The 288,358-nt window shown below is 40.5% G+C and overlaps 3 protein-coding genes across 7 annotated transcripts; 1 reads left to right on the forward strand and 2 right to left on the reverse strand.

Annotated features, from left to right (window-relative positions):
* Positions 1-87,569: 87,569 nt before the first annotated feature.
* Positions 87,570-95,374, reverse strand: gcm2 (glial cells missing transcription factor 2; the record flags this gene model as incomplete). Of its 2 annotated transcripts, XM_081352272.1 has the most annotated exons (7): positions 87,570-88,809; positions 90,429-90,554; positions 91,066-91,178; positions 91,765-92,017; positions 92,256-92,335; positions 92,454-92,577; positions 95,211-95,374. In XM_081352272.1, the coding sequence occupies 5 exons, from the start codon at positions 92,295-92,297 to the stop codon at positions 87,910-87,912; spliced, it is 1,434 nt and encodes a 477-aa protein (XP_081208398.1). The 2 variants fall into 2 exon arrangements, with proteins under 2 accessions (XP_081208398.1, XP_081208397.1); XM_081352271.1 differs by lacking the exons at positions 92,454-92,577; positions 95,211-95,374 and having other exon boundaries at positions 87,910-88,809; positions 92,256-92,351.
* Positions 95,375-95,385: 11 nt separating this feature from the next.
* On the forward strand, positions 95,386-109,672 carry sycp2l (synaptonemal complex protein 2-like). 4 transcript variants are annotated; one of them, XM_081352274.1, is made up of 33 exons: positions 95,387-95,449; positions 95,667-95,786; positions 95,903-96,019; positions 96,105-96,206; positions 96,403-96,427; positions 96,523-96,608; positions 96,690-96,778; positions 97,908-97,942; positions 98,043-98,185; positions 98,287-98,339; positions 98,484-98,529; positions 98,638-98,730; positions 98,812-98,872; positions 99,060-99,223; positions 100,911-100,950; positions 101,050-101,092; positions 101,240-101,273; positions 101,392-101,435; positions 101,553-101,610; positions 104,687-104,736; positions 104,878-104,923; positions 105,169-105,271; positions 105,381-105,427; positions 105,529-105,646; positions 105,717-105,784; positions 105,855-105,915; positions 106,043-106,135; positions 107,101-107,210; positions 107,983-108,077; positions 108,281-108,380; positions 109,073-109,131; positions 109,224-109,305; positions 109,477-109,628. In XM_081352274.1, exons 1-33 carry the CDS (start codon positions 95,444-95,446, stop codon positions 109,543-109,545), a joined length of 2,460 nt encoding a protein of 819 aa, XP_081208400.1. In that variant the 5' UTR covers positions 95,387-95,443; the 3' UTR covers positions 109,546-109,628. The 4 variants fall into 4 exon arrangements, with proteins under 4 accessions (XP_081208402.1, XP_081208400.1, XP_081208401.1 ...); XM_081352276.1 differs by lacking the exon at positions 95,667-95,786 and having other exon boundaries at positions 95,386-95,449; positions 109,477-109,630; XM_081352275.1 differs by lacking the exons at positions 101,392-101,435; positions 101,553-101,610 and having other exon boundaries at positions 109,477-109,672.
* A 7-nt stretch (positions 109,673-109,679) lies between these two features.
* On the reverse strand, positions 109,680-212,897 carry elovl2 (ELOVL fatty acid elongase 2). The gene is made up of 8 exons (XM_081352278.1): positions 212,759-212,897; positions 168,343-168,406; positions 129,653-129,840; positions 129,460-129,537; positions 124,867-125,038; positions 123,422-123,546; positions 116,434-116,568; positions 109,680-110,783 (listed from the first exon to the last, which is right to left on the reverse strand). The coding sequence occupies exons 1-8, from the start codon at positions 212,759-212,761 to the stop codon at positions 110,661-110,663; spliced, it is 888 nt and encodes a 295-aa protein (XP_081208404.1). The 5' UTR covers positions 212,762-212,897; the 3' UTR covers positions 109,680-110,660.
* Positions 212,898-288,358: the final 75,461 nt, after the last annotated feature.

Raw genomic sequence — 288,358 nt, forward strand, 5'->3', positions numbered from 1 at the left:
AATAGGGCCTTCGCCCTTTCAGGGCTTGGGCCCTAATAATAATCCTAACGAAAACAATAGGGCCTTCGCCCTTTCAGGGCTTGGGCCCTAATAATCCTACCGAAAACAATAGGGCCTTCGCCCTTTCAGGGCTTGGGCCCTAATAATAATAATCCTTACGGAAACAATAGGGCCTTCGCCCTTTCAGGGCTTGGGCCCTAATAATAATAAATAATCCTACCGAAAACAATAGGGCCTTCGCCCTTTCAGGGCTTGGGCCCTAATAATCCTTACGGAAACAATAGGGCCTTCGTCCTTTCAGGGCTTGGGCCCTAATAATAAAAAAAAAATCCTTACGGAAACAATAGGGCCTTCGCCCTTTCAGGGCTTGGGCCCTAATTATTCACATAGGCTACTAAAGAAGAGGAAAAGAGAGTTAAAAAAAGAAAACAAAAAAGAAGGGTATACAAAAAAAGGAGGAATTTAGTTATTTGTAAATGTCCATAGTTTTGACAGCTTCATGGCTTGAAAGTGGACTGTTTCCTAATTCCTTTGAGACCATTTACATTTGTGTATGTAAAACTAAGCAAGTAATATAAGATTTAACATAAAAATATGGCTTGTTTATCTTTTTTTTGTCAAAATAAAAAATAACATCTCTTTTCTTTGTTAATTAATTCCACTTAACAGTTCTATGGATGGTTCAACATCGTTTTTGTTGTTGTTGTTGTTGTTGTTGTTGTTGTTGTTGTTATTTGTTGTTGTTATTATTATTATTATTATTATTATTATTATTATTATTACTATTATTATTATCATCATCATCATCATCAATGCAAAGCTCTACTGGTAGCCGTGTTACGTAGTGACGTGCTTGATTGAAACTTCAACGTCAAATACATTCTTGATTTGCAATGAGGGGTGGGACAGCTGTCTATATTAGCTCTCTCTGATTGGATGAAAAGTTCAACTTTGCGAGGCCGTGAGCTACTGCTAGAGACACCATTATGAAAAAAATTAAGAAAGGTCCTTGCTGCGCCTATACTGTGCCCGTAGTTGTTCCACCGACAGGTGGCGCAATCGGCTTACCCAGCTCCAGATCATTGCGATTTAAGTGGGAAAGCCAGTTTGATATCAGTTGTAGAATTAAGATTTTACTTCATTATTTCGACCTATTCACTCACTGCACTCTGCTATCATCATCACTTTTATTATAAGGGCAGAGCGTAATGTGATTTTATATGGTTCCAGTACGAAAAAAATCTAGTTCTTTTTATTGAAAATGGAGAAACAATTTGTGTAAAAGGCAATGTTATTAAAACAAAAATATTTACAAAACTGTTGTCTCAAAATATATGTGATACTTTTAGGGGTTCTCAAACACAAACCCACAATATTTTAAAATCTACATTAAATTAAATACAACTCATTCATGTGTAAACAATGACCTGATTTTTACACCTTCTGCCTTAATATTGCATATTAAGTTAATTTCAACAAATGCAAATATTATGTTAAAAGTGTCTCAAATTAAATATCTTATATGTTGAAAAGTTCCTTTAAACTTCAGGCCTCTTGTGATAGCTGAAAATGCTAACTGATTTAACTAATGAAATTTCACTTTCGTCATGTGTTGTACAATACAACAGAAAAATATCTTAAGTACATTTTAAAATTAAAAGACCTTACAACAGTTCTATCTTTGTGTGTGTGCATGTATGTGTTTTCATATCCTATAGTCAGGGTGCACAGGTACAGATTGAAGGCCCTGCAAGAGAGTCAAGCACTCTTAACAGTCACAGAGGTCAGAGTGCTGTCCCACAGCGGAAGTGCCGCTGCGTGTTTATACCAAAATGAGATGAATATGAGCAGGTGGAAGCCAGTGGGCCATGCTGTTTGATACAGGCCTATGAAGGTCAGGCCGGATGGGCAGTGAGGTAGTTAAAGATGTCATATGTCAACATGATGGTAGTTACTGTTCTTTGTTTTTGCACTTTAATCGGAAGGGCTTTGTGCAGCTTAGGTCTCACCCAAAACAAAACACACCCTAATAGTAACATTAACTACAGCACTACAAGGATTTTCATTTTGTAAGCCAACAAAGCTGTAAAGCGTTATTTGCCACTATGCAGCGGTGATTTCCTGTTTTATGAAAAATAGAAAATCTCACTATAATATATTTGATTAGATTTATGTTATTACTAAAAACTATTCCTTAGATAGTTATATATTTACATTTTGAGATACCATAATTTCATAATTTTACAGAAGTGTACAAACTCATTGTTTGTCTCATTATACCCAATATTTATCAATGAACTTCTAAATATGTTTAGCATTAAATCAACAACAAGTAAATGTTAAAAAGGTGAGGAACAAATAAATCTGAACTGAAAGATATGATGAATATGTAGGACTACAGGATTTAAAAAAAGGATACTTTTAATACCCAATAAAATGACTGTAAGATTGTTTCACATTAGTTTACAAGGTTCGTACAATTCTTAAAGTGCTTGAAGTAGCCTACTTGAATTGGACTTTTTGAAATTTAAGTCCATGAAAACCCTTAAAAACAGCCATTTTTATTAAGTGGTACTTAAAAAGTGCTTGAATTAGTGACATACAATATACATGAAATTAGTGTTTTATTTTTTAGAGAAAAAAAATATATATATATATATTTTCCTTGGTTAAGATGATTTTCCCATGCCTGACAATGCTGGTCGATGGATGATTCTCTATGAAGTGAAATGTCAAATACCTTATATCTCTAATTTGAGTAATAAAACAAATAAAATAAATTAAAATAATAAAGACATTGTTTGATAATTGCTGATGGTTGTCCTTGAAATCCAAAAAAGTAGTGCTTGAAATGTCCTTGAAATTTTAATTTTACAGAATCTGTATATGAACCCTGAGTTTAGTTTATCTGCTCTTCAATCTGATGCTTCTTATAGCTTGGCAATCCTGGGTTAGTGATACAGAGAACAAAAATACATTACATCCATAGCTTAATCTGTTTTGACTTAATGCAAGAGTAATCCATCTGTCATTGAGAGGTTCAACATGATTTGGTTTGCATTGGAATTCATTAAGCATCACCGTAAAGGGGGATATCCTGCAGATGTCTGGGTTAAGTTTCATAGGGGTGTACTTTATTCTGCCACCTCCATTTCCACATTCAGTCTTGGAGCCACACACACAAAATGACCTGACAATGACATTTGTGCTACCTTCCATACCTTCCATTCATATGGCATGCATTTTTTTATTTGTCATTGTAATATAAATATTGGATATGGTTTATTCAGGTTTCCTATTTAATCATTACTCTTGCACAAATCCACAGCAGGGACTGAATTGTATTATTATTATTATTATTTTAAATGCAGATCTTTTTTCTTAAAAAGTCAAGTGACTCTTTCACTTGAAGCCAAAGACGATATGCACCCACCATGTGAAACCAATGAAGTGTTGACAGGTGGGATTTGTTGCTGTCTGTGCTACGCAGATAGACTGTGTTTAATACTAGAAATTTCAGTAAAGGATTATGATTAAGACAAACTGAATTTTGTTCAATTTATTTATTTATTTTAGATTTGGTCAGAGGAGCTCTCAACATAAGAAGGCTTCTAAAAACCCAACAGAACAGCACCAGCATGTGTGACTTTCAGGTAATAATCTAGTAACACCTCAAGCAAGGCAAACAACGTTTTGGTTTGGATCTAAATGTACATATCTTCAGGCTTGGAGTTGTCCACATTTGTTGTGTAAACACAAATGTGCACAGTGTGTCATTTCACTACATAGATGACATGATCCTCTTGATGAACAACTTCTTGACGATTGAATCAACTTCTTGATGATTTCTGCTATTCCACAACCAGAAAATATAAAGAATATATGTAATTTAATACTGTGGCAAACTGAAGGTATATATTTAATATTTAGTCTTTTTGGATTTGGGATTGGGGGGGGGGGGGGGGGTAAAGTTGCCTTATAAGAGGACACACACTAAAGTAATGTTTAGCCAATGAAAGTTTATAAAGCTCTCCTGAAAAGGACATTATTGATGACTATGATGGTAAATGTATGTAAAACAAAGAAAAAAATACTCATTTGACAATTAAATTACCGTAGTATAGGTTTCTTATGGCTGTTCACAAAAATAAATAAGAGATCTTAAAAAGAAATAAGAAGAAGATTTTCCACTTTATAGCTTTTGCAGTCTGGAAAACATTGACAAGGTGTTACAATGCTATGCAGCATAACATTTCAAATTATTTAGATTTATATAGATATTCAGATCTACTTGCACTACAACAATACAGACTTTACATGTAATATTTTCAAATCATAACCTCATCATAAATCAAACAGCACCCCTAACCTTTGACTCCTGGAAACACACCTGACTGTACTACACCTGACAGCCAGGTGTGCCTGTTCATGTTGAGTTTTGCGCTGTCCATCGATTATGTGAGTGTGAGTGGGTGTGATGTGTGTTTATAGTACGCATCAGATTACAAAGAGCAGAATTAGGGGCCGTTGACTGCACTCAGCCTTGTTGGGCTCATAGTTTGCACTAAATACTTTCCCCTGTGTGTTTATGTTCGGCAGCTCCTGCTTGTTGTTCTTTGTTCCCCCTCATTACCCTAGCAATCCAAACACCAGTGCAGCCTGAAGGCAGGGGCACACACTGGAGGTCACTACAAAGGGGCATTTTTTCACTGAAAAACATTTTCTTTTAAAAATTATGTTGGATGGTAAACCGAGTGTGATGAAAAACGAAGATACATTGGCAGGGAATTTTCAATTGGCTTTTAAAATATCAGGATTTCAGAACCTGTTATTCTACTGTTAAAGTGGAAGTGCCAATTTCATATTTGTTGCTAATTATTTTCTGTGAAAATGCCAAATTTGCCATTGTCCCTGCACTTTCTGTTGAACCACTGTGACATTTTCTTAAAGTCTTTAGTTGACCACCATGTTTATACTTGTAATGGCCAAACCATTGTAAGTATAAACAATACTTTAAATCTATTATTGGACAAAACCAGATTTTAGTGTTTAATTGATTGATTGGTTGATTGATTGATTGATTGATTGATTGATTGATTGATTGATTGATTGATTGATTGTCACAAATTGCACAAGAATACTTTCTGTAAATAACATGCTATTGTGAAAATAACTAGCAAAGGTTGTCAGTCGTTTTCAACTCTATTACGTTCATAAACATATTTGGAATAAACAGTTGTTGTTGTTTTTACAGCATGTTTTGAAAAAGAAATATCATTAATATCAGTTATTATTATATCACATTCATAACTGATATTAATGATATCAGTTACAAGGCACACAAAATCTGAATGATACTAGCAGAATTTATCCGTTCTAAACAGTTATCTTATATGAATTATAGTGTTACTGTGACAGCCTGTCCCCCCCCCCCCCCAGCATCATAGTATAGTCCACTCAGCAGCATCATAGTATAGTCCACTTTCATCAGTGCAGAAGACAATAATATCAACTGAAATGCTTATCAGCTTCTGAAGTACAGCATTACTGTGGACTCATCAAAGGACTAGAGGCTGAAATCGGGGCCCCGTATCTCTGGCAATCAGAGATCTCTCTACTCAGACAGAGACTGACATGTGCAAAGGCCCACGCAAGAAAACATGGTCATGAAAATTAGATGTGTTTGGAAAAATAAAGAGAACAACAAGGCAGGTAAAATGTGATCAGTGGAACACGTTGTACATGGTGTGGTGTTCTAATCAGATTTTTTTTGTTTTTTGTTAGCAAGAATAGAATATAAAACAAGAAAATTTAAGTGCTGCTTACCTTCTGACCAGTCACCACCGCAATGCTAAGTAGTCTGGGTGGTTGCTAAGGTGTTGCTATGGGGTTGCTAAAATGTTCTGATTGTTTTAACTGCATTTCTCAATATACAAAATGTAATATTTGATAGTTTAATACTTAGCCTTAGCCCTAAGTATGAGCAGTAATAATCATGTTTGATTTTTTAAAAGATAGAATAAAAAAAAAAAAACAATGGAAACCTTTATAAATAAATATAAGTTATGAATGCAAGTTAAAAAACAAAACAAAACAAAAAACACCTTTTACCATAAATAGTTAATGAACGTTCTGGTTTCATTCAGTGGTGATGTTCATGCTGAAAGCTGCTGTGCAGCAGCTCTTATCGTTTCTTTCCTAATGGCCCCTATGGCTCCAGGACTTACGAGTATATGACCAGATGAGTCTCCTATCTCTGTACGGTCCAACTACGTCAGGACAGATCTATTACACAATCAATTGTTTGATCACCTTCTCTCTCATCTGTGAAGAGCTAATCAGTGCATCTCTTTTTACACACAAATGCTTTCATTCTACATATAAATAAATCACTATATCAGTGTAATGTGATCGCATTTCCAAACGTCCATTTTTTAAAAAAAAAAATTCTCAGAAACTCCAATAATGGGAAGAAAGAAAGAGGGAAACCCATCCTGCCCCTGCTGCGCCTCAGATGTGGCTTCTAGCTAATGGCTGTTTTGCTAGTAATGCCACTTGGTGATGATCAAAAACAGAAGGGCAAAAAACAGGAGAAGGAGGTAGGCAGATTGAGGGAGAGGGAGAGAAAAAGCAAATATAGTCTGATGGAATCCAGGGTTCAGGAGAGGCAGCTGGCAGATTGCTTATCATTGGAGATGCACAATATCCTGACTATAAGATGACTATCAGAAAGGCGGTGGCTTAGCCTGCAGATTCATGCCTCTTTAAGAAGACAGTACATTTTTGGCTTTCTCTTCCTGCTGAGATAAGGATTCTCACGGAAAGGTGTCCTCTTCAGCCTTATCTCAACTCAAGTAAGCTCAGAACTGAGCCGTTCTTGAGAAATCCTGCTCAATTACCAGGACAGAGATGATGTGCAGGCTTTGCAATATTAATAATAAGAAAAAAAAAAAAAAAACATATCATGCTGCATTGTCAAAACATAATAGCTGCATTTTGTTTCAATGATCACCATGGTGATTAGTGGCCCTTTGGCAAAGAATTTAATTTTAATCAATTTCTCTAACTTACTATAATAAAGTAGAAATTTAGCTGAACTTTATGACTGTGCATGTCAGGATTATGGTTAATTGTATTTTTGGCTATTCAGACTGTCAGTCCAAATCCAATTTCGTGTAGGCTATAGGCTATCCGATTGAAATCCGATCAGATTTAGTATGAATGGCAAAAAAACAAAAAAAAAACAAAAAAACAATTCACTTGAAACACGATTTTTACAGATCCAATATCGACCATTTTACAAATCCGTTTCCGAGCATCCATATGTGGTTTGAAATCCTATTCAAAACGCATTTCTGGAAACCTATTTCATTCTGACTGCTCTGATCGGATTTTGCATGGTTAATGTGACTTTCTCATGGCAACTTCAGACATTGTTATAGGAAACATGGTGAAAGTCGCTGCAAGAAACAAGGTTGTGTTAATACAAAGTGCCGGACAAGCAGAAAAAGACAATTTAACGGAGACATGTTTTGAGACCGGCGCAGACGACAGCACAGAATAAAGCCGCTCATACCAGTCTCCATGCGTTTCTGAACTGCCTCAGAAGACTCAGTAGTCCAGCGCGGTTTCTTTTTGGACTGACTTTAAAATAGACATGACAAAAAAACAAAAACAAAAACTCTTAATGTAGAACCTCATAAAAAAAAAAAAAAAAGTAAAAACCCATATTTTTCTTTTGATTGCTGCTTTGTCATAAACATTACTGGATGGCACAGGATTAGTTGATCCTCCTCTTCAACAATAGAAAATAGCCTACACTAACAACTGAACTTGAAAAAAAGGTCTTTATCTGTTTTGTGTTGTTCTCTTTCCCTTCAAACTTACCCAACTATGCACAGCTAAAAAAAAAAAAAAAAAAAAAAAAAACTTAAAAACCCACAGAGAATATTTGTGGAACAGTTCCCAAAGGAACAACCAAACTGGGAACATAGTCAGGGAACGTTCGCTGGGATCAGTAGGCTACAGTTCACTCTCCATCCAGACACAGGCCGTGATGATACTGCCTGTGATGATAGCCTACCTCTGTTCTCTGACTTCTTGAAAAGCCACACATCATCACTTAACTGGGCTGAATACTCGTTGTGTTAAATGTGTATTTGATAGTAAGTTTATGATAAATCATGAGCTGAATTTGGTAAGTAGTTAACTGTGAATGAATTATGATTGGGCCCTCTCGAGTAAAGTCATGACAAAATAATGCATTAACAAGCCATCAGTTGATGTTAGTGTGTGGGTAGTAAATAATGAGTTAATGATGGGCCCTCTCAAGTAAAGTCATTAAAAATAAAGGCATTAACAAATCATTAAATGAAATATGATTAAACATGCACTAGTAGAATATTTGTATTGCTTTACACCACCAGTTCAAACAAACAAACAAAAAATATTTATAAAGGTTATTTGTAGTTCTTTTATTAATTATTTACATCATTAAACATATATACCCTCAAAAGGAAGCTCAAACACACCTGTAAAGACACACACAAGGCACGTTTACAATCAAATATGGCGCATACACAAGCTAATCAAAGCATACAAATAAATTACAAAACAATACAGTTAATTACTATACATAACTTCCTGGAAAAATCCCAGTACAAAACACATGCAAACATGACTTTAATTATCAATTCGGTTTACCAAAGCAGTCAACATTAGATTAAAATGCCAGCAACACCGTAGCAACACAACTAATGTGAGCGAGCACCTAGAGTGCGCCAGAAACAAACTCGCAAGTAGTTGTCTGTTTTCCACGTTTAATTAGAGAATGGACCTATGTAATTAATGATAAAATAATCATGCACCATTCTAATTATTTGTCAGGAAGCTGCAGATGGCATTTGATAGTTTAAACTTTGACACTATATTCACGTTTAATTTAAAGTCAGAGTCCTAATTATTTATTCTTATAGATACTGTTTGATTTAGTTTACCCCAAATGTTAATGAATGCATTAAATAGGCCTATCAATAAAGTCAAGTCACCTTTATTTTTATAGTGCGCTCTGACACCTAACGGGCACTGCAGGCCCTTAGAAGCGTAAGCCAGCGCTATAGCATCCACTATCCACCTGGATAGACTCTGTTTCGACGCAGCTAGCCTCTTAGAACGTCCGCTGAACGAAACAAAGAGCTGCTCCGTCTGTCAGAAGACAGTCGAGCGAGACACTTAGTGCCCTGACCAGGCAAAGTAAGCTCGCGTCCTTCTCCTCACTATGGACCGGCAGAGCTGACAGGTAAATAACCTGAGCCCTAAACCGTGTGTTGAGGGATTTAGGAACATACCCGTGCCTTGGTTTGAGTATGACTTTCGAGTCATTTGGCCCAAACTCCATGCACGTCGCGCTCACTGAGAGCGCTTGCAAGTCCCCTATACGTTTACCGAAGCGAGAGCCAGAAGAAACACTGTCTTGAAAGACAAATGTTTGATATCTATTGATTGGATTGGCTCGAATGGGGCACCTTTCATGGCTTCCAAAACCATAGAAAGGTCCCACATGGGGACTGAGGGAGGTCTGGGAGGATTTAACCTCTTAGCTCCTCTAAGGAAGCGGATGACCAGATCGTTCCTTCCAAGTGACTGGCCAAGCGTCGGTTTAGTAAATGCCACATAAACCTTGAGCGTGGATGGGGTTCTGCCCTTATCCAGTAGCCCTTGCAGGAAAGAGAGAACCTCCGTCACCCCACAGTCTGGGGGTGATATGCCACGAGCTGTGCACCAGCTAGAGAACACAGACCATTTCGAGGAATAGAGACGTCTAGTAGTCAAGTCAAGTCATCTTCATTTATATAGCGCTTTTAACAATGTAGATTGTCTCAAAGCAGCTTTACAGAGATAAGCGTATAATTTAAGGTAACAGAGATTGTTTCGGCTTTACAGCAGAGTTAAGTTATTTCCATCTAAAGTTAGTTTTAATTGATTTGGTTCCGTCGCAATGATCATTTGTTATTAAATTAGGGGCCGCTAAGACGACACCATTCTCTCTACACAGACTTTAAACGCGAACCTGTGAGAAACGCTGATGGCGGTCACATGCGCATTTAGAATGGGTTCTATAGTTATGTGCGTTTGAATATACGCAGGTTTGGAAATCCCTACAAGCCAAGCCTAAACAAAATACTTGTTTTTCCTTATAAATTTTGATAAGGAATTTTATTTGTTGCTTTGGGGTCGGACCGCGAGACGAATTTTCCCAACAACGCCTTATCTGTAGAGTGGTAGTGGGATCCTCCATAGGGAGAGACTAGTTGGCACTTCAGCACTGCGTTGTCATCGGTCCAGGTGAAGGTCCTTCGTCAGATCTGGATACGGCCTGGATCCGGCAGGCTGCAGGAAAAACCTTGGGATAAACACAGACACTAAAATTAGCGTAGATGCCATTCTTCTCATGATGTAACGAGTACATCAGGATTTTTGGGAAGTGTTCCCGGTTCCGGCTGACCTAGTCTATGCAGCATAACATTAAATTATAGAAGTCTATAATGTATTATGTGAAAGCTAGGTCAAAGAGATGTGTCTTTAATCTGGCTTTGAACTGACAGAGTGTGTCTGCTTCCCGGACAATGGTAGGAAGACTGTTCCAGAGTTTTGGTGCTAAATAGGAAAAGGATCTACCGCCAGCAGTCGATTTTGATATTCTAGGTATAATCAACTGGCCGGAATTTTGAGATCGTAATAGACGTGACGGACTATAATGCGTTAAGAGCTCGCTCAAGTACTGCGGAGCTAAACCATTCAGTGCTTTGTAAGTAATCAGCAATATTTTAAAATTTATGCGATGTTTAATAGGTAGCCAATGCAGTTTTGACAGAACTGGGCTAATATGGTCATACTTCCTGGTTCTGGTAAGAACTCGAGCTGCTGCGTTTTGAACCAGCTGTAGTTTGTTTATTAAGCGTGCAGGGCAACCACCTAGTAGAGCATTACAATAATCTAGCCTTGAGGTCATGAACGCATGATCTAATTGTTCCGCATTTGTCAATGAGAGCATATGACGTAATTTAGATATATTTTTAAGATGGAAAAATGCAGTTTTACAGATACTAGACACGTGACTTTCAAATGAAAGATTGGTATCAAAGAGCACACCCAGGTTCCTAACCGACGACGAAGACTTAACAGAGCAGCCATCAAGTGTTAGACAGTATTCTAGGTTATTACGTGAGGAAGTTTTTTGTCCAATAATTAGAAACTCTGTTTTTTCAGAATTTAGAAGTAGGAAATTACAAGTCATCCAATTTTTTATATCCGCTATGCATTCCGTTAATTTTGTGAATTGATAAGTTTCGTTAGGTTTTGAAGAAATATAGAGCTGAGTATCATCGGCATAACAGTGAAAGCTAATGCCATGTTTCCTAATGATATCTCCTAAGGGTAGCATGTACAGAGTGAACAGCAGCGGTCCTAGTACTGAGCCTTGTGGTACGCCATACTGAACTTGTGATCGATGAGACATCTCTTCATTTACTGCTACAAACTGATAACGGTCAGATAAGTATGATTTAAACCATGCTAGTGCATTTCCCGTAATGCCAACATAATGTTCTAATCTATTTAAAAGAACGTTGTGGTCGATGGTGTCAAATGCAGCGCTAAGATCGAGTAACACTAATAGAGAGATACAACCACGATCGGATGATAAGAGCAAATCATTTGTGACTCTAACGAGAGCTGTTTCGGTACTATGGTACGGTCTAAATCCGGACTGGAAATCCTCGCAGATATCATTTCTTTCAAGAAAGGAACACAGTTGTGAGGATACTGCCTTTTCTAATATCTTTGACAGAAAAGGTAGATTCGAGATCGGCCTGTAATTGACTAATTCTGAAGGATCAAGTTGCGTTTTTTTAACAAGCGGTTTAATCAAAGCCAGCTTAAAGTTTTTTGGTACGTATCCTAGAGACAAAGACGAATTAAAGGAGAACTTGGTAGCTTTTTTAACTTAATAAAACTGTCTAGAAATCATTTGGATGGTTAAACAACCTGTTCTGGTGATATTGGTGACTTTCCCCGCTCCCCCCAGCGTTCCCAGGCGGAAAACCAACCTTGCAACTTGTTCACTACCGTCCCGGCAAGATAGAAATTGGAAGTCTCGTGAGAAGCGAAAGCGAGAACGAGAACGAGCGCGAAACACAAATTGCTTTACGGCAATTCGACATAAACACACACGCATTTATGATGTATTACCAGATTACCCACCTCAGTAGACATAGCTCCACGCGATACAGTTGGCTTGCTCCGATCAAAACAAACGCACATGAGCAGCGGTAGAGAGGGGGAGGAGGCTGCCGCAAGTGAGTTTTTTACGACTGTGTTGTGAAATATACGCCCCACCACAGCTGTAGGGGGAGCTCGTGGGGAAAACATGCGACAACAAAAGGGAAAATCAGCGAAGAAGTGACTAGAGTTCGCTAGAGTTGCCGAGTTCTCCTTTAATGATATTAAGAAGAGGATCTATGACCTCTGGAAGTATTTCTTTCAGTAGCTTAGTCGGTATAGGGTCTAACATACATGTTGTAGATTTAGATGATTTAATGAGTTTAGTAAATTCTTCCTCTCCTATAGCAACGAATGAATCAAATTTTTCCTCAGGGAGACTACAATGCACTGCCTGATGCGATACTGTAGTAGACGGTTGCATAGTTATAATTTTGTCCCTGATATTATCAATCTTATAAGTGAAGAAGTTCATAAAGTCATTACTGCTGTGTTGCTTGGAAACTTCGGTGCTTGAAGCTTTATTTTTCGTTAGTTTAGCCACCGTTTCAAATAAATACCTAGGATTATGTTTATTTTCTTCTAATAGGGTTGAAAAATAAGCAGATCTAGCAGCTTTTAAAGCCTCTCTGTAAGTAATTGAGCTCTCTTTCCATGAAATGCGAAATACCTCTAGTTTTGTTTTCTTCCAGTTGCGCTCCATTTTTCTGGCTGCTCTCTTAAGGGCCCGAGTGTGCTCGTTGTACCACGGCGTTGGACTATTTTCTTTAATCTTCTTTAAGCGCAACGGAGCAACTGTGTCTAAAGTGCTGGAAAAGAGAGAGTTAAACGTTTCTGTTGTAATATCAAGTTCTTCTAAGCTATCTGAGATGCTGAGATGATGAAACTGATTAGGAAGATTATTAATAAAGCAATCTTTAGTAGCAGAAGTGATAGGTCTCACATATTTGAAACACGGAGTCGGCTTTGCAGCCTTGGCTAAATGCAAATTACACGAGACTAGATAATGATCTGAGATGTCATCGCTCTGCTGCAGAATTTCAACGGCATCCACATCTATTCCGTGTGATAATATTAGATCTAGAGTATGACTACGACGATGAGTAGGTCCTGACACGTGTTGTCTAACTCCAATTGAATTTACAATGTCTTTAAATGCCAATCCCAATGCATCTTTTTCATTATCGATGTGTATATTAAAATCACCAACAATTAGTACTTTATCTGCAGTCAATATTAATTCTGATAGAAAGTCCGCAAATTCTTTGATAAAGTCTGTATGGTGCCCTGGTGGCCTGTATACAGTAGCCAGCACAAATCTCAAACGTGATTTATCGTTTACACAATATATTTTTACATTAAGCACCAATGCTTCAAAGAATTATATTTAAAACTTGATTTCTTAGTGGTTTTGAAACTATTACTATAGATTACAGCAACACCACCCCCTTTGCGTTTCAGACGAGGCTCATGTTTATAACAGTAATCTTGCGGGGTTGATTCATTTAAAGTAATGTAATCGTTTGGTTTTAGCCAGGTTTCTGTCAAACACAGCACATCTAGGTTATTATCTGAAATCATATCGTTAACAACGAGTGCTTTTGAAGTAAGCGATCGAATATTCAGCAACCCAAGCTTTAACATTTGCTCATCTGTATTATAGCTGTTTTTTATTTGTTGAACATCAATTAAATTTTTAACCTTAGTTGGGTTTAAACGTTTTTTGGATTTCCAAATTCGGGGAACAGACACAGTCTCTATATGATGATAGCTAGGTGAAAGAGGCTCTATGTGATGGGATTTATCTGACCTTGGTGACGCGAGGCCGCTAGCAGACGGTCGGTTTAGCCAGTCTGTCTGCTTCCTGACCTGAGCCCCAGATTGTCATGTTTGAGCTCTAAGACTATGAGACATATTACTAGAGAGAAGAGCAGCACCATCCCAGGAGGGATGAATACCATCTCTTTTCAACAGGTCAGGTTTGCCCCAAAAACTTTTCCAATTGTCTATGAATTCTATATTATTAAGCGGACACCACCGAGACAGCCAACCGTTAAGCGAACATAATCTACTAACTATCTCATCACTCCTGCGAACAGGAAGGGGGCCAGAGCAAATTACAGTCCTTGACATCGTACTTGCAAGTTCACACACCTCTTTAATATTAATTTTGGTGATCTCCGACTGGCGTAGTCGAACATCATTAGTGCCGACATGAATAATGATCTTAGAGAATTTACGATTAGCATTAGCCAGCACTTTTAAATTTGCTTTGATGTCAGGCGCTCTGGCTCCCGGCAAACATGTGACTATGGTGGTTGGTGTCTCTATTTTCACGTTCCGTGTAATAGAATCTCCAATAACTAGGGCACAATCATTCTCAGTGGGTGTTTCACTGAGCGGGGCAAATCGATTTGTTATGGTAATCGGAACGGAAGAGTGGTTTTTAGATCCGCGACTAGAGCGATCCCTCACTGTCACCCATTTGCCCGGCTGCACGGGCTCTACTTCAGCCAGAACCGCGTCATGTAAAGAGTTCTCTATTCTATGCGCATCCAAAACATCTAAAGCACTAGCACTCTTACTATCCTCAATTAAAGTTTGGATGCGTGTTTCTAATTCTGAAATCTTCTCTGTCAACCTAACTGTCTCCTTACATTTATCACATATAAATCCTATATTGTCGACAGAGAAGCCTATACTAAACATGTGACATGAAGTGCAAGTGACAATAACAGGACAAGACATTACTCACCGTGTTTGTTGAGTGATTCTTACTCACCTGAGCTTTTTATGAACTCAAAGGCGCGGACGCGCGAGAGAAAAATAAATAAATAAAATAGCTGAGCGCACGGGTGGCGCGTTAACAGGCTAGCGAATTACTAGCGTTTTGTGCTAGTAGTACTAATAACAAAAGCTAGCGATGTCAGGTTAATCTGAGATGTTGGGTAAAATGTAGTAGTATAAACAACTAGAAATGGTAGTAAAATGATGGTTCAAAACAAAGAAATATATGGCTAAGACGGAGCTTATCGCACCGAATCAAACAAACACACTCACAGCAGGCAGCGAGGCAGGAAGTAGACGGTGCCCTAGCCTGCGTGATCACGTTTAACACTCCCACCGGGAGGTTAGCGGGTACCCGTTGATGGCCCATGCATGTAGGGGCCAAAGCTATGGGCAAGGATGCCAGATCGAACCCTTGGCCTGAGAGAGGAGGTCCCTCCTCACTGGTATCGGCCATGGGGCAGTGCTTGTCAGCTGCATCAGAACTGGGAACCAAGCCTGGCTCTTCCAGAATGGAGCCACAAGTAGCACTGAGCATCCGTTTTCCCTGATTCGCTCTAACACCTGAGGCAGGAGCGTGACGGGGGGAAAAGCAAAGAGCGGGCAGCGGGGCCAGATGTGGGCCAGCGCGTTCCTGCTCCTGAAGAAAAACTCCGGACAGTGAGCGTTCTCTTGAGACGCAAACAGGTCTACCTTCGCTCTGCCGAATGTCTTCCACAGCAGTTGGACTGTCTGCGGGTGTAGAAACCATTCTCCTGCCGGAACATTGTTTCTGGACAGTCTGTCTGGTCCCACATTCAGGTGGCCTGGCACGTGCGCTGCTCTCAGCGAGCGCAGATTGTGCTGAGCCCAGACCAGGAGGTGTTCCGTCAGTCTGTAAAGGTTTCGGGACCTGATACCTCCCTGGCGATTTATATAGGCCACCACCGACATGTTGTCCGAACGGACCAAGATGTGGTGTCCTTTTATCTGGGGACAAAAGCGCCTCAGCGCATTGTCGACTTCCATCATCTCCAGGCAGTTGATGTGTAGAAGCTTTTCCCGTTCTGACCACTGGCCGAAGAACGGTCTGCCCTCGAGCAGCGCTCCCCATCCCGAAGTGGAGGCGTCCGTAGACACTACCTTCACACTCGAGGAAGTCCCCAAGCTTACACCTGACCGGTACCAGCCAGTCGCTCTCCAAGATTTCAGAGCTGAGACGCATTTCTGATCGACCTTGAGGCAATAAAGACCGGAGGTCCACGCTCGACGTGGTACTCGCGCCTTTAGCCAGAACTGCAGTGGGCGCATGCGGAGCAGACCCAACTGGAGAACTGATGATGCTGAGTCCATGAGAGCGAGCGGGGTGAGCCCCGTGGGGCTTGTCATGTCTGTGAGTGAATGTGGGCGCGGGGCAGCGGGCACATTTACTACACTGAAAACACCGTCGGCTTGAGCTGACTGTATGTGCGTTGGTTTCGTTTTACAGAAACCGTGAGACATGCAGTGTGCAGTGTTTGTGGGCACTGGGTCGTGGGCACATTCACTACATTTAATGCACAATCGACATGAGTCGATTTTATGTGTGCGAGCCCTGGAATGTGGCGGGCTGTGCTTGTGTGTAGGAATGAGCACTGGGCTGTGGGCATTTTTACTACAATCATAACACCATCGGCCGTGGCCGGAATACCAGAAAATACACTCTTTATGAGATATATCTGGGTCGCCGTAAAAACGGCGTTTGTGTACAGGCAAACGGGCTGTGGTACCGGCTTGTTTTCTGCAAAATACACTGGAACAGTCGCATTTTCTGGAACTGAACGAGCGAGAAGTTTTGGTGGAAGTCTGACCGCAGCGGGACTTGAACACCGTCGTTTTCCTAGGCGGGCTAGGAAGACTTTGAGGCCTCGGGTTTTATCTCACCATTGAGTGCAACGCAGATGCAGCCTGTCCAGCGGCGGTGTAAGCGATAAGCGAGTGATCCTCACCCAGGCAGGAAGCGCAGATGACATGGCGGTCCCCGTCGCTGAGTGGGGCTCGACACGAGCCACAGAAGATACGAGGCATCTTAAAAAAGACGCTCGGCTCTTTTAAAATGAGGGTGTGAGTCGCAGAGGCAAACACACACTAGCAGAGAAAAGGATATACATGCCGGATAGCGGGAACGGCGACTGAAGGTGGCAAGTTGTCGGCCAGCGGCTTCAGATGCAAAGGCTCGTCCCGCAGAAGGCTTTCTCAGACGGCGCGGCTTCTTCCTCTCAGGATTCAGCGATGCGTGAGCTCCGCTGAAGAGATTCTACCAGCCTGTCGAGCTGTATTTATAGGCCCAAGCCACGCCCGTTTCGGCGGGACGTGACGCAGTGGGCGCGTGAAGCGTCCCCATTGGTTCTGATGTCACGAAGGGCCTCTCTCGATAGGCTGCTGCAGTTGCCGCAGGGCAGCCAATAAGCACGCGAGCCGCCTTGCCTATGTCTGCATGCTGCCGCAACGCGTTTTACATTATTTCAAAATTAAGGATAATTTATGGCTTCAGTATCTCGAGGAAAAGAGATTTTCCCCTAGCGTAAGATATTACGCAGTACGAGAGACCTCTCGTAAGAGAACCAGGTTGCTGCTGGAAGAGGTGTTAGTGAGGCCAGCAGGGGGTGCTCACCCTGTGGTCTGTGTGGGTCCTAAAGCTCCAGTATAGTGACGGGACACTATACTGTCAAAAAGCATCGTCCTTCGGATGAGATGTTAAACCGACATCCTGACTCTCTGTGGTCATTAAAAAATTCCCAGGATGTCCTTCGAAAAAGAGTAGGGGTGTAACCCCTTGGCCTCTGTCCATCATGGCCTCCTAATCATCCCCATGTACTGATTGGCTTCATCACTCTGTGTGATGGACGTTCTGGCACAATATGGCTGCCGTCGCATCATCCAAGTGGATGCTGCACATTGGTGGTGGTTGAGGAGATTCCCCCTTCCATGTAAAGCGCTTTGAGTACCCAGAAAAGCGCTATATAAATGTAACGAATTATTATTATGTGTATGACGTCACCGTTTTCACAGATTCGCGTTTTTGTAGTTTACACGGAGATGATAAGGGTGTCGTTTTAAAAAACTTGTACTTTGAAACCCATTTTCAAAAGTTGTCCAAAACGCATAAAAAGTGTAAAAGACCCCTAAGTTTCCTCTGTTCGTTGTTTCGCGTCATCTTTAGTTTATGTGGTTGTGTTACAGTATATGCTCTATTCCTGGTAATCTGTGTGTTTCGATTTATTATCAAAGACTTTTCTGTTTATGTTCCTACTGTACGTCGTGTGCTTCATTACAGCCACTTGTGACAGTCTGACACTTGGCCTCATCATAACTTCAGTGTAGGTTATACAATATGTGGCAATGTTTTAATAAATAATAGATTTATTTATAAAAAATATATATATTAAAGGGCACCTATTATGCAAAATTCACTTTTACATGGTGTTTGAACATAAATGTGTGTTGGCAGTGTGTGAGCAAAACCACCCTAGAATGATAAAAATCCACCCAGTGGTTTTTTTACAATCTCAATAAATCATAAGCACTGTCTCAGAATGAGCTGTTCTCAGATTCGGCGCAATGTGACGTAGAATTGAGCAGGCCCCTCCCACGACTGTTGAGTGACACTTCAGTTTGAGCCCAGACCCGCCCTGAGTGAGCTGGACACAGAGTCCGCCATTGTTCGACGCTTGAGCAGCTGTAGACAAGAATGTCTCCTAAGCGATTGAGGTGTGTTGTTGTTGGATGTAAGAATGAACATAGCAGTCTTCATTTACTCCCTTTGTTACTCAAGGATGGATCTGTACTGTTTGTGATCAAGCTTACACTCTCCGGAGCAACAGGCCTAACGTGTCCAACTGGACACGGAAGAAATGAAAGTGCGAGCGTGCTCTTTATGACAGCTAAAACTAACGCTCATATTTTGTGTGATGTACAATAAACTTCACTGAACTCGTTAGTACAATTTGGTCATCATTCGGACGGGGTTTGCTACAGCAGGCTTGTATTAGTGGATAAAGGCAGATGACAAATAAGTTATAACCATAATTAAACTAAACTATACCTGCTATGTCCATACAGCATATATTCTCTGGCTCTGTGAGCATTATTGTCCGACTCTGAGTCGAAATGAACACGCAACTGAGAGTTTCTATTCTGATATTATCAGATGAGATTGTCCTGACTGAAGCGCGAGCTCGTGAGGCTCCGCCCCCTGTGCCGTGCAGCAGCAGTTAATTTGCATTTAAAGGGCACACACTAAAACAGCGCGTTTTTCTGAGCCCCAAAAAATTACAATTTAAACATGCTGTAAAAAATGATCTGTTGGGTATTTTGAGCTGAAACTTCACATACATACTCTGGGGACATCAGAGACTTATTTTACATCTTGTGAAAAGAGTCATAATAGGTGCCCTTTAAATAATATAATCTTCTGTAAGATATTAAGGGTGAGGTTTGCAATACCATTACAGTAGGCTTAGTGATTTATTGTCTGTGACTAATAGAAAAAACACAACTGCACAATTTATTTTTATTACAGTTATTACCTAGTTCTGGCATGAAACTCTAGATGGCACAGGCTGATAAGTCTTTTGACTCATTTAGTAGTGATCACATCATTCTCTACATGGCACAGCTGATTGGTTGCTGTTGCATCAGCGTCCAATGAGCTGAGGCTCAACATTCAAACAAATACAGGCGTGTTGCTGATAGCAGTATGCAGCGCGCTTTCAGAAACCCTCCACCTTCCCCAGCTCCACCCGTATAGATCTGCTACGGGGGTTAAATCATGTACTGTATGTACATGTGCAGCAGCAGCAGTATCTTACATGCTCACAGCAATGTCTGTGAATGTATTGGCAGTAGCAAGTCTCGGTATTTGCTCTGCAGCAGCAGCGTAGCAGATCTATTCTGTCAAGACCAAATTAACATGGCCATATCCATTACCATGCCAATCTCCCGACAGAAATGTGTTAGTACTAAAGATATTACATAGTCATCCATGTTATAAAAGCAATAAGTCACATGAGTATGTTACATTCACTTTGCCAGGGTTAAAGGAGTAGTTCACTTTAAAATGAAAATTCTGTCATCATATACTCACCCTCATGTTGTTTCAAACCTGTATGAATTTCTTTCTTCCGCTGAACAGAAAGGAAGATATTTAGAAGAATATCAGTAACCAGGCAGTTTCTGGGTCCCATTGACTTCCATAGTAGGAAAAAAATATACTATGGAAGTCAATGGGACCCAGAAACTTTCTGGTTACTGATATTCTTCTAAATATCTTCCTTTCTGTTCAGCAGAAGAAAGAAATTCATACAGGTTTGAAACAACATGAGGGTGAGTATATGATGACAGAATTTTCATTTTAAAGTGAACTACTCCTTTAAGTTTTAAGCATGACATAAAAAAAAAAAATATATGAAAAAAGAAAAAAACACCCCTTACCAGTAGTAAAACCAGTACTGAACTCTTAGAGAAATAATCTATGGCAATAATTATAAAAATTGTGTTTCGACAATTAAAAATTAATTCAGGAAATACATTTTCAAAAGTTTTGCATTGCATGTGACAGTGTCTAATAGATTCTACTTTTGAAAATGTATGTGCATTAGTGTACATGAAACAGCTTGATCTTCAAAGATAAGGTAAAGTTCATACTGTAGCAGGTCAAGGGCACATTGACAGGACACAATCCTAGGTCACCTCTATCTGCCACTGAACCTGCAACCACTGTGTCCACATTCCTAACCATACCACCACCACACCATACATCCTGTGGAGAAACGCATGTAAGCTTTAAGCGTATGGGCTCAAAACACAGCCTTGTGGTGCTAACTCTTTATTCATGAGGGCAGTTACCTGCATAATAACAAAATCATGCAATGGGCAAAATTACACTGTCAATACTTCCTCTTTGTTGGTACACAATATATTTAATCTCAGCAAGTAAACAGGCCAAAGGGTTCTCACTGTAATTTTCAAACACCTAATATTCAGCAGTGTCCCACGTTTTTCTCCTTTCACTATTTATTTGCTGGAAAATGAAAAAATAAATAATTTTAGACCCATTAAAAATATCTTAAAGATGTTCTCTCAAAACTGAAAAATATCATTTATTGTTTATCTATATATCATCTTGCTTTTTTATTTTTATTAACCAGTTTAACACCGTTCCCAGCAGCATAGAGATCATTGCACGCTGGAGGAGTATGTGCATGAAGTGATATGCTCAGAAATGTTTACTATGAATGCATGAGTCGCTGATGCCGAACTGTTCAGGTTAGACTCACTGAAATGTCTTTAATCTTCCCGACAAAGCTGAAAACCATTGCCAGTTCACTCTCAAGATCTCTGATCTGCACGTAGACATTACTGACGCTTATGGGCCATATGCCAATATGCAGCCAAGAAAACTCCTGTTCATGCAGGTAGCTTTGATAAAGTATCAGCATTTCCACATCATCTAAACAAGAAAGCATGTTTTGTGAATCATTGATGTCTGGAGATTGCAAAGAATGTAATTGTATACAAAGACCAGACACATAAACTAAGAAGGCTTAAAATATGATGGCAGCCATTTTGCTCATCTTTCTGAAGCTGCTCATAATTTTGCATTGTATGCCTCAACAGATGTTCTAAGCATTGTGCTCTATCTGTTCATCTGGGATTGGGTTACAAAGAGACTGGTGCGATGTTTTGCCACAATTTTCAGGTCGGCTTGCTGTGTGTCTGGAATCCAGCCAGTTTATTCTGTTGTTCAAGATGCTGATGACAAAAGTTATACCTAAGACGGTGCAAGTTACCAAGAATGATTAATATGCCGGCACTAAAGCATGTCAGAATTGGCATTGTGCAATCCACCAAAGAGTAAACAAGCCCACTCTGTCAACGTAGCAGGACTTCTTTCTAGTTTACATATTTGAATGAATTGTCTTGTATGTGACTTCTATGGTGGATACCATCTCTCGATTTTTATCCCTGCTTTGAAACTCAGAGTTCACCCACAGGTCTCCAAGCGTCTGTTAAAAAATTCTATAATTTCCTGTGCAGTATAGCTGTATCATTAGAAACATTCTATCTGATATTTTCAAAGGTAGCAATAAAAATAGATTCAAATAACAGACAATAACAGACAGTCTTATTTAAGTAAATCAGATCTTAGGAAACACTTTATTTTACACTATCCTTGTTACACATATACTTACTATTGTACAAGCAACTAACACTGAACCAAACACTTACACTTTAGTAAGAAAGCTAATATTACTTAGTACTAATTGGTGTAATTACACTGTAACAAGAACACCTTCAGATAATGTGTAACTGAAGCTTTATTTATTTTTTTCCACACACAAAACACCAAATCAACATAAAGCATACAAAATGCCACTAAGAGATAATATTATTACATTGCTATTTACAAAATATGTTTATAAGTTGTTTGAATATGTGAAGTGTGAAATATATATTATCGGACCGATTACATTCTGAAAAAAAAATCTTCAAAGCATGAATTGATTGTCCACTGTATTATGGTGATTATTTTTCTATTATATTTTAATTATTATTTATAATCAGGTATTAGGTTGTTCATTGACACAAGGTTGATAACTGCATGTGACTTGTGTTGATGGTGTATTTCTGAAAACTTAGTTTGCTGCAGGTACGGGGATATAGTGATGTGGAATGCTGCCCGCTGGAGCAGCGCTCATTAGTATTTGAAGCCATGTTCTCTTGACTGTTCCTCAGGTGTTGCACAGAAAGACTAGATTTTGGCATAAATTCTGGTCCACATTGCAGCTTATTCTGGCCATTAACCACCACCATACACATATTGTTACAGGTGTGTGCATGCAGAGGAAGGTGAAGACGACAGAGCTCTTCAATTCAAGGAGTTTAATTCAAAAGATCTCTAAACACAGGAACAACGGGCAGTACACACACTATACATCAACGTAGAACCGACACTGGAGACTGAAACACACAGGGCTTAAATACACAGGAGAACAGATCAGGGAAACAAGACACAGCTGACTAGACTAACGAGGGCAGAACAGGTGACGCAGATGAACTGATTACAAAAACCATGGAAACAAAGGACTAGACCAAAATCAACAGAGAACAGGGGAAAACGGATCACAGAAACAGAACTCAGAAACACCATACATGTAACATTACTCCCCCCTCCCGGTAGGCGCGTCCTCGCGCCTAATAAACATCCAAAGGGGTGGAAGGGTGGGCGCCCTGGAGGCTGACGGGGGAGACAAGGCAAGGGAACCAGGCAGGAAGCCTCCAGGGTGGAGAAGGCTGTGGGCGTGGACACGGCGGAGCAGGCTGAGGGCTTGGCCACGGCGGAGCAGGCTGTGGGCGTGGCCACGACGGAGCAGGCTGAGGGCGTGGCCACGGCGGAGCAGGCTGTGGGCGTGGCCATGGCGGAGCAGGCTGTGGGCGTGGACACGGTGGAGCAGGCTGAGGGCGTGGCCACGACGGAGCAGGCTGAGGGCATGGCCACGGCGGAGCAGGCTGTGGGCGTGGCCATGGCGGAGCAGGCTGTGGGCGTGGACACGGTGGAGCAGGCTGAGGGCGTGGCCACGGCGGAGCAGGCTGAGGGCGTGGCCGTGGCGGAGCAGGCTGAGGGCGTGGCCATGTCGGCTGACGGGGGAGACAAGGCAAGGGAACCAGGCAGGAAGCCTCCAGGGCGGAGCAGGCTGTGGGCGTGGACACGGCGGAGCAGGCTGAGGGCTTGGCCACGGCGGAGCAGGCTGTGGGCGTGGACACGGTGGAGCAGGCTGAGGGCGTGGCCACGGCGGAGTGAACCTGAACTGGACTGAAATAATCTGGCTCTAGCAGGCAGGCAACGGGCTCTGGCGGGCAGGCGACGGGCTCTGGCGGGCAGGCGACGGGCTCTGGCTCTGGCGGGCAGGCGACGGGCTCTGGCTCTGGCGGGCAGGCGACGGGCTCTGGCCACGACGTGGCCACGACGGAGCAGGCTGTGGGCGTGGCCACGGTGGAGCAGGCTGAGGGCGTGGCCACGGCGGAGCAGGCTGTGGGCGTGGCCATGGCGGAGCAGGCTGTGGGCGTGGACACGGTGGAGCAGGCTGAGGGCGTGGCCACGGCGGAGCAGGCTGAGGGCGTGGCCATGGCGGAGCAGGCTGAGGGCGTGGCCATGGCGGAGCAGGCTGAGGGCGTGGCCATGGCGGAGAAACCCCTTCGGGTGGCCATGGCGGGGAATATTTTTCGGATGGCCAGGACAGAGGTATATGGCCCCCCCCAAAAAAATACTTGGGCAAAGTCCCGGGTGTCAGAGAGGGCTCGGTGCAGGGCAGCGATGAGGGCTCTGCGCTGGGCAGTGATGAGGGCTCGGCGCTGGGCAGCGATGAGGGCTCGGTACTGGGCAGCGATGAGGGCTCTGAGCTGGGCACTGTGCTGGACGGGACCAGTGGTGAAAGCTCTGTGCTGGACGGGACCAGCGGAGAGGAATGCTTTGTGCTGGACGGGACCAGCGGTGAAGAAGTCTCTATGCTGGACGGGACCAGCGGTGAAGGATCTGTGCTGGACGGGACCAGCGGAGAAGGCTTTGTGCTGGACGGGACAAGCGGAGATGAAGACACTGTGCTGGACGGGACCAGCGGAGAAGAATGCACTATGCTGGACGGGACCAGCGGAGAAGTCACTATGCTGGACGGGACCAGCGGAGATGAAGGCACTGTGCTGGACGGGACCAGCGGAGAAGAATGCACTATGCTGGACGGGACCAGCGGAGAAGAAGTCACTATGCTGGACGGGACCAGCGGAGATGAAGGCACTATGCTGGACGGGACCAGCGGAGATGAAGGCTCTGTCTCGACGTTCACAGACACTAGTGGGCAGGCAACAGGCTCTGGCTCTAGCAGGCAGGCAACGGGCTCTGGCTCTAGCAGGCAGGCAACGGGCTCTGGCGGGCAGGCGACGGGCTCTGGCTCTGGCGGGCAGGCGACGGGCTCTGGCTCTGGCGGGCAGGCTCTGGCTCTGGCGGGCAGGCGACGGGCTCTGGCTCTGGCGGGCAGGCGACGGGCTCTGGCTCTGGCGGGCAGGCGACGGGCTCTGGCTCTGGCGGGCAGGCGACGGGCTCTGGCTCTGGCGGACAGGCGACGGGCTCTGGCGGACAGGCGACGGGCTCTGGCGGACAGGCGACGGGCTCTGGCTCTGGCGGGCAGGCATGGAGAATCTCAGGTGGTGGGAAGGTGGCCACCCTGGGAATAAGAACTAGGTGTGGCCGCCTCCTTGGCTGGTAACTCACCGGCGATGTTATGGCGGCCACCCTGGGTACCAGAATTAGGCGTGGCCGCAAAATCTTACATCCCGCTGCTAGGTCCATGTTCATCGAATATTTTTTGGGTCGGTTCTTCTGTTACAGGTGTGTGCATGCGGAGGAAGGTGAAGACGACAGAGCTCTTCAATTCAAGGAGTTTAATTCAAAAGATCTCTAAACACAGGAACAACGGGCAGTACACACACTATACATCAACGTAGAACCGACACTGGAGACTGAAACACACAGGGCTTAAATACACAGGAGAACAGATCAGGGAAACAAGACACAGCTGACTAGACTAACGAGGGCAGAACAGGTGACGCAGATGAACTGATTACAAAAACCATGGAAACAAAGGACTAGACCAAAATCAACAGAGAACAGGGGAAAACGGATCACAGAAACAGAACTCAGAAACACCATACATGTAACAAATATCCTAGCCAGGCACAATGTGATGATTAATATTTCCTCTGCACTTCGGCAACACACAAACATTAACATATCTCCCTGCATGAGAAGACTCTTTACCATAGAACACATTTTTGGGCTGGACGATATGATGATAAAGCGATGATATGAGTGATCCTCTGGATTTAGGTCTTAGCTACTTTATATTGTATTTATAGTGTTGTCTAGCTAGCACATACATCAGTGCCACAGTGACTCAGGTACACGACTGAGCATTCAAAGGATATTAAGATACGAATCGTATAAGATATGATTATGTTTTTTCACTTTTTTTAACTTTAGTTAGTGTGTAATGTTGCTGTTTGAGTATAAAAAAAGATTTGCAAGGTACAAAGCTCAAAGTCCACTCCAAAGGGAGATATTTTATTTAACAGAATCCACTTTCCAAGAACTTCAACGAATCCATCCATGGAATGTGAAAAAAGGGGACGAGGCCTGGTAGTAAAATATGTAAATGTAAAATGTAAAATATGTGAAAAATAATGTGTTTTAATTAAGCATGGAAGCATATACACCCCAAAAACTAAATTAAGACTTCGTTAAAGGGCATAATAGGACCCCTTTAAGTAAAAAATAGCAGGTTGACAAAGAGTTGGAAATGAGTTTAAAGTTATTAACAGGTATAACAATGTTGAGAAATATAGGTTATGGCCCTCATTTCAATTAGTAACGTCTATGATTTTAGGCAAAATTACTATATTGTGATGCCGTTTTATGATTATGACGTATATTGTGTTTAATATTTTGGCTGAAAATTACTATATTGCGGTAAAGACTTTGTCATATGGGTCAACTCTGAGTTTATATATCATAATTTCATCAAGGAAATCTATGACAAAAAATTTTAGTTGACAACCTTTTTTTCCATAACTAATGCCCCGGTACACACTGTACGATTTTGGCCTGTCCCAGACAAAAGATGGCCAATCGTGGCGATTTCTGTGGTATCGGTTTGCATCTATCTCTGTGATAGTGATGGGTCACTCATGAACGGTCTGTTTATTGTGTTGGTCATAATGTATCTTTGGCTGCATTATAATGGCTTCCTACTGAGAAATATGATCAAAGATTGTGTATGTGTTCGGAGAAATTAGCTAATGAAAAATTGGATTTTAAAACCTCTCAAATGAATGAAATTCAAAGTCATCAAATCAAATCAGTAAAATTATCTGATCTATCACTCTTATTAGATCACAGCAAAATCCCCAGTGTTAAATTAACACTCTCAGTGTTTATATGAGTCCACACTCAGAGTGTTATAAGTAACACTGAAGCAGTGTTAAAGTTAATGAGATAATTAAGTGATTAATTGAGTGATGATTGAGCATTATTGAAGACATCTGATGTTAACAAGCAGAATCACTGAAGGAGAAAATCGTAATTGATATGTTACCATTATGGTGATCAGTGTTTGCTTTAGTTGGGCTATTGACCCTTACTTTTTAACTTTAGATTTTGTTTTGCTGTTGTACCTGATTTATAACAGTCAGATGAACAAAGAGAAAAAGTGATATGATGGTGTTGGTTGTGTTTTAAAATAATCATTATTTCACAATCATTTGACCTGAATCACTGAACTCATGTAGAGCCCAATTTCTGAGTTAGATTTACTTTATTACTGTCTAACACTTGATGGCTGCTCTGTTAAGTCTTCATCGTCGGTTAGGAACCTGGGTGTGCTCTTTGATACCAATCTTTCATTTGAAAGTCACGGGTCTAGTATCTGTAAAACTGCATTTTTCCATCTTAAAAATATATCTAAATTACGACATATGCTCTCATTGACAAATGCAGAACAGTTAGTTCATGCGTTCATGACCTCAAGGCTAGATTATTGTAATGCTCTACTGGATGGTTGCCCTGCACGCTTAATAAACAAACTACAGCTAGTTCAAAACGCAGCAGCTCGAGTTCTTACCAGAACCAGGAAGTATGACCATATTAGCCCGGTTCTGTCAAAACTGCATTGGCTCCCTATTAAACATCGCATCAGTTTTAAGATATTGCTGATTACTTACAAAGCACTAAATGGTTTAGCTCCGCAGTACTTGAGCGAGCTCTTAACGCATTATAGTCCTTCACGTCTATTGCAATCTCAAAATTCCGGCCAGTTAATAATACCTAGAATATCAAAATCGACTGCTGGCGGTAGATCCTTTTCCTATTTAGCGCCAAAACTCTGGAACAGTCTTCCTACCATTGTCCGGGAAGCAGACACACTCTGTCAGTTCAAAGCCAGATTAAAGACACATCTCTTTGACCTAGCATTCACATAATACATTATAGACTCCTATAATTCAATGTTAGGCTGCATAGATTAGGTCAGCCGGAACCGGGAACACTTCCCATAAATACTGATGTACTTCATAAGAAGAATGGCATCTACGCTAATTTTAGTGTCTGTGTTTATCCCGAGGTTTTCCCGCAGCCTGCCGGATCCAGGCCGTTTCCAGATCTGACGAAGGACCTTCGCCTGGACCCGATGACAACGCAGTGCTGAAGTGCCAACTAGTCTCTCCCTATGGAGGATCCCTTTACCACTCTACAGATAAGGCGTTGTCGGGAAAATTCGTTTCGTGTTCCTACCTCGAAGCGACAAAATAAAATAAAATTCTTTATCAAAATTTATAAGGAAAGACAAGTACTTTGTTTAGGCTTGGCTTGTAGGGAATTCCAAACTTGTGCACCGATATTCAAAGTCACATAACTATAGAACCCATTCTAAATGCGCAATGCCCATCAGCGTTTCTCACAGGTTCGCGTTTAAAGTCTGTGTAGAGAGAATGGTGTCGTCTTAGCGGCCCCTAATTTAATAACAAATGATCGTTGCAACGGAAGCAAATCAATCAAAACTAACTTTAGCTGGAAAATAACTTTATTAAAGAACCGCTATAAAGCCAAAACAATCTCCTTAAATTACCTAAAATTATACGCTTATCTATGTAAAGCTGCTTTGAAACAATCTACATTGTTAAAAGCGCTATATAAATGAAGATGACTTGACTTGACTATTAATTATAGCAGCAATTAAATGGTTTAGCTCCCCAGTACTTGAGCGACCTCTTAACGCATTATAGTCCTTCACGTCTATTGCGATCTCAAAATTCTGGCCAGTTAATAATACCTAGAATATCAAAATCGACTGCTGGCGGTAGATCCTTTTCCTATTTAGCACCAAAACTTTGGAACAGTCTTCCTAACATTATCCGGGAAGCAGACACACTCTGTCAGTTCAAATCTAGACTAAAAACACATCTCTTTGACCTAGCATTCACATAATACATTATAGACTTCTATAATTCAATGTTAGGCTGCATAGATTAGGTCAGCCGGAACCGGGAACACTTCCCATAAATCCTGATGTACTCGTTACATGTCAAGTCATCTTCATTTATATAGCGCTTTTAACAATGTAGATTGTCTCAAAGCAGCTTTACAGAGATAAGCGTATAATTTAAGGTAACAGAGATTGTTTCGGCTTTACAGCAGAGTTAAGTTATTTCCATCTAAAGTTAGTTTTAATTGATTTGGTTCCGTCGCAATGATCATTTGTTATTAAATTAGGGGCCGCTAAGACGACACCATTCTCTCTACACAGACTTTAAACGCGAACCTGTGAGAAACGCTGATGGCAGTCACATGCACATTTAGAATGGGTTCTATAGTTATGTGCGTTAGAATATACGCAGGTTTGGAATTCCCTACAAGCCAAGCCTAAACAAAATACTTGTCTTTCCTTATAAATTTTGATAAGGAATTTTATTTTATTTGTTGCTTTGGGGTAGGACCGCAAGACGAATTTTCCCGACAACGCCTTATCTGTAGAGTGGTAGTGGGATCCTCCATAGGGAGAGACTAGTTGGCACTTCAGCACTGCGTTGTCATCGGTCCAGGTGAAGGTCCTTCGTCAGATCTGGATACGGCCTGGATCCGGCAGGCTGCGGGAAAACCTTGGGATAAACACAGACACTAAAATTAGCGTAGATGCCATTCTTCTCATGATGTAACGAGTACATCAGGATTTTTGGGAAGTGTTCCCGGTTCCGGCTGACCTAATCTATGCAGCATAACATTAAATTATAGAAGTCTATAATGTATTATGTGAAAGCTAGGTCAAAGAGATGTGTCTTTAATCTGGCTTTGAACTGACAGAGTGTGTCTGCTTCCCGGACAATGGTAGGAAGACTGTTCCACTGTGAGTTTTGGTGCTAAATAGGAAAAGGATCTACCGCCAGCAGTGGATTTTGATATTCTAGGTATAATCAACTGGCCGGAATTTTGAGATCGTAATAGACGTGACGGACTATAATGCGTTAAGAGCTCGCTCAAGTACTGCGGAGCTAAACCATTCAGTGCTTTGTAAGTAATCAGCAATATTTTAAAATTTATGCGATGTTTAATAGGGAGCCAGTGCAGTTTTGACAGAACTGGGCTAATATGGTCATACTTCCTGGTTCTGGTAAGAACTCGAGCTGCTGCGTTTTGGACCAGCTGTAGTTTGTTTATTAAGCGTGCAGGGCAACCACCCAGTAGAGCATTACAATAATCTAGCCTTGAGGTCATGAACGCATGAACTAATTGTTCCGCATTTGTCAATGAGAGCATATGACGTAATTTAGATATATTTTTAAGATGGAAAAATGCAGTTTTACAGATACTAGACACGTGACTTTCAAATGAAAGATTGGTATCAAAGAGCACACCCAGGTTCCTAACCGACGACGAAGACTTAACAGAGCAGCCATCAAGTGTTAGACAGTATTCTAGATTATAACGTGAGGAAGTTTTTTGTCCAATAATTAGAAACTCAGTTTTTTCAGAATTTAGAAGTAGGAAATTACAAGTCATCCAATTTTTTATATCCGCTATGCATTCCGTTAATTTTGTGAATTGATAAGTTTCGTTAGGTTTTGAAGAAATATAGAGCTGAGTATCGTCAGCATAACAGTGAAAGCTAATTCCATGTTTCCTAATGATATCTCCTAATGGTAGCATGTACAGAGTGAACAGCAGCGGTCCTAATACTGAGCCTTGTGGTACGCCATACTTAACCTGTGATCGATGAGACATCTCATCATTTACTGCTACAAACTGATAACGGTCAGATAAGTATGATTTAAACCATGCTAGTGCATTTCCTGTAATGCCAACATAATGTTCTAATCTATTTAAAAGAACATTGTGGTCGATGGTGTGCATACATCATAAGAAGTGTGGTACATCATAAGAAGAATGGCATCTACGCTAATTTTAGTGTCTTTGTTTATCCCGAGGTTTTCCCACAGCCTGCCGGATCCAGGACGTATCCAGATCTGACGAAGGACCTTCGCCTGGACCCGATGTCATAACGGGGTGCTAAAGTGCCAACTAGTCTCTCCCTATGGAGGATCCCTTTACCACTGTACAGATAAAGCGTTGTCGGGAAAATTTGTTTCGCGTACCTACCCCGAAGTGACAAAATAAAATAAAATTCTGTATCAAAATTTATAAGGAAAGACCAGTACTTTGTTTAGGCTTGGTTTCTAGGGAATTCCAAACCTGCGCACATATATTCAAACGCACATAACTATAGAACCATTTCTTAATGCGCATGTGAACGGCATCAGCGTTTATCACAGGTTCGCGTTTAAACTCTGTGTAGAGAGAATGGTGTTGTCTTAGCGGCCCCTGATTTAATAACAAATGATCGTTGCGATGGAAGGGAATCAATCAAAACTAACTTTAGCTGGAAAATAACTTTATTAAAGAACCGCTATAAAGCCAAACCAATCTTACCTTAAATTATACGTTTATCTCTGTAAAGCTGCGTTGAAACAGTCTACATTGTTAAAAGCGCTATATGTTTTTCTTTGAGAAAAGAGCAAAGAACGGCACTTAAGTCATTCTTAAAAAAGGAAGATGTGTTCGTAGTTTTGCCGGCCAGATTCAAAAGTTGAATCTATCAACTAACGTTAGCTCCGCTGTTGGGAAAACGCTCTGGTTGGTTGAAGCGCTGTCCTATTGCGTGCAGAGGGAATTTGAAAGACAGCCGTTTATCCCGCCCCTCGGATTGAGACGTGTCTATGGTGAGTTGCCAGACCTAACATCTTGATGTAGGTAAAGGTAAACAGGACCTAAAATTTCCACACTTTTATTAGCCCCGGGTCCAGTGGACCCGAACATCCTTTGTGTAATATAAATGTGTAGGGGGGGGTGTACAGTGTGTGGTCATTGAAAATGTGTTCTGATATATGTTCTTCACAGAGAATGAGCCAAGGCCAATGAGTCTGAGGTTGAAAAAATAATTAATCGTATCTTTTTTCTTTTGATAAAAAATGAAAACGGGTCCTACAGAACCGAACACCATACAAGGCTTAAGATAAACCTTCTTACGTGCGACATTACCAGGTGCTGACTGTGGCGATGGTGCTGAATTTGTTGTTTATCGATGGCTCGAGAATCAATTTTTCACTTATGCAGGGGCTTCTTCACTGTGTTATGTGAGAAAACAGTGTTCTTACTTACTGTAAATACTTTCCAGCATTTCAGTAATAAAAGTGTACATCGTACGTACGGTGCTCGGCAGTGATCAAAAAGGATTGAACAGTGAAGTTTGAAGTGATCTCTTGTAAACTTAAAGATGTGGATTTGGACGGCAGTTAAATCACCACATGACCTTGGTGTTTGTCAAAAAACAGTAGCCTAGGTAATTTGGCTGGAGACTTTTACGCGGGTGGTGGGAGAAAAACACTGACATGCTGGATTCGGACGGCAATAAAATCACAGACTAACACCTGTACATTTTTTAAATACCATACGACCCCATGAGAAACTATTAGCGTCTGAATAGGGCTAAACTGAGAGTATGTTTTCACTGGGCTTTAAAAGGGCTCCGCGGATGGCGCTGTCTTTCATTTAGCACAACTATTCGCTGTATCACTGCCATAGTCTGAGCAATCATTCACAATCATTGCCTTTAAATAGACTCCTAAACCTTTACTGCCTAATGGTTTGCCAGCTGATGTATCTTTAGTTAATATAATTAAAAAACTAACAACAATCAGTGTAATTACAATTTTATTCTGTGCATGAAAAAACTTGAATTAGCCTAATTTACTTCAGAATTATACTCGTATACTGAGATGTAAAGAGTTTTTTTTTTTTTTTTTTTTTCAGTGGTGGCCACCTGTTAACAGTGATAAGGCAAAGCTAAGAGTGGTCCAGACCAACCATCGGAACATATGACTTACAGAAGGTATACTTAAAGGGATACTTCACCGTTTTTTCATATTAAACTATGCTATTCCCTTAACTAAGACGAGTTGATACATACCTCTCTCGTCTCAGTGCGTGCAATCAATCGTTCTGGCACGCAGCGAGCGATTGATTGTGTCACCGGTGCAGGCCGGGGCGGACTCGGATGACCAGCCGCCCCTGACTCCAGACACCACCGTGAGGAGCCGACACCACAGGCACGCAACAGATGGACAAAGGAGGAGGCAAGTAATTGAGTTCAAAGTAACAATCTTTATTGAATAACAATCAACTTAAGAAAGGAATAAGCAACTCTTTTCTTCTAGGGCTATTTGACCGGAGTAGCCGCTGGATCCATTCTTCACGGTCTTCGGGACACAATAGTGCAATAGTGACTCTAAAAGCTTACTTCACAGCGTTGCTGCACATCTGCAGGGCTCAAGACAGTAAGTAACAGGTAATGTATGCTTCTCAGTATCGGATACGTCGTCGGGCACAATGGTAGGACAGTGACTCTAAAAGCTTACTTCACAGCGTTGCTGCACATCTGCAGGTCTCGGACGGTAGGTAACAGGTAATGTTTCTTCGTCCACCAGCAGATTCTCTTATCAGGACATGAAAGGGAAATTGTGACTTTAAAACTCACTTCACAGCGTTGCTGTACATCTGCAGGACTCAGACAGGTAACGTTTCTTCTCTCGACAGCAGATTCTCTCGTCTGGGCATAAAAGGGAAATTGTGACTTTAAAACTCACTTCACAGCGTTGCTGCACATCTGCAGGACTCAGACGGTCGGTAACAGGTAAGGTTTCTACTCCTAACAGCAGATTCTCTTATCAGGACGTGAAAGGGGAATTGTGGCTTTAAAACTCACTTTACAGCGTTGCTGCACATCTGCAGGTCTCAGACGGTAAGTAACAGGTAATGTTTCTTCGTCCAACAGCAGATTCTCTTATCAGGACATGAAAGGGAAATTGTGACTTTAAAACTCACTTCACAGCGTTGCCGCACATCTGCAGGTCTCAGACGGTAAGTAACAGGTGAGGTTTCTTCTCTTAACAGCAGATTCTCTTATCAGGACGTGAGAGGGGAATTGTGGCTTTAAAACTCACTTCACAGCGTTGCTGTACATCTGCAGGTCTCAGACGGTAGGTAACAGGTAATGTTTCTTCGTCCAACAGCAGATTCTCTTATCATGACGTGAAAGGGGAACTGTGACTTTAAAACTCACTTCACAGCGTTGCTGCACATCTGCAGGAATCAAACGGTAAGTAACAGGTAATGTTTCTTCAAGACTTATAATTTCAGAGAGAGAGAGAATTAACAGGAGCCTTCAATGAGGAATTACTTCATGACAATATTCAGTGGAAGAGAGGAAAATACAAAGCATTACTTCACCAGTTCAGTTGTATCGTTCTGGGATTTAGATGGAGACCAGTAGATCATCTCACAAGAATGAAAGCAGGCGTTGGGAGACTCTTCTCAGCATAGCACACAGCACTCGTGTTCACTACAAATCCACAGCATTAATTCAGCGTGCATCGGGTAAGGCAAACAACTACAAATCACTCACACACAGTAGGGCTGATCAGAAACCTCGCTTCATCCATGCATTTCAATGGGAATATTCAACTCTCCATTCTCTCCAGCGCATCTGAAACAGATGTCCTCCTCAATAGTAAATTTCACTTTCACAGTCTTTTCTTCAAGCTTTACATTTGATTCAACGATGTAATTAAATCACTTATCTTTCTCTTTTCCTCTTCCAGCGCAGATCCAAGCAGCAGTTCAATCCAGTGATATTCCACAAGCAGCTCTAAACGACAGACTCTAATGGCAGTTCTTCACTTACACGAATTTCCAGGATTACCGCGTCCAATGTAAGCGCTCAAACCGGAGATCTTCTACCCCAAAACACAACGACAGAGACCCAGCCAACCCTGATCAACTGAACACCGATTGACTTTTACCAGCTCCAACCTCGACTCAACTCGACTCTGAATGGCTCTTTTATCCTCCTCTTGTGAAGCGGAAAGCCTGTGCAAACACCGCTCCTCTCTCTCTCACACCTGCCGGGCATCAGCGGTAATCAGGTCGGACAATATCTCCGCTACACCCGGAACCGGAGTGAGGCGTTACACCAAAATAATCCCCTCGGGGAACATGGAAAGAAAGAAAGGTTCCGCTTTTCCCAGCATTTTGTCACCCGTGACATCCCCCCCTGCCAATCGGTTCTAGTCCCTAGAACCGGTCTTGCTAATGCCATTCGCCATATCTCTCAGGTGGCTGGCCTCGGTTGTCCCGCTGGGACCGTCGGGGTGGCGTGGGTGGAGCCGCTCGGGCCTCTGCTTCGGGGTTTCTTGGGACTATTGCCCACCCTATCATGGGCACATTGGGGGCAGGCGGCGCACTCTGTGTTTCCGCCACAGGCTGTGGGTAGTTCGGACATGGACGGAGCAAATTGCGATGAAGTACTCGTATGGGTCCCGGTTTTCCCTCAGGCCGTACCGAGTAGACTGGAGCATCAGGCCCCTGTCGGCGCTCTACCACATAGGGTGTTGATTCCCAACGATCACAGAGCTTTCCTTTCCCTGGACGTCGGTTGTCCCTTACCAGCACTCGCTCTCCAGGCAGCAAAGGGGCTTCTCGGGCGGTTCGATCATACAGTCACTTGTTCTTAGCTGCCGCAGCACTCAACTGGTCTGAAACTCTCTTATAGGCATTTAGTAATTGTTGGTGGTGTCGATTTACCCAGTCCGTGGTGCTGTACTCTCCTTCGGTGGCCTCGGTGCCCAGGAGTAAATCTACAGGTAAACGTAGATGACGCCCAAACATGAGGTAAGAAGGGGCATACCCGGTGATGCTGTGCACGCTATTGTTATAGGCTTGTAGTAACATAGGCAGACTCTCGGCCCATTGACACTGCTGCTCACCCTCCAACGTTCCCAATAGCCCCAACAGGGTCTGATTGAATCTTTCGCAGCCCCCGTTGCCTTGGGGGTGATACAAAGTCGTGTGTGTCTTTTGACAACCATAGAGCTGGCTCAGCTCCTGTATCACTCGGGACTCAAAATTTGGGCCTTGATCCGAATGGAGGGTCTCTGGACAGCCGAACGGCTGTATTACTGTTCTCCAAAGGGCATTGGCTGTAGTCGCTGCCGTCTGGTCTACAGTGGGGACGGCCCAAGCGTACTTGGTGAACAGATCAGTCATTACCAGGATATTTTGATATCGATCTGCGGGTCGCCCTAGGGTCAGAAAGTCAATTGCCTTCGGCCGAAAGGGGACCAGTGGGGCTCGAGGCTCCTTCCGACGTTTAAACAGCGTGCATCGTGGACAACTCTGAACAAACTCTTCAACTTTCTTCTCCATCTTTGACCAGTAGAAATACCTCCTCAGCAGTGACAAAGTCTTTTCTTGGCCCTGATGGCCCGCATGGGTGTGATGGGAAGTCAACAGCTCTTGGACTTGGTCCTCTGGGACCACCACTTGATACCTGATTTCCTGAGTCCTTAAATCTCGCAGTGAACGACAGATTACCCCTTCTCTGATTCGCAATCTCTTCCACTGTTTCAGGAGTTGTTGTACTCTCACTGTCTGAGCCTGTCTTTCTTCGGCACGCAGCCTGAATCCTCGCCTGAGATGCGAGACGACCTGACACAGGTCTTCATCCCCCTGCTGTAATCTTCTCCACCGTCCGGGGTCCCATCCCCAACTGGACGGAACATCTCCCTGGGTCCCGGGAGCTTCCACGACCGCCACCAACAATTCATCCCCTTGACCAGGGGTATCGAGGTGCGTTTGACCGTCTCTCTGAATGGCTGGGAGTCTGGACAACGCATCAGCATTCGCGTTTTCTCTGCCAGGTCGATATTTAAGCTGATAGTCATAATTAGCAAGCTGAGCCACCCAACGCTGCTCCACTGCTCCCAACTTGGCAGTCTGCAAATGGACTAGAGGGTTGTTGTCTGTGATCACAGTCACCTTAGCTCCCCACAGGTAATCTTTGAATTTCTCGGCCATGGCCCATTTCATGGCTAGCAACTCTATCTTGAAGGAACTGTAGTTTGCTGCGTTCCGCTCTGCAGGGTGTAAACTTCGACTGGCATACGCAATTACCTTCTCCACTCCTTGTTGTTCTTGGGCTAGTACCGCCCCCAATCCTGCATTGCTGGCATCGGTATACAGGAGAAACGGCTGAGTGAAGTCTGCATAGGCTAGGATAGGAGCCCTCAGAAGTTCCTGCTTCAGATTTTGGAAGGCTGTTTCACATGCTGAGTCCCATTGCACCGTCGATGAGCTTTTGCCACGGGAACGTCCAGTGCCAGCAAGAAGCTGGACGAGTAAGCACTGGACGAGTAAGCCAAGTTTCCAATGGCTTAGCAAGCCCAGAGAATCCTTTAATAAATCGTCGATAATATCCTACGAAGCCTAGGAAGGACCGCACTTGTCTCACTGTTCGTGGGGGCTCCCAGCCTTGGACTGCTGCAACTTTCTCTGGATCAGGGGATATACCGGCAGCGCTGACTCGATGTCCCAGGAATTGTACCTCTTTGCGAAACAACTGGCATTTTTCTGGTCTCAACTTTAGCCCATATCTCTCCATGGCCCGGAAGGCATTCTCCAAGTGATGCAGGTGAGTTTGAAAGTCAGGGGAAAAAACGATTACGTCATCCAAATAGACCAGCGTGGATTCAACTAGTTGCCCTCCCAGGCATCGCTGCATAAGTCGCTGGAAGGTTGCGGGAGCGTTGCACAAACCGAACGGCATCCGGTCCCACTCGAATAGCCCAAACGGTGTGGTGAAGGCAGTTTTCTCTCTGTCGCGGTCATCCATCTGTACTTGCCAGTATCCGCTGGCCAGATCCAAAGTTGAATACCATGCTGCTTGAGTCAAACTCGTGAGTGAATCTTCGATCCGCGGCAACGGGAATGCATCTTTCTTGGTCACACTATTGAGCTTGCGGTAGTCGACGCAGAATCTCCAGGCTCCCGTTTTCTTCTGTACTAGGACAATCGGGGCTGCCCATGGACTACTACTTTCTCGAACAATCCCTCCATCTAGCATCCCTTTTAGCAGGGCACGGACTTCAGTGTAGAGAGTGGGGGGCACCAGACGGTACCGCTCCCGACTAGGGGTTGCTTCTCCGGTGGGTATTTGGTGCTTAATCACCCCTGTACAGCCATAGTCTTCCTCATGGGTTGAGAACACATGTTTCCACTTCTTCAGGAGCTCCTGGAGCTGTAACACTTGCCCTTCTTCCAGGTCCTCACCCTTCAAAGACTCCCCCATCAAATGGGTCGGCATTCCTCCTCTCACAGGGCCTGAACTGGCCTCCACTGGACGGACGGCAACTTCTACCACTGCAGGGCTCACCTGCCTGAAACAGACGTCTTGTTGCTCTTGGACTTGGACAGGGCAGACAGATGAAACTCGAACCAGACGTTGGTGTCGACGAAGGAGCACCGGGTAGGGATGGGCGTTTCGCACCTTCACTGAAACTCGCCCTCGTCGTATAACCGCTAGCCCATGGGCTACTTCGATGGGTTGACAATCTTCGTGGGGCTCTACCAGGACACAGTTGCCTGACTCACGGGGTCCAGCGGGCACTCGGACCCAGAGAACGGCCTCGCTCCGGGCTGGAACAGACAAAGCGTACCGGCAGGTGACTCGACCGATATCTTCCCGCTCTTGCACCTGACTTGCTGCATGGACTCTTCGGCAATCGGCCAGGATCTGGTCCCAGTCCTGCCTTGCTGCTAACGGGGACGTTCGGGCCGGTCGGTCTTTAAACAGTTCTTCCCAGCAATCCAGAATAACATTCATCCCTAGCAGTGCTCGATGGAGACCCAAGCAATGGTCCCGAACAATAACAACACCCTTCTGGTGGACAGGAACCCCTTGAACCAGAAAGTCTACCACGATGTACCCAGTATAAGGAATATCCAATCCATTCGCTCCACGTAATGTGAGTCTTGAAGTTTCCGTCCTGTGAAGCCGATGATCCGCGAATAACTCCAGAGCCAGACTCTCTGAAAACAATGTAACCTGAGAACCTGTATCGACCAGACAATTAATCTTCATTCCATTAACTTGAACTTCTACCGTGGGACAACGCCCAACCCAGTCATCTCTCATCACCGGAACAGAACAAGGGTCTCTTGAAGGGGTCCCGGCCACTTGACCCACAGTGACCGGTGGGACTAAAAACCCCCTTGAGAACTGACGACTGATGTGTCCCGGATTTCCACAACTGATACAGATGGGTCGACCCTGATGATCCCACTGAAACCGGGGGCCTGTCGGACGCGGATGGCGGCGTACAGGTCTTTGTCCCTCCTCTGAATATGATCTTCCTCGCACCATCGGTCCACCTTCGACTCGACCTCGATGAAGCTCCCCCAAAAGACTCCGAGACAACTCTGCCATCTGTCCCTTAACATCCTCCAGTAATTCTGTCCTCAATTTCTGCTTCCACTCACTTGACTCAACAGGCGCGGGTACTGTGGCGCTGCTGGCCGCCACACGAACTGGTGTCCGAGTCGTCTCTCCCTGATCTGACTCCAACGCCAAGGCCTCTTGTCGAAGAGCCTCAAAAGACATAGTGGGGTCTCGTCGAAGCTGGAGCCGTATGCCCTGGCGCACCGGTCCTTCACGCAGCCCCAAAACAAACTGGTCTCTCAATAAGCCATCTCCTTCTCCCAGTCCATGATCTTGTCGACCTTTCAGCCGGCCAAACTGCTCCCGCAGTTTCAGGGACTATGCTCGCAGAGTCTGCTGAGGCCCCTGCTGACAGTTAAAGAACTGGGCACGAAGAATGGCTACTGGGGTAGAATCTCCATATACTCCAGACAAGAAATCAAAGATATTCTTCGCAGTAGCCCGCGTGGCTTCTGATGCAGCAAGAACTTCCCTTTTGGCTTCTCCTTCTAACGATCCTAGCACAAACTGTACCTTTTGCGATACGCTCAGTCCTTGTAATCCAGCCAGATATTCCGTCTGCGCTTTCCAGTCCTGAAATCTCAGCTCCGATCCTGGTCCTCCATAGCGTTGTGCCCAAGGGGCTCCCATCATGATGGGCATTACTTGCGAGCGAACTGGTGGGACCTCTTCGTCCACCATCGCGTACCTGTGGCCGCTACAACTCACGGTGGCAACCCTGCCGACTTACGCCAAATTGTGTCACCGGTGCAGGCCAGGGCGGACTCGGATGACCAGCCGCCCCTGACTCCAGACACCACCGTGAGGAGCCGACACCACAGGCACGCAACAGATGGACAAAGGAGGAGGCAAGTAATTGAGTTCAAAGTAACAATCTTTATTGAACAACAATCAACTTAAGAAAGGAATAAGCAACTCTTTTCTTCTAGGGCTATTTGACCGGAATAGCCACTGGATCCATTCTTCACGGTCTTCGGGACACAATAGTGCAATAGTGACTCTAAAAGCTTACTTCACAGCGTTGCTGCACATCTGCAGGGCTCAGACAGTAAGTAACAGGTAATGTATGCTTCTCAGTATCGGATACGTCGTCGGGCACAATGGTAGGACAGTGACTCTAAAAGCTTACTTCACAGCATTGCTGCACATCTGCAGGTCTCAGACAGTAAGTAACAGGTAATGTTTCTTCGTCCACCAGCAGATTCTCTTATCAGGACATGAAAGGGAAATTGTGACTTTAAAACTCACTTCACAGCGTTGCTGTACATCTGCAGGACTCAGACAGGTAACGTTTCTTCTCTCGACAGCAGATTCTCTCGTCTGGGCATAAAAGGGAAATTGTGACTTTAAAACTCACTTCACAGCGTTGCTGCACATCTGCAGGACTCAGACGGTCGGTAACAGGTAAGGTTTCTTCTCTTAACAGCAGATTCTCTTATCAGGACGTGAAAGGGGAATTGTGGCTTTAAAACTCACTTCACAGCGTTGCTGCACATCTGCAGGTCTCAGACGGTAAGTAACAGGTAATGTTTCTTCGTCCAACAGCAGATTCTCTTATCAGGACATGAAAGGGAAATTGTGACTTTAAAACTCACTTCACAGCGTTGCCGCACATCTGCAGGTCACAGACGGTAAGTAACAGGTGAGGTTTCTTCTCTTAACAGCAGATTCTCTTATCAGGACGTGAGAGGGGAATTGTGGCTTTAAAACTCACTTCACAGCGTTGCTGTACATCTGCAGGTCTCGGACGGTAGGTAACAGGTAATGTTTCTTCGTCCAACAGCAGATTCTCTTATCATGACGTGAAAGGGGAACTGTGACTTTAAAACTCACTTCACAGCGTTGCTGCACATCTGCAGGACTCAAACGGTAAGTAACAGGTAATGTTTCTTCAAGACTTATAATTTCAGAGAGAGAGAGAATTAACAGGAGCCTTCAATGAGGAATTACTTCACGACAATATTCAGTGGAAGAGAGGACAATACAAAGCATTACTTCACCAGTTCAGTTGTATCGTTCTGGGATTTAGATGGAGACCAGTAGATCATCTCACAAGAATGAAAGCAGGCGTTGGGAGACTCTTCTCAGCATAGCACACAGCACTCGTGTTCACTACAAATCCACAGCATTAATTCAGCGTGCATCGGGTAAGGCAAACAACTACAAATCACTCACACACAGTAGGGCTGATCAGAAACCTCGCTTCATTCATGCATTTCAATGGGAATATTCAACTCTCCATTCTCTCCAGCGCATCTGAAACAGATGTCCTCCTCAATAGTAAATTTCACATTCACAGTCTTTTCTTCAAGCTTTACATTTGATTCTACGATGTAATTAAATCACTTATCTTTCTCTTTTCCTCTTCCAGCGCAGATCCAAGCAGCAGTTCAATCCAGTGATATTCCACAAGCAGCTCTAAACGACAGACTCTAATGGCAGTTCTTCACTTACACGAATTTCCAGGATTACCGCTTCCAATGTAAGCGCTCAAACCGGAGATCTTCTACCCCAAAACACAACAACAGAGACCCAGCCAACCCTGATCAACTGAACACCGATTGACTTTTACCAGCTCCAACCTCGACTCAACTCGACTCTGAATGGCTCTTTTATCCTCCTCTTGTGAAGCGGAAAGCCTGTGCAAACACCGCTTCTCTCTCTCTCACACCTGCCGTGCATCAGCGGTAATCAGGTCGGACAATATCTCCGCTACACCCGGAACCGGAGTGAGGCGTTACACCAAAATAATCCCCTCGGGGAATATGGAAAGAAAGAAAGGTTCCGCTTTTCCCAGCATTTTGTCACCCGTGACAATTGCACTTGAATAGCACTTGGGAGCACTTCGACTCAGCGCAGTAAAAAGTCACTAGTGAAAGTCGAAGTGCTCCCAAGTGCTATTCCGCCATACATTATAGTTATCCTTTTTACCCACTTAGAAAAGCGCCACGTTTTATTTTGTGTCACCATACTTGGTCGTGTAACTACTCGTGTAACTGTATTTAAAAAGGGAAAACGTGGAGGTGTTTGGTCGCTTCTAACTTCATCTCTGTTTGGGTCCTAATGAATGAACTGGGCTAAGCTGTGCTATCAAAGTGTCGCCGCACGCCAGAGCGATTGAGTGCACGCACTGAGACGAGAGAGGTATGTATCAACTCGTCTTAGTTAAGGGAATAACATAGTTTAATATGAAAAAGCGGTGAAGTATCCCTTTAACTAAGAACGTTTCTGGAAACACGTATTAACGATAATGTACAGCTTAAGGTATAACTTAAGAACGACGTAGCGTTAAGAAGGTTTCAGGAAACGCAGCCCTGGATATTAAAAATCACCAACAATTAATACTTCTTTGATAAAGTCTGTATAGTTCCTAGGGATGGGTACAGAAACCCAGCCCCTGCTTAATGAGAATTGATGGCCGAGATAACTAAACATTAAGTTTGGTTACACTTTAGGCCTGTGATATTCATCTAATTTGAATTTCGATGTTGGCATCCAATTATTATAAAAAAAAGATATTTGAGATAAAACTCTTAAAAACTAGCCACGTTCTGTCTTGTGCAGCTTCATTCCCTTTACCGCGGTGTGCTGTAATTTCTCCCAATAAAACACAAACTTAACGCCAGAATCAGCACAATCAATGATTGTTGTAAAATGCAGTCTCTACTGTTGCTAAATTGCGAGATGTGTTTGATAATAAAAAGAGCTATTAAAAGCACAATAATCTGCAAAGAGACACTGTTTCCAACTTCAGAGAGGCTTTATGTGTGTGCGCTCCGAAATGGACCTTAGACAGGCAAATTATACTTTACTACACCTAATCGATCAAATACACACAACAAGGGGCCCTATCTTGCACCCAGCGCAATTGACTTTGTACACCGACGCATATATCATTCCTATTTTGCACCCGCGCAAAGCGCGCTTTTCCCTCCACAGAAGCACGTCGCTAAACTAGGGAATTAACTTGCGCTCCCTGGGCGGTTCAGCGCAAAAAAAGGAGGCGTGTTCCGGCGCAAACGTTCCTTCATGCTATTTTGCAGGTTTAGAAAACAATTGCGCCACTGACCAGGAAAAAATAGTTTAAAGTCAGTGGCGCGTTGCGCATGTTATTCATATGCTATTTTAAGGGCACATGCTTGGCCATAATCAATGTAGCGTGTGCACAACGCGCATACACTTTGATTCTCTCATCTACACAGGAGCAGCAGTTTTCATTTTTGCAAATCATACATTATTACGATAGATAGATAGATAGATAGATAGATAGATAGATAGATAGATAGATAGATAGATAGATAGATAGATAGATAGATAGATAGATAGATAGACAATTTATTATAAAAGCATACATCTAGCTTACACATTTACCCAAATTATCATACGCCTTTTTAACCGAGGTTAATTTGGGTGTGTTTCTCCATCCCCAACGTCCCTGACGAGAGCGTTGCTCTCCTTGGCTGTGAACCGCTCCTGGCGCGCGCCTGGCAAATCCGCCGTTATAATAGGAATCCGCTTTAGAACAAGGCGCGCCTGCTCTTAAAGGGAATGTGAGATGACGCTCTGATTGGTTTATTTCACGTTACGCCCAAACCACACCTATGAATAATGAAGCTACTTCAGACCAACCCATTTTAGATTTGCGCCTGGCGCAAGAGTCATTTATCCCGCTGGGAAAATAGCAACAGCGCCAAGACCCGCCCACAAAGTTACTTGCGCTTTGCGCTTTGACACTTGCGTTTCAGATCGTTAAAATAGGGCCCAATATGTCAAAATGACCAGCTTGCTGTGTATTCACTTAAACACCATTTGTCTTAAATTAAAGTAAATAGTTGGGAGAAAATATGTTATGTATTATTAGATCTGCATTCGGTCTTAAAGTGTCTGCAGTCTAATAAACCTGCTGATGATTGTGCGATGATTTTTGTTGCGATTAACACGGCAAAGAAAAAATTACATACAGCTCTTGAATGAATAACTTTAGCTTTGATAAGCATAAATGTATCAACTTATACTGTTATTTTATATTTGATTACTATATTTCTTTTGCAGGCCATATTACTTAACTGAACTAGCCTAGAAATCTAGACTCTGTCAGGTTCAATAAAGCAGGATTCAGTTGCGAGTGAATAAACAGTATATTTTTTAGAAAACGTCCAACAAGAGTAGTAGCAGTGGGTCAGATGAAACAAGGTGCACGGAAGTCCCTCCTTGGCAGCGCAGGGACGCAAATGGACAACCAGCCTTCCAGGGAACATGAGGAACCAGATGATCAGGAAGACAAACACTGGATCCAGATACAAGACGAAGGAACACTGAGACAACCAGGACCAGGACATGAACACAGGAAACTCCAAAACGATCTGACAAACACAAGGTGGATGGCATGACATTAAATAGACAACCAAATCAGCAGCAGCTGGCGCTGATCATCAGATCAGCAGCAATCAGTGGCAACGCCTCCAACTGCCTCCTGCGTACAGGACGATTCATCCCATTTTTCATGTGTCCAAATTAAAACCCGTATTTCGTTCACATATTAATCCACCTTGATATGTGAACGCCTTAACACACAGAGAGAGAATGAGACAGTGAATTCATGAACCGTGACAGTACCCCTCCCCCTAGGAGCGCCCCCTGGCTTACCCGTTGATTGTAATCATCGATAAGGGAGTGATCCAGAATGTCCCTCGCAGGAACCAAACTTCTCTCCAACTTCTCTCCTCCGGACCATAACCCTCCCAGTCCACCAAGTACTGAAATCCATGTCCCCTCCATCTCAAGTACAGAATATGACTGACCGTATAAGTTGGTTCCCCATCTACGAGTCGCGGCGGTGGGGGAACCGGGGCAGGCGGATTAATATGTGAACGAAATACGGGTTTCTATTTGGACACATGAAAAATGGGATGAATCCTCCTGTACGCAGGAGGCAGTTTGAGGCAGACTACCACTGGACTTAGGATCTTGGTGACAGGGAACGGGCCAATGAATTTGGGAGTGAGCTTGTTACAAACGGAGCGGAGAGGAATGTTCTTGGAAGAAAGCCACACTTTTTGACCAGCGACGTAGACGGAAGGCTTCGACCGGTGGCAATCGGCCTGAGCCTTGGTGCGCGCTCCCACCTGGAGCAGAGTCTCACGGGCTCTGTTGCATGTGCGGCGGCACCTCTGGACAAAGGCGTGAGTGGAGGGGACCGCGACTTCAGATTCCAGACTAGGAAAAATTGTTGGCTGGTAACCTAAGCTACATTCAAACGGAGAAAGAGCCGTAGACGACACTGTTACCAGTTATGTGCATACTCAACCCATGAAAGTTGCTGGCTCCAGGAGGAAGGATTCTTGGAAACCAAACATTGCAACACTCTCTCTAAATCTTGGTTGGCCCGCTCGGTTTGGCCATTGCTCTGGGGATGGAAACCTGAAGACAGACTTACATTCAACTCCAGTAATCTACAAAACTCCCTCCAAAATTTGGACACAAATTGGGGCCCCCTGTCAGAGACCACGTCCATCGGGAGGCTATGTATACGAAAGACGTGATCTATAACAGCCACCGCTGTCTCCTTGGCAGAGAGTAATTTGGGCAAGGGAATAAAATGAGCCGCCATTGAGAACCGGTCCACTACAGTCAAAACAACCGTCTTGCCCTGAGAGGGCGGTGACAAAATCGAGTGCAATATGGGACCAGGGTTTCGAAGGGACAGACAGCGGTTGGAGTAACCCATCTGGAGGTCGATTGGAAGTCTTACCACAAGCACAAACCGAACAGGCCAAAACAAAACTCAGAATTTCACGAGCCATCCCCGGCCACCAGAATCGTTGCTTTACCAAAAAACTGGTACGATTAACTCCTGGATGACATGCTACATTGGAACAATGACGCCATCGAATTACGTCGGACCGTAATCCCTCCGGCACGAATAACCGACTCGGTGGGCCACCAGGCGGAGGCGTTACCCCTTCTAAGGCCGACTTGACCTTCGACTTGATCACCCATGTGAGTGTGGAGACAATAAGTCTCTCAGGTAAAGTGCACTTGGGAGTGGACGGGCGTTCGGATCGGTCAAAAACACGAGACAAAGCATCAGGTTTGATGTTTTTAGAACCCGGGCGGTACGAAAGAGTAAAATCAAAACGACCGAAAAAAAGAGCCCACCGAGCTTGCCTGGAGTTGAGTCTTTTGGCGGATCTGAAATATTCCAAATTCTTATGATCGGTCCAGACGATAAAAGGTACCCCCGTCCCTTCTAACCAATGACGCCACTCTTCCAATGCTAACTTCTTGAGTTTGGAAAATGCAGCTTTGGCTACACCAGACCACCTGAACGTTGTTCCAGGGGAGGTCAAGGCTGTCAGAGGAGCGGCTAGTTGGCTGAAGTTACGAATGAAACGTCGGTAAAAATTGGCGAACCCCAGATACCTCTGTAGGGCCTTACGGGAATCTGGACTTGGCCAATCCACCACAGCCTTAACCTTGTCAGGATCCATGCGCATTCCCTCAGATGAGATGATACACCCTAGGAAAGGAACAGACTGTGCATGAAATTCGTAAAGACTGCGCATTTCTCCACCTTGACAAAAAGCCCATTCTCTAACAACCTTTGGAGCACTCGTCTGACGTGCTGAACATGCTCCTGGAGAGACGAAGAACATATCAGTATGTCGTCCAGGTAGACATAAACAAACTGATCTACCATGTCTCTCAGCACGTCGTTGACGAGTGCTTGGAAGACCGCAGGGGAGTTAGACAGCCCAAAAGGCATGACCAAATATTCAAAATGACTCCTGGGGGTGTTAAACGCCATCTTCCACTCATCCCCCTCTCTTATGCGAACCAAATGATAAGCATTACGTAAATCCAATTTTGTGAAGACGGATGCACCCTGCAACCTCTCGAAGGCTGAAGACATCAACGGCAAAGGATAAGTATTATTTACAGTGATGTTGTTCAACCCTCTGTAATCAATACAAGGTCGCAGAGAACCATCCTTCTTACCCACAAAAAAGAACCCCGCCCCTGCTGGAGAAGAAGAGTGGCGGATGAACCCGTTTGCTAGAGAATCAGAAATGTATTTCTCCATGGCCTCCCTTTCTGGAGTAGAAAGTGAGTATAACTTGCCCTTAGGCGGAGACGTACCTGGCAGTAACTCTATAGCACAGTCATAGGGACGATGCGGAGGTAGAGAAGCAGCCCGGGTCTTACTGAACACTTCCTTCAGGTCAAGGTACTCCTGGGGCACGTTTGACAAATTCACCGGCTCATCCTGCAACACAGAACTAGACACAGACGAACAGGCAGACACAAGACAAGAGGCATAGTACTGATTACTCCACTCAGAGATGGAGCTGTGACTCCAGTCAACCCTGGGGTTGTGTCGCACCAACCAGGGATGACCAAGGACTACGGGAACCAGCGGAGAGTCCGTGATCATTAAGGTTATCCTCTCCGTGTGGTTGCCTGACGTGATGAGAGTGATGATGTCGGTGGTGGATGAGATGTCTGGAAGTTTGTCCATTAAGTGCACTGACGGAAATCTTGTGAGTGAGGGGAATGATAGGAAGCTGAAGGTTAAGTGCCAAAGTTCTATCCAGAAAATTACTTTCAGCTCCCGAGTCCAATAAGGCCTGGCATTGGTGAAACTTGGTTGCCCATTGCAGTCTTATCGGAAGCAGAGTTGATGATGAGGATTTCTCCACGGAGAGTCCACCCGACAGTAACCTCAGCCCTACTGCCGGGCTTGATCTTTTACTGGACAGTTTCTTGAAAAGTGCCCGACCTCCCCGCAGTACATGCAGAGGCCCCTCATCCTCCGCCATTCTCTCTCCTCCCAGGAAAGCCGAGCTCTACCCACCTGCATGGGTTCATGATCTAAAGCTGGGCTGACCGTATTCTTACCGCTGGCTCTGGAATACCCCGGGTTTTCGGAAACCATCGCCTGGTGAGTTCGCCTCTCCAGTCGCTGTAACCGTGCGTCCACTCGTAATGCCAGATCGATAAGTCCATTAAGATGTTTAGGAAGTTCCAGCGTAAATATCTCCTTCTGAATGCGGTCAGCCAACCCATGCAGGAACATGTCCCACTGCGCCTCCTCGTTCCATTTGCCTCGTTCCATTTGCACTCTGCCGAAAGGAACACTGAGACAACCAGGACATGAACAGAGGAAACTCCAAAACGATCTGACAAACACAAGGTGGATGGCATGACATTAAATAGACAACCAAATCAGCAGCAGCTGGCACTGATCATCAGATCAGCAGCAATCAGTGGCCACGCCTCCAACACACACACACACGGAGAGAGAATGAGACAGTGAATTCATGAACCGTGACAGACAAAATTTATTTTGCAGCCAGGGTAGTCTAGCTGTCCGTTGACTTTGGGACATTTAATATTCAACAATATTATTGATCTGCCTTACTTAGGGTGGATGATGACGCAATTTTCTTCTAGAAACAAACTTTGTTGTATTATTTTCATGTTATCAATGTGAAGCTGCTTTGATACAATCTGTATTGTAAAAAGCGCTATATAAATAAAGGTGACTTGACTTTCGAGCTGGAAAAACCAAACTCTAGTCAGGCCAATCAAATCGTGTATAGAGTCGGTGGGCAGGCTTAGCATAATGACGACAGAGTTGTGACGGTTACGTGTGAATTCCCTGCTACTTAAAAACAAAGAATGGCTGCTGCTGGCGAACAGCGGTCTTTCGAATCGATTTGGCCGCGACTCTGGAGGACATGGAGTTAAGCTTGGTTGGTTGTAGCGATATCCTATTGTGTGCAGAGGGATTTTGAAAGACAACCGTTTATCCTGCCCCTCGGATTGAGCCCTGCCAATGGTGAGTTACCAGACCTAACATCTTGATGTAGGTCTGGCTTGCCAGGCTATAACTGAACAGTAATGTTAGAAGACCTTTTGTTAATTTTGTTATTTCATTTGTATATTTATTGTATTTATTTTACCATTTGTTTGTACTTTGTTTATTTGTTCTTGTTCTTATTGTATCTAATCTTATGTATATAAAACACAAAAATGCCTGTACACTAAAATGCCTGTATACTCTATATAAATAATATAGAATTCATAGACAATTGGAAAAGTTTTTGGGGCAAACCTGACCTGTTGAAAAGAGATGGTATTCATCCTTCCTGGGAAGGTGCTGCTCTTCTCTCTAGTAATATGGCACATAATCTTAGAGTTCAAACATGAACTGGGGCTCAGGTCAGGAAGTAGACAGATTGGCTAAACCGACCGTCTGCTAGCTGTCTCACGTCACCGAGGTCAGATAAATCCCATCACATAGAGCCTCTTTCACCTAGATATCATCATATAGAGACTGTGTCTGTTCCCCGAATTAGGAAATATAAAAAGCTTGTTGTTGTAATTTATAGTAATATTTTCAGAATTACTAAGGAGTAATTCAAATATAAGTTGAAACTAAGTCTAGTTTCAAATATAATTATTTTGAAGTGTCGGTGCTTAATGTAAAAATATATAGTGCAAATGATAAATCACGTTTGAGATTTGTGCTGGCTACTGTATACAGGCCACCAGGGCACCATACAGACTGGGCACCATACATACAGAATTTGCTGACTTTCTATCAGAGTTAGTACTGGCTGCAGATAAAGTCCTAATTGTTGGTGATTTTAATATACATGTAAATAACGAAAAATAAACAATTCTATTGGAGTTAGGCAACACATGTCAGGACCTACTCATTGTCATAATCATACTCTAGAACTAATATTATCACATGGAATCAATGTTGATGCCGTTGAAATTCTGCAGCAGAGCAATGACATCTCAGATTATTATCTAGTCTCGTGTAAACTTCATTTAGCCAAGGCTGCAAAGCAGACTCCGTGTAACAAATATGTTAGACCTATCACTTCTGCCACTAAAGATTGCTTTATTGATAATCTTCCTGATCAGTTTCATCATCTCAGCATCCCAGATAGCTTAGTAGAACTCGATATTGCGACAGAAACTTTTAACTCTCTCTTATCCAGCACTTTAGACACAGTTGCTCCTTTGCACTTAAAGAAGATTAAAGAAAATAGTCCAACGCTGTGGCACAATGAGCACACTCAGGCCTTAAGAGAGCAGCCAGAAAAATGGAGTGCAACTGGAAGAAAACAAAACTAGAGGTATTTCGCATTTCATGGAAAGAGAGCACGATTGCATACAGAGATGCCTTAAAAGCTCCTATATCTGCTTATTTTTCAACCCTATTAGAAGAAAATAAACAAAACCTTAGGTATTTATTTGAAACAGTGGCTAATCTAATGAAAAATAAAGCTTCAAGCCCAGAAGTTTCCAAGCAGTACAGCAGTAATGACTTTATGAACTTCTTCACTTGTAAGATTGATAAAATCAGGGAGAAAATTATAACTATGCAACCGAATACTACAGTATCGCATAAGGCAGTGCATTGTAGTCTCCCTAAGGAAAAATTCAATTCATTCATTACTATAGGAGAGGAAGAATTTTCTAAACTCGTTAAATCATCTAAATCGACAACATGTTAGATCTTATACCAACTAAGCTACTGAAAGAGATGTTTCCAGAGGTCATAGATCTTTTTCTTAATATCATTAATTCATCTTTGTCATTAGGATACGTACCAAAAATTAAGCTGGCTATGATTAAACCGCTTGTAAAAAAAAAAAAAAAAAAAATTGACACTATCGACCACAACATTCTTTTAAATAGACTCAAATTATGTTGGCATTAGTGGAATTGCATTAGCATGGTTTAAATCGTACTTATCTGACCGTTATCAGTTTGTATCAGTAAATGAAGAGATGTATTATCGATCAAAAGTTCAGTATGGTGTACCACAAGGCTCAGTACTAGGACCGTTGCTGTTCAGTTAGGAAGCATGGCATTAGTTTTCTCTGTTATGCTGATGATACGCAGCTCTATATTTCTTCACACCCTGACGAAACTTACCAATTCACAAAATTAACGGAATACATAGCTGATATAAAAACACTAGATGACTAGCAATTTCCTACTACTTAATTCTAAAAAAACAGAGATTCTAATTATTGGACAAAAACTTCCTCACGTAATAACCTAGAATACTGTCTAACACTTGATGGCTGCTCTGTCAAGTCCTCGTCATTGGTTAGGAAGCTGGGTGTGCTCTTTGATATCAATCTTTCATTTGAAAGTCACCTGTTTAGTATCTGTAAAACCACATTTTTTCATCTTAAAAATATATCTAAATTACGTTATATGCTGTCAATGAAAAATGCAAAACAATTAGTTAATGCCAAAACGATTATTGTAATGCCATTATGGGTGGTTGCCCTGCACTCTTAATAAACAAACTACAGCTGGTCTAAAATGCAGCTAGAGTTCTTACCAGAACCAGGAAGTATGACCATATTAGCCCGGTTCTGTCAACATTGCATTGGCTCCCTATTAAACAACGTATACATTTTAAAATATCGCTGATTACTTATAAAGCACCAAATGGTTTAGCTCCCCAGTACTTGAGCAAGCTCTTAACGCATTATAGTCCTTCACGTCTATTGCAATCTCAAAATTCCAGCAAGTTAATAATACCTAGAATATTAAAATCGACTGCTGGCGGTAGATCCTTTTCCTATTTAGCACCAAAACTTTGGAACAATCTTCCTAACACTGTCTGGGAAGCAGACACACTCTGTCAGTTCAAATCTAGACTAAAAACACATTTCTTTGGCCTAGCATACACATAACACATTATAGACTTCTATAATTCAATGTTAGGTTGCATAGATTAGGTCAGCCAAAACCAGGAACACTCCCCATAAATCCTGATGTACTTGTTACATCATAAGAAGGATGGCGTCTACGCTAATATTAGTCTCTCTATTTGTCTGAGGTTTACCGCAGTCCGCCGGATCCAGACCGTATTCAGATCTGATGAAGGACCTGCACCTGGACACGATGACAACGCAGTCCTGAAGTGTCAACCAGTCCCTCCCCTCTGAAGGCCTCCTTCCCTTCCCTTTACCTCAGTGCAGATAAAATGTTGTCAGGATAATTCCGGTTTGTGTGGCTATGCAGACACAAAAATAAATAAATAAATAAATAAATAAATAAATAAATAAATAAAACATTTCTGTATTATACATTTTTAAGGCCAGACAAGTAGTTTATTGAGGGTTGATTTGTAAAGAAGGACTACACGCCTGCGCACATATATATTCAAACGCGCATACCTTTGGACTGAACACGTAATGCACATGTAGGCGACGTCTGTGTTTTCACTGGTTTGCGTTTTTGAGGTTTGCGCAGAGATAACAAATAATCATTTGCACCTTCTAAACTATTTCAGGCAGCGCGTTCTCGAGACACCAGGCACTGTTTTGTGCGGATGGGTGGCCGGAGTGTGTTAAGGGTTTTCCTGTTAGAACAGTGTTGTGTTAGCGGCCCCTAAGTTAATAACTAATGATCTTCGCAATGGAAGTGAATCAATCAATCAATCAAAACTAACTTTAGCTGGACAATAACTTTATCCTAGAGCTGTTGTAAAGCCTAAACAATCTGTTACGGTAATTTCCTATTATCACTGTAAAGCTGCTTTGAAATAATCCATATTGTTAAAAGCGCTATAAAATGAAGGTGACTTGACTAGAGCAGTAATACCGTTAACTTTAATGATACCCCTCCCTAATGGTGCCTTTGTGGCCTGTATACAGTAGCCAGTACAAATGTCAAACGGGATTTATCACTTACCCTAGATAATGTTACTTAATCTACCATTACTTCAAAAGAATTATACTTCAAACCACACGTCTGTAATACTGAACATGTTACTATAAATTGCAGCAATACCTCCTCTTTTGCCCTTCAGACAAGGCTTACAGTATTCTGTAAGTACTCATTTAAAGTAATGTAATCATCTTATTTTAGCCAGGTTTCTGTCAAACAGAGCACGTCTAGGTTATGATCTGTGATTATATAATTTACAAAAATTGCTTTTGTAGAAAAGTAGCCTATCTAATGTTCAGCAAACAAGTTTTATAATTTGTTTATTTGTATTATATCTGTTTTTTTATTTGTTGGACATCAAATATTACCCTTAAATGGGTTTGGTAGTTTTTCTGTATTTACTAGTACAGGGAAAAGACTGACTTTATACAATGATATCTACACTCTTAAAAAAGATAGGGTAACACTTTATTTTACATTGTAGACATTTTACTTGCCTATAGTAAGTACATGTAGTTAATTAATATTACTCAATACTTAAATATATAATTACACTGTAACAATGACACATTAAAATAAAGTGTAACCAAAGATGGTTAATTAAAGGTTCTTTACGTAACAGTTCTATTTAGAACCGTATCGTCCTGAAGAATCCTTTAAATGCTGAAATGGTTCTTTGTGTTAGAGTTTAGGGTTCTTTATACCCAGCTTTTTATTTTTCAAATCTGTAACTGTCAAAGCCACCTCATTACTGATTTTCTGGAGCTCAGCTATTAAGCTACACATACTGTACACAGCTACACAACTGTCCTTCTCTTCTCCACAAAGTAAGTAACAGAGATATGGAATTTATAATCCACATTGTTTTATTTATTTATTTATTTTATTTTTATTATTACTTCATGCCTAAACATACCCAGTCACAAAACACTTTAAAGCTATCCCATGACTGTATATCACTTTTTTTCCTTTTAACACGGTAAAGGGCTCATACTGTCAGTGCCGGCCCGAGCCTTTTGGGGGCCCTAAGCAGAATTTGGTTTGGGGGCCCCCTCCCACCACGCGGAGTCACCTGTGCTTGACGATTATTGACACAATGTCACTCTATAATGTTACATTATAAATTAATACAATGAGGTTATGTATTAATACAAAATAAATACTTAATAAAAAATAGACACTTAAAAATGTTTTAACTTTTTCTTTACTCTTTTACTAACTCTTTGAAACTTCTGAAAACAAATTGTCACAAAACATATTAAAAAAACTTATTTGAAAAATATCCTCCAACGTTTTGCAACACTTTGCAGTTTGATTGATGTCTTGTATGAACATGACGGAGTATGTTTTTATGTTTCCACTGTTCGATCGCGCCCGCGCCTCTCACACACACACACACACACACACACACACACACACACACACACACACACACACACAACATATTCAAGCATTGCAATCTTGACATCGCAGCCTGTTCGTTATAGCCGTAATAAAATATAGTAATAAAATAGTCAACCTAACATATAAAAATTGCACTGCTCTGTTTAAATAAGCCTACAATTCGTATTCAGCGCTGCGTATAGCCTAAGCACCGCTCCACTGTGATGTTTCCAAGCACATTTTTGCACATGTGAAGAGAATGATTTTTTTTTCCCTCGATATTCGATTTCAAGCACATTTTTGCGCATGTGAAGAGAATGATTTTTTTCCCCTCGATATTGGATTTCAAGCACATTTTTGCGCATGTGAAGAGAATGATTTTTTTCCCCTCGATATTGGAACGTGGGTGAAGTACAAAGAAGCCTATAATAAAGAATAGTTTACCATCCAAATCCATCGCGAATGTTAAAACATTTTGATTCTGAGAGAGATACGTGAGCCCAACGCCGCTTTCACTTTCGCTTTAAATTATTTCGTTTTGGCTTGTTTTTAGTTATTTTTTTATTCTTGTTCTGTTCTGAATATCATTAAATTTAAAGGATAAATCATTGATCAAATCAAATTTTTGTGACATGGCTTAACATTACCGTGACTTTGCGCACGAATTGTGCACGCGAGGTTATGCGCATCACTCAAACACTGGCAGACACCGCAGCAGTTGTAGGCAGGTATATTGATCATGAAATCAGAATTTTCTTGTCTTGAATTATTAATCCATTCATTCATTTATGTCACTTGTTTAATTTAATTAATATGTAAAAAAAATAAAATAATAATAATCGCTTGGGGGCCCCCTGGTGGCGAGGGGGCCCCAAGCAGCCGCTTAGTTCGCTTATGCCTCGGGCCGGCCCTGCATACTGTCCATTTTTGCTATTTTTTGCTTTCATTAATCAAATGGAAGAGACACAATGTAACTAAACTCAATTGTGTATTTCAGATGCTGTCACGTATCATAACCTCATCATCTCCAGAGAGAAACTGCCACTCAGAATACACACATAACGAAATCGTGTTCAATGTCAATTGTTATTTATTAATATATTCAAACAACAGCTGTTATTAGAGTATTAAGTATTGACACATTTTTTTATGTTTTTTTATGTTTTTTTTTTTTTTTTTTGAAAACCCAAATAGAGGCAACAATATATAAGAGCAGGCAGATAGAGGACTAAAAAACATTATCAATAAATAATATATCAAAACAATAGTAATAGTAAAAGTAATAATACGAAGATACTAATATACTAATATGAATGAAAATAAATATTGTTGAAAAGGTTATTTCTAACACCATTAAGGTCCTATATAGCACTATTAAAGCATGGTTTATGGAACCTTATAAAAAGAGTTCTATTTTGCACCAAAAAGGTTCTGTTATTGTCACAAGTGTGGGTGAAAGAATCTCTATGTGCTGAGATTTATTTGACTCCTGTCATGTGTGGTGGCCTGGCGGTTAGCAGACGGTTGGTTTAGCCAGTCTGTCTGCTTCCTGATCTGGGTCCCAAATAGTCAAATACCAACTCTAAGACTATATGCAATATTACTAGAAAGAACCACCCTAGTTACTTGTCACCACCCTAGGAGAGATGAAGACCATTTCTTTTTAACAGTTCAGGTATGCCCAATATACTTGTCCAATTGTCTATGAAACCTATGTTATTCTGCAGACACCACTTAGACATCCAGCCATTGAGTGACGGTAGTCTGCTATGTATCTTGTCACCACGGTAAATGTAGAGGAGGCCAGAGCATATTACAGTGTCTGACATCATACTTGTGAGTTCACACACCTCTTTAATGTTTTTTATAATAATCTCTGACTGACAGAGTCGGGCATCATTAGTGCCAATGTAAAAAAACAAAAACAAAAACTTTATGTTTAGCATTAGCCAGAACTTGCTACATTTGCTTTGATGTCAGGTGCTTTTACTCCCGGCAAACATTTGAATATGGTGGCAGGAGTCTCTATGTTTTTATGTTTCATTATTTTCATGAATAGATTCGCCAATAACTAATAACAATAACTTTTAACAGGTTTCTCAGTGGGTGCGTCACTGAGTGAGGAGAACCTGTTTAATATTAGCAATGTAGAACCATTGCTCTACATAGTTCTACTTTTCATTTCAACCAGACGATCCCACGCTAGCTGCACAGATCTCAGACTGACTGGCGGACATCTTGCCATGGATGAAGAACATCACCTAAAACTCAACCCTAAAACTCTTCCCAACCAACCTGTCAGTACAGCCCAACTTTACCATTCAGCTAGGTTCATCACCAATAATACTATACATTTCGGCCAGGAATCTTGGAGTAATCTTTGATGACCGGCTGAACTTCAAAGAACACATTGCTACAATACGATCGTGCAGGTTTGCATTGAAAAACATCAGGAAGATCAGGCCCTTCCTAACTGAGCATGCAAGACAACTTCTCAGCCCTTGTCAATTCTAGGCTAGACTTCCAACAATCAAATCCCAACAAATGATCCAGACTGCAGCGGCACGACTGGTCTTCAACAAACCCACGTCACACCGCTGTTTATCTTGCTGCTCTGGATTCCGGTTGCGGCTTTCATCAAGTTCAAGACATTGGTGCTTGCCAACAGGATGGCCACAGGCTCCGCACCCTCCTACCTCCACTCTCTCTTACAAGTCTACATGCCCTCAAGGAGCCTCCAGTCTGTAAGTGAATGGCATCTCATGACCCCATCACAGAGAGGCAAAAATCCCTCTCAAGAACTTTTTCGTTCACTGTTTCTTGCTGGTGGAATGATCTTCTCAACCCTATCCAGACAGCCAATCCCTGACAATTTTCAAGAAACATCTGAAAACTAATCTTGTTAATGCAGCATGTTGAATTAAAAATAAATCTATTTCACACTTCCTTCATCTATAAAAGCATGCTGCTAAATGAATACATTTAAATTTAGATGTAAATTACCACTCAAACATTTCACTTTATTTGTCAAATTAAATAGTGGGGTAATGCAGCACTGTTTTAGGCGGTCAAAACAATCATACTAAAAATAAACTTAAGTGTATTGAACATTGATATGTTATAACATTACTGTGTGTATATCATTACTGTTATAACATAACATATTGGAAATGCCACATCAACAACATTGATCACGGTTTGACCTATTTTGTCCCAAATTCTTCTTGGGTCATTTGATGCACCTATACGTTTTCGCTTTATATGGTAATCTTTGGTGACAGAGCCTGAAGCAAATTATAATGAATAATTGTGGTCCATCATGAATCTACAAAACAAACAACAGAGTGGTTTTGCTAAATACTACACCTACTGCATTTTTTCAGGAAGAGCACTGTGTTTCTATGAAATTACTCACAATTCGGTTGTATCACTGTTTTAGGTCATAGTTTTGGTACGGTTCGGTATTTGCTATGTTCAGTGTAAAAAGGACTACTGTCAAATAAAATAAAGAAGATAAGAATACAATAGTACGGTGGCCGAGGGAGCTCAACGTGTTGCAACTGACAACCGCAAATTAAGAAAATATCTTCATCAGTTTCACAACACATGAGTGCTCCAAATACTCACAACACAACCAAATACAGAAGCACGCTGCTAATAGCAGAGACCACAATGGAAATGTTTCCAGGGGACCCCAATAAGTGACGAACACGGCTGGGACATGCTTATTGCTTGTGAGCATCCTATGTCCTACTCCCTTCGAAGGGCAGACATCAAAGCCCTTGAAGTGGGGACTCTGCAGTGAGCAGGGCACTTGTGTGCTATTTTGTAGCCGTTTGGAGCGCACTTGATGAAGGGAGCAACGAAAGACAATGCTTCATTATTTTCACCTGGGATGTTCCCATGACAATGCAGCACAGTGTCCATCAGGTGAATAGCTGTTATTACCAGAAATATTGTATTATTGCTGTTAACATAACTGTTGCAAATAAATATACATTTTATACAAAAAAGTTTTTTAAAAATATGCGTTATATGCATATATCTGTGTGTGAGAGTCTCAATCTTTCCATTTTCTTTTTCTCTATCTTTTTTATTGATTTATTTATTTATTTTAGTTTTCAGCTCATTGTTCTTTTCTCATTAGTATTCTGATGACATTGAACATATTGTTAATACATTTTTATATTGTATACAAAGTTGTATGTCATAAACATTTAATCTCTGTATGTTTTGCAAAAAAAAAAAAAAATGATAATAATAAAATTATTAAAAAAAAGAATTAATAAAATAAAATAAATTAAAGTAGACTTTGAGCTGTAAGCACGTCCCAGCCGTGTTCGTCACTTATTGGGGTCCCCTGGAAACATTTCCGTTGTGTTCTGTGGTATTTGCAGCGTGTTTATGTATTTGGTTGTGTTGTGAACTTTTGCAGCACGTTTCTGTATTTGGTTGTGTTGTGAATATTTGGAGCACACATGTGTTGTGAAACTGATGAAGATGTTTTCTTAATTTGCAGGTGTTTTTTTTTTCTATTTGCATGTGTTTTCATCAGCTGCAGTGCGTTGAGCTCTCTCGGCCACCATACAATAGAGCAAAGATACAAATAAATAAACTGCTTTTCATGTTATTTAGGTATCTAACAGTAGTTTTCTGGAACAGAAATTGAATAAAAAGAATCAAATGTAAAACAACATTGCATGTAATCTTTACTGTATAAATGAAACAAAAGATTAATCATTATTCAAGTTACAAAAGCTATTCAGTCTAGATTAGTGAGTTATTTCCTTGTCTTTTGTTGTTTGATTAACTTTAAAAACACAGACAGCAGGAATATTAGGCTGCATAATATTAGGCTATTAGGAATATGATGCACTGATCCAATACACTGATACTGAACACATGCCTTGTCTTTCTCGACTGTTTGCGTTCACTTAAAGTCCCCCTGTGGTGAAAATTAAGTTTTTAATGTTGTTAATATGCCGTGGGCAAATTCATTAGTCGACATCATTGCTGAATATTTTTTCAAACTGCAGTGAAAAAAAGACATAGCCGAAATCACTCGAAATCGCCGGTGATTCAGCATTGCATTATTACTATGCTCTGAAGCTGGGGAGATTCAAGAGAAGCCAGGTTATCCCTGTATATTTTTCTGTTGATATGAAAAATTGGGTACATTTAGCAATATAGTGGGCGGATTATGTATGATGTATATTACGATGTTATGATGAATTATATGCCTTTATCCACTGATGTTCTAAGTTGTTCAAAGCGTTTATAATGATACTGATTTTTAGAAGCTGTCTGATGCTGAGATGGTGAATGGGAACATGTGTGTAACATTAACAACACATTATTAGCTGTTTGATAACGTAGTCAAGCAAAAGGCTAATCATATTAATTATTATTATGTGTATTGACGTTGTAGAGAGTGATATATAAAACACATTACCATTCTGATTCATCGACTTGTATATGAGACTGTATAATTCACTCTTCCACTTCTTCTGAATCAGTTTCTGGTTCAAACATATATGGCTGAATTAAACCAGTATTTCCACTTGCCATTGTGTAGTGTTTACTACAGTAAAGTTGACAAAGTGGATCTTTGACCTGGTGTGAGTGGTGATGCTACCTGGTATGCTAAATTGCATAATCATGGGAACGCATATACTAAATGATGTAATGATGTAGAGTTACATTCAAGCTATTTTAAGGCATGAATACATTTTTTCACTGGAAAAAAAAAACTTTAAATATGTCATTTTGGTGATCAAAGATGAGTTTTAAGGGATACAATTATTGACTACAGGGGGACTTTAAGAAATAACCTACAAATGTTTGCTAGGATACTGACCAGGACAGGCATTTTGACATAATGTTTGTGTGAATTTGTCCATTCAAGCACAAGACTTGAAAGAGAACTCAATATTTTTGCGTGCATCGGATGAGTGCACACACAAATCTTCTTACAGCACTTGAGTGAGTTTCGTGTCTTGCGCTCAAATGTTTAAATCGCATAGCTTAAATTAGTTTAATTTAAACACAGATAGAAATGTGTGCTGTTCAGGTGGTCTCGCCTGGCGCTATTAACACCCAGTTGATGACGCCGTAAATGACTGGTCATATTCAAGCATACAGCACTCGCATTGAACAAAGTTTAGGGTAAGCCAGAATGCATATTCATCGACAGAAACATATTAGCCTAACTCTATCTGTCTGTTTTATTTATTTTCATAAAACCATATAGATGCGTATGCATCGTCAGATTTGAGATGAACCATGTGAACCAAGTAATTGCTGAACCATGGGTGGAGAAAGGTGCGTTTTTTTTTTTTTTTTTTACCGAGAACCATTACACCCATGGTTTCTATGGATTCTTCCTAAGTAAAGCCAAAAACCAAGGGTAACGGGGATATGACGCCATTGACACAGATCGTTTCATTGGTTAAAATTGTGGATTTCTCTGTATTAAAACACTGTTGGAAACATTTGTGATAATGTCACAAGTCAACAAAATATATAACATTGTTCTAATAGTTTTGGGATATTTTAATGCAAAATTTATATAGACATCAGTCAAGACACTTTTATTTGTATAGCACTTTATACAATGAATGCAGATTGTTTCAAAGTAGCTTTACAATTAAGTCGACTGAAGTCAGTTCAGTGTTGATTTAGTTCAGTAAAGTTTATCAATTATGAAATCAGTTTAATTCAGATATAAGCAGCTCTACCGAAGACCATACGCTGGTTACGGATGTAACCTTGATCTTGTCTTGTTTTGTTCATTTTTATAGCATTGTTAAAAAACAACAAAGGTTGAACCAAAGTGCTTTACATAAAAATTCTAAAATAAGGACATATTTTCACGTTTTCAGTTTGTCTTTTGATCTGTTTCTCGGTTCTGTTCATGTTTGAGTTTCTTTGTTGTTCTAATCTGTTAATTAGTTCAGTCATTCTCATTTGACTCTGGTGATCCATAGTATGTGATCCATACCAAAGTTCACCAATTAACAATATGTGTTATAAAAAGTGCTATATAAATAAAGGTGACTTGACTGGACACAGAGCTGCCTTCATGATTAAATGCCACAAGCTGAATAGGTTGGTTTACAAACTAATCAGACAACACCTTAGGTTGGAAAGCTGGATTCGGCCAGAGTATAACCTGATTATCCTGAGGTCCCCATCTGAGAGATTGTGTGCTGACCAAGAGAGCATGTAGTTCACCTAGACACCTACACTTCTGGTTGATGTTATAGCCAAGAGAAAAACAGTCTTCATAAAGACTCCTTAATACCTGCTTTATCAAGGGGCTCACAAGTTGCTCAGCATAGGCTGTTAAGCACCACCAACAGATCAAACAAAAGATGACCCAAATAATTTCTTTCACGGCTAAAGTCTGAGACAGTGTTTTAAATTCTGACCAACAGATAATCAGTACATTCTGGGCTGGGGCATCAAAAATCTTGTCTAATTAGTTAATCTGGCGATACCACCAGGGAAGAAATGCACTGTTATACTGAAGGCATGTTACTAAGGCCCTTTTCCTAGGCCTCAGCCTTTGCCACTAGTGTACGGGCCACAGGATCAGGTCTGGATGAGGGAGCAGACCGAGGTGTGGAAAACAGGACAGCTTGGCATCAGGAAAACCTTGTGCTGAGAAACTGGGCGACGCAAGAGTTTTTTAAGGGGCCAGCACAGGAGGAGGTGGGTCAATATTCAGTTTAGTGAGTGCAATCTTGAGTGCATACTGCAGTGAAAATACCACTGAAGAAGCAGTACTCTGAAGGCCCGAAATTCAGAATCTAATTTAGCCAGTCAAAATGCTGTCTCACAACCAAGGACATTAAACTATACTAAGGGCATGGATCTACTAAAGCCTTTCTGATGTGTTCAATGCCTAAGCCCTATTGGACCTTAGCAAAGAGAGCATGTGGCTTCCATAACTTCCCACACCAGTCAATGAAAACTTAAAAACTTATGGTCAACCTTATGGTTTTTCCCACCCTGGTCAACCAATAGGTTAATAATAAAATATTAAAGGCAGAGAAATAACAGTGTTGAAGAATAAGGCATTAAAGTTGTTGCAACAGTAACCCCTGTTAACTGAATGTCACCCATGGTTTACCAGGGAGTGTTTGTATACAAATTATTCATCTAAAGACAACAGGCAATACTACACACAATGTTGATAGAACCCTGGTTAACCACTGAGTTCACGTAGCACTCATCACAGCACTGGTAGTAGTAATCGATTTTAATGGAACCCTAGATAACCAGTGCATATCTGAATCTGATGAATAAGTCGGATTTTTCATAACCAAAAAATCCAATGACGAATCTGACAATATAAATCCAATATAAACTCCAATATGAATTCCCGAGATACAGCTGTAGTGGGGAGAAGCTACTCACCAAAAAAGCTATTCACGCTCGAGCGAGATCACTTCATGAGAATAACAAAGAGAACGAATATGATGTGAACAGAATGGATATAGCTTCTGACACATCAATGGTCAGGGTCACTGGTGACAAGTCAATGCTGGATTCTTGATATGACGTGCAAGACATAAATCCTTTATGTTTGTCCATCTCTGGCTGTCTGGAAAAGTGAAATAGAACCGTGTTATTCAATTTGAGTCAATTCAATGTTCAGTTTGAAAACAATGTCGATGTTGCATCATTTGTGAATTACTTATGAAACAATGTTAAATCAGCTATAAAGCAGCTCTACAGAAGACAATAGTGTCATCATCCAGCTCAGTTCAGGTTTGATGTCATTCAATAGAGTTAGTGCAGTCAAATTAATAATATTACTGTATATTAAGTGTTTTTTAAACCCTTATACCCCAACTAAGCAAGCCAAAGTTTACAGTGGCATGGAACCCAAACTCCATCAGGTGACAGAAATAGAGAAAAAAAAGAGAGAGAGAAATCTGTGGCTGATATTAGATATCAATCTACAGAACATGTTGTGAGACTGGAAGATTTCACTAGATCTCTACATGATTCAATTGATAAAATTTTATTTTTGTAAAGTTTCTTTCTCATCCCACAATCATTTAACAAATGTATGCCTACTATTAACCATTAGAGTAAAGAAAATATACATGTCTTTGGCCAGCTTACAACTAAATTGAAAACCTTACTTTCACAAATATAATGAAATGCCTGTGCACTGATTTAAAAAAAAATATATATATTATAAAGTATATTTAAACTCAGTAAATGCAGAGTAAAGAGTTACCTTAGTTGTGTTTAACAACATGTATCAAGCCAGAAATAATGCGGGTCTCATGATCATTTGGCTTAATTTGTTGTCTTAAATAAATCACCCTATTTTATTGGTCAGATACATTTAAAAAAGTTACATTTATCATCCAATATTGACTTGACCACAATATATTGCTTATCTGTACAACCAATCACAGTTTGTGTTTATATGCGCTGTCTAAGGGTGAATTTGAAATTGAATATCACAGTAATGCTGAAAAAATGGAAAATGTCTGTAGACTTTCTATTTAAAATAAACTGAACTGATTATTTAAATGACATAACATAGAAAATATATTGAAAAATACAGTTCAGCTGATGGATCTAGTTTACTTGCTGCTAAGTGCCTCAAACAAAACAATATTTCAAAGCTCTGATGCTTTTTATGCAAATCTAGTTCTTTGTCAATGCATCAACATGATATTTTGATTTTGGTTCCAGTCTGTATCATTAAAAAATAAATTAAAAATATGATTATGCACCTAGAAACCTAAAGCAAGCAGATGAAACTGGAACCAGCACTTTTTGTGTGCAGTGTGCATTAGACAGTCAGTAAACAACCTTCCTCAGATCCATCCCAATCCCATCCATCCCAACGGATTTGTAGACCTGTTAATTTATTTTTTATTATTATTATTATTATTTAAATACTAAGTGTAAGCTGAATTTCAACGTGCTTACTTAAAGACAAACGATTGATCAGATTTTTTTTAATACATCCTAAAAGACCACCAGTGTTTTACAAATTCCTGTTAATGGGTTAACCTGTGTGGGTGCTGCAAACTGAGGCGATAAGAATGGTGTTTCTGTATTACTCCATGAGCTCATGACTGCTGCTGATATAGGGATTACCTTGTACTGTTGTCATATCCCACTTAATACAAGTCTTTGCCGGCACGGCACCTCCTTCTAAAGGGGCATCAATTGTCCTTCCGCCCAACAAAGTTCATAGACTCATACACACACTCATATACACATGCTCTTTCTGTTTCTGTCTGTGCGGCATACAGTCTCCTCACTCAAAGCCTCTTTCAGCACCTACGCAGCATTAAACTCAACATTACTGGGAAGCATAACAACTTCTCCTGTGTGTACATGTCCCCAAGATCTATGGTTGATTCTGAAGCTCAAATATATTGCATTTCTTCCATGTACTTCTTACAATAATAAAAAGTACAATGGAATCAAAAAATATTTTCTTTTTTTTTCTTCTTTTTTTTTAGGGTCAGTTGAAGTTAGTTTCCAATTGCAGAATCAAAGCTAAGAATGTGCACTACAAGTCAAAACTTGGGATGCACCTACTTATTTGTAATTATTACCACTTACCACTTTCTAGTATGATAATAAAAATGTCATCAAAACTATGAAAAAAAAACAAAAAAAAAAAAACTAAATTTGGTAAAGTGTGTCCAAGCTTTCAAATGGTGTCTCACTAATATTTTACTGTATTGTTTTGGTAGTATCCTACCTTGTAAATTAATTCATTATGTTTGTTGCATCTGTGGTAGATAAACGATTTACTAAACCTTGACGTTTCTAATGAGCTGTTTCCTCTTGCTGTTGTGTCATATGTGTGAATATGATTTACAGCGCTCTCAAGTAAAGTACAGAAGTGCAGCTGTTTTCTCTGCATTGGTCTGACCTTAGGAATGGGTGACTGAATATTGTATCAAAATACAATATTCATGTAAATATCAACTACACATGAGGAAGAAGCGTTGCACATCAACCATGCTTCCCGCACCAAAGATCAAGCAAAAGTGAGTAAAGTATGGATCATTGCTTTACAAAAATCCGTTAACACTATGTTTTAGTACAGAGACAAAACATGGCTAATGTACTTTGCTCTCTCTATGAACCAGGAAGCTACTATATATATGGCCTAAGAAACGATAATAGCAACGGGGAGAAAGGGAGAGAGAACAGAAAAAACTCTAAACTTTAAGGGAGAGGGAAGTGTTTGAGAGGTGCAGTGACACACCTGCTTGGCTTCTCATTTTACCAAAGTGATGTCTGTAACCTGCTGACTTGGTAAGGTTCAGTTCTCTCAGGTGTCATGTACGAGTAATCACTATATATGTGGTGAGAGAGTGCTGAAACGTTGCACAGGCTTCATACACTCATTCCAGCTTCTGCAGGAAGCAATTGTGATCAACTACAGCGGTCATAATATGACAAATATAAGTGTTTATTGGTGAAGTTGTTAAAGTCTGTATCTATATCAGAAACCGTTTGTTTTTTTTGTTTGTTTTTTTACGTAAAGGAAATATGTATCTTTACCAATAACTACAAACCAGCCAGCCCCTACTCAGTGATAACTTACTTTAGAAATTGGCAACCCTGTTACCTAAAATTCAGTGTATTTTAATTTCATTAAAACCTAGGATTTTGTTAGTTTATTTTGATTTTTTATTTTTTTTTAGGTTTACTGAAGTTTCTGAGGTTGATGATCCTTATGTTGAAAAATAACAGACATGCCTTTTTTCAGTCTCTTTAAATATCGCCAACATCATACGAAACTTATTACACCACTAAGGATGAAGTCTGCTTTTAACAATTAAGTATACTTTCTAATTTAAGGAATACAGGGCTTTGTGTATTGCTCATATAAAATTTTATGAAAGGATGACACAATAGTATCATGTGTTAAAACCAGTAACTAGAGATGTTTGTTCACTGCAACAGCCCTGAATGTAACACTGGATCCAATGAAGACGAAGATGAAGATGAAGATGATATAACATAAGATTTATTAGGAACTAATAACAAGCCAACATACAAGACAGCGTGTCTTAACAAAAACAACAACAACTGACAATTGAACAGCACAAAGGGAGGAACTTAAATACACAGTGATGATGAACTAAAATGACGAACAGCTGTGAAGAATGGTGTTAGTGTCCATGGTGGGAAAATAGAACAAAGGGAGACATGAACTGAAGAAATGCAAACTAAAAGTCCTTGAACTGAACTAAACTGAACATAATGTTGACACTGTATATTGTAAACAAACAATCTAAAAAATAAAACAATGCAATAAATGCAATAAATTATTGTAAAAATAAATCCTGGCTCAGGAATTGTGCAAAACCAACCAATCAATCCAATCTGTCTGAGTTTGCCATCTGAGATGGAGACTAGGGTGATAGCTAGTATAAGATCACATGATAGTACACCTGGTAGATAAATGATTTACTAAACCTTGACGTTTCTAATGAACTGTTTCCTCTTGCTGTTGTGTCATTTGTGTGAATATGATTTAAAGCGCTTTCAAGTAAAGTACAGAAGTGCAGCTGTTTTCTCTGTGTTTTGCTGTATACTGCATATACAGTAATGCAGAAGTTCAGTTCCTGCTTAATTAACATATGACTCTTAATGTAATGATAACATTTGATCATTTTTTTTATTACAATTTTTATTTGTTGAATAAACATAAAAAATGCACACATTTCTTAAAACATACAGTATGTAGTTTATCCGTGCAAATGATTATGCTTTATCATGCTTAAAACTAATACTTCTTATTGACAGTATGATGGAGATTGCTATATGCATGTGCTGTGTTACCAAAGCACCAAAACACAACTGTTATGAATTCTGAGCTTCACTTAATGCGGGTGATTCACCTGTGTGACATGACTGTAGCTACTGTAAACTCTACATATAAATATCAAAGGGCACAATTTCAAAAGCTCTCAACAGTAGTTTGACCTGGTTCAAGGACATCTAGGCAGAAATAAATATAGACAGAAGTTCTCCCAGTAGCCTATTCTGGGGGTAATTTTACACACAAATTTAGTTGTATAGCTGTAAAGTTGCATAAAAATAATAATATAAGCAAATAAGCAAATTAAGTGTTGATTCTTTAAAAGATTTTTGTCAAGAAAGTGTTAATGCAACAATATGCATATATATATATATACTGTATATATATATATATATATATATATATATATATATATATATACATACTGTATCTCTCTCTCTCTCTCTCTCTCTCGCTCTCTCTCTTTCTCTCTCTCTCTCTCTCTCTCTCTCTCTCTCTCTCTCTCTCTCTCTCTCTCTCTCTCTCTCTCTCTCTCTCTCTCTCTCTCTCTCTCTCTCTCTCTCTCTCTCTCTCTCTCTCTCTCTCTCTATATATATATATATGTTACCGGCAAAGTGTGAAATCCCGGTATTGTATAGAATGCCTAGGAAATGTATAGAATGCCTGATGGTTTTTGGCAAAAATACATGACCTAATTCTATACATTACCTAGGCATTCTATAGAATGCCGGATTACACACTTTGCCGGTAACATATATATATATACAGTATATATATATATAAATATATGTATATATATACACAGTATATATATATGTATATATATATATATATATATATATATATATATATATATATATATATATATATATATATATATATATATATGGTCATGTAAGGAGATTGGTGGTAATTTATTTTACTTAGGTATTTATTAGAATTCATAAAATGGCAAACCAAACAAAAAATCTTGACAGGAATACATTTGTAAAGGCAGAACAAGTATATTTCTTACTGAATAACAGCCACCAATATGCCAATGTACAAAAGTTTTTTTTTTTTTTTTTTTCTCTATAAGGCAGCTATTGTCAGCAGAGGAAGCGTTTCTGGTTCAGTGATAGCCAGTTATGTAGATGTGAACAAAGTTTACTTTTCTAGGAGATGTGTAAGACAGTTTTAGATGTCAAAACCTGTTCAAAATTAGTCACTCCATAATGGCTGATGGGGTGAAATATGCTTCAGTGTGTGTGGCTGCTGCTCTGAGTCATACCTCACTTCCACAGTAATTATAGATCATACTGAAACTAGTGATACCATCTGATGACTGCTCTCTGCTACACACATGTAAAATCGAGCAGATCATGTGTAGGCTACTGTACCTGATGCTCAGATATGGAAAGACATTCCATCACGTCCTCATTCAAGAGCATTTTGATCTATTAAATGTATTTATTCTTTTATTTTAACCTAGGTTTGTTCTCTTATGGGCCATTTTATGTCTCTATATAATAAATTAACACTAACACTGGGAGAACATGCAAACTCCACAGAGAAAGGCCTCCTGACTCAGCTGTGCCGTCCCAGCTCAAAAATGTATTTAATTGTCACATAGCTCCAAAAACGACAGTAAGACATGTTACACATGTAAAGTGTAGATGGTATTACAGTGTCTGTTCTTCTATTGTTATCTAAAATGCTGCACACTTCTGCAGATGGCAACAGGCATGAATGCTGATATATTTTTGGAATGTCAGCGTCAGGTCCATTTGGTAAACACAGAATCTGAAACATTGGTGGGGATTAGGGATTAGTTTAGTCATTTGGAACTGAGGGTATTGTTTACATACCCTGTTACACTTCAGCCAGTATTTAGACTGACTTTGGCTACACTTGTGGGGGCTGAAGACCTGCCCTTCAAAGGTGTTTGAATTTATGCTATTTCTATACTATTCTTTTCTTCTTTATTTTTTAATGAGAATCATTTAATTAGAAAATACCACTGGTGAGTTTTATTTTCCCACCTAAAACAAACCACATAGACAAGAGAAACAAAAAAAATGTATATTGTTTTTTTTTCTTTATAACCCATTACAGTGTAATAGTTGATTAATGGGAACATGCAAATTTGCTAAAATTCCAACAAGATTTATAAAAACTAAAATGTATTTATTTCATGATTTATTTAGCATTGCAACACTAAACAGAGTTATAGCTATCAAATAATGAGACCAGGTTTTGTATCTGTTTATTATATCAGCAAAGTCATGGATTCACAAATTTAGAATGCAGTTCAACAAGGTCGTTTACACCGTGCTCTCTCTTGTCTCATATATTAACTCATTTTGGTGTATTAGACTTTTTAATTACTTCAAAAATTCAACTATGATTCGCACTCAGAATTCAGCGGGATTTCTTTTGTTTTTTGATTGTTTTTACTTCACACAAGTAGAAAACTACAAACATTTCTGTTCTCAGGCCTTTCAGGACTTTTTCACACACTGAGCCGAAATGTTTGTACTTTTCCACTTGTGTAAAATAAATAAATAAACAACAACAACAAATAAAATAAAACAACAACATCAAAACACTGAATTCTGAGTGCGAATCAGCTGAATTTTTTAATTTTATACAAATTAAAAAAAAAACATGTCTTCTGTTTATATGTAATACAATTATCTATTAGGCATATATTCTTAATATTTACATTCTGTCTCCTGAAGCACAATTATATATTATTTCTTATAAAATATAAAGAATGTCAAATGTAGCACATATAAGTGAGATGAGGTCAATTGTTGTCTTCTTGAGCTTTTAGTCTTATAGTGACCAGAGTGTCACTCATCAGCCCTGTATATCCTCAACTCACAGTACTGTTTGGACATAGTGTCTTCATATTCTTTTTTAAGCAAACCATGAAATCCTCTACACCAGGTATTGTGTGAGGTCCTTCTGTCTCAAATCCATTAAAGCATAATTTGCCAGTACATTGAAGCAGTGACCTCTTGTGTCTTTGTGCAGCGACTGAAAACATCTCAGAAGTAAGACCCTGTTGAGCAGATTCTGCTGCTGTGAGCTGTGACAAGGATGAGTCCCAGTGTGTATAGGTGCCAATCTTCATGCAGGAGGTGAAAAGAGAAGTGTGTGTGTGTGTGTGTGTGTGTGTGTGTGTGTGTGTGTGTGTGTGTGTGTGTGTGTGTGTGTGTGTGTGTGTGTGTGTGTGTGTGTGTGTGTGTGTGTGTGTGTGTGTGTGTGTGTGTGTGTGTGTGTGTGTGTGGACATGTTTTTCTACACCGGTGGGGACTTAAACCTGAATGCACACAGACTCATGGGGACTCGTGTCACCGTGGGGACCTAAATTGAGGTCCCCATGGGTACAAAAGCTTATAAATCATACAGAATTAGTTTTTTTGAAAATGTAAAAATGCAGAATGTCTCCTGTGATGGGTAGGTTTAGGGATAGGGTTAGTGTAAGGGGATAGAATATACAGTTTGTACAGTATAAAAACCATTACGTCTATAGAGAGTCCTCTGTGTGTGTGTGTGTGTGTGTGTGTGTGTGTGTGTGTGTGTGTGTGTGTGTGTGTGTGTGTGTGTGTGTGTGTGTGTGTGTGTGTGTGTGTGTGTGTGTGTAGTTATTTTTAGAAAATGTAAAAATGCAGATTAGGGTTAGTGTAAGGGGATAGAATATGCAGGTTTTACAGTAGTAAAACCATTAGTCAATGGAGAGTCCCCACAAAGATAGTAAACCAGACGTGTCTGTAGGGGGTGGGGGTGGCTTGTGTGTAACTGTCACAGTGTCTTGTTTTGTGTATCTGTTTGTGGGTGTGGGATCTGTGTGTGTGTTGCTTGTTTGTTGCTTAGAAACCAGCTGATCACTTAATCAGCCCACAGCTGCAGCTAGTTAATTCTGTTTGTTAGCTGCCTATATCTAGCGGGAGTGATTATTGCATGTTGTCGGTTTGTTACTCTTGTACTCTTGTTACTCTTGTCATTCTTGTGTATGCTCTCTTACCCAGCTCCGGTGTTTGAGTTTCCTGATGGAATTATTTCCGCGGCTAGGAATAATGGAATAGGATCGATCTCGTCTGTGTTCCCAGACTTCTAGAGATCGTTGGAGTCCTTCTTCCAGTTCCCGTTGTCATCCGCTCAAGGACTATTCATATCACTCATCCTCTCCTGTGTAACTGCTTCCAGGTCGCCTGCCTGCTAATCGTGGTGTTTTGAGTGTTTCCATCAGTTCAACCCGTTTGTCAATAAACTGCTTGCTTGCAATTGGATCTTCGACTCTCATTGTGACAGTAACGGCATGTAAATGGGTATTAGTGAATTATTGTGATGTGTTAACAGTATTATGTGTTTGTGATATCAGTGTTGGGGTGTGTATGTGTGCAGATTTGAATGCTAAAATATAGATTTATTATATTAACATTTATATTTTTACCTCAATATTTAAACCCTGTCATTAGGGAGAAGGCATAGTGAGTCCTTCCGTTTTTATTGAAGGAAAATATTGTTTTTGGCACTTTAATGGTCTCTGGTGCAATGACATTGCTAGGTAAAGCTGCTAAATACATATGATTGTTGCCAGTACAGCAGTAACTTTTTTTAACTGTTTTTAATTATAGCATTATCACAAATAGCACTGTTTTCTGAGTTTTTTTTATTTATTTATTTTTTTAACCTTTTATTAGGACCAAGTTTCATGTACTTTTCTAATATAATGTGCTAAGATGTGGAGTAATGCTATATAATTTACACATTCACTTTGATTTTGTCTCTTAAAAAAATGGTACCCCAGAGTGTGGTACTATGATTGATAATTTCACTTTTTAGCTCTGAGAGTGAAAGTGTGACTTTGGTGTCATTGTAGTTACAGTGGCCTCAATCATATGGACATGGCATTTCTGACCTTTGCGACAGTTACACTTGATTTGTTACGTCCCTTGTCTTCCAATCACACACATTCCAGCACCAATCAGTAGCCAATATCTCGTACTATGGAATAACGACTAACCTGTTGTTATGCAGCCGTTCATAGCAATTAAACAGTTTTTTTGGGGGCTGGCATTCCATTTGCCAGCATTCCTTCTACGGTTCATGGCTAAGGACAAAACAACAGTATCAATCAGTGAGACAACTTCCTCTGAAACTTGTGTGTCAGATCTGATGTACGGTGTAAGAAATGTCACACGTCCTGTTTGTCCCATTCATGTGATCCTCGAAATGACGGATTCTGGCACAAAACATTAAGAGTTTTCTCTGTGCATTTGTGAAAGTTGTGAAACAAACATTCTTTTTATAATGGGAAAAACATCATAATCCTTGCATTAATTTGTTGCCTGGAATACAAATATGACTAAGAGTAAAATTAATTTTTTAAAGAGAGGAACATTTTTTTTATTATATAGAGAATGCCAAAAAACACCTTTCAAAATTTTCTAGCATTTATTAGAGAAATGTTTCGATAAAGAACCTGTAAGATCTTCCAAATAAACCCTTCCATGTGCATGCTAAGTATTAGAAAAAAGCTTTCCCTTTTAAATGCACTCTTATGTTACAAACTTGTGAAAAGGTTTTAAAACTCTTCACTTCACTGGGTCAAAGAGGCATGTGTGCACTTTCAAAGGGCTACAGCACATAGTAGCACTCCAGCCGCTGACCTGATTGAGACAGAGAGGTTGAGACACAAAGAACAAAAAGAGTTGATGCATGCTCTCATGAGTTCGTGAGCACCAGACTGCAGGTGGAGAGTATGAGGAGCATAAGACCTAATGGCTGATGTAAAGGAACAATGGAGACAGTAAGAGGTCATTACTTAGACTGTCACAGCACATACCACCTGCGCTCTCCTGCTAATGCTTTAGAGAGAGAGAGAGAGAGAGAGAGAGAGAGAGAGAGAGAGAGAGAGAGAGAGAGAGAGAGAGAGACTGTTGTTGTGACTGTCAGGCTATCATGTTAAATTAATAAGATATTGATACAATTGATGTGAAAGTAATATAAAATGTTTATTTTATAATTGCCATAATGTTTAATTTAAATGTAAGCGAGAACTAAACACCATAACATTCTAAAAGAAAAGCATGAGTATCAAAGTTATTACATGGAACTGTTTTTTTTTTTTTTTTTAAACAACAACAACCCATCATTCCTGTATTTGGTGAAATTCGACCATGAAACAGGAAGGGCATCTGCCTGTAACAAATGTGATTGAAAATTCATATTTATTCCTACTCATGGTTTCAATTGTTTTAAAATTTATACAGAATAATCTTCAACCATTATTGACAGATCAGGATAATGAAATCTGTCGAGGCATTGCCACATTCTTTTTTATCAAAAGCAATATTAAAGTTAGACATTTAACAAGTATTTCCTGAGAATCAAACCCATGACTTCAACATGTTCAGCACCATGTTGAGTTGCATTTTACGGTGACGCATTGCTGCCACTATTTTTTCCCCCAAATTATGTCGTAATAACGATATCTTATGTCGTTTTAACGACATCTTTTCTCGTAATAACGAGATCTTATGTCATTTTAACGACATCTTTTCTCGTAATAACGAGATCTTATGTCGTTAAAACGACATCTTTTTCTCGTAATAACGAGATCTTATGTCGTTAAAACGACATCTTTTTCTCGTAATAACGAGATATTATGTCGTTAAAACGACATCTTTTTTTGCCCTTATAAGGACATGTGTCATGTACAAAATATGCCTTTATCCACATACAATTGAAAGCCTATCGCGCCTTTATCACACGTTCAAAAAGCTTAAGCAAATAGTAGCAGCCCCCAATCATGCAAAATTAATCAATGAGGCCCTTTTTAAAAATATATTTTATATAGGCTAAGTTTTTTTAATATGATATATTATATAGGCCTAATAAGATTTATTTTTGTTAATAGGCTATATCTTCATTACCTAGAGATATAATTAAACAAAAAGTATTCAAAACACATCTAACAGAACATAGCCTGAGTTGTTTATTTTATACAACATTGTGTTCTTATTTTGTTTAATTAACGAAATGTCAATCTTCGTCTTTATAAGAAGATACAATAAAATACAAAAATCTTCAAGATGTATAACGGATTGTCACCTTATAAACAGTCATTTTTTAATGGAATAATACACCCTTATAATAAAGAAAACGCTTCAGTTATAAAGAATATGAACGCAATGCATTTAATTATACATTAAGCGTTTTCCTTCCCTTTATTATAAAGAAAATAGGTGGCTCTTAACGTGTCTTTGGGAGGGTGGTATTGCGGTGCACAGCGAATATTCAATGCATTCAATGAAAACATTCAATGGTATTCAATGCAAAACAAAAATGAAAAATACAATTAGCCAATAAAATAAACAAATTATTGTGGCATTAATTAGCCCAACAATATTTATTTTAAAGTCTAAACGAATTTGTTTAAAGAAAAACACCAGCGTTGGGCGTTTATCTGTAGGCTAATGTTTCAGCCGCCCTTTTCAAACTGGCGCAATAAAATGCAACAGAATTTGATTAGTTAAACATGAAGAGGATTATCCGTCTGGCATGACCGCTCGCTCTAACGTTAACCTAGATAAATGTTTGCTATTATGAAGCGCATATCCAAGTGTTTGTGCGGAGTGTGGAGCGCGCAATATGACATGGATGAAGGCGCCGGTGCCATCACTCGCATTTTCCTATCAACAGTGGAAACAACTTAAAATACTCCATCATTTCTGGTCGTACAGAACATAATAATACATCAGTCGCAACTACTTTTATTTGTGTAAACTCACAACAACAAGAAAACGGTGTGCCTTTGTAAAACAAAATAAAACGAACAGGGCGCGCTTTCATGATCTCTGTGAATTGGAGCGCGCCTCAAAAATGAACTGACAAACAGTGTATAAACAAGCCTCACAGACATGAGAAATATAACTATAAAGTTAATAAAAAAAATGTCCACCAACGAAAAAAAAATCCAATCGAAAGCAAATACGGTAGGCTACTATCTGATTAAGTAATCCTGTCCGTAATAAAGGCGCATCTAGGCTACATTACAGCGGAGATGTATGGAGATATGTTTGCAGGCAGCCTACACTGATTCATTAGCCTACTTTTGCTGGTGCTTTGCGGCAAGTTGCATGCGCTTGAGCGCGGAATATAGGCTATAGCCTACATGCACCCAGGGTTGAATATAAACGTGCGATTAGTCCTAATTGCTTAAATTAATGACTAGAAAAATCCTTTAGTCTATGGCAACTCTAATCAATAGCCTACATTTAATATTTGACTGTTAGGAAGGTTTAGTTGTGACTCAATCAGGTGGTAATATGTTGCATTCGCTACAGGATGTCAGTCACGACTCAGGAAGACAGAACCAGGTTGATATAGGTTTACTTCAATAGTTGGTATAACAAACAGCAATCAGCACGGTATGGCATACAGGTATTTCTTCCTTTGGTTTGCAATATAATTAATATGCAATTCAGTAGCTCTCTGTATGTGTTTGTGTGGTTCTAAATAAACAGAGAGAAGGAATAATTACTAACTGCAATAATATTATCACAATTAGTACAACAGTATGCTCATAAGCTAGAACATCAGAACAATACTATCAGAATATAATCAAAAGAGAACAACAATTCCCATAAAGCAATCAGTTGGAGCTGTTACATCATTACAGTGAGCATATAGAAAAGAATAATCACTTAATGCTTGACAAATTGTACACTATGTATGTCTTTCACGAACGTCATAATTAGCTTAGCATTAGAATGAATCAACAGCACATATGACAATGTTAAATAGCTACTAGAAACTCTCAAAGAAACATTCGTAAACAGTGCACTTACATATCGTCATCGACGCACACCAACTGAAACTACTCAGGAATAATGAGAAGAGGGTAAATTTCTCAGTAATCAAGCACTAACAGTCCACACCTAACCGGAGATTCTGTTCATTTCCTCATAACGCATTCTGCGTCGCGGCTGATGCAACCCTTGCAGTGAACTTGAGTAAGGGCAGGCTGCCACCTACTGGACGTAATAAGCAATGTTCCCATGTTAACTATATACATGTTGGATTCATAGCAGGCCTTTTGTACAGCCGCCCCCAAAATTAGGAACTAAATTTGTCCCTGATAAATGGTCTACAATTATGAGGTTTCTGTGTCGTCAGGGATAGCAGGAAGTACAATCATTCTAGCCACTGGTCTGGTATAGGTTCGTCCATTGATTAGCACATCTGCAGCTCGGATATGCCCATCTGCACTTGGCATGACCTTGGTGACCTTTCCGATTAACCACATAGCTCTAGGCAATTGAGGGTCTACCAGCATAACAACATTCCCAACGGCCATGTCCTCAACGTCTTTCTGCCATTTAGATCGGGTCTGCACATTTGGTAGGTAGTACTTAATGAATGAGGACCAGAATAAGTCTGTGAGGATTTGACTGTGGCGCCATCGTTTACGACTGATCATTTCGCTCTGCGGGTATACAACTTGTGGGAGCGAGCCATCCAGCCGCCCCATAAGAAGGTGATTTGGAGTAATAGGATCAGTGTCTGAGACGTCAGAGGATAGGTATCCAAGAGGCTTGGAGTTCAGTATTCCCTCTACCTCAATTAACACTGTCCTGAGGACTTCCTCTGTCACCGATTGAGCACCAACAGAAGCATACAGAGCTGATTTTACAGATCGTATCTCACGTTCCCATACTCCTCCGAAATGAGGAGCTCCAGGTGGGTTGAAGTGAAAGCGAACTTTCTGCTTTGCTGTAGTTCAGGTGACATCATTTTGAATGCTTCCTGCAACTCTCTCTCCCCTCCCTTAAAATTTGTCCCTTGGTCAGACCACAGCTCAAAAGGAGTTCCTCTATGAGCCACAAATCTCCTAAATGCCATGAGGAAAGAATCAGTGTCAATACTTGATAATATGTCAAGATGGACACATCTGGTCGTTAAACACTTCCAAATTATTCCCCATCTTTTCTCCACTCTCCTTCCAATCTTAACTGAGAAGGGCCCGAAGCAATCCATTCCCGTGGAATAAAATGCAGGCTTAAATAGCTGAAGTCGAGCCACAGGCAATTCTGACATTTGTGGGATTTCTGGTTTAGCTCTCCATCTCCTACAGTCAGTGCATCGGAATTGGTGATTTCGGATAGCCTCTCTACCACGCAGAATCCAAAACTTCCTTCTAATTTCAGCTAGAACTCTCTCTGAGCCAGGATGTCTTAACTGCTGATCGTAGTCTCGGATTATAAGCTTGGTAAGGGCATGACTGGGATCAAGGACAATTGGGTGCTTCGTGGCAATGTCGAGTGCCTCAGCTCGTCGAAGTCTTCCTCCCACTCGAATTACATCCATTTCTTTGTCCAGCTCTGGACACAAAGTGAGCAGTTTACTGTTTGAAAGAAGAGGTTTACCTTGTTTCAGGCATTGGATGTCACAGAGAAAACTATCTTGCTGAGATGTTCTCCACTGAAGTATTTCTGCTTGTAGGAAATCTGCAGCTGTTAGTGGCTCTCCATTTGCCGCCCCATGAACATATTGTGCAGTAGCTTCCAGTAATTCTCTGTAGTCTGTATACTGGCTGGCATCAGGAATCTCTGAGTCGGAGGTCACTACATTGAGGGCACAGAACATTGACTTACGCAACTCTGATTCACCTTCTAAGGAGCTGTTACCAGGACACTTAGGCCATTGATCAGGGTGCATTAAGAGAAAGGGGGTCCATTACTCCATCTGTTTGGTCTGGCTAGATCCTCAAGACGTTTTCCCCTCGTTAAGTCATCAGCAGGATTCTGAGCCGAGTCAACGTACCTCCAATCCTGTGGGTTTGTTGTTTCTTGTATTTCTGTGATCCTGGTGCCAACAAAGACTTTAAACCGGCACGAATCTGAATGCAACCAACTCAGCACTGTGGTTGAATCAGACCACAAGGTGATGTTCTGATACTCAAGTGTAAGTTCCTTCCTTAGCAATTCCGCTAACTGGGCTCCGCAGAGTGCTGCGCAGAGTTCAAGTCTGGGAATGGACAACTGTTTCTTGGGTGCAACTCTGGAGCGTGCAAGTAGGAATGCTAACTGTACCTTGCCTTGACTATTCTCCGTTCTCAGGTATGAGACTGCACCATAGGCTCTTTCTGATGCGTCACAGAACACATGTATTTCTCTTACGACAGAGGAATTATCCATTTCTGGAGTCACATAGCATCTAGGGAAAGTAATAGTGGAAAGTGCTTTGAGTTCGTCTTCCCACTGCAGCCAGTTCTCCAAGAGTTCATCAGGGAATAAAGGATCATCCCATTCTCTCGGCTTAGCCCACAGTTTTTGGATGAGGATTTTTGCTCTGGTTGTGTATGGTAGAATGAAGCCCAATGGGTCATACTGACTGGCAAGAACTCGATATAAATTGCGCATGATGGGCTTTCCATACTCTAGGGGACGGTGCTTGTACCTAAGAGTGTCGGTGGGGCAATGCCAGTGCAGACCTAGAGTGGATTCAGGAACTTCGGTTTCTCTTTGAGACAACCACAGTTCAGTGCTGGTAGACTGAGCTTCGTTGGGTAGATCACTTACTACACTAGGTTGATTTGAGGCCCACTGTCGGATATTGAATCCTCCACCTGCCAGTAACTCCCTGAGACGGTTAATCAGCCCTCTGGCCTCATCAGCTGTGTTCAGGCTCTGGAGACAGTTATCAACATAGAAGCTCTTTTGTATAGTGAATTGTAGGTTATCACCTGTCTCTGTGTTGTCAAGGACATGTTTGTGCAGTGCATAGGAAGCGCAGCAGGGGCTGCAAGTAGTGCCAAATGGGAGCACCCGCCATTCATAAACGTCCGCTTCCCTGTCTCGTTCCATATCTCTCCAAAGAAACCGCAGGATAGGTCTGTCCTGTTCCAGAAGTCGGACTTGATGGAACATTCCCTTCACATCCCCACTCACAGCAACGGAATGCTCTCTGAATCTTATCAGGACTCCAAGGAGTGATGGACCAAGCACTGGGCCAGGAATTAGGGATTCGTTTAAGTTCATCCCCTTGTACTGGAACGAGCAGTTGAAGACCAGTCGATTTTTGTCATTGTGGGTGACCATATGATGTGGTATGAACCACCTTTCATGGCTCTGGGGTGCTTTATCTGGATCCAGTTTGGCTACATACCCTTCATCCACTAGTTTCTTGATTTCAACAGAGTAGGTTGCTGCACGTTTAGGATCTTTCCAGAGATGTTGTTCAGTTCTCCGAAGGTGTGGCATTACTGCTTCTTGAGAGGCGTTAAGACAAGCCATGTTGGCTTTACGTAACAGGGGGGTAGCATACCTCTGGACACCGTTTATGTCAACTCTGATAGTTCCTTTGTTCAGGAGTTCAAGAGCTGTTTGATCCTCCCTGGAGCGAGTAACCGATTTCTCATTACGGTACGGAAGAATGTCCAGTTCCCATAACTTCACAACATTTCTTATTAGCTCTGTTTGCCTGGATGACACCGATGTGAAAAGGATCTGATGAGGATTCAGAGGATTCAGAAGGAGCTTTGCTGGACCCTGTAGTGTCCAACCCAGTCTTGTCCTGATGGCGGCTGGCCCGCCAGGTGGTCCAAGATGAACTGGCTCAATTGGGGTGATTAAATGAGGCTGATCGGCACCAATCAGAAGGAGTGGGTGAATCTTCTCAAAGGACTGAATGGGAAGACCCTTCAGGTGTTTGTACTTGCTTACGAGTGCCTCCATCGGATAGGATTGGTTAGATAATCCCAGCTGATCCGCAGTAAAGGCTTGCTTGATATGGTACGTCTTATGTGGTTGCGCCACTGGAGATATGCTGAATGAAACTGTTGAGCCTTGTAAACGTGACACTTTCTGATGGATGGTTCTAATAGATAACTCCTCTTCATCACCTTTCAGATTCAGTTGCTGAGCTGCAGCAAGTAACAAGATGGTGCGTTCGGATCCATCATCAAGGATAGCATAGGTGCGGTTCTTATATCTCAACAGAACTCTGACTACTTTCAGCAGGACCCGGTCATCTGTTCCAGGTCTGTCCAGATATAACGTTTCAGCTGTGGAACTTGATGCTGGCACAGTATCTTTGACGACCTTGTAATTGATGTCATGGAGTATGAGCAAATGTTTACCTCTACATTTATTGCAGGGTTTTTTCAGATTGCACTGTGCAGCTAAATGTGTCCTTCCACACTTCCAACAGCGCTTGTTTGTTTGAATCCAGGTTTTCACTTGTTCAGTCGTGAGCTGTTGAAAGTTGAGGCACTGACTGAGGAAATGGTCTGTATTCTCACAGTAGGGACAAAAGGCTTTACTTTTCACCTGCCTCTCTGGTGAAGTGGCTGCTTTGACTGGAGAGGAAGTACTATTTGGGGTGAAACTGCCTGCTCCATCCAGTACAGTAGCTGGTCTTGTCCTTTGCTCTTTGCGTTTCTCAATTCTTTGCTTTGTCCATCCTTTTAGCTGAATGTTTCCCACCAAATCACTATTTTGACACCACGATTCAGACTGCAACCATTTGGAGAACTCTGTAAGTGTAAAGGTTGAAGCATGATGAGGTAGCATTTGTCTCCTGAAGGTAGCTCTTAAATCAGGTGGTAACTTGGTCAGCAGGCAAACTACGTGGGACCCACACATCAATTCAGCATCCCCATCTGGTCCTAAGGATTTCAGCAGTCATACAAGGGCTTGAATTTGTAATGCAAACCTTTCAAAGGCTTCTGGGTCTCCTGGACGGACATCTGGCGCGTCCATTACTCTAGCAATCTTATTCAATGCAAGTTGATGAGGCTTACCGAATTTCTCTGTCAAGGCGTTCATTGTCTCGGTATAAGGATATGGAGAGTTGAGGAAAGAATCTGCAATCAGTCTAGCATCTTCCAACTGCAGATGATCCACCAAAATTTGATACTTAAACAACTCTGACCCATCCTCAGGTAGCAGATTGTGCAAAGCAAGCTTCAGACGTGCAAGCTCACTTGGATCTGTATGCACAAGGTAAGGTATACTGGGCTTAGGACCTCGATATTCTGCAGCTGACTCTCTAAACTGAATGGAAGGTTACTCTAACCAGTAAGGCTTTGGTCTTTGAACAGGTAGTGGCCTTGGATGGTGGTACATATCGCTCTTTAATCTAGTGACAGGCTCGTAGCTGCTCTGGAATCGGTCATATGGCCCAGATCGATCTGCAACATACTGCGGTGGATGTGCGTACCACTGTGAGTCAGGGTATTCATAATGCACAGGTGGTGGCTCTTTATAAGGCTGCGGACGATTGGGTGTTGGTCCTCTAGGGGTGTCATGCTTTGACGCTACTTCATCTTTCATGATCTGTAACTGACCCATCATTTTATCAATCATAACCATCATGTCTGCAGCACTATGTTGGTCAGTAGGGGAAGCTCTAGGCTGCTGCAAGGGATAATTGGGGTCCATAGCACTACGACTCATGCCACTGAAGGAATAACGTGGAGTCCCTGCTTGTGGTGAATAAGGATCTGGGGAAACCACATATGAAGGAGAAGCATGCAAGTCAAGAGTGGCAGATCTAGGCGGAGCACTGGTACATAGTCGACCTGTGGGCTTGATGTGGGGGTCAGGCATAACGTTAGCTGATTGCTCATGGACAGGAGTAGAGGCCTCAGGCAGATCCATGGCAGCAGTCCGATACTGTGGGGCTGCAAAGGATTGTGGCCTTGAATCCGGAAGGTAAGGATATGATGTCGACTCTGATGACTGGTTAATGTCTCTAGGTGGAGTACGAGGTGCCATCTGTTGTATACCTCCTTTGCTCCCACTGGATTCCTGTTCTCGTCTGTGCTCATACCGTGCTGTGCTTAAGTGCTGAGGATGTTTGTTACCTGGTTGACAACCTCCATAGTCCACTTCAAAATCATCCAGGTAAGCGGGATGACGTTTCTGGCGGTTTGGCCTTACATACTCTGGAACAGTTCCTCTTTGATACTCATCAACCATACTGTCACTGTAGCAAATCACATCCGGCTCGAAGGACCAATTGTTAGGAAGGTTTAGTTGTGACTCAATCAGGTGGTAATATGTTGCATTCGCTACACGATGTCAGTCACGACTCAGGAAGACAGAACCAGGTTGATATAGGTTTACTTCAATAGTTGGTATAACAAACAGCAATCAGCACGGTATGGCATACAGGTATTTCTTCCTTTGGTTTGCAATATAAATAATATGCAATTCAGTAGCTCTCTGTATGTGTTTGTGTGGTTCTAAATAAACAGAGAGAAGGAATAATTACTAACTGCAATAATATTATCCCAATTAGTACAACAGTATGCTCATAAGCTAGAACATCAGAACAATACTATCAGAATATAATCAAAAGAGAACAACAATTCCCATAAAGCAATCAGTTGGAGCTGTTACATCATTACAGTGAGCATATAGAAAAGAATAATCACTTAATGCTTGACAAATTGTACACTATGTATGTCTTTCACGAACGTCATAATTAGCTTAGCATTAGAATGAATCAACAGCACATATGACAATGTTAAATAGCTACTAGAAACTCTCAAAGAAACATTCGTAAACAGTGCACTTACATATCGTCATCGACGCACACCAACTGAGGCCCCGTTTACACGTACATGGTTATTTTGAAAAACGGAGACATTTCCCTTCGTTTGCGCCCTTCGTTTACACGCAAACGGAGGATTCGCCAATGAAACCGATTCTTTCTAAAAACTCCGGCCAGAGTGGAGATTTTGAAAATCTTCGTTTGCACGTTTGCATGTAAACAGAGAAAACCGGAGTTTTAGGTAGCGACATCACAGAATGTGACTATTTTCGGGATTCTGATTGGCTAAGGTGGGCTTGAGCTTCTCGTTACACTGCTACCTACAGGTTTGGCATGCTCTTGACAGCATATACACAGGTTCGTGTGCACGATGTTATTTTTGAAAACGAAGAGGGGTGAAATGTCTGTTTATGAAAATAGCCACCTACGTGTAAACGTAGCCTGAAACTACTCAGGAATAATGAGAAGAGGGTAAATTTCTCAGTAATCAAGCACTAACAGTCCACACCTAACCGGAGATTCTGTTCATTTCCTCATAACGCATTCTGCGTCGCGGCTGATGCAACCCTTGCAGTGAACTTGAGTAAGGGCAGGCTGCCACCTACTGGACGTAATAAGCAATGTTCCCATGTTAACTATATACATGTTGGATTCATAGCAGGCCTTTTGTACATTGACATTATTTCATTAGTAATTAGTATCCAGCTCGTCACATTTAATTAGCTGAGTTAGCATAATTAATGAACTAATAAAATAATAAAATAAAATTTAAATTAAGATACTAACCATATATTTCTATATAGCATTGCTTAGTCCACCACACAAAGGACTGTTTATAAGGTGACAATCCGTTATACATGTGAAGATTGTAGGCTGTATCTTGAAGATTTTTGTATTGTATTGTATCTTCTGTTGTATTGTATTGTAAAATAATATTGTATTGTATTGTATTTTGTATTGTATCTTCTGTTATAAAGGCGAAGATTGACATTTCGTTAATTAAGCAAAATAAGAACACAATGTTGTAAAATTTTCTTTTAGATGTGTTTTGACTACTTTTTGTTTAATTATATCTCTAGGTAATGAATGAAGATATAGCCTATTAACAAAAATAAATCTTATATATAATATATATATAAAAAAAACTTACAGGCCTATTTAAAATATATTTTCAAAAAGAGCCTCAATGATTAATTTTGCATGATTGGGGGCTACTAGCCTACTATTTCCTCAAGCTTTTTGAACGTGTGATAAAGGCGCGATATAGCTGTCAATTTTATGTGTATAAAGGCATATTTTGTACATGATAACACATGCCCTTATAAGGGCAAAAAAGGATGTCGTTTTAACGACATAACATCTCGTTATTACGAGAAAAAGATGTCGTTTTAACGACATAAGATCTCGTTATTACGAGAAAAAGATGTCGTTAAAACGACATAAGATCTCGTTATTACGAGAAAAGATGTCGTTAAAACGACATAAGATCTCGTTATTACGAGAAAAGATGTCGTTAAAACGACATAAGATCTCGTTATTACGACATAATTGAGGGGAAAAATAATATGTATGTGGCAGCAATGCGTCACCGTAGTATTTAAAACAACAGTGTGCAATATCTCTTTTAAAGGTCCAGCTCCAGTCTGATTTGGGCTCTTAAGTTTCAAACATTTACTGCAGTCTTGTATATCTCAAAAGCACCAAAGCAGATATGGGTGTCATATGCAGTGAAGTCCAAAGCCCAGCCTGTCTCTGATCACTCAGGGATGTGGTGCCACTCGTAAACGTGTCTTTGAAGTTCTCTATGGTTCCAGAGATTATCATGCAGCTGCTTTGAGTCTGGCCTATCTCCATGCACTGTTTGTAAACATGCGGTGGCTTGAAGTTAGCAGCAGATTATGATGGCTAGAGCAGAAATAATAGAAGTGACAAAGATGTAACAACAAAATACATACATAGAGCGGATATGGATTTTTCATTATTTTTATTAAAAGAATGTTTAAACATTTGTCTTGCCTATTTTTGACAAAGAGGGCTAAACATTTTGTCATTTTCTGCATCATATTACAAGCTAATCTTTAGTGAAATGGCTCCTGTCACACAAACACAGAGACTCAATTTTTTTTTTTTTTTTTTTTACAAATCTTTTCTCTCTTCAGATACATCTGTAAAAGCCATTAGCTGGTTCATTCCTTTAAATGTTGTAAACAATGTTGAACTGTTTAGTTACTGTACACTCAAAAAAATAAAAAAAAATGAAAAATCAGCCTGTTTTTAAGATTTACGAATTCCAATTGTATTTATAATTCTATCAAAATGAATTGGATAGTCCATCCTTATATTATTCATATTTTGGATTAAGAATTTTAAATGAGTAAAAAAATAAATAAATTAACTTTAATAAAATATTTTGTATAAGAGTTTAATAACAATACGTTTTAAATTTAAATTACAATTTTTACATTAATACCAGTTAACTACTGTACATTAGTTAACATTAATAATGAACTGCACTTCTACAGCATCTTTGTTAATGTCAATTTCAACATTTACTAATACACTATTAATATCAAAAGTTGTATTAGTTAACATTAGCACTGCAACTAACATGAACAAACAATAAACAGCTGTATTTTAAACAGCTGTAACGTTAACAAAGATTAATAAATACAGTAACAAATGTATTGCTCATGGTTAGTTCATGTTAGTAAATACATTAACTAATGCTAACTAATGAACCTTATTGTAGTGTTACCTCATTTTGTATAAACCTTAGGAACAAGGGAACGGACCATTTCAGTTTGAATTTGTATTTAAAAAATGAAAATGTGTTTAAAGTTCATCAATACAATTATTCAATTCAATTTGGTGAAATTTGACTATACAATTGAAATTCGTAAAGTTTTTTTTTTTTTAAAGTGTAGAAACACTTTAGGTAACACTTTCCAATAAGATCTCATTTGTTAACATTAATTAATGCCTTAACAAACATGAACTAACAATAAACAATGTTTTTACTGCATTTAACCTTTCTTAATAGTTAATACAAATTATCATTGTTTATGTTAGTTCACAGTGCATTTACCAATGTTGACAGATACATTGTTTGATTTTAAAAATGTATTAGTGAATGCTAAGATTAGCATTCACTAAGATTAATAAATGCAGTAGAATTATTGTTGATTGTTAGTTCAAGATAACTAATGTTAACAAACAAATCCCTATTTGGTAAGAGTTACTTTTTAAGTGTATCTGTTTAAAAGCAGACATTATGCGATTCTGTTTGGTGGAATGTTTCCTGATGTTTCCTGATAAATAAGGAATAAAATATAAATAAAATATTTAATGCAAATTAGTTCATATATAATCACAATACATTAAGTGAACATGGGGTGAGATTTTACTATCAAAAGTGTTTTCTAATATTATTCAAGGAGTTTCATATTTGTGTAATTTTCATGTAATTTTCATAAAATGAATTTATCAGCTTTTTAAGTTTAATTTTCTTATTATTGTGTAAATAATCTGAGTTTGCCCATAGAGTATTTATCAAAGTCTGATATATCTTTTTATTGAAATACTTCCTAATTTAAAACACAACAATATTATTTTAAAAAAAGTTACAGATTTCAAAAGTTGCAGCATAACAGGAATGACCCAGGTAACAGTTTATATGTATTTGACTTGAACTGCAAAATAATTGTGCAAAGATGAGAAATGAAAGTTTGTATTTTTTCTCAAGAACAATAACAATGTCTGACTAATGTTTCGTTTGTTTCATTTTTCCATTCAAGCAGATACACTAATCAAACACAATTATTCACAAAACAAATCACGACTGATAACTGGTATAACACTAATAAATACAGCATTTGCATAGGCTAAATAGAACATCTGAAAACATAGCTTAAGTGTGTGTTAGTTCATTCATGTGTGTTTGTCTATTACAAAGTGGCTGTGAGGAGAGATGCTGTCAGCAGCAGGTATTACAGCCTCTCTCACCCACTCGTATTGCCTGTTCACAGTCTCCTTGTCTTTATATATTTCTGTGTTGTCTTGTTGCTGGTCTGTTGTGCTGTCAGATATTTTATCTGTCTTTTTAATTCTATCTCTTTTTCTCTGTCTAATGGAGTATGGAGTGGTTGGAGGTTTGTAGCCTGTCAGGGCACCTCTCTCATTCATTCACTCGATTAATTGTTTGTGATTATCCTTGATCCCTTTTTGACAGCGGAATATTCTTCCCTGGATTCTGTCGGCTTATGAAGAGTGTGTTCTCTTTCTCTCAGATGTCTTAAAATCTCTCAGTCACAAATCCCATGATTATAAGCTTTTACATCATGTTTTGGACTTGACATGTTATAGAGATATGCTGAACTTTGAGAAGTGGCCTCTGAGTCAAAGCCAAAAAGCTATTCGAATTTTTCTGTTTTTCTGAATTTTCCCAAATGAGTATTATGATTTTATTATGATTCTTTAAGTCTCCTTGTAACAAGAAAAAGTGATTAGTGTCTTTCTCCTGTTGTAGATGACACTATATCTGTTCTAGAATAAGTATCACACTGTGATGCCCTCAATTTGTTAAAGAGACAGCTTTAATGAACATCAAGAAACAAATTCAAAAATTCCTACCTAAATTCTCATTTGACACATGGTTCTTTATTTCTTTTGAGGACAACAGCTAATAACCGATCATGGCTTTAAAACACATTACTTGAATATATGGAAATGTACTCAACACTGATGTCAGTGTATTAAATCAATATGGGTCAAAAACACAAAAATCCACCAGTTATCTACAATCACTTTACAACTAAAGACATTTAAACAGCTCAAATACTGAATATAAATAACAACACATTTCCATATACTTGCTCTGATTTTCTGGGGGGTTTTGCACCCTGTCTGTTTTTCTGCAGTCCTTCAGAATTCCCCACTGTCGTATCTGAAAGGATGCGACATTCTTTCAGGGTAACTGTTTGAGCTGTAGCTACTGTAGCGATAGCCCTCAAAGTTTTCAGACCTCTCAATTTTAGCTGGGAGCGTGTCCTGGTACGACAGAGCAGATTTGATCACTCCCGAATCCTCTGGAATCTTCAGATCCGAGTAAGAGTTGGGAGAGGAGTCTTCCAAGATTGAGTTACAGTTAGACAGGCCTTTCACATCATAGATGTTCTCTCCATACTTGACAACAGATGGCTTGGGGCATGGCTGGTAGGACACTTTTGTGGTTGTGGTTATTATGGTCTGCAGTGCTGCTGGGGTAGCAGGGGCAGGTCCTGTGTACCTACATGGGTAGTCACTGTTGTAGTAGTGGTGGTTGGCGTTGGTTGGCAGTTGAGTGTAGTCTCCTCTCTCCCCATAGGCACCTTTACTAAGAATTTGCTTCCAGCCATGATGCTTTCCTGTAGTTTCTGCGTAGCTTCGCTCATGGCTGCCTAAAGGACTCGTGCCATGAGACACCCCACTCAGGCTAGGCATGGACTTATTAGGATCTGTCTCAGTTTGTGGGCTAGAAGGATCCTTATAAAGTGTTGTTGGATAAGGCCCTGAGCCAAGGTATCCTGGGACTGCAAAGTCATACCCACAAGGAGGGCGAGTCATATACAGACGGTGGTTGGCAGGTTTCTGCAGTGAGCTCGGTGCATCCGCCATGGCTGCTGTTGTGTCATAAGGGAACTTGTAGGACTCTGGATTCTGGAACGAAGGATAGTGTTGGGTCTGTATTGGGAAATTGGACTCTGCAATGATGCTGAAGCGCTCCGGACCCTCCATGGTGAGCTGGTGAATATTTGGGTAGGCCATGTCGTGGTAACGTCCAGGCTGGTGACAGAAAATCAAATTTAAGTTTTCTGCAATTGGCCCTTCACATGGAGATCTTCCAGAAAGAGTTTAACATCTCTATGCACCATAACCCCTAAAATTATAATTTACACTCTAAAAAATAATGTATTAACAGAACAGTTTGGATCAAATCTCTCAAAAAAAGTTATGACAACTTAGAGTGAAATTACATTCAACCAACAAGCTACATTGAGTAGATTTGTAGCATAAACACAAATTTTAAAGTTGATTACTCAAAAAAATTAAATCGCGCCAAATACTTGAGTTTTAGTTATTTAATCTTATCTATTTAAGTTCAAATCCACAGCTAAAATAGCACAAGCTAAATGTTGCCTTAACATGTATATTTAATGAGCAAGTAAACATATTACTTGTCACTAGCATTCATTGCTTATAGAGTCAATGTAGTGTTTACCTTGTATGTAATGTTAAGAGTTTCCAGTAACTCTTTTAAATGTCAAACATAACAGCATTAAACACTAACAGGTCTTTACTTTAACTTAAAAAAATAAAGTAATAATAAATAAAATAACACTTAATTTCAACATTTATTCTACTATCCAGTCCTATGCAAAGCATGCTGGGAACAGGAAATCAGAAAAATAAAGTTCTTAAGTTATCAAAACAATTTCATGAGGTCAGTAAGTTGTAATGACTGAATGATTTAAAAAAAAAAAAATGAACACAGAAATTTGAGTTTCATTTATACACAATATAAAATTATGTCAACAGAACTTAATAAAATAATGTTTGTAACTTAAAAGTTTTAATTAAAACAATAAATTTGAATTTTTAACTTGCAACCATGCATTTATTTAAGTTGTGGTAACAGGTCCCCTGAATTCATTTTTAGTAAGCAGCACATTTATTAGATAGCTTCTGTATACAAAAATGTAGAGGTTTCTGACCTTCATTATTCTTACATATTTTTTTCTTATATTTTCAAATTCTTATAGTAGAAACTTATAGAAAAAAAACCCTATCAATAAGTATTCTATTGCATTCATGATGCCCTGTAACAACCCTTCTAATATGTTGTAACATCTCATGAATAATCGTAACAAATAATCGTGTGGTTATAACTTAGCTATAATGTATTATAAGTAAGCTCACTGGTAACCCTCTTACAGTTGAAACAATGCAATATGGTTTTGTTGATATTACAATAAAAATGTTCAAAGCAAATGTGTTATATAACTCATCCATGATATCACATGGCTGTTCAAAGAAAACTTAATTTATGTTACTCAAAGCAGATAACGTCCACTTATAAATTCTATGACCATATTTTAAAGCCTTTTGGATGTTTACAAGATTTTGCATTAGTCACATTACAGTAAAAACAACAATAATAAGATATAGTATGATACTGTGCACTGCGTATCTCAATGTCAATATATGAGACATAATGCATTATATGGCAAATAATGCATAAATGGCAACTATAATCCATTGCATCTTGCAATACAACTAATTACACTGCAACTAATAATACTGTGTTTATCTATAAGTATATTTTCAGTCTTAACCTATACCTGGAATTATGTGTGTTTGGGATTAACTTTAAGTGTCACAGATTTTTTGAATATGTGTATTACCTCTGGCTCCACCAGTCTTCTTTTCTGTGAAAAGTGAGGTGAAGACATCCTTCTCTTCACTGCACTTCTTCTTGCCTCTGTTTCCGACTTACTCTCTGGTCTGGGGTGGTCATGTACTCCTTTAGCCTTAAAACAGACATAGAGGGAATTGAACTTCTCAAAATAATATTCATAAATCATATCTATTTTAATCCTTAACTATATTTAAATATAATACACAATTCTGTTGAACAGTGACATCAATGAATTCAATTAAAGCTGATGATTGTCATTTGAAAGTATTTATAATAATTTGTAAACAGTAAAATGAGTTGTTTACTTATATTACCTTATTTCTACCTGATCTGATTCTTCAAAAAACTTTTGTTGGTATACTGTAAATATTCAAGTTTATTCAGCAATTATATATTTTGACTTTGCAATAAGTTAAATTGGATGTCATTTCTACAATTTCATTTGCAAATTTAACAATCATTTTGTTAAAAAATTGTATTGTCTCTTTTAAGCATTTAAAGTTATCACTGGCATATGTTTCCCAAATACACCAAACCAATATCTACACTATAATAATAATAATAATAATAATAATAATAATAATAATAATAATAATAATAAATGTCTTCACAGTCAAACTCACCTGGAAAAAAATGGCTTTCCCATCTACTCTCCAAAAATTAGTTACTGGATAGCCACTGTGACCTCGGCACGGAATCAACTCGAGAGCTGAGTTACAGTTCAGACAAAGCTTTTCTGCAAAGGCACATTACGAATACATAGTTTTACTGAGACTTTTACAAAATGACCAACAACCCATTTTAATTAGCTATTTTGAAGAAATTCTCATGTGTAGCTTTATCTATTGGACATGATTCATAAGTCAGCGTAAACAAGAGGTTCTTTGACTCAGCCAAAGAGTCAAGGTGATGAGTGAGAGAACAGGGTAATTCAGCATGAAATGTGAGTTTAATGAAGTGCAAGTAAGGTCTATTAACAGAGGTCACTGCGCTAAAGGCTACACTACTAAATAAATGTTCCTAAAAAAGTTCATAGCCTAATGCCATAAGAGAATTTTTTTTAGTAAAAGTTGTTAGTCTGTTTCAATAAAACCATATACCAAAAACCTAGAAAAAAAAGAAAGAAAAAAAAACTAAAAATTAGATAAGAATGCGATCATTTGCTGTTCAGATATTTCAAAGGTATTTTGAACTACGCGCTACAACAAGCCTGTTTTGTAAAATATGTCTGTTCTTTCTTATCAGATTCGTTCCTGACACGATTAACTCGTTTGGTAGATGCTGCTTGTTCGTGGGGGGGGGGGGGGTGTTCATGAACATACTCTGCTGTTTCTGCCGTGCTTTGTCACAGATGGCCGGTCTCAGCTGAAGTTTGGACCCGTCTGGAAGAGAGCAGTTTCGTGAACACACCACCACACCAAGACAGGACTTCTTCAGGATCTGACAGTTATGATTGTTAGTGTTCCTCATGGCCCATCCGCTCAGGTGTCTTTGCGCGTTCTTGTCTTCACTGCTGTAGATATAACGCACATATCCATCTGTCCACTCCTGGAACGCATCATACTGTTTCGTCTCCTGGAAAAAATAACAATAAATCATCAACAAAGGCCTATTCATATTTAGTTAGCGAGAGGGCATTTAATGTATTTTCCGAGTAGGACTATTGGACCGACACAGAAGCTAGGCAATCAATATTTCCTTTTGTAGGGTACTTAAACATTGAGATAAAAAAAAGAAAGAAAATGTAGGCTATTCCAAAAGAAATGGTAAAATTCCGCCCTGCCAACAAATAAATAAAATGTAAAAAATTTACCTGTGGAAGCTTGGGGTCGTTTATATCCCAAGTCAACTTCATCCCGAATGAACACACGCAATCTGAGCTGTCAAACTGATCTGAGGATTTGGACATGATGTGAGTCAACTCCGGATCATATCAACCATAAGGATCAAAAACCAGCTTCAAGACAAAATTCAGCTCGGAGTTTAGATCAGTTTACAAAATGGATCATACATCACGTCCTTTAGACCTTTACTTCCAGAAAGCGTCTTTATTTTCTCCTGTAAAATCCACGTTTATGTGAGTCCGTCCAGGTGCACTTCACATAGGTAATGGTCTCAGGTAAATGCTGCTGTGTCTATGTAAAGAAGGAGGCTGGGCTTACACACAGAGAGACACACACTCACTGCCTCAGATACTGCGTGCTTTCACTTTACATGATCCGTGCGTTTCACCTCCACTAACGAGTCATTTCTCAACAAGACTAAACGAAAGCTCAATATGTGACTACAGGGGAGAAATAGCACAGCTTGTGATAAATAAAATTTCCTTACACATCCAGATTTTATCTCTGCGTTTACAGTTAAAATGGGAAAATTACAGTCTCTTTTAAACGTGAACCCGACGGTGTGGTATTTCACGCGTAGTCAGCGAAATTTATGCAAGCGACGTTCACTGGGACTGATCCGAGGCTGATGGTCACAGAACAGGACTGGTCCAGTTGGTGAGGTAATGTGATCTACTGCAGGTCATTAGCTGTTGTGTGTAAACGAAAAGCCGCACTGCTGACACAACACGGACCGGTCGTTAACACAACAAACACAACGCAGCTCATAAACACGCACCTTTTCTATGTATCCATTGGCGATCACTGATGTCATTGAAATATAAGTGATTTTCAGGTGATACATAACTCGGGACACGAACTTTAAATGAATGCAGCTGCCTTTTTTCTGTTAGTAAATAATAATAATAATAATAATAATAAATTAGCCTAGTTAATCAGACTTAATTCTTGTAATGATTCTTGTAAATGATTCTTGTAATTAAGTAGCCTAATCTGTCACTCCTCTAGGCACATCAATAATCTCTTTTTAAATATTCCAAAATATATAATTGAACTGTAAAATATTATCACATTCAACTCGCATCTTGAATAGCAAGTGAGTCTTCTGCCAAAACACATATCTGACGGCTAATAATGGCATACAAGAAAGAAACCATTGGCTATATTTATTGTAGTTAAACTTTTTCCACTCCATGGGCCAAATGTAGGCTAACCGTCCTTCTTTAATGGTTGTGCTTTTGAAATAGCCTAGAATGTATTAACAGTGCAAGTGTACGTGTATGTACACTTGCACGTGTATGTAGCCTACACTACTCAACCGGCATGTTATTTTTCCGTTTAAATCGTCATTTTGTAGAGAATAAGGTTATGGGCTATTACAAATTGTCCTAATTCTTCACCAACAAGAATTAGGTTTTCTTAAGGTAATTATAATAGTCATTAATTCATCCATAATAATAACGAAGCATGCTGTTTTAAATTCAATTTCGCCAAAACATTAACTGGAAACTCATCACTCACGTGCAAGTAGCCTACCCATTACGCATTCGTGATTGCACGTATATATATGAAGAGTTCAGATGCAAAAACCTCTAAGTGCCGTCTAAAATTTTCTTCTAGAATGATCATTTTTATCCAGCTCGTATATTTAAGTTAAGTAATTTCACTTAAATCGCAATGAAAATTACCTATTAATTGTCATTTAAGTGAAATTACTGAACTTAAATATACGAGCTTGATAAAAATGATCATTCTAGAAGAAAATTTCAGATGGCACTTAAAGGCTTTTGCATCTGAACTCTTCATTATATATATATATATATATATATATATATATATATATATATATATATATATATATATATATAACATCTCTATAAAAATATTGCAGCCTATCTTTTGCTTATTCTTAATTATTGCTTTGTTAATTCGGTCTTGCATTACTATTTTGTCATTCTTAGGAGAACAGCGCAACAGTATGCTTATCATATCATTGCTGTTTTATTGATTCTTTTGTCATCACTGGCAGCAAAATAAATAAATAAATATATTTAAAACAGCTTATATGATCTATCTATATATCTATCTATCTATCTATCTATCTATTACATTTAAAAATGCAGAATGCTTTTTGTGAGTTGTGTTTAGGTAACGTAAAAACGTGTGTGTGTGTGTGTGTGTCATACATTTTCATATGAAGAGAAATAGTATAGTAAATCAACATTGGTAATTCTTTAACATGTTACATTTTACCCTTAAGCTTCATAATTTGATCTTAATTTCATGTTATGATATAACTCGATGCCAAGTCGGCGTTATAGCCTTATAGCCTATACGTCTACAAGTCCATATACAAAGTGCAAATGACAGGAATTCACGGATCCTTTGGTGAAGACGTGGCTAATGAATATTATTACGTTACCGTGAAGTTGGCTTATGATTTTCCAACGCTATCATTTCACTAAACTAAGATTCGTTAATATTAGACCTACATAAATCATATCACTGTATGTAAAAAAAAAGAAAGAAAAAAAACGGGAATAAAAATAAATCTAATCAGAACTGTTAATGATAAATAAATAAATAAATAAATAAATAAATAAATAAATAAATAAACTGTCAGTGTCCTAATGCATGCAGAGAAATGCAGGCAGTTGTTAGTGAAGCGCCCCTCGCTGTCTGTCACAAATGATTTTATACTCGCAATAGTCGTATAACCTAATAGGCCTACATGCAAAAGTAGCCTATACTTGTGTAGTTCTGCAGGTTGGCACACAAAATTTAAACATCTAACGTTTAAATTTTCGCTGACATATAAATTACAGGTACATTATTAGTGATCTATTTATAAAAACGTTATGTAAAAACTACATAGTTACGTTTTCACAGATCCAGCAATGTTACTTAATATTCATAAGGCAAACCTATAGACACGTCGAAAAGACTGCCCCCAGCCCCCACGCTCCAATGTTTTAACGCACAAACATTATCTGTAGAGTGTTTCAGTAAATATCAATAGCCTACTGTCAAAAATAAATAGTTGGTAACTGAGAGTTCACGCCTGCTGAGTTTATAAATCATCCATAGAGCCTAATTAAAAGCCACGTGTGTTTAATTAGACAGTCTACAGTCCGAGGAGCTCGCCTGCCTGTGCATCATGAGTGTGAGTCTATTTTTTAAAATATAGGCTATATCCTCTTTAGAACTGCACATACTAATAAAATAACGATTGATTATGTAAGCCTATTATTAGTAGCTATATGTACTCCTCTAATTTTACTTTTATTTGAAGCACAATCAATTAACCCTATTGAGTTTGTTATTGTTGTTTTTAGTAGCCTATGCCATACATTCATCCAGTGCTTCTCTTAATTGTACAGTTTACGAGTAGATTCCATGATGCCTTTGTCCAAAATAACGTTAGCATGGCTATTATGATACTTATTGAAGAAAAATCTTCCGTATCCTTGACCGATCGACTGGACGAAGTTGTTATCAAGGCAGGTTTTGAATTAGCTTTTTCTGAGTTTTCAAATCTGTTTTGCTATTTTGTAAGATTCTCCACTGCAAAAGTGGACCTTTCTTATCGATGTAAATTATTATTACTCTTCTTTAGGAGCTGCATAAAAACGAACATAAGAATGTTTCTTTAATATTACAAGCAATTGAACATCTGATCAGTAAGGATAAGGACAGCATCCAGAAACTTGTTCATCACGGCTTGGTTGTGAAGATAAGCATTTATTTAATTCAGATTAACGTTAAACCTACTGGTCAGTAGCCCATGATCATTTATCATCATCTGCTCGCTTTTTTACATGTTGAATTGGTTTGAGATGGCGTCAGAGTATATTAAAGAACAGCACAAACCATCCAGGGAAGCCATGAAACTCATAGAAGTTTTCTACGAGGTTGCAATGGTAATGCATTTTCTGTCTCTAACTCCGCGTTATTCTATTTTAATATAATTTATTTATTTAATATATTTTAAATCATCCAGACTATACACTAATTTTAAAGAATAAATAAATAAATATAATTTATAATTTGTATTATAAATTATTTTTTATTATAATATATTCTATATATTTTTTTTATTTATTTATTTTTATACAGAGTCTGTGTCAGATCACCTTTGCAGGTGACCCATTCAAATATTTAATATCCTATTATTATTTTTGTTGTTGTGCTAATTGTAATAATAATACTATTCAATTAATTTGGTGTTGTTGGAAGGCAGCAGTAAGATCCTGGATATATTTCTTCTGCGGTTTGGAGCTGTAGTTTTGGATTATGAAGTGCCTTTCTGTCTGCGTCTAGAGGTAATTGTCATGACGCAATTGCAAATAATGACTGGCTAAAACATTTATACTGTAAAATAATTTGACATTATTTTTACTCAGGCCATCAGAACCATCAACTCTATGTTGGACAGCAGTCCCAAAGACACAAGGAAGAAACTCTGCCAGTCAGATGACCATACTGGGCTCTTGTAAGTCGTCAACCAGCACGCATTGCCATTAAATGAGAGTATGGTTGTTGTTACACACTCACTTAAAGGGTTAGTTCACCCAAAAATGAAAATTATGTCATTAATGACTCACCCTCATGTCGTTCCAAGCCCGTAAGACCTCCGTTCATCTTCGGAACACAGTTTAAGATATTTTAGATTTAGTCCGAGAGCTTTCTGTTCCTCCATTGAAAGTCAATGGACGGCATACTGTCCATGTCCAGAAAGGCAGTACAGACATCATCAAAGTAGTCCATGTGACATCAGTGGCTCAATCTTAAGTTTATCAAGCGATGAGAATACTTTTTGTGCGCAAAAAGTAAACAAAAATAACGACTTTATTCCATTATTCATTTCCTTCTCTCTAGGCCTCGAGTGAGTTCGCGTAGTGTTTTTGCGTAGTGCGTCTGTGTTGTACGTCACACGCATCACACATGACCAGCGTCGGCCAATAGTGAGCCTACGTGTGACGTACAACATAGACGCGCTGCGCAAAAACACTACGTGAACTCACTCGAGGCGTAGAGAGAAGGAAATGAATAGTGGAATAAAGTCGTTATTTTTGTTTACTTTTTGCGTACAAAAAGTATTCTCGTCGCTTTATAAACTTAAGGTTGAGCCACTGATGTCACATGGACTACTTTGATGATGTCTTTATTGCCTTTCTGGACATGGACAGTATGCCGTCCATTGACTTTCAATAGAGGAACAGAAAGCTCTCGGACTAAATCTAAAATATCTTAAACTGTGTTCCGAAGGTGAACGGAGGTCTTACGGGTTTGGAACGACATGAGGGTGAGTCATTAATGACATCATTTTCATTTTTGGGTGAACTAACCCTTTAAACTTCAAACGAGCCACGCTCCCATCCAGTTACAAGCAAACTGAGAGCACTCGGGACAGGTTCTCTAGAATACAAATAGTTCTAGTTATTGTTCTAATTTCTACATAGCATCATTTTAAAATAAAATAATGACGTTGGAGAGCTCATGTAACTCATATCTGCATGTTGAAAGGCTGCGCTCTAGTGGACAACAAATTGCTCGACACTACAACAACACAAAAAATGAGCTAATTTCTTTGCAAACACTTACCTTGTCATCACTTACAGAGAAGACTTGGCAAAAGCGCTGACAGACATTGGTGGTAAGTCATCAATTTGGTAAACAAACAAAAAAACAAAAAACAAATTATGGAATTTGAGCACTTGTAATGTTCACACTGCATTATCTATTGTTGTCACCAGATTATGAAATGCAGGTGGCCATCTCTGAAGCACTCTGCAGGATGACACCAAGGAAACTAAGAGAAGACTTTGCTGGCAAATGGTTCCATTTCAGAAGCTTTGCTTCAGCTTTTACTTCAATTCGTGACAAAGATTTTGAAACTGTATGTTTAGGCACTTATTTTTTTACTGCTCAAAGTACTAGAATCACTAAGCACAGTATGTTGCAGGTATCAATGTTCTTCCTTTTGTCTTTTATTTAAAGGACTGCAGGACATTTCTGAATGAACTTAATAGTTATTTTGGGAACTCAAGAAGGTATATTTGAAAGTTTGTGGTGGTGTTGTTTTTTATTTTATTTTTTATTTATTTATTTTTTATTTTTTATTATGTTGGCTTTATCCAGTCACCTGTATCCGTAAAGTTTTGACATGTTTTCATGATCCTGTTGCTCTGTCTTAGAGTCTTCTCATTCCCTTGTATTCAGGCATTTCTTGATTCAGCTGAGGTAAGCATGAATTGTTTCCCTTTTACTTTCAGAAGTTACATATATCTCACATTTTCTCCCACCACCCAGTATTTGAATGAGTTTTTTTATTATTATTTTTATTTTTAGCTCTTCAAGCCTGAAGATGAGTTTCTGAAAGAGTTTTGGGTGGATTTCAACATTGGAACATCCACTATTAGTTTCTTTGTAAATGACCCACAGGTGTGTCCAAAATATGCTTTAGTGCAGAAAGGTTTTTAATAAATCAGGAGTGCAACTAAACTGAGCTTTCATTTGTGGCAGAACACACTGTGGGAGCTAATTCACTTGCCTAAAGATGTTGTCAGCACGTATGAACTTCAAGGTGGGTTTAATAACAACCACAAGCTTTTCTTATATTCATAAAATTATCATGGCTTTCTTTATTAAAACTAAACACAAACCTGAAGAAGACTAATGTGGTTGGAATTGCTTTTAAATCCCACAAATATTTGGGGCTCAGATCATTAATCCTTTGTCTTAAAATTACTTTTTCTCTCTTACTGCTTTAGAGTGTGATGATCAGAAGATATTGGCTGTTCACATGAGCTCCCCAATCTCTCATGGAGAGATCACTGGCAAAATGGTCAAAATCATCTTTAGTTCAGAGCACAACATCCAAACAGCCCTGACAAGAGTGTTTGCAGAGAAGCCACAGCCTGCCTCAGCCTCAAAGGTACTGGCATATTATACATGCGTTGTCGGGATAACTCCGGTTCACGTGGCTATGCGGAAACGATAAAAATTCTGTATTATACATTTTAAGGCCAGAAAATTAGTTTGTTGAGGGTTGGTTTGTAGGGAAGGACTACACACCTGCGCACATATATTCAAATGTGCATACCTATAGACTGAACTCGTAATACGCATGTGCACGCCATCAGCATTCTCACAGGTTCTTCTCACGTTTTTAAAGTTTGCGTAGAGAGAACTTATTTTTCTGTTAAAACAGTGTCATCTTAGCAGCCCCTTAGTTAATAACTAATGATCGTTGCGACCAGTGACGTGCGGTCTGGGTAGGCAAACTAGGCACTGCCTACCCTGCCAAAATTCAAAAATAAAATTGTTTATTAAATAATAAACTTGTATTTGTATTTTTACTGTTTATTCTTGTGATTTATATATGCAATATGTGTGTTATGATGACAAATGTAGCAGTTACGCATAATCAAATAAAAAACAAATCGTAGAATAAGCAGTGCTTTTACTGTCCATTCATTGCAGACGGCAAGCGAAAAACCCATGTTGCGCATGCGCACTTCGATCCTGTATTCTTTAACATGTACGTAAAAAAGCACAACTCTGCTGTGCCTTTGGACGTAAATATGGTATGCCCGTAACATCTCCGTAACATATCAGACATGGACCAATTAAAATCGAGATATTACTGGACATTTGCGCAGCTAACGTCATTAACGTTACACCACAGCTAGCCTACATGCCTAATCCCCGCGCCAAATTCAAAGCCAAAATGACAGCACCGGAGTTAAAAGGCCGTCATCACAGAGTTTAATGTTTTAAATTGAGAACCAGAGACTTTGCAAACTGAAGGCCCGTAAAGACGAGTTTTACAAAGCTGTGATCGACGTCTTCACGAGGAAAGGGCGGCGGATGAATTTTATGTAGGCTACAAATAATCTACCGATTGGTGAGTCAAAAACTATTTTGGGCTTAATATTGAATTGATAAATATGGTTGAATTAATGCAAGCCATTTGCCTTCATATTCAATTGAGCAGTGTGTGATTTTACTTTTACTTTTGGCCGTTGTGCAACAATAAGGATTAATAATGGTTGCATTCTAATGCTGGAGTGGACATAAACTACTGTTACCGGTGTGTGCCTGTGTGCTGCGCTTGTGTGTGTGTGACGTGCGTGTATGTGTGTGTGTGTGTGTGTGTGTGTGTGTGTGTGTGAGACGTGTGTGTGTGTGACAGAGAGAGAGAGAGATACATCCTGATTTGTACATTTCTTGATATGCCGCGCTTGTGTGTAACGTTTACTGTTATTATGTATTATTAGCCTAAACAATAAATCAGGTAATCTGGCTTTCATAACTCAGTGCCTAGCCTCTTTAAGACATCACCGCACGTCACTGGTTGCGACGGAAGTGAATCAATCAAAACTAAATTTAGCTGGACAATAACTTTATTCTAGAGCTGCTATAAAGCCAAAACAATCTCTGTTACTATATTTCCTATTATCACAGTAAAGCCACTTTGGAACAATCTACATTGTTAAAAGCGCTACATAAATGAAGATGACTTGACTTGACTTGACATTACTGTTTTCAAAGAGTCATAGTCAAATGGGTAAATATGCTTCACACATAAACCAGGTTATAAATGTATGTTTATTTTTTAGGACACTCTGCAATCAGGGGATGCCGTGACCACGATAGAAGGCACAATGCATCTTACACTCTCAACAGATACAGCCGTATAGTGTTAAAGATCATTTACATTGTTCCAGATTTATAAATATGAAATATCATCCTGTACAGGACCCCAGCGTGAAAAAACAGTGAAGCTGCAAAAAAATTCCAGGCATGTTTTTCTAACTATTTATGTAAAGCCCTGTGTTTGCATTGAGAGAGCAGAAGGCATCTTGATTTCTGCAATTGATTTTCATTAGACAAATTAGTATCTGATTTCAGAGTAAGTCGGTCTCATGAAGATATTTTTCTTCCCTAGCCCACCTGCTGGAGAAACTAAAGGCATCCATCAGGTAACTATATAATTCAGACAGCTAAAATTAAGGTAGTCACATATGTGAATGATTGTATGGGCACCCAGTTTCACCAAAACGGTTTTTTTTTTTTTTTTTTTTTTTTTTTTTTATTAAGCTTTCCCTTCTTTTGAGTGGAACAAGCAGATACTTAATATCAAAGTAAGCCTGTTTATTCCTGGATACAGTAAATGCACTCTCTGGTAGAGAGAACAGTGGTTTTACTTTGTTTTTTTTGTTTGTTTGTTTTTTGTTTTGTTTTTTCTTTGGTGAGAGAAGAGTCAAAGGAACCCCAGGCCAAGACATCTTTCACTTTAAGGATCATTCAGATACAGAGGTGTGTGTGTGTGTGTGTGTGTGTGTATTCTCGTTTGACCTACATTATGAGGACCCAAAGTCTTGTATTGTGGTGTGTGTTCAGGTTTCAGGCCATGCCGTTTACATTGAGGACATGCCGATTCCCTCATAATTCAAAATCGCTAAATAAACATCCTAAACATTTTTTTTTTTATTAAAAATTGTAAAATGCAGAACGTTTTTTTACATTTCATAATGAACTCAGACAAACTCAACTCAGACAAACTCAGCGCAGACTCATTTTTCATCAGTTCTTTTTTGTGAACTGGAATGTACAAAGAATTGTGGGTGATTGAAGGATGCAAAGGATGCACTTGATGCATCCTTCAAAATCAGCTGAATGAAGGACGTGGTAACGAAAGCTGCCTTCCATAGATTAAAATTTAGACAGCCTTTGACAGTGCTTAATGACATGTCAGGCTAGACATGCAGCCTTATAGGGCATTGCCTTCTGTTTGAGAAGCACCCATATATGTCTGAAGACCTAGATTAACTGGTGCAGGATAGTGGCCCTCCAGGAGCAGGTTTGAACACCCCTTCTTTACGTCTATGGAATGTCCTCCTAATGATAGGTGTACCAAAATGTACAGCCATGTCCAAAAGTATTGGTAGCGACAAATCTTGTTTTGTAAAGTTTTCTGATTCAGTTGTTGTGGTGTTGATTCACATTGTCTCTATTTTATAGTGATCAGATACATTATAAATTATAGTAAAAAGCTTCATTGGCAAAAAAAAAAAAAAAAAAAAAATGGCACAGAATGACCAGTTATCATCTTTTCTCTAATCATATCATCAGCACATGGGAAAAGTGTGAACAAGTACTAGTCAGGTGAAATCACTATCATTCTGATTGGATTATAAGAGCAGACCAATTGCTAAAAAATGTGTGTTCTTGTGTTAGCAATGGTTACCTCCAAAGAAATGTGTGCAGCATCATCAATTTTGCATCAAAATGGCCTCACATGCAAGGAATTTGCTGCAAAGAATATTGCACCTAAAAGAACCATTTATCGAATCAAGAAATTCAAGGAGAGAGGTTCAATTGCAGTGAAGAAGGCTTCAGGACGTCCCAGAGTGTCCAGTTAGCGCCAAGACTTTCTCCTCCTGATAAGTCCGCTATTGAATTGTGTGACCACTAGTGTAGAGCTTGCTTAATATTGGCACTAGGTGGGTGTTGGTTCATCTGCACGCACAGTGAGGCAAAGAATTTTGGACATTGGCCTGGTGTCAATGTACAGCAAAGAAGTCACTTCTCTCCAAGAAAAACTTTAAGGACAGACTGAAATTCTGCAGGAAGTACAATGACTGGACAACAGAAGACTGGTGCAAAGTTATTTTCTCTGATGAAGCCCCCTTATGACTGTTTGCTGGCAATCCGCCTACACTGTACACCATTGAGGCAATAGTGCTATAGAGGCAATAGAGCCTTGGGTGTTAAACCTTTTCTTCATAAATGCAATAAATATTTAGATTTATAGATTTTTAATCTACAATAGAATGCCAAAAATAAATCTTTAATAAATAAATAATGTCCGATTACCTGTGGCAGTTGTTTTCACGAGATCACACTTACAAATGATTGAATGGAGTAAAAAAAAACGTAACAAGCGTATTTGGCATGCTGTCCAAGGGAATCCAAGGGAATCGAGGGCTCTGAGCTTGGAAATTAGCCCAAACCCACAGTTCTCCCCCGTATCCTCAGTCTCGGCTGGAGGGAGGGATGCAGAAAACTGTCGAGGTAACTAGGTGAGTCTGCTCTCGGTTATGTGTATATATATACCTCCTCTCAAGCTGATTAGATAGACTGTTTGAACGTGCTCCTCCTGAACTTTGATTATAAAACATAATTTGCCGCTCTTGAGATGCAGACATGTAAATGACTGACAATTAGCTGAACATATACTGGTTTAATTAGTGACACTTTCAAAACCTTTATTTGAATATGGCGACACATTTATTTTTAAACATTTTGTTGGAATTTTACAATATTTCTATGATAAAATCACTGACAGAGACCTCTCCCCCTTCAGCCAATCACTGTATGCATAGTTAGTGTTGACATCATCCATAGCAATGAGGTCAACCCCGCCCTTACCTCTTAGCTTAAGACTTCTCTCTATTCCTTAGTAAAAGTTGGTCTCAGCAGCTTTGTGAATAGGTTTTAAGAGAACTCTTAACTAAGAACTTTTATTGCCATTTAGGAGAACTCTTAGTGATATATAAAATGTTTTGTGAATACGGCCCCTGATCGCCATCAGTCAGGATTTGGCCCAGAAACTATTAACCAGCATGCCAAGGAAAATTGCAGAGGTTATGAAGAAGGGTCAACACAGTAAATACTGACTCTTTGCATATTTAAGGTTTTTGCCAACAAAAGCCTTTAAAACTTTAAAACATGAAAAAATAATCCACAAATACTGAAGCCGCAAATTTTGCAAAACACAAAATACGTTTGGCTATATGGCTGTAATGTGTTTTTGTTCTGGTACTTTACTAATGTGCTGATGGACTTCTGGGTCTGTTCTCTAGAGTTGTTATGCTTTGTTTCACATTGAGCAGTTGTTGTTACAATGTGCTCTTTGTGACAATAAAAAATACCGGAATAATGTCTAAGGGCCACGTGATGAAGAATGGATGTAGTTTTCTGGCATATGAGTAGGTGTGTATATGGCTGCCCCAGGTGATCCTTGAGGTGTCTCAATGTCTGAGTGACACTTTTGACACAGAACGATCAGGGAAGTCACATGACAAGAAGCCAAAGACTATAACGTTCATGACTGCTTTATGGAGGTACCAGGTCAGTGGAGTGCAGTCACACATATAAGATCCTACTGTCCAGTTTTTGACTTAATATTAATTTCTTGACCAAATTTGGGCTTCTTGGGTCAGTTTGTTCATTTTATTGTTTATCTTGATCTGGCCAGTGCCATGTCTATAAACTGCCACTCAAATGACTCTTGAAAATGAAAATATTTAATATTATTTTCTACCAAAATGGATTCATTTTCTAAATATTAAAATGTAAGATTAGTTGAGATTTTGGCCTTTCTGTTTAGGTTGAACGTGCCAAGACTGTATTGTTCTGTCAGACACCATCTTCTAATGGGTAAGTGACATCTCTGTATGGTCTGATGATGCTTGTCTAATATTGAAATCAGCAGATGAAATGCAGCAGTGTTACTCTGTCAAAATGTACTGTTGAACATTTGCCATAGTCTCACAAAAAACATGCTTCTTTCTTCATCAGGTCTACAAAGTCCCTCCCTGACACTCTTGGTAGAACTCCTGTGAAGGTTAGCCAGAATGTGTAAAGGCCCCATTATTTGTGTAAATTGGTAATTTTATACATGTTAGACATTGGTGCATTTAAGAATGTCTTAGTTTGACTAATCTAGCTTTCTAATAAACCTGAATAATATAAACTGAATATTGTTGGCTCTGTGACACAGTTATGCCCCCTCTGTTGGGAGCAGCTTTGGACAAAAGTGTCTACAAAATCTATAAATCTATAAATTAAATGTAAATTGGTTGATTGCAGAAGAAAATAAGGTTGATGCATTCAGATGAAGGGTTTCTCCGCAAGGACACTCCACATGCTGACTACAGCAGGCGAAAGCCCAGGCCTAAGGGAAAACTCAGAGGTATCTTTCCTCATCCCTCAGGACTAGGCTACATCACTTTATAAATCCTTCAGATAGGCTGCAACCTAATTTTTTTTTTTTTTTTTTTTTTTTTTTAACTCTTGCATAGTTCTTCCTCTTTCCTCACCCAGCAGTAATGAGGAGGAATTCTCCAAGGTAGAATGTCATTTTTCAGAAGATTTGCGGTATAAACAAAATAGCCACAATTATGCAGGGCATAAAAATGTAGGTCTTTTTAATGATTTTCTTATTTCTAGTATTCAACACCCAAACAAAGACTTCAAGTGCCAAGTGAAGACGGGCAGTCTCAAGTCAATCTAGGGAGATCACTGAACAAAGAATTGTCATTACTTAAAGAGACCACTGCTGATTCAGGTCAGTATGATTGCATTAGAAGATAGCTTATTCTGATCTAAATGTCCTGACATTGTGGTTTCTTTTCAAGGTTTTCAAAACAAGACTGTTTTTGAAACCAGTTTACAAGCAGATGAACTTAATAATCTTATTGAAGAGGTACAACTTGATTTCAGTACGTTGAGCTTTTAATGCATATTTATCTTTAACTAAGTAAATACTGTCTTAGGAGCACTATTTGGATAAAGAAACGCCACTTCCCATAAGAACTGAAGCACTTGAATCATCAGGTGAGTACCTAACCCCCCACACTCAGACACACTTTTTGACATAAGATGTCCAAAAATAAAATCCCTAAAAAGACTTCAGAAATCAGTAACAATTTTAATGGTAATAGAGTAAACATGTGCCACACAGAGCTGTACATGAAAGGGGACAAGCAGCTGCCCAGACAACCAACATTCCAACCTAGAAGACTTTTTGTGTCTAGCCCACTAGAGGATGCTGCAGGTAAATGAGTTCAGTCTTGAACATCTTACAGAGGAACAGTTACATTTATGCTGAACCCACATTATGAATATCTTGACCCTTGAGCTTTCCAACACATATGAGAGTACTGAGTCTAGTCAAATTCTTGAGTTTTTTATTTTTTTTCTTAAAAACTAGACTTTTACATTTTATGAAAAGTATGGTGGTGCTGAAGAGTAGTACCTCAGGAAGCTGCACATGATATCATTCATGTCACACATTTAGTTATGCATTTAGCAGACATTTATCCAAATCAACTTACACTGCATTCATGGTATACATTTGATCAGGTCATGCATTCCCCTTGGGTTCAAACCCATGACATTGGCATTGTTAGCTCAAGAGCTACGGGAATACTGCACATACAGTGCAGGATGAGATGCACATACTGTAAAAGTTGGTAACAATTTATTTTGATAGTTCACTTTTTTTACTGCATGTCAACTACCAGTCATTAGAGCATTAGAAGACTGTTTGCTTAAAATCTGCTAACACTATTCTGATGTCTGTCCCAACAGACATTGTACTGACCATAAGCAGCTTTGCTAATACTGTATTAAAAGTTGACATTTAATAACTTATTACTTAGTAGCCATTCTACTAACTATATCAAAATAATACTACCTAAAGCGTTCAGGGTTTATTCCAATCACTAGTGATGCTTAACTTAATCTGTAAATATTTTGATACAGTGGCTTGTTGTTGTTTTTTTGGCTCATTTACACTCTAGTGTTTGCTCTGGTTTTTCTGTTTGAAAGGATGAAAAGCAGCTATTGTGTGCTGCTGCTCACTGCCAAACAAAGAGAGTGACCTGAATGCCAAATGTACACTATATTGTGTGTGTGTGTGTGTGTGTGTGTGTGTGTGTGTGTGTGTGTGTGTGTGTGTGTGTGTGTGTGTGTGTGTGTGTGTGTGTGTGTGTGTGTGTGTGTGTGTGTGTGTGATAGAGCGAATAACTGAAGTGTTGATGGAAGATGAGGAGTCAGAGGAAGAGTTGGGTGCAGGTGTCAGAGCTGCATTTAATGGCTTTAAGACTCAGTTGAGAGCACACTTTTCTGTAAGTACAAAAACTCCATTCTTTCTACTTCCAACTACTTTGTTAGCATTGGTAAAGAATTAAATTTTTTTCAAAAGTTAGAATTGGCAAAGGTTCTTTTTTTTTTTCATTTAAAAGGAGATATTTAGCAGATAAAGCTGAGCGGTAAATTGGTGCAGTCAAACTTCCAAAACATAAGAGAAGGCCAATATGACGCGATTTCACAGCATATTCTTGGATCAACATCTTTGTTGATCCTGGAACAACATTACAATCTACCAATCAGACTTGAGGGACAAGTTTACTACTTATGTCAAGCATAGGCTTATAATCAGGGTGGTGCTTCTACATCAGGGTAATTCACTGATCATTTTCCTCTGATTTTAGGGATAAGTTATGGGTGGGGGTAGGGATAGGATTAAGACTACATTTTTGGACAGGAATGTTGTTCCAGGATCAACAAAATGTTGATCCAGGAATATGTCTTATTTGACAAAATCAGTGACCTATGTGCGATATTTCAAGTCTTCTGAAGCCGATAGCTTCAGTTCACTTCATATTCAACTTTGGTTATGACTTGATCAATCACCGATAAATACCGTTCATAAATGTCATTTTATGGCTTAATTTCAACATTTATGCTTTTTTTGTCATATTTGGATCTTGTCAATACATTTTGTTTAATGAAATAAGCCATACAGGTATATGCATGTACAGGTACAACATGAGAGACATTTGGTGTGAACTACCCCCTGACTTTAGTCGGCAGGAAATTATTTTCTTTGTGATCCAGAGCAGGTATAAGAAGATTGAAGCCAGATCACTGCAATCTTTAATGGACTGTCAGAGAAATGTGACCTCTCTCTTGGGAACTGTACACAATCAAAGGTACAGAGCACAAAACACAGCATTAGAATTCAGTAGGTTATTTGTCCTTTTCTGTCCATAAACCATGTAAATGTATAAATAATCTTAAATAGTCTAGAAATATAATCACCAGTTAAGCTGACTAAAATAACACTGCTCACTTTTAATCTAATTGGTTATTATAGCTGAGGTACAGAAAATGAACCATGCTGCTCTGCTTGTAGGTTGGTGCATCTGGAGCAGTTCCAGGACTTGGTGGTGCAGCAGTTGGAATGTTTGGAGAAGGACTGTCTGTCTCTCAAAACCATCGAGAAGGAGACTGTGGTCTGTCTCAATTTCTCAATGCAATGGGCACATTTTCATATTAAGTAGATTGTCTTCAAAGGCAAACTGAAATGTTTATAAATTTAGCAAAAAAAGAAACATCCTCCCAGTTTCAACTTCCCAGCAAATTTATTGACCTGTAAATATTTGTATGAACATAAAAAGATTCAACAACAGAGACACAAACTAAAAAAGATTCAACAACAGAGACACAAACTAAACAAGTTTCACAGACACTTGACAAACTGAAATGGAATAATGAGTTACACCACTCCTCGACTTGCAAGTTCTCGAACATGTCTGGGGGGTCATATGGTTACATCTGGTTTGGCCTCATTCCTCCCTACAGCAGGACTATGCCATTTTCACGCAGGTGAAACCCTGGGCATCCTTTTCTTCAACTTCTAATTGTCTTCTGCCTGTACACGGTTAATGTCTTGAGGATTGTTCCACAGGTGCATATGCAGTAAATGTCTGTTTCATTGAACAAGCATGAAAAATATTGTTCAAACCCTTTCCAATAAAGATCTGTAAAGCTTATTTGGATTTTACAAAATTCTTTAAAATACAGTATCCTGAAAAAGGGATGTTTCTTTTCTGCTCAGTTTATAATCTCCTAAACAAAGCATATTTAATAGCAGAAGTCTGTTGATGAAGTGCTGTTCTGTCATATGCTTTTTTTCATGTCTTAGAATTTCTGGCAGTCAGAATCTGACACAGTTCGGGCATTTTGTGATGAACAGCAGAAGAGGTAGAAAAGTATACGCCTGGTTTATTATGTGTGCTTGGCACGATGAACATGCTGTTTTTGTCTGTAACCCCCCTTCTGATCCCCTGTGGCAGGTTGGATTCTCTCCTAATCCCTCATGTGGGTACAGAAGCATCATTTAGTCAGTCAGCGAGAAGAGAGGCCAAAATTACTGTGGTAAGTGGTTTGTTCATTATAGCTTTTGTTTGCCAGCAATATGTATAGACTTTTTACAGGGCAAGAATATCTAACTTATATTTATAATGTTAGCATGTACAATTAATAAATTAACATGCAATTAACTACTACTCAGACACCATAAGTCATTTGAATTTTCATCTTCTCCAGCCAGCCTCTCCTCGAGGACAATCATCCATGGTTGCCCTATCAGAGACCCCCACTGCAGATCCCTCATAGGACTTTACACTAATGTTTTTTCTTTCATATGCCTTTTTTGTCTGTCTGAATTGTCTACTCCTAATTAAAACAATTGAATTGTCACTGTAAGTTTAATATATAATATTTAATATAACAAACATCACACAACATTTGATACTTCAAGTGTTTTATTTAGTGTGTTAGTATGAAGACAATCATTAAGTTTTCATATGGCATTTAAAATGGTACAGGTTTGCACCAGAGACAAAAAGTTTGTGTATTTGGGTCATCTACTATACATGTTAATCCACTTTGAAATTTGACAATTAACATTTAGCAGATATACACAGTTAAAATGTACAATCTTTATCTTCTGGTAAAATAGACTAAAAATACTCATGACTCAACCTGCACCCATGAATGAGTGTCTGTTGCTTGTAGCACCTGCCAAGATCAGCAAGATGTAGCAGAACATGGTTCATGGCTGTGGCATTAATATAGAGGTTATTCACGGTTTAAACAAGGGGACATACCCTTTGATATCCTCAACATCATGTTGCAATAAGAAATACAAAACTCCATTTGTCAAACAATTTCATGGGGTCTTTAACACAAAGTCCAAAAAAAAAAAATGATATAGCATTAATCATGAAACTTGATATCTGTACACAACAACAATCCATGTCTGGCTGGTGATGAAGATTCGGAAAGGTGTCTTAGTGCTACTGTATGATATATAAGATTCTCCATTTCTATATATTCAATTACACTAAACTGTCAAATCAGATAAAGGATTGTAGCCTATGGCATATTTTGTTTAACAATACATTTATAGTGTAGAGATTTAGAGAACATTGCAGACCATTTCTTTGCAGCTATAGATGAACTAGCAAAGATGCATGATAAAGTAAATGCTGTACTCCATAACAAAGGCATTTATTTTGAATTGGACATATTTTTTCCCTCAATTATTGTACAGCATTTATATCGCTCAGTTATGAGACTTGAGAGGAACATTTGTAAAACAAAGATACAAAATGGTTAAGTTCTAATTTTAAAAATCACAGTTTGATTATCAGATGATTAGCTGCTATTAAGCTAATATTCAGCATAACTGGACTGAGACGATCCATTCTATTGGTCATGTCACAGCATCACTGCAGCTTCGGTTTGGAGTAGACTCCGTTGAGAGAAGATGAAAGGCCATTCAAATGATTGTTTTTAAATTCTCCATCCTTAGCCATTCTGCCACCCTCCAGCCTTCTCTTTTTGTATGTCTGCAGAGAACAGACATTTATTGGTTAACAAGTGATAAGACTGAAAGCATGAGACCACACATACCACTAAGCATGACCCAAATCACTAGAAGATGGAGGCATTTAATGCAGAGTGAATTAAAATGAATGGCCTAACCAATTTTATAACTTTTGACTAGCACGTGGCATAGTCACAAACTTCACAGGCACTATAGGGCCATGGTCCCATGACAGACAACGTTTAGATTCAATGGGCCTCATTTATAAATCTAACATGGCAACGAGTGAGAAATCATCTAACGACAGGTTTCACGTGTGATTTATGAAACATACAATACGTATGTTGCCAATCGAATGCTGCCAATGTACAAATGATCACTTTAAATTTAATGGTTTTCAGAACAAGAATTGAAAAATAAGTAGCTATAAATTATATATTAAACTATAAAATAAAACACAAATTAGGCTTTAGTGGCATTCATTATAAACAACATACAAACATCAAGCCAAAATGAATTTATTGTATGGCACTGGGCTCACCTCTCTTATTCGGCAAGAATCCAAATATGTTTCCATATTTGCCACGTAACGTTTGGTTGCTAAAATATTATTCATTATGTAGCTTAAACAAGGCTTTGTATTTCACTCGTGTTCCAATATCCACGAAAAACAGCATCCTTCACATGCGCAAATATGTGTTTGGTTGGGCGCTGGGCACGCTGATTTTACAGCGGACCATTTCAATTGATCAGTGTGACTTTTATGTTTGGTTGACTGCATTTTGATAAACGGCAAGTTTTGCGTGGAAACGGCCGTACATTTAGTTTTCTGTCGTACGTTTATTTCATAAATGAGGCCCAGTATGTGTAACAGTTTTGCCAAGTCACCCTCATCATCAAATTTGTCAGAGGCTGGGTAGGGTAAAATGAGGAATAAAGAATTTTGTTTCTTTTTTTGTTTCTTTTGTTTCCCTTATGGTTAAAATGTTATTAGCAAAACATAAGTCAAACTTTGGACAGGTGGTGGCGCTAGAGGGATTGAGTTAGAGACTATGGTGAATGTTTGGACTGACCTCTATCTGTGTGTGCCAAATTTCACGACATTTTACCATAGGGTACTATGGGCTGCCATAGACTCAGGAGCGGAAGAAGAAGAAATGGAAACGGGAGAATAATAAGAACGCCAACGGATACAATAGGTGCCTTGTTTCCCAACAATGTGAATGTCTCAGCAGTGCATCATGTTTTTGTATTCGGAGTATTTCACTGTAGCCTGACGTCGTCATACTCAGATTCTAGTCAGAATATGAGTCTGATACTGCTCCATTGGGCTGTGATTAAGGGGCGTGTTTCAACCGAACCAGGAAAGAAAATGCCTCTGCACTCAATTGGATAGACCTACAACCAATCAGAGCAACGGACTGACTATGTTCTTCATTCATCTTTCCGATCGACCAATGCCTTGATTGCGGTTCTTGTTCCTCTTTTAAAATTAATGCGCTGTTGATATCTTCTATAACAGATGGTGGAATCTACACATCTCAATTGACCCTTCGCTAAGCCCGACCCTCCTTAGTTACTGTTGCTACGCCTGACAAGCTTTCGTTCCTGGCACGTCTATTACAGTACGTATGCACAGGTGTCAGACATTCCCAAGGAGATAATTAGTCATTTTTTGGCGAACAGGTGATATATCTGAGAGAGCAAGACAAAAGGGACTGCAGTATGCATTTGAGGGATATATCCACGACATAATATGCAACTGATCAGAGAATAATTTATCAAAATTGAAGCTAAAGCCTATAGGTCCCAGCGCAAACAGCAGCCGCCTCATATCATACGCTGACCATTCAAATGGGAAACACACAAATTGAGAAACAGCTATGTTCATGCACAGCAGGGTAAATGAAATTTGAAAATAATCTAATGATTATAAATCAAACATCTTATCCATAAATCTTGTGGAATAAACACAAGACATTAGCCTGACCACTTTGCAATAATAACATTCTTCCGCTTATATTTATAGAGCGCCAGGCTACTGCTCACACGTCGTGGAGCAAACATAGGTGTTTTTGTTAATCCTGTCAACATTTAGTTGTGAATGGGGCCTCCCACACTGCTCCCACACGCCCGGCATTTCTCCCCTTGGGTTTTAGGTTTCGGGAAGGGAAAATTTTTTTAGGATACCGGGTATCAGATTTGCACAATCCATACAAACAACGCTTCGGCATGTTTCCCTTGCTTGAAAGCTTGCCAGACCTTGAAGGCTTGCTTGGCCTGTGGTGGTTTTCGGGTGTGGCTTAGCGAAGGGTCAATTCTCCAACGGCAGCCGTCTTTGTTGTCAATGAATTCAACCTAAGCGCTCTTTGGTGATGTGGATGATTACGTTACTGTTGATCATCTGTCCATCAACGAATAAAGCCCACCCTGACAATTTTATTGGTCCGAACAGCTCTGGTTTGAGCATAGTTGCTCCACAACGGATCAAGTCCAGACCGAACTTACTGACCTCAAATGTTGTGGGCGGGGCTAAATTCGGCTGGCATCCAGGCTAATTTCACTGTGGATTATTTGGTAAATTTCAGCACAGGCTTTGCAAACAGACTTTTACGATATGGATCTGCCAGCAATGCCATAAACGTAAGCAGTCATGTTTATTCTAATGTCTGATCTGTGATCAGTGATTTCTGATGTAATTATTCAAGTTCAGACAGATTATCTCTCAAAATATCGTTCAATACTGTTTATGCATCAGTAAATCAAGTGACTAAACAATCAACTTCACGTCGTTTCTCTTAGTAGGATGAAAATAATCTTATTTAAACTGTGACTATAAAAAGAAAGCGATCAAAGAAAGCGATCAAAGAACGTTCACTTTCCAATTGCCCAAGCTGTCAATCAAACAGCGCGAGTTTATCTGGACACTTGCCAAAACTCGTGGAAATCAATCATCACAAAATCATGACGCTTTTACAATGCACAGTACAACTAAGCTCTTACTGTATTTACATTGTGTTTGCATTGTTATTTGGTGAAAGCCAGAGGTGTAAAGTCCAGGCTCAGAAAGTAAACGTCCTCCTCAGTAGCTATTGTTCCAATCACCTGGATTTGCTAATTACCACCGTTTTTCAGCCAGGAGATAGAACTAATTAGTGAAATCAGCTGGCTGAGTTCATGGGTGGAATAAATATATGGCAGGACTTTTACGCTCTGACCCCTGGACTTTACACCTCTGGTGAAAGCATTCGTGAGAGTGCCGAAATTGCATTGCAATGATAAGATCTTTTCATTAGCGATCAACAGACTGTCTGCCATCTGCTCAATGCTCATCACTGCAACCTTTCATGTGATGGGAATAGATCATTGTGATCAATACTTTTCACGATTCCTAATCTCGATAGCTGTAATAATAAAAAACATAGTAAAAGTTTAGAGAGAGTTCCACATGTAATACTAGCTATTTCATATGCAGACATGTCAGCCAATCAAAGCAGTGGGCGTTTACACTGAAGTCTCACAGCAGACACACCCCTTAAGCGTTCAAATCAGAGGCTAAAATCAGGCTAGGAAAATGCCTTTTATTTATAAATTATGACAATTTTTGATGTTAAAATCATACTAACATTATAAGGGCAACCCAAGAAACGTTATAAAATAATAAAATAATCCCATACCACCACACCACCCATACCACCACACCTGTCCCTAACCTTACCAGTATCACACCTCAATAGCAGCAAATGTGTTTTACAATATAACATGAACACAATAAGTACATTGTACTTATTTTTCGATGCAAGTACATAGTACTTAAAGCCACTTAATATAAAGTGGGACCGAACAATCAGTCATGTCCATACATATAAACTACATCACTAGGCTAAAAGTAAACAATCGCTAGATTAATGGTTAATTCAGACAGCAATCAGACTCCAAAAGAAATAGTTTGGAGGGTGAACATAAACTATTATCGCAACGATGGCCAATAATTCAGGCAAAAGATGTGATTTATTCTCCAAAAACATTCAATTGTCTCACTGCTTACATAGACATAGACACAGCTAATGGTGTCTGTCCATTCAGAATGATCATCGATATGATTCTGCCGCTGACTTCACTCTCCGAGTCACTATTCTCCTCGCTTCTTCTCTACCACGTCCTCGTGAAGTAATGCCTCTCAAGACGTCACAAAATCCGATGGCACTGCTTAGATATTATAAGTAAAACTACCACCCTGTTTTGAAAAATAAATTTTGGAGCCGGTCTCCAAAGTTATGTATACGATCATATACAGTTTTACAACATCAACAGTGCATAGATTGCATAATTCCTTGAAGAAAGATGATGGAGAGCAGATCGTTCAGGCAAAATCTGATGTAAACAATTGTCAATATATCAATATTTCACAGATTTAACGCTTTTGTGGACAAAAAGTGCTGTTGGATGTTTTTCAATAGATGCTTGTCATGGACATTTTACGCAAGTACAACGGTTTGGATTCATCTCACGATCGCTATTTCATAACAAATGTATGAAAACCTGTTTTAATTTTGCATGTTGTCATTTGTATTCCCGACACAAATTACAATATTACTGCTACTGGAGCAACTATATCATAAAACAGACACCGTATATTGATACTACACCCTTAGAACTTTCAAAAGATGTATAATTTGTTCATTTTACACGCATTTGCGAACTTCCCTAAGCACTTCCCCTCAGGGGTATCCCTGCCGCCATTTTGAAGTACGTTCCAGTTCGTGAAGTGGATGAGGGAAGTTTATATGGACAGACCCTCGCTCCCTCGATTTTGATCGATTTTGTACATTACTTCATATGTACACTTCAGACACCCATATGTCCCACAATGCAGTACGATTGTGACGTCACCACAGATCTCGTCTAATCACCACCCAGGGGCGTAGTTTGTGGGGGGGTTGGGGGGGAGATAACCCCCCCAATATTTAAATCTATGCATTACAACCCCCCCAATATTTATACCATGATCACATGAAAAATATGCAGACCCAAATTTCAACCCCCCCAATTTTCAAACCAAATCTACACCCTTAACAAACAACTCTATGATATATTAATGATATTTTTTTTTATTTAAAACAACCCAAACACACCTATATACATTTGGATGCTGCATTAAACAAATTCCTAAAGTGAAAAAAAAAAAGAAATAATACATCAACTCCATAGCTGATTCCAAGTGATCAAGGGCTTAGGACGTTCCAATTCAGTCCATTGCAGTTTCTGCCAGTAGTGGGCACTCGTGCAATGTAAGCAATGACGTACATCCGAGTGAACGAGACGGAGGGAAGTTAGCAAGTGAAGGGCATGACAATTTTGGACTAGCTCTAGCCCTATTCAAACACACCTGTCTGTAACTTTCAAGTAATTGCGAAGAATTTGGTTAGATTTTTAAGGTGTGTTGGATTAGACTTGGAACTCTGACACAAGGGTCACAGGTCCAATATCCTTCAGAGTCACCCACTGGTTTTCTATTTGGTGGCATTGTCCTCAAGTTTATATTTCCTGAAGAAGAGGTCAAAAAATAAAAATCCATCTGGTATTTATTCTTTTATTATTATTATTTAGTAAGGGGTAAAGATCATCTGACCCAATTTTGAAGAGTTGACTAAATTTGTAGAAGTTCTCACCTGCATGTAGAAGTTGACAAACAGGACGACAAGTGTGCACATGTAGAAGGTCTGAAATTTCAGACAGCCCAGAGGGTAGCCACAAGGAACAACCCATGCGCTTACTGTGTGTGTTATAGTCAATACAAACTGAACCTGAGACAAAGAATAGAACATTACAAAGAGACAATCATCTTCTAACACATGAAATACAACAAGTACAAAAGAGCAGAGCAGAAAAAAAAGTTTATTCAAGTGTGCTAGTATACTACTAAACTAATTTTTAAACTAATTAGTCTGTGCCATTTTAAACTAAAGATAAGAAAGTATACTTTCAGTCTACTTTTTATGTACTTAAAAGTATAATTAAGTACTCCAAGAATACTTGGCTTACGTCTGCGTCCTGCAGTACTACAAACCATGGCCCTGCAAGTTACTCCTATTACTACACATTACGCCTCCTGTGAAGAAACAAGCTTCATTGACAAACACAATCATTTGAAGTAAATTATTTCATTTTATGTATGAAAGGTTTGTAAGTCTATAACTTCTATTTCTTTTGAATCTTATGAAGTATGAAATAACAGCTATTAGTAGAACATAACAAAAATATACAATCAAATTAAAACAGACTCATGGTAATTATAGATGATAACCTACCCCCAAACCCTAAACCTTACCCTAAAACGACACTCGGTTACTAACGTAACCTCGGTTCTCTCTAGAGAGGGAACGAGTGTTGCGTAAGTTTAGTTTACGCTACGGGAAAACTCCTTTTCTCGAGAATACTGAAGCAAAAATTATCCTTTTAATTTTTAGAATGTAAAACGCATTTGCTGCAGCAGGCAGACATAGGCGAGACAGCTCGCGCGCCTATTGGCTGCTCTGCGGCAACTGCTGCAACCTATCAGTGCGTCTTGGCATGACTCCAGCGCCAATGGGAAGCCTTCCCGCGCTGACGTCATAGCCCGCCAGAACAGGGTGTGGCTTCACCTTTAAAACCCCAATGCACAGGTTGCACAAGTGATTTCAGTCGACTAGAAGCGAAAACCAAAGTGCAGCACAAGCACGGCAGGCTACGCAACACTCATTCCCTCTCTAGAGAGACCCGAGGTTACGTTAGTAACTGAGTGTCGTTCTCTTACGAGAGTACTCTCGTGTTGCGTAAGTTTAGCTTACGCTACGGGAACCCTGTGTAAAACGCCGTGCATGCTGAAAATCAAACACTTAAGTCCCAAGGGCAGTGCCCGGGGCTCATGTAAAGTGAAGCAATCACAGCGGCATAACAGGGCGGGATGACTCGGTGTTATGAGATAGGTGCATTAGCGTGTATACATACAGATAAGGCAGTATGACCACCCTTAGCAGCATAGGCCACAGGACTTGCAGTATATCAACAGTCTAGTCAAAACGCGTTGAGTAGACAGCGTCAAAATAGCATTATCAGACTGAGAGCAGTCTGGCCTGTAATGCGGGTACTTCTAGGTTATAAAACCTAACAAATGTAGACAGCAAGGCCCAGCCTGCTGCCATACAAATGTCATGGATAGAAACCCCACTTGACCATGCCCACGACGAGGCCATGCCCCCTAGTCGAGTGGGCCCTCACCCCCAAAGGGCAGTTTAAACCCTTGGATGCATAAGCTGACGCAAAAGCGTCCACTATCCATCTGGACAGGGTCTGTTTCGAGATGGCTAGCCCTTTAATGCGGCCACCGAACGAAACGAAAAGCTGCTCCGATTGCCTGAAAGCGGCGGAGCGCTCCACATAAATCCTTAATGCCCTCACCGGGCAGAGAAGGTTAACCCCTGCCTCACTATCAGACATAGGGAGGGCCGAGAGGGAGATAACTTGCGCTCTGAAGGGAGTCGTAAGCACTTTAGGGACGTAACCGTGTCTTGGTTTGAGGATGACCTTAGAGTCATTAGGCCCAAATTCCAAGCACGTAGCGCTTACTGAAAGCACGTGCAGGTCGCCCACCCGTTTTACTGAGGCTAGCGCCAACAGAAAAGCGGTTTTAAACGATAGGTATTTTAGCCCTACCGTGTGCAGAGGTTCAAACGGTTCGCCCTTCATGGCCTCGAGGACCGTAGAAAGGTCCCAAACCGGAACCGACGGTGGCCGAGGAGGATTCATCCTCCTAGCACCCCTTAGGAAACGAATTATGAGGTCGTTCTTTCCTAACGACTGGCCGCTTGCAGGGTTTGTGAACGCTGCTATAGCCGCCACATACGTTTTGAGCGTGGAAGGGGTTCTCCCGTTGTCCAACAGCTCTTGTAGGAAAGAAAGAACCACCGTTACCTCTGCTTTTAGCGGGTTTAAATCATGAGCTGAGCACCACTCAGCAAACACTGACCATTTAGACTTGTAAAGCCGTCTAGTAGACGGAGCTCTTGCCTCTGTGATCATGTTCAGCACTCCCTCTGGGAGGTGCAGTGGTGGTAGTTGATCGCCCACACATGCAGAGCCCACAGCTCGGGGTATGGGTGCCACACCGTTCCCTGGGCCTGAGACAACAGGTCTTTCCTCAGCGGAATCGGCCATGGAGCCGCGCTCTCTAGTTCTACCAGTTCTGGGAACCAGACTTGATTTTCCCATAGCGGAGCTATGAGAAGTATCAAGCATTTGCTCTCCCTGAGTCGTTTGATTACCTGTGGTAACAGAGCGACCGGGGGAAAAGCATACAGCGGGCGTCTGGGCCAGGTTTGGGCCAGCGCGTCCATCTCTTTCGAGAAGAACATTGGACAGTGAGCGTTGGCTTGCAACGCGAATAGGTCTACCTCTGCTCTGCCGAAAACGTCCCAGGTATTTTGCACCGCGAGTGGGTGCAGGGACCACTCTCCTGGGGAGAGCTTTGCCCTGGATAACATATCTGGGCCCACATTCAGGACGCCCGGCACGTGCGCCGCTCTCAGCGAGAGCAGATTGTGCTGGCTCCATATGAGGAGGCGCTTTGCTATTGAAAAGAGGTTCCAGGATTTGAGGCCGCCCTGGCGATTTATGTAGGACACTACTGACGTGTTGTCTGTTCTGACTAGAACGTGGTGGTTCCTCAGTGCAGGGAGGAAGAACTGAAGGGCATTCTCGACCGCTTTCATCTCCAGACAGTTTATGTGAAGACGCTTCTCTGCGTCTGACCACAGGCCCATAGAAGGTCTCCCTTCGTATAGGGCGCCCCAACCCGTGTTGGATGCGTCTGTCGAGACCACTTTGATTCGTGAAGCGATGCCCAGGTTCACGCCTGACTGGTACCAGCCGGGTCTCGTCCACGGTTTCAGGGCGGAAACGCATGTCTGATTCACCGTGAGACGGAGCAGACCTTGCTCGCGCTGGTACTCGCCGTCTCAACCATAGTTGAAAAGGGCGCATATTCATCAAACCCAACTGTAGTACTGACGAGGCTGAGGCTATGAGACCCATCATCCTTTGGAACACTCTGAGGGGGAGATTTTTCCCCACAGTGAATGTCGCTGCCAGGCGCTGTATCACTGCTGCGCGTTCTTGCGTCAGGCGCGCCGCCATACAGTTGGAGTCTAGTTCTATCCCCAGAAAGGAAATTTTCTGGCTGGGGAGTAGATTGCTTTTGGCCCAATTGACTCTGAGACCCAACTGCTCGAGATGGGTCAGCAGTAGTGTTCTGTGTAACACCAATTCTTCTTCTGACTGTGCTATAAGTAGCCAGTCGTCCAGATAGTTCAGGACTCTCACGCCCCTTCGTCTGAGGGGCGCGAGGGCCGTGTCCATGCACTTCGTAAATGTACGAGGTGCCAAAGACAGGCCGAAGGGAAGAACAGTGTACTGATAAGCCCGGCCCTCGAAGGCGAACCTCAAGAAGGGCCTGTGACGGGCTGCTATTTGGATCTGAAAATAAGCGTCTTTCAGATCCACTGATATAAACCAGTCCCCGGGTCGAATTCGAGCGAGAATTTGTCTGGTTGTAATCATTTTGAACGAGCGCTTCACCAGCGCTTTGTTCAGGTGTCTGAGATCTAGTATAGGGCGGAGCCCGCCATCCTTCTTTGGTACTAAGAAGTAACGGCTGTAAAACCCCGACTCGCTTCCTGCCGAGGGGACTGCTTCCACAGCCCCTTTTCTCAGTAAATTCGCTATTTCGGTGCGAAGTAGGTGTGCTACTTCCTGATTCACCGAGGTTTCGACCCCGGGCTATGAAGCGCGATGGTCTGCGAGCGAACTGAAGCGAGTATCCCCGTTTCACTATATTTAGCACCCATTTCGAAGCCCCTGGAATGCTTTCCCACGCTTTCGCGTGAATGGCCAGGGGTTGAATGAAATCTGGGTTGTGGTCGCTCGTATTCGGGGACCCGGAGACCCAGCCATGATGACGTACTTCGTTCATCCCGTTCATTTCGAGTGGGGCATACAGTGTTTCGCGCAGTATTTCTGTAACTGGCGGCCCAGCCATGAGCGCGGGCAGCTGCTTTGATACAGATACAGCTCTGTGGGCCTGTCCTGTCCTACATTTAAGACACCTTCGGCCTGAGCCGGAATATGACCCAAAATAATGCTCTTTTTGAGAGATATGTGGGTCGCCGTGAAAACGGCGTTTGTGTGCAGGCGAGCGAGTTGTGGAACTGACTCGTTGGCTGTTGGATACACCCTTCGAATCACCTCTGTTGAGGGAACTGAGAGAGCGGTTCGTGCATACTTCGATGGCTGCCCGGCCGCAGCGGGGCTTGACCATCGGCGCTTTCCTAGAATGGCTAGGAAGACTTGGGAGGCTCAAAGCTCGGCACAAGCTTGTGCCTGGGTCCCCGGGCGGGAGGTGGTCTGCGGTGGCTGGTGGATTGCGAACGCTACGTGCATCCCGGCCCTGGCGTTGCGAGGTGGGCGGTGGAGGTGGCGGGGGCGCTGTTTTCTGAGCGGGCGGCTGCTTCCTAGCGCGGCCCGCTGCAGAACTAGAGCGCCGCGACATAAAATTTCTCATGGCCTGGGACGTTTGCTGCACCTCTATATACCGCCCCGTGAAGCCCTTCACCGAGGGACCAAACAAACCCGCTGGTGATACGGGGGCGTCGAGGAAAGTTGCGCGGTCAGACTCGGACATGTCGGACAGCGTCAGCCACAAGTGACGCTCAGTGACGGTGAGGGCGGCCATGTTGCGGCCGATAGCTTGAGCAGCGGTCTTGGTAGCTCTGAGAGCTAAGTCTGTTGCGCTTCTCAAGTCCGTCACGCGCTCTGCAGATGGGCCAACCTCGTCCAGTGACCGGAGAAGGTTGGCCTGGTGAATCTGTAAAACGGCCATGGTATGCAGAGCGGAGGCAGCTTGACCGGCGGCGGCGTAGGCGCGACCTATCAGCGATGAAGTCGTCCGGCAGGCTTTAGTGGGTAGGCTCGGCTTGGACCGCCATCCCGCAGAGGGCGGGCGGGCACAAGTGAGTCGCTACCGCTTCCTCGACGGGAGGAACACAAAGATATCCCCTGTCTTTTGCGCCGTCAACCGCGGAGAGCGTCGAAGAGACAGAGGATTTGAATGGCTGAGAATGGCTCGGCACGAGCCGCAGGACATGATGGGCATTGAAAAATGCCTTTGCTCTTTTAGTGAAAGAGAAACGTGCGTGTCACAGCGGCGAACACACACGGAGAGATTGAAAAGGATATGAGCTCCGGGAGCGCAGCAGGTACGGCGAGCGAAGGTGGCGAATATCCAGCCGGGTCCTTGACTCGAGCTCGTCCCGCTGATATGCTGAATGACGGCGTTGCTTCTCTCTGGATCCAGCGAAGTCTTTCGCTGAAGGAGACGAAATCACTTGTGCAACCTGTGCATTGGGGTTTTATAGGCGAAGCCACACCCTGTTCTGGCGGGCTATGACGTCAGCGCGGGAAGGCTTCCCATTGGCGCTGGAGTCATGCCAAGACGCACTGATAGGTTGCAGCAGTTGCCGCAGAGCAGCCAATAGGCGCGAGCTGTCTCGCCTATGTCTGCCTGCTGCAGCAAATGCGTTTTACATTCTAAAAATTAAAAGGATCATTTTTGCTTCAGTATTCTCGAGAAAAGGAGTTTTCCCGTAGCGTAAGCTAAACTTACGCAACACGAGAGTACTCTCATAAGAGAACTAACCCTTCCATTAAATAAAAAATAACTGTAGAGTTTTATAATTAAAAAACTGAGGAAATCAAACAGGGTGACTTACGTCGTCTGATGATCTATGTAATACGATCAGTGGCTATGCCTTAATACTAGGTGGCAATAGCTTAAAAAGTGAGGAAAGTGAAGTAGAAGAAGAGCAGTATTAGCGACGATATCAGTTTAATGTATAAGCATTTCATTTATTCTGTGATGGCAGAGGGAAGGTCTCACCATGTCCTTACCAGACGCGATGCGATTCCAGCGACAAATAATTTGTATGTCCACAATAGACACGAAGCGACTGCAAGATGTGTCGAAATCAATCACCAACAGCCAATCAGCACAGCACCAGAGAGTAATCTTGGCGGCAATCGCAAGAAAATGGATAAGGCTACATAATCAAATTCACAAATATTACACCATTTAAACATTATTAAAAATACATAGGCTACTGAGTTACCGGTAATAAAACAATCTTTGTCAAACAATACACTTGTTTGTTCACAATTTGAACGGTCTTGCTTCCATTTGTTTAATTTCAAGATCTGAGGTGAATTATGCATTGTTGCTTTTACAGCTACAAATCTGGGAGCAGTAAATGATATTCAAAGTCACATTGCATGCTTTTAACATTAAATAAAGCACATAAACAGTACCTGAGATTATCATTGCCACAGTTTGTGTTTGTTGTTCCAGCCGCGACGTTGCAGAAAAATAGAAACCGTTTCTAAAATAGAATCTTCGCGTGTCGCCATCATGGCTGGTTAGGACAAAAACTCTGAACAATTTACATGGAAAAGATACCTTGTATTGCGCGTCGCGGCGTCGCGTGTAGTTAGGACAGATGTAAGCATGAAAATGTGAAGGGATATGGGAATGTAAGAGCAGAGGGTAGTTGGATAGAGAGTTTGCACACTGACCAGCTGACCCTGGGTGAGGTAGCGTTTCCACCACAGATATTTGTGCATGGATGGGATGGTTGACAGACCATAGTAAGAATACATGAGGATATGGATGAAACTGTTTAGCATCGGTCCAAAGAAACCTGGACAAAGATGTTACATTATACAGGTTGAACTGAACCATCATGGCATTGTTAACATGCAAGATTATGTGTCAAATAAACATTATATATATATATATATATATATATATATATATATATATATACACGTGTCAAATATATATTCAATACTGTTATGTGTATGTTCCCTGTGTAGTGAAGGGATTTTTTTTTTTATCAGTGACATGATCTTTCAGAAATAATTTCTTATTATGAACAGTTTTAGCTGCTTCTTTTCTTTTTTTTTTTTTTTTTTGGAAATCATGATACACTGCCATTTAAAAAGGTGGAGTAAGTAAGATTAAAAAAAGAAAAGAAAAAAAAGAAATTAGTACTTTTATTTAGCAAAGGCACATTATATTGATTGAAAGAAAAAGACAGACGTTTATGAAATCAATAAATTATTCAAAAAAGTTCTCTTTATAAAAAAATACGTTCTACTTTCTATTCATCAAAGTCAAGTCACCTTCATTTATATAGCGCTTTTAACAATACAGATTGTTTCAAAGCAGCTTTACAGTGATAATAGGAAATTACAGTAACAGAGATTGTTTTGGCTTTACAGCGGCTAGAATAAAGTTATTGTCCAGCTAAAGTTAGTTTTGATTGATTGATTCACTTCCGTTGCAAAGATCATTTGCATATGAGAACGCAAACCCTAAAATAGATTCCAAGGTGCAAGCCTTGAAAAATTTGGAAAAAAAGGTTTCTCTGCGCAAACCTCAAAACAGTTTCCAGAATAAATATTAAGCAGCACAACTGTGTTTAACATTAACAATAAGAAGAAATGTTCTTTAGCACCAAATCAGCATATTAGAATGATTTCTGAAAGATCATGTGACACTGAGGACTGTAATAATGACTGCTGAAAATTCAGCTTTGCCATCACAGGAATAAATTACATTTTAAAATATACAACAGAAACCAGTTTACCATTTACATTCTAATAATTGTACATTGTAATACTATTTCACAGTATTACTGCTTTTACTGTATTTTTTTATTTTAAAAAAATGCCTTGGTGAGATTTAAGAGACTACATTCAAAAAGTGTTTCACACTTTTGACCAGCAGTGTTTGTATACTGTATATATAGCATCTAGTATTCTAAATCTACACTAATAATAAAATCTACATTATTATACACTGGCTATCGTTAAAACATAAAGCTAAGCCTAAGCTAATTTTTTAGAAACATCATCTTAAAACAATAATAAAACCTTGAAACATTTCCTCACACCAGTACGGTCTCTTAAACCTGTGACCTTTCTTTGATGTAACTTTGTCCTTTAGGCTTACTTACTCTGTCCACAGGGTATCCAGTTGAGGACACACCACCAGATGTTAAACATAGAAGCATGATGATACACATGCAGGAAACTGATCTGGTTGTTTTTCTTCCTTAGCACAATGAAGATGGTGTCCAGGAACTCAATCAGCTTGGAGAAATAGTACCACCACAGTACTTTTGCTACCTATCCATATAAAACAGGTACAAATTTTGGGGCAAGTTAAATGTAAAAAGATGTCATATGATGTGCATAAATACTGAGATATAGGGCCCTATCTTGCACCCAGCGCAATTGACTTTGTACACCGATGCATGTATCATTCCTATTTTGCACCCGCGCACAGCGGACTTTTCCCTCCACAGACGCACGTCGGTAAACTAGCAAATGCATTTGCGCTTCCGGGGGCGGTTCAGCGCAAAGAGGAGGTGTGTTCCGGCGCAAACGTATTTTGCAGGTTTAGAAAACAATTCCGCCAAATTTTATCACGAAATTCAAACAATAAATGCCGTTTTGGCGCTCTTTAATGTGGCCTGACAGATCATTAACTAAATAGGCGTCTCAGTTTAAGCAGCATCGTGCGCGGAACGCGAGTGAATGTGATCATCTCTTCCTAATAAACATTAATAAACATCTGAAGGTATGTTGAAAGATACAGTAGCCTACAACTTACTGAAACATATATATGTTGTGTAATAGCTCAATCTGTTTTTCAACGGCGGAAAGACATCTGTAAAACAGCTTATGTACATGTCACGTAACATTACATAAGTCATTTAGTGTCCAGAGCTTGTTAGTCAGCTAGAGAAATTAACTATTTGGCTAAATATGCACAATATTAGCATATTCATTATATTTTACTTAACATGTTAGTGATGTCTTTATTATTTAATGTATGTTTAAAATATCTGTCATATGCAAATGACAGCCAGTGTGTAACGATTATTTAAATAACGAATTGGAATAAAAACATATAATTCAATTTAGAAGTTAATGCAGAAACTGCCTTATGTGCAGTTTACATGTTTGCATACAATTTGTTATTTGAGTGTTGATTTTATATATATATATATATATATATATATATATATATATATATATATATATATATATATATATATATATATATATATACACACACACACACATAAATAAAAATAGCAACTGAATTTAGGCTAATATTTGGGCTCAGTTCTTAACCTTTAATATTATAGTAATGTGCAAGTATGTACTCCCTATGTAGTTTACAGCATTAGCAGAGGTAAAAAAAATTATCCTTAAGAAACTTTTAAATATAACTGACTTAATTTAAGGAAAGAGACAATTTGTTCAGTAAGCCACTGTTTAATAAAAAAAGTAATTTTATGTTTAGTTTTCTTATATAAACAACAACGTTTATATTTGATGCGATTAATTGATTTGACAGCACTAGTTTGAAGATAAATGTGTGTTGGCAGTGTGTGTACACAACCACCCTATAATGGTAAAAATATTTTTTTTAATCCATATAAATCATAGCAGTGCCGCAGAATAGGCCTTTTGCAGTTTCCATGCAATGTGACCTCACATTGCACACGCCTCGCCCACCACTGCTGATGGACTCTTTTGTTGTTTGATTCATATTAACAGCATATATAGCTGTAGGTACTGCATATTACACTGCTTTCACTTTAAAGGTGAACTAAGTAACTTTTTTACCTTAACCGAACAGCTTCGGAGTCATTGGAATAGTTATATGACTTTTTTCGGGTTGAATGGTGGTCGTCTCGCACCCCCCAAGCGCCTGTGAGCCGAAAAACCACCCTTGCAACTTTGGGCCGGTGGGCCGCCGGCCTCAGCGTCAGGAAGTATCATGTGATATCAGGTCTCGCGATGTAACAAATTGCTTTACGGCAAAAAAATCTGCTAAAATTCTGTCATTATTGCGCTCCCTCATGCTGTTCGAACCCGAATGAAGAAGACGTTTTAAAGAATGTCCCATCTGCTTTGATGTCGTTGATCTATAGCCTCTGGTATCTGAGAGTCGCCAACGAGTTTTTCGACAGTGTTGTCAAATATCTATTCCAAAGCTGTAGGGGGAGCTCTATAGAGAAACCTGTGAGCAAAAAGCGAGAATACAGCGAAGAAATTCCCGAAACTGCATAGCCCTGCTTTAATACGCAGATCTAATATACATGCGATTTCTTTACTTGCTGTTTATATTCATAGACATAACTGACTGTGTTTATGTGAACTTTGTTTTTTTTGTTTTTTTACATAACCTTGAGAGTATTTGACAGTTTAAGCACAGTAAGATGTGAAAGATAACTTATTTTAATACTCACGGGATGCTCCGTCTGACATTCAGCTTTCTGTATGCGTGCTTAAGATGTGTGCACTCAAAAAACCATACATCTGGGGCCATATTTACAAAACATCTTATGGCTAAAAGTAGCTCCTAACTTGCTGATTTAGGAGAAACTCTTAAAAATAATGGGCGTGTCAGTCCTAATTTTAGGACTCCTAAATTTTTGCTCTAAGAGTATTTTGCAAAGCATTTTAGTGCTAAAACTAGCTCTAAAATCTGTGAAACGTTAGGAGTGGTCAAGAGGACTCTTAAGTCACTAAGACTCCCCCGTATCCCCAGCCGAGAGTGAGGAACGGGGTGGCTTAGGGATGCAGAAAACTGTCGAGGTAACTAGGTGAGTCAGCTCTTGGTTGTGTGTATATATACCTCCCCTCGAATTGATTAGATAGACTGTTTAAACGTGCTCCTCCCGAACATTGTTTATAAAACATAATTTGTCATTTGAATCCTGCAATCTCTTGAGATGCAGACATGTAAGTGACTGACAATTAGCTGAACATATACTCATTTAATTGGTGACACTTAAGCCCTATTCGCACTGGATTAGTATTACCTGGTGACCTCTAGTCATTTGTAATAATTGCGGAGGTTGTCTGTGATCTTAATCCCGTGCGAATCGGCCATGTCTGTAATTTGTAAAGTAAAAATTTCCCCGCAAATGACCTACCATATTTCGCCGAACACCGAGGTCCTGTGATAATATTAGTCCCGTGCGAATTGTCAGACATGTAAGTGACTGACAATTAGCTGAACATATACTCATTTAATTGGTGACACTTAAGCCCTATTCGCACTGGATTAGTATTACCTGGTGACCTCTAGTCATTTGTAATAATTGCGGAGGTTGTCTGTGATCTTAATCCCGTGCGAATCGGCCATGTCTGTAATTTGTAAAGTAAAAATTTCCCCGCAAATGACCTACCATATTTCGCCGAACACCGAGGTCCTGTGATAATATTAGTCCCGTGCGAATCGGCATCTCTGTGATTTGGCGGGGTCATATAAAATTTTTTCAAGGTTTTTGTTTCCTGTGTGCCTTTTTATCCATCTTTCGGGAATGGAGGCTGCGTTGGAAAGTTTTGATAGTAATTTGGGTGCTGGGTCATATCACTATACACCATACAACTATACAATTTGCAGAAAGGCTGAAAATCATCAGAAGAGCGAAAACAAAAAGAATGATTAGATGGAGATGGATGACATGTATAGCAGTATGCGGTAAGGAACATTATTCTGTTTATGATATATCATACAGCTAGACCTATAACAAGAAGACATTTCTAAGCAATAGCCTATTGACATCATATCCGGGAGATGAGTCAGTAAATTCGAGTAAAATCACAGGCTTCACTTATCCCGTGCAAATGCGCCACACAAAATTCATATGTGGGTGGGTAATTTCTAAATCACACGAGGTCCCCAGATAATACTAATCCAGTGCGAATAGGGCTTTAGCCTGCATTTTCAAACCTTTATTTAAATATGGCAACATATTTATTTTAAAAACTTTATTTTACAATATTTCTATGATTAAATTTTACAATATTTCTATGATTAAATCACTGACAGAGACCCCTCTCCTTTCAGCCAATCACTGTGTGCATAGTTAGTAAGCATGTTGACATCATCCATAGCAACCCCTTACTCTTAGCTTAAGACTTCTCTTTATTCCTTAGTAAAAGTTGGTATCAGCAGCTTTGTGAATAGAAGAGAAACCGCTTAACTAAGAACTTTTACTGCCATTTAAGAGAACTCTTAGTGGTGAGAAAAATGTTTTGTGAATACAGCCCCAGAAGTTTAGACTGATATGGCATTAAAACACATGGAGATAATAAACTTTCATAACTTTCATCAGAACTGCAATGTCACGTGAGCGTGACCACGATAGAGATGATCATCAAAACCAAACAGATCTTTTGTTAGTCTATAGCAAAGTATATGCTTTTTTATGCAAAGGCACAAGCTGTAAAGGCTCCGCCCTCGTCTGGAGTTCTTCTGGTGGGGAGTAGCAGCTTGTTTGCATTTAGAGATACATGCACGAAAACAGCATGTTTTTCCTTCCACTCAAAAATGAGTATTTACAACATGGTATAATAAATGATCTGTGGAGTGTTTTGAGCTGAAACTTCACAGACATATTATAGGGACACCTGAAACTTATATTACATCTTTTAAAAAGGGGCATAATAGGTCCCTTTTAATGTTGTTTGAGGTATGCCTTAAATAGTAATATATATATAGTGCTGTTTTTCTTACTCACCCTGATATCTGCTTCACCAGCTTCATGCAATCCCTGACACTGAAGACGGTAACCTGCAGACCAGACTGCTGATATCAGCTACCAAACACATGAAACACAGTGTTAGGTAAGAACAGCTTAAAGGACACTGGACACCAGCAGATGGGCAACTGTATTTCTGCTGTACATGTAAACATACTGTACACTCACTTACCTCAACCAGCATGTAGAATGACAACACAGTAATAGAGAAGTTGTACAGCAGTAAAACATTTTTCAGTGAGTATGCTGGTCTGTTTTTCATGTATTTTGTTCCCAGGTAGATTGTTAGGAGGTAGGTAATGGTGAGTAAGAACGTTGGTGTGTAGGAATCCAGTAGGAGCCATCCTCTCACGCGAGTATCTAACATCAAACACACACATCACATACTGTATACTGCAACTGGATGACTGGGTAAGGTAAATGTCAAACATCTTTTTAAAATATATATTAGAGAACATACTTCAAATTCTTGTAACAACTTTGGCTTAACCTTGTTTTACATTTTTACCATTTAGCATTTTTAAATCAAAAGTAAGCTTGAGGTGAAAAAAAAACGTTGAATTGAAGGTATGTGATGTAATTTGGCAGAGGGTGGACCAAATACAGAATAAAACTATAAAATCTAGGTAATTTAAAAAAAAATTCAAAATATATATATAATTACTCGCATCTGGAGACATACATTTCATTCAAATAAGCTGTACAATTATCATTTTTAAATCATAATTATTTTTAATTGTTGTTTTTTAGATGATCACATTCCAGTAGCCTACTTGTGTCATACTGGCATTTATTTTGAGTGACTCTTTATTTGTCCATTGTACTATGGCAGTGTATACATTAACAATAATCACTGCCTTCTCTAATGTAGCAAAATCAAAAAAGACAAAACACAGATTCAGATCGCTCCACAAATGCATATTTGTACAGACAGACCACAAAGAAAGATACCCTTTAAAAGGATACAAACAGTGGTTGAGGGGATACATTAAATTAAGAAATATCTTGATTTAGTTGTTTTAGCTTATTTTAAAGATGGTTTTGTCTTATTTTAAATCATTTTAAGTAATCTTTGAGGCCACCGAAGAAGTAACCCCTTTGGAGTAGATTTGCAGCCACTATGCATCTCATGTTTTTTAAGAGCAAAACTACTCCTGTGTGATTATCCCCAAAAGGGGATGCCTGCCCTAAGAAGTAAAAAGTTATAAAATAGTAAATAGTAAAATTGGACAGATAGTGAAACTAAAGCGCTTTTCATCATTCAGGTGGATCAAGAAAATAGCTCAGCGTTTAAAGGTCATTTCTGATGATTAACATTTATTTTGGTACTGATGTGTGAATGGTATCTTGTCGGTGCAGCATTTCACATAGTATTTTATTGTAGAAGTTGATTTCCAGTGAATCACTGGTATTACTCTTTATTGGTTTAGATTGTATTTATCGGGTCAGACTCAGTTTGTCCAATTTAAAAATTTCAAATCACGGAGTCTCAGAGTCACTAGTAGAGTACATCCCCTCTTATGCTAATGACACGCAGCTCTTTATGGTTTTAAAGTCTAATTCAACGTTACCACCTTCCTCTCTTTTGCTTTGCTTATCTAATATTAAAGGTCCCATATTGTGCACCTTTCTGAAGTTTTATTTTAGGTTGCGATGTCCTTACGAATATATATTTGCGGTATAAGTACCAAAAATCATCTCAGTATATTTTTACAGCTCCTTTGCTGGAGCTCTGCCAAGAACAGGTCGATTTTGGCCTGTCTACTTAAAATTCATGAGCCTCTCTTCTGATTGGCCTGTTGTTTTCTGAGAGACGCAAGGCCAGGCCAACCACAGGTAACTAGGGTCATGTATGCTGTAGCCTGCTGTGGCTTGGTGATGCTCACAAGTAAGGTAAATAAAACACCTGTAATGATGGTGATAAATTATTTGTTATTAAAGCATAAACATTCACAAACCACTGTTAACTTAACATAAAAGCAAGCATAGGCTACTATGGTTTGTGCATGTTACATAGGTTACATGGTTTGGCATGACAGAAATAGCACAAAGTGCACTCCACTTAATAATTCCTAAAAAGCTGATATCTCAGTTCTAAGCAATCTCACAAAGCTCTGTTATTATCTATGAAGCTGACTGCACAATAAATCTTTCATAATGTCAACACTTCATTTGTTATAATCAGAGGATTTGCCAGCATGCAGAATTTAGCACTGAACAAAAACTCAGTTCCCTTTCAAGGCGGTAACTCAACATTATGTCAGCTGTGATGTATATGAGAACTCCTCCCCTTTGCTGAAATCTTATGGGCTAACACCAGCTGGGGACAGCTGGCCAATTGTCGCGAAGCATGCAAATACTGACAGGTTCACGGGCAGTATAAAATACATGGACGCGACAATTGCGTCAGAATCTTTTTCTTCACGCTAAGAAGTCATCGTGGAAGTTGCACATAGAGGACTAATCATCTTTTTCTTCTCTGCTACATGCCAGATAGGCTGGGGAGCAGTGTGCTTGGGAGTGCCTGCCTCAGGCCTGTGGTCGGAGTCACAGAAAGAGTGGCACATAAACCGTTTGGAATTAAAGGCGGTGTCCTTAGCCCTGGAAGCCTTTCGATCAAAATTGAAGCAGCAACATATACTGATTCGAAATGACAACACGTCTGTGGTCTCGTACATAAATTGCCAGGGCGGCGTACGCTCCAGAGCTCTGTTCAAACAGGCAGCGAGTCTCCTGTTGTGGGCGGACCGACTCTTTCTCTCCATAAGAGCGGCGCACATCCCCGGTCTCCTGAACCGTGGAGTGGACATGCTTTCGAGGAAAGGGATTCCTCAAGGAGAGTGGAGGCTTCACCCCGGATCGGCCGAAATGATTCGGGATCGATTCGGGAGGGCAGAAGTGGATCTGTTTGCCACAGGCGAGAACACGCACTGTTAGACGCTCTTCTTGCTATCTCACTCCCGCTGACGTGAGATGCTCTGACATCGCGTTGGCCGGAAGCCAGGCTTTACGCGTTCCCTCCGGTGAAGATTCTGCCTATGGTGTTGTGCAAAATCAGGGAGAAGAGAGCGTCAGTGATCCTCGTGGCCCCGAACTGGCCGAATCAGCCCTTGTTCGCGGACCGGAGAGAGTTTATGGTGGCTTCCCTACGGCAAATCCCCCTCAGGAAGGACCTGCTGTCTCAGGCGAATGGCATGTTATGGCACCCCAACCCAGAGCAGTGGAACCTTCATGTGTGGCCGCTGCAGGGACCTTAAATGAGCAGGACACTCTGCATTCACGAGTGCCGAGCACACTCGCGGAGGCGCGCGTGCCTTCTACCAGGCGCCTCTACGCTCTAAATTGGGGAGTTTTTACAAAATGGTGCCAGGACATCGATATTGACCCGGGGATCTGTTCCGTGAACAGAATGGATAGCGGGAGTTTGCCATCCACGCTGTAGGTGTATGTGGCCGCTACTGCTGCTTTTCGTTCCCCGGTTGACAGGCAATCGATCGGTAAGCACGCTCTGGTGATCAGATTTCTCAGGGGAGCGAGGAGATGGTGTCCTTCACGGCCGCCCTCCGTGCCGCCGTGGGATCTAGCTTGAGTTCTATCTCTACTACCGTTCAAGCCCCTAGCTTCGATTGTGGTTAACCCCCTGGGGTCGGCGGTCGCGCCGGCGAGACCAGCTCACTTTTTTTCTTATCAGTGCAAAAGAGACTCAAAATGCTCTGTTGATTTTGATCTTACATAAAAGTGTTATACATCATTCAAAACTGTTAAGGGCCCTATTTTAACGATCTAAGCACGTGGTCTAAAGCGCAGGGCACAAGTTCACTTAGGGTGTGTCCGAATCCACTTTTGCTAGTTTAACGACGGGAAAAATGGTCCGCGGGCCAGGCGTATGGTCTAAAAGGGTTGTCCCTATTCTCTTAATGAGTAATGGGTGTGTTTTGTGATTTACAAGTTAAACCAATCAGAGTCTCATCTCCCATTTCCTTTAAATGCCAGTTGCGCTCGTGCCATGGCCGATTCGTTATTTACATGATGGAATTTGATAGTGGAAAGACTGAAGCCGTCTCCAGAGCACAAACGGAACTGCTCGAGCACGAGGTAAAAGTGCGCAAGCAGACCATCTACGGGACAAGCCGGATTTCACCATATCTTTATGTACACAATAATAATCTTTTACATTGTAATCCTTTTATTTTAAATATTTGGCATGTTTGTATGCTGTTGTGCGTCCCAGTGTGTTTAATAAGCAGAGTGTACGCACGTTGTGGACCCGCCTATAGGCGCACATTACTAACGCACTCATTAAATTAATAAAAAATATTCTATTTCTGTTGCCTCAAAATAGCAACGGGCCAACAATGCGCCAGAACACACCTCGTTTTCAGACCAGCACGCCCGTGGGCGCAAAAATGGGCGCAAATGCATTTGTTATTTAAACAACGTGGTGCAGGACGTGAAAATGATAACTGAGTCGGACTGAACCCAGACCCCAGAGGGTTAAGGAACGTAAGGTGAGCGTTCGGGCACAATATGGCTGCCGTCGCATCAACCAAGTGGATGCTGCACATTGGTGGTGGTTGAGGAGATTCTCCCCATCCATATGTGAAGCGCTTTGAGGACCCAGAAAAGCGCTATGTAAATGTAACAAATTATTATTATTATTATTATTATTATTATTATAAGTGCCTTTGGTGAGTTGAGTTCTTACTCATGTATTATGAACTGTTATAACCAGCTATGCAGTAGTTACCATTATGCTGCTAACTCTGTTTATGGCTATTAAGGTCGATGCAGCTGTCACCGCAAACGCCGTCGACACTGTGTTTTTTTTTTTTTCTTCGACACTGTGTTTAACTCTCATGCTTGAGTGCATTGCTTTCATTGCTTTGGGATATGCAAATTTTGATAAAGTCGGAGCAGACGTCTCATTGGTCTAGTTCCGCCTATCAGATGCAAGTATTCCTAGCAGCGCAGCTATTGGCTAAAGAACTGTCTGTCTCTTACGTGTGGGTGTAGCTTGACCCCATTATCAGGGCTTATCTTCACTGCTCTCATGGCGGGATTTAATACAGTTCCCTGATGTAATGTTGAGTTATCGCCTCGAAAGGTAACGTCTCCGGTTACTATCGTAACCTCGGTTCCCTGAGAGGCGGGAACGAGACATTACGTTAGCAGCCGTCGGTTGCTGTTTGATCAGCTGTGCTAGCGTTCAGTCGTGATTCTGATGCAATTGTTGCGCCCATACATTTTATACTGCCCGCTAACCTGTCAGTATTTGCATGCTTCATGACAATTGGCCAGCTGTCCCCAGCTGGCGTTAGCCCATAAGATTTCAGCAAAAGTGGAGAAAGGAGGAGTTCCCATATACATCACAGCTGACGTAATGTCTCGTTCCCGCCTATCAGGGAACTGAGGTTACGATAGTAACCGGAGACGTTTTGAGCGGTGAATGGATTCTATCTTAAATGCATCTCATTGGCCATTGCATTCAAGAAATTAACACATATGTCTGTGATTGGCTACATTGCTCTACATTTCTTAGTATGGAGTTGGACCCGGTCAACCTGACAGTGCGTCTCACCAACGAGCATGCAAAGTTGGTGCTGAACTGTCTGAATTCATTCAAGGGCAGGAGAGCGGTTCCATTGAAACTATTTAAGAGGCTCCTGGGGCAAATGGCATCCGCAGCTGCAGTCACGCCACTCGGATTGCTTCATATGAGACCGCTTAAGCACTGGCTTCATGGATGAGTCCCGAGATAGGCATGGCAACGCGGCTCGCGTTGAGGTACATCTGTACATCTGAGGTCGCTTGGTGCCTTTCACATTCCGGGTGAGCTCAATCGTGCAGCCGATGAGCTCTCACGACAGCCCACACTCCCGGGAGTATGGCGACTCCACTCCAGACAATCCAATTGATTTGGAGACGCTTTCGGGCCGCACAAGGTAACCTGTTTGCTGCTCGGATTGTGACAGCCCGACCTCAGATGTACAGATGTACCTCAACGCGAGCAGCGTTGCCATGCTCATCTCAGGACTCGGCCGTGAAGCCAGTGCTGAAGCAATCTCATATGAAGCAATCCGAGCGGCACCTGTTTGCTTGCATTGCCAGTTGTTTTACTCCCTGACCGCTGGCACACAGCTGGCCTCTGGGCCTACGCAAGTATGCATTTCCCCCAGTGAGCCTTCTCACATAGACACTGTGCAAGGTCAGGGAGGACGAGGAGCAGGTTAAATCCTCCCCGCCGTCACCTTGTACCATCTTGGGACCTCTGGAGGAGGAGCAATAGTGACGCTTTGGTAGGGATACCAATTCGGCAGTCGTTCTGACGTAACATCGAACGTGACTGACTGAAAGGGAACGTCTAGGTTACTATTGTAACCCCCGTTTCCTGAAGGAGGGAACGGAGACGTTACGTCCCATCACCACGATTGCTGTACCACCGCTGAATGGCTGGGACAACTTGAAGTGCGATTGCAAACTGATTTATTATATACTCGCTTCACTTTCTGCTTCCCGTAGTGACTCTCGTGAAGTTTGCCTACTTTATCACAGATGAAGTGAATTAAATACAATATTTGTCAAATACATAAATGTTTCAGATACATTTTCATTCAATACTTTATGTACTGCTTAATACGGACAACGTCTGTTTGTACAACAATAAAGTTCTGCATAAGATGGAACTGTACAAATCTGGTTATTTCGGGAACTTTTTTTCAGACATTTGCAACAGTTTATTTTTTTACACTAATGTTTATTTTTTTTACACAAAGGTTGGTTTTACGCGATCAATCTGTTTTGCAGTGCTTTGTAAATTGCCGTTCACAGGCTTACAATGCTTTTGGACATATTTTGGTGAAAAAAACAAGGCAAAATTGTACGTGCGGAAAAATGGAAGTAAGAAGAATACAGATCATACTTATTTTACGTTAGCATGAAGCTGTAGTTTCACAATACATGAATTACACTTACGAATAACAGTAAAATGCTGCAAATATGTTTTTGTATACTTGAAAGGCGATTAACACCTTTACAAATCTTCTCTTGCACATGCAAATTTAATTTACGCTTGCAATCTTAAGTACACTTTCACAAATCATACCCTGTGCATGTGATTCTTTATGGCATCATTTTACCTTCATATGAATGTTTTTCTATACATTTACAAGTTAAACAATCTAAACTTGAACACACCTATAGCCCTCAGTTTGAGTTGTCATTTCTTGTCCCTTCTCATTATTTCTTTGCTGGTTGTTATACCTGCGTTTTCTATGCTCCTGTGCTTTTGCATGTTTTTGTTTTGTCTATTCGAAATCAACTTTACTGCTGCATATTGATCCTGCCTCAACTATTCTCTTTGCTGCAACCAGTTTTGACATCTTTATTTGTTGAGTTAAAGCTCCAATATGTAACAATTTTGTAATAAAATTTCCGAAAATAATAAAATATCTCAAAAGTCTCCAAAGATTTTTTATTTCAGAGAAATTCCGATTTTAAATAACTGTCCGTCCCGGAAAAGAAATGTCGCCTCTCAGTGACGCAATGTCCGCACTATCCTTTTTTTCCGGTGTGGACCATGTGATATTCCACCTCACCGGAATATCACATGGTCAAATGCGGAAGTGGTGGTTATAGCATTATAGCCATAGACTGTATGGTTATAGCTGTTATGGATCACGATTACTCTTTGGCGAGTATTGAAGTGCCAACAAAACGAAAGCGTCCATATTCGGATACACGCAGACTGTGTGACAAACGGAGGAATAAAACCCGGATAAATATCGGCCAGGCGTTTTTGAGATGGAGAGAGCTGCGCGACAATCTTGGACTTGACAGAGACTCTGCTCTCGCGAGTGCATTGATAGACAGGTAAGCAAATCAAATTTTTTTTTTATTGTACAAGTAACGTAATAGTTACAGTAAAGATGATTTTAATAGATATGAATTACACCACATGCCTGTAATAATATAGCATAACATTTCACGTTCCTTGCAGTTCATTAATTATGATGACATAAAATAATACGATCAGACATACAGGTAATACAAAAACGAATAAATTACCTCATCCGTGATCATGATTCATTAATTCCATTTAGATACATCGCTAGATGGTGAAAACGCATTAAAAACGACATCTCCCATCGTCACCTCCTTCATAGCGTCATCAAGCTTCGCCTTTGTTATTGTTGGAAACTGCGCCCTCTTGTGGTGAAAAAATATTACATATTGGAGCTTTAATTTCCATGTTTTTAAAGACTTCAAGTTATGAGCATGACATTATGTTCATTGAGTCCATGTTTCACATAATTGCTGTAAATGACTGACTTTTTCAAACAACTAAATATTTTATTTTCCAAATTTACATTTTATGGAAAACTGCCTAATGTCAAATTATCTGATCAGGTTTAGATAACTTCCATAATTTATGCTATTTACTTATCGTATAAATATATTTTTTTAATATTTTGTTATTTTTTGTAAATGCAAAAATATTCCTCCTAAAAAAAATGCTGCTTACAGTTGTTAATCTGTTAATCAGATAAACAGACCCTTGCTGAAAAATCTAGCATAAACCAGAATGAATTCCATGTTGGTCTGGGCTGGTTTATGCTGGTTAGAACTCATATAGTGCTGGTCTAGCTGGTGGACCAGCATAGTCATGCTGTTGTCCTACTATTTTTAGCAGTTTTATTTTGACACAATAGAGCATTAAGATGAACAGAGTTGTTACTATTGTAAAAGGCAGAACTGAGAGTGAGCTTGGTCTGATGTGTAGTCATCAGAGCTTATTCACTCGCTCTGGAAAAAAAAAATGTGCAGAATGAGCCAGCATTAAGCTGTTCCAGTGGTGAGGCTACATTAGGGCCGGGTTGGCACTGGCCCACTTAGATTGACGGCTGGTCCATGCAATCAGTTGACTTTGTAATTGAAATGAGACACAAAATATTTTTACACTAATTTACACTCCCGAAACTCTGCAGCATGTACGCGGCCGCTGGTCAAGCATGCAAAACCAAAGACTTCTGAACTGATTATATCAAATTCTGAACGTATCGGTTACCTAACGTAACCTCTGTTCTCTCTAGAAGAGGGAACGAGTATTGCGTAAGTAGCTTACGCTGCGGGTAAAGTCATCTTTTCTCAAGATATGAAGCCAAAAAATTATCCATAAATTAAAAATTTTGTCAACGCAGTGCTGCAGCAGCAAGCAGACCTAGAGCGGGCATACTAGCGTGCTCATTGGCTGCCCTGCGGCAACTGCAGCAGCCTATCGCTGAGCCCTTGGCGTGACATCACGCCAATGAGCGCGCTGGACGCGCTCACGCGTCACGGCCCGTCAGAAGGGGCGTGGCTTAGCGTATAAAAGAAGGCTCAGAGGCTGCTTTCTCTGGTTTTTGTCGCTTGAAGCGAGTGAGCTCGTGGCGCGAGCACGGCGGGTTACGCAATACTCGTTCCCTCTTCTAGAGAGAACAGAGGTTACGTTAGGTAACCGATACCGATAGGTCGACTTTCGCTCTGCCGAAACGGCGCCACAGTGACCGGACTGTTTGGGGATGCAAAGACCACTCCCCCGGGGGAACATTGTCCCTGGACAGTCTGTCTGGACCTTCGTTCAGGCGACCCGGCACATGCGGCTCTCAGCGAGCGCAGTGAGTGCTGAGCCCACACAAGGAGGCGTTCCGCCAGGGTGCAGAGCGTTTTGGATCTGACACCGCCTTGGCGGTTCACATAGGCCACCACTGACATGTTGTCCGTGCGGACTAGTACATGGTGGCCCTGTAGGTATGGGAGAAAGTGCTTGAGCGCGTTCTCGACCGCCAGCATCTCTAGACAGTTTATATGAAGGCGACACTCCTGGTCTGACCAGAGGCCATTTACCGGTCTGCCCTCGAAGAGCGCTCCCCAACCTCGGGGACGCGTCTGTCGAGATAACTTTCCGGTGTGAGACAACTCCCATCGCCACTCCTGTGCGATACCATTCGGCTGCCAGCCAGGGCTGCAGGGCTAAGACACAGCCCTGATTCACCCTGACTCGTAAGCTGCCGGCCGTCCAGGCTCGGTGAGGCACTCGCGCTTTCAGCCAGCGTTGAAGCAGGCGCATGCGCAGTAAGCCCAGCTGAAGCACTGCTGCAGCTGAGGCCATATGCCCCAGGATTCGCTGGAATGTTCTCAGCGGAGTCTGGCTGCCCATCTGGAAAGACGCGGCGAAATGTCGAAAGCTTTATACGATAATCTGGCCGTCATAGCCACCGAGTCCAGTTCTATTCCGAGAAAGGAAATTGACTGGCGGGGCAGTAATGAGCTCTTGGTCCAGTTGACCGAGAGACCCAAGTTTTCCAGATGGCTGAGAAGCGCTGTCCTGTGAGACAAAAGCTCTGTCTCTGACTGCGCTAGAATTAGCCAGTCGTCCAGATAGTTCAGTATCCGCATCCCCTGTGTTCTCAGGGGAGCGAGAGCCGCGTCCATGCACTTCGTGAATGTACGGGGTGCCAAAGATAGACTGAACGGCAGGACGGTGTACTGATATGCCCGACCGTCGAAGGCGAATCTCAAGAATGGCCTGTGACGGGGGATTATCTGGATCTGAAAATATGCATCCTTCAGATTGAGAGAGATAAACCAGTCTCCCGGGCGAATCTGCGCGAGGATTTGTCTGGTTGTAATCATTTTGAACGGCCGTCTCATGAGGGCTTTGTTCAAATGCCTCAGATCTAAAATAGGTCTTAGCGCTCCGTCCTTCTTGGGTACGAGGAAATAACGGGTAATGGGTCTTAGCGCTCCGTCCTTCTTGGGTACGAGGAAATAACGGGCAATGGGTAGGTGTGGGCACAGAATCGTGGGCACATTCTCTACACTTAGCACTCGAGCGGCGCGTGCCCGCTTTATGAGAGTGCGCTCTGTGAGCGTTACTGGTGAGATTGTGTTTGTGTGTAGTGGTGAACACAGGGGTGTGGGCACATTTTCTACACTCATGACACCTTCGGCGTGAGCCGGAAAACCCGAAACCAAACTCTTTATGAGATATCTCTGGGCCGCCGTAAAAACGGCGTTTGTGTGCAGGCGAGCGAGTTGTTTTACTGGCTCGTTGGCTGCGATGTAAGCCACTGCAGTAGCCTTTTTTAAGGGGACTGACAGGGCTAGGCGCTTTGATGGCGGTTCGGCCGCAGCGGGACTCAACCATCTTTTCCTCCTTGCGGCTGCTAGGAGGACTTCGCGGGCTCAGGTTTCAGCGCTATCTTGGGCCGGGGTCCCCGGGGGGGAGGCGGTCTGCGACGGCTGACTGAGCACTGTCTAGGGCGGCCGCCCTGGCGTCGCTGCGAAGACGGAGGCTGAGCAGAGCGCTGTGACGAGCTACGTGCAGGAGGCTGATCCTGAGAGCGGCCTGCAGCAGAGCTCGAGCGGCGGGGCAGGAAGAGGTTCATAGCCTGCGACGCCTTCTGTACCTCCGAGAAGCGATCCACAATCCCGCTGACCGCTGGGCCAAATAGGCCAGTGGGCAAGAGCGGGGCGTTGAGGAAAACGGAGCGCTCAGTTCAGTCCAGCGTCAACCAAAGGTGCCTTTCGGTGACGGTGAGTGAAGCCATGGACCTTCCGATGGCTTGTATAGCGGACTTTGTGGTGCGAAGCGAGAGATCCGCCGCGCTGCGCAGGTCCGTCAGTGTAGCCTGATCCGGGCCTCTCTCGTCCAGATCGTGGAGGAGATCAGCTTGGAGGATCTGGAGCACAGCCATGGAGTGCAGGGCGGAGGCAGCCTGGCCGGCGGCAGCGAAAGCGCGGCCGACGAGCGCTGATGTGGTCCTGCAGGCCTTGGACGGCAGGGCAGACTTCGAGCGCCATCTGGCGGATCCAAATCCTCAACCGGGGGGATTTGTGTATATCCCTTCTCTGCGGCCCCATCCACTTGGGAGAGAGTCGAGGAGACCGGTGAGCGGAGTCTAGCGGAGAATGGGGCATTCCACGACTTAGCGAGCTCAGTGTGGAGCTCAGGCAGGAAGGGTGCTGACCTAGAGGCAGGTGCTTGGCGGCGGCTAGGCAGAAAACACCCATCGAGCCTGTTGGGCGCGGGCGCCTTCGGTGGGGACCAGTCTAGTCCCAGTTGGTCGACCGCTTTGGTGAGGAGGCGGAGAAGTTCCGCGTCGACACTGGCGCAGGACCTGCCAGACTCCTGTGTCGAGGAGGCGGAGCGGTGAGACCCCGACCATGCCTCGCTGTCCGAGGCCATGAGAGAACAGCTGTCCGATAAAGCAGCGTCGTCCGCTTCATCCCCTGAGGCGACGGCAGTGCGGGCGAAGGCCGGCCGCTGCGCGTCAGGAAGGGGGGGAGAAGGAGATAGCGAGGCTCGAGGGAGGGGCTCCGGCGAGCGCTCAGCTGCTGCTGCAGGTTCCGGTGGCCTCTGAGAGCGGCGTTTCTTTTTACGTGGCCCGGTGGAGGCAGACGGACAGACAGCGAGAGCGTCGAACGAGGCGAGTCGAGCCCGCAGGGTCGACATCGGCAGTTCTTCGCACAAATCACAGCCGCCCGCAGAGAGAGCGAGGGCTGCGTGGTCACGACCCAGGCAGAGAACGCAGATCACATAGGTCTGCTTGCTGCTGCACTGCGTTGACAAAATTTTTAAATTAAGGATAATTTTTTGGCTTCATATCTCGAGAAAATTTGACTTTACCCGCAGCGTAAGCTACTTATGCAATACGAGAGAACCTCTCGTAAGAGAACTGATTATATGTCGCATAGAAATCTTGCAAAGAGCAGTCCCTTTATAATCACTAAAAAGCTATATTTATCTTAGTTCTGTCATGAAAACTCAAGTGTTTGGAATAGTAAAATGGATATGACAATGTTTATATGTTTGGTCTTGGTGGAATAGATCTGCTACGCTGCTGCTGATGTTGGTTATTGCTGCTGCTGCAAAACAATACGGGACTTGCTACTGCTAATACATACACAGCATGCTGCTGTGGGCAACTAAGACATGCTGCTGCTGTACAATATAGCAATTACCCGCAATCTCAAGAAGTTCTGATCAATGAGGCTGTCTACACTGCACCAATGAAAGCGATCAGAGTGGCTAAAAATGCTACTCTGAAAAGCTGAAAAAACAGTTTTCAGTAAAATGTGTGTAAAATTCAATATGCTATTATTACGGAAAAAAAAAGATCCTAGACCAGCTGTTATAAGCAGCTTTTACAGATAAAAGCAATCAGAAGCAGCATGCAGTGGTTTGAGTGAGAAAATTCCACTCTAGTCTCAAGCCTGTTGCAAGGGTAAGACTAAGCCTTGCCCAGCCTTAAGGCGGGCATACACTGTGAGATTTTCGTCCGATTTTGAGCCGAATTCTGACTCGTGCGACTCTTTTTCGGGTCAGGCCGATTTTCAGCTTTGTCGTGCGTCGTTTGTCGTAACACAGTCTCACCCCCAAACGTCACATACTGACGCGTCTTGACCATACGGCAACATACGACGAAAAGGGTACCCCTAAAACGTCCATATGTGACGATTCGGGTTATGGGTAGGTTTAGGTATGCGTTAGGGTACCGCTAAGAGGCGCTGCCGGTGCGCTTATGTCTTCGTCTCATATGGACGTTTTAGGGGTACCCTTTTCGTCGTATGTTGCCGTATGGTCAAGACGCGTCAGTATGTGACGTTTTGGGGTGAGACCGGGCTTGTCGTGCAGTGTTCGCGCAGTGTACAGGGGGAAACGAGAGGCGATTAACCTCTACCGACCAGCAATCGGATGGTCGGATGAATTTCTGGCATGTTAGAAATTGTGGTCGCTCCTCGTAACTATATCGCACAGTTGAAGCAGAGCTAAGAACCGATTGCCCTAAACTCAGTGTTTTTTCCCTCACTGCGCCTGCGCGAAAACAGAAGTTTCATCTGCAGCAACAACAAAAAAACAAACAAAAAAACAAAACGAAAAGAGGGAGATCTTTAAGTTCTGTAGTTCAAACTAGCTACAAATTACTGTTGCTTACCTCCAGTTCGTGTTGCAAAATGGATTAACCATTACCCACTTCTTCCAAGCCACCTGCGATGTACACTTTGCCTCTTTTGTTAATTTGTTAAACAATGTTTTTGAAATAAAGATGTTTTTAATTTTCATTGATGAATTATTGCAGTGTTCGGACATATTATAGACTGTTAATAATTAATACGGAACTCGACCTAAATGTTTTAGACAATTTTCAATAAGGAGGAGTAAGCTTCTATTTAATATTTTATTATCCAGCACGTTGGTTTTGCGGTGATGCGCTATGAAATTATTGCGTGGCAATTTAATTGTAACAGCCTATCACTTTAATAATAAAAGTAGCCTAGGCCTTCCCTAATAATAATAATAATACAATAATACTAATAGTAATTTAATACATAAATTGGAAATGCTAAATCATCTTGATATTGATAGCTGATGCTTGTTTTGACAATATCTCTGGATACATGATATCGTAGGCGCAACCCGGCACGAGGGTTTATCGCGCTGATTCACGCATATTTCACATGTATAGTGTGAGCAGTGAAGTTGCAGCTCGATGTTCGGACCGTATAGTGGGAGCACATAAATCCTGAGCTTTGGCTTTACATTGCATGCGATCTACTCATTCAGTGTGAGTAGGTACCTTGTTGAAATCGCACAGACATCGCACAGTGTATGCCCGCCTTTACACACGTTCCTTCTATGATTATTTACCTTAGTTTATTTTTCTTATTCTGTTCATTGGTTATTTTATTTCTAAATGCATTTTGCTGGTTTCATGAGACTGTTGGCTGACAATAAATCACATTTAACAAATCTTATTTGTCAAATTATTTTTATTGTATATTGTAAAAAATGATGTAATTTGAGAGTAGGCATTAAGGTCCACCCTCTTTCACCAAGGTCTACTCGCTTTCAAATTTCTGGCCTCACCATTGCACTGTTCATCACACCTCTTGTGTTGGTGATCGTTCCACATCTGCAAATCTGGTCTGATTTGAATCAAACCAGTGTAAATAAAGCAAGTTATCAACTAGATACCACTAGATATCACCACTCTACCTCCAGGAGAGATTCCAGGATTAAAGGAGCGAAACGTCAGTGAGAGTTGGTCCCTGGCTGATGGCCCAGCAGCTGACCTATTAGGCACTAGTGGAGGTGCTACTGGCAGTATGCATTAGCAGGTTAAAGGGGCTATATGTAAAACATTTCATGTATTTATCACTTTTTGTATTGCCAATGTGTGAACAGCTTGTAACAAAACTTAAAAAATGAAACCTTCCCTGACTTAGGTTGTCTATGAAAGGAAGTGGGGGAAGGTCTTCTTTTTATGTGAAGGATTCAGACCGGTTTCTCTGGGAAAATCCAAAGGATGTGATGGTTATGCATGCTCCCGAGTCATGAAATGCTTATACATTTTTGCTTATACAATATTCAGGATAATGCTAAAAGAGCTATTCTGTACTGTAATGTCAATGTCATTCATAGAAAAGGGATTAATTCAAACTATTGTCTCACAGCCAGACCTAGTCTGTAGTCTCAAATATACTTTATAATCAAACTATCATGCCAGTGAATCGCAGAGCTGGTGCAAACAAATCTACATCGCTATGATTAGATGCTTTCTTAACTGCCGCTTTCTCCATGCTGTCATTTTTGTTGTTTATTTTGTTGTTAAGAAGAAAGCGTACAGCACATATTTACTCTCAGCAGGGTGGACGGCATCAGGATGCTTGCTGCAAAGGTATTTCCTACTTTAAGCAAAGAATAAAAAAGAACTTCAAAATCAACAAAAATCAACAGGCTAAAGAAAACCTACACAAGGAACTTTTGCCTATGTTTTTAATAAAAAAATAACAGCAAAAACAACTAGCCTGACTAATATAAATTTAATAAATAAAAATCTTGCTCTTGAATGGTTTAAAATCACATTAAAATACACATAAAGGGATCGAAATTAAAATTTTATAACAAGTATACGATTTCAGAATTAGAATTGATTTTCGATTCCCAACCCCACTGATAGTAGAGGACAACACAATGGTACCATCATAAAATGTCAGATTACAATACAGCATCATTTGTTTGAGGCTTTCGACCCATTATTCATTCGACATGATTCATAGACAACTATTTCACAGGTAGGTGTTAAAGGTGCTATATGTAGAATTTATAAAACATATTGCACGTGCTCACACATGTAACGTACAAGAGACTGAATGTTACTTCTTTTAAACAACAGACTGGAGTCACAGAACAAAATGGTGAAAATATGATAAAAAATAGTGACATGTGTGGAATGTATTAGCCACACCTTAGTAGATCATATTTATATAAGCAATGACAAACCCAGATGCTACAGTTGCTTTACAAACCAACTCTTTATATCAATGATAATATCTGAGATATTATACCTCTGATAATAAAGTCTATCTTCTGGCATCAAAACCCCAAGACTTTGAGAGTGATTTTTCACAGAGGTGGCAGAAGCCACGACATTACCACCCCCTTACAAATGGTGCAGCACACAGTAAAACGTAGAAAAACAGCGAAACCATCACATGCACCTCTTAATTCTGCCACATGACTAGTATGATTTATTAGCTGTTTTCCTCATGGGGACCAAAAAATTGGAAATTGCCAGCTCCTAATCTTTATTGGACATAGTATTGCCTGAACCAAATATGACATGCTGATACAGTGCTGTACAAAGTACTCTAGTTATCTGAGTGCTATTAGTAATACAAGTAGTATTGTGACACAACATAGACTCTAACCAAACTGATTATGGGCTATTTCACAAGATCTGAATCCAAGTAACCTTTTTACTTAAGAACACAAAGTTAATGTGTAAATTTGACTGAAAAACTTCAAGACTGCTACCTCATCAAACTGTTTTGTGCAGGGTTCATGTATTATATATATATTAGGGCTGTCAATCGATTAAAAATTTTAATCGATTAATCGCATGATTGTCATGAGTTAACTCGTGATTAATCACACATTTTTTTTATTTGTTCTAAATGTACCTTAAATTAATACTTTTCAAGTTTGTAATACTCTAATCAATGTGGGCATGGATAAATATGGATGCTTTATGCAAATGTATGTTTATTGTTGAAACCATAGTCAACATAGAGCATGAAGAAGAAACATGTTTCAAAGGTCATAGATGTTTTTCAAAGAACTTGTTCATGTCTATTAGACACATGTAGAAAGAACAAAGAAATACCAGGTTCCCTTACGAGAACGTTCTCTCATAATGCGTTGAAAACGCTGTGGGAAAACTCCTTTTCTCGAGAATATTGAAGCCTTTATTTTAAAACGCATTGCTGCAGCACATGCGAGAGCTAGAAGCTCGCGTGAGCGTGCTGATTGGCTTGTGCAAAGCAACTGCACGAACCAATGGCGGAACAGCAGAGGAGCGCGAGCCAATCGGGGCGCTTGGCACTCTGCCAGAGTCAAGCGCGCGAAACTGCACGTGACAGAAGAGTATAAATACACAGAGAATCCGCCATTTGACAGATTTTATCTCCTTCAGCTTTCGACTCACCTCGTCGCTGATTCTCTCCGAGTGAAGCCGCTCGTCGTCGAACAGCCTTCCAGCGGAACTGCTTCGCATCCCGGCGTCTGCCAAGCTGAGCGTTTCCCTGTGGCATCCGACGAGTATCCTTTTTCTAACTCAAAAAGAGCATTCTAAGAGAGCAAATCGCTGTTTTCACAGCGCGCAGCGTTGTTTCAAATGCCGCTCACCGTGTGTGACTCAAGCGGGGTCTCCCTGCACGCCTCTGACACACACTCTCTGTGTGTTGCCTGCCTCGGCCCTGAGCACGCCGAGGCAGCGCTCACTAAAGGCGGCTGCCTCCACTGTGACGGAATGCCTGTTGCCACGCTCCGTGCCAGATCTTCCGCCGCCTCGCTGAGTGTTCCCGCCCACCTTCCATCTTCGGCGCCCCGTGAGCCCCGTAGGAAGAAGCGGCGCGACCAGAGGCCTCCTGAACGCGCTCATCTGGATGAATGCATGCTGGGTCTCTCCCCGCACGCTTCGCCCGCGCCTTCATCTCCAGTCCTGTTCTCACAGAGCGACCAACGCCCCTCTTCTGAAGCGGCAGGTCTCGTCTCTTTCGGTTTGTCCGAAGAACTGGACGACGCTGTTTCTATGACGGCATCTGCTCCGCGGACCCCGCCCCCCTCTCTCAGCTGGATCCCATTGACACTCGAGCGAGCATCGACGCCGAACTCTTCCGTGTCATGTCTCGCACTGTCGAAGAACTGGGACTCGACTGGCTTTCCCCAGCTGAGCCTACCAAAAGCCGCCTCGACGAATGGTACCTGCCGGGGCGCCAACAGGCCCCTCGTCAACGTGCCGCCCCCATCATGCCTGAAGTTCATGATGAGCTCACTAAAAGCTGGCGCGCGCCCTTTTCAGCGCGAACGCGCTCTTCAGCTTCTTCAACGCTCTCCTCTGTCGACGGCGCTGAAGAGAAAGGGTATGTTTCTCTACCTCCATTAGAGGAAGCGGTCGCTGCACACTTATGCCCTCCCACTGCTGGGAGTTGGAGGGCTAAAACCGTGCACCCCTCTAAGCCGTGCAGGACCACTTCGGCTCTCGCCAGCCGCGCTTATGCTGCCGCCGGCCAAGCCGCCTCTGCACTCCACGCTATGGCGACCCTGCAGGTGTTTCAAGCTAAGCTCCTCCGCACTATGGACGAGTCTGGCCCGGACCCAGACACCTTCAAAGACCTCAGGAGTGCTACAGATTTGGCGCTGAGGGCCACAAAGACCACCGCGCAAGCACTGGGCCGCAACATGTCTAGCCTGGTTGTCTTAGAGCGCCACTTGTGGCTTACTTTAACAGAGATCAGGGACGCTGACAAAACCGCCTTCCTCGACTCTCCGGTCTCTCCATCCGGTCTCTTCGGCCCTTCTGTAAATGGCTGCGCTAAACGCTTCACGGAGGCTCAGAAAGCTTCAAGTGCTATGAGGCACTTCCTGCCCAAGCGCTCTAGCTCGGTCCAACGGCGCCCCAAGAGCACGCCGCGACCGGAAAAGCCCGCGTCTCAGGTTCTCCAGCCCCTCCCCGCGGCTGACACCACTCGACGCCTGAAGCCTGCAAAACGATTCCCGTTTCCCAGGCGCCAGGGCCCTCGACCGAAGCTGACGCTCGACCATGAGCCCAAGAAGCCGTCCTAACCGGCAGGAAAAGGGGTCTATGTCCCGCCGCGGCCGGACCAGCCCCGAAGATCGCTCGAGTGCTTCTCACAGCTCCCTCTTCAGTTCAGGCGGCTGGAGCAGTTGTGTATGCAGACAATGGGCCCGTCACGTGTTACGCACCCCTGCACCCAAACGCTGTTTTAACAGCGACCCACACAGAGCACAAAACGAGCAAAATTTCCCCCCTGACTTCATATCAGTTCGAGCCCCCGTCTCCGGGCGTTCCAGATATAATGATGCCTCTGGCTCTTCGGGCTCTAGCCTGGCAGGCTATCCCAGGAGTTTCAGAATGGGTGATAAACATCATAAAGCACGGCTACTCGCTTCAGTTTGCACGCAGACCCCCGCGCTTTCGCGCTGTGGTTCAAACCTCGGTCAGCAGCACATTACGTCATGTCCTCCGCACCGAAGTATTAAGTCTGCTAGCAAAAGGGGCTATCGAGAGGGTTTCCCCTTGTCTAAGCGAGTCAGGCTTTTACAGCCATTACTTTCTCGTTCCGAAGAAAGACGGCGGCCTGAGGCCCATTTTAGATCTCAGACATCTGAACAAGGCTCTCATGTCACGGCCGTTCAGGATGCTCACGACCAGACATATACTGGCGCAAATTCGCCCAGGCGACTGGTTTTTCTCAGTAGATCTGAAAGACGCTTACTTTCACATTCAAGTGAATCCCCACCACAGGCCATTCTTGAGATTCGCCATCGAGGGACAGACAAACCAGTACACGGTTCTACCGTTTGGACTGGCTCTGGCACCTCGTACATTCACGAAGTGCATGGATGCAGCTCTCTCCCCCCTGAGACAGCGGGGAATGCGCATTCTAAACTACCTCGACGACTGGCTCATTCTGACTCAGTCAGAGGCGGAGTCACATACTCACAAAGCCTGGCTCCTCAGCCATCTAGAATGTCTAGGGCTCAGGGTGAATTTTTCAAAGAGTATTCTGTCACCCAGCCAACGTATCATGTTCCTGGGGACAGTATTCGACTCCGTTCTTATGAGAGCATGGCCCTCCCCGGCCCGTGCTCTATCGATTCAGCGGCTCGCCGCATCGTTCACGGAGGGCTCTCATGCACCCCTCAGAACGTTTCAGAGGATCCTTGGCCTTATGGCCTCAGCATCATCAGTACTCCAACTAGGCCTACTGCGCATGCGTCCTCTTCAGCTATGGCTAGCACCTCGGGTGCCACCCCGCGCCTGGCAATCAGGCCGATTGACTATCAAGGTGGATCAGCGCTGTGTTCAAGCCCTGGCCCCTTGGACGAACGCCAGCTGGTTTCAGCAGGGCGTGAGTATGGGGGTGGTCTCCAAGAGGAGGATGATTTCAACAGACGCTTCCAACTTAGGTTGGGGAGCCCTGTACGAGGGCAGGCCTGCCTCCGGCCTCTGGTCGAGCTCGGAGAAACGCCTACACATCAACTGCCTCGAAATGAGGGCAGTTTTTCTGGCCCTGAAAACCTTCCTCCCATACCTGGCTGGACACCACGTATTGGTCCGGACGGACAACATGTCAGTGGTATCTTACATAAATCGCCAGGGCGGCCTCAGGTCCCGCAACCTGCTTGCCATAGCCACCCAGCTACTGTTATAGGCTCACACCAATCTGCGCTCGCTCAGGGCAGCTCACGTGCCGGGCACGTTGAACACGGGAGCAGACATGCTCTCTCGGGGCAGGGTTCCCCCAGAGGAATGGTCTCTCCACCCTCAGACGATTCTCCTACTTTGGGAGGTCTTCGGGAAGGCAGAAGTAGATCTCTTCGCCTCAGAAGACAATCGTCACTGCCCGATCTTCTTTTCAAAGAGCAGGGATGCGTTGGCCCACGACTGGCCCAGCCTTCCCCTCTATGCTTTTCCTCCGGTCTCGATGCTCCCTCAGGTCATCGAACGGATCAGAGACACGAAATGCGCAGTGCTCCTGATAGCTCCTCTATGGCGAACCCAGTCTTGGTTTCCGGAGCTGATACGGCTGTCTGTGACAGACCCTTGGCCAATCCCAGTGAGGCGCGACCTTCTGGCTCAGGCCAGCAGGACTATATGGCATCCCCGTCCCGATTTGTGGGCCCTACACGCTTGGCCACTCAACGGGTACCCCAGGACCTCCCAGAGGGCGTCCTGAACACGATCAGGGAAGCTAGAGCTCCGTCTACCAGACGCCTCTACCACCATAAATGGTCAGTGTTTTCCAGCTGGTGTTTAGCTCGAAACCTCGACCCACACACTTGTGAAATTCCAAGAGTGCTATCCTTTCTCCAGGAGATGCTGGATGCGGGTCGATCCCCCTCCACTCTCAAGGTATACGTAGCAGCCATTGCTGCACAGCATGTTTTGGAAGCCGGAGCCTCCTTAGGAAAATGCGACCTTATAATTCGCTTCCTTAAGGGCGCCAGAAGGCTTAACCCGCCTCGGCCGCCATCTGTCCCAGCATGGGACCTTTCTTTGGTTCTGCGGGCTCTTAAGGGACCTCCCTTTGAACCACTTCGGTCAGCCGACCTAAAACCTCTCTCCCTGAAAACCGCCCTGCTGTTGGCACTGGCGTCAGTCAAGAGAGTGAGTGACTTACAGGCGCTCTCTACTAGCGCTTCCTGTCTGGAATTTGGCCCCAATGACTCTAAGGTCATCCTTAGGCCAAGACATGGATATATTCCTAAGGTGCTCTCAACTCCGTTCAGAGCCCAGGTTATTTCTCTGTCAGCTCTTCCCACCTCAGAAGAGTTCAGTGATGTTCTCACACTCTGCCCTGTCAGAGCTTTGAGAATTTATTTAGAGCGTTCAGCCTCTTTCAGACAGTCTGAAAAGCTTTTTGTTTGCTTCGGGGGCCGAACCAAAGGTCTTCCTGTCACGAAGCTCACGCTGTCCAGGTGGATAGTGGATGCCATTGCTCTGGCCTACACCTCACTGGGCCTTACATGTCCCATAGGTGTTAGAGCTCACTCCACGAGAGGCGTCGCCTCTTCGTGGGCCTGGTCAAGTGGTGTTCCTATTGAAGACATTTGTGCGGCGGCCAGATGGTCCGTCCCGTCCACATTTGTGAGATTTTACAACCTGGAAGTTCCTGCTCTGCAGGCACGAGTTCTCTCTATCTAAGCTCTGGCTCTGCGGACCCAGGCTGGTTTTGACATTCTTTCTGTCACACTTGTGCGACGACCGGCTAGTCTGTTTCGTCCACATTTGTGAAACGTTACAACCCAAAAGTCCCTGCTCCGCAGGTACGAATTCTCTCTAGCTAGGCCCTGGCTCTATGGATCCAGACTAGTTATGAAAATGTCTATGCAGGACGTTATGCGCTATATAACGTATGCGGCGGCCGGCTGGTCCGTTCCGTCCACATCTTAGACCTCTATGGTACCTGCCTTATAGGCATGAGTAGTCTCTATCTAACGCTGGCTCTGTGGACCCAGACTAGTTGTTGACTTAGACACTGGTTGTCATCTCGTGTTGTGGGATTCTTAAGACTGGCCCTTGGCCCAGCTTTATCTGTTTGGATATCTAAGGGCCCGAAGATTCGGTCTCTTTATCCTAGGCTATTCTGTACTTCCTGGAGCTCTCGGTGAGTCAGATTGGCCAAAGACGACAAGCACGGCGTTTTAAATAGTGTTCCCACAGCGTTTTCAACGCAGTACGAGAGAACGTTCTCGTAAGGGAACGTACTTGGTTACTTACGTAACCTCGGTTCCCTTAGAGATAAGGGAACGAGTACTGCGTTGCCTTGCCGTGCTATTGTCTCTTATGGCAGGTGTCTTTTCGCTTCAGTCGATTTAAACCTGTCAAATGGCGGATTCTCTGTGTATTTATACTCTTCTGTCACGTGCAGTTTCGCGCGCTTGACTCTGGCAGAGTGCCAAGCGCCCCGATTGGCTCGCGCTCCTCTGCTGTTCCGCCATTGGTTCGTGCAGTTGCTTTGCACAAGCCAATCAGCACGCTCACGCGAGCTTCTAGCTCTCGCATGTGCTGCAGCAATGCGTTTTAAAATAAAGGCTTCAATATTCTCGAGAAAAGGAGTTTTCCCACAGCGTTTCCAACGCAGTACTCGTTCCCTTATCTCTAAGGGAACCGAGGTTACGTAAGTAACCAAGTACGTTCCCATTACTTCTCTTTCTTTGCACTGAGCAATTCACTAACACAAACATGTTTTTGCATGACAGGGCAGCTCTTCTGAAAATGCTAAATGTACATTTATTATTTATTATTAGGCTACATCAAAGGGTTTATTATTAGGCACTCTGTGCCCATTTTGATTAAGCTAAATTCTCAATAAAACTGTTTTCATTGGTATATTTTACTATTTCTGTTGTCAAACAACGGAATGAATATGGAATGGTGACTGAAACGCGACCCATTAAGACATAACCAGCTCTCCCTTCCAAGATGTTAATCTGCACAAAAATCCTGATAATCAAGCCGTCGTCTGATGAAATCAAATACACATAAGATAAACACAATATCTGTTTTGCGATTTCGGCTATACTTGCATGTAAAATTAGAGAAGCAACATCATCATCTGTGTTTAACTGAATTAAAGCGCTGCTCCTCTCTCCAGCGCGAGACGCAGAGCGAGAGCGAGAGAGAGAGGCGCGCGCGCGTGCTGGGAGAGCACCGGCGGTACCGGTAGATTCTCAGAAACTAAATAAGGTTTGGGCGCTTTGTTGAAGGGAAAAAATCGCTAAATGGGTCTGCAATGTCGCTAAGTTGGCAACACTGTGTATCTCCATTTCTCCAACTAGGTTTTGGGCCACGGGTCAAACAGAAAATACGCGCTGCGTTAATCGAGCGTTAAAAAAAATAGTGCCGTTAATATGATTTTGCGTTAACGCGTTATTAACGCGCTAACTTTGACAGCCCTAATATATATATTAGTAATATTATAAATACATAATATGAAATACTGTATATTAAATATTATATTATATTATATTATATTATATTATATTATATTATATTATATTATATTATATTATATTATATTATACAGGTTTTTTTTTTTTCCCCTTCCCTCACACTTTGTAACAAATCCTTCCCTTGTGGGTCAAAATGACCTGAAGCCCTTAAAGTATACTTTATTTTTGTCCAGAAATCTTATTTCATTTCATTTTGATAACTTTTTTGGAGGTTTTTTATTTTATTTATTTATTTATTTATTTATTTTTATTTACCTTTAAATTACTAGATTGTATTAATAAATAATAAATAAATGACAAATTAAGCACATCCTTCATATATTTTTCAACTTAAATTCAAAATAACTAATTTCATGGATACCCCTTTTAATTCAGCTCAAAATATCTCATATGGGGTAGCTCATGGTATCACCTCTAAGCACGGTAGCTCATGGTTCCACCTCTTGTGGAAAATAATAATATAACATGATATTTCATGACTCTTGCCACTAGATGGCCTTATAGCCCTATACAGAGAAAATTAACTGCTCTTCTGGGTGGTAAAAGACAGTTTCATATAGGTTTATTCATTAGTATGCATTCAGATATCTATTTAGACATTATAAAATAATTTTTTGGTAAAGGTTTAGCATTTTTAGTTGTAATTTTGACTTTTTTTTGGTTTTTCTATATATACTGAACGTCTCGGTTACGTATGTAACCCTCATTCCCTGAGAGAGGGAACGGAGAAGTAGTCGACGTGTCGACTGATTGGGATCACGCTTAGGGAGCCTGTCATCTTCAAGTATTGATAAAATGTTTTTTTATCAATGGGATTTGCATCTCGCTCTCCGCCCCGCAGCACGGGCATAAACACGGAAGCGGATGCATGCACCACTTGTTTTTCGCTGAGGAGAGAGCGGGGCCCGGAGTCAGTGGTGGTCCAGCAATAGTGGCGACGGCACTACGTCTCCGTTCCCTCCTTCAGGGAACGAGGGTAACATACGTAACTGAGACGTTCCCTTTCAGTCGCTCATATTCGACGTAGTCACGTAGACACGGGCTCGCCGCAGGGAGCCGTACCGTGGAGAATACATATATGGGATCGCCATAGTTATCACAGCATATGGGACCCAGCCTAACACAGGTTTCACAGTGCATACGTGTGATAGGCCTGGCAACAGACGCTTCGCCACGTCCATTGCCAAAGGGTATGGAGGAACTCAACAGGGTTCGGCTAAAGTGGAACTCTACTGGAGCAAGAATGGCGCACGTGAACATGAATGAATTGGGGCACAGGTCAGGAAGAAGACAGACTGGCTAAACCGACTGCTAGCTGTCTCACATCACTGAGGTCAGATAAATCCCATCACATAGAGACTCTTTCACCTAGATATCATCATATGGAGACTGTGTTTGTTCCCCGAATTAGGAAATACAAAAAACTTCCAAACCCATCTCTAAGGGTAAAAATTGAATTGATGCTCAACAAATAAAAAACAAATATAATACAAATGAGCAAATGATAAAGCTTGGGTTGCTGAATATTCGATCCCTTACTTCAAAAGCACTTATTGTTAATGATATGATTACAGACTATGACCCAGATGTGCTGTGTTTGACAGAAACCTGGCTAAAACCAAATGATTACATTATTTTAAATGAGTAATGAGAGTGTGTTGGTGCTTTATGTAACAATATCTAGTGTAAATGATCAATCACATTTGAGATTTGTGCTGGCTACTGTATACAGGCCACCAGGGCACCATATAGACTTTATCAAAGAATTTGCTGACTTTCTATCAGAGTTAGTACTGGCTGCAGATAAAGTCCTAATTGTTGGTGATTTTAATATACATGTAGATAATGAAAAAGATGCATTGGGATTGGCATTTAAAGACGTTTCCAAGCAGCACAGCAGTAATGACTCTATGAACTTCTTCAGTTATAAGATTGATAATATCAGGGAGAAAATTATAACTATGCAACCGTCTACTACAGTATCGTTACAGGACCGTTGCTGTTCACTCTGTACATGCTACCCTTGGGAGATATCATTAGGAAGCATGGCATTAGTTTTCACTGTTATGCTGATGATACGCAGCTCTATATTTCTTCACACCCTGACGAAACTTACCAATTCACAAAAATAAAGGAATACATAGATGATATAAAAAACTGGATGACTAGCAATTTCCTACTACTTAATTCTGAAAAAACATAGATTCTAATTATTGGACAAAAAACTTCCTCACGTAATAACCTAGAATACTGTCTAACACTTGATGGCTGCTCTGTCAAGTCCCCGTGTGCTCTTTGATACCATCCATCCATCCATCCATCTTCTTCCGTTTATCCGGGGCCGGGTCGCGGGGGCAGCAGTCTAAGCAGAGATGCCCAGAATTCCCTCTCCCTAGACACTTCCTCCAGCTCTTCCGGGGGGACACCGAGGCGTTCCCAGGCCAGCCGGGAGACATAGTCTATCCAGCGTGTCCTAGGTCTTCCCCGGGGTCTCCTCCCAGTGGGACGCGCCTGGAACACCTTCCCAGGAAGGCGTCCACGAGGCATCCGGAACAGATGCCCAAGCCACCTCAGCTGACCCCTCTCGATGTGGAGGAGCAGCGGCTCTACTCTGAGCTCCTCCCGAGTGACCGAGCTTCTCACCCTATCTCTAAGGGATCGCCCAGCCACCCTGCGGAAAAAGCTCATTTCAGCCGCCTGTATCCGGGATCTTGTCCTTTCGGTCATGACCAAAAGCTCATGACCATAGGTGAGAGTAGGAACGTAGATTGATCCTTCCCTCACTCGTGAACAAAACCCCAAGATACTTAAACTCCTCCACTTGAGGCAGGAACTCTCCACCAACCTGAAGTGGGCAAGCCACCCTTTTCCGACTGAGGACCATGGCCTCGGATTTGGAGGTGCTGATTCTCATCCCAGCCGCTTCACACTCGGCTGCAAACCGTCCCAGTGCATGCTGAAGGTCTTGGTTTGATGAGGCCAACACGACAACATCATCTGCAAAGAGCAGAGACGAAATCGTGTGGTCACCAAACCTGACACCCTCCGGCCCCTGGCTGCGCCTAAAAATTATGTACATGAAAATTATGAACAGAACCGGCGACAAAGGGCAGCCCTGCCAGAGTCCAACATGCACTGGGAACAAGTCTGACTTACTGCCGGCAATGGGAACCAAGCTCCTGCTTCGGTCGTACAGGGACCGGACAGCCCTTAGTAAAGGACCCCGGACCCCATACTCCCGGAGCACCCTCCACAGGCCGCCGCGAGGGACACAGTCGAATGCCTTCTCCAGATCCACAAAACACATGTGGACTGGTTGGGCAAACTCCCATGAACCCTCCAGCACCCTGTAGAGGGTCTAGAGCTGGTCCAGTGTTCCACGGCCCGGACGAAAACCACACTGTTCCTCCTGAATCTGAGGTTCTACTATCGGCCGTATTCTCCTCTCCAGTACCCTGGCATAGACTTTCCCAGGGAGGCTGAGAAGCTCTTTGATACCAATCTTTCATTTGAAAGTCACGTGTCTAGTATCTGTAAAACCGCATTTTTCATCTTAAAAATATATCTAAATTATGACATATGCTTTCAATGAAAAATGCATTCAGAATAAGAACGCGATTTGAAGACAAGAAAGATGTAAGGTAAGAAATGTATTCTGAATTACATTAGTTAATGTTATTGTTGACGCAGTGCCTGAAAATAGGCTACCTTCCGTCAACATAACCAACGTGACAACCTGCTTGCACAGGGAGCGTTGGAAGTTAACGAGCTGGGGACTATTTTCAGGTGCTGCGTCATATCATTACGCCTGCTGCACTCATGGTACGGCAGTAAAGTTTCTTGATTATTACGCAGGAATAAGAGTATAGTTCCTAGCCATATCAGCCTAGAAAATCGCAACTTTATCGCAACTTTACATTTTCCGTCAGTCTTAGTGCACAATGTAACTACAGAAGAGTCAAGTTTTAAATAGGAAAAATATCGAAACTCGAAACTCTTTGGTCATTTTTTTGAGAGAAATGCTAATGTTCTTGTCCACTTCAATGATGTATGCTAAGCTATACTAAAAGAGGTACCGCCAGAACCGGAGATCGGCTGAAAGGATTCAAAAATGGTAAAACTCAACTGTTTAACTCTGGGGGAGTTGTAAAATGAGCCTATTTCCAAAAAAAGTGAAGTATCCCTTTAAAATGTTGACCAATGTGATGATTCAGTGCTCCTAAAACACTCATTGATAACTCAGACAGATGTTACGAACAGTTATGCAACCCTAATGATAAAAAGCAATTAGCATAATAAAATACGATTCAAAGTCCGATGTATTAAGTTGGAAATAGAAAGAGCATTGCTTCACTTTATGGACTCATTACTGATAACTATTTAGCTGTGAGCAAAGTTGCATATATCTGACACAATAAAGCCACTACCCCTTATCTCTTGCTCCAAAGGGTTAGACCATTTAGTGGTAGGCCACCCCTTCGAACGCGAACCTCAAGAACTGTCTGTGATGGGGGGCTATCTGGATATGAAAGATTGACAGTTAGCATACAGTTTGGATTGGCGGTATGGTTCTGTTCTGGGCAAGAACTCCATGCGCATCCATGCAGCCTAGCATGGATAAGAGAAGGGAGAGCAGCAATAACCACCCTTAGGGTAAACAGAACAGAACCAACATGAATGTATTGCAGATATCATTAATTAATTTTAATGTACAACATAATTAGAGAATAAGATAATCAGAATGCCAGATCCTGACTGACGAGAGGAGGAGCTGGGGATGGAGGAGGGAATTGGCTCCTGAGAAACATGATAGCTGTTGATAATATTGAAAGAGCTTATATACTGTATGAATACAGTGATAGGCGTCGTATTCCTATAGGTAGACATGGATCAGCTGAGAGTCAGCTGATGCGAGCTTGACTAACGTGAACTGCCAGAACTGATGCTACACTTAATATCAACTGAGAAAAAACAATCCCCTGAGCGTACTTGAGAGAGAATTTGTATCAAAGTTTGCATCTTGAATGGCCATCTTGTGAGGGCACGGTTCAGATGTCTGAGGTCTAGGATGGGTCTGAGGCCACAATCCTTTTTGGGAACGAGGATGTAGCGGCTGTAGAAGCCTGGCTCACTGTGGGGAGGAGGAACTGTTTCCACAGCTCCCAATAAGCCCATTACTTCAGCGCAGAGGACGTGTGTTTCATCTCAAATCATGGGTACCAACAGATGAATTCAAATGACTGGTAAGGTGTAGAGCTGGCATTGAGTGCCTTTCCCCTCTCTGATTCGATATCATGCACTATTTAGGTAGTGGTGAACCCTGGACCACCCTTCTCCACCACTTAGCACATAACAGTATATGAGTTCAGTGGAGGAACTCATTACCAGACCCATTACCTGTGGTATGCCATTTTCTGTGCATGGCAGTCTCTTCCCTATTAGGTGGAGCCCACCACAGTAGGTGAGTCCATAGGATTTAATGTTTATCTCCCCCTTGGGTAGGATGTGGTCTCCGAACTTAGTTTTCCTTTTTCGCTAAAGAAGGAGAACACTTCCCAAAGTTTACAACGAGGTATGCTCAGCTCTTTGGACCTCTTCCTATTGTAATGGTAAATTTCTCTGCTAACTCAATGGTCATCTGAGAAATCTAATTCCATCTGAATGTGAATGTCTGTGATTGCTGATTTTGTATTATCCTAACACTTCTCTTCATTTGTTTTTTGGCCAATGACCTACCGTCTGCACACAAATCTTCTGCATTCTTTCATTTCATGTTAATATGGATGGTATCTGATGAAAAATGTAATTAATAAATAGTGCCAAATCACAGAAACTGTTAAGACTGCCCATTTTAATATCAGTATCAGGTAAGATACTTGTGTAGATTTCTCTGCATACTTATGTGTTTATTTAAATTTAAATATTATTTAAATATCAATAAATTACTCATTAATGTAAATATACATAATATGTGATGAAAACATGACAATCTGGGGCTCAGGTCAGGAAGCAGACAGACTGGCTAAACTGACCGTCTGCTAGCTGTCTCACGTCACTGAGGTCAGATAAATATCATCACATAGAGACTGTGTCTGTTCCCCGAACTAGGAAATACAAAAAACTCCCAAACCCAATTAAGGGTAAAAATTTGATAAAGCTTGGGTTGCTGAATATTCGATCCCTTTCTTCAAAAGCACGTATTGTTAATTATATGATTACAGACCATAACCTAGATGTGCTGTGTTTGACAGAAACTTGGGTAAATCCAGACAATTAAATTACTTTAAATGAGTCCACCCCGCAAGATTACTGCTATAAACACGAGGCTCGTTTAAAAGGAAAAGGGGGAAGTATTGCTGTAATTTATAGCAATATCTTCAGTGTTACTCAGAAGTCTAGGTTCAAATATAATTCTTTTGAAGTGATGGTGCTTTCTGTAACGTTATCTAACGTTATCAAGTGATAAATCCCATTTGATATTTGTGCTGGCTACTGAGGGTTTCCGCGGGGTCATAAAAAGTCATAAATTTAACAATAAGAATTTAAGGCCATAAAAAGTCATAAAAACGTCCGGATTTTCCATACAAGGTCATAAAAAACATTTAGCAACGTCTTAAATTGATTTGCTCGTCCATTAATTTGTTCTTCCGTCAAAATGCGTTTGCGGCGGCAAAAGCATTCATTGGTTTCGCATGTTGTAGTTCTGTATGAGGAATCTGGGTGGTATCACACTGGTATCACAGCGTTCCAGAACTACAAGGTCCATGCGGCAGCACTTGTCGGAGTGTCGGACTTTCACAGAAACCCGCGCGAACTCCGAACATACTGTTTCATACTGAGTCACTGCTTAGTTTAATTGAAATCATCCTGGCTATCACAATGGGAAAATGTACCTTTAACGATCTATGGCTCGAAGACGGTGAGTTTAGAAGCTGGCTCAAGCCCGTCGCTAACAATCGGCATCAAGCCTATTGCACTCTGTGTAAGAAGACGTTGGAGCTGTCTAGTTTAGGCATAAAAGCCTTGAAGTCGCATGCAAAGTCGGAAAAGCATATCGTTGCTGTAAAAGGCCTGCAGCGGGTGCAGGCGATCCGTCAGTTTTGTTCGGCTCCGTCACTAACGTTACCCGGTCCAAGTACAGCGCGGGATTCCGTTTCTGTCGCATCCAGTGCCACACACAGTGGTTTCGGATCAACCTCCACACTGAAAGCGGAGGTCCTGTGGGTGTTGAATACTGTGACCAAACACCAGTCGTACAACGGGAACGAGGACATTGCCGAACTTTTCCGAACAATGTTCCCAGACTCTGACATAGCCAAAACATTTACGTGCGGGAAAGATAAGACCTCATACATCACCCGGTTTGGCTTGGCAGATTATATTAAAAAAGACCTAATTTCCAAGGTCTCGGGGCCTTATGTGCTCATGTTTGATGAAAGCTTAAATCACACAAGCAAGAAGAAACAGCTGGACATACACGTTCGGTTCTGGAATGACGACAAGGTGCATTCCCGGTACCTGGGATCACACTTCATTGGCCATTCCACGGCCCAGGATTTGTTAAAGCACTTTAAAGTAAGTAATTAAAGTTTAATATTTAAAACATGTGATTTCTAATGCTGAATGTAATATTTGAAATAATTTCACCTTCAAACCTACGACTATGAATAGCCTATAACCTGTGTTTGATCCATTTATTCAAACCAATTTGGAGAGTAGGGAAACCGTTATATATTAATATACAGAAAGTATCTTATGCTCATCAAGCCTGCAGTTAAAAAAAAAACAGTAATATTATGAAATATTATTACAATTTAAAATAATGGTTCTCTTTTTTAATATATTTTAAAATGCAATTTATTTTTGTGATGTAAAGCTGAATTTTCATCAGCAAGTACTCCAGTCTTTGGTGTCTTAGACTGGAGTACTTGCTGATGAAAATTCAGCTTTGCATCACAAAAATAAATTGCATTTTAAAATATATTAAAAAAGAGAACCATTGTTTTAAATTGTAATAATATTACTGTTTTTTTGTTTTGTTTTGTTTTTTAACTGCAGGCTTGATGAGCATGAGACTTCTTTCAAAAACATTAAAAATAGTAATGTTTCCAAACTTTTGACTGGTACTGTATGTTAATGGTCTCTACTCTGCACCACTCTAGCCATACTTTTTTGAGAAAATAGAAAAAGAACTATATACAATATAACTATATATAATCTCTTTTAATTTGTTTCATCAATTGCATGGCGTGGTTGTATTTTCAGAAACAGTCCACATGGATACCTTGAATAGAAACAGACATGTAGGCCTAGTCAAACAATATACTTGCTTGAACTTGAAAAGTGCAAAAGTGTGTGTGTGTGTGTATGTGCATGTGTGTGTTATCAATTAAGTGGTATATTTATTTATTTATCCTCATCTTTTTATTGTTTTCCCTTAAGGAGTGTGTGCAGCAGCTGAATCTCAGCAGGCTGGTCTCTGTATCGATGGATGGGCCCAATGTAAATTTAAAGTTCTTTGAGCTTCTCCAATCCGACTTAAATGAAATGTATGGGGGTGCTCAGCTGGTGTCCGTGGGGAGCTGTGGGCTACATACTCTGCACAATGCTTTCAAGGCAGGTTTCTCCATGTGGCAGGTGGAAAAGCTGTTAAGAGCAATGCACACACTCTTTAACAATGTTCCAGCGAGGAGGGAAGACTACATGACAGTCACAAAGTCATCAGTGTTCCCGCTATCATTCTGTGGCCATCGATGGTTGGAGAACCTGCCTGTGGTAGAGAGAGCTCTGGAGGTCTGGCCTTCACTTCAGCTGTATGTGGATGCGGTGAAAAGAAAGGAGCTGCCAAACCCTGGTACAGGCTCGTATGATACAATAGAGGCCGCTCTAAAGGATCCCCTGATCTTGGCAAAGTTGCATTTTTTTGCGACCATCGCCCGTACCTTTGACCCCTTCCTGAAGAGGTACCAGACGGATGAGCCAGTAATGCCATTCCTTGCCAAAGACTTGGCTGAGTTGATCAAGGTAATTTAAAAATAACTTTTGTGCTTGTCTGGCTCCTCAGCTACTATAATTATGTATGAGTATGATGTATTATGTACACTGTCTTTAATGGATGAAATTCTTCAACCTTTGTTAATTTTAACCTTGTTAAAACTGTGACATTACTGCATGAAAAATATGGATGTAGGGCACTTACATTTTTCATCTGGATTTTTCTTCTGACAGAGTATACTGAGGCGGTTTGTGAAGCGAGGAGTCCTGCAGGACATTACAAAACTACAGCTCACCAAGCTGGACTTGAGTGAGAAGAAGAACTTGCTCCTCCCACAGAAAATTGACATTGGCCTAGGTGCAGATAAAGTCCTGAAGGTATTATGGTCAATTTTGAAGTTGTAGTTGAAGTAATTTTAGAAATTTTGGTCAGGATACAAGAAGCAGGAATCATTGTGTTGTACATTCTACTTACTTGTGTTTTTATTGTACATCCCTCTTCAGGACACTAAAATATCAGATCTCAGAGTCCTTGAATTTAGAAGGGACTGCATGCAGGGGCTGACTAATATAGTCAGAAAAGTGCAGGAGAAGAGCCCACTCAAATACGCCACTGTTAGGCAGATGGCCTGTCTGGACCCCTCTAACATGTTCAGAGACCCAGACAGGTGCAAGGAACAAATGAAATGTCTGGTGCAGACCTTTCTACAGGCCAAGCAGCTGGCAGGAGGTGTATCTGTTGGTAGGAGTAGTTCTGGAAGGGGCTTTGACCAAAGTTAGAGTACCACGCTGAATTATACTAATTATATAAGTGTTTATTAGACTGTGTTTACAGCATTATACTTAACTGTGCCATCTTGCAGACATTTGCTACATTTATAAACCTTTTCTCTTTTACCATCAGGGGTATTTTTTAGGTGGATCTCTAGCTTTTGTCATTTCCTCTTGTAATGGTCCTGCACCTGTTCTGTGTGCAGTAGCTCATGATTTAGGATTATTTTACATAGGGTTTTCCTTACTTACAATATAAAGTTTAGGTGCATCACCTAAGTGTTTTTAGGAAGCACATAAATCTAATTAGTGTTAACACATTTGAGAAAATAAATGTAAAAATTAGAAGGTAGCTTATAGTCTCAAAATGAAAGGTATCCTGACAACAGGATACAAACTGACTGGATGAGTGAACATGCAGGTGTTGCAGATTAACACATTTTCTGGTCATGAGTTTAAATTTGTATTTATCTGAGTTTAGTGGAGTTTCTATGTCCTCTGAAATCTTAGGAAAAAAACTGAATTTAAACCATCATAACCAAATGTTATTGTAGTCTTTATAGAGGCTAAAGTGGATCAATATATCAATATAATTCTAACTAATTCCCTTTGTAACATGTTTTTTTTTTTAAATTTTAGGGGATGTCATTCTACAACAGTTTGAGGCTCTCCTGACTCTTGAGTGTAGGAATGAAGAGTTTCTCTCCTTCCAGCCAATGCTAAAACGGCTGGACACCTTCTTGTGCGGCTGTTTAAGCCGTGCCTATCCAGTGGCTTGGGCATTTTGCCAGAAGCTGCTCCTCCTTTCTCATGGACAAGCTTCAGTTGAAAGGGGGTTCTCTGTGAACAAGGAGGTTGAGACTGACAATATGCAGGAAGAGACAATGATTGCACATAGACTTGTGTGTGATTATGTAGATTTGCACGGTGGGGTGACCAAAGTTCCCCTCACAAAAGAACTGCTGGTATCGGTGGGTGCAGCCAGGTCGAGGTACCGCATTTTCCTTGATCAGCAGCGTGCAAGGAAGGAGAGTGAAGCAGGGACACAGAAAAGAAAGCTGGCAGAGGAGTATTTGACCGACCTTAAGAGAAAGAAAACCACTGTTCAAGAGGTTTCCACCTGTCTCGCCAGAGAGGCTGACATGCTGGCAGAGGAAGCAGAGGGCAAATCGGGTTCAAAGATGGCCCAGCTCCTTTCAAAATCAAACGCCCTCAGGCGGGCAAGCAAGGAGAAATTGGCTGAGCTGAAAAAGGTTGAGGAGGAGATCATCATTAAAGGAGACGAACTGAGAAAAATGTAGACAGACACTGACTGACTGATTTGTTATTTTGGAAAGTAATGCCATAAAATAATTGTTAATTTACAATGTTACTTTACAATGTTACAATTGTTAAGTGTTCCTGTGTTCTTGATACTCAAGAAAAAGAAGGCGAAGGCTTCAGTTTCTTAATCTTAAGTAAGAAATACTAGAATTACTCTTTAAAAAATAAAACTTGTTACTTTCAATGAAAGTCAATAATAAAAAAAGACTTTTGAAAGGAATTTTAATGACTGAAATTATTTATCGTAATTCGTGTAGGTCATAAATTCAAATCATAATGGTCATAAAAAGGTCTTAAAAAGTCTTAAATTTGACTGATTAAACCCTGCAGAAACCCTGTTTACAGGCCACCAGGGCACCATACAGACTTTATCAAAGAATTAGCTGATTTTCTATCAGAGTTAGTACTGGCCTAATTGTTGGTGATTTTAATATACATGTAGATAACGAAAAAGATGCATTGGGATTGGCATTTAAAGACATTCTTAACTGTATTGGAGTTAGACAACACGTGTCAGGACATCGTCATTGTCGTAATCATACTCTAGATCTAATATTATCACATGGAATCAGTGTTGATGCCGTTGAAATTCTGCAGCAGAGCGATGACATCTCAGATCATTATCTAGTCTTGTGTAAACTTAATTTAAGTCAAGTCAAGTCAAGTCATCTTTAATTTATATAGCGCTTTTAACAATGTAGATTGTTTCAAAGCATCTTTACAGAGATAAACGGCTTTTGGCTTTATAGCGGATCTTTAATAAAGTTATTTTCCAGCTAAAGTTAGTTTTGATTGATTCGCTTTCGTCGAAACGATCATTTGTTATTAAATTAGGGGCCGCTAAGATGACACCATCCTCTCTACACAGACTTTAAATGTGAACCTGTGATAAACGCTGATGACATTCACATGCGCATTAAGAATTTGTTCTATAGTTATGTGCATTTGAATATATGTGCGCAGGTTTGGAATTCCCTACAGACCAAGCCTAAACAAAGTACTGGGCTTTCCTTATAAATTTTGATACAGAATTTTATTTTATTTTATCACTTCGGGGTAGGTACGCGAAACGAATTTCCCGAAAATGCTTTATCTGGAGTGGTAAAGGGATCCTCCATAGGGAGAGACTAGTTGGCACTTCAGCACTGCGTTGTCATCGGGTCCAGGCGAAGGCCCTTCGTCAGATCTGGATACGGCCTGGTCTGGCAGGCTGCGGGAAAACCTCGGGATAAACAAAGACACTAAAATTAGCGTAGATGCCATTCTTCTTATGATGTAACGAGTACATCAGGATTTATGGGAAGATTTACGGTTCCGGCTTACCTACTCTATGCAGCCTAACATTGAATTATAGAAGTCTATAATGTGTTATGTGAATGCTAGGTCAAAGAGATGTGTCTTTAATCTTGCTTTGAACTGACAGAGTGTGTCTGCTTCCCGGACTATGGTAGGAAGACTGTTCCAAAGTTTTGGTGCTAAATAGGAAAAGGATCTAACGCCAGCAGTTGATTTTGATATTCTAGGTATTATTAACTGGCCGGAATTTTGAGATCGCAATAGACGTGAAGGACTATAATGCGTTAAGAGCTCGCTCAAGTACTGCGGAGCTAAACCATTTAGTGCTTTGTAAGTAATCAGCAATATTTTTAAATTTATATGATGTTTAATAGGGAGCCAATGCAGTGTTGACAGAACCGGGCTAATATGGTCATACTTCCTGGTTCTGGTAAGAACTCGAGCTGCTGCGTTTTGGACTAGCTGTAGTTTGTTTATTAAGCGTGCAGGGCAACCACCCAGTAGAGCATTACAATAATCTAGCCTTGATGTCATGAACACATGAACTAATTGTTCCGCATTTGTCAATGAGAACATATGGCGTAATTTAGATATATTTTTAAGATGGAAAAATGTGGTTTTACAGATACTAGACACATGACTTTCAAATGAAAGATTGGTATCAAAGAGCACACCCAGGTTCCTAACCGACGACGAAGACTTAACAGAGCAGCCATCAAGTGTTAGACAGTATTCTAGGTTATTACGTGAGGAAGTTTAAATTTAGCCAAGGCTGCAAAGCCAACTCCGTGTAACAAATATGTTAGACCTATCACTTCTGCCACTAAAGCTTGCTTTATTAATAAGTACTTGAGCGAGCTCTTAACGCATTATAGTCCTTCACGTCTTCTGCGATCTCAAAATTCTGTCCAGTTGATAATACCTAGAATATCAAAATCAACTGCAGGCGGTAGATCCTTCTCCTATTTAGCACCTAAACTTTGCAACAGTCTTCCTAACATTGTCCGGGAAGCAGACACAATCGGTCAGTTCAAATCTAGACTAAAAACGCATCTCTTTTACCTGGCATTCATATAGAACATTATACATTTCTATTATTCAAATCAGTTAAATGATTATTAGGCTGCATAGATTAGGTCAGCCGGAACCAGGGACACTTCCTATTACACCTGATGTACTCAGTGTTCCGGGCCGTATCCAGATCAGATGGTGGACCTGCGCCTGGACCTATCCACAACGCATCCCTGAAGTGCCAGCCTCATCAGCCATGTGAAGGCCTCATCGACACGACAGCCATCGGCACTGATCCTCAACAAACTTGTCTCCATACCGGCGTGTTGACTCCGACTTCCAACCAGATGGAACTGGATAAATATTCTGAATGTTCTGATCCAATCTGACTTCTGACCTGTAATGCTCCCTGAATCATAATCATACACTGTTCATTTGTTGGACAGAGGAGAACTGGCTCCTGACTGAGCTTGGTTTCTCCCAAGGTTTTTTCTCCATTCTGTCACCTGATGGAGTTTTGGTTCCTTGCCACTGTTGCATTGGCTTTTGGCTTGCTTAGTTGGGGACATTTAATATTCAACAATATCATTGATCTGCCTTACTTAAAGTGGACGATGACACAATTTTCTTCTAGAAACAAACTTTGTTGTATTATTTTCATGTTATCACTGTGAAGCTTCTTTGAAACAATCTGTATTGTAAAGCGCTATATAAATTAAGGTTACTTGACTTGACTTGAACGCAAACACAGCATATAACCTTCTGTAACGCCCACATCTAGAAAACACATTCCCACCTCTCTAATAAACCAGCCCGATCTCATGAAAGTGCGTATCTATAGCACAAATAGTATTTATCGTGCAATTTATACACAGAAATTAGTATTTACGTGCATATGATACACAGTTTTCACATGCATATGGGACGCACTTTATGGTGTGTAAAACATAACCCAATAAATACAATTTGTGCTATAGATACGCATTTCATGGGAACGTGTTGAATAAACACAGAGATGTTGGTCCTGTCTGAATCAATACATAAAATAACAGACGTCAGGTCTCATCAAGAATTGTGACGCAAATGTCGTTTAGAAAACTAGTCCAATCCAAATAGGGCTTATTATGGCTATTCTTTGACCTGGTTAAGATTGACTCTGTATAGCATTAAACCTTTAAAATACATGATTAAATTTCTGTTGCACATGAATATGAATATATAATAACTATTTACTCTGCTTCACTCCATTTGTCTCCAGATGCAGGTTGTGTATTATTTCACTAATTGAAAGCAAACTTGAGAGAACCGCATGGCACTAAACTACATGGTTCAAAATGGCACAATTGATAACATCAACATAGAAAAGGGTTAAAAGAACTAACCTCTTTCTCCAAATAGGCTGTCCACTATAGAATTCAACAGCCTGTCAAACATTTCAAAGTGGTTCTGAAACACAAGAAAAGAGCATAAAAACAAAAATTAGATTTTCTCTTGAAGATGTATTGATAATGTAGGCTTGTGTCTGCTCAGGTCTCAGGTCTCCCATTCCCCACTGACCTATGTGCCCGACATAGCAATACATACACAATCAGAATATATAGTATGCTTGCTTTGGGGAAAATGATCCTATAGGAATGTATACAGATCAATAAACATTAAGTCAACTGCTCAGAGGATAATATGATGTACAATGGCACTATATATTTTACACTCATACATGAGTTATGAATGTAGCCTATACAGATTTCAAAAGTCTAAAACCTTGTTTTGATTTTGACCCCCATTCTTCAAACCAAAAGCCTAAACAAAAGGTTTTTCCTCTAATAAAAAAAAAAGTTTTTGAATGCATCCTCTGAAATGGCTTGTATTTCTCTTTAATCAGCAGAAAGAGCTGAAAAGCAGAAAGGGCTGAGATGAAATGCAAACTCTCAACAAAAGTGTCCTCTTTCGTTTTACAGGTCATTGCTTCTCTCTCTGCCTTTCACTATCTCTCTCTGTTTGGATCTGGTAAAGTGGTCACTCATATAGTAACTCACATTTGTTTAGAGAAACCATTTAACAACACCTTGAAGATTTTCCATCTCACTTACAAAACACTGTTATATTTATTGGCTGAGAACAACAAGAGAAGTAAAAAAAATCATGTAAGCTAGAATTTTTCCAAAGATTCACCTAGTTATTACTTGTGGATAAATAGACATACTGATATCTTTAGAACCTGCATCTTAGATATTATCCCAAACTCTCAAAGCATTGTCAAATTTTTATTTATTAGTAGATAATAGGAAAAAAGAAAAAAAGTTGTACATGACTGTTATATGTATGCCCTGTTTCTTTGTGTTTCCTCGTGACCTAGTTTTCCCCAGTCTGTTTAATTAGTCATGTCATTCACATGTGTCCTGTTAATTATCTTATCAAGTTCCTTTGTTTGCTCCAAGTCCCTGTGTTCTCCCTCAGTCTCTGTCCGTTCTCGTCAAATCAATGTTGTGTTTCGTTTGGTATCCTGTACTAAGCTTGTTCGACTTCATGCTGCGCAGACCAAGCTGTGGCCGACTTGAAGCAGTACATGGCAGTTAGAAATTTTGTCCAACTTGAGAGCGCTGACGCCACATGATTGTAACGTATGGCATCAAAGTACCGCAACAGCGATTCGAGAGCAGCCGGCTAATTCATTCTGCGCAGCTTTTCCAGAGTGGCTACACAAGCTCTAATGACGAGCTGTTCCACGATTGGCCGAATCCACCGCGAATCCTGAATGCCACAACTCTCGCCGATCAGTTACATTCAGCCGCAGCCGATGTAGAACACACCTATTATCTCCTGAGCTTTGTCATTAAAGACCATTTTTGGTTTACCACAACCTAGTTGTGACAGAGACGCACAGCAAAGCTTAAAGAGAATAGAATAATTTACATCTTTACCACAGCCTATTAAATTTTTAGGTGGAAAATGGAAGAACAATTTAATGTTTTATGTTAAGAAAATTCCCAGTTATTTAATATCATGTCTTCAGGATGTGTAATTCTTGCTTGTAATTTCACCATTTTATCACCATAGCATATTACTCAAGTTGGAACCAGTTTACCACTGCTTTTCCCAGTGAACATACTTAATCTGCCACTGCACAACCGTTCGGAAAACTTATGTTACATACAGTTTGCATATGTTTCATTTTATGTTGTTAAATTAATGTTTATTGGATTATATTAGTTTCATAAGTGTTACAATGATGGTGTTTTGTGTGTGACTATTATATATTCGTAGTAATCTCAGCTTTTTTTTCACCTTTGTCACCATTGGCTTTTGGCTTGCTTAGTGGGGGGCATCTAATTTAATATTCAACAATATTATTGATCTGCCTGCATTGACACTATTATATGAGAACTGAACTGAGCTGAACAATGACATCAACTAAATTAATAACTGTTTTACAACAAAAAATAAACATCACTTAGCTTACTTAAGCTGGACTGTGACGCTATTTTCTTCCGGAAACAAACTTTGTTGCATTATTTTCCTGTTATCTCTGTAAAACTGCTTTGAAACAATCTGTATTGTAAAAAGCACTATATAAATAAAGGTGACTTGACTTGTGGAAAAGCTATTTGTGACTTTATTTCATCATGTGGATGTCTCTCTACCACCTGTGTTATTATAGCAGTCCATACTGTATCATGAATTCCACTGAGGCGAGCCGAAGTAAGAACCTAAGTGTAGTTTATTGGAGTGGTAACAAATACAGATTAAATAGAACTAAACAATGACATTGTGGCGAGCAGGACAAGGCCGAGGGCCGTGAGAGAATGGCGTGAGGCCGGTGGCGTGATTGATGATGAGCGACGCCTGCGCAATGCACCGGTCTCGTATCTCTTACGGAGAAGCGGAAGCATAAAAGGAGGAGCGACGACAGTGAAGGACGAGAGAGGACAGGCCTGGATTTTACAATTTGTTTTGTTTATGTTTTATTATATGTGTGCGCAGTGGGCTGGAGTGAGTTGCCTGGGTTCTGGAGGGGCGGCTGCCGTTTGTGAGAGAGCGGAGGATTCACCGTCGTCTGCCTGTGAGCCGTCAACCTAAGTCTATCCAGCGCCACCTCCAGGCACCGAGAAGACGATCACACAGTTGGTGGAGGACCAGATGGCAGTGCATTTTGGGAACCGGACCAAGAACTTTTATTTATTTTCCTCTCTCCCCTCTCTTGTCTCTGTCGCTCCTCATGCTTCCGTCTCCTTTTCTCTCGCCTCGTCTGTCCTTACCCCAAAACTCACCACACAGTAGGTACAGGGAACAATACATGATAGGGCAACATAACAAACATGAGGTCTTAAATGCATGTACATGGGGAATGCATTGTTGGGGAGTAGCTAACTACAAGTAGTGATGCTACTATACTACTTTTTCCAAGCAACTAGCGGTGTATTGCGGCAAAAAGCTACATTCCGTTTTGCATTTTGACAAACCTGCAATGCATTGAAGCAGCACAGCATCTTCATATTACATCACAAACTAAAATTGTGCTTTACCTTGTAGTTTAGCTAACTACTTTTTCAGAAGGCTAGATTGACTGTATATTAACTACTTTAACTTGTGAGTAGCTTGTAGCTTGTCAAACTACATTTTCAGATTAGCTTCCCCAATACTGGGAACACATAACTATGACAACCAATGACGTAGTGGAAGTAATAAAATAAGAACCAACAAAAAAAACAGAACTTATAACAAGATAAGACAATGAACCAATGGGAAGATGACACTTGAACTAAGGAACCACTAAGGATCATATGGGGGGCATGGGAATCACATGACATTAAAACAAATTCTCTGTGTCTCAAACAAAAAAACAGCTATAAAAATATATGAAGGAAGGATCAACTGTATTTCTTCACAATACACTCAGCTACATCAAACAAAGATTTTTCCCAAATCTTGTTTGATCATTACATTCTTGTTTATATGCAAAACCCACAAATGCCAGGTTCACACTGATCAATGACTTGATTCCTCAGAGATCTCATCATATATGAGTACCATATTTTAGATGACCTTCTCAAAATAGATCAATACAAACAAAAGAAAATCAAACAATGACCCATAAATGAAATCAATCACATAAAGTCTTCTCAAGAGAAAGAATGCTTGTACAAGTGATATAGTCTGGACACACAATGTAAGAAATGTCCCATATGCTCTGGCACATCAGTCTCTTCTTCATTGATAGCACATCCACATTATTCCCATTGCATGAGCGCAGTGGCGGTTCTACATTGAATTACACCCTGGGCGAGACCCCCTTCAAGGCTAACAAATAAGAGTTATATCCACCAATTAATATTGCCCCTTCATTCATGACATGGATACCGTAATCATACAGAGAAAACATAGTTGCATACCTTTATCTTTCGCTCGTTTCTAAATTGGGCACCTGATGGCTTTGACCTTTCTTGTCCATCTCTTATTTGGCACTCGACATCGACAATCAACAGAATTTCCCCTGATCCCCCCCATACCAACTGTCACTCTCGACGAGTCACGACCAGAAGTCAAGACTAAACCAATTCACCTTGGTGGTGGTGACCAAGTAATCGTTTTGTATTACCTATTTTTATTAGCCATTCAGACAATTCAGAAAAACAAAAATGTGCAGGAAATATAGAGGCCAGTATTTATAATATTATGAATGAAATGTGCGTTATTTGGAAGAAAGTCGAGGTGTGACTTACTTAGATAACTATATGGATCTCCCGCCCCCCCCCCCCCGCCCCCCCCCCCCCCCCCCTTGTCCGTTCCATTTGGAAGAGACCCAGAGGTGAACTGTCATCCGCGCCCGCGCCTCCACGCCCCCTCCCCCTCCCCCTCCCCTTTCCCTTTCCCTTTCCCTTTCCCTTTCCCTTTCCCTTTCCCTTTCCCCTTCTCAAACAAACAGCTTCTGTGCACGGCATCTTCTCAGCAAGCAGGGGCGCCTGCAGCTGCAGGGGGTGCAAATTTGCCAATTCCCCACACAGTGAAATGATAGATAATAGAAATGTTTTTTTTTTTGTTTTGTTTTTTTTGCTCGTGCCGGTGGCGGCGCCCCCCCAAAAATGACGCCCCGGGCAATTGCCCGGTTCGCCCGTGCCAAAAACCGCTACTGCATGAGCAGATGGATAAGGAAAGGAAGCCCATAAACAAAAATCCTTCTACAAAAGAAAATACGATACATTAAGAAAAATACCCATTCCCAATCATAAGTTATTATGTGAATGACAACCTTAACCCTCTGGGGTCTAAGGTGTTTTTGGGGTCCTTGAGATGTTTTGACATGCCCTGACATTTGTGCTTTTTTCAGTTGCTTATAAACATATTAATGGCAAATGTGTAATTACACTCTATTTAGCACAAACAGGGCTACCATAATATGTGACCAACATGTATGTACATGTTAGTATTTTTGAGAGAATAATGTTTATGCATGGTTATTGAAAAAACTAAAAATGAAAGTTTCTGAAATAAGGCCACAAAACACATACTGAATATGTGTCCACAAGACTTCTGAATAATGCATTTTGTCGCCTAGACTTTTTTCTTCAAAATGATGTGAAAATCATCCTGCCTAATCATTCACATAAAACAATACATTGATTTAAATTTTGTAAGACACTTTTTGTTTGGAAAGGCAATATGCGTAGGGGTGTGATTCACACCTGAGAAGACAACGACCCGCATAATGAGGTGCATAATGAGCCGCATAATGAGCCTTTCATTCAGGTGTGTCACTGAGCCACAAGAAAGAATGCAAGGACAAAATATATATATATATATATATATATATATATATATATATATATATATATATATATATATATATATATATATATATATATATATACATACATATATATATATATATATATTTAACATATGAGCAGAAATTGGCAACATTATAAGCTTATTTGATGTGGCAGTATTTTACAGTAAAAACTTTATAATCTATCAGATTTTTCTAGTCGATTTTTACTCATCTCAGTATAGCAATAGAGTTTTGTAAAAGCTGTTCATTCATTCACACACAAAAACGCGAATCATATTTAAACAGTATTTTTGCCAGCTGTAGTAGCTACACAACAGCGCGCATCTGTGCGTTCATTCATTCACACACAGAAACGCGATTCATATTTAAAGTCTTTTTGCATGTACAGACACTATTGCAATTAGAACAAAGCAAATATAGAACTGACCTATTCCTTCTTAGATGGATCCGTTGCTCCTTGAAATGAAACTTCCAGCACTTCTGAGGTAAATTTTCCAGGATTATTATTAAGATAGTGTTATTCTTCACAGCGTCGTAAAGTACATGACTCTGATTACTCGCGGTGTGTTTTATCCAGCTGATTGTAGAGCATAACAAAAAAACAGCAATAACATAAAAAACAACAGTGAATTCTCATGGTCTCTCACATGAATTATCATTATCACTCACAATCACCGGATCTCTCATTGTCTTCACCATCATTGTTTGTACAAGCACCCTCACATGCACATATAGAAGTGCAACGAACTCCGGCTTTACAGCACTTACAGTGCCCTCTACATGCTGTCTTGCAGCCACAGTGGAGGAGAATGGTGCAGGCTTTACTGGCGTCTCCTAGATTAGTCCAGTAAGGTTCCCAAGTCTTGCTCGTAGAGTCCCGATACCATCCCCATGCATTGAACTCTGGGATATCTTGCTGGACAGCGGTTGCCTGATTCCAGTAGAAGCTGGCCTGCAGCAGTGCTCTTTTGATGTGCTGAATCAATGCAGCTTGGGTGGGTAGCAGGTTCTCGAGAGACTTGGTACCATTCGAGAAAAGGTGATGTCTAGCTTCATCTACACGGCTAGAACCACAGCTCTTGCTGTACATGATGACGACCATACGCTCCAGTCTTTGGACATAGACGTCATTAGCCGCTTTCCGACCGGAGGAACCTTTTCACAGTTCCTAGAACTATTGGCTAAAGTACCCGGATGTCGGCGTGTTCGCACCGCAGGGACTAGGAACGATTTTAGTTCTAGGAACTCCATTTGGAGGAACTAATTTAGGTCCTACTTCAGAGTAGGGTCTAAACCAGCACTATAGGAACTATCCGTGACGTTAGTGTACGCTGATTGACCGAACGCACGCGGAACACCAGCACCCGCCATTTTTAAAACAGCTATAATGTAAACACACAGATTATAGTCTATATATTTACTCCACTAACTATACAAACATGGAAAACAGTGATAGATGGGTCTCTAAACCTTTATGCTGAAGAGAAAATCCAACGCAACTTTGAGGGGACCAAGTCAAACATGATTATGTTTATCTGCCCAGCTAGCAACACTGGACATCAACCACATGACATAGGCTAATAACCTTTTTTTCATATACTGTCTACTTTCTGTAACAGTTCTATCTAATAACATATTAAACAGTACTGTTAGACAGATCGCTAACTAATAAACACAGAGAATGCGAGCATTGTTTGCTCTGGCGTTCTCAGCGCCGCCAAAATAAAGGTCCGTCGCGCCGTCAAAATAAAAGTCACTGTGCTTGCGTCACTCCCTTAACCCTCCTACCAGTCCCTTTGACCACTTGGCCAGTGCGAACGCAAACAGCAAAACCGAGTTTGGGGGAGAGTAGTTCTTAGAACTGTTTAGAAGTGGACAGTTCCTAGAACTAAGTTCCTGTAACTACTTGGTCGGAAAGCGGCTATTGTTGATCTGTTCAGGCTCCAAAGTGAGGGTAACCAGAGATTCTGTGAGATCTGGTGTTGCCTCCCAAGCTGCCCATGCACTCTTTTTCCCATGGCACAGGAAGGCTGAGGTTGTGTCACAGCCTGTTAAAGTGTGGAAGAGTGGTAAGGCTAGTGACTTCTGGGGACCAAGATCCTTGCTGATTTCATGAGCAGGAATGTCCCTATAGTTTTTTCCACCTGCAAAGCCGATCCAGAGCTCTGTGTGTGTTGAAGAAGCAGATGGCAAGGATGACAACATCGCTGTCAATAGTCCGGACAAATGCCTTTTTATGGCCATTGGCCCCAGCATGTGCAAGATGCAGGATTATTCTTGTATCTGCTTTTGGATGATTACAAGGCTGAAGGGCAGACATGTCATACCCTGGTCTGTTGGAGAGTACAGCATCTTTCTTGGTGGAAAGGAGGAGTATACCTGACATGCCATGCTTGGTTATCTCTTCACTGATATATCCAAATAGTTAGATATATAGCAATATATCCAGTATATATATAATAGATATATCCAGTTACGTTTTGGAATTGGAGTTCTCCCATCTATTTTAGTTCTTGATCCGGTTCCTCTGCATTGGTGAGTTTGTGTTTTGAGGTTCTCCTCTGGATATTTATCAAACACAATATCCAATCACGTGACAGATTCATAGCTCATGTGTGACCTCACAAACCCAGCAATATTGGTGTTAACGTAGTCATGGAATGTTTTTTCAGTAGTTGGCTGGACCATTTGGACCATGAGCTATGAATCTGTCACATGAGCTCATCATGTACAGCAAGAGCTGTGGTTCCAGCCGTGTAGATGAAGCTAGACATCACCTTTTCTCGAATGGTACCAAGTCTCTCGAGAACCTGCCACCCACACAAGCTGCATTGATTCAGCACATCAAAAGAGCACTGCTGCAGGCCAGCTTCTACTGGAATCAGGCAACCGCTGTCCAGCAAGATATCCCAGAGTTTAATGCATGGGGATGGTTTCGGGACTCTACGAGCAAGACTTGGGAACCTTACTGGACTAATCTCAGAGACGCCAGTAAAGCCTGCACCATTCTCCTCCACTGTGGCTGCAAGACAGCATGTAGAGGGCACTGTAAGTGCTGTAAAGCCGGAGTTCATTGCACTTCTATATATGCATGTGAGGGTGCTTGTACAAACAATGATGGTGAAGACAATGAGAGATCCGGTGATTGTGAGTGATAATGATAATTCATGTGAGAGACCATGAGAATTCACTGTTGTTTTTTATGTTATTGCTGTTTTTTTGTTATGCTAAGCAAACCTTTAACCCTTGTGTTATGTTGCGGGTCAATTTGACCCGTTTAGATTTTATAGTTGCTGGAAATACTGGTTAACCTATGTTTTTTTTCTTGATATTTTGTGACTTTTTCTCATTTATCATCATGAACATGCATGCAAGGTTTCAACATGCTGGTGTTTTTTGACATATACAAACAAAATTACTGTTCCTTTCGTGATGTTCGCGGGTCAGTTTGACCCGCATATTTTAACGCTCTAAGGCAACTGTACAGACCCAAAATAATAACATTTCTTGGTTATACTTTGTCATTTTATTTTTTTACTACCTTATGAAGCTAAAAAATTAGGTTTTACACACTTATTTCAATACAGAAAAATATTTTGTCAGCCACAGATGGTAAACATTACCTATCATTTATTTTTTCAAGCTACCTGAAATAATATTAAATCTTTATATATATATATATATATATATATATATATATATATATTGTGACTTTTTTGCATTTATCTTCATGAACATGCATGCAAAGTTTCAACATGCTGGTGTTTTTTTTTTTTACATATACAAACAAAATTACTATTACGTTTGTGATGTTCGCAGGTCAATTTGACCCCCATAGGCTATTCAAAAGCAACTGTACAGACACAACATAAAAACATTTATTTTATGTATCAACTGGGCATCAACTCCAGTTCTAAAGTGTAAGTGTATCTAAAAGTGCTCTAACCCAAACCAAAAACACTTGAAACAACTAAATCATGGTGTTCAGAGTTAATTGCAAATTACAAATGAAAATTTTTGACAGACGCAGATAGTAAAATAAGCTCTCATTTATATATTCAAGATATCTGAAATATCTTGAGACTTCGACATAGACTGCAGGAAAAATTAGCTCAGATTAATTGATTAATTGTTTAGTTATGATGTTCTAAGCAAAAAAAAAAAAAAAAAAAAAGTAAAAAAAAAAATGTATATTCAAATGTATATAAATATAATGTATATTCAAATTTTGTCAAAGCAAAACAGTTTTAAAAAACGGTTAAAAAAATGGTTAAAAAACATTTTCATTAAATCATATCTTCAGATATATATTTTTTGGAATATTTGACAAATGTTGATATTAAAAGTTTACAGTTTGTACCTGAATCTTTGTTGTTTTTCATAGTGCGATTTTTGAGGAATTGTATTGAATCCAATGCGGGTCAATTTGACCCGGACCATAAGGGGAGTGCACAGAATTCCAACATAACACAAGGGTTTAGAGTTTTGGAAAAATTGGCTGTATTATTATTTTAACAATTTAACATAATATAAATATTGCAAATAATTGTGTCTTATTCTTTCTTATATGATTATACTTTGAAATGTATTCACCTGTGGTACACTGAAAACCATTTCACTTTTATAAGGAAATGAATCAACATTGAGAATAACCTTCAAAGTTGTGGTAAAAAAAAATTATTGAAATGAAATTATTTTCATTATTTTCAGGTTCTACACTTACACAAGCATAAATATAAATATGCCAATGGACTTCCTGTGGTCAATAAACAAAATAGACACCACATCCTCATTTGTAGCGCATTTGGTTCAAAATTTGTAGCCAAAACCGTTTTTCTGACAGCGGCCATATTGAATTTAGGGAATTTGGGCGGTCCTGATATACCCAATTATAAATGTAAGTATTCCTATGGGTTTCCAACGGTCAAAGAAGGTAAAATAGACATCAAGTTTGTATTTGTATCTCATCTGGCTCAAAAGCTATAGCCGAAACCCTTTCAGGCGGCGGCCATATTGGATTTGGCCGCCATCTTGGTCTCAGGGACCATTGGCTCGGGCACCCTGGCTAAATCATTTCAGTATCCCCTCAGCTACATCTGTGCCAAATTTGGTGCTTGTAGATGAATTTGCGCAAACAATGGTGTGTAAGGCCCCATACTACAGCCCAAACTGCTTTTTTGGACAGCGGCCATATTGGAATTGGAGGATCGAGGGGTCCAGATATACTGGGTCATAAATATAAACATTCCTATGTGTTTCTCGTGATCAATTAAGCTGAAAAACATATCAAGTTTGTATTTGTAACTCATGTGGTTCAAAAGTTAAAGCCGGAACCCTTTTCGGGCAGCGGCCATATTGGATTTGGCCACCATCTTGGCCCCGTAGGGCGCCTGGCTCCGGCGCCCTAGCTAAATCATTTCGGTATGACCTGAGCTACATCTGTGCCAAATTTGGCGCTTTTAGATGAATTTGCGCGAAAATGTGCTTAAGGCCCCCAACTATTGTGGGCATTCCAGTGTTGCCAACTATTTTCACAGGAAAGTAGCTAACGCCTTCCCTAAAAGTCGCTAAATGTCACTAGATGACGTCATACGTCAATTAACATATTCATGACGTCATCGTACTTGCGTTCTGCCTGCCTAATGTGTTTTCTCTCTAAATTAATGCTCACATACTGCATTTAATATAATATAATATAATATAATATAATATAATATAATATAATATAATATAATATAATATAATATAGCTGAATGTCAAATAAAGCTGTTCTCATTTCCTATCTTTTCTTTCAAGAAAAGAAAGGAAATTAAAATGGTCAAACTAAATTCTTTAAATATAAAACAAAAGAAAAGCAGATAAGTGATAAGTCTGTGGAAAAACACTACTCATTCACGTCTGTCAGCAGCCGTGCACTCAACAGATGAACGTGCTGCTGCTCCTCTCAGCCATTCGCTGAACAGGGTAGACGCAGCTAGAGAGAGTGACAGCGGGGAGAAAGCAAGACCTTGCGAGAATGTTGACAGAACTGGCAACATTTGGAGGTTACTGAGGTTTGTTCAAAAAGTCGCTAGATTTGTCGCTAGTCGCTTTTTTTTTTTTAAAATCGCTAAAGGGGTCTGAAAAGTTGCTAAAAATAGCGACCAAGTCGCTAAGTTAGCAACACTGGGGCCTTCACAGGTATGCATGGATGCCTCAGATAATTTGTGTTTGAATAGCGGGCACTCTCCGTGGGCCGGGTCACATTAAAACTTAATGAGCTGAAATGAGAATGAATGACATCTCTCTCTTTTCATACATATTACATAAACTGAGAATATTTGTTTTTTATATAAATTACTTAATTTAAAAGAAGAGAATTCAAGCTTCATGCCTGTGTGCCTGTGTGACTGTTTGACTGAGTATTCGCTGAGTTATAGTTCATTTTCGGACGTGTTTCAGAATGGACTTCACTGACAGAGAGAAGGCAGAACTCGCATCATATTTATTTTCTTTATTTGGCAAAAAGCACAACACTTTGTTTTTATTTTGAGTATACACAAAAAATAGACACTTAACAGGATCGAATGATGTATGACACTTGTATGTAAGATCAAAGTCAACAGAGTATTTTGAGTCTCTTTTGCACTGATAAGAAAAAAAGCGAGCCTATCACGCCGGCGCGATAGCTGACCCCAGGGGGTTAAAGTATAATAACCATTGCCTCATATATACACACTTCACATACACAACCAACAGTCAAATTTGTTAGAGTAGACTATTAGTGGTTACAAACAAACATTACTTACTATTGGATGTGCTAATTCACTTACTTATACTACGCCCTAAAAGTATGTTCTCTTTTTGTGAAGAAAAAGTACATACTTTTGACTGTGTAGCAAAAGAGTAGGCAAGCTTTGGGACATACTACTTCGTCATCTCTAGCGGACAGCTCTGTCGCTTAGTTGCATGCATCCTGTCACCATAAACTGCCTTGTCAATCATCTTGTCACAGTTAAAATCCTTCATTCAATCTAATTTAATTTCCTACCGTTTCGGAGAAAAATGTTGTAGCACATTGATCTGCCAGTCTTGGGTCTTTCATGTGGAGATTCTCCTCATGTGTTTGCAATTTGAATATAATGATGCATTTAAAAGTTAATGGCTAAACGTATCTTTATAAAAGTTCACAATGCTGCTGCAGATTAAATATAATGTGGACAACATTGAATAAATAAATTTTCACCAGGTTAGATACTGATAATTAATCACTGATGTAAATTAGTTTATCTAAACCTCTCTACATTACCGCCGGACTTGCACATCCTCCATGTCTGTAGTTTTTTAACACTTTTTACTCATGTTTGTAGTTTTAATCGAATCCTCGTCCAACATGCAATGGGTTGTGGGCATTATTACCCGTTAGAGTGTTCACGGATCTGCACTTCAGATTCTAACCAGAAAAAGTGGACCATCCAGGTATCTTTGGAATACTCATTTCAACGTACTTGGGGACGTACAATTTGGGACGTACTAATTCTATTTTCAAATACTATTTAGGACGGATAGTATGCGAATTGGGATGGATCGATGGTCTTTCAGGATTGAGTAGCCCACCATGCAGTCACTCTACTACTGCCCCAGCTTATATCACACCCAGGGAGCATACTCGGACCCCCTGGTAGTGAGGGAGAATCAACATCCTCTAAACCTTGTACAGATCATGGCACTGATACATACCCTTCCCCTCACTGGAAGGTTTAACATAACCGTGAAAAGGATTCAGGTTTTGTACATGAAAAGTGTCTGGATGATCAAGGTCCTCTAAGAATGCAACAGAACAATAAACTGGACCCAAACACTTTAGAATTTTGGCTGGACCTTTCCACTTGGCAGCTAGTTTAGTCATGAAACCTTCACTGGCCCATGACAAAGGATGAGAGCACACCCATACCAAATCCTCAATCTGATACGGAGCATGCTTTCTTCGAAGGTTATAGTAGCACATTTGCTTACTTTGAGCTTGCTCCACATTCTTGCTCACCGACTGCAGTAGGTTCTCGTATCGTTCCAGCACAGCATAAGCAGGATTACTGGGTTCAGCAGGGCTTGACAGGGCTCGCTCCACTGGCCCTTTTCCTAAAGCGATTTTGGCAGGCGTGAATCTAGTGTTTTCCTGCCATGCTGTATTAATGGCAAACCTGAATTCTGCAAGCCAGTGATCCCAATGCCGATGATGTTTGTTCACGTTGGAGGCTATCATAGTTTTGAGCATACGTTTAATACGCTCTGTGAGATTTGTTTGAGGATGACTGGCAGTGTAAAGGTTTTGCTTGCATACTAAATTCAAGAGGTGCGAGGTAAATGTGCTCCTCTGTCAGAGACCAGGTAGATTAGAGTACCCCATCAAGTGAAAATTTAATCTACCTGAATATGAGCTATTTGTAGCGCTTTGGCTACATGTAGAGTGAACAACTCAACCCATCTTCAGTAGTAATCTATTATCACCAAAAGATACTAATTTTGCCTTGGACTTTTATGAAGAGGTCCCATAAGGTCCACTCCTAACATATATCCTGGTTCCACCACTGCGGTATTCTGCAAGTAACCAGCCAACTTGTATAGAGGGTTTGTACACCTGGCACACTTGACACTCTTTAGAGTGCTTCCAAATGTCTGGCGTAAACAGGGCCAGTACACCATATCCACCAATCTCAGAAGTGTTTTAAGCCAACCAAAGTGACAACTCAAAGGATTGTCATGGACATATTTCAAGAATTCTCTGCGCAAGTATTCAGGTACCACCAACTGAAATTTCTACCCCTTCTGTCCATCTGGCACACTGCGAAATAAAAAGCCATTCTTTACAACATAATGGATTCTTGAGGGATCAATATCTGTTTGAGCAAGAGCCTTACTGACCAGCTCCTTTATTTTTTAGCATCCTCTTGCTGAGCCTTGGCAATTTCATCCCAATCCACTGGTAGGCTTGAGGGTGTAATTAATGAACTTGCAGACTTCACTTGCTTCACCATGTTCACAGTCACAGTATTTTCCAGACTTCGGGACAATGTATCTGGGACTACATTGCATTGCCCTTTTCTATACTTAACCCTCTGAGGTCGGCAAATGCGCATGCGCGTTTTGCTAGATTTTCTTCACATTGTAGCACAATAAACTTAAATTACTCCGTCATTTATGGTCATACAGAAAAAAGAAATATGAAAAAAGAATCTGTGAGATGTCTACTTTTGTATGTGTCCACTTACAATCAAATCAAAACATTGTGCTTTTGTAAAATAAAGAAAATAAACAGGGTGTGCTTTCTGCCTCTCCGTCTCGGTGAACTTTTTTTTCTTGAGTACGTCTATAAACTGAAACAAAACTCAGCGACTACTTGTCACACATTTATGAGCCATATATCTTTATAAACATTTAAGTGAGTACTTTTAAATGATCAGATTCAAACTGAAAACAAATATTCTCTGTTTAAGTAATTTGTATAAAACCAACAAGATGTCCAGTTTCTCAAACCCTTGCTCATTAGTTTTAATTTGACAACGCCCATGCGCGCAAAAGTAACCCTAACGCACTCATTACCTCAAACACAAGTCTCTGCTTTTCGTCGAGTTTGACAGAGACACGCCGTGAGCTTACATTGGATTTACCTCAGAAGAAGAAGAACGCGATTTGAAGACAAGAAAGATGTAAGGTAAGAAATTCTTAATTATATTAGTTAATGTTATTGTTGCATAAACTTCACATAGCAGTTGAACTGTTGCTAGATATATGGTGAATATTATAATATTTAGACCAGTGTTTACTGTTAAATACTGTGTATGTGGATATCTGCTCAAACGTAGATATGTATAATATGGTAACCATAATGTTTCATATTTTGGAGCGCGCTGTGCGTTTGAATGTTTCATATTCAAAACGCGCTGTGCGTTTGAAAAGCAAAACGCACCAAACATTAGGCTTCATGTTTTTACTCCAATCTCATTTCATAACATCATAACGAATAGAAACATTTGAAGTAACATATGATAATCAATATATTTTTCTCTAGCGTAGTTGTTACTGATGTGTTCATTTGAAAGATTTATAGGCTGCTCTAGGTTATTGTTATTATTATTATTTTATGCAGCACTGCGCGTAGCCTATGCCTACAAGGAACAACAAACCTGGTGTTCATTATATATTGTTGGAAACATTTGTGTGTGTGTATTCTGTGAATTTTAAAAAGCAATTTTAACCAGAAAAAATCTAAAATCTATTCCCAAAATCGTGCAGCCCTATAGTTTCTCTTGATAGCAGCATGTTCACAGTTTTTTTTTTTTTTTTACAGGGACCAGATGCCACTGATGAGTCCTGCTGACTTCAACATTCACATGAGTCTCTGTACATGAACATGGTAAAGTGAAAATCAAACGCCTTGGAAATGAAAGGTAAGTACAATGTTTTTAGGAATGGCACAAAGGTCTCTGTCTTTGGATCATTGTTTTCAATAATGTGCTTTTTTGTCATTTGTTGTGTATCTTTGGATTATGCTGTGTTGTAAATAAATCCAAACAATCAAAAAGCCATTCTTTTTTAAATCTCCTCATTCTTTGTGCAAGGTTGGCCTTCATGCGTGAAAGCCATAAATATTCAGGATGTGTTTACGCCTCTTCTCATAAAGCTTTCTTACACAAAACACGTCTTACAAATTTTAAATCAATGTATTGTCTTATCTGAATGAGCAGTCAGGATGATTTTCACATAGCTTTGAAGCAAATATTCTAGGCTACGTCATACAATTTTCAAAAGTCTTGTGAAGAAATAATCAGTGTAAGAGCCAATTTAATATTTCAATCATTTGTATATAGTATTGTTTGCTTGGAGTGTTGATTTTGCAAGCATGAACTGAAGATATCATATTTGTATCTTTCTTTGTGAGGCAATTCTGATATTTCCTGTGTTTATTTTATATATATATATATATATATATATATATATATATATATATATATACACACTCACCTAAAGGGTTATTAGGAACAAAGAATGGTGTGAAAAGGCAAAGAATGGTGTGAAAAGGGAAAAACCAGTATGCGGCAGTCCTGTGGGCGAAAATGCCTTGTTGATGCTAGAGGTCAGAGGAGAATGGGCCGACTGATTCAAGCTGATAGAAGAGCAACTTTGACTAATGCATACCTCGGTTGTAACGAGTGGTTATTTCAAAGCATTTGTGAAGCCACAACACGCACAACCTTGAGGCGGATGGGCTACAACAGCAGAAGACCCCACCGGGTACCACTCATCTCCACTACAAATAGGAAAAAGAGGCTACAATTTGCACAAGCTCACCAAAATTGGACAGTTGAAGACTGGAAAAATGTTGCCTGGTCTGATGAGTCTCGATTTCTGTTGAGACATTCAGATGGTAGAGTCAGAATTTGGCGTAAACAGAATGAGAACATGGATCCATCATGCCTTGTTACCACTGTGCATGCTGGTGGTGTTGGTGTAATAGTGTGGGGGATGTTTTCTTGGCACACTTTAGGCCCCTTAGTGCCAATTGGGCATCGTTTAAATGCCACGGCCTACCTGAGCATTGTTTCTGACCATGTCCATCCCTTTATGTCCACCATGTACCCATCCTCTGATGGCTATTTCCAGCAGGATAATGCACCATGTCACAAAGCTCGAATCATTTCAAATTGGTTTCTTGAACATGACAATGAGTTCACTGTACAAAAATGGCCCCCACAGTCACCAGATCTCAACCCAATAGAGCATCTTTGGGATGTGGTGGAACGGGAGCTTCGTGCCCTGGATGTGCATCCCAAAAATCTCCATCAACTGCAAGATGCTATCCTATCAATATGGGCCAACATTTCTAAAGAATGCTTTCAGCACCTTGTTGAATCAATGCAACGTAGAATTTAAGGCAGTTCTGAAGGCGAAAGGGGGTCAAACACAGTATTAGTATGGTGTTCCTAATAATCCTTTAGGCGAGTGTATATATATATATATATATATATATATATATATATATATATATATATATATATATCAGTATTATTTCCTATGTTTTCTGATGTACAGGCTAATTTCTGTTCTGTTTCTTTAATGGTTAAGCCCACTGGGGGCGGAAGATTGAACTTGAAGTAGTTCATGTATAGGAAAAAAGGGAGAAACAGTTTTCTTACCGTTCGTCTGTGAAATCATAGGATAGGCTACAGGAGCCAACAGGATTTTGTGTATTTTTTGTAATGTTGTGTTTTGATTAAACTCGCACTTGTTTACGGATTTTTGACTGACATCTGTGACGAGTAAGAACGTTTTTCCTGCCACTGTACCAGTGAAGTTAACATAGGACTTTGCATCAACACTAAAGTAAGAAAACTTCTCTTTTTTTTCTGAAACAAGCAATATTTTTGTTTTTAACGAGAAGATTATAGATTGATTCACGCAACATCAGAGACCATAACGTTACTTGGATTCTAACGGACTATCGCGGGATTCGCGGCTGAGATTCTCCAATGGCATTTGGATTACAGACACTACGGATTTAGCTGATCAGACTTTAGTGAACTTTCACAACTTTTTCGGACGTTTTGAGGATATTATTAGACTTTGGATATTATTGAACTTTGCTGCGTCATGGGCCCGCCATGTTTGCGTCTCTACACAGCATCGCAAGAGGGCGATCTCATCTGCTTTCATGATGAACGCAATGCGCGCTTTGAACACGAAAATTGATTACTATGGAAACCGAGGAATTGAACGCGGCCTCTAAAAGAGAGCCGAAGATGACTGTTAAAGCACAAGAGGAACGGCTTAATCAGTTGTTGGGAACTAGAAGAACCAAGCTGGGAAATTTACCAAGGCAAATGAGAGAAATTGAAACTTTGCTTGAGGACTCTGGTAATGTTGACACTGTGTATGAATGCATAAATGGTGAGTTTGCAAAGTCCTTTGCGGCATTCCAAGACATTAATAATGTAACCAGAGAACTTATGTCAGACGATGAGGCATATTTGGATCAGTTACACAGTACACTGGTTCCAACAGAAGTCTCAAACAGTTAAGCACATTGTAGACAAGGTTAAAGACTGGAATGAAAGAGTAAAACTCCAATCTAAAGAGGCAGAGCAATGTGATGCAGAGGTTGAATGTACTGACAGTGCCTCAATGGTTATCTCTTCTTCACAAATGCCTCTCTTTCCGAAAAAATCTGGTAGTCAGGTGGCTTCAGGTGTTTCATCTACAGCTTCTTCTAGACTGAAAATTGAAACTGAAAGGGCAGAGCTGTTGGCACGACCTAATGCGTTGAAGCAGAAACAAGAGCTTGAGAGAGTAAACTGAGCTCAAGGCAAAGAGGGAAAATTTAGAGCCCCAAACTGCTATTGCTTCGGCTGAAGCCAAACTTCAGGTTTTGTCCATGTATGAACTAGCTCGTAATGTTTCTGATGCATCTGGTAGTGCAGCTAGGGCTGCCACTACTGCAGAAACCATTAAAGCTACATCTAATAAAGTAGTACGGGCAAAAAAAAATTTTCGTGAGCTAGCACCTGATACTAATGCAGTTCCAAGAGTCAGTGATGTGTAACATGATTTTGCTAAATCACAACCAACTAGGGTTGTAACGGTATGAGATTTTCACGGTATGATAATCGTCTCAGAAAATATCACGGTTTCATGATATACGGTATTAAACAATCATTATTATTATTTTAATCATCTGCTACAATGGCCCTTAAATGAATGAAAACAGATAGGTTTTTTTTGGTTGAACATATGGTTTATTAAAACAAACTTTTTTAATGAAAAAAAAAAAAAACTTTTTTGTATGAGTCTACCTTTTGAAAAAATAAGAAAGAAAGAAAAAATAAATTCCCATTTGAACAAACATGTCTAATCAATTGAATTCATAAAACCTTAACTTATTTTTATTCTTCATTTATTAATTATTATTTAAGATAATTATAAGATAGTAGAGTCTTATGAAATGTATTTTATTTCCTCAGAAATTCTGGGTAACTTGTCTGATGCAATCAAATGAAATGTAACAACTTTTGTTTGTCTGCATACTCTGCACAACACTGTTTACTAAATTAAAACAGATAAAACACTATATTTCTTAATGTTTAAATAAACTTTATTATTATTGTTGTTGTTATAACTTTAAGTTAGTTATATTATATTGTACAATAGTAACATATTTCTTTAAGCTAAATCAAACTTTTATTTTGACAGGTTGTACTAAACACTTCAGTCAGAGTGTATTTGATAATGATTCTTTTAAACAAAAGCAGAGCAGCTCTGGATATGTTCATGTGTTCACGTCCTCATATAGTGAGTGAGATGGCAGACGCTTTAAACACCATGAGCGTCACACATACTTGAGTATGTACTAGGCGAAATGGCGCTGCTCATTCACACAGACACACAGAACAAGCAGAATAATATAGTTTTACAGTATAGCCGTTTTTTTCCGCTGTATATTAATAGACACACTCATATAGCGATTTGATTAATTGCGCAGCTATATTTTAGATTTATTCATCTATCTATCAAATCGAGCATTTTACGTGACATCTGTAATATTGTAAATTTCCTCAGCAACACGGAAATAATATGGCCTTAAGTTATAAATGGTAAATTTACCATTTATAAATTTATCTGCAGGGAGGGATGGTGTTCGCGAATATGGGAGAACATGTTCGACATATTTCCTCCTTTTGCAGCCACTCGTCCATATTTCTGGACACAACTGGATATCCATCTTCAAGGAAAATCCCGCGTTCGTTTTTCAGATAACCAAAGTATTCCCACACTGCAGATATTAACTTTGTTTTCGGCGGGGGATAGAGATTAGAATTCGCAGCCTCTGTCTCAGACATTTTCTCTGCTGCACATGTATGGGTGGAGTCTAAGCAGTCAAGTGAAAAGAAGTTGCATATGCGCAGGTGAGATCTGGTTTAATTTTTTTTCCAAAACCGTGGATTAGCAAATTTTTACGATATGATAATCGTACATGCCAATATTGTGATAAATCGCCATATCGGTATACCGTTACAACCCTACAACCAACAAGGTCAGATGTGAGAATTCCTTCACATATTGATACAGGAAGCTTGTTCAACATCATGCAACGTCAAAATGACATTGCTGAGATTTTCATAAAACAGCAGTCTTTATCTACTCTTCCGCCTATGGATATTCCAGTCTTTAGTGGAGACCCGCTTGATTTCACATTCTTTTTTCGAGCCTTTGAACATGGAGTAGAGAATAAGACAACAAATAACAAAGACAGATTGTACTTCTTAGAGCAATTCACCAAGGGGCAACCAAATGTTCTGGTACGCAGCTGTCAACACATGCCTTCTGAAAGGGGCTACAAAGAGGCTAAGAGACTACTCTACCAACATTTTGGCAATGAGTACACAATCGCCACTGCCTATACAGAAAAGGCACTGAATTGGCCAGCTTTAAAGCCTGAGGATAATAAAGCCTTAAAGGAATTTGCTCCTTTCCTTACTGGTTGTTGCAACACTATTGACAGTGTGGAATATGTTGAGGAAATGGACAGTCCAAGCAGCATGCGTGCAATTGTATCAAAGCTTCCTTTCAAACTGAGAGAAAAATGGAGAGCAGTTGCCTGTGAGCTTCAAGGACTGGCTTGAGAGCAAGATTCTGTGACTTGGTTAGTTTTGTAGACAAGCAGGCAAAGATTGTTTCACATCCACTGTTTGGCAATATTCAGGATAACAACATGGCAAAAGACAATCTCAAATTCAAAACAAACAGATCAAGTAACTTACAAGTGAAAGAAAGGACAACCACATTTGCAACAAGTGTGACACCTGTTCCAGAACCCAAAAAACAAAGAACAAAGGAAAAAGATATAGCAAAAGCAAGCCATGGAACCCTCTGCTTATGCTGTAATAAAGACCATGGATTGGACGTTTGCAGCATTCTGAAGCATAAGCCAAACAAAGAAAAACTTGACTTTCTGAAATCTAAAGGCTTGTGCTATGGTTGCTTATTACCAGGTCACATGAGTAAAGGTTGTGTGCAAAGACTTACTTGTCAAAAATGCTCATTAAAGCATCCAAGCATCCTTCATCTCCCAGAAAAGAAGCCCGTGCTTCCAGAATCTCAAGATGGAGACAGCTCCTCAACTGTCACCGACACTGTCACCAGCGAAACTTGTTGCTGTACGCGGGCTGGTCATTTGGTGTGCTCTTTAGCCATAGTACCAGTTAGAGTTAAGTCCAAAAAAAAGCAATCTGGAAGTTTCGACTTGCGCCTTCTTGGACCCGGGAAGTTCTGCGACATTTTGTACAGAACAGGTAATGAAGGAATTAAAACTAACTGGCAGGAAAACAAACATCCTGCTGCGTACTATGGGACAGGAAAGGTCTGTTAGTACACATGTTTTCACCGAACTGGAAATAAGCGGACTGAATGAGAATAATTTTGTGGATCTCCCTCAGGTGTTCTCACAAAAAGAGATTCCAGTTAAAGGAGAAAACATTCCGCAACAGAAGGATTTTAAGAAATGGAAATATCTTGAAGAGGTGCATCTTCCTCAGATCGATGCGGGTATTGGCTTACTAATAGGAACAAATGTACCTAAGATTCTTGAGCCATGGAAGGTCATCAACAGTAGAAGAGATGGGTCTTATGCTGTCAAGACCATCCTGGGCTGGATTGTAAATGGACCTTTGGAGAGAGAGAACATCCAAACTAACAGAAACACAGGATGGCCACAGGTGATGGAAAACAGGATTTCAGTGGTAAGTTTGGAGAACCTAATCCAACAGCAAATGAGTTATGATTTTCCTGAATGTGAACAAGCTGAAAATTTGGAAATGTCCATTGAGGATAGACAGTTTATGAAGTCTGTATCACAGTCCATAGAGCTTGTTGATGGACATTACTGCATTGACCTTCCTTTGAAAAAGAAAGGATGTAATGTTTCCCAACAACTATGTTGTTGCTTCTCTGCACTCTCAATTTCTGAAAAGAAAATTCAAAAGAAATTCAGCTTTCTACATGGACTATTGTAGTTTCATGGAGGACATGTTACTCAAAGGTCATGCTGAGAAAATCCCTGCAAGTGAAATTGAAGGAAATCTTGGCAGAATCTGGTACATCCCACACCACGGGGTATAATCACCCACTAAAACACAAACTTCGAGTGGTGTTTGACTGCGCAGCTACCTACCAAGGAAAGTCACTTCACTCACAACTGTTGCAAAGACCCAACTTGAATAATTCTCTTATTGGTGTTCTGACGAGATTCAGACATAAGCCAATTGCCCTTGCAGCAGATGTAGAAGGGATGTTTCATCAGGTCAGAGTTCCTGCTAAAGATAAAGACCTGTTAAGATTCCTTTGGTGGCCTGAAGGGGACACTGCACAGGAAGTGGAGGAATACAGAATGACTGTTCACTTATTTGGTGCTACATCCTCCCCAAGTTGTGCAATCTACGCTCTGCAAAGGTGTGCAAAGGACAACAGTGCACAGCATAGATCAGAGGTAATTCAGACAGTCCTTAGGAATTTCTATGTGGATGACTGTTTGACGTCTGTGGCTACTGAACAGCAGGATATTGCTCTAATGCATGACTTAAGGGAGATGTGTGCATCAGGAGGATTTAATTTGACCAAGTGGATGTCCAACAGTCGCACTGTACTTGCATCTATAAGTGAGGAGAGCAAAGCTAAGACAGTGAAGGACTTGGACCTGGAGAAAGAAAAGTTGCCATTGGAAAGAGCGCTAGGGGTTCAGTGGTGTGTTGAGACTGACACTTTGCAGTTCAAAGTTACCCTACAGGAAAAGCCTCTTACAAGGAGAGGTATCTTGTCCATGGTCAGCTCCATTTATGATCCCCTTGGAATACTTTCTCCAGTCATTCTTCCTGCAAAGCAAATACTGCAGGAGCTTTGTAGAACAAAACATGAATGGGATGACAGGATTCCAGAAACTCTCAGACATCAGTGGAATCTGTGGTTGGGTAGTCTTCAGAACTTAAATGACTTTCAGGTTGAAAGATGCATAAAGCCACTTAACTTTGGTGAAGTCACCTCAGCGCAGCTGCATCATTTTGCAGATGCCAGTGAGCTGGGTTTTGGCACAGTGTCATACTTGCTCATGGAGAACCACAGAGGTAACCAACATTGTGCATTTGCTATGGGTAAAGCAAGGGTTGCTCTGGTAAAATCAGTTACCGTGCCATGTCTTGAGCTCACTGCAGCTACAATGGCTGCTAGAATGGACAATATGCTGAAATCTGAATTGGACTTGATTCTTCAGGAGTCTGTATTTTGGACAGACTGTACTTTCAGTACAAATGAAAGCACACGGTTCCGTACATTTGTGGCCAACAGGGTAACTGCAATCAGAGAGCTCTCAAAGGTGTCGCAATGGAGGTATGTGAATTCTTCTTCCAACCCAGCTGACATTGCCTCAAGAGGACTTACTGTAGACGCTTTCCTTAAAGCAAATTCATGGCTCACAGGTCCATCCTTTCTGACAAAGCCAGAATCTTGAGTGGCCAAAAATGCCAAGTCACACTTTCAAGTTATCTGTCAATGATCTGGAAGTTAAGGAAGTCTGCATCAGTGCAGTGTGTGCAGATAATTCTGACTATACTTCTCAGTTCTCTTCACACTACTAGATTGGTACCGTTTGAAAAGAGCCATTGCATGGTTCCTCAAATTCAAAAGCACTCTGAAGGCACTGATGGAAAAAAGAAATGAGCTGTGCCACAGTCAAAGAGACAATCTAGCAGTGATTTCTGAACTTCAAATCTTCACTGTCAGGGGTTACATTGACTATAAGTGACATTGAAAAAGCTGAGAAAGAGATCATTCGCTACAGCCAAACAGTCATGTTTCCAGAGGAAATCAAAGCCCTCCAGCAAGGTAAAACTGTAAAACGCAGTAACGCTCTTTACAAGTTGTCACCAGTTTTGCAGGACAAAATCCTAAGAGTAGGTGGCAGACTAAGCAGGTCATCTATGCCTGAGGAGTCCAAGCATCCTGCTATTTTATCAAAGGACCATTCTGTTTCACATCTGATCTTAAGATCAATTCATTCAGATGTAGGTCATAGTGGCCGTAATCACATGTTGTCAAAGTTACAAGAAAAATACTGGATTCCAAAAGCACAAACGGCCATCAGAAAAATCCTATCTCAATGCACAGTTTGCAAACACCAGCGTGGCACTACAGGCAAACAATTCATGGCTAACCTTCCCCGTGACAGACTTTTGCCAGATGAACCCCCATTCACAAATGTAGGCATTGATTATTTTGGCCCATTTGAAATCAAAAGAGGAAGGACATTGATTAAAAGATATGGGGCAATCTTTACTTGCCTGACGTTAAGAGCTGTTCACATTGAGACTGCTAGCTCTTTGGATACTGACTCGTGCATTCATGCACTAAGGAGATTTGTTTCTAGAAGGGGTCAGGTTCAAACAATCAGGTCAAATGGCGCTGTAATGGCGACAGGCAGCAGCAGAGTGCAGAGTGCAGAGTGAGAGTGTTGCCTTTTAACGTTTAAACTTTTTAACCTATAGGTTGTTTAAATAAGTCGATGTGAGTTGTGGACTTCTGTGTAGTATTTACACTCACCTAGTATTTACAGTATTTTTGACCCCCTTTCGCCTTCAGAACTGCCTTAATTCTACGTGGCATTGATTCAACAAGGTGCTGAAAGCATTCTTTAGAAATGTTGGCCCATATTGATAGGATAGCATCTTGCAGTTGATGGAGATTTGTGGGATGCACATCCAGGGCACGAAGCTCCCGTTCCACCACATCCCAAAGATGCTCTATTGGGTTGAGATCTGGTGACTGTGGGGGCCATTTTAGTACAGTGAGCTCATTGTCAGTTCAAGAAACCAATTTGAAATGATTCGAGCTTTGTGACATGGTGCATTAACCTGCTGGAAGTAGCCATCAGAGGATGGGTAATTGGTGGTCATAAAGGGATGGACATGGTCAGAAACAATGCTCAGGTAGGCCGTGGCATTTAAACGATGCCCAATTGGCACTAAGGGGCCTAAAGTGTGCTAAGAAAACATCCCCCACACCATTACACCACCACCCACCAGCCTGCACAGTGGTAACAAGGCATGATGGATCCATGTTCTCATTCTGTTTACGCCAAATTCTGACGCTACCATCTGAATGTCTCAACAGAAATCGAGACTCATCAGACCAGGCAACATTTTTCCAGTCTTCAACTGTCCAATTTTGGTGAGCTCGTGCAAATTGTATTTGTAGTGGAGATGAGTGGTACCCGGTGGGGTCTTCTGCTGTTGTAGCCCATCCGCCTCAAGGTTGTGCGTGTTGTGGCTTCACAAATGCTTTGCTGCATACCTCGGTTGTAACGAGTGGTTATTTCAGTCAAAGTTGCTCTTCTATCAGCTTGAATCAGTTGGCCCATTCTCCTCTGACCTCTAGCATCAACAAGGCATTTTCGCCCACAGGACTGCCGCATACTGGATGTTTTTCCCTTTTCACACCATTCTTTGTAAACCCTAGAAATGGTTGTGTGTGAAAATCCCAGTAACTGAGCAGATTGTGAAATACTCAGACCGGCCCGTCTGGCACCAACAACCATGCCATGCTCAAAATTGCTTAAATCACCTTTCTTTCCCATTCTGACATTCAGTTTGGAGTTCAGGAGATTGTCTTGACCAGGACCACACCCCTAAATGCATTGAAGCAACTGCCATGTGATTGGTTGATTAGATTAATTGCATTAATGAGAAATTGAACCGGTGTTCCTAATAATCCTTTAGGTGAGTGTATTTATTTTTTACCTGATTGTATGGTTGTTGTTTTGTATAATTTGTGTGTTACTTATGTCACATGCTGCTGCACAACGAATTACCCCTCGGGGATAATAAAGACTCCTTGAACCTTGAACCTTGAACCTGACAATGGGACAAATTTCATTGGGGCAGAAAGGGAGTTGCGAAAGGCCATACAAAGTTTGAATAATGACAGGATTCAAACCACATTGCTTGCAAAAGGTGTACAGTGGATTTTCAATCCCCCAACTGCATCCCACCATGGAGGAGTTTGGGAACATCAAATAAGGACTGTCAGAAAAATTCTCAACTCCATTGTAAAACAGCAGTCTCTTGATGAAGAAAGTCTTCGAACGCTCTTATGTGAGGTGGAAGCAATAATCAATAGTCGTCCCCTCACTAAGGTGTCCAATGACCCAAACGACTTGGAGGCCCTCACTCCAAATCATTTGCTGCTGTTGAAAGTAAAGCTGTCCATGTCTCCTGGGGTTTTTGACAAAGCAGACCTGTATTCCAGACGTAGGTGGCGCCAATTTCAGTATATGGCTGACCTATTTTGGAAGTGCTGGATCAAAGAGTACTTACCAGATCTGCAAGAAAGACAAAAGTGGCAAAGCCTAATGAAAAATCTCAAGCCTGGGGACATTGTATTGGTTGCTGATGATTCCGCACCACGAAACTCTTAATGGGACGTGTGCTACAAACATTCAGAGATAACAAGGGTCTTGTGCGGCAGGCCCAAGTGAAAACCAACACAAACACTCTTTTATGTCCTGTTACTAAGCTTTGTTTACTTTTAGAGGCAGACTTATAGTCTCTTATCTGTTATGGGTTTATCACCTAAATTCAGGTTAACATCTTATTGAAAGAAAAAAAAAAAATTCTGAGATTCAGTTGAGACTGTTTGGTATCTTTAATTTATGTAATTTGTTTGGTTATGTAATTAATCAGTATTATTTCCTATGTTTTCTGATGTACAGGCTAATTTCTGTTCTGTTTCTTTAATGGTTACGCCCACTGGGGGCGGAAGATTGAACTTGAAATAGTTTGTGTATAGGAGAAAAGGGAGAAACAGTTTTCTTACCATTCGTCTGTGAAATCATAGGATAGGCTACAGGAGCAAACAGGATTTTGTGTATTTTTTGTAATTTTGTGTTTTGATTAAACTCCCACTTGTTTACAGATTTATTGACTGACTTCTGTGACGAGTAAGAACGTTTTTCCTGCCACTGTACCAGTGAAGTTAACATAGGACTTTGCATCAACAATCAGTATGGGTTTTATGACCTTATTTCAGTGACAATTTTTTTTTTTTTTTTTTTTCACAAACCATGCATAAATGTCATTATCTCAAAACTACAAACTTTCACATACATGCTGCTGACATATTATTGTAGCAGAGTTTGTGCTAAATACAGTGTAATCAGACTTTAGCCATGAAAATGTCACAAGTAACAGAACACTGTGTCAGAACACCTCCAGGGCCAGAAAACACTTCAGACCCCAGAGGGTTAACCGTAAAATCAAACTCCTGCAGCCGTATAGCCCATCATGTCAATCTTGATGAGGGTTTGGGGTGATTAAAAACCCAAGTCAATGCTGCATGATCAGTTATAACTTCAAAGGGTCTACATTTTTTGCTGATCTTTGCTGATTGATTGTTCCTGTCTGACTTGCTGCTGAGTGGTTTGCGTCTGTATGCTCTGTATAGCTTTCTGTTTTGAATCTTTATTTACTATCATTCCTTGTTGTTTATATTGCTAAATATTGTTTACTCATCACCACACATTAACCTGACATCGCTAGCTTCAATCTAAATTGTTAATCGCTAGCACAACACGCTAGTAATTCGCTAGCCTGTTAACGTGCCATCCGTGCCTGCCGTCTTTATTTATTTTATTTTTCTCTCCACACTCGCGCCATCCGTACCTGCCGTCTATTTTTTACGAGTCCATCAAACAACTGTGGTGAGTAGGATCAGTCAACAAACACGGTGAGTCATGTCATCTTCTCCTCTTATTGTCACTTGCACTTCGTGTCACATGTATAGCATAGCCTTCTCTGTCAGCACTAAAGGATTTACATGTGATAAATGCAGGGAGATGGAGAAGATTTCAGAACTAGAGACACGCATCCAAACTTTAATGGAGGATAGTAAGAGTGCAAGGGCTTTAGTTACTGCTTTGGATGCAACTAGCTTAGTGAACTCTGTACATTGTTCTGTTCTGGCGGTAGAGCCCGTGCAGCAGGGCAACTGGGTGACTGTGAGACGCTGTAGTCGCGGGACAAAACACCGCTCTTCCGTTCCGACTACCATTACAAATAGATTCTCCCCACTCAGTGAAACACCCACTGTGAATCCTGTTGAATGTGCCCTAGTTATTGGCGATTCTATTACACGGAATGTGAAAATAGAGACACCAGCCACCATAGTCATGTTTGCCGGGAGCCAGAGCGCCTGACATCAATGCAAATTTAAAAGTTGTGGTTAATGCTAATCAATAAGATTATTATTCACGTCGGCACTAATGACGTTCGACTCCGCCAGTAGGAGATAACTAAATTTAACGTGAAAGAGGTGTGTGAACTCGCAAGTACGATGTCAGGCACTGTAATTTGCTCTGGCCTCCATCCTGTTCGCAGGAGTGATGAGATACTAAGTAGATTGTCCTCACTCAATGGCTGGCTGTCTAAGTGGTGTCCGCAAGATAATATAGAATTCATAGACAATTGGAAAAGTTTTTGGGGCAGACCTGACCATTTGAAAAGAGACGGTATTCATCCCTCCTGGGATGGTGCAGCTCTTCTCTCTAATAATATGGCACATATTCTTAGAGCTCAAACATGAATTGGGGCTCAGGTCAGGAAGCAGACAGACTGGCTAAACCGACCGTCTGCCAGCTGTCTCACGTCACCAAGGTCAGATAAATTCCATCACATAGAGACTCTTTCACCTAGATATCATCATATAGAGACTGTGTCTGTTCCCCGAATTAGGACATACAAAAAACTTCCAAACCCATCTAAGGGTAAAAATGTAATTGATGTTCAACAAATAAAAAACAGATATAATACAAATGAGCAAATGATAAAGTGTGGGTTGCTGAATATTCAATCCCTTACTTCAAAAGCACTTATTGTTAATGATATGATTACAGACTATAACCTAGATGTGCTGTGTTTGACAGAAACCTGGCTTAAACCAAACGATTACAATGACTTTAAATGAGTCCACCCCGCAATATTACTGTTATAAACATGAACCTCGTCTGAAAGGCAAAGGGGGAGGTGTTGCTGTAATTTATAGTCATATTTTCAGAATTACTAAGTCTAGTTTCAAATATAATTCTTTTGAAGTGTTGGTGCTTAATGTAACAATATATAGCATAAATGATAAATCATGTTTGAGATTTGTGCTGGCTACTGTATACAGGCCACCAGGGCACCATACAGACTTTATCAAAGAATTTGCTGACTTTCTATAAGAGTTAGTACTGGCTGCAGATAAAGTCCTAATTGTAGGTGATTTTAACCCTCTAGGCGCCACAGTCGAGTTTACTCGACAAGATGCGGCACTGAATAAAACGGCCGATTTTGTCAAATAGGGTGTCAAATTTCGTTCGACCTCCCCTCCACTAGATGGCAGACATGTCATACTTCATCCCCGACTCAAAAAAACGTCATGCTTCTATACAAAATCTTCGAGCTAGAGCGCATTGAATCAGTGCGAACAAAAGCGGAGCTAGTGTGCGAGTGAGCCATTTTATCAGAGCAATATTGTCAACGTCAGCAAGTATTTGCATTAGATTATTATTATTATTATTATTATTATTATTATTATTATTATCTAATGGCATCAATAAAGCTTACCCGCAATGAAGTGTTGGGTCTTCTATTCGCGGACCCTGATCCTGAAGGGGAATATCTGCCTTCAGAAGATGACGGTGATTCTGAAAGTGAAAGTGCCCTACACCAAGCACAAACGGTGAATCCTTTGCCCAATGTAGATGGTCCTTTGCCCAATGTCAGTGGTGGGAACAATGTTTCAGAATGGTCAGAGTGTTCATCGTGAAGTTATTAGGCGTGCTAGTGTTGTGGGGAACGAGGCGGGAGATTTTTACCGCTCTAGCCATTTGTCTTCTGACTGCGTGCCTCTCCGCAATCGCGGCGACAGTATTGTGGTGGAGACTTTGTCTAATGCCACTGGGTATGTTAGATGAGGTCGAAGTATTCATAGGACAGTTAGGGGGCAACGTGGAGGCAGGGTGGGGAGTCGCAATGACAATGACAGTAGTCCGAGCTGTGCAGATCTGGCCGCGCTGCTCGTAGCAGGAGCAGAGGCGGTGTGACACAGGGCAGAGGGGCTATTATGCATAGTCTATCTCAAGCTGATGGGAATGCCAGCTTTGAGTACTTGGCCAATGAGGATGAGTACCAAAGTTGGATCACACCCTTTGATCAGCCAATTGGATATCTGGGGGAAAGAGAACTCTCCAATGACAATTCGCCCCTAGATTTTCTATCACTCTTTCTCTCTGATGATTTCTGGAATTTACTTGTAAATGAGACAAATCGCTATGCCCATCAGTTTTTAGCCTCCCATCAACTCCAGCCACACTCCAGATTTCATCAATGGTCTGACGTAACTCTCAGTGAAATGAAAGCCTTCTTTTCTCTGCATTTGAGTATGGGTCTGGTAGAGAAGTCAGAGTTGGAGGATTATTGGGCCGACTATTGGCCAACAGCAACACCTGGATTTGGCAAGGTGATGTCCAGGAATAGATTTGAGATGATTTTGTCTTTCCTTCACTTCACCAATAATGAGGAGTGTGTTGACAGGTGTCAGCCAGGGTATGACAGGCTATTCAAAATCCGCCCAATCATCAATTTGGTCATCCCCCGGTTTTCAGCAATATATGGTCCATCTAAGCAGCTGTCATTGGATGAAATGACCATTGCGTTCAAAGGGAAATCAACCCTAAAAATGTACAACCCAAACAAACCAGACAAATATGGCTACAAAGTATTTGTTCTGAGTGAAGCCAAGTCAGGCTATGTGCTACAGTGGTCCATGTACACTGGACAAAGTAGGCCTAATGCCAGTGATTTCGGTGCTACACACCTTATTGTCCGCGAGCTGATGGCCCCGTACACAGGGAAAGGGCATAAGGTGTACATGGACAGCTATTACACCTCGCCAGCCATAGCAGATGAGCTGGCAAGCAATGATTCGGGTTTGTGTGGGACTGTCAGCAGTAAGAGGAATGGGATGCCAAAGGGCCTCACCCGTGAACATTTACCGTTGAGCAAGGGAGATGACCCAGTCTCCATGAGGAAGGGGAAAATGCTAGCTTGTGTGTGGCATGATACAAAGCGCCTCACAATGCTCTCTATACTGCATTCCAACAAATGTGTCAGAAAGCGCATCAGGACCAAACACACTGAAAGTGGCTATAGGGAGATAAATAGGCCTGTTTGTGTTGATGACTACAATTTCGTTCATGGGGGGTGTCGACACAGCAGACCAGAGAATGAAGACCTACCTCTTTCCCCTTAGGTCAAGGAAATGGTACAACAGGATTTTCAATGCCATTCTCAGTGTAAGAATGGTGAATGCCCACATAATTTACTGCCGCTGCACTGCTGCTCCTCACAAGCCCCTGAAAGTCTTCGTGCAGGATGTCATCACTGCTTTACTGGAAGGCTTCTCCAGGAAAGAGAGCAACAAAGGCCGAAAGTCGTCCTCACTGGGAGACTTGCCACAGAGACTCACTGAGCGCCACTTTATCTGCCAGGCAGATGGTTACCCACATTGTGTAGTTTGTTCTGATCGGACCCGCCCTAAAGGCCGCCGTCAGACAAAATACATGTGCAGGCAGTGTGGGGTGGGTCTTTGTGTTGTGCCTTGCAATGAGAGGTACCACACCATGAAACACTACAAGAAATGTCACCTGGATGGATAGGGAGTCATCATCTCTACAGCAAAAGGCCTGCTACATAAATTCTTTTTTTTTTGTCTGCCATTTATTAGTAAAAATTTACACTGTTGATTTACTATCTATTTCCTGTTCTTTTTTGTGTGTTCATGTCATGTGATGTGTGCGTCTTTGTCAGCTAAAAAAAACAACCAAAAAAATCAACAAAACCCACAAAAAGAAAAAATACTAACTTGTCTCTCGTCTTGTCTCGTCTGTCTCTCGTCTTGTCTCGTCATCTCACTCATGATCTGTGCCTTGCCGTGGCGAGTGAGCTTTTGAACTAAACAGGTCTTGTCTACTTGTGTTTGTGTGTCATATGAATAATATATATGTGCCCCATACATGGAATCAGAGTGCCTACTGTATGTAGTAAATGGAAAATCTCTACAGCAAAAGGCCAACCGCTACATGCATTCGGTTTGTTTCTACCATTTATAAGTAATGATTTACACAGTTTGTTTACTACTTACTATTTACCTGAGCATTCAGTATTGTGCACTATAGCATACAGAAGGTGAGGGATATTTTGGGGGGAAAGAAGTGCTGCATTTTATCATTTAAATGTGACTTTTCATGAAAATTCTATAATCCAAGAAAACAAAACTAGAGGTTTTTCATGGAAAGAGAGCTCGATTGCATACGGAGAGGCCTTAAAAGATGCTAGATCTGCTTATTTTTCAACCCTATTAAAAGAAAATAAACAAAACCCTAGGTATTTATTTGAAACAGTGGCAAAACTAATGAAAAATAAAGCTTCAAGCCCAGAAGTTTCTAAGCAGCACAGCAGTAATGACTTTATGAACTTCTTCACTTATAAGATTGATACGCAGCCGTCTACTACAGTATCGCATCAGGGAGTCCATTGTAGTCTCACTAAGGAAAAATTTGATTCATTCATTACTATAGGAGAGGAAGAATTTTCTAAATTCATTAAATCATCTAAATCGACAACATGTATGTTAGACCCTATACCGACTAAGCTACTGAAAGAGATGCTTCCAGAGGTCATAGATCCTCTTCTTAATATCATTAATTCATCTTTGTCATTAGGGTACGTACCAAAAACCTTTAAGCTGTCTATGATTAAACCGCTTGTTAAAAAAACACAACTTGATCCTACAGAATTAGTCAATTACAGGCCGATCTCGAATCTACCTTTTCTGTCAAAGATACTGCAAAAGGCTTTATCTTCACAACTATGTTCCTTTTTAGAAAGATATGATATCTGTGAGGTTTTTCAATCAGGATTTAGACTGTACCATAGTTCTGAGACAGCTCTCATTAGTCACTAATGATTTGCTCTTATCATCCAAACGTGGTTGTATCTCTCTATTACTGTTACTCGATCTTAGTGCTGCATTTGACACTATCGACCACAACACTCTTTTAAATAGACTCGAAAATTATGTTGGCATTAGTGGAATTGCATTAGCATGGTTTAAATCATACTTATCTGACCGTTATCAGTTTGTAGCAGTAAATGAAGAGATTGTCACGGTTCAGGGTGCTTCATCAGCTTCCCTGTTGTCTGTGTTGTCCTGTCATTTTCTGCAGCTCGTGAACTGGGCAATCAGCGCTGATTCTTCAGTGCTGGTGTGTGCAGATTGTCACCGCCCCAGGGCGCCGGAATGGACCGGCTCACACCCCAGACGGACGTGCACCCCACCGCGAGGAGCCGACACCACAGGTACACCAATGAACGGACAAAGAGACCAGAGAATAGATTTAAAAGGAGGTATTTTTATTAAGTTAAAAAGTTCAAGAGTATGCTGAGCAGGTGGTTTCGTTGTGCAGGCCTGGACGGAGTCAGAGGCCATTGGACTCCGTAACACTCAATTGGTCACACAAGGGGGCCACTCTTCAGTGCGACTGCTTCTCTGTGGGGCTCAAGCAGAGGGAGTGGGACTCGGTTGCTCATCAGCGTGCTTGCTGCGTAACTGTTTCTCTGTGGGGCTCAGGCAGAGAGAATGGAACTCGGTCGCTCATCAGCGTGCTTGCAGCGTAACTGCTTCTCTGTGGGGCTCAGGCAAAGAGAATTAGAGGTAAGGTTGCTCACCAACGTAACTGCAGCGTAACTGCTTCTCTGTGGGGCTCAGGCAGAGGGAGTGGGACTCGGTCGCTCATCAGCATGCTCGCAGCGTAACTGCCTCTCTGTGGGGCTCAGGCAAAGAGAATTGGAGGTAAGGTTGCTCACCAACGTAACTGCAGCGTAACTGCTTCTCTATGGGGCTCAGGCAGAGAGAATGGAACTCGGTCGCTCACCAGCGTGCTTGCAGCGTAACTGCTTCTCTGTGGGGATCAGGCAAAGAGAACTAGAGGTAAGGTTGCTCACCAACGTAACTGCAGCGTAACTGCTTCTCTGTGGGGCTCAGGCAGAGAGAATGGAACTCGGTCGCTCATCAGCGTGCTTGCAGCGTAACTGCTTCTCTGTGGGGCTCAGGCAAAGAGAACTAGAGGTAAGGTTGCTCACCAACGTAACTGCAGCGTAACTGCTTCTCTGTGGGGCTCAGGCAGAGAGAATGGAACTAGGTCGCTCATCAGCGTGCCTGCAGCGTAACTGCTTCTCTGTGGGGCTCAGGCAGAGAGAATGGAAATTGGTCGCTCATCAGCGTGTTTGCAGCATAACTGCTTCTCTGTGGGGCTCAGGCAAAGGGAATTAGAGGTAAGTATAATGGAAACTGAGTTCTAAAGGCAGTGATACTTTCTTGCAGAGGCAGTGTACAAATGGTGAGTATGATAATGATGGGGTTCAATCAAACTGTTGCTTCTCTATCCAGACGTGTATTCAATGATGCATTATAATGGTAAACAGATTTAAATAAAGCTGTATTTCTTCCTTATCAAGACGGTGTTCAATGATGAATTATAACAGTAAACAGGTTCAATAGCACTGTGATACTTCTCTTTTCAGACGTTGTTAAAGGATGAATTAGGCCGGACCACCGCGGCCTAGGCATTACACTCCCACTCTCGTATACACTGCAATCCACACAGGCAAACACATGTGAATACACACTTTAAGAGATCATAAATCACTTCACTCACAAGTCGGGCTTCAGCGCGGCGTCTCCTCTATCTTCATCGGTATCAATCATTCCTCATATAATTCACTTCAGCCCAAAATGTCACTTAACTCTCCGTTTGCTTAACAGGTCTCTCTCTCCTCTTCCATTCACCTCGCGCTGCTGCCGGCCCAAGTTTACTGTGCCCCGCTTACTCCCCTTGTTCGCCGATGACTCCAACCAGCACGAGCGCGTCGTTTGTTCCTTCCCGAATCACACAAAACAATGACCATTTAACTGTGTTGGCGTGGCGCGCACCCCAATCAGCGATCCACGCGCTTACCCTGCGCACCTGATGCGCATCTGCCAGGAACCAGAGTGATGTTGCCGGAACCGGAGAGGTCCTGGGTCTCACCCCGGAAGTGTTCCCCGGGGGACTAAGGCCCAAAATAATAGTTCCGCCACATCATATTGTCACCCGTGACACAGATCACGAGCTGATTGCCCTCACCTGTCGCTTGTTCCCTTCTTCCCTTATATTCTCTGCTGTGTCTGCCCCTTGTTGTCAGTAGATTTCGTGCTATTGTTCATGTACGGTTGTACCTGTGCTGTGTGTCTTTATATCTTTGTATCTTGTGTTTCACCTTCTTCCGCTGCTGTGCTCAGGACACCTAGATGAGGAGTCTTTCAGCTGGCTATATGCCCGCTATCCTCAGTCTCGTTCCACGTCCCGTTTGGGCATTGCACCTGAGGTGGTCTCCACAGCCTGTGTCCGCAGGTTTCTGTACGGACGGCTCTGGAGTTGTTACACCAGCTTTCTGTTCATGTGTGTGTCACTTCACAGGTTGGATGTTTATTGGATTTTCTGTTGTGCCTAATAAACTGTTGTACGAATCCTCTGCGTTTGAGTTCTCTCTTCACGTTCCTGACAGAGATGTCTTATCGATCACAAGTTCAGTATGGTGTACCACAAGGCTCAGTACTAGGACCATTGCTGTTCACTCTGTACATGCTACCCTTGGGAGATATCATTAGGAAGCATGGCATTAGTTTTCACTGTTATGCTGATGATACGCAGCTCTATATTTCTTCACACTCTGACGAAACTTACCAATTCACAAAATTAACGGAATGCATAGCTGATATAAAAAACTGGATGATTAGCAACTTCCTACTACTTAATTCTGAAAAAAACAGAGATTCTAATTATTGGACAAAAAACTTCCTCACGTAATAATCTAGAATACTGTCTAACACTTGATGGCTGCTCTGTCAAGTCTTCGTCGTCGGTTAGGAACCTGGGTGTGCTCTTTAATACCAATCTTTCTTTTGAAAATCACGTGTCTAGCATCTGTAAAACCGCATTTTTTCATCTTAAAAATATATCTAAATTACGTCATATGCTCTCAATGAAAAATGCAGAACAATTATTTCATACGTTCATGACATCAAGGCTAGATTATTGTAATGCTATTTTGGGTGGTTGCACTGCACGCTTAATAACTACAGCTGGTCCAAAATGCAGCAGCTAGAGTTCTTACCAGAACCAGGAAGTATGACCATATTAGCTCAGGTCTGTCAACACTGCATTGGCTCCCTATGAAACATAGTAAAAATTTTAAAATATTGCTGATCACTTACAAAGCAATAAATGGTTTAGCTCCCCAGTACTTGAGCGAGCTCTTAACGCATTATAGTCCTTCACGTCTATTGCAATCTCAAAATTCCGGCCAGTTGACAATATATCAAAATCGACTGCTGGCGGTAGATCCTTTTCCTATATAGCACTAAAACTTTTGGAACAATCTTCCAAACATTGTCCGGGAAGCAGACACACTCAGTCAGTTCAAATCTAGACTAAAAACACATTGTAGACTTCTATAATTCTTCTTTTTTTTTTTTTTTTTTTTTTTTTTTATATATAGCGCTTTTAACAATGTAGATTGTTTCAAAGCAGCTTTACAGAGATAAGTGTATAATTTAAGGTAACAGAGATTATTTTGGCTTTATAGCGGTTCTTTAATAAAGTTATTTTCCAGCTAAAGTTCATTTTGATTGATCATTTGTTGTTAAATTAGGAGCCGCTAAGACGACACCATTCTCTCTACACAGACTTTAAACGCGAACCTGTGATAAACACTGATGGCGTTCACATGCGCATTAAGAATTGGTTCTATAATTATGTGCATTTGAATATATGAGCGCAGCTTTGTAATTCCCTACAAACCAAGCCTAAACAAAGTACTGGTCTTTCCTTATAAATTTCGATACAGAATTTTATTTTGTCACTTCAGGGTAGGTACGCAAAACAAATTTTCCCGACAACGCTTTATCTGGAGTGGTAGAGGGATTCTCCATAGGGAGAGACTAGTTGGCACTTCAGCACTGCGTTGTCATCGGGTCCAGGCGAAGGTCCTCGTCAGATCTGGATACGTCCTGGATCCGGCAGGCTGCGGGAAAACCTTGGGATAAACAAAGACACTAAAATTAGCGTAGATGCCATTCTTATTATGATGTAACAAGTACATCAGGATTTATGGGAAGTGTTCCCGGTTCCGGCTGACCTAATCTATGCAGCCTAACATTGAATTATAGAAGTCTATAATGTATTATGTGAATGCTAGGTCAAAGAGATGTGCCTTTAATTTAGCTTTGAACTGACAGAGTGTGTCTGCTTCCCGGACAATGGTAGGAAGACTGTTCCAAAGTTTTGGTGCTAAATAGGAAAAGGATCTACCACCAGCAGTCGATTTTGATATTCTAGGTATTATCAACTGGCCGGAATTTTGAGATCGCAATAGACGTGATTCAATAATTCAATGTTAGGCTGCATAGTTTAGGTCAGCCGAAATCGGGAACACTCCCCATAAATCCTGATGTACTTGTTACATCAGAAGAAGGATGGCGTCTACGCTAATATTAGACTCTCTGTTTATCCGAGGTTTACCGCAGTCCATCGGATCCAGGCCGTATCCAGATCTGATGAAGGACCTGCGCCTGGACACAGTGACAATGCAGTCCTGAAGTGTCAACCAGTCCCTCCCCTGTTTACTGAAGTCAGCCGGATCCCGGCCATATCCAGATCAGATGGTGGACCTGCACCTGGACCCATCCATGACGCATCCTTGAAGTGCCAGCCTCATCAGCCCTGTGAAGGCCTCATTGACACGACAGCCATCGGCCCTGTTACTCAACAAACTCGTCTCCATACCGGCGTGATTACTCCGACTTCCAACCAGATGGAACTCGATAAATATTCTGAATGTTCTGCTCCAATCTGACTTCTGACCTGTAATGATGCCTGGATCATAATCATACACTGTTCGCTCATTGGCCAGAGGAGAACTGGCCCCCGACTGAGCCTGGGTTCTCCCAAGGTTTTTTTCTCCATTCTGTCACCTGATTCAGTTTTGGTTACTTGCCCCTGTTGCCTTGGCTTTTGGCTTGCTTAGTTGGGGACATTTAATATTCAACAATATTATTGATCTGCCTTACTTAAGGTGGACGATGATGCAATTTTCTTCTAGAAACAAACTTTGTTGTATTATTTTCATGTTATCACTGTGAATCTGCTTTGATGCAATCTGTATTGTAAAAGCGCTATATAAATTAAGGTGACTTGACTTGACTTGACACTGCCGTTGGTTTTATTCCTTGACCGAGGGGACCCTCGACTCGGATGCACTAGCGCACAGCTGGCCGCGGGGCCTCCTTTCTCAGAGACAGGGCACCCTCTGGCACCCACGTTCCGATCTGTGGAACCTGCATGTGTGGGTTCTGGAGGCAGGTTTGAGTACCCAACCACCTCAGGTGGTGGCTACCATCACTTCAGTTAGGGCCTTGTCTACGAGACACGCCTGTGCTCTGAAGTGGAACTTCTTCATCACCTGGTGTTCTTCTCGCCAAGAAGATCCCAGGAAATGCCCGATCGGGTCGGTGCTCTCCTTTCACCCTGACGGTTTACGTGGCTGCGATCTCTGCGCACCACGACCTTGTGGAGTCAAAAACTTTGGGACAGCATGATCTGGTCGTCAGGTTTCTAAGGGGGGCGAGGAGACTAAATCCTCCTCGCTCTCCTCTTATACCCTCTTGGGACCTCACAGTGGTTTTATCTGCCCTGCAGAGAGCTCCCTTTGAGCCATTGCAATCAGTCAAGCTTAAGTTCCTGTCTATGAAGACAGCGCTCCTGGTCACTTTGGTCTCCATCAAGAGGGTAGGGGACCTGCAGGCATTTTTGGTTGACGAAGCGTGCCTAGAATTCGGGCCGGATAACTCTCACGTGATCTTGAGACCCCGGCCTGGATCCGATTCCGTGCCCAAGGTTCCCACCACTCCTTTCAGGGATCAGATGGTGAACCTGCAAGCGCTGCCCTCGGAGGAGGCAGACCCAGCCTTGGCACTGCTCTGTCCAGTAAGCACCCTCCGTGCTTACGTAGACAGTACGCAGTGTTTCAGGACCTCAGGCCAGCTCTTTGTCTGTTTTGGTGGGAGGCTGAAGAGAAAGGCTCTCTCCAAGCAAAGGTTGTCTCACTGGATAGTGGCTTACCATTGTCTTGGCTTACCATACACAGGGTCGACCATGCCCCCCAGGGGAGAGGGCTCAACTCCACCCGGAGTGTGGTTTCGCTAACAGACATCTGTAGAGCTGCAGGCTGGGCAACACCCAACACTTTCGCGAGATTCTATAATCTCCGGGTAGAGCCAGTGTCCTCTCATGTACTCGTTTCAAATAGCCAGTAAGTAGGACCTGCTCGGTGTCATCGCTTGCTGCGCCATTCCACTCCATGGACTGGATACGTGCGCTATTTCACTCAGATGAGCTCTCATTAGACCCTGAGTTCCTCCTGCACTGTCGATGCCATCACCAGAGTGCATGCTAGGTTGGTCAGCCCTTGTGATTGGCTAGGTGCTTCCATGTGCATGGTTCCCCACTTAGGCAACCCCCACATGTGTATTTCCACGGTAAGTCTCCACCGAGCACATGTTTTCCCTCGGCAAGACCTCTTGCCATCTCGAGGTTGAAACTTTCACCCTGCGGGCTGGAAGCCTTTGTCCGTGCTAGTCTCACAACAAGGAGCTCAGACTTGCGCAGGGCACTGAAAGACAGCTGCTGTGGCGTGATTGAATTGGGACCCCATTTCGTCATTCACTGACGTAACTCGTAGTGACTGAACGAAAGGGAACGTCTCAGTTACGTATGTAACCTTCGTTCCCTGAGGAGAGAACGGAGACGTTACGTCCCCCTGCCACAACCGCTGTACCGCTGGAACAGCCGGGAGTTCAGTCTTAGCTCCTCAGCATAACATGATGCGGCTGGGGCGGAGTTGCACTATGCAAATTCCGCAGATTCATGGCATTGTTTTGCCATTGGCTCGTTTTCTAGAACTCGAAGGTCATAGGCTTCTAAGCGAAACCGCCATTTCGTCATTCGCTGACATTCCCTGAGGAGGGAACGAGGATCACATACGTATCCGAGACGTTTCTGCTTGTACTGTCATAGTAACCATGGCGACAGACATGGACAACTGCGTAGTGCGTAACTCTAGCTGTTGTTGTTTCATTTTAAACATTATGGGCCATGGCAAGCAGACTTTGGGACAAAAGAAGAACTAAAACGTGGATCAATATCAGCATGGCGTTTTCGAGATGCCGAGAGCTCCACATCCGCGACTAACTTTGACTTGACAGAGCTTCACAAGTCACGACTTGACAGGGACGCTTGCATGTACATGCTACATGCTCTTGCATGTACTTTATTAGACAGGTGAGCAAATGTACATGAAACAAATCAATGTTATAAAGCTCAACATGATGACATTTTAGAATATGATCAGTATGTTATTCTAAAGTTGATCTAGCTTACTGCTAGTCTCATATAGCAAACAAACTTACACACAGAATAACATAACTTTCAACTCACTCAAATGCTATTTAGTATGATAGTGTAACGTTAGACCAAATGAAACAGCGCTGCGTTACCTCACAAGTTTGATTCATCAAATAAACTGACCTGTGTGAGTAGTAATTCAGCACTTGCGGGTAGTTCAGTAGAATTAAATGTCCTTATTCCTTTATATCCGTGCTGATATCTGTCTCTTATTAGCAATCGCGACCTGCTTCATACCACAGTCAAGTTAAAAAACATGAATGTTTTCACTCATCCATAAACATTATTATTTCCATCAGCATGACAACAAGTCCCATCATTCCGCTTATCACTGTGTCATCAACCTACGCCTTTGTTATTGTAAGAGGTTAGCGACCCCTAGCGGCGGAAAAAAAAAAACTACATATTGTAGCTTTAAGTAGAGTGACCAGGAAGAGAAAGGGGTATGAGTGATTAATGATCAGTATTTAACCTGATCCAAAATATGTATTTAATCTTATTTGTGTTGTATTTAATCTGCAACAACATTATGAACTTTTATAAAAATACAAATAGCACAATAGCAAAACACATGTTTTTATTAAGTATTAAATGCATTACTATGCAAAAGCATGAGCAAAATTCACTACATAAAAGACCCTGGCAGATCAATGTACTTCTTTTTTTCTCTAATATGGTAGAAAGAACTGTTGAGTAGTGTAAATTAAATTAAATATGGAGTAGGGGAGGGCAGGGAACAACCTAACACTTTTTGTTTTCTTAATAATTTCTTAAAGGGATAGTTCACCCAAAAATGAAAATTAGCCCATTATTTACTCACCCTGAAACCATCCTAGGAGTATACGACATTCTTCTTTCAGACGAATACATTCAGAGCTATATTAAAAAATGTCCTGGCTCTTCCAAGCCTTATAATGGGAGTCAATGAATATATGATTTTGGAAGTCCATCAGAGCCTATCCATCTGTGATAAAAGTGCTCGAAACGGCTCTGGGGGGAGGGTTAATAAAGGCCTTCTGAAGCGAAGCGATGCATTCATGTAAGAAAAATATCCATATTTAAAACTTTATTGACTAAAATAACTTGCTTCCGGCAGATGGCCATATGCAAGTCGACCTACGCCAAAAGAGTAACACTTGGAAGGCTCTGATGGACTTCCAAATTCATATACCCATTGACTCCCATTATAAGGCTTGGAAGAGCCAGGACATTTTTAATATATCTCCGATTGTATTCATCTGAAAGAAGAATGTCATATACACCTAGGATGGCTTCAGGGTGAGTAAATCATGGGCTAATTTTCGTTTTTGGGTGAACTATCCCTTTAATGTTGAACACTGACTCAGAGTTTTTATTTACCTGTTTTTCGTGGTTTCTCAATAAAATTCATAAAAGTAATTGATGTGAATTACATTGCTAATGTCATAGAACAGCATACTGTAGTTCAGCGAGGCATACTGCAGTATTACAATGTGCCCCACCTGTGCAGCTGGGATTTAAACCTGGCTAGTGCCCAGTGTCTAGCATTAAAGAATATCTAAAATGCTAAATAACAGAGAATAAAATAATAGCAGATTTGTCTTGTTTTAAATAAACAATATAAACTTTGATGAAAAATGAACTTCAGTAAGAAAATTGCTTTTGTTATGGTTAAATATTTGGTGATATCTTACAAAGATTTTTTAATTTTGGTGCATTTTTTCTCTATATATATATTGATATGGCAACTAATAAATACAATGAGATTCGTCATGCTAGCATGTGTGGAAATGTTTAAACTATGTGTGTTACAACTAGCCCCACATTAGGTTGTGCCCCACTTACCCCTATGAGGATGTTAACTGTGACAAGATGATTGACAGATCAGTTTATGGTGACAGAATGCACATTTTATGATGTGTTAATATGTCCCAACACTTGCCAACTCTTCTGCTACACAATCAAAAGTATGTGCTTTCCATAGACGTAATGATTTTTATATATAATATATTTTCTATTTTCTAACCCAGGGGTGGGCAAATCTGGCCCACGAGATCCACTTTCCTGCGGAGATTAGTTTCACACCCTAATAAAACACACCTGAACAAGCTAATCAATATCTTTAGGATTACTAGAAAGCTGCAAGAGGGTGAGTTTGATCAGAGTTGGAGCTAAACTCTGCAGGAAAGTGAATCTTGAGGGCCAGAGTTGCCCAGCTCTGCTCTAAACCCAACCCAAAACATAATCCTCTGTCAGCATTACAGGCACAGCTGGATGTCCCCATAATGTAGAGGCAGAGACCTGAAACCTGTATACATACTATGAGTCCTCATAATATAGGTCAAACCAGTACACACACAAACACACACACTACATATTAACAGTAAAATTTTGTTTGACTTGTGAAAATTTATTAAGCTATCTTTAAAAATATTTTTTTTTAATTTGTGTCCAACATGATGCAATTCATCATATCGCTAACGATGAGTATATATATTTTTAAATGCACTGATACTGTGGAAATTTCAAGCAGTCTGCACCATAAGTGCTATGTATTAACTATAGGCCTACTGTTAATTATGACGTGGTTATACACTGCACTATTTTCATGAAGTGACACTCTATTATGTAAGTATTTTGAATATATTACATTTATGGCCTTATATGAATGGTCAAGAAGCACTTCACATACAGCTAATTAAAATTATCAGCCGCTGTCACAGTAATATATGTATAGCATGTGGAGTTTTTCAGGTCATTTGGATTGGTCCCAGGTTACCCTGACATCAAACCTTTGTAGCATGGCTTCCTCAGCAGAGAGTGAGTGGTTACAGTGTATAGAATTAAATTGAAATGCCACAGCATGAGCAATAATAAGAGTACTAAGGGGTTATTTCTGATATAGAGAGTGCATTAAAAATAACACTGCACTGAAAAAATTGCAGTTGTTACCTTGAGACATTATTTCTTGTATTGGTGTTTTTTTTTCTTAAACTTGAATAAAAACAATCAATTTAGATGTTAATGGTAGAATAAATTAACATGAAGCACATTTGTTAGTTAACCTGACGAAACCTTTTACAGCGTGATTTTACAGTTTAACTTTATTCATCATTTAAATTAAGTTTAGTCCTAAATAGATAGTTTCTATTTAGTTGTAAAAGATACATGTATAAAAACGTGCATAATAAACGTAGAGAGATAAAAGTAGAGTGATTTTAGGTTCCGGTGTGATTTTACTAAAGTAGCTACTAATATAAAATATATTCATCATTCAGCATCCACCGGGATTCTAATGTCCTCATCAATGAGAAAACCCCACGGAAAAACATATACTACAAGTGAACATGGTGGTCCTTACCATGTCTGCTAGTTCCGTTAAACAATACGGGACAGCTGGAAAGTGTAGACCGATCGGGGTCGCCTGCTCCTCTGCTGTGGAATGAATGAATGAATTAAAAACGAACGAATGCGCGTCCGATACCGAAAGCGCTGGATAGTGACGCGAAGTGGCGCGGTGATGCCAAAAGAGTAACGGAAGTGAGGATGACCAATAGGGGCTCACGTCTTGGCTATTACGATAGCATGGACTGTCAGACGACGGGTTCACAGTCTGAACCAAGGCAACCTTGCGAGGGCCCACATGGGGTTCAGATAAGAACCCAGTCACCTGCCAAAAAAATTCCAAGCTTTAGTTAACGCTGTAATGTGATACATTTAATGAAATTTATTTAGTAATTTTATAATCTACACAGTCAAATACCCCTGCAGTGCCCCAAGTACTGAGAATAGGTTTCAGACTATATACGTGTTTGTATAGTCTTAACACAAATAAAAAGTCACCCTTCCAAAGGCCAGTGTTTGACAGCGACGTGCATGCCTCTGGACATTTTGCGTAATTCAATGAATTTAGATTTTAAAACAATTTCTGCTTTCTTGTTGGTGTTTTATGAAGAAAAAAACTTTTAGGCACTGAGAATAAATCTTTAACAAATAAATGTAGACTTACATACTTTATTAATAAATGTTAGACCTAGCTACCAGTTTATGTTAACATAAAACAACTGGTTTAACCCCTTGATTATTTCTTCACTTTCTTTTAAAGGATAGTCCACCCAAAAATTGAAATTCTGTCATCATAAAACTCTCCCTCATTTTGTTCCTTTTTTGTGTCCCTCCCTTTAATACTTATATGTGTGAACTGCTGCCATCTAGTGTACATAGGAGGTTACAACGATACAGATAGGTGATGTCAGGAGTATTGGATGTTAGTGGGTGCTTTTCATTTCTTAATTGTGCATTGCCCCATAGGATGTGAGGGAAGGATGCTTGTTGAAAAACCTGACGTACGTCAAGGTCAAGGTCACAGTTTATTTATATAGCACTTTTTAACACAAATGTTGACCAAAGTGCTTCACAAGTAAAGCAAAAATACACACACAGTAAACAGAACGTCAAAAATTCAAACCAAAAAACCTAAAAAAAAACAGGAATTTTATTTTTATTTTATTATTTTAAAGACTTTCAAACAAGCTTTCAGGACATTTAATAACAGCTGATCAAGTGATCTCTGAGGAGAATAAAAACTTAAAAGTTCTGATATATAAATAGGGGAAAGTCCATGTAGAGCTTCAAATGCATAAATTAAAATCAATTCTTTGTTTCACAGGGAGCCAATGAAGAGAGGCCTGGATAGGTGATATATGTTCCCTCTTTTGTCCCAGTCAGGAAACGAGCTGTAGCATTTTGGACAATCTGTAAGTGATGACTAATTCCAGCATACAAGGCATTACAGTAATCAAGTCTTGAGGAAATAAGTGTGAATAACAGTCTCCAAATCCTTAAAAGTCAGAAGGTGCTTTAACTTTCGAATTCGCTTTAGCTGGAAAAAGCTGGCCCTGACCACTGAATTTGGTCTGAATCAAAAATGACCCCCAGATTTTTGACATAAGAGTGATTGTTTGACTAAATTTCCCCAATAAAGTCCCTACCAGCCGTTTGTTGTATTCCTTAAAAAGCAATTTATTTAAAAGCAAATATCTCCCTTTGCTTTGAACTTTGAGCATTGTAACTTTGCAGATGATGTTTATGCTCAAACAACAACATTACTCAAAAGTTAAAAAAGTGAAATCATAATCAACCACACATTTAAGGTTAAAAGAGTCGATAAGCAGTACAAACGCTTTTACAAGAGGCTTTGAAGGACAACACAGATGTATATTGAAATCCCCAACAATTAAAAGGTTTTCTCTTCTTGTGACTATATCAGGTAAAAATTCTGAGAAATCTCTTTAAGTCACTTTTAGAGTTTGGTGGTCTATATGTCACCGCCCCAGGGCGCCGGAATGGACCGGCTCACACCCCGGACGGACGTGCACCCCACCGCGAGGAGCCGACACCACAGGTACACCAATGAACGGACAAAGAGACCAGAGAATAGATTTAAAAGGAGGTATTTTTATTAAGTTAAAAAGTTCAAGAGTATGCTGAGCAGGTGGTTTCGTTGTGCAGGCCTGGACGGAGTCAGAGGCCCCTGGACTCCGTAACACTCAATTGGTCACACAAGGGGGCCACTCTTCAGTGCGACTGCTTCTCTGTGGGGCTCAAGCAGAGGGAGTGGGACTCGGTCGCTCATCAGCGTGCTCGCAGCGTAACTGCCCTCTCTGTGGGGCTCAGGCAAAGAGAATTTGAGGTAAGGTTGCTCACCAACGTAACTGCAGCGTAACTGCTTTGTGGGGCTCAGGCAGAGGGAGTGGGACTCGGTCGCTCATCAGCGTGCTCGCAGCGTAACTGCCTCTCTGTGGGGCTCAGGCAGAGGGAGTGGGACTCGGTCGCTCATCAGCGTGCTCGCAGCGTAACTGCTTCTCTGTGGGGCTCAGGCAGAGAGAATTAGAGGTAAGGTTGCTCACCAACGTAACTGCAGCGTAACTGCTTTGTGGGGCTCAGGCAGAGGGAGTGGGACTCGGTCGCTCATCAGCGTGCTCGCAGCGTAACTGCCTCTCTGTGGGGCTCAGGCAGAGGGAGTGGGACTCGGTCGCTCATCAGCGTGCTCGCAGCGTAACTGCCTCTCTGTGGGGCTCAGGCAAAGAGAATTGGAGGTAGGGTTGCTCACCAACGTAACTGCAGCGTAACTGCTTTGTGGGGCTCAGGCAGAGGGAGGGGGACTCGGTCGCTCATCAGCGTGCTCGCAGCGTAACTGCCTCTCTGTGGGGCTCAGGCAAAGAGAATTGGAGGTAAGGTTGCTCACCAATGTAACTGCTTCTCTATGGGGCTCAGGCAGAGAGAATGGAACTCGGTCACTCATCAGCATGCTTGCAGCGTAACTGCTTCTCAGTGGGGCTCAGGCAAAGAGAATTAGAGGTAAGGTTGCTCACCAACGTAACTGCAGCTTAACTGCCTCTCTGTGGGGCTCAGGCAGAGAGAATGGAACTCGGTCGCTCATCAGCGTGCTTGCAGCGTAACTGCTTCTCTGTGGGGCTCAGGCAAAGAGAATTAGAGGTAAGGTTGCTCACCAACGTAACTGCAGCGTAACTGCTTCTCTGTAGGGCTCAGGCAAAGGGAATTAGAGGTAAGTATAATGGAAATTGACTTCCAAAGGCAGTGATACTTTCTTGCAGAGGCAGTGTACAAATGGTGAGCATGATAATGATGGGGTTCAAATTGTTACTTCTCTATCCAGACGTGTATTCAATGATGCATTATAATGGTAAACAGATTTAAATAAAGCTGTATTTCTTCCTTATCAAGACAGTGTTCAATGATGAATTATAACAGTAAACAGGTTCAATAGCACTGTGATACTTCTCTTTTCAGACGTTGTTAAAGGATGAATTAGGCCGGACCACCGCGGCCTAGGCATTACACTCCCACTCTCGCGTACACTGCAAATCCACACAGGCAAACACACGTGAATACACACTTTAAGAGATCATAAATCACTTCACTCACAAGTAGGGTGATTTTCCAGCGCTGTTTTTCCTTCATATTTAACTGAAAATTTTAACTGTAAAAAAAAAAACATCTTGCATCACAATAAGTGTATTGTGATTGTCAAAACATTTTAGTAACTAAACTAAATTGTATTAGGTTTAGTGACAACGTTACAATGTTTATATGTGTAACGGGACTGTAAGTCTCGCCTCGTAGGGGAAAATTAAAACACTACCTTGGAAGACTTAAAAGCGAAAGGATCTTAGTCCCCGCTCGAGTGCTTTGAGCCTCAATATGCAATATGTTAATGTATATGTTTTCTCTTACACTATTTTATGCTACAGGAATAGGTAGCGTAGGCTTCAGGTGAGTATGTCGACACGGTGGCTTCCTGAAGTGTATGTAGTGAAAAATAAATTGAAATTCACATCCCCACCCACCTAATCCTAATAGTGTAAGTGAGACGCCCCTACCCCAAGGTAAGTTAAAAAAATAACTGTCAAATGTTTCACGTTTTAACAATTAGCAATTTATTTTCCTTCTCTTTGTAAATTATATTTCTGCTGAAAGGATCTGTTTCAATAGCATAAAATACCAAAAAGTAACAAAAAATAAAATAAAAAAAATAAACAGTTTTGAGATTTTGTTTTGTTTTCTTGAAAGATCTTCAAATAGTTAGGCTAACACTTTCAAAACAAACCTTTTAACACCTCAAAAGTGTTTACTAAAATTAATGTCAGTATAGGGCACAAACTTATTTACAGAAAACACTGGATGTAGATGACCCTTATAGTTCAATCCAAATGATTCACTTCATAAACTCTTTCCACCCAAATGACTCACTTCAAATAACTCATTTTGAATATGTAGAATAACCTTGAAATCACTTAAACGATTCTCATGAATCAATTTTTTGATTCAGTTTCCAAACAACTCAGTTATCACAAACACAGTTCAAATTGACAGTTGAAACCCTCAGTTTGTTCAAACACTCAGTTCAGTTCACACTATATCAGTGAAGTGTTCGTGTGTGTCTGTGTGTGTATCGAACTGTTGTACCAGTCTGTGGCAACGACAACTTTGATGACTCGTGATGACTTGCGATGACTAGTGATGACTTGAACAACAGCTGTAACGATTTAATGAACAGCTGGGACAGGACAGTGAGATGTCGTAAGGATGGCAGGGCAAATAAAAATTAATTTCTGGAACAAAATGGCGCAGCTCAGCCCAGCCTGCACGCGGCACGCATAGATCAAATGATCTGGATCACACAAAAAAAAAACTTCTTTCAAAAACAAATCTTCACCATTGACGATCGTCAGTCTCCCAAAAACGAATCACTCCTTCAAGATCGATCGATCAGCTCACATAAGCATTCTCGCGCACTGAAAAGTGCACTCAAATGATTCTCAGAAAAAAATAAATGTCTCTCGTTCCAAAACGGTCTGTAGATCACCCAGAAAAACAGTAGGACGCTCAAAATTTCTTAGTCATACTAACGTTACGGAAAAACAAGTGTTCTGGATTAAACTCACGGCTCTAGCAACTCTCTCTCGTGCTCTCAGCCAGTCTCCAACACCGTTCTCCGTCCGATGACGCAATCGACCGAACTTCTGTTTCAACTGCGTCTACAGTTTCACATGACAATGTTGATGTACACTATACTCACGAAACTTAATCCGAACCAAGCGTGCCGCACAAGCCCTGAAAAGTGAAGCCAAAACGTCTCGATCGCCCCCCGGTGACTGGTCCTAGTATAGGTCATAAGCCCCGCCTCCCCATGTTATTCAACGGGACGCGAGACCAACTAAACAATTAAATTACACTTCAAATATCTTTTTTCCAAAGGTGGTTTCTTTCATTTGCTGTCGTTTTTATCACGCTGATGTAAGTTCTAGTATCTGTTTCCAAAATAAGTTGGTTTTTAGTTAGTTATGTTATGCGGTGGTGTAACGTCATGATTGACAGCTGTGATTGACAGGTTCTCCAAGCGAAGTAGTCACTGAAGCACCAACGGACATTTTTTTCGGGATCTTCGGAGGACTGAGGAGATTGTATTTGCTTTATTTTAACAAGCCTCTTGTCGTACTGCAATCAATTTTTAAAAAAGTGTGCAGAATCCACTCTCCCTGAGTGCATTCTGCGAGAGTGAGGGCGGAGCGTTGATCTCGCGGCTTTACTTCCTGCTCACTACTGCGCAGGTCTGGTCCCGAAATCGCTACTGCGCAGACTCAAGTTCCAATATGTCAGCGCCATATCGGGACTCTGGCGGCTTCAGTTCTCACCAATGGAAGAGAGCGAAGGGGCGTCGTCCATATTTTTTTACAGTCTATGATCCGAACGTGCATCACTGTTTTACATTACAGCTTAAACGGAAAAATATCGACCTCTTGTACAGCAATCATGGCGTGTCTCTCTCGTAAACTATTGCGCTCTTCTTCTTTCCAGACGTCTTTGCATCTCCCGCGAGCACGCCGGAGAAAGAAAAACCCGTCAAAATAAAAGTCCCCATAGAGAAAAATACCTCCGTTACATTCCCCTCTGCTAAACCCTGCCATACCATCAACATCTCCAGACAGCCTGCCCCTGGAACATAAACAGAACACAATTTAAAAGTGCAACATTGTACAAAATACATTCTTTTCAATCTCAAACAAGTTCATACATATTTCTCATCACAACCTCAGTTAATGTTTTTCTTCTTTCTACCTTATTTCATAAGATAATCAGCTCTATACCTCACAGGTAATTTGCCACGATTTTGTCTTTGAGAGCGTCTGAGCTCTGGAACATTTTCACATTCAACATCTGAAATGTCAGCATCATCAGAAACTTCTTGTACTCCCCACTCTACTTCAGAGACCACATCTTCCACTACATTCTCCTGTTCTTGTGTTACACTCCCTCTTTGTTCTACATCATTGGTTTTCATCTGTACCACCCCTTTATCTTTACTCTGTCTATGTGCAGTGGCTGGAAAACAAACAAGATCTGGGAATTCAGTTTCGGAGTCTGACTGGTTTACGGGTCTACATGTGGTTGTACGTGGCGTAACAGGTGACAAAGGAAAGGTGCAGTGACAGAGCTGATCTCTGTGTACTACTCTGGACGGACCCCCCTTTTCAGGTTTGATAGTAAATACAGGTATGTCTGAATGATTCTGCTTTACTACAATGTACGGTGCATGTTCCCACTTGTCTTGAATCTTATTTCTGCCCCTATGTTTGTGATTACGTAGCAACACACGGTCACCAGGCCTTACAAGCGCTCCAGAAGATTTGCGGTCATACACTCTTTTCCGTCTCTTGGAAGCTTCCTGTGCGACCATATTTGCGACTTCTACGGCAGTCTTTAGTCGACCATGATGACTCTTCACCCATTCGTCCAAGTCTTCTGCATCACTTTCCTCCACATCCTTTCCACCCAACACATCCAATGGAAGGCGCGCATCCCTCCCAAACATCAAGTAAAAGGGAGAATAGCCAGTAGATGAGTGGACGTGATTGTTGTATGCCATTACTAGCTCAGGTAGGAGAGTTTTCCAGTCTTTCTTTTTCTCAGGTGTCAACGTTCTCAGCATATCATGCATTGTGCGGTTGAACCGCTCGCACTGAGAGTTTCCTTGAGGATGGTAGGGACTTGTACGACTTTTTCCAATACAATAGGCTTTACAGAGTTCCTTGATCACTTGCGCCTCGAAGCATCTTCCCTGATCTGAATGCAGACGAGCTGGGCACCCGTAGCAGACGAACCAATGTTTGATGAGGGCCTTTGCGGTAGTACTCGCTGTTTGGTTCTTGGTTGGGACGGCAACTGTAAACCGGGTAAACATATCAGTTAGAACCAGTACATTTTCATACCTTCCTGAGGACATTTCCAGCTGAGTATAGTCCATAGCCAACACTTCTAAAGGAGCAGTGACATTGCTACAAGTCATCGGAGCTCGGATTCTTGGAAAGACATCCTTTGCAAGGGTACATCTTTTACAATGTGCTATCCATCCTTGAACATCCTTAGACATTTTAGGCCAATAGTAGCTCCGCCTCATCAGTGTCAGAGTACTCTTTTCTCCGAAATGACCCCCATGCTCATGTTGACTGTCATACACTGATCGCTGTAATGGGACCGGAACAACCAGCTGCTTAATTTTTTCTCCATCCCTTGGATCAAGAATGCATCTAAACATCACTCCATTATGCAGTTGAAGACGTTCAAACTCTCTGTAAAGCTTTTTCGACTCTGGTGGCATACTCTGTTGTTCTGTCCTGCTTGTTTTTTTCTCTTTGAACGGTGCATTGTACACGGGACCCATCAAGGCATCAGTTCTTTGCAGCTCCCTTATTTCATTCCAGCTGTAACCATTCAGCACTTTCTTGATGGACGCTTATACGGCCACTTGAACATCAGTCTCGCCCTGCTTGGAGTCTTGCGCGGGCCACAGGTATGCACGCACTTCCTCAGAGTTCAGTCTGATGAAATCCTTCTCTGTGTCTTCCTGTTCTGGAACTTCACTGGAGGGAATTCTTGATAGAGCATCCGCATTGGTGTTCAGTCTTCCAGGCTTATACAGAACTTCGAAATTAAGCTCCGCTAACTGGGCCACCCAGCGTTGCTCTACTGCACCAAGATTTGCGGTCTCCAGATAACGCAGTGGATTATGGTCAGTGATTACAGTAAACTTGGAGAACATCAGGTACTCTTTAAATTTTTCTGTTGCAGCCCACTTAAGGGCCAACAGCTCCAGTTTGAATGCACTATAGTACTTGTCATTCCGCTCTGATCCTCTCAGGCCTCTGCTAGCAAATGCAATGACGCGCTCTGCTCCACCTTGTTTTTGGCTCAATACAGCTCCGAGGCCCTGTTGACTTCCATCTGTAGTAAGGATAAACGGAAGGCCAAAGTCGGGGTAAGCAAGGACAGGTGGTGACATCAGGTATTGTCTCAATTTGTCAAATGCAGTCTGGCATTCGCTACTCCACATGAACAGTTCAGATGCTCTCCTTTTGTCTTTGCTGCCCATCAACGCATGCAATGGTTTTGCTATTTGAGCAAACTGTGGTACAAACCGCCGGTAATAACTCATGAATCTGATCAATTGTCTCACTTCTTTCACACTTTTAGGCACAGGCCAAGCATCCAAGGCACTAACCTTTTCACTGTCGACTTGGATTCCTTCAGAGGAGATCACGTGGCCCAAGAATTTTACCTCAGATCTGAAGAGAAAGCATTTGCTTGGTTTCAACTTTAGGCCATGACGCTTCAGTCGATCAAAGACCAGCTCTAGTCTCTCACAGTGACCCTGGAAGTCTTTGGAAAAAACAATAATATCATCAAGATATATCAGGAGTACATCAAAGGTCAAATCCCCGCGCACTACTCCCATAAGGCGCTGGAAGGTGGCTGGCGCGTTGCACCGCGAGAATGGCATCCGCGTCCACTCAAACAGTCCAAACGGGGAAGTGACTGCTGTCTTTTCACGATCACGCAAACATGTGGCGGTACCCTACGGTGCCTCTGTTTCACTGGTGGAGCTTCACCGGTATGAATGTCATGCGTTACTGACTGTGTGTACCCAAAGTCACTGTCACTTTTGGAGAATATGTCTCTGTATTTTGCCAACAACTGGTTAAGTTCCTCTCTTTGTGCAGGGGTGAGCTTTTCGTAATTCACCTGGACTGGTACTGGGGGTTTTTCAGAGATATCGACTGCTTGAACATGCACCACTCGTCTGACATGAGGTGTCCCTTCCTCCTCCTCAAACTCCAGTGTGTTCTCAGTTAACACCTGTGGTTTAGACACTACTGCCACTCTGCATCTTGGGTTAAGTCTGATTGTCCGCTCGCTCGAATTCATGACACGTACAGAAACTTTACCACCCTCAGTTTTTGTTAGCACATTAGCCACTAGCAGCCCCTTGGGTAGACTCACACCAGTGGTAGGCTCAATTAATACTTGACACTTCACTTTAGGTGTCACTCTGCAACGACCTTCGAACACCTTTTCACTTAGTGGAGGGATGGTGACGGCCTGTTTTCCACCGACTTTGACAAACCCAATCTTGCCATCAGGACTCAGGGTTTCGGTTTTCTCAACGCTGGCTAACATCCTTCGTATCTTTGCTTCTGCAGGTTGTCCATATTTGTTGGCTGACTTCACATTCTCTCCTGTGAAGAACACTGACTTGAACTCACTGATTATATTCATTCCGATTATTCCTGAAAGTCCTTTTATCTCCTCTGCTTGTGGGCTTGTGTCTGTCAGCACAAAGATGCATTTTTCTGGGAGAACCTTCCCCATACACTCCACATCAGCTTGCAGACATCCTAGAACCGGAATGTCGAGTCCATTAGCTGCAGTGAGTCGTACCCAGTGAGCAGATGACAGTCTCAGCTCTTGTTCTCCAAAGTGCTTCCTAAAGTGTGACTCTGTAATAGTGGACACTTCTGAGCCTGTATCCAGTAAGCAGTTTGTCTTAACACCAGCTATTCTAACTTCAACAGTCAGACAATCTCCAAATGCACCACTTTTCAACTTATCTGTCACGTCGTCAGTCCATTCAGCTGTATGACTTCGTATCATAGATGGCCCAGGGCTGGTTTGAGCTGTACTGGATGGAACGTTTCTTGTGTTAGTTCCAGGCATCACTGTAGAACGTCGGGACTGATCAGGTACTGTAGTTGCTTCAGTACCTTTGGGACAGTACCTGCTAGTGTGCCCAGGTTCACCACATGAATAACAGATGTATCAGCCATCACTGTCCTTTAGGGGTTGTCTTTTTGAACGACTGTTGAAGTTGTACTCTGCTATTACTGTGTACTGCTTGGTAAAGTTCATCTTGACGGGCGGCAATCTTCTGTATAGCTTCGTGCAGTTTTTCCAGTGTTAACGCAGAGGAAGCTTGCTCTGCATCAGCACTTACAACTCTGACACGGGGGCTGTGTTTTGGAATGTCTGGCGTTTGAGTTTCTTCTTCTTCAGCCCAAGTGATTGTGGCTTGCATTACCTGAACAAAAGTCAAACTTGCATCCTCTTTAACTCGCCTTTTCATTTCACGCCTCAGAAAATCATCTCGGAGGCCCAAGACAAGTTGTTCTTTTAACACACTTTCGGCCTCTGGAACTCTGTTTGGCTCTCTGCGCTGAACTCGGCTGAGTCTTTCTTGTAGGTCATATGCGTATGAACGTATCATCTCACCTTGCATTTGCTTTCGTTCGTAGAAATCTTTCAGTCTGGTTCCAATTGGTACTTTGTCTCCATAGGTGTCTAGTAGGACTTGAAAGATATCATCGGTAGATTTTTCACCATCACCCAACATGAACCTCACAGTCGCTTTGGCCTCATCTTTGAGATGCTGTTTCGCCAACTCTACACGATCTTCTGCAGGTACTCTCATCACTTGGAAGGCAGATTTCATTGATGCAACCCACTCTTCAACGCTCAACTCTCCAGTTTTGGTCGAACGGCCACTGAACTCTGGCAGTTTTCTGTCCCTGGGAATGTAAATGGTAGCTGGGGGTGCTTGAGCGGTAGCCTGATGCTCGATGACAGCTCTTGCTAGTGACAGGGCCTCTCTTTGTTCAGTTCTTGCCTGGTCGAGTGCTCCTGCCTGTTCAGCAAACCGCCTCTGCATCTCCGCCATCTCCCTCTTCAGTTCCTCAAACTCTGCCATTCTTCAGCTTGTAGGCCTGGGACGTGTGACACAAAACAAAAAGGTAAATACAGTCTAATTCCATCCTGTTCGTGACGCCAAATGTAACGGGACTGTAAGTCTCGCCTCGTAGGGGAAAATTAAAACACTACCTTGGAAGACTTAAAAGCGAAAGGATCTTAGTCCCCGCTCAAGTGCTTTGAGCCTCAATATGCAATATGTTAATGTATATGTTTTCTCTTACACTATTTTATGCTACAGGAATAGGTAGCGTAGGCTTCAGGTGAGTATGTCGACACGGTGGCTTCCTGAAGTGTATGTAGTGAAAAATAAATTGAAATTCACATCCCCACCCACCTAATCCTAATAGTGTAAGGGAGACGCCCCTACCCCAAGGTAAGTTAAAAAAATAACTGTCAAATGTTTCACGTTTTAACAATTAGCAATTTATTTTCCTTCTCTTTGTAAATTATATTTCTGCTGGAAGGATCTGTTTCAATAGCATAAAATACCAAAAAGTAACAAAAAATAAAATAAAAAAAATAAACTGTTTTGAGATTTTGTTTTGTTTTCTTGAAAGATCTTCAAATAGTTAGGCTAACACTTTCAAAACAAACCTTTTAACACCTCAAAAGTGTTTACTAAAATTAATCTCAGTATAGGGCACAAACTTATTTACAGAAAACACTGGATGTAGATGACCCTTATAGTTCAATCCAAATGATTCACTTCATAAACTCTTTCCACCCAAATGACTCACTTCAAATAACTCATTTTGAACAGTTCAAATTGACAGTTGAAACCCTCAGTTTGTTCAAACACTCAGTTCAGTTCACACTATATCAGTGAAGTGTCTGTGTGTGTATCGAACTGTTGTACCAGTCTGTGGCAACGACAACTTTGAAGACTCGTGATGACTTGCGATGACTTGTGATGACTTGAACAACAGCTGTAACGATTTAATGAACAGCTGGGACAGGACAGTGAGATGTCGCAAGGATGGCAGGGCAAATAAAAATTAAAAAATTAAAAAACACAAGAAAGTTTCAGCGTGGCTCAGGAAAATAACTCAGGTAATTTCTGGAACAAAATGGCGCAGCTCAGCCCAGCTCGCACGCGGCACGCATAGATCAAATGATCTGGATCACACAAAAAAAACTTCTTTCAAAAACAAATCTTCACCATTGACGATCGTCAGTCTCCCAAAAACGAATCACTCCTTCAAGATCGATCTATCAGCTCACATAAGCATTCTCGCGCACTTAAAAGTGCACTCAAATGATTCTCAGAAAAAAAAATGTCTCTCGTTCCAAAACGGTCTGTAGATCACCCAGAAAAACAGTAGAACGCTCAAAATTTCTTAGTCATACTAACGTTACGGAAAAACAAGTGTTCTGGATGAAACTCACGGCTCTAGCAACTCTCTCTCGTGCTCTCAGCCCGTCTCCAACACCGTTCTCCGTCCGATGACGCAATCGACCGAACTTCTGTTTCAACTGCGTCTACAGTTTCACATGACAATGTTGATGTACACTATACTCACGAAACTTAATCCGAACGTGCATCACTGTTTTACATTACAGCTTAAACGGAAAAATATCGACCTCTTGTACAGCAATCATGGCGTGTCTCTCTCGTAAACTATTGCGCTCTCTTCTTCTTCCCAGACGTCTTTGCATTTCCCGCGAGCACGCCGGTGTGGTGATTTATCCGGTCACTTCGGTGTGAATAGTCCGGGCGTAGGACCCAAGCAATCCGATTGGCTCAAAGCCCGTTTTATGGGTAATCGCTTTAGTGCCTGGTTACAAATCATACAAAATCATTTTATCATAGAAGACGTTTGTACTACGTTATAACGAGTCATTAATGTATTTAATGTATTTTAAATTATACGTTTCATATACTAGTATTTAACCGAAGCTATAGATTTTGAAATTAAACATTTCTCGTTGGTAGTGTGTTTTTTTAGTTAGCTTAGATAATAGCATAGCATACAGCTAACGTTATCCGATCGTGCTATGAGCTTTAACTGCACTGATACTGGCTTACCGTATTCACAGCCATTCGTAATGCAATTATAATTATGTAATTATTTTTTATCCTCAATAATCAGCGCAATATGTTACAAGTACACTTTTATTTATTAAAAGAGCCATAAAATAATATTTATTTGTGTATATTACTATTACATTTAAATAAATTACAGAATGCTAGCTATGTTTTGTGGGCATAAATATTAATTGGTTGTCTAGCCTTGACTAAAGAACAGTATAATAAAATTATGGAATCACAATCTTAATGTAATTAATCAAACCCCTTAATTCATATAATAATCTTTATTTTAAAGAAATAACATTTTAAAGTATGTTTTGTGATGAAGTTATTTGTTATTAAGCAATAGGGCATAATATGCTTTTTTTATTACAAGCATGTCATTTGTGTACTAATGCATATGATTTATGTCATAATAATTATTAATACAGAACATCATACAACACAATAACATTTAATGTAATAAAATTATAGAACCAAAACTTATATAAAAATTTAATTAAATTACACTACAATAGAATACATAATGAATTCTGAAACTGAATTTTGAGATGTAATATATTACATTTTTATCAACACAAAACTACAAGCAAAATGCACATCGTTTTAGGACATTTATAGAGCTTTTTAAAATACACAACAATACAAAGCAGCTTTAACAAACATACTCTAGTATGTCTTTACTTTCCTAAACACTTTGTGATAGTCCTCTGGCTATACATTGTGAAGATTTAAAAACAATTAATGTTGAGTTAGCTGTGTTAAAATATTTAATGAACTGTATGTAAGGTTAAAGTTTTTTGAGAGCTAATGAGACAAATATATGCAGTGTATTTTGCTGTGTGAAAAGTCAAATCTTTAATTTGAAGTAAATTCGTGTTGTATGTGCAGTCAATTCTTTGTGGAACCATCCTAAGGCCTAGATGATGCAGTCAGTCAATTTCCCCGGGCTTTAGATGGTGCGGTCGTGACCTGGTAGGTGAGGAGGCTGGACTAGGTGTCATGGACTGGCTTGAGGGAACTCTGCAAAAACACACAAACAACACGTCACATGCAACTGAACACTTGCAGTCTTTAGTGCTATGGAACATCACTCACTGTTTTTGCTTTGATATGCAAACTCAAAGGTGCAACGCAGCAGACGTAGTTAGCTCGTTGAACCTGGGGTGTAATGGATGGACTGGCTTGAGGGAACTCTGCAAAACACACAAACAACACGTCACATGCAACTGAACACTTGCAGTCTTTAGTGCTGTGGAACACCACTCACTGTTTTTGCTTTGATATGCAAGCCCAAAGGTGCAACGCAGCAGACAAGTTAGCTCGTTGAACCTGGGGTGTCATGGATGGACTGGCTTGAGGGAACTCTGCAAAACACACAAACAACACGTCACATGCAACTGAACACTTGCAGTCTTTAGTGCTGTGGAACACCACTCACTGTTTTTGCTTTGATATGCAAGCCCAAAGGTGCAACGCAGCAGACGTAGTTAGCTTGTTGAACCTGGGGTGTCATGGATGGACTGGCTTGAGGGAACTCTGCAAAAACACACAAACAACACCTGCATGAAGTTGGCCCCCCACCCAACGCAAAACGTCGTCAAACTATGCTCAATCGTTTGTGCTCCGTTTGTGCTGGTTTGTGCTGTAAAAATTTTCGTTTGTGCTGTTTCAGTTTTTTAGATATTAAAAGAATATTTTTAGGTCATTCTGAGGTCACTCAGCCCCCCCACATGTTCCAAATTCACCCAAAATAGTCTCGTTCGTTTGTGCTTCGTTTGTGCTGGTTTGTGCCGGTAAAATTTTCGTTTGTGCTGCTTCGGGTTTTAAAATATCAGAAATTGAATTATAGACAATGACGTCACCAGCCCCCCCACATGCTCCAAATTCACCCAAAATAGACGCAATCGTTTGTGCTCCGTTTGTGCTGGTTTGTGCTGTAAAAAGTTTCGTTTGTGCTGCTTTGGTTTTTTAGATATTAAAATAATATTAGGTGGTCATTCTGAGGTCACTCAGCCCCCCACATGCTCCAAATTCACCCAAAATAGTCTCGTTCGTTTGTGCTTCGTTTGTGCTGGTTTGTGCCGGTAAAATTTTCGTTTGTGCTGCTTCGGGTTTTAAAATATTATACATTCAATTATTTTTGATGACGTCACCAGCCCCCCCACATGCTTCAAATTCACCCAAAATAGTCTCGTTCGTTTGTGCTTCGTTTGTGCTGGTTTGTGCTGTAAAAAGTTTCGTTTGTGCTGCTTCAGTTTTTTAGATATTAAAATGATATTTTTAGGTCGTTCTGAGGTCACTCAGCCCCCCATATGTTCCAAATTCACCCAAACTAGTCTCATTCGTTTGTGCTTCGTTTGTGCTGGTTTGTGTCGGTAAAATTTTCGTTTGTGCTGCTTCGGGTTTTAAAATATCAGAAATTGAATTATAGACGATGACGTCACCAGCCCCCCCACATGCTCCAAATTCACCCAAAATAGTCTCGTTCGTTTGTGCTTCGTTTGTGCTGTTTTGTGCCGGTACAATTTTCGTTTGTGCTGCATCGGCCTTTAAAATATTAGACAGTGAATGAAAGCGAATTATAGACGGTGACTTCACCAGCCCATTAAATGACTTCAACCAGCCTGCTTCTTCATGAACGCACCACAGAGAAATGCACATTTCATACATAAGCAGAGAGCAGTCTGTTTTCTTTCGTTTTGAATTGTTCTGTTTAAAAGTAGACATGTCTGTGATGCAAGTAGGTCTAGGCGCTGAGTTTCGGTTCATTTATGAGACCAACTGCAGTTCAGGCGCCGGCGCCTCTATGTCCTGATTATCTGTTGTCTGATATAGGCCTATTAACATTTTATTTTGCCTATTAAATCCTGGCATTTGGTAGAAGAAACAATGATTAAAATTAAGATAAAATTAATACAAAACGAATTTCACCTTAAAGAAAGGCTTTGTGCTTTCTGTTTGAGGTCTCTGTGAAAGTTTTAAAGCAGTCTTTTAGTGTCGTTTTCAGAGTGGTCAGTCCGTAACGAAGTTCTCCGTCCGTTACATTGTTTTTTCCTCATAAATGCAAACACGAAAAATTTAATAAAATGAATAATTTATGTTCTGCGGAGAGACAACGCTTCTTCATCCGGTGGGTAGGCTAGTATTAGGCTACTTTTGGTTTGCGCAGAATTACTAAAAAAAATGTAACGCACATGCTATTTCCCTCATATTAAATATAAAACGCATGAGTAGACTGATATTTTTTTAATGTCTGGACTCCTTTTTTAAGGGAGAAGCGTATGGATATATAACAGACAGTTTCAATATATTGGTATTAATTTATTCTGATAATTTATACTTCAAGTTTTGACTTGCAAATGTCACGTCCATAACGCTGGAATTGACCAATTTTAAAGAATTTATCCTCAACTGTTTTTGTGGTGTAAGTCTATGTATTTTATAATGTTAACTTCAAATAATAGTTATATGAAGATGTGGTAGCATTGGATCTGGACTCAGGAGTTGGAAGGGGTGTGTCGCGATTCTGCCTTCTCACCGCAACACAGGTCCGTGGATGGAGCGTCGGGATTTTGGTTTCATATTGCATATTGTTACACAGCCCTAGTCGTTTGTTTGAGAAATGTTAAGTTCTACTTCTGTAGTTATTTTGGTGAACGTAACTGGAGTAGCTAATGCATTACAATTCTGAGACGGCCTTTATTGTAAGGTACTCTAAATAATTTCCTTTAAATAAAAGTAACAAAGTAATCTATAATGTATTACAGTTTGGAAGTGCTGCTGATATTGTGAAAAATGATTAGCCTATAAATGAAGAGTTCAGATGCAAAAGCCTCTAAGTGCCATCTGAAATTTTCTTCTAGAATGATCATTTTTATCAAGCTCATATATTTAAGTTCAATAATTTCACTTAAATGGCAATGCAAATTACCTATTAATTGTCATTTAAGTGAAATTACTGAACTTAAATATACAAGCTTTATAATAATTATCATTCTAGAAGAAAATTTCAGATGGCACTTAGAGGCTTTTGCATCTGAACTCTTCAAATAGATTATATATTTTCATATAATTAATATTTTAATGTTAATATAATTCAAATTTAATATAATTCAGTTGTAATTTATTCCTGTAATGTCAAAGCTGAATTTTCTGTATCATTACTCCAGTTTTCAACGTCACATTATTCTTTAGAAATCATAAGATGTTGATGTTGTGCTCAATTATTATTGGTGCTCACTGCTCATTTAAGAAAGGCTCTTATTTTGTATTGTATTTTGTATTATATTTTTTACATATTGCGTATGTTTTTTTTTGTTTGTTTTTGTTTTTAATGTTTAATATTTTTTGTGGAAAATTTAATTTTTGATATTTTTTCCCCTTTTGATTAATTTAATCCGTTTCGGTCTTACCTTGTTACTTCAACTAGCTACTGTAAAAAAAATATATATGTATATTATATTATATTATATTATATTATAGGCTATTATATATATTTTTTAAAGGCCGATGCAGCACAAACGAAAATTGTATCGGCACAAAACAGCACAAACGAAGCACAAACGAACGAGACTATTTTGGGTGAATTTGGAGCATGTGGGGGGGCTGGTGACGTCATCGTCTATAATTCAATTTCTGATATTTTAAAACCCAACGCAGCACAAACGAAAATTTTACCGGCACAAACCAGCACAAACGAAGCACAAACGAATGAGACTAGTTTGGGTGAATTTGGAACATATGGGGGGCTGAGTGACCTCAGAACGACCTAAAAATATCATTTTAATATCTAAAAAACCGAAGCAGCACAAACGAAACTTTTTACAGCACAAACCAGCACAAACGAAGCACAAACGAACGAGACTATTTTGGGTGAATTTGAAGCATGTGGGGGGGCTGGTGACGTCATCAAAAATAATTGAATGTATAATATTTTAAAACCCGAAGCAGCACAAACGAAAATTTTACCGGCACAAACCAGCACAAACGAAGCACAAACGAACGAGACTATTTTGGGTGAATTTGGAGCATGTGGGGGGCTGAGTGACCTCAGAACGACCTAAAAATATCATTTTAATATCTAAAAAACCGAAGCAGCACAAACGAAACTTTTTACAGCACAAACCAGCACAAACGAAGCACAAACGAACGAGACTATTTTGGGTGAATTTGAAGCATGTGGGGGGGCTGGTGACGTCATCAAAAATAATTGAATGTATAATATTTTAAAACCCGAAGCAGCACAAACGAAAATTTTACCGGCACAAACCAGCACAAACGAAGCACAAACGAACGAGACTATTTTGGGTGAATTTGGAGCATGTGGGGGGCTGAGTGACCTCAGAATGACCACCTAATATTATTTTAATATCTAAAAAACCAAAGCAGCACAAACGAAACTTTTTACAGCACAAACCAGCACAAACGGAGCACAAACGATTGCGTCTATTTTGGGTGAATTTGGAGCATGTGGGGGGGCTGGTGACGTCATCGTCTATAATTCAATTTCTGATATTTTAAAACCCGAAGCAGCACAAATGAAAATTTTACCGGCACAAACCAGCACAAACGAAGCACAAACGAACGAGACTATTTTGGGTGAATTTGGAACATGTGGGGGGGCTAAGTGACCTCAGAATGACCTAAAAATATTCTTTTAATATCTAAAAAACCGAAACAGCACAAACGAAAATTTTTACAGCACAAACCAGCACAAACGGAGCACAAACGATTGAGCATAGTTTGACGACGTTTTGCGTTGGGTGGGGGGCCAACTTCACGCAGGTACAAACAACACGTCACATGCAACTGAACACTTGCACAGTCTTTAGTGCTGTGGAACACCACTCACTGTTTTTGCTTTGATATGCAAGCCCAAAGGTGCAACGCAGCAGCAGACGTAGTTAGCTCGTTGAACCTGGGGTATCATGGATGGACTGGCTTTAGGGAACGCAGGAATGGTTTGAGTTGGGACACATTGGTTTTCTGGCGGAGAATGTTGCCCGATTTGTCTGCAAGTGTAGCAACCCCTTTTTCGGTAATGTCTTTGACTACAAAAGGGCCTGTCCAGTTCCCCTTTAAACGTCCACCTTTGCGTCCCTCTTTTCTTTTGTTTGCTTTGAGTACCTCCTCTCCTTCGTGGATGTGAAATGATTTCACATTTTTTCTTTTCCGGGACTCGTACTCTGCCTTTTGCTTCCCCTGTGCTTTTTCAATGTTATCCCGCACCTTATGAAAATAATGTATAATAAACAGACTTAATAGAATACCTTAAATAATGTGAATTATTACTTAATTAAAGTTCATACTACAATTACCTTTGCCTGTACTGCTGTCACCTCTACTATCCGTGTGGGCATTACTATATTCGGATCCTCTGCTACAAAGCAATCTGTCTCAGATACTATCTTTGTGTTTAGAACCTCTGGTAAATACCCTAAAAGGTATGCAAGACATGGTAGATTCTTATAACATATAGCCTAAAAATTTAATAATAAAATCTTCTTAACTAAATAATAATAACCTGGTTCACAAACTCCCTCCCCTGGTCTGTGATTATTCTTTCAACTACTCCATATGCATTAAATGCTTGTAAGACCCCTGTAGCCACCTTGCGGTCTTACACTTCAGGGATTTGGCGAAAACCCATTTGGAGAAGAGGTCAGTCATTGTGAGGACATAAATGTTCCCCTGAGGAGTGGTTGGAAATGGTCCCATCAAATCCATTCCTATTACAGTCCAGGCTTTAGTGACCTTGATAGGGTGCAACACTGGAGCCACTGTTTTAATAGTATCAGTACGCTGACACTGTGGACATTGGGCAATCTAAAAAAAAAATTTGTAGGTGTTTGTAACATTACAAACAACAGAAACACATTACTTTGTACAACTACATCAGTGGTCTCAAACTCAACAAAGGATCTTGAGGACACGACTTAACACCATTAAGTGTTTATTATAATATGATCTTGTGGCCTCAATATAATATGTCGTGGCCTCTACATAACATACCAATAAGTTAATTATTTACACTTGAGTGGCTGTATGAAACTATCTTGTGGTTCGGGAATTTGAATCTACAATTATCTTACCCACTTCGTGACGTCTGAAAAGATGCCTTGCCAATAGTATGCGCTTGCAATCTTATTGCATGTCCTTGTTCTCCCCTGATGCCCACCTGTAGCTGGGCTGTCATGACAGTCCCGAAGGACTCGTTCCTTCTGTTGCTCATCCATGACAACTAGACGGTTTGATCCGTCTGCAGTCTTGTAATAAAGATGTCCACCTGTGTTAGAGACATAAAGAGGTAATGTGAGGGAACGCAACACACAGTATATAAATCATGTTATTTATTGAAGAAAATACTATGTAAAATTAGTTGTTTTATCATAAGCAAACGTAGCGGATACTGTAAATCACAGAATACATAACACGTTAAAAGGCAATGATATTTTTCTACTTCCCCTGCACAATGAACTTCTTAGCAGAACACCTGACAATTCTCTTCCGTCCGGTGTCCCTTGGTAAACTCCACGCTCCAGGTACTCCTTCACCTCAGCATGCAACGCGAACTGTAACATAACTTTAACGCAAAGCAAAAGTAAAAAAGTTGATTAAACGTATTAATTGTGCAGTCAATCGATCAATTAAATCGAAAAATTAACTAGATTAATTACACTTTTGTTCTGATTAATTGCGATTGATCGCAATCATAAACACTCAAGTTTCAGTAACACTTTATAATAACATTCAGTTGTAAGTCATTTATAAGTGATTAGTAAATTATTAACTAATCATTTACAAAACATGAATATGTGTTTCCTACGTGATCAATAAATAATTTTTTTTTGTATGTAGCAATTAGAGGGTGCAGAAAGTGTTGTAAATGCCTTAAATACACATACAGATCATTTGTAACAGGTAAGTGTAACACAGCTGTCTTTTGTAGTGTGTAGTGTAGTGTGTACTGCAGTGTAAGTGCTGACTGGTGAGGGTATAGACAGCTGTCTTCTGTAGTATGTAGTGTAGTGTAGTGTGTACTGCAGCAGGGCCGTGCACAGACCTTTTGAGGGACATGTGCTGAAACTGAAAAAGGGCACCCCCCTGCCTTTTTTTTTTTTTAAGCCTACATAAAAGGAAGAAATGGTCACATCTTCATGACAAATTCAATAACACAAAATAATTGTCTCAAAAGCTTTAGATTATTCACGATTAATAACAACCATAATAATAATATAGATAAACAGGGTAAGCTATTCTGTTTGGTTTTATAAGCCAAGTATTATTTGGTTAACATGATTATTTATGACATTGAGAAGAGGGGAAGGTAGAGCAATGAGTCAAGTATTTTTGACAAATTATTTTGAAATATAATTTAAGTAATTATGTCCAACTCAATTCCAGATTATAAGAAACTATAGCATTCTGCATGATAAATTATAAAGATTTCACAGTGATCTTCTGTAATGTTTTTTTTTAGTTAGGCTACTACTGCAACATTACTGTAGTAAAACCATGTTATAGCCTACTACATTTTATACATGTGAGGACGAGAGTATAGAATAGCCTACTATTGATTTAAAAATTAGCTAGATAGCGAATACATGCATATTAACATCCGTGAATTAACCATAATTTAATATTATCACCATAACATGATTAGCCTAAATGTTAGTAAATTAAGTGTATCAGCAATCATAAAGCAAAGAAGACATTTCTTAGAAATATATGTTACCTAGGTGACGAGGATCTCGTCGCTTTGTGTAAGTTCCAGTACGAAACAGCGCGGGGGCGCACCTGTTATGATTTTCCGATGGTACAAACAAATTATATGTTGTTGTATTACTTATCAATATATAGTTTTTGACCAGCGAATGTGTGCAAATGTGCATTTTTTTTTGTCCGTCATTAAAACGGCGCCGGCGACTCACATTACATTTTCATCAACAGGTTACAAGTGTGTTGTAGCTATTATGCGGGGCGCTCAGTTTTTCCTGTTGTAAAATACATTTGGCCAAAATCGCATTTTATAAAAGATGAAATGCTACTGTATGCACAGGCTATTTAAGTGTAGGATATGCATTGGCTATGACTAGATGGCTTTAAGGATGATCGAATAAGATTTACACAAGCTCGTTTTAAGAAATAGCATTGATTTAAAAAATAAAATAAAAATAAAAACACCACCAAAAAAAGGGCACTTCGGAGTGTAAGGGCAAAAAGGACATGTGCTCTGCACAGGTTGAGCCCTACCTGTGCACGTGCCTGTACTGCAGTGCAAGTGCTGACTGGTGAGGGTATAGACAGCTGTCTTCTCTGAAACATATGGAGTCTTTAACCACTGTTCACCTGATGTGAGCAAAACATATAAAAAATGTAACAATGAACATTTATGAAACGCATATTCATGTTTTGTAAATGATTAGGTAATCATTAAACAATCAATTGTAAATGACTTATACCTGAATCTACACAACATACATAAATAATGAACATATCACTTATCAATCATTTATGAATGTTTCATAAACAATTAGTTAATCATTTACTAATCACTTGTAAATGACTTGTAACGAAATTTACATATCTTGGGTGCTGTCCCTTTAAGACCTGCGTTGCCGACTGCCAACTGCTGCGCAGTGCGCACCAAAGGTGCGCGTCTGTCAGGACACGTGTGTGTCTTTTCGCGCTCGAATGTTTTAAAACCATTTGCTTTAATAGCATGATCAATGTAACGCTAGCTAAAGGATGACAGAAAAAGATAACTTGGATAGCACGAGTTATTAATATATATATATATATATATATATATATATATATATATATATATATATATATATATATATATATATATATTAATATATTAAATGCAACTGTGCACAAGTGCTCAAACTGGTTTTGATGTATTTATGCATCATTTAGTGCCTATAACGTTAACATTACACGAGCTGAGGCCTTTAATTTTTAATTCTTCATTCGGAAACAAAGACTTTCGTCCAAATTGTATTAGGCCTATAACATTGCAAATAGTTTTTCCGAAAGAAAAGCATGCTCATGCAAGAATTATGAACTTAGTTTTAAGTATCTATAACGGTAAAAAAATTATTACAGGCCGATAATTGCGCTAATATTAAAATATAACTACAATTAAACATTATTAAAATACACAGGGTGATGGATGTACTTACTGAGATGTTGAATGATGAGGGGGGGGGGGAACAATAATTAATATGAAGTTAAATTGATAATTAAATTGTATTTTTGAAATAAGTAAGGTAAATGTATTGGTCGCAGAGATGAAATTGTCCAGAGATGTTTGGTCACAGAGATGCTCAGATGTCCAAAGATGAAATTTTCGCAGAGATACTTGGTAGAATTTCTGACGAAAGGGACCTGTGAAACATGACAATCGTATAGACCCCTTCACGGTTGACGTCACAGGAAAATTCTAAGTTCGCAGTGCGCATGTCGGGGTCAGAAAGTTAATTCCATCCCATTGAATTGTGTGTTAACCAGAGAATTTCTCGTCAAGAAAAAAATGCCTACTTGTTGCGTCGTGGACTGTTAAAATCACACCAGTTGTGGAGTCAAGTTTTTCAGGATTCCTGCAGGATCTCATCCGTTTAAAAAAAAAATAGACGACATCTGTTCAGATCTATTTTTTTTTACAGTCTATGGTTCAAATAGATACTGCTAACGTTATCTGCTAAGTAGGCTAGCATGACACAGGTCACAATTAATGCCAGATATCGAACTTCACCTAACTATTAAACCAGTCTACAGTTTACAGAAAACATTTGTTTACTTACCAGCTTAACTAACTTATACCGTTGTTGTCACAATAACGTTAACTGTCAATAACACAATAACACTACAAACACGAACATCTTTGATCGTAGCATTGTCCCTGTCTGCCCGTTTATTATATAAAAAAATACACATACTTAACAGTGTTAAATTTGAAAAAGTACTGTTCGACAGAGCTGCTTGGTTTGTTACCACAGTTATCTGCGTGGTACCTTGGCGATGAAGATCCACATTTGCGGCTATCCAACACGAAAATGCAGCAAGCATTTCACAATAATTTTCTTCAGATAACTCCAAATTTCTCCCACACACTGGACTTGATTTTTGATGACTGTCGACAACTTTACAATCTCCACTAGCTATTCTTCTCTTTAACTCCTCAGCATCCATCTCGACGAGCAGATCGCGCGCGCGCAGTTATGATGAAATTTTAAAAGTGAAAGATCCTGGGAGGGCGTGGCGCGTGGGCAAATAAACTGATGTGGATTTTAAATTATTTTATCAACTTGAAATACAGGCATATTTTTGTAGACGTGTTCCTAAAAATATGAATATATTTTTACGTTTGCATGTGATAGTTTTAAACCCGTGTTTAGACCCGTATTTCCCCCGTGTCCGAACCGACACAGTTGGATAGATGCGGAAGAGTTTTATCGACTTAAAGGACAAGTTCGGTATTTTACACTTAAAGCCCTGTTTACAGATCGTTTCTGATGAAATAGAACGGTTGAAATAAAAATGTGGACACATGCTGCTGTCCCGAGGGTTTTCACTGATATGCTCACACAAAAATCGCTGCAAAAGATGCTTTCCAACAGGTTTTATCGTAGTTTTTGTCCAACTCCATTGACTTGAATTGGATGGGCTGTGTGCGGTACGGTATTACTCCGCCGCTTCTTCTTCTGCTTCTTCTTTGTATTCAATGAAATGCCAGTGGTTTGCTTGTAATTGGCAAAGGTGCATTATCGCCACCAACTGGGCTGGAGTGTTTATTATTCAAGCTCTCAACGGAAGAATCTACGGGTGTGAGACGTTTGGAAAAATAGGTCCACAGTTTTACAACGAATGGTAAAACACCTGTTGGAAAGCATCTTTTGCAGCGATTTTTTTGTGAGCATATCATTGAACACCCCTGACCACTCGGTGAGTTTCACGTCTTTGTAAACGAAAGTTTAATGCGTTTTATGAAGGATTGTTCCAGTGCCCATAGGCTGCCATTGTGTAGGTGGGGGGGAAAGCGAAATAAACCTAAAATTCTCGGGACAGCAGCATGTGTCCACATTTTAATCTTAACCGTTCTATTTCATCAGAAACGATCTGTAAACAGGGCTTTAAGTGTAAAATACCGAACTTGTCCTTTAAACGTGACGCACGTATAAATTCTCCTCCCCCTTCACATCAGTCACAATCATTTTAATGTATACTTTACTTTTGCAGTTTAAATAAACCACACATCTCACATATTTCAACAGGGTATCTTGCTTTATTATTATTTATTGAATTTCTTATGAATTTCTTAAATAAACAAACTTCAACAACATAAGGGCAGATCCTTTGAGTGCTGCTGATGACGCGATGAAGTGACGCTCGAGTGATCAAGGATTCCAATGTATAAAAAAAAGTTTTCGATCCCTCCGTCCTCGCGTCTTTTCCTTGCAGCCTTCCCTCGCATCCTACAGGGGGTGGAGCTGAGACGCGAGGAAAGGAAGCGAGGAAAGGAAACGAGGATGCACAAATAAGAATTGAGAAGCACCCACTATAACACTAAAACAGCTCACGTTAGCTACAAGTTATCGCGAGAACAGATTTAGATCTGGCATACTAATGGGGTCCTTCGCCCGGACCCAATACACCGATGCTGCGTTCCAGTCCACTTTTAGACACGCACTTGCAAACTTCCCTAAGCACTTCCCCTCGGGGGAATCCCTGCCGCCATTTTGAAGTGCGTTCCACTTCGTGAAGTGGACGAGGGAAGTTTATATGGACAGACCCTCGTTCCCTCGATTTTGACCGAGGGAGCGAGTCTGCTTCAAATGTACACTTCAGGCACCTATATGTCCCACAATGCAACACGATTGTGACGTCACCGCATATCTCGTCTAATCACCACCACACAAACAACTCTATGATATATTAATTATAATTTTTTTTTAAATTTAAAACAACCCAAACACACCTATAAACATTTGGATGCTGCATTAAACAAATTCTTAAAGGGAAAAAAATGTAAATAATAAATCAACTCCACAGCTGATTCCAAGTGATCAAGGGCTTAGGACGTTCCAGTTCAGCCCATTGCAGTTTCCGCCAGTAGTGGGCACTCGCAATGACGTACATCCGAGTGAACGAGAGGAAGGGAAGTTAGCAAGTGAAGGGCATGACAATTTTGGACTGGAACGCAGCCCGAGTAACCATATTATCCGCCACACCGGACGCCGCCATTGGCTAACGGAACCCCACCTGCAGTTAGCATCCCATTGACTCCCATTCATTTTAGCGTCACTTTGACAGCGAATAACTTCACATCTGAGGCGTTTAAAGACTCCATTTGTCCATTATTTATTTCTAAAGAAACACGACAATGTATAAAATGCTCCATTACCTTGTAGCTTATGTTATGGCCCTGTAGAAGCAGTTTTTGTAAAAGTAGGCTAATGATTGCGTCATAGCCACGCGACTCTCTGTCGCACGAGCATAGACGTCTATGAGGCAATCGGGGGGACGTAGAGTCAAGGGAGAAGCCCATATAGAGTCCATAAGAGCAACGGGGAAAAATTGTGCAACAACGTTTTGAGGAATTGGAAATAATTCGGTATGTGGCAAGTATACATGAAGTAGCCTAACATTTATCCACGATCTTTAAATAATGTATCTACTTAATTAAATAATGAAGTATGGGTAACGGGGTATTAACGGGGGATGGAGAAATTATCATGAAATTATGCAATGGAAAAAAAACATCTCAATGTCAATCGCGGTTAACTTTATTCCTTTATTTATTTACAGATACGCTTGAAGATGAATGTGATCCCTTTCATCCTGGTCGGAAGCCATATACAACATGTCCTATCCTACATAACCTAATGTAAAAAATAAAGAAAACCGTTTCTGTTCAAGTGTGTTTGTCCATGATTTATTAGCCAAAACTGCATAATTTAACAGCTCATCATTTTTTATAAATTGGAATATTATATGGTCAATGTATTACGTGAAGAGATGAACTGTACAATGAGTCATTTTAAGAGACTGCTGTTCACGTTCGCCGTCTCTGCAAGATTCGGTGGGTGATTCAGATTGATTTCTCTTGGCACAGCTTTTAGAAGACTTACAATTGTCAGACGGGTTGCTCACGTCACTTCTACGTCATCAAGCTCAGTTTGAGTCTGCGCAGTACGCTGGACCCCCAGGAAGTAAGAGTTTCTAATGGGCTTCACTTTGTCTCCGTTGAATCCAATGGGGTCGCTGTGTCCATTTCTTTTACAGTCTATGCTTCAAACCCGTTCTTCAGAAAGTCTATGGGTGACGTCACAGACGCTTTGTCCATATTTTTTACAGTCTATGGTTAAAACAGTTACCAAAGCAAAGACACCATACAGTCAGTCATTTAACTACTGCCACCTGCTGGTAGAAAGGGGGAACAGTTATCCACTACGGTGGAAACCACATTAAATATAAATTTAATAATATAATATAGCGCTAACAGTAACAACTCTGCACACACAATAAGTTCTTAGGTTAACCTTAACCTATATTACCAACTGTATTGAGCCAAACAATGTGCTCATTAAACGTGACTGGTGATGTCTGGATAGGCACGATATTAAATAGCTGTAATAAACTACTGTTGCTAATATATTTATTCCGGTCCAGGTTTATATAAGGCTATTTATTAATTGATTTTTCTTCTTCTAACGTTACTCTGGTATAACGTTAGCGCTGCATATAATGACCGTTCTAAAAGCTTGGCTTTTATTTTGATAGGCCATAATTTACCATTACTTCCGGGTCACGTGGCCAACCTGTCTATATTTCAATGTAGATCTTCAAACGGAAAAACGGAAAAAGGAATTTCAAAAAACCAAAATCGGACCGTTATTTGATTTTGGTTTTGTCATTTTTCGTTTTTTTAGATTCAGAACCAAAAACGGGAGAACGGCTCTTTTTTGACCGTTTCTTTGTTTTTGGTTTGAAACGACAAACAAAAAACAGCTGGTTTCTCGTTATTTTGTTTTGTGTTTCAAACGAAAAAACAAACTATCAAAACGTACCCAATCAGGGTATCTTCCGTCCATTTCATTTCCTATTTGAAATGAAATAAGCAGAAACGAGAAACGGCGCCTTTATTCGTTTTTTCATTTTTTCCAAAAAACGAAAAAACGAGATTTCGGCTTGATTTTTCGTTTTTTAGTTCACAGGCAAAAAACGAATAAATGACTTCAAAATTCGTTTTGCACATGTGGACGGTCATGAGGCGCCCCTGTCAGCCGATTGGTCAAGAAAATCTGAGCATGTGACGTCATCGGTAGTTCCCCAGGTTTATTCAACAAAATAATAGTCCTATGGCTCTGCGTACCGCATATTAAACTGTTCAGGGCAGGTCCTGGGCTTACTTATGTGCAACTTAACGCGTTTCAGAGAAATATTTATATATCAGAAATATTAAATATGAATCTGCACCCAGACGGTTTTATAAGCCTAAATCTGTCTGGTGCTGCGCTAGGCAGCGCAGCGGATGAAGCAATGTTCAGTCAAGTGCATACGCAGCAGTCATAACTCTTCTTTTAGACAATACGCTCAGTTTTGGACAAGGGGTGGTTATTGCAAATACTGTAATGCAAAACTGCTGATGGTGGTGGGTACCGCGATGATGGTAAATAAAATTGTACTGTAACTGTAGCCGCGAGAGTGAGACAGCGAGATGATTGACAGGACAATAGGACATAGGATAGCGGAGGGAAAAGCGCAAGATTTTGTTAGTAAAAAAATATTTATTTGTTTAATATAAGCAGGGCCGGCCCTGACCAATTTGCTGCCCTGCAAGATTTTACCTGGTGCCCCATGCATCGCAGCCCATTTTACCCCGTCATTGTGTTCATGATTATTTAGCATATAATATATATATATATATATATATATATATATATATATATATATATATATATATATATATATATATATATATATATATATATATATACACACACACACACACACACACACACACACACACACACACACACATTACAGCCTAAACAGAAATACCAAGAGCATTACATCTAACATTCAAGTCAAGTCCCCATTATCTTATATAGCACGTTTTACAATACAGATTTAATGTGAACTTTGCTATTTTGAATAAACCTGTAAATAAATATCATTACTAATTTTGGAAAATCAATTTTAAAAATGCCATATACAGTACAGGTCAAAAGTTTGGAAACATTACTATTATTAAAGTTTTTGAAAGAAGTTTCTTCTGCTCATCAAGCCTGCATTTATTTGATCAAAAATACAGAAAAAATAATAATATTGTGATATGTTATTACAATTTAAAATAATTGGTTTTCAATTTATTATACTTTAAATTCTCATTTATTTCTGTGATGCAAAGCTGAATTTTCAGGATCATTACTCCATCCTTTAGAAATCATTCTAATATGATGATTCATAATCAAAGTGGAAACAGTTCTGCTGCTTAATATTTTTCCATAACCTGTGATACTTTTTACGATACTTTGATGAATAAAAAAAAAAAAAAGAAAAAGAAGAAACTGTTTTAAAAATAGAAATCTTTTGTAACAACAATATACACTACTGGTCAGTAATTTGGGGTCAGTAATTTTTTTCTTTCTTTTTTTGAAATAAATCAATACTTTTATTCAGCAAGGATGTGTTAAATTAATAAAAAGTGATCGTAAAGAAGATTTATATAATTAGATTTTTTTATATTTTTATAAATGCAGTTCTTTTTAACATTTTATTCATCAAATATATTAGGCAGCAGAACTGTTTCCAACACTCATAATGAATCATCATATTAGATTTCTAAAGGATAGACTGGAGTAATGATGCTGAAAATTCAGCTTTGCATCACAGAAATAAATGATAATTTAAAGTATAATAAATTGAAAACCAATTATTTAAATTGTAATATCACAATATTATTATTTTTTTCTGTATTTTTGATCAAATAAATGCAGGCTTGATGAGCAGAAGAAACTTCTTTCAAAAACATTAAAACTAGTAATGTTTCCAAACTTTTGGCCTGTATTTATCCCCCACAAAACTGCACAACTGTAGAGTAAAACATTAATAAAAAAAGTGATAATAAAAAATGCGTCTTAAAACTGACATGATTGTTACAAAATCACACAGTCTGGGGCCTCTCTGGAGAACTCAGAACAACTGCTAACATTAAGTTTAAGGTAAAAAATAACTGCCATGAAATTATAGTATCCTACTCCAATGCAATAAATTGTTCATACACTACATCACTTTACCTCTGTCTTTATCCCCTTTTATCCTCTTCTCTTCTTTTTGGCACTGTATCTATCGCAGACTATATGCTCATTTATAATGTGTCATGTAAATTCGGCCATCCGTCACAATCAGGAAACTTTCACCGTGTCTAGGACTAGCGCGAGCTGCCAGGCCCGTTTCTACGAGCTGTGTGTTAACAAAAGCAATGCTGTCTACATTGGATGAGGCGGGCACGCTACACAACAAATTACCAACAACTGATCGCGCGCGCTCTGTTTCTGACGCACTTCAAGCACTCGCTGGGCGGGGGAAGATTGAAGAGCCGGACTTTTTTTGCTTTATTTGGTAGTATTTCGAATTAATGGTTTTAAAATAGTATTATATATATAAAAAAAAAAAAACTAAAAAAAAAAAAAAAAAATCCACTCGTTCACTCATTCTGGCGCCCCTATGGATGAGTGGCGCCCCTAGCATTTGCCTATTCCGCCTATGCCGCGGGCCGGCCCTGAATATAAGTGAGTTTGTCTTTGAAAACAACAACAAAAAGGTGAAATAACAGTGTGATCACAAAACTGAGCGTTCGTTTTAAAGGGAAAATTTTCAAATATATTTTATTTATTTGTTAGCCTATGCTGTTGTTATTCCGTCTTAATCGTTTTGTTAATTCAAGTTTAATACTATGCAGGAGGTTTTTTTTATTTTTTATTGTAGCCTACTATTTTATTGTTGTTGTGTTTTCATTAAAAAATAACAATGAACCGCATTCGTTTGAAAGGTTAATCCACAGGTCTTTCATTTACTTGTGTTAGCCTATCTCATCCGTCTTATTAGCTTTGTTAATAACGAATAGGCTAATGTTAATTAAAATTGTTCAAAGAGTGGAGGAAGATGTTGTCAAACATTAAAAAAATCTAAAATAAGCGCTATATGCTGAACGTACCCTCGTGCACTGTTCGATTTCCGTATAGCCTACTTACGGAGCGGGTCAAATTGACAAATTGGTCAAATTGTTTTTTTAACCATTTTTTAAACCGTTTTCTTTTTAGAAACAGTATAGGCCTACTGACTTTTTTTGCATAATTTTTTTTTTACGTTTTAATTTTTTCTTATACATTTTATGCTTATAACATCATAACTGAACAATAAATGTAGGCTAGCTGTATAATGAAAATAATGTTTACTTTTCCTAACTTTCCCTTTAGTTTCCTATAGACATAGTTCCCTAGTTTCCCTAGTTTCATTTTCTGTATCTTCAACAACATTTCCCTCAATCTCTGAAGCATCCTCTAACTCGGAAACATCTTATCAGTATCATCAAAAACCTGTGAAATTACTTATTTAAATGTCAATCTTTGGGAGCTCATTTTTCCTGCTGTCTATGCCAAAGTCTTGTGCGACACTAAGCAAAATTGTGGGAAAGCTCATTATTCACTCATATGGGAGTGAGAAACAAAACATAACAAAAACATACATCAAATAAATGTTTTTTTTATTTATTTATTGACTCTGTAAAGCTGCCTTTGAAAATCATAAAAGGTTAAAAGCTAGGTATTTCAGATATCTTGAATATAGAAATGAGAGCTTATTTGTTATCAAGCATGTTATCATGCATGATCATAAATGAAAAAAAGTCACAAAATACCAACAAACAAAGGTTTAATATTATTTCAGGTAGATTAAAACAATAAATGATGGCTCATTTTTACCATCTGTGGCTGACAAAATATTTTTCTGTATTAAAATAAGTGGAAAAGCTAATTTTAGCTTCATAAGGTTGTAAAAAACCCAAAATAACAAAATATAACCAAGCAATTTTATTATTTTGGGTCAGTAGCCTACAGTTGCATTAGAGCGTTAAAATGTTTGGGTCAAATTGACCTGTGAACATCAGGAACGTAGCCTACTATAGCCTAGTAATTTTGTTTGTAGGCTATGTCAAAACACATCAGCATGTTGAAACTTTGCATGTTCGTCATGATAAATGAGAAAAAGTCACAAAATATCAAGAAAAAACCATAGGTTAACCAGTATTTCCAACAACTAGAAAGGGTTCTTTCACACCTGCTTCTTAGGGTGCTTTCACATCTGTAGTTCAGTTCATTTGGTCCGGACCAAGGGTGAAAAATGATACTTTGTAGCATTTTTCAGGCGTTTTGGTTCCTTTTCACACCAGACTGATCGCTCTGGGGTGCGTTTCCCGAAAGCATCGTTGGCCAACTATGGTCGCAAGTTCATCGCAATGTCCATTGAACTCTATTGGTAACGACGGAACTTGCGACCATAGTTGGCCAACGATGCTTTCGGGAAACGCACCCCTGGTCCGAATCAGTTTATGAGTTGATAAAACGAACCAAAATGCAGTCACGTGACTACATCCACATCACTCGTTGGCCATGTCTGGCATTTCCATAACTGCACTTCGTTTGGTCAGAATTAACGTGCGGGAAAATCCGGCAGATAACACGCCGCTGTTTACTATGGAGAGACGAATGCGTGGGCTGATTCTATCCTTCGTCATATTTTATTATATAGCCTAGTTTTTCTACTACACCACTTTAGACAAACAAGATTATTTGAGAATGAAGAAAGGATGCGGCTGTTAATAATTTTTATCAGGCTCTGTCTGCACCTCCTCACAACTTAAAGTTTGTCCGCGAGTGCAAACTGTCAACAAACATTTCTCCTCATCCCATAATCACAGCGCAGCTGACTACGGCAACTGGTTTAGTCCAAAAATGCGCAGTTCTTTGGCAGTTGGTTCTGTTCAAGGTCGGATCACGTTCTCACCACAAACGAACCGCTCCAGAGTTCGTTTCAAAACGTACCGAGACCACCTCTTCGAGCAGGTCTCGGTACGCTTGTTTGGTCTGCTTTTGGTGCGCACCCGATTGCCGCATTCACACCTGCCCAAACGAACCGCACCAGTGGGGAAAACGAACTCTAGTGCGATTCAACCGAACTAAATAAAGCAGGTGTGAAAGGTAAGGATGGCTGACGCGAAACAGTCGTTACGAAGCTTTGCGAGATCCCGAAGCGCAGATGTGTCGAAACACTGATCCGGAGCGTGATTCGAAACACCCATGTCACGTGACTATGACCAAACGAAGCCTCGAAGTGTTTCACTAAGTGTTTCATCAGGTGTGGTCCGCCGAATCAGCGTTTGATTGACACGGTCGGGAACAAACCACACAATCGCACATCTGTATAAAAGTGAAATAAACGCATTTTGACCTCGTGGGTTTTTGTGAGAGGAGTTTGACTTTGAGGTAGCGGATTTTTGGTGATATAGTGACAGTGCGATTTGATTAGTTATAGGCAATTTAGGCTTACATTTAAATTTACACAACACATTGACTGATGCTAGAGACAGACAGAGTATATAGTGACACATTAATAGATACATAGATATACATATAGACAGATTAATAGATAGATACATATAGATAGATTACAGACACATATAAATACATATATTATAGATACAGATAGATTATAGATACATATATAAATACATATGTTATAGATAGATACATATATAGATACATAGATTATAGATACATATCTAGATACATACATAGATTCATATAGATTCTATATGAATCTAGATAGATTGATTTGGATAGATAGATAAAATGGAGGCTCCCCAGAAGAGATGCCGTACATCTGTGGTGTGGGAGCATTTCCATTTAGAAACCCCAAATAAAGTGAGATGTGTGTATTGTGATCGGTATCTAGCCTATACTGCAACAATACATCATCCATGATGCGCCATTTGAGGAGCACTCATCCTGCCATTTTGCAGGGTGCAGAGGATGGCATTCCCCCTGTAGGCTACCTAGGCCTGCTACTGACACTGCTGGGCCATCTATGCAATGTATGCATTGTTTGAAATATAATTATAATTGAAATATAATTACAACCTTTTGGGACACTGTTTATAAAGTCCATAGCCCAATGCCCTACAACCTAATGTCCCAATCACAACTGCCAATCATGTTAAAAATAGCTTCAATGTGAATATAATATAATATAATATTGTGTGAATATACATTTTATAGGTCTACATATGAGTACCCAATATACTGCAGCTGATGCCACAGTGGAAGTGAAAAAATACATCAACGATGCATATTTGCCCAGAACTTGTGATCCACTAACTTACTGGAAAGAGGGAGCAGTAATCTTTCCTCATTTGTATGTCCTTGCTAAAAAATATCTTTGTATGTCAGCAACAAGTGTCCCTTGTGAGAGGATTTTTTCAAAGGCTGGAGAAATTATCTGTAAAAAAAGAAGTAGGCTAAGTCCTTCCACAGCAGAGAAATTAATATTTTTTGAATAAAAATCTCTAAAAAAGTGAGACATTGTGGCTTGATTTATTTTATTAATATTCATTTTTCATGACCAAAATAACATTATGCACAGTGAGGAGCCTATAGGTTACAAGCTTCACATATTAGAAAATTATAATAATAAAAAAAAAAAACATTTTTTTAATGGCTCGTCAAGGTTGTTTCAGATCAACACCTGCAAGTGACCACTAGGTGTCACCGTTGAGACGGGTGTCGGATTGATTCGAAGCCTCGAAACAATATGGCACATTTGGTTCAACTGTTTCATTTGCTTCACGAGGCCTCGATCTGGCCATCACTAGTGAAAGGACCCTTAGGGCGTTTTTCCACTGGGTTCGTTTGCTGCGGTCGAACCCGAGTGCGCTAGTTCCCGGCGCCCCCCGCAGCGTTGGTCTGGTTTCACACTCAATTAGTTGTATCGAACCCAGGTGCGTTTGCAGTGATCTTACGTCATCGCAAACGCACGGAAAACGCATGGAGAATACAACTCGACTGATCATAGCTGTAATTTGTCGGGGTTTTTTGGTGCTATTATGCACAACATAGTGAGAGACAACTACGTTTATGTGCATTACATGGTGTAATTCAGCACATATCCAGGGGACGCCGTGTTTCTGCTGCTCGTAGAAGATTTTTTTGAATGAGGAATGTTTTTTGAATGAGATTTGTATGAATTTGAATGAGGCACCTCACCTCTTCAGTGTCCCACAACGTTCCCCTGCCACTCATTTAAAAAATAAAAACATGACTGTGATAGCCTTTAAGATTGGTCTGATTTCTTCAAGCGTTCTTCTATGTTTTTTTTTTAATATGCGTATCTTCAAGCGTTTACTATGTTTAATATGGTAATGCCGAGTTCATACTGCATGATTTTAGCCCCGATTTTGGCTCGCCGACAGGTTTTGAGAAATCGCCGACAAATGCCCGAAATCACAGGCAAATCGGTGCTCGTTCACGCGAGTGACAATCACGCAGTGTGAATGAGCAAAGACGCGATCTGAGAGAATCACCGACGAGTCGCCGACGCCCGTGAGATATTTGGCATGCTAAATATCTGGACCTGTCGGCGATTCAAAATCCTGCTGTGTGAAAGTGTTCTGACTGAAAACTACATCGGCGATGACCGACAGCCAATGAGAGAGCCAGATACAGAGCAGCGGGGAGTTCGGGGAGGAGTTATAGGCCACAATATCAGTATTTTAATAGATATATTTACAATTATATCAAACAGAAACAAAGCACAAACATTTGCTTGACCAGCAGCAACAGCAACACATTGCAACATTATTTATTTACCCCAAACTCTCTTTGCAGAACACACAGTCCTTGCTCCCCTTGTCTTCCCAGCCATTTCCTCACGCATAATGTTTTTCTTTTTCTCCTTTTCGCTGCAAATCAGTGCACAGACAATTTGGATCGCAAGCTTCTTGCAGGCTATCATTTTTAATAACAATTTCAGTCTCGCGCGAGAGCTGCGGTCTTACGCACGCGGGATTTTGCGTTATTTCCTTATCACTTCTCACGTGTGTTTGGTTGCGAAACGTAGTTTGCGGGCCAGACAGGAGTTGTCGGCGATTCTTCCTCCTGAAAGTCATGCAGTGTGAAACCTCCTGTCGCCGATGCATCGTGCAGTGTGAACACACCAGCAACTTAATCTTACCCTGCATAGTCATGCAGTGTGAATAGAACAGTGACCCGACTCTTTTGAAAATCGTGCAGTCTGAACTCGGCATAACGGTTAGCGCGCATAGTCTTTTGCATCACAAACAGAAGGCATTCAAACATGAACGCGATTTAAATTATTTTATTTTGGTTGTCTTGTGTGAGGAAACAATGATATCGACAGTGATACGCATGCGCGGGATACTATACTTCCTGAACAAGCGCGCACCCGAGTCCGTGTTGCTTGCACATTAACGCGAACCACACCACGGTTCGGGAGCAACCGAGCTCAGACCACCTCCTCCAGGTAGTCTCGGGTTCGGTACTCTAGTGCGCACCCGGGCAGAGATGTATAGTAACGAAGTAGAACTACTTCACTACTGTACTTAAGTACTAAAAGGCTGTATCTGTACTTTTCTAGAGTATTATTTTTTTCTCCTACTTCCACTTTTACTTCAGTACATATTTTCGGCGAGTGTAATACTTTTACTCCGATACTTTTTTTATGTGCTGCATCGTTACTCGTTACAATTATAAAAATGTTACGAATCATTCCAAACCCACATTATCACTGCCAGAGCGGTAGATGGCTCTGTCACCAGGTTTGATGAAGCTAGCCCAGCGAATCAAACGATCAAGACCGCGCGTGCTCCCGTTCTGCCTTTCGCTCTGCTGCCTGCCTCCACTGAGAACACTTGAGCTTTGTTCATTTGTTTCGAGATGGAAGAACCAGAACTTCGAGTGATCGTGGCGGTGAGGGTGAGGAAGGAGACCACTCCTGGCCCTACTAGTCCATGTTTTCATTTTTCGGAATGAAAGACAATTCATAAAGATTGAAGTGCGTAACTGTTAGCTGTCATGAGGACGCCGATGCACTGAATCGTTCCTTGTTTAAATAGTTTAAAGTTAGGCTACTATTATATGTAATGTTATTACCTTGACAAACTATACATCATTAAAATGATATAAGACTCAAGTTTCAGTATTTGAGCACTATTTTATTCTGAGAAACCTATAGGGACAGTTATGTCTTAATTTATGTCAGTTATATATATCAGGAAAAAATATTCGAATCCTTTAATATGAATTATGAGCGTCAGCCGCACCCATTCAGAAAAAAAAAAAAAAAAAAAACTCATGTGCGGTCGTCATGAAAGCGCTTGGCCAAACAACGTCCCTCAGGGCTTTAAGCTCAAAAATGTGCAGATTTTGATAGATTGATAGATTTCATAGGTTTACGTTAGATTTCTATAGAGAGGAATAATATTTATTTAAATTATTATAACCAAAATGGGCCGATGTAATCATTATGAGCGCTGGATACTCTGATGTAGCCTACTGTGTTTTCAGTCCATACTGGCAGCCAGAGGGCGCCCTATGCACATTAGACCATATATGGAACACATGAAGAAGAGCCATTCCAGGAACTCCCTGACATAAACAAAGCTTCCAGAGATCGCTGTTACATGCTGATAAATACACAATAAGCTGTAGAGAAAAAAGGCACAAGCAGGGAAGAGAAGAGAGGGATGCTTTAGAGGGGGAAGGGACATATTTGATCTGTTTTTCTCAGTGTGTTAAGGTGTTCTTGAACATTCATGTCTTTGTACTGCTGCTTCAGCCAAATTAATTGTGTGTCCTAAACATTTGAAATAATATAAACAATATGATGTTCAAACTTTTGACTCTTTTCTTTAATAACTTCATAACACAATACTTGTACTTTTACTTTCAGTACTTGAGTAGTAAATTTTTAAATAAACTACTTGCAATACTTAAGTACAAAAAATGTTGAATACTTTAGTACTTCTACTTAAGTATTTTGCTTAAAGAGCACTTCAACTTCTACTCAAGTCACTTTTTTGATAGAGCACTTGTACTTTTACTCAAGTCTGGGTCTCTAGTACTTTATACATCTCTGCACCCGGGTCCGATGACAGCGTTCACATTAGCGATTTTTCATGCGAACCGTTCCCCGGTCCGCACTAAACTGCCAGTGTGAAAGCGTTGAATCGCACTAGAGTTCGTTTTCCCCCTTGGTGCGGTTCGTTTGGGCAGGTGTGAATGCAGCAATCGCACTCGGGTGCGCGCACCAAAAGTGGACCAAACAAGCTGTACGCTTTCAAACGAACTCAGGAGCGGTTCGTTTGTGGTGAGAAAGTGATCCGACCTCGAACAGACCCAATTGCCAAAGAACGGCGCATTTTTGGACTAATCCAGCTGCCCGCACGTTAATTCTGACAATCGAATTGCAGACATATGTTCACGACCCATCTGGCCAACGAGTGATGTGGATGTTGTCACGTGACTGCATTTTGGTTCGTTTCATCAACTGATTCGGACCAGAGCAATCAGTGTGGTGTGAAAAGGAACCAAAACGCCTGAAAAATGCTACAAAGTATAATTTTCTCCCTTGGTCCGGAATGAACGGAACTACAGATGTGAAAGCACCCTAAACGGTTCAAATTGACCCGCAACATAAGGGTTAGGGGTGCTGACGGGGGACTTCTGGCGTGGAGTCCGGAAGAAAAAAAAAATATGGGTGGTAGCCTAATAAAAATCAAGTTTAAACAAACTCGTGTTGTGTTTTGACTATGCATACATATTACGTGTGTTTGTGGTTGTATTTTACGCTGTAGGCTACAATTACACTGGGTCACCAACATAGCCCAGCACAGTTTTAACTCCCGCATCCGCATAGTATTAAACTTGTAGCATAAAACAACAGCATTATAGGCTAACAAATAAATAAAATATATTTGGAAATTTCCCTTTAAAACGAACGCTCAGTTTTGTGATCACACTGTTATTTCACCGTTTTGTTGTTTTCAAAGACAAACTCACTTTTATATTAAACAAATAAATATTTCTTTACTAACAAAATCTTGCGCTTTTTCCTCCGCTATCATCCTGTCAATCATCTCGCTGTCTCACTCTCGCGGCTGGTGCCTTCACGTGCTATGGTAATTATGGTAAATACCAAAAGCCGACATGGAAAATGCACATGAACACCCCCTCATGTGGTATTTTCCACTGGGCAACTCGTAGAATATTTTGATGCACGAGTTGCCGAGATGAGATAACCTTTGACCTTTTCAAAATGGCGGAGAGCAACGCAAGAGTCATGAATACTGTTAGCGGATAGTTTTTGTTGCCTATACAATGTTGTTGTCATTAACGATTGCAATATAAAGCTTTAACACTCAATTTTCAACTTCGCCGCCATTTCCTTGGTTCATATTTAATCATTTTATGTCATGTTTTATTTATTTTTTAATTATTAATTATGTTTTAATCATCAGAAAGCACCACATTTGGGTTCTTTTTTTTTTTTTTTTTTTTGTAAAGATAAAAAAGATACTCTACTGACACAGACCTTGCAGGTACTACATTACGACAACAAAAGCACTTGAACACAACACACTGGTAAATACCAGTTCACAAGTGGAAAATATCATCTTTTCCATATCACGTGAAGGCAGATCATCGCGGTACCCACCACCATCAGCAGTTTTGCATTACACTATTTTAGTAAATAGCCACCCCTTGTCCAAAACTGAGCGTATTGTCTAAAGAAGAGTTATGACTGCTGCATAGGCCTATATGCTACACTTGACTGAACATTGTGCTTCACCCGCTGCGCTGTCTAGCGCAGCACCACAGATTTAACTCCGCACAGCTAATAAAACCGTCTGGGTGCAGATTAATATTTAATATTTATGATATATAAATATTTCTCTGAAACGCGTTAAGTTGCACATAAGTAAGCCCAGGACCTGCCCTGAACAGTTTAATATGCGGTTCGCAGAGCCCAGGGCCGGTGCTAGCCATTTGGGTGCCCTAGGCACAAATGCTTGGTGGTACCCCCCTCCCTCCCCCTCGCGACACGAATGGACCAATTCTACAAATAAATAAATCTCCAGTTAACTGACAGAGCATTCATTTCGTTCGTTTTTTAAATAAGATACTAGCGCTGAAATGTGTTTTTTTAAATCAAGTGCTCGTTGCCGCCGCGATCAGTGGCACTATGGATACAGAGTTTTCTCGCGTGGCTCGCGCACACACCGCACTGTTTTCACTCGACGCGCGCTTCAATCGCAACGCAACGGATTGAAGCGCGCGTCGAGTGAAAACAACTTGCGAATATAGCCTAATCGTTTTGATGAGAGAAAAAAAAACTATACGAGAAAAAAAAAACCTATACAAGAGCGGATTTGAACCCACACCCTCTGACACGGCTGGCGAAAGCTCTACCACTGGACCATTGAGATACACGTTAATGTTGATGGCGGATCTATATATTGTGACTGACAACATGTATTAGGCTACATCTCATTAAACGACAAATTAAACCCCATGTAACCTACTATTTAAATCGATTGCTGGACATCGTAATGTTATTTGCGTCCATCGTCATTGAATTTTGAAATCAGATAGAGCCGGCCAGAGCGCTGCATAATAAGTAGCCACGCCGGCTTATTCAGTGGAAATACACACCGACAATGACACGCCCCTACTGCGTGCTAGAATCTCCGAAAAACAAGCCGATTTCAAAATCAAAATGTACGCTTTTAAATATACCAATACTGCTATCTCAAACATACAGAGGCTTGTAAAACTAACAGATTCTGCAAAAAAACGAAAATCACCACCACCAAAAAAAAAAAAAAAAACGCTTCTTTTTTTTCACGACCCAGATTTTTTGGTGCCCCCCCAAGCACTTGGTGCCCTACGCGCAGTGCGTGATGTGCGTGTGCGGAGCGCCGGCCCTGGCAGAGCCATAGGACTATTATTTTGTTGAATAAACCTGGGGAACTACCGATGACGTCACATGCTCAGATTTTCTTGACCAATCGGCTGACAGGGGCGCCTCATGACCGTCCACATGTGCAAAACGAATTTTGAAGTCATTTATTCGTTTTTTGCCTGTGAACTAAAAAACGAAAAATCAAGCCGAAATCTCGTTTTTTCGTTTTTTGGAAAAATGCCGTTTCTCGTTTCTGCTTATTTCATTTCAAATAGGAAATTAAATGGACGGAAGATACCCTGACCACACTAGATGTCGCCTTGATGTACAAATAAATATTACAAATTAATAAACGATCGGAAATGTCGTCCAATTTTCTTATGCTATTATTTGATGACAACAATACATTTGGAAAACAAAATACAGCCATTTCTGCTTTTTTTCTTTTAAACAAAAGACCAAGCTGCACCCTTATTTTAAATTTCATCTTTCATTCCGAAATAGAATAATGAATGAACGAAAAAGTACAATTACAAATACTACAAAAACTACAAATACAAAAAGTACAAGTACCGCAATGGGTTTTTTGTACACTTTTATTACATACTGAATTGGTCGATGGTTCTCTGAGTTTTCTTTATTATTTTGGCTTGAAAAAAGCAAGCATATATTTAAAAATTATGTAATATTATTATGAGAAATTTACTCCGCCTTTAATGCTTCACCAAACTCAGCTCAAACTGGTCTGACTCGCTTATCTTTTCTCACTGGTCAGACTTACTTTCCCAAAAAATCCATTGACTTGCGTTCTCTGAGCAATGAAGGCCGTAATCAGGGCCGGATCTAGACATTTGGAGGCCCTAGGCAAAATTCATGTTGGAGGCCCCCCACCCCCAATAAAACACACTTGAAACAAATATGATTCCTAACCTTTTTATTTATACAACATTTAATTTTAAATTTAGTATATTTTTACTTACACAGTACATAAGTTTGGACAAATTACTATTTGTAATGTTTTTGAAAGAAGTCTCTTATGCTCATCAAGCCTGGATTTATTTGATCAAAAATACAGAAAAATAATATAGTGAAATATTATTACAATTTAAAATAATGGTTTTCTATTTTACTAGGCTATACTTTAAAATATATTTCTGTGATGCAAAGCTGAATTTAGTGTCACGTGATCCTTCAGAAAACTTTATAATATTCTGATTTATTATCAAATGTTAGAAATGGTGCTTAATATTTATTTTATAACATGTGATACTTTTTTTCATGATTCTTTGATTATTAAAAAGTTGTTTTAAAAAAGTCTTCAATATCACTTTTATAAATTTAACACATCCTTGCTGAATATTCCTGTTTTTTTTTCTGTATTTTTGATCAAATAAATGCAGGCTTGTAGCATAATAATAAACTTCTTTCAAAAACATTAAAAATAGTAATGGGTCCAGACTTTTTACTGGTAGCCTATCAAACTTTATCTAAGCTAATCTCTTTTTTTGTTTAATGAAGATGTTATTGTTATTGTTGTTATTTTGCTGTTTTATTCAGTTTATTCACAGTTCCAGAATACCACTTCAGTAGATGAACATCATGAACGTGCTTTTATCATTTTTCTGCGTTATGGGCAGGATTTTTCCCTCCCATTTAATCAATATTGACTGCAGATATTGTCATATTATTAATATCAGTAATATGTTATTATGTATTGCATTGCTACCTTAAATATGCTATACACAAATCAAGTGGAAGAGAAAGACACGATCGCTACTGAGCAGGAAAAAAAATCTAAACTAATATTCCTATAGGCTATGATGTCAGGGTATTATCTAATCATCAGCATCAGAATATAGAAGATAGACCCATAGATATGAGATCCTTTATTTGAAACATTTAAAAATGTTGCAGTGTGTTGGTTTTTTAACTTTGAATACAAACGTCTTGTCTTTTACTTTTGTAGCTTTTTTACTAGTCAGCTCTGGACGCGATGTTATTCATTGATTGTACGCGCAAATTCAAAGCGTCGAGTCTGGGCACGTTAATGACGCTCGCGCGCTCTTTTAAACTCATAAAGCGGTGAATGGTTTTTCCAGAAATGACGCTGATCTACAGTAGCCCACAAGTTTATATTTAAAATACATTGCAATCACACCAAAATCGATGACCTGCATTACGAGCTGTGCTTCTTTGCGTGCCTATTTCTGCTTTTGCTTCGCACTCAGCACCTGATGGATGCGTTCGTTGACCGCCTCTGATCGCCTCTGACGTCCCCTCGGACTAAACTGGCTGGCGCCTCTACAGTCATGGGCTGGCGTTAATGTGACGTAATGTAACAGTCTATGGTTAAGATAAACATCGTCACTATTTTTAGTTGATTAATAGGCTACATTTTGAAATAAATTGTAGATAGGACATTTAATTTTTTTTTTTTTTTTTTTTTTTGTCCCTCTGTCTGGGCCCCATCCCGCCAATCGGGCCCTAGGCACGTGCCTAGTTTGCCTTTGCGTTAATCCGGCTCTGGCCGTAATACTCAATGCTGTCCACTAGAGGGGGCGACAGGATAATAAGTGTTTTCTACTCTCTTTCCCTGTTTGCATCAGTTTAAATGACAAATAATTGCACAAATTTCCTTCATAAATAGGCCATATCTGTGTATGAGAACAAGCTTTACACTTCAAGCTTTACAACTAAAACTTTAATCCTACTTCAAAGTTTGACACTCTCTCGTTTCTTTTAAGATATTGTTATTCCACATTAAATTTGTCCATCTGGAACTCTTATTTGTCATGAGCTCTATATTTAAGATGTACTAGAAACATCTATCTATCTATCTATCTATCTATCTATCTATCTATCTATCTATCTATCTATCTATCTATCTATCTATCTATCTATCTATCTATCTATCTATCTGTCTATCTATCTTTCTGACCATATCTTTCTGTCTGTCTGTCTGTCTGTCTGTCTGTCTGTCTGTCTGTCTGTCTGACTATAACGGACCACCTTTTTTGAACTGGTATTTAAGTGCACAAGTGCATAGCCTATACGTTATTCTTCAATGCACAACGTTAGATCGTTGAATGCGACAACACACGTTATCTATATAATGAACATCGGGTTGAGTTAGTTATGGTGTGCAATGCAATACAATTCAAAAAGTGCAGAGCCTATATGCTATTCTTCAATGCACAACGTTAGATCGTTTGTGCAATGCAATGCAACATGTTATCTCTTTAATGAATGTGGGAAGGAGTTGGTTCTGTTGTGCAATGCAATGAAACATGTTTTCTCTTTAATGAGCATGTGAAGGAGTTAGTTCTGGTGTGCAATGCAATGCAATGCAATGCAAAAAGTGCATAGCCTATGTGTTACTCTTCAATGCACAACGTTAGATCGATTGTGCAATGTAATGAAACATGTTATCTCTTTACTGAACATGGGAAGGAGTTAGATCTGTTGTGTAATGCAATGCAGTGCAAAAAGTGCATACCCTATGTGGCAGAGTGGGGGACGCGAGAGCAAAGCTAGACAGCAAGGAAGTTCACATTAAATAAACTGATAAGATTTTCAATGTAGCCAACTACGCCACCTTGGGACTTTCGCCCAAGGATATACTCAGACAACACAGGTTCGTTTCTTTGGCAAAGAGGACTGAGACAGTTCTGACAATTAAAAACACAACAATTTATTACAAAATCTTCTCACATTGGAAAACACATTCACTAATAAATACCTTCCAAACATTTACCTCTTAATTACCTACATGTTAGCACAAAAAGGAAGGCATCACTAATAAATACCTTCCACACATTTACCTCTTAATTACCTACATGTTAGTACAAAAAGGAAGGCATTTAAAATACAATTAAAATAAAATAAAATAAAGAAAGAAAAACAAAGAAAACAAAGACTAGGGGTTAATCGAAGACATTAACAGGAGAAGAATCTCTGACCCACCTTGTAAGTAATCACTCACTACACCCACACGTTAGTGTCCCACACTACAAAGGCAATGAAACAAATCCACACTCAAGTGTGTTTAACACTGCACCCCAAATGGAGGTGGGCCAAATTACCCCCTTTCAGATGTCCCAGAGAGAACCCACTTAAGTTACAGATTCCATAAAAATAAATAAACAAAACAAATTTATAAGGGAGACAAAAACAGCAGCGTAGTTTGGGTCCGTGTATCCTGCTGATTACAGATGCACTTACACGGCTCTGAGCTGGAAGCACGCCGTAAGGCACGCCCCCCAACTGCATCAGGACAATGTACATAAAATGACTGCATGCTGCAACATGCCCTCACTGCACTGTAGCAACTGAGATTGGACAAATAAGCGACCCAAACTACACGACTCCATCAGGAAAAGGCAGAAAAAGGGACAGCAAGAGAGTAACCAGAAGCAGCTCAAACTCTGCTATGGGTGTCTTGCTTTTATTATAAGTGCAATCATGATAATGAGTAACCAGCCGGTTTCTGACACAACTGAGTCTATGGGGAGATTATTCCCATTCTCCACCAGGGGGAGTAACGGAGGGAAATACCCAATCTTCTACACCTAAATGTTATAATTCAGTGCACAACGTTAGATCGTTTGTGCAATGCAATGCAGAAAGTTTTTGTGCTTTAATGTTTATTAAAAGAGATAATGTCAAATGTGGAACATCTGTCTGTCTATAGTATTGAACCCTTTTGTGTGTTGTTTATTTCACCCATGTAATTGATTTGGTTTGTGTGTGTATTTTGATTATTTAATGCTGTGTCACTGGTTGCTTATGTGTGGGTCTAAATACTCCCGAACAGTTATGATTGACAGACCCAACCCTCTTGCTGTGACATTGGTGGCATTTGACAGCGCTGCCCGGACTAATGGAGTAATTAAGGACAGGTGCGGCAGTTGGTATAAGAGAAGGCAAGCGAGAAACAAGGGAGCGGGGGGCAGAGTGAAGGTGTACGGAGGAACGCACGCATACCGCGAGCTGAACGTACGGGAAAGGAACACAGATCGCTGCGATTGATTTCAGGAAGTCACAGCTAGACGAACAGTGGGCACGGATCTGAGTACAACGCATACTGGAGATAAGTGAAAGGAAAGTGCTCAGCTTACCGGTGTTTTGAGTGCGTGTGATCCATGTCTGTGTGTGTTACGATTTGAGGATTTTGTATATTTTTCTACAGCGGATCAGAAGAGGGACGCAGAGGTTCATGCGGTGGATTCAACGCCTGATTTGAGCTAAGTAAAGGAAAGTTGTCCTGCCTATCAACTTATGTGTGTGTGCGAGAGCTGTACTATAAATTTGCGTGAGACTAAGGGCTACATTTATTCCTCCTCAGTGCTGCCGCCGTTTGCATTGGATCACGGAGCTGCGTAAAGGGACAGACTAATTAGACTACGGTACCTCATCTGAATCAGCACTCTCTTCCGCGGTCCGCTCATCTGGCGGATTTCCATATAAGGCCCATAGACCTTGAATGTGGTTTGGGATTTGACTACAGACTGACGAACTCTTTTTTTATACATTTCATTTTTATGCTTTGATTTTATATATTGATGTAGGATGGAATTTGGAGTATCGATTTAAGCTGATGAATTGTGGTGAATTGTGTTGCAGCATTAACTGACCAGTGAGTTGTTTTTTTTACTTTTTTTTTCTATTGCCTATTTTATTATTGTGAGTAAATTGTTATATAAATAAACTGTATAAATTCAAGAAGTGGTTGTTGTCCTTTTCCTATCAGTGGAGAAACTAAACGCTGGTATAAACTAAGAACTTCACATTTTAGTGTGACATTATTTGGCGTAGTCAGGCAGGGTACCAGCTCCACTGATAGGTAATGGACTCGACTCCAGGTAATAGCGGTAACTTGTCAGTAGGTGGTAGCAATAATCCAGCCATTATGGCTCAGTTTGTTATGCCATGGTTTATGGGGGCTGCATGGATTCCGAAATTTGATGGCAATAGAGCTAAATTTGGAGAATGGAGGGTTCAGGTGGAGGCCATGTTGAGGGCCCAAGGATTGAGTGAACAACAGCAAGCAGACTTTTTGCTGGGGGCTCTGGAAGGCGATGCCAAGCGTGAGCTGCATCTTGTGCAACCTTCAAGTAAGAACACAGGAGCAAAAGTATTGCAACAGTTACAGACACTGTATGCTAAACCAACCACTAAGGCGCAGTTGAGAGCAAGTTTTTTTAATTGTAGACAGCGTGCAGAAGAAACTGTGAGTGCTTATATACTAAGGCTGAGAGAATTCTTTTCCAGATGGCAGGAGCGAGATGCAGGTGGTACTGAGGATGGAGAGGACCTACTGTTGGACCAACTGATGGTGGGCCTATGCGCAGGGCCCATCAAACAGGAGTTAAGCCGCCAGCTCCGGCGAGATGAACGCCTGACTTTCAGTACAGCTTGCAAAGAAGCGCGGGCTCTGGAACAGGAGTTACAGGAGGGGGAGGAGGTTGCCATCTCCCAGAGGGTCACAGCCCCACCACCAAGAAACGACAGATCCCACCTAGAACAACTGAAAAGTCAGTTAAGAGAAGAACTGCAGCAGGACCTAATAGGGGAGATGCGAGAGCAGATGATGGCCCTTTCGGCCAGTTTAATGGAAGAGGTCAGGGTGCAACTAGCAACGAGAGAAGCACCGCCAGCCCCCAGCACTCGACCCACGAGCAGTTCTGCGGCCCCAACAAAGGTGCCTCAGGTGAGGCAACGACAAACGCCCATGTCGGCTTACCAGTGGGACGCAGAGGGCCGGCCCATTTGCTTAGGCTGTGGCGAAGCTGGACATGTGCAACGCTGGTGCCCGCATAGACCGTCCAGGCGGCGGGATTTTTAATTTCCCCTACAGCTGAGGGCCAAGTAGTGGGGGCTGTTGGCCAGGATGAGGGGCCCATGTCGCAAAAGAAATCCGCTTTGATCGGTGAGTGTCTTGATGTTGTTATAAAGATGAATGAAATGTCGGTGCCATTTGTGCTGGATACGGGGTCACAGGTTACCCTTTTGAGCCAAAGTTTGTTTAACAAATACTTGGGAAGTACCTGTTTGACCAATATTGAGGAGACCCCCTGGTTGACCCTACGTGCAGCCAATGGTTTGAAGATTCCATATATTGGCTATGCTCTGGTCGACTGCAGAGTAGGAAGTATCTATGTGCCTGCAAAGGGGGTAATAATTGTGAACGATGAATGCTTGGGGCCAGATAAGGGCATACTTGGTATGAATATTATTAATTCTGTCTGGTCTGCTCTCACTCAAGGGAACCACCCAGGGTTGGCTGCTTTTAAGACGACCATACCGCTGGTCCAAGGCCAGGCTTGGGTTCGAGCGTTTACAGAGTGCCATTGCATTTCCACTAGAGGGTCACTCCCCCCTTACCAAGGCATGGCCAAATTACTACGCCAGCAACCAGTGGTCATTCCACCCCAGACAGAGATGCTTGTGTGGACACAGGTATCTGAAGGTGCCCCCAAACAGGCATGTAATGTAATCATAGAACCCCTCCCTGATAGTGACTCAGAGTGGTGTGTGGGCCGCACACTGGCAGTGCTGCATGGTGGGAGAGTTCCATTGTGGCTGTGCAACCCTAACCCATATCCTGTGGAGGTCCCCCAGCGACAGCCATTGGCTCAAGTGACTGAAGTGGCTATGACTGATATCCAAGGGGAACAAGAGCTTGTCCTCAACAGTGTGGCAGCGGATGTGGTGGAGGTAGAGGTGAGACACATTGGGACGGTGGGGGGTACGGACGCAACTGAACCACATCCAGCACTGGCTCTACAGGGAGACGGCCTGACTCCAGACCAGCAGAGGGATATGACAAACCTGTTGCATAAGTGGTCAAAAGCATTTGCCAACCATAATGAAGACTTTGGCTGTACTGGAGTGGTGAAACACCAAATACCCACGGGCTCAGCACCCCCCAGTCGCGAGCGGTACCGTCCCATTCCCCCAAGTTTGTATACCGAACTGAGATCTTTGTTACAGAATATGCTGACAAGTGGCGTGGTAAGAGAGAGCGCAAGCCCTTGGGCAGCCCCAATAGTGCTTGTGAAGAAAAAAGATGGAAATTGGAGATTCTGTGTGGACTACAGAAAACTTAATGCTCTCACCCATAAAGACGCCTATCCGCTGCCCCGTATTGAGGAGGCTTTGACTGGACTTAAATCTGCCAGGTGGTATTCTACATTAGATCTTGCAAGTGGATATTGGCAAGTGGAAATGCATCCCATAGATAGAGAGAAGACCGCATTCACAACTCCTTTTGGGCTGTATGAATTCAATCGGATGCCATTTGGATTATGTAATGCTCCTGCTACATTCCAAAGACTAATGCAACGTTGCTTAGGCAACTTAGTCAATGATTCATTACTGATATATTTGGATGATGTAGTGGTATTTTCCTCAGATTTTAGTAGTCACCTGCAACACCTCGAAGAGGTCTTTCAGTGCCTCCACAACCACGGGCTGAAACTCCAACCTGCAAAATGCCACTTGTTTCAGCGCAGAGTGACATATCTGGGGCACGTTATCAGTGAGCAGGGGGTGGCAACCGATCCAGAAAAGACCGCTGCGGTAAGGGATTGGCCAATTCCCCAGACCGTGAAACAGGTAAAATCCTTCCTTGGATTTGCAGGGTATTATCGACGGTTTATACCTGCCTTCTCCACAATAGCCACTCCATTGAATGCACTGACACGTGGCACGGCGGCACAGAGTAAGACTGCCACGATTACATGGGCACCTGAATGCCAGCAGGCCTTTGATTTACTTAAGGAAGCGTTACTTACCACACCCATATTGGCTTATGCAGACTTTTCCCAACCATTTAGGCTATATACTGATGCCAGCTTAGAGGGTCTGGGGGCAGTATTGGCTCAAGTACAAGAGGGAAAAGAGAGAGTGATTGCTTATGCTAGCCGTAGTCTCCAGCCAACGGAAAGAAATGATCAGAACTATAGTTCTTTTAAGTTAGAATTGTTAGCCCTGAAATGGGCTGTAACCGAGAAATTCAAAGATTATCTGTATGGAGCTGAATTTACTGTGTTCACAGATAATAACCCATTGGTTCATCTTAACACTGCCCGTCTTGGTGCTGTGGAACAGCGGTGGGTGGCCCAGCTGGCAAACTTCAAGTACGTCGTCAAGTACAGGCCAGGTACCCAAAATAAAAATGCAGATGCTCTCTCCAGGTTACCAGAACCGCAAGATCCAAGGCCATCTCTTGCCAGGAGGGTGATAGTAGGAGAACCATCTTGGGCAGACCTGCAGGCCAAGGACCCAGAGCTAGTGCAGATACGGCAGAGGAAGGAACAGGGACTTCCACCCCGGGAGGTTAGTAGCCCTTTGTCCTCGCATGCAAAACAACTACGACGAGAATGGGATCGGATTGTGCTGCGAGACGGCATTTTGGGACGACTGTACCAGCAAGCAGGGTCTGGAGAAGAGATCTTCCAGGTGGTAGTCCCCAAGCAAGAAGCTAGGAAGGTCTGGGAGACTTACCATGGGGAGATGGGACACCCAAGTAGTGAAAGGACCCTTACTATCCTGCGGCAGCGCTGCTATTGGCCAAGGATGACTGAGGACGTAAAGCAGTGGACGACTACCTGCCCTCAATGTGTCTGTGCCAAGGCTGGGCCAGAGGTGAGGGTTCCTCTTGTATCCATTCTAACTAGTTACCCATTTGAGGTGGTTGGGGTAGACTATCTGTCCCTGGGGCGGCCTGAGGACAGGTACCCCTACATCCTAGTTGTAACTGACCTGTTCTCCAAGTATGCCCTTGCAGTGCCCACGAGAGACCAGTCTGCCAACACAACAGCTCAAGCCTTATACAACAACCTAATCCAGACCTTTGGCTGTCCTGAACGGATCCTGACAGACCGGGGGGCATCATTCGAGTCATCACTGATGAAGGAACTTTGCCAACTTTACGGTTGCCAGAAGAGCCGCACCACAGCCTATCACCCCCAAGGGAATGGAGCTTGTGAAAGGTTCAATCAGACCCTGTTGGGGCTGTTAAACTCCCTGGATGAAACCAGCCAAGCCCAGTGGCCAAACCGGCTTCCCGCTCTTGTCCAGGCATATAACAACACCATTCACAGCACCACCGGAATGACCCCTCACTACGTTGTGTTTGGGAGGCATGCCAGATTGCCTGTCGACTGGGTAACTGGCCTGAAACCTGAAACCGAGCCCCATACCCTGTCGGGGTGGGTAAAGAGGCACCAGGAAGCTTTGAACCATGCCTATCAGACAGTAACCAGGCATACTCAACAACGACAGGACCGAGACCAGGCCAGATACAACAGAAGAGTCAAGCTGGCATCCCTGCTCCCAGGGGAACGAGTGCTTGTCCGCAACTTCCGCAGAAGGGCCAAAGGAAAGTTGAACCTGAGGTGGGCACCAGAACCGTATGTGGTGGTCAAGCAGCTCCGGGAAAACCACCCAGTCTATGTACTTCGACCAGAGGGTAAGGAAGCACCCACCCGCACAGTACATAGGAATAACCTCCAACCATGCCCCTTGGATATGTTGCAGCATAGTCAGGAACCAGAGGAATCACAACCTCCAGCATGCCGCCCGATAGAATCAATGCCCCCTCCAACCTGGTGGCTTCCTGGCCTAGTGGTGACGTATAATCATCAGCCACCTATTGAAGAGATCTAGCTTTGGCCCCACCTGACCCTCCAGCAGATTCCATAGGACAGCATGATGAGGCTAGCTTGCCTACTGTACGTCGCTCCGAGCGCCTCAATTTGGGAATGCCCCCAGCCCGGTATCGCAGTAAGTAAGGGGTCGGGACGACCTCTATTAAAGAGGGGGGGAAATGTCAAATGTGGAACATCTGTCTGTCTATAGTATTGAACCCTTTTGTGTGTTGTTTATTTCACCCATGTAATTGATTTGGTTTGTGTGTGTATTTTGATTATTTAATGCTGTGTCACTGGTTGCTTATGTGTGGGTCTAAATACTCCCGAACAGTTATGATTGACAGACCCAACCCTCTTGCTGTGACATTGGTGGCATTTGACAGCGCTGCCCGGACTAATGGAGTAATTAAGGACAGGTGCGGCAGTTGGTATAAGAGAAGGCAAGCGAGAAACAAGGGAGCGGGGGGCAGAGTGAAGGTGTACGGAGGAACGCACGCATACCGCGAGCTGAACGTACGGGAAAGGAACACAGATCGCTGCGATTGATTTCAGGAAGTCACAGCTAGACGAACAGTGGGCACGGATCTGAGTACAACGCATACTGGAGATAAGTGAAAGGAAAGTGCTCAGCTTACCGGTGTTTTGAGTGCGTGTGATCCATGTCTGTGTGTGTTACGATTTGAGGATTTTGTATATTTTTCTACAGCGGATCAGAAGAGGGACGCAGAGGTTCATGCGGTGGATTCAACGCCTGATTTGAGCTAAGTAAAGGAAAGTTGTCCTGCCTATCAACTTATGTGTGTGTGCGAGAGCTGTACTATAAATTTGCGTGAGACTAAGGGCTACGTTTATTCCTCCTCAGTGCTGCCGCCGTTTGCATTGGATCACGGAGCTGCGTAAAGGGACAGACTAATTAGACTACGGTACCTCATCCTGAATCAGCACTCTCTTCCGCGGTCCGCTCATCTGGCGGATTTCCATATAAGGCCCATAGACCTTGAATGTGGTTTGGGATTTGACTACAGACTGACGAACTCTTTTTTTATACATTTCATTTTTATGCTTTGATTTTATATATTGATGTAGGATGGAATTTGGAGTATCGATTTAAGCTGATGAATTGTGGTGAATTGTGTTGCAGCATTAACTGACCAGTGAGTTGTTTTTTTTACTTTTTTTTTCTATTGCCTATTTTATTATTGTGAGTAAATTGTTATATAAATAAACTGTATAAATTCAAGAAGTGGTTGTTGTCCTTTTCCTATCAGTGGAGAAACTAAACGCTGGTATAAACTAAGAACTTCACATTTTAGTGTGACAATAACATTTTGCATTGCATTGCACAAACGATCTAACGTTGTGCATTGAAGAGTAAATGTCTATGCACTTTTTGCATTGCATTGCACACCAGATCTAACTCCTTCCCATGTTCATTAAAGGAATGACAAGTTGCATTGCATTGCACAAACGATCTAACGTTGTGCACTGAAGAATAACATTTATGCACTTTTTGCATTGCCATTGCATTGCACAACAGAACTAACTCCTTCCCATGTTCATTAAAAGGATAACAAGTCGCATTGCATTGCATTGCACAAAAGATTTAACGCTGTGCATTGAAGAGTAGCATAGACCATGCACTTTTTTACATTGCATTGCACATCAGATCTAACTTCCCACGTTTAGTAAAGAGATAATATGTTGCATTGCATTGCATTGCACAAACGAGCAAACTTATGTTATACAACATTGCATTGCTTTGCACAAACGATCTAACGTTGTGCATTGAAGAGTAACATACTCTATGCACTTCTTGCATTGCATTGCATTGCACACCAGAACTAACTCCTTCCCATGTTCATTAAAAGGATAACAAGTTGCATTGCATTGCACAAACGATTTAACGCTGTGCACTGAAGAATAACATTTATGCACTTTTTGCATTGCACACCAGAACTAACTCCTTCAAATGTTTATTAAAGAGATAACATTTTGCATTGCATTGCACAATCGATCTAACGTTGTGCAATGAAGAATAATATAGGCTATGCAATTCTTGCATTGCATTGCACACCAGAACTAACTCATTCCCATTTTCTTTAAAGAGATAAGTTGCAATGTTGTTGCATTGCATTGCACACCAGATCTAACTCCTTCCCATGTTCAGTAAAGAGATAATATGTTGCATTGCATTGCACAAACGAGCAAACGTTATGCACTGAAGAATGACATATAGGCTAAATGCATGCATTGTATTGCATTGCACACCCGAACTAACTCCTTCCCATGTTCATTAAAGATCTCTTTAAACTTATGTTATGCAACATTGCATTGCATTGCACAAACGATCTAACGTTGTGCACTGAAGAATAACATTTATGCACTTTTTGCATTGCATTGCATTGCATTGCACACTAGAAATAACTCCTTCAAATGTTTATTAAAGAGATAACATTTTGCATTGCATTGCACAATCGATCTAACGTTGTGCATTGAAGAATAACATATAGGTTATGCACTTTTTGCATTGCATTGCATTGCAATTACTAACTCCTTCCCATGTTCATTAAAGAGATAACATGTTGCATATTGCATTGCACAAACGATCTAACGATTATCTCTTTAATAAACATTGCAACAATGCAATGCAATGCAAAACGTGCATAGCCTATATGTCATTCTTCAATGCACAACGTTAGATCGATTGTGCAATGCAATGCAACATGTTATCTCTTTATTGAACATGGGAGTTATGATGTGCAATGCAATGCAATGCAAAAAGTGCATGGTCTATGTTACTCTTCAATGCACAATGTTAGATCGTTTGCGCAATGCAATTCAAAATGTTCTCTCTTTAATGAACATTTGAAGGAGTTAGTTCTAATGTGCAATGCAATGCCAAAAGTGCATACCCTAAATGTTATTCTTCAGTGCACAACGTTAGATCGTTTCTGCAATGCAATTCAATGCAATGCAACATGTTATCTCTTTACTGACCATGGGAAGGAGTTAGTTTCAGTGTGCAATGCAATGCAATGCAAAAAGTGCATAAATGTTATTCTTCAATGCACAACGTTAGATCGTTTCTGCAATGCAATGCAATGCAACATGTGTTATCTCTTTAATGAACATGGGAAGGAGTTAGTTCTGGTGTGCAATGCAATACAATGCATGCATTTAACCTATATGTTAATCTTCAATGCACAACATTGATCGTTGAGACAAACGATCGTTTTGTGCAATGCAATGCAAAATATTATCTCTTTAATGAACATGGGAAGGAGTTAGTTCTGGTGTGCAATGCAATGCAAAAAGTGTATAAATGTTATTCTTCAGTGCTCATCGTTAGATCGTTTGTGCAATGCAATGCAACAACAGATGTTATCTCTCTAATGAACATGGGAAGGAGTTAGTTCTGGTGTGCAATGCAGGGATAGAAGTGCATATGTTTTTTCTTCAATGATGCAGAACGATTGTGGTTTGTGCATTGCACAAACGATCTAACGTTGTTCACTGAACAATAACATATAGGCTATGCACTTCTTGGATTGCATTGCATTGCACACTACAACTAATTCATTCCCATGTTCATTAAAGAGATAACATAATGTTGTTGCATTGCACAAACGATCTATCATTGTGCATCATTGAAGAAAAACATATGCACTTCTATCCTTGCATTGCACACCAGAACTAATGTTCAGAAATAACATCTGTTGTTGCATTGCATTGCACAAACGATCTAACGTTGTGCAATTAAGAGTAACATGCAGGCTAAATGCATGCATTGTATTGCACTGCACACCCGAACTAACTCCTTCACATGTTCATTAAAGAGATAACATATGTTATGCAACATTGCATTGCTTTGCACAAACGATCAAACGATGTGCACTGAAGAATAACATTTATGCACTTTTTGCATTGCATTGCACACCAGAACTAACTCCTTCCCATGTTCATTAAAGATATAATATTTTGCATTGCATTGCACAAAACGATCGTTTGTCTCAACGATAAAAGTTGTGCATTAAAGAATAGCATATAGGCTAAATGCATGCATTGTATTGCATTGCACACCAGAACTAACTCCTTCCCATGTTCATTAAAGAGATAACACGTTGCATTGCATTGCAGAAACGATCTAACGTTATGCATTGAAGAATAACATTTATGCACTTTTTGCATTGCATTGCACACCAAAACTAACTCCTTCAAATGTTAGAAAAGTTAGTTTGCAATTAGTTTGGTGTGCAATGCAATGCAATGAAGAGCCAACGTTATTCTTCAATGCACAACGTTAGATCGTTTGTGCAATCCAATGCAAAATGTTATCTCTTTAATAAACATGGGAAGTAGTTAGTTCTGGAGTGCAATGCAATGCAATGCAATGCAATGCAAAAAGTGCATAGCCTATATGTTATTCTTCAATGCAAACGTTAGATCGTTTGTGCAATACAATGCAAAATGTTATCTCTTTAATAAACATTTGAAGGAGTTAGTTCTGGTGTGCAATGCAATGCAAAAAGTGCATATATGTTATTCTTTCGTGCACAGTGTTAGATCGTTTGTGCAAAGCAATGCAATGTTGCATAACATATGTTATCTCTTCAATGAACATGGGAATGAGTTAGTTCGGGTGTACAATGCAACACAATGCATGCATTTAGCCTATATGTCATTCTTCAATGCACAACGTTAGATCGTTTGTGCAATGCAATGCAACAGGTTATCTCTTTAATAAACATTTGAAGGAGTTAGTTCTTGTGTGCAATGCAATGCAATGCAATGCAATACAAAAAATGCATGGCCTATGTTACTCTTCAAGGCACAACGTTAGATCGTTTGTGCAATGCAAAATGTTATCTCTTTAATAAACATTTGAAGGAGTTAGTTCTGGTGTGCAATGCAATGCAATGCAATACAAAAAATGCATGGCCTATGTTAGTCTTCAAGGCACAACGTTAGATAGTTTGTGCAATGCAAAATGTTATCTCTTTAATAAACATTTGAAGGAGTTAGTTCTGGTGTGCAATGCAATGCAATGCAAAAAGTGCATAAATATTATTCTTTAGTGCACAGCGTTAGATCGTTTGTTTAAAGAAATGCAATGTTACATAAAATATGTTATCTCTTTACTGAACATGGGAAGGAGTTAGATCTGGTGTGCAATGCAATGCAAAAAGCGCTTGGCTATGTTACTATTCAATCCACGTGATCGTTTCTGCAATGCAATGCAACAACATTGCAACTTATCCCTTTAAAGAAAATGGGAATGATTTAGTTCTGGTGTGCAAAGCAATGCAATGTTGCATAACATATGTTATCTCTTCAATGAACATGGGAATGAGTTAGTTCGGGTGTAAAATGCAACACAATGGATGCATTTAGCCTATATGTCATTCTTCAATGCACGACGTTAGATCGTTTATGCAATGCAATGCAAAATGTTATCTCTTTAATAAACATTTGAAGGAGATAGTTCTGGTGTGCAATGCAATGCAATGCATAAAGTGAATAGCCTGTATGTTATTCTTCAATGCACAACGTTAGATCGTTTATGCAATGCAACAACATAAATGTTATATCTTTAATGAAAATGGGAAGGAGTTAGTTCTGGTGTGCAATGCAATCCGAAAAGTGCTTTATCTATTTGTTTATTCTTCAGTGCATTCTAAAGTTGCCCAACGGAATGAGTTAATTGTGTCCATTGTAAAGCAACAGCTAGTGCAATGATTTTCCTTCACTGCACATTAACCTACTTATACATTGTCAACTGATGTTAACTTTCTATACATATTCTTCGACTCCTGATATAAGTACATATTTGACCAAAGTAACATATTTCTGGCCAAACAGTTCTCCATTTCTATACATATGTATTGACTCCCGATGCTTCATAAGCCAATATAGATATCCATGGCTTATGGCTAACCTTTTGAAATAATTTCTGCTCAAAGTGTCCTCAAAATTTTTCAAACTATGTAAAGTTATAGTCTCCTTCTGATGATAAATCAGCTATTCGGAGGTTTTGACCTCCTGAACATATTTCTGGCCAAAGAGTCCTCGATCTTGGGCTTTCTCTACATTCTCATAGGCTCCTTTGATGCATCATAAGCCATATAGATGTCCATATCTGAACTTTTGAACTTATTTGTGGTCAAAGTGTCCTCAAAATGTTTTAAACTATATAAACTTGTCGAATCCTTTTGATGATAAATCAGCTATTCAGAGGTTTTGACCTCCTGAACATATTTCTGGCCAAAGAGTCCTCGATCTTGGGATTTCTATACATACTCATAGACTCCTTCTGATGCTTCATAAGCCATATAGATGTCCATATCTGACCTTTTGAACTTATTTGTGGTCAAAGTGTCCTCAAAAATTTTCAAACTAAATAAAGTTATAGACTCCTTTTGATGATAAATCAGTATTTCATGGGGCCCCTTTTGACCTCCTGAACATATTTCTGGCCAAAGAGTCCTCGATCTTGGGCTTTCTATACATACTCATAGACTCCTTCTGATGCATCATAAGCCATATAGATGTCCATATCTGACATTTTGAACTTATTTGTGGTCAAAGTGTCCTCAAAATTTTTCAAACTTTATAAAGTTATAGAATTCTTTTGATGATAAATCAGCTATTCAGAGGTCCCCTTTTGACCTCCTGAATATATTTCTGGCCAAAGAGTCCTCGATCTTGGGCTTTCTATACATACTCATAGACTCCTTCTGATGCATCATAAGCCATATAGATGTCCATATCTGACCTTTTGAACTTATTTGTGGTCAAAGTGTCCTCAAAATTTTTCAAACTATATAAAGTTATTGAATTCTTTTGATGATAAATCAGCTATTCAGAGGTCCCCTTTTGACCTCCTGAACATATTTCTGGCCAAAGAGTCCTCGATCTTGGGTTTTCTATATATACTCATAGACTCCCTCTGATGCTTCAAAAGCCATATAGATGTCCATATCTGACCTTTAGAACTTATTTCTGGTCAAAGGGTCCTAAAAAAAAATTAAACTATATAAAATTATAGAATTCTTTTTATGATAAATCAGCTAATCAGCCTTTTTGACCTCCTGAACATATTTCTGGCCAAAGAGTCCTCGATATTGGGCTTTCTATACATACTCATAGACTCCTTCTGCTGCTTCACAAGCCATATAGATGTCCATATCTGAGCTTTTGAACTTATTTGAGGTCAAAGTGTCCTGAAAAGTTTTCAAACTATATAAAGTTATAGAATTCTTTTTATGATAAATCAGCTAATCAGCCTTTTTGACCTCCTGAACATATTTCTGGCCAAAGAGTCCTCGATCTTGGGCTTTCTATACACACTCATAGACTCCTTCTGATGCTTCATAAGCCATATAGATGTCCATATCTGACCTTTTGAAATTATTTGCGGTCGAAGTGTCCTCAACAGAAATATCTTCAGGAGGTCAAAAGGGGACCTCTGTATAGCTGATTTATCATAAAAAGAATTCTATACTTTTATATAGTTTGAAAAATTTTGAGGACCCTTGACCAGAAATAAGTTCAAAAGGTCAGATATGGACATCTATATGGATTTTGAAGCATCAAATGGAGTCTATGAGTATGTATAGAAAGCCCAAGATCGAGGACTCTTTGGCCAGAAATATGTTCTGGAGGTCAAAACCTCTGAATAGCTGATCATCAAAAGGATTCTATAACTTTACATAGTTTGAAAAATTTTGAGGACACTTTGACCACAAATAAGTTGAAAAGGTCAGATATGGACATATATATGGCTTATGAAGCATCAGAAGGAGTAAGTATAGAAAGCCAAGTTTCGAATACTCCTTGGTCAGAAAAAAATTCAGTATGTCAAATATGGACTTTTGTCAGGAGGATATAGAATCCGAAGATATCAGTCTGAAGATATCGGTATTAACCTTTTAGGACTCTTTGGCCAGAAATATGTTCAGTAGGTCAAAAGGGGACCTCTGAATAGCTGATTCATCATCAGAAAGAATCTATAACTTTATATAGTTTGAAAACTTTTGAGGACCCTTTGAAGATATCAGTCTGAAGATATCAGTATTAATCTTTCAGGACTCTTTGGCCAGAAATATGTTCAGTAGGTCAACAGTGGACCTCTGAATAGCAGATTTATCATCAGAAAGAATCTATAACTTTATATAGTTTGAAAACTTTTGAGGACCCTTTGACCAGAAATAAGTTCAAAAGGTCAGATATGGACATCTAAATGGCTTTTGAAGCATCAGAGGGAGTCTATGAGTATATATAGAAAGCCCAAGATCGGAGATGGTCCTCAATGCAGAGCATAAAATCCAGGGGGAGGAGTTGGATAAAAACTCCTCCCACCTTACATATACCTAAACCTACCCGTCTCCACCCCCTGATCCCTAAACCCACCCCTAAACCTACCGATCTCCACCCCTAAACCTACCAATCTCCACCCCTTATATAAGATCCGACTCCTCCCCTCGGATCTTGTGTACTGCATTGAGGTGCTACTGCAAGATCGAGGACTCTTTGGCGAGAAATATGTTCAGGAGGTCAAAAGGGGACCCATGAATAGCTGATTTATCATCAAAAGAGTTCTATAACTTTAAATAGTTTGAAAAATTTTGAGGACACTTTGACCACAAATGAGTTCAAAAGGTGAAAGATGGACATCTATATTGCTTGTTATGCATCAGAAGGAGTCTATGAGTATGTATAGAAAGCCCAAGATCGAGGACTCTTTGGCCAGAAATATGTTCAGGAGGTCAAAACCTCTGAATAACTGATTTATTATCAAAAGGATTCTAGAACTTTATATAGTTTGAAAAATTTTGAGGACACTTTGACCACAAATAAGTTCAAAAGGTCAGACATGGAAATCTATATGGCTTATGAAGCATCAGAAGGAGTCTATGAGTATGTTTAGAAAGCCCAAGTTTCGAAAACTCCTTGGCCAGAAAAAAATTCAGTATGTCAAATATGGACTATTGTCAGGAGGATATAGAATCCGAAGATATCAGTCTGAAGATATCAGTATTAATATTTTAGGACTCTTTGGCCAGAAATATGTTCCGTAGGTCAACAGGGGACCTCTGAATAGCTGATTTATCATCAGAAATAATCTATAACTTTATATAGTTTGAAAACTTTTGAGGACCCTTTGACCAGAAATAAGTTCAAAAGGTCAGATATGGACATCTATATGGCTTTTGAAGCATCAGAGGGAGTCTATGAGTATGTATAGAAAGCCCAAGATCGAGGACTCTTTGGCCAGAAATATGTTCAGGAGGTCAAAAGGGGACCTCTGAATAGCTGATTTCTCATCAAAAGGATTCTAAAACTTTATATAGTTTGAAAAATTTTGAGGACACTTTGACCACAAATGAGTTCAAAAGGTGAAAGATGGACATCTATATGGCTTGTTATGCATCAGAAGGAGTCTATGAGTATGTATAGAAAGCCCAAGATCGAGGACTCTTTGGCCAGAAATATGTTCAGGAGGTCAAAACCTCTGAATAGCTGATTTATCATCAAAAGGATTCTAGAACTTTATATAGTTTGAAAAATTTTGAGGACACTTTGACCACAAATAAGTTCAAAAGGTCAGACATGGACATCTATATGGCTTATGAAGCATCAGAAGGAGTCTATGAGTGTGTATAGAAAGCCCAAGTTTCGAAAACTCCTTGGCCAGAAAAAAATTCAGTATGTCAAATATGGACTTTTGTCAGGAGGATATAGAATCCGAAGATATCAGTCTGAAGATATCAGTATTAATATTTTAGGACTCTTTGGCCAGAAATATGTTCCGTAGGTCAACAGGGGACCTCTGAATAGCTGATTTATCATCAGAAAGAATCTATAACTTTATATAGTTTGAAAAATTTTGAGGACCCTTTGAAGATATCAGTCTGAAGATATCAGTATTAATCTCTCAGGACTCTTTGGCCAGAAATATGTTCAGTAGGTCAACAGTGGACCTCTGAATAGCAGATTTATCATCAGAAAGAATCTATAACTTTATATAGTTTGAAAACTTTTGAGGACCCTTTGACCAGAAATAAGTTCAAAAGGTCAGATATGGACATCTATATGGCTTATGATGCATCAGAAGGAGTCTATGAGTATGTATAGAAAGCCTAAGATCGAGGACTCTTTGGCCAGAAATATGTTCAGGAGGTCAAAACCTCTGAATAGCTGATTTATCATTGAGTAAAGCCATCTTTCTAGAACTTTATATAGCTTGAAAAATTTTGAGGACACTTTGACCACAAATAAGTTCAAAAGGTCAGATATGGACATCTATATGGCTTATGAAGCATCAGAAAGAGTCTATGAGTATGTGTAGAAATCCCAAGATCGAGGACTCTTTGGCCAGAAATATGTTCAGGAGGTCAAAAGGGGACCTCTGAATAGCTGATTTATCATCAAAAGAATTCTATAACTTTATATAGTTTGAAAAATTTTGAGGACACTTTGACCACAAATGAGTTCAAAAGGTCAGAGATGGACATCAATATAGCTTATGATGCATCAGAAGGAGTCTATGAGTATGTATAGAAAGCCCAAGATCGAGGACTCTTTGGCCAGAAATATGTTCAGGAGGTCAAAACCTCTGAATAGCTGATTTCTCATCAAAAGGATTCTAGAACTTTATATAGTTTGAAAAATTTTGAGGACACTTTGACCACAAATAAGTTCAAAAGGACAGATATGGACATCTATATGGCTTATGAAGCATCAGAAGGAGTCTATGAGTATGTATAGAAAGCCCAAGATCGAGGACTCTTTGGCCAGAAATATGTTCAAGAGGTCAAAAGAGGACCTCTGAATAGCTGATTTATCATCATAAGAATTCTATAACTTTATAGTTTGAAAAATTTTGAGGATATTTTACCACAAATGAGTTCAAAAGGTCAGATATGGACATCTATATGGCTTATGATGCATCAGAAGGAGTCTATGAGTATGTATAGAAAGCCCAAGATCGAGGACTCTTTGGCCAGAAATATGTTCAGGAGGTCAAAACCTCTGAATAGCTGATTTATCATCAAAAGGATTCTAGAACTTTATATAGTTTGAAAAATTTTGAGGACACTTTGTCCACAAATAAGTTCAATAGGTCAGATATGGACATCTATATGGCTTATGAAGCATCAGAAGGAGTCTATATGTATAGAAAGCCCAAGATCGAGGACTCTTTGGCCAGAAATATGTTCAGGAGGTCAAAAGGGGACCTCTGAATAGCTGATTTATCATCAAAAGAATTCTATAACTTTATATAGTTTGAAAACTTTTGAGGACACTTTGACCACAAATAAGTTCAAAAGGACAGATATGGACATCTATATGGCTTATGAAGCATCAGAAGGAGTCTATGGGTATGTATAGAAAGCCCAAGGTCGAGGACTCTTTGGCCAGAAATATGTTCAGGAGGTCAAAAGAGGACCTCTGAATAGCTGATTTATCATCAAAAGAATTCTATAACTTTATATAGTTTGAAAAATTTTGAGGACACTTTGACCACAAATGAGTTCAAAAGGTCAGAGATGGACATCTATATGGCTTATGATGCATCAGAAGGAGTCTATGAGTATGTATAGAAAGCCTAAGATCGAGGACTCTTTGGCCAGAAATATGTTCAGGAGGTCAAAACCTCTGAATAGCTGATTTATCATTGAGTAAAGCCATCTTTCTAGAACTTTATATAGCTTGAAAAATTTTGAGGACACTTTGACCACAAATAAGTTCAAAAGGTCAGATATGGACATCTATATGGCTTATGAAGCATCAGAAAGAGTCTATGAGTATGTGTAGAAATCCCAAGATCGAGGACTCTTTGGCCAGAAATATGTTCAGGAGGTCAAAAGGGGACCTCTGAATAGCTGATTTATCATCAAAAGAATTCTATAACTTTATATAGTTTGAAAAATTTTGAGGACACTTTGACCACAAATGAGTTCAAAAGGTCAGAGATGGACATCAATATAGCTTATGATGCATCAGAAGGAGTCTATGAGTATGTATAGAAAGCCCAAGATCGAGGACTCTTTGGCCAGAAATATGTTCAGGAGGTCAAAACCTCTGAATAGCTGATTTCTCATCAAAAGGATTCTAGAACTTTATATAGTTTGAAAAATTTTGAGGACACTTTGACCACAAATAAGTTCAAAAGGACAGATATGGACATCTATATGGCTTATGAAGCATCAGAAGGAGTCTATGAGTATGTATAGAAAGCCCAAGATCGAGGACTCTTTGGCCAGAAATATGTTCAAGAGGTCAAAAGAGGACCTCTGAATAGCTGATTTATCATCATAAGAATTCTATAACTTTATAGTTTGAAAAATTTTGAGGATATTTTACCACAAATGAGTTCAAAAGGTCAGATATGGACATCTATATGGCTTATGATGCATCAGAAGGAGTCTATGAGTATGTATAGAAAGCCCAAGATCGAGGACTCTTTGGCCAGAAATATGTTCAGGAGGTCAAAACCTCTGAATAGCTGATTTATCATCAAAAGGATTCTAGAACTTTATATAGTTTGAAAAATTTTGAGGACACTTTGTCCACAAATAAGTTCAATAGGTCAGATATGGACATCTATATGGCTTATGAAGCATCAGAAGGAGTCTATATGTATAGAAAGCCCAAGATCGAGGACTCTTTGGCCAGAAATATGTTCAGGAGGTCAAAAGGGGACCTCTGAATAGCTGATTTATCATCAAAAGAATTCTATAACTTTATATAGTTTGAAAACTTTTGAGGACACTTTGACCACAAATAAGTTCAAAAGGACAGATATGGACATCTATATGGCTTATGAAGCATCAGAAGGAGTCTATGGGTATGTATAGAAAGCCCAAGGTCGAGGACTCTTTGGCCAGAAATATGTTCAGGAGGTCAAAAGAGGACCTCTGAATAGCTGATTTATCATCAAAAGAATTCTATAACTTTATATAGTTTGAAAAATTTTGAGGACACTTTGACCACAAATGAGTTCAAAAGGTCAGAGATGGACATCTATATGGCTTATGATGCATCAGAAGGAGTCTATGAGTATGTATAGAAAGCCCAAGATCGAGGACTCTTTGGGCAGAAATATGTTCAGGAGGTCAAAACCTCTGAATAGCTGATTTATCATCAAAAGAATTCTATAACTTTATATAGTTTAAAACATTTTGAGAGCCCTTTTACCACAAATAAGTTCAAAAGGTCAGATATGGACATATATATGGCTTATGAAGCATCAGAAGGAGTCTATGAGTATATGTATAGAAAGCCCAAGATCGAGGACTCTGGCGAGAAATATGTTCAGGAGGTCAAAAGGGGACCTCTGAATAGCTGATTTATCATCAGAAAGAGTCTATAACTTTATATAGTTTAAAAACTTTTTAGGACCCTTTGACCAGAAATAAGTTCAAAAGGTCAGATATGGACATCTATATGGCTTTTGAAGCATCAGAGGGAGTCTATGAGTATATATAGAAAGCCCAAGATCGAGGACTCTTTGGTGAGAAATATGTTCAGGAGGTCAAAAGGGGACGTCTGAATAGCTGATTTATCATCAAAAGAATTCTATAACTTTATATAGTTTAAAACATTTTGAGGACACTTTGACCACAAATAAGTTCAAAAGGTCAGAAATGGACATATATATTCCTTATGAAGCATCAGAAGGAGAGTATGTATAGAAAGCCCAAGATCGAGGACTCTGGCGAGAAATATGTTCAGGAGGTCAAAAGGGGACCTCTGAATAGCTGATTTATCATCAAAAGAATTCTATAACTTTATATAGTTTGAAAAATTTTGAGGACACTTTGACCACAAATGAGTTCAAAAGGTCAGAGATGGACATCTATATGGCTTATGATGCATCAGAAGGAGTCTATGAGTATGTATAGAAAGCCCAAGATCGAGGACTCTTTGGGCAGAAATATGTTCAGGAGGTCAAAACCTCTGAATAGCTGATTTATCATCAAAAGAATTCTATAACTTTATATAGTTTAAAACATTTTGAGAGCCCTTTTACCACAAATAAGTTCAAAAGGTCAGATATGGACATATATATGGCTTATGAAGCATCAGAAGGAGTCTATGAGTATATGTATAGAAAGCCCAAGATCGAGGACTCTGGCGAGAAATATGTTCAGGAGGTCAAAAGGGGACCTCTAAATAGCTGATTTATCATCAGAAAGAGTCTATAACTTTATATAGTTTAAAAACTTTTTAGGACCCTTTGACCAGAAATAAGTTCAAAAGGTCAGATATGGACATCTATATGGCTTTTGAAGCATCAAATGGAGTCCATGAGTATGTATAGAAAGCCAAATATCGAGGACTCTTTGGTGAGAAATATGTTCAGGAGGTCAAAAGGGGACGTCTGAATAGCTGATTTATCATCAAAAGAATTCTATAACTTTATATAGTTTAAAACATTTTGAGGACCCTTTGACCACAAATAAGTTCAAAAGGTCAGAAATGGACATATATGTTCCTTATGAAGCATCAGAAGGAGAGTATGTATAGAAAGCCCAAGATCGAGGACTCTGATGAGAAATATGTTCAGGAGGTCAAAAGGGGACCTCTGAATAGCTGATTTATCATCAAAAGAATTCTATAACTTTATATAGTTTGAAAAATTTTGAGGACCCTTGACCAGAAATAAGTTCAAAAGGTCAGATATGGACATCTATATGGATTTTGAAGCATCAAATGGAGTCCATGAGTATGTATAGAAAGCCAAATATCGAGGACTGTTTGGCCAGAAATATGTTCAGGAGGTCAAAAGGGGACCTCTGAATAGCTGATTTATCATCAAAAGAATTCTATAACTTTATATAGTTTTAAAAATTTTGAGGACACTTTGACCACAAATAAGTTCAAAAGGTCATATGGACATATATATATGGCTTATGAAGCATCAGAAGGAGTCTATGAGTATGTATAGAAAGCCAAATATCGAGGACTCTTTGGCCAGAAATATGTTCAGGAGGTCAAAAGGGGACCTCTGAATAGCTGATTTATCATCAAAAGAATTCTATAACTTTATATAGTTTGAAAAATTTTGAGGACACTTTGACCACAAATAAGTTCAAAAGGTCAGATATGGACATCTATATGGCTTTTGAAGCATCAGAGGGAGTCTATGAGTATATATAGAAAGCCCAAGATCGAGGACTCTTTGGTGAGAAATATGTTCAGGAGGTCAAAAGGGGACGTCTGAATAGCTGATTTATCATCAAAAGAATTCTATAACTTTATATAGTTTAAAACATTTTGAGGACCCTTTGACCACAAATAAGTTCAAAAGGTCAGAAATGGACATATATATTCCTTATGAAGCATCAGAAGGAGAGTATGTATAGAAAGCCCAAGATCGAGGACTCTGGCGAGAAATATGTTCAGGAGGTCAAAAGGGGACCTCTGAATAGCTGATTTATCATCAAAAGAATTCTATAACTTTATATAGTTTGAAAAATTTTGAGGACACTTTGACCACAAATGAGTTCAAAAGGTCAGAGATGGACATCTATATGGCTTATGATGCATCAGAAGGAGTCTATGAGTATGTATAGAAAGCCCAAGATCGAGGACTCTTTGGGCAGAAATATGTTCAGGAGGTCAAAACCTCTGAATAGCTGATTTATCATCAAAAGAATTCTATAACTTTATATAGTTTAAAACATTTTGAGGACCCTTTGACCACAAATAAGTTCAAAAGGTCAGAAATGGACATATATGTTCCTTATGAAGCATCAGAAGGAGAGTATGTATAGAAAGCCCAAGATCGAGGACTCTGATGAGAAATATGTTCAGGAGGTCAAAAGGGGACCTCTGAATAGCTGATTTATCATCAAAAGAATTCTATAACTTTATATAGTTTGAAAAATTTTGAGGACCCTTGACCAGAAATAAGTTCAAAAGGTCAGATATGGACATCTATATGGATTTTGAAGCATCAAATGGAGTCCATGAGTATGTATAGAAAGCCAAATATCGAGGACTGTTTGGCCAGAAATATGTTCAGGAGGTCAAAAGGGGACCTCTGAATAGCTGATTTATCATCAAAAGAATTCTATAACTTTATATAGTTTTAAAAATTTTGAGGACACTTTGACCACAAATAAGTTCAAAAGGTCATATGGACATATATATATGGCTTATGAAGCATCAGAAGGAGTCTATGAGTATGTATAGAAAGCCAAATATCGAGGACTCTTTGGCCAGAAATATGTTCAGGAGGTCAAAAGGGGACCTCTGAATAGCTGATTTATCATCAAAAGAATTCTATAACTTTATATAGTTTGAAAAATTTTGAGGACACTTTGACCACAAATAAGTTCAAAAGGTCATATGGACATATATATATGGCTTATGAAGCATCAGAAGGAGTCTATGAGTATGTATAGAAAGCCCAAGATCGAGGATTCTTTGGCCAGAAATATGTTCAGGAGGTCAAAAGGGGCCCCATGAAATACGGATTTATCATCAAAAGGAGTCAATAACTTTATATAGTTTGAAAATTTTTGAGGACACTTTGACCACAAATGAGTTCAAAAGGTCAGATATGGACATCTCTATGGCTTATGAAGCATCAGTAGGAGTATGTATAGAAAGCCCAAGTTTCGAATACTCCTTGGCCAGAAAAAAATTCAGTATGTCAAATATGGTCTTTTGTCAGGAGGATATAACATCCGAAGATATCAGTCTGAATGTATTGTATTAATCTTTTAGGCCTCTTTGGCCAGAAATATGTTCAGTAGGTCAAAAGGAGACCTCTGTATAGCTGATTTATCAATCAGTAGAAGACTATAATCTTACATAGTTTGAAAATTTTTGAGGACACTTTGAGCAGAAATAATTTCAAAAGGTAAGCCATAAGCCATATCTGTATGGATATCTATATTGGCTTATGAAGCATCAGGAGTCAATGAGTATGTATAGAAATCGAGGACTGTTTGGCCAGAAATATGTTACTTTGGACAAACATGTACTTACGTACATCAGGAGTCCAAGAGTATGTATAGAAAGTTAACATCAGTTGACTGAATGTATAAGTAGGTTAATGTGCAGTGAAGGAAAATCATTGCTCTAGCTTTTGCTTTACAATGGACACAATTATGGCAGTTAGTTCTGGTGTGCAATGCAATGCGAAAAGTGCTTTATCTATATGTTTATTCTTAAGTGCATTCTGTCGTTGGGCAACTTTGGAATGCACTGAAGAATAAACATATAGATAAAGCACTTTTCGCATTGCATTGCACACCAGAACTAACTCCTTCCCATGTTCATTAAAGATATAACATTTATGCATTGCACAAACGATCTAACGTTGTCCACTGAACAATAACATATAGGCTATGCACTTCTTGGATTGCATTGCATTGCACAGTAGATCTAATTCATTCCCATGTTCATTAAAGAGATAACAAGTGTTGTTGCATTGCATTGCACAAACGATCTTACGTTGTGCCTTGAAGAATAACATACAGGCTATGCACTTTATGCATTGCACACCAGAACTAACTCCTTCCTATGTTCATTAAAGGGATAACATGTTCCATTGCATTGTACTGCACAAACGATCTAACGCTGTGCATTGAAGAATAATATATAGGCTATGCACTTTTTGCATTCCTTTGCATTGCACACCAGAACTAACTCCTTCAAATGTTTATTAAAGAGATAACATTTTGCATTGCATTGCACAAACGATCTAACGTTGTGCACTGAAGAATAACATATAGGCCATGCACTTTTTGCATTGCATTGCATTGCACACCAGAACTAACTCCAAATATTTATTAAAGAGATAACATTTTGCATTGCATTGCACCAACGATCTAACTTTGTGCATTGAAGAATAACATATAGACTAAATGCATGCATTGTATTGCATTGCACACCCGATCTAACTCCTTCCCATGTTCATAAAAGAGATAACATATGTTATGCAACATTTCATTGTTTTGCAGAAACGATCTAACGTTGTGCACTGAAGAATATTTATGCACTTTTTGCATTGTATTGCATTGCACACCAGAACTAACTCCTTCAAATGTTTAATTAAAGAGATAACATTTTGCATTGCACAAACGATCTAACGTTGTGCATTGAAGAATAATATAGGTTATGCAATTCTTGCATTGCATTGCACACCAGAACTAAATCAATCCCATTTTCTTTAAAGAAATAAGGTGCAATGATGTTGTGTGGCATTGCACAAACGATAACATATGTTATGCAACATTATATTGTTTTGCACAAACGACCTAACACTGTGCACTAAAGAATAACATTTATGCATATGCACACCAGAACTAACTCCTTCAAATGTTTTTTAAAGAGATAACATGTTGCATTGCCATTGCACAAACGATCTAACGTTGTGCATTGAAGAATGACATAGTTGACATAGCTAAATGCATGGATTTTGTTGCATGTACAGCCGAACTAACTCCTTCCCATGTTCATTGAAAAGATAACATATGTTATGCAACATTGCATTGCTTTGCACAAACGTTAGATCGTTTGTGCATAACATATGTTATCTCTTTAATGAACATGGGCAGGAGTTCGGGTGTGCAATGCAATACAATGCATGCATATAACCTATATGTTATTCTTCAATAACATCTTCAATGTTATATCGTTTGTGCAATGCAATCCAACATGTTATCTCTTTAATAAACATTTGAAGGAGTTAGTTCTTGTGTGCAATGCAATGCAAAAAATGCATGGCCTATGTTACTCTTCAATGCACAACGTTAGATCGTTTGTGCAATGCAAAATGTTATCTCTTTAATAAACATGGGAAATAGTTAGTTCTGGAGTGCAATGCAATGCAATGCTTCAGTGCACAGCGTTAGATCGTTTGTGCAATGCAATGCAACATGTTATCCCTTTAATGAACATGGGAATTAGCTAGTTCTGGTGTGCAATGCAATGCAAAGCAAAAAGTGAATAGCCTATGTTACTCTTCAATGCACAAACAATGAAATGTTGCATAACATATGTTATCTCTTTAATGAACATGGGACGGAGTTAGTTCGGGTGTGCAATGCAATACAATGCATGCATTTAGCCTATATGTTATTCTTCAACGCACAACGTTAGATCGTGCAAAATGTTATCTCTTTAATAAACATTTGAAGGAGTTAGTTCTGGTGTGCAATGCAATGCAAAAATGCATAAATGTTATTCTTGAGTGCACAGTGTTAGGTCGTTTGTGCAAAGCTATATAATGTTGCATTAACATATGTTATCGTTTGTGCAATGCAATACAACATCATTGCACTTTATTTCTTTAAAGAAAATGGGATTGATTAAGTTCTGGTGTGCAATCCAATACAAGAATTGCATAACCTATATTATTCTTCAATACACAACGTTAGATCGTTTGTGCAATGCAAAATGTTATCTCTTTAATAAACATTTGAAGGAGTTAGTTCTGGTGTGCAATGCAATACAATGCAAAAAGTGCATAAATATTCTTCAGTGCACAACGTTAGATCGTTTCTGCAAAACAATGAAATGTTGCATAACATATGTTATCTCTTTTATGAACATGGGAAGGAGTTAGTTCGGGTGTGCAATGCAATACAATGCATGCATATAGCCTATATGTTATTCTTCAATGCACAACGTTATGCAATGCACAATGTAATTCAAAATGTTATCTCTTTAATAAGCATTTGAAGGTGTTAGTCCTTTTGTTCAATGCGATGCAATGCAAAAAGTGCATAAATGCTATTCAGTGCACAGCGTTAAATCGTTTTGCATTGAAGAGTAACATTGGCTATTCACTTTTTGCATTGCATTGCATTGCACACCATAACTAACTTTTCTAACATTTGAAGGAGTTAGTTCTGGTTGTGCAGTGCAATGCAATGCAAAAAGTGCATAAATGTTATTATTCAGTGCACAACATTAGATCGTTTCTGCAATGCAATACAACGCAATGCAACATGTTATCTCTTTAGTGAACATGAGAAAGAGTTAGTTCTGGTGTGCAATTCAATGCAATGTAAAAAGTGCATGGTCTATGTTTCTCTTCAATGCACACTTTCGTTTGCGCAATGCAAAGCAAAATGTTATCTCTTCAATGAACACTTTGAGTAAGATCTGGTGTGCAATACAATGCCAAAAGTGCATACCCTAAATGTTATTCTTCAGTGCACAACGTTAGATCGTTTCTGCAATGCAATGCAACATGTTATCTCTTTACTGAACATGGAAAGGAGTTAGTTTCAGTGTGCAATGCAATGCAAAAAGTACATACATGTTATTCTTCAATGCACAACGTTAGATCGTTTCTGCAATGCAATGCAATGCAATGCAATGCAACATGTGTTATCTCTTTAATGAACATGGGAAGGAGTTAGTTCTGGTGTGCAATGCAATACAATGCATGCATTTAGCCTTTATGTTATTCTTCAATGCACAACATTGATCGTTGAAACAAACGATCGTTTTGTGCAAAGCAATGCAATGTTGCGTAACATATGTTATCTCTTTAATGAACATGTGAAGGAGTTAGTTCGGGTGTGCAATGCAATACAATGCATGCATATTTAGCCTGTATGTTATTCTTCAATGCACAACGTTAGATCGTTTGTGCAATGCAATGCAACATATTATCTCTTTATTGAACATGGGAAGGAGTTTGATCTGGTGTGCAATGCAATGCAATGCAAAAAGTGCATGGCCTATGTTACTCTTCATTGCACAACGTTAGATCGTTTGTGCAATGCAATGCAACAACATAAATGTTATCTCTTTAATGAACATGGGAAGGAGTTAGTTCTGGTGTGCAATGCAATGCGAAAAGTGCATTATCTATATGTTCCGGTATTCTACCGTGCATTCTATCGTTGTCCAACGGAATGAGTTAATTCTGTCCATTGTAAAGCAAAACCCAATGCAATGATTTTCCTTTACTGTACATTAATTAATCTACTTATACATTCAGTCAACTGATGTTAACTTTCTATACATACTCTTCGACTCCTGATCAGCCAATACAGAAGTCCATATTTGACAAAAGTAACATATTTCTGGCCAAATAGTCCTCGATTTCTATACATACATCATTGACTCCTGATGCTTCATAAGCCATGGATATCTATATGGATATCTATTTGGCTTATGGCTTACTTTTTAAAGAGATAATTTGTTGCAATGCATTGCACAAACGATCTAACGTTGTGCATTGAAGAATAACATACAGGCTAAATGTATGCATTGTATTGCATTGCACACCCGAACTAACTCCTTCACATGTTCATTAAAGAGATAACATATGTTATGCAACATTGCATTGCTTTGCACAAACGATCTAACGATGTGCACTGAAGAATAACATTTATGCACTTTTTGCATTGCATTGCACAGCAGAACTAACCTCTTCCCATGTTTATAAAGAGATAACATTTTGCATTTCATTGCACAAAACGATCGTTTGTCTCAACGATCAATGTTGTGCATTGAAGAATAACATATAGGCTAAATGCATGCATTGTATTGCATTGCACACCAGAACTAACTCCTTCCCATGTTCATTAAAGAGATAACATAGTTGCATTGCACAAACGATCTATCGTTGTGCATCAATTGAAGAAAAACATATGCACTTCTATCCCTGCATTGCACACCCAAACTAACTCCTTCCCATGTTCATTAAAGAGATAACATCTGTTGTTGCATTGCATTGCAGAAACGATCTAACGTTGTGCACTGAAGAATAACATTTCGGGTATGCACTTTTGGCATTGCATTGCACACCAGATCTTACTTCTTCAAATGTTCATTGAAGAGATAACATTTTGCATTGCATTGCGCAAACGATCTAACGTTGTGCATTGAAGAGAAACATAGACCATGCACTTTTTACATTGCATTGAATTGCACACCAGAACTAACTCTTTACCATGTTCACTAAAGAGATAACATGTTGCATTGAGTTGCATTGCATTGCAGAAACGATCTAATGTTGTGCACTAAATAATAACATTTATGCACTATTTGCATTGCATTGCACACCAGAACTAACTCCTTCAAATGTTAGAAAAGTTAGTTATGGTGTGCAATGCAATGCAATGCAAAAAGTGAATAGCCAATGTTACTCTTCAATGCAAAATGTTAGATCGTTTGTGCATAACATATGTTATCTCTTTAATGAACATGGGCAGGAGTTCGGGTGTGCAATGCAATACAATGCATGCATATAGCCTAAATGTTATTCTTCAATGCACAACGTTATGCAATGCACAATGCAATTCAAAATCTTTAATAAGCATTTGAAGGTGTTAGTTCTGGTGTGCAATGCGATGCAATGCAAAAAGTGCATAAATGTTATTCAGTGCACAGCGTTAAATCGTTTGTGCAAAGCAATGCAATGTTGCATAACATATGTTATCTTTTTAATGAACATGGGAAGGAGTTAGTTCGGCTGTACATGCAACACAATCCGTTAGATCGTTTGTGCAATGCAATGCAACATGTTATCTCTTTAATAAACATTTGAAGGAGTTAGTTCTTGTGTGCAATGCAATGCAAAGCAATGCAAAAAATGCATGGCCTATGTTACTCTTCAATGCACAATGTTAGATCGTTTTGTGCAATGCAATGCAACATGTTATCCCTTTAATGAACATGGGAAGGAGCTAGTTCTGGTGTGCAAAGCAATGCAAAGCAAAACGTGAATAGCATATGTTACTCTTCAATGCACAAACAATGAAATGTTGCATAACATATGTTATCTCTTTAATGAACATGGGACGGAGTAGGTTCGGTTGTGCAATGCAATACAACATCATTGCACCTTATTTCTTTAAAGAAAATGGGATTGATTTAGTTCTGGTGTGCAATGCAATGCAAGAATTGCATAACCTATATTATTCTTCAATGCACAACGTTAGATCGTTTGTGCAATGCAAAATGTTATCTCTTTAATAAACATTTGAAGGAGTTAGTTCTTGTGTGCAATGCAATACAATGCAAAAAGTGCATAAATATTCTTCAGTGCACAACGTTAGATCGTTTCTGCAAAACAATGAAATGTTGCATAACATGTTATCTCTTTTATGAACAATGGGAAGGAGTTAGTTCGGGTGTGCAATGCAATACAATGCATGCATTTAGTCTATATGTTATTCTTCAATGCACAAAGTTAGATCGTTTGTGCAATGCAATGCAAAATGTTATCTCTTTAATAAATATTTGAAGGAGTTAGTTCTGGTGTGCAATGCAATGCAAAAAGTGCATGGCCTATATGTTATTCTTCAGTGCACAACGTTAGATCGTTTGTGCAATGCAATGCAAAATGTTATCTCTTTAGTAAACATTTGAAGGAGTTAGTTCTGGTGTGCAATGCATAAAGTGCATAGCCTGTATGTTATTCTTCAATACACAACGTAAGATCGTTTGTGCAATGCAATGCAACAACACTTGTTATCTCTTTAATGAACATGGGAATGAATTAGATCTACTGTGCAATGCAATGCAATCCAAGAAGTGCATAGTGCATAGAAGTGCTATATGTTATTGTTCAGTGGACAAAGTTAGATCCTTTGTGCAATGCATAAATGTTATATCTTTAATGAACATGGGAAGGAGTTAG

Source organism: Scardinius erythrophthalmus, assembly GCF_964197995.2.
Source record: "Scardinius erythrophthalmus genome assembly, chromosome: 22".
In the NCBI taxonomy this organism is placed as follows: domain Eukaryota; kingdom Metazoa; phylum Chordata; class Actinopteri; order Cypriniformes; family Leuciscidae; genus Scardinius; species Scardinius erythrophthalmus.

Excerpts from the sequence above, each read along its gene's own strand:
- elovl2 (XM_081352278.1), bottom strand. Across the intron at positions 123,547-124,866 it reads CTGGATACCCTGTGGACAGA|GTTTCTTTGGACCGATGCTA; the intron begins GTAAGTAAGCCT and ends ATCTTTGTCCAG. Across the intron at positions 110,784-116,433 it reads TTGTCAACTTCTACATGCAG|ACATACAAAAAGAGAAGGCT; the intron begins GTGAGAACTTCT and ends TGTTCTCTGCAG.
- sycp2l (XM_081352274.1), top strand. Across the intron at positions 104,737-104,877 it reads CAGACACCATCTTCTAATGG|GTCTACAAAGTCCCTCCCTG; the intron begins GTAAGTGACATC and ends TTTCTTCATCAG. Across the intron at positions 105,647-105,716 it reads AGAGACCACTGCTGATTCAG|GTTTTCAAAACAAGACTGTT; the intron begins GTCAGTATGATT and ends TTTCTTTTCAAG.